Genomic DNA, 288,358 nt, shown 5'->3' with positions numbered 1-288,358 from the left:
GTAAGTTCTTAATCCGATTTATGCTCATCGAGTGTCATTTATTTACAATTTTCATTTATCATTAAATACTGTCACTAGTTTGAGTAGTAGAGATGCAAATAATCATGTCATTATATACTGTATTTTGCAGAAAAGTGTTACAGGACTCTCTCCCAGACCACAGTAGTGCAAAGCCAGAGCTTCGCACACTGGCTCATACTCATAATACAAGTTTCAAAACTGGAGTTTATAGTTGGCTTGGTTTGGTTGGTAATTCATGTTTTGCCATAGTTAAAATTAAATAGTTAGACTTCCAATAATGACCTACACAGATTTGTCATTTTTACTTTTTACTTAACTAAAAGTATTCTAACAGAAATATAAATGCTGTAATTTGATTCTTTTGATAAACCATGTAACTTGGATAGATGCGATGCAGTGCTCACATCTGATGTTGCTCACAGTGGTCCAATCATAATAAATGCAAAACTCAGTATACTAGAACAACAATGGAAACATAAACCAAAATGCAGTCTCAAAAAGTAACAACTTATTACTTGGAAAGCCATTAGGAAAAAAGTAATTGAATCAGAATCCAAAACTTCAAGCACAAGGCGAAAAAATCCAATCAGAAACCCTAATATATTTAACAACAACCCTACACTCAAATACACAAAACCCACAAAACCATGAAAAAGTGTGTATGTGTTGACGAGAAGAGCATTGGCTAGTAACAAAATATCTATTTCAAATAATTTGATATAGAGATTATTTCCAAAATAATGTGTAGCCACATATTGATGGCAAGATATTGTTAAAATATTGCGAGCACAATGAGCTGACTGCATTATTGACCATATTGTACCTTTTGCTTGATAAATGTTTAGCGACCACAGGTCTAGCCAACATAATTGGACAAATAAATTACTGATCAATTAAAACTGAGCAGAGACAATTTACTCTGCACACGATAAAATGATGTCTCTTTACAACAAATCTGAAGCAAAGGTTATCTGAGGAGAATTTACATCCCTCACACAGGCTGACTTAATAGCACAAAGATATCTCATTGGTTAATATTGTATACAGGGGTTGGCTGCACAGCTGGAATCCCAAGCTGCTTTGGAACCACAGAGCATGCATCCTGATAAACAACATCAGGAATTCAACTATTTGTCTGGAAACTTTTGCAACTTCTGAGATGTTTATAAATAAAGTAATAGTATGGTTTCTGCGCAGCCTACCAAAAATGTGCCAAATTCTGTACTGTGAAAAAGTCTTGAGCTAACCCTCATGTCTTTGTATTTTATCAGGAAATTTGAACATAGACGTGTCAGTTTGTTGAAATGTGCAAAGACACGTGGAATTACACAAGGAAAAAACCGTTTTTACAATCGTAACAATCCTTTGAATATTGACTGCCTTTTGTTTTATTTTCTGTCAAAATGATCTCACACTCCCTCAATAATGTTGAGGTCCGGGCTCTGAGGAGGCCAATACATGACTCTAAGTGTTCAACTGTATGTTTTTCTTCTCAGGTAATCAAATGCTTTCCAGACAAAATCAAAATGATGATATGTACTGATGGTACTTTCTGAATTGATAACTCCATCAGTTCTGACAAGATCCTAACACCACTGTCTGAAATGACGCCCCAAACCAAACTGTGACATAGCCTCCACCATGTTTTACAGATGGCTGTAGTCACACACTGTTATGCTGTTTTATCTTGATGATGATTTGAAGCAAAAAAAAATGTGATTCTTATTTTCTAAAATCTGCTGGCACTGATTTTCAGTCGAGTTTTTTTGTATAATTTGGCATACCCCAGTCTTTTCTCCTTGTTTTCAATCATTAAGAATGGTCTTTTGGCAGCCACCCTTCCACTGGGATCATTTCTGATGAGGCATCCCCAAACACCAGACGGATCAACTGAAGAGCCACACGCATCATTCAGGTCTTGTGTCATTTCTGGATCTTTTCCTATTTCTTAAGCAAATGACCTTCAGCTAAGGTTTGTCTGCTGTAGATTGTTGTTGGCCCTGACACTTATTTCATCCTATACTTCACTAGTATGCTAAAATGTTTTAATGACCCACCACACACCATGCTGAGATATGATATATTCAATTTCCAGCTAATACTCTTTGGAAATTACCTTGTTGGTGCAAAAAATACTATTTTTGCATGTCAAACTGTGTTAACTGTTAGAATTTTTCAAGTGTCCTAAGAAAAACTGGAAAAAGCAGCCAAAAGAATGTCCAAAGAAAGAAAAGGCCCAGAGGAATGTTGCCCAACATCAGTTTTAAAGATAAAGAAGAAAGTCTGGCTCCTTGCAAGCAAAATATAAGGAAATGAGGGGTGCCTCAAGGCTGTTACACAGTACTGTATGTGTATTTAATTATGCTAGTTCACAGTCCTTTAACTGTCTACTAAGAGTGTATTTAGAATGTATTGTTCATTTTACCTTACACAAAATAACAAAGGTAGGCTGTTGTGAGCCTTGAATGTTTAAGATGTACTTAGAGTGCGGTTGCTTTTTGTGGTCAATGCACTTTATTATATTCTCCACTCAAATATGCTCTTACTTCATCTAAGCACCCAGTGTGCTTAAAATGGCATCTACATTACCATATAGATAATATAATTTGAGACTTTGCCATCAGCCTGTGAATGCAGTGTGACAGCTTTGGATGGAATCCCATCTCAGCCAAAGGCATTTCGTTTTAATACAGAGGTGAATATATAACGCTCTTCTTTATTGGTGAAAGAAACAAAACCCATGCCAAAGCAGCATTAACCAGGTCAAATTATTATATATTTTTTTTCAGGAAGACTGAATATTTTAAAATGCACATTTTTTAAGGTTGAGGTTTTTCCACAGCTTTGCGTTTGCTTAAAAGCCAAGAAGTCCCCAAGCAAAAATCTGTGGCATATAAGACACCAAGGAATAAAAATTTGATCTGAGAGAAGCAGAGTGTGTGTGGGAGTTTGAGGAGGTTGGGCTGCATGTGGACTAATCTGTTATGACATAGGAATGGCCGACTCCGGTTACTTTCGTTTCACACCTCTTTCTGGTTTTAAAGCATAATATTTTGGCATAGGAGCAACATTTTTTAAGCAGTATGTTTTGTTTTCTGTATTTACTGACATAAACACGGCTGAAGCACTTTCCCACACAAGATAAATAAATACATAAATAAACTGATATATGAGTGCATGCTACTTATGGCACTACAGAGCCCACTGATGTGCCTTTGTTTATCTTCCGTTCACTTTATTAAATATGCTTTCTACTCATTAACTGACTGTCCTCTTGATGCATAGAGTCATAATGTGGCATTCATTTTTGCCATTTAGTGTCAGGTTGGTAAGATGCCCATATTTCATTCATCGCTAAAGAATGGTTTAAGTGTTTTCTTTTGAACTCGGCATTTAATATGAGCAGGATATTTTTAATAAGTAATGTTGAAATATGAGACATATTGGTCATTGTTGTTTCATCTAATCATTCATGGGGTATGTGCTATAGAAAATAACATGGTATATAGTCAATGCAATGTCAAAAAAGCTAGAAGTGAACAGTGACATGTTTTTCAATGCTCAGATAAGAAACTAGCAGTTCAGGGTGACAGGGGACATGTTCTCTATTCAGTTGTGTTTTAATGCTTATTTGAAGATAAACACTGTAAAATTATAGTATTATAGTAATAACAGGAATCAATGTGTATCAGGATTCATAACAGAAAAAAATGTTAAAAATTATTGGATTGTTGCCATGTTAATCTTTGTGTGTGTGTGTGTGTGTGTGTGTGTACAGATCAAAATCTAATTAAAATTCAACTGCGGTAGAAGGTGGCCTTATAACTGTGTTTGACATTTCTGTAGGGCACTGATATTTTAAAGTTTTTTCGATTTCCAAACACATTTTTAGTTAAATCAGTGGTTGCTCAATGAGACTGAAATAATCCTGTTTTGGTCTCTATGTAACAAATGTGTTTACAATTCAATTTATTTCTTCTTCACACTGTGGAAATTATGTCACTATGACAAAACCTGCCTTTCTGTTAAGCAATTAAACCATGAGATATCTTGTGCATAACATGAATCATATATATCTATCTATATATGGGAGTGAGACAAAACATTATTTTGAGCATGCAGTTTACTTAAAACAACGCTTAAACTGAAATAGGCTGTTTTACACCTGCTCAAAATTTTTGTATTTTCTGCCATTTTTCAAGTGGTCTTAAACTTTTGAATTCAACCTGATCACATATATAACTTTGTCTGGCACTAATTACTCCTAACATTCTTGCTGCTCAGCAAGTAATTCTTTTATATTGAGCTTCCAGTCCAAGATCCACAGCCCTGTACGTGCAAATATGTTTTTCCAAAGTGTATCCAAGGTTGATGGGCTTCACTAGTGTGACTTAAGTCAAGTCAATAGCTGCTGAGGAATACTTTGGTATACAGAGGAGTTCAAATCAATGACTGTAAAGTGCCCGGGTACTGTGGAGGTTTCTTTTTGTTTAGGGAGGAACATATTTGTTGAATTATCATTGGACAACATATAGGCCAGTAATGATTGTGGATTTAAGCTTTCATTATTTAATATTGGGAACCTGACATTTATCTACTTATGTGTATTTTTATCTAAACAATTAGCAATGAGGGCTGTTGATCAGTTCAACAACAGTGCAGATCTTTTTTCTTTTGTCATGTAAGTTCTTCCCAAACGGGACACTCAAAGAACATTTTAAGTTAATTTTGCAGCAAGTCGACCAGGCTGGAGTTGACAGACTGCCTCTGTCTGTGTGACCATATTCCCAAAATCACAGTGATAGAATTCATTAATCATTAGCAGCCTGCAGGCATCTGACCCACACCCAATATGCCTACTGCGAAGCCTGTTAAACTGAGCCAGTCAGCTAGTGCTTTCACACATCAGTGCCGAGATTACTGGGTTACACAAATATAGATGTGCCAAAAGGAATAAAATGGTGTTATTAGGTTTTCAGGTTTGCTCATGTTGAACATCTTTTTTTCTCAGACTCACGGTTGCAGACCAATCCCTCACTTCCCCTTTGGCACATGGTGATGTGTGGCACAATTCGTAATATGAGTGGCCCATCTCAGAGCAACAGAGCAAAGTCCGTTAGGGAGCAAACCATTTTTAATGGAACTAAAATGCCCTCAAGCAGGCTTTATAATTGAACAATTGGAGAATGATATAAATGATAACACTTAATAAAAGGAGAAACAGTTCTTTACATGTAAATACTATGTATATCTTTTAAGAGATGTTTGTTTGTGCACACATATATCATTTGACATTCCAGTTCCCTGTGTAAAAGGTTTAACAAAATCAAGAGTTATTACAGTGCAGGTAGATGCATACCTGCTTTTTGTTGCTATGATACTGAACTGTAGACACTGAGGAGACTGTCTTGCAAAAACATCTCTGGAGTTTTCAAACTAACTAAGTAACGTGTGTGTGTGTGTGTGTGTGTGTGTGTGTGTGTGTGTGTGTGTGTGTGTGTGTGTGTGTGTGTGGCATGAACAATGAGTTTAAAACTGTTACAGGATTGCAAGTTGTGGTTCCCAAACAAGATCAAAAACACTACTCTGGTACTGGGCAATTTTGGTTTTATTGCTTTAACGGCGCTGCCAGGATATGATAGGGTTATTGATCAATCCCTGTGAGTCAAAAATGGCTTCACTCAAAATCTCAGCTAGTGAAATATGTGTCTAAAAAAGTCTGTAGCGCTCTACAAAATGGTATCACATATAATCCTAAACCCAACAGTCATTCCTCATCATGAATAGTGAGCAGCATTGCAGGGTGTTAATAAATGTAAAGGATGTTTCATAATGTAAATATGTAAATGTTCAAGATCACAGGGAAGCTGGAGCGCATCTTTGTAGCATAAGCCTGCATGCTACCTAACCTACATTTATCTGGATTATGAGAGAAAATCAGAGCTACTAAAGAAAACAACACAAAGACTGACAGTTTAGCATTCAGTACTGCGAGGACCACGAGCTTCTGATAAGGAATGATTTAGTGAGAGCTACTTGCTTATATATGTTTACATAACTGACACTACCAGATTTTTAGCACTGAGACAAAAACACATTTTTTTATATAGTATGCTTGGGGATCATGGTATTACCTTACTTCCATACTTTAAAATTTTTGTAGGGCATTGCTGAAAAAGCCCATTTTGATAAAAACAAATAAACATATAGGAATTGTTCAAGCCAAGAAGGATAGTGGGCAGGCTTTGCAAACCTGAAAAATACAAGTGCCATACAAAAGAACTGATCAATAACAGATTAGTAATCAAACCGGCAAACTGATTTTCTCACACATGTATAAGAAGAAAGTTATTCTTCTTAAGGAGTGAAAGCTTTTTCAAAATATGACTTTGATCATTGTCCGGTTGCTACAAATTAATAATGATATTCATTGTCGTTATGTATATTTATTTGTGCAGTTGGAGGACTGAAGTCAGTGACACCCACCTGTAAGATAAACTTGTAGATTCCACCAACTTTATGAATAGTTCATAATCATCTGTCTGCCTCTGGCTGTCTCTCCGTCCGTGATTTTATTTCTTTATAATTTTTTGCCATCAAACAAAGGTTTGCTTCCATCTACTATCTTTTTTTTTGTATGTCATCAACAACTCAATGCAAAAAAAAAAGTTCTGTTCAGTTTAGACAGGTTTGTCAATAAGCCCTGTACTTTTGCACTTGTAGTGTAGGTAACCTTGACTCTTAGCACTGATAAAGCTCAGCCCTAGGGGTGTAGATATATGTCACTACTGATAATGGCCATAGTACTTGAACATTACACAGTCATACAATGTTACACGTTACTCTTTGTATGATTTCTGTTTTTGTACATCAACATGGTCTCTCCACTTATTGTATTGTGTTTCGATTGTATTTCATTTGCCAAAAAACAGACAAAACACATAAAAAACCAAATATTTTTACCTTTGTTTTAAATGATCTAAAGGTGTTAGTGGTTTTTTTGGTCACAAAAATCATAACATGTAACAAAATTTTATATAGTGACACCCTTAACAACATATTGTCACGGTACTGGGTCTATTTCAGACTTGATTATATTATTTGATTATTGTTGTTCATAGTTTTGGTTTTCTTTAGTGATTGTAGTCCTTCCTCCCTTAGTAGTTATCTTAGCCTGTGTTTAGTCTCTGTTCTCATGTTTACTCTATGCTTTTCCTGTATCCCATGTTTCATGTCTAGTCACCCGTGTCGCTATGTTCCCAATGTCTCCCCAGTTACTGTGTTAAGCTTAGGTGTCCTGAGTCTGAGTTTCGGTCTGTGTGTTTCCTGTTTTATTTTGTTAGTCTTTGTCCAACATCAGTGTATCTAGTTTTGCTTTCCCTTGTCTCATTATGTCTGATTAGTCCCAGCTGGGTTCCTCCAGTTCCCCCATCCTCTCATGATCCTTCCTGTGTATTTTAGTCCCCAGTCTTCCCCACACTTTTTGCCACGTCGTACCCTCTCCATGCTGTGTGTTGTCTCTGTGCTCCCTGTATCCTAGTAGTTTTCGTTTCCAACTTTGCTAATTTCCTAGCGTTAATTCTTAGTTTCCAGTTTTTCACAAGTTTCAGCAATAAAGTTGCCGTTTTAAGTTACGTTTACATGTTCGAGTCCTGCATTTTGGTCCTTTCTCCTGCCTGTCACACAGCAAATCATGATACATATATGGTTACCCTACAGAACTGGGAGTTAATTATTGACCTCTAATATTGTTTCAGGCCCACGTGCCTGCTGGTTTTGTTTCATGTGTGCCAGAGGCCCACGTGCCTACTGGTTTTGTTTCATGTGTGCCAGAGGCCCACGTGCCTACTGGTTTTGTTTTGTGTGTGCCGGGGTCCCCGGTGCCCGCTGGTTCTGCGGCTGTTTTCGCTGGGGGGCCCGAGGAGCCCGTCCAGCCTCCTGCTTCGCTCGCTGGGGGGCCCGAGGAGCCCGTCCGGCCTCCTGCTTCGCCTGCTGGGGGGCCCGAGGAGCCCGTCCAGCCTCCTGCTTCGCCTGCTGGGGGCCCGAGAAGCCCGTCCAGCCTCATGCCACACCGACTGCCACGTCGGCTGGGGGGCCCGAGGAGCCCGTCCGGCCTCATGCCACACCGGCTGCCACGTCGGCTGGGGGGCCCGAGGAGCCCGTCCGGCCTCATGCCACACCGGCTGCCACGTCGGCTGGGGGGCCCGAGGAGCCTGTCCGGCCTCCTGTGGCTGCTTCTCCACCTGTGGCTGCTTCTCCACCTGTGGCTGCAGTGCCGCCTCCTGCAGTACCACCACCGGCAGTGCTACCGCCTGCTACGGCCACACCTCAGCCTGAGGACGCATCCTCGCCTGGCCCGGCTTCATCCTCGCCTGGCCCGGCTTCAGCTTCAGCCTCGCCTGGCCCGGCTTTATCCTCGCCTGGCCCGGCTTCAGCTTCGCCTGGTCCAGCTTCATCCTCAGCTTCAGCCTCGCCTGTTCCAGCTTCATCCTCAGCTTCAGCCTCGCCTGGTCCAGCTTCATCCTCACCTGGCCCAGCTTCAGCTTCAGCGTCAGCTTCGCCTGGTCCAGCTTCATCCTCACCTGGCCCCGCTTCAGCTCCAGCGTCAGCCTCGCCTGGTCCAGTTTCAGCGTCAGCTTCAGCCTTGCCTGGTCCGGTTTCAGCGTCAGCTTCAGCCTTGCCTGGTCTGGCTTCAGCTTCTGCTTCAGCCTCGCCCGGTCCGGCTTCAGCTTCTGCTTCATCCTCGCCCGGCCCGGCTTCAGCTTCTGCTTCATCCTCGCCCGGCCCAGCTTCACCCTCGTCTGGTCCAGCCTTCGTGCCCACATCCTCGTCTGGTCCAGCCTTCGTGCCCGCATCATCGCCTGCAGCAGCGTCTTCCGCATCATCGCCTGCAGCAGCGTCTTCATCATCTTCGCCTGCTGCAGCCCTGGCTTCCGTGCCTTCAGCCTCGCCTGGCCCGGCCTCGTTTGGGTCTGGAGCTAAACGGCCGTTTTCTAGACCGCTGGCTAGGCTACTGGCCGGGCGCCGTCGCCTGACTGGCCGCCGTTGCCTTCCGCACGGCCGACCCCCGGACCGCCATCGCCTGAGTGGCCGCCGTTGCCTTCCGCACGGCCGGCCCCCGGACCCTCTTCGCCTGCGTGGCCGCCGTTGCCTTCCGCACGGCCGGCCCCCGGATCGCCGTTGCCTTCTGCACGGCCGGCCTCCTGGACCTTTTGCGCGCCACCACGGCCTTCTTCGTGGCCGGCCTCCTGAACTGTCCCATCCTGGCCTCCTGTGTTATCGGGCCCCAGGCCGGCCACCTGAACTGTGTTTCGGACTCTGCTCCCCTGTGAGTTTTGTGTACCTTTTTTTGGGACTCTGGGGCCTCCATCTTTGGTCATGGCCCGGTCCCTCCGTCCTGGGCCCCCTGCCGCCCGCCCGGATCTGGTGGTGTGTTTCTGTGGCTGTTCTTTATTGTTATTACTTTCATTATTATTCGTGGCTGTTTTGGGATGGTTTGTGTTTGGGATTTTAGATACTGGGTTCTGGGTTTGTGCTCCCTCTATTGGTCCCTGGTGTTAGTGTTCCCCTGTCTCGTCAGGTTAATCAGGTCCAGCTGTTTCCCCCACCTGTGTGTGATTTCCCAGTGTCTCTCTGTGTACTTATAGTGTGTGTTTTCCTCTGCTCCTCGTCGCATCGTCTGTGTTCATACCCTGTGAAATCCCCTGCGTGCTCTCCCTGCTGTTCTCCCTTCATGTTCAGGTTTGCCACTCCTTTGTGTAGTTTCGCCCAGTTTAGTTCATCCTTAGTTCTGTTTTGCCATCTCCACTTTATGTTTGGTATTATCAATAAATCGCCTTCACATCTGAGTAAGTGCTGCATTTGAGTCCTCCTTTCCTCTCTTCACACGGCCGCTGCCAAACAGTCTTTCCAGGTGTGACGTTAGACATACTCAAAGCAAGTAGTAATACAAATTGCAAAATAAACAGGAAATGCAATGTTTACTATAGAGTTCAACAGCTTGCATAGCCAGGTACTTGAATCGAGGTTTGTAGTTAGATAGGATGCATTAAGAATTAAAAGCCCTGAATTGTTTTTTCCCAGTGACTTCAACAACAGATGGTGGGGAATATGGAATCACCTTGACATGACAGGTTTTTTTTGGACTGAAAACATCTGTCAAACGGCCCAACAGTGATCCTCTCTTAAACGAAACAACTTGAGGAACAGCCTACTAAGCTTGAAATTAAAATAATAAATCTCGCTTTTAAATAGGGCAAGGCTGCCTTGGAAAGTTAACAGCAACTTCTGACTACGAGTCCCTGGGTATTTTATTAAAGGTTTGGCAGGAAGCAGGAAGCTAATGGACCAAATTCATTGAATTAATGGTTTATCCCTAACCCCCAAAAATTCTAGATTGTGCCTGGCTCTTTTAGAAAGCTGGAACTGCCAGGCAAGATATGCCGTTGAGAGCAGAAAGACAGTGTGATAAATTTGCACTCATGACAAAGGAAATACTCAGCAGTATATCTATTACAGTTTCACAAGACTCTTTGCTACCAAGATTATTGACTGCCAAATTTTCATACTTAAAAATGGAAATTCACCGTTTATATATTATCAGTAGATAAGGAATGGAAAAAAAAGATTCTCGTCACCAACATTTTTATCAGTGCACATATGCAAGTACTATTCAAATCTGTTATTTGACTGTGTTGAAGGGGGATTTGGCTGGTGAGAAACCTTATGATCTGTGACGGACTGGACACCTGCTTAGGACCTACCATGCCTTTTGCCATATGACAGTTGAGACAGACTAAATCGGAAAAGCGATTAAGAAAATGGATGGATGGATTGATGGATGGATAGGAAACCTGGGATCTGTAGCAGTGCAGTAGAGGGAAATGACTCATTTAGACATACGTCACAAAAAACTGTGCTGCTTGCTCTGAGGTTTACTGGTCTTTGTGGATTTCTCTAACAGCCTTCTGCAATATATAGGCAGATGTTTCATGAGCTATCATGGCTGATTTCCAACATCCATTCAGTATAAATGTAGTATAGCAATAACAGCAGGTGATACTAAAGTGCATCATAAGTCTGCCCTGCATCACTCCAGCAGTTTGCTACTGTAAACATTTCCATAGTACTTCAAATTATCCTGTTGTTGTTCAAACTGTCAAGTAGCCTAGATAGATAGATAGATAGATAGATAGATAGATAGATAGATAGATAGATAGATAGATAGATAGATAGATAGATAGATAGATAGATAGATAGATAGATAGATAGATAGATAGATAGATAGATAGATAGATAGATTGATTGATTTAAACAGTTGAAGTGACAAATGTTTCGCTCGCCACCTTCTATAGCATACAGCCCCAACTTTACCAACATCTTCACACATAGATCATTAAGGTAATGAGAAGAATAAAAGGGACGTGACTAAATAGACAGGTAGAACCATATATTGCTTTCTAATAATTTTCTAGTTCTCAGTGGCTTCAGCTAACAGGAATGAGATGCTTTAGCACACACAAAAAAAAACCCTCACTTTATTACAGCTGCCTATAAGATTTAATTATTCATTGGTTTATGTTGCCAGAATGTCTTTGCAAAGCTTGCTTATTTGTCAAAAATGTCACCAACTCTAAATTGCTTTAATGCCCTCACAATATTTTGCCACTTGGAGGATTTCTTTCATTGAGCTTTTAGTGCACTTGGAGGGAAATATCAATTTTTACCACAAAGTCACTTCTTTGAAAGTTACAGAAGATAACACACTAAAAATGTCTGCAGCAAATTTCTTCCAGTTCATGTTCATGTTTCATTTCCAAAACAATGCTTCACAGCAAGAAGGTCCTGGGTTAAAATCCCACCTGGGGCCTGAGTTTGCATTTTTCAGTTCTCTCTCTTGCTTTTACAGTCCAATTTAGAAACACCAATTAGATTAAATGGCAAGTCTAATCTGACCGTAGGTGGGGATGAGAGTAATTCATAATTCTGTATTGAATATATCAGAAGAAAATGGATGTTGGATGATGGAAAATGGAGCTATATTCACACTGTCTCTACTTCTTGACAGAAAATGCCAAAGTGCTACATGAAGATAATGATTATCAGACATCTAACAATACATGTAAATTGATATTTTACATGATGTCTTGGTCAACACCTTTTTATGGTCTGTATGTTGTCCTAATGCCTTTTTACATCCCTTGGACAGCTTTGTAAATTGCCTTGTTAACAGGTACTATGCATTTAAAGTCGCGTTGCACTAAGCGATCTAAAACCAATGCAACAATAATCTCGGCTTGTTTGTTTGTGTTTTGTTTGTTTAAACCACTCACGGTAGTGAGTAGACTTATTAACAACTTCTCATTTACACATCCAGTTTCAGAGCAGCACTTATTCATTTACAGTTCTACAGCTAGGTGAATATAATCTTCTCTCTCTCTCTCTTACGCTATGTTTTTGGTCTCCACTGTTTCCCCAGGGAAATCTCGGTCTCTTTAGCTGCTAAATGCTCCACTATGTTCACCAGCTCATCACCGCCTGCATCTGTCTGCTTCTTGGTGCTGAGTAAGTGCTGTGCAGTGGGGGGTTTTTAAGCTTTGTTGCCAAAAAAACAGCTGCTTGAAAACAATACAATTAAAGGAGGGAGAGTCAAAAAATAGAGAAGCAGGCTGGACACCTCAGTGGTAAGCTAAAACTTACTGTGAAGACTAGGGAGGACATCTTTTATTAATTTATGCCGTGGTGACACATTGTTAGCTTTAGTTTTACCATAAAATTTTAAGTATTTCTCTTTTTTTGTAAATGGTTATGAAAATAAACATTCAGTTTAAAATTATACAGTTGTACTCTGATTATGATGACAGTTCTGCAGTGGAAATGTGCAATGCCTTACCATTTTCATGTCTTTATGTTAACAATTTCTTAATTAGAACACTAGCTGAGTTACTGATTATTGATATGATGATGTTATTGTTTGTTACGGTGGGGTTTTGCACAGTGTGAAATTAAGACGCGTGAGATATGTGCTTCTGTTTTCTCAAAAAAACAGCAACAAAGAAACAAGAACAGCAAAACATTGCTAGCAGTAAGAAACAGTATAATCACTACTACAAAGAAGCTGTCACCATGTCATTGTAGTCCCTTCTTCCTACTTTGAGATTTGCCAGTCAAAGACTTTAATAACCGTAGCATCAACTGACAACAAAATAAAAAAAATGAAGCTATATTATTTAGTAATATCACAATCCAGAGTATTAGACAGATACTGGAAAACAAAAGTCTTGGAGGAACTGGAGGAAAGTCCTGAAAATATTTTCTGCCTTACTAGTAAAACATGAAATAAGGTCAAACAAATTTTGTAAGGTTATCCTGTTAACAGGTGCTGTGCCATCACCCTTATTTACATAAGAGTAGGTGTGCGAAAACAATGCCATTATAATCAAATGACAAAAAGAAAGAAAAGAAAAGAAAAAAGAAGAAGTTAAGTTAACCAAACTAAATTAAACTTCAAGAGAAAAGAGGAAAAAAAATGCTGCAACCTCACAGCAAGCTGCCACATCCCTTCTCCTTCTATACAATGGGTGCTTTTCATTATGCTGACATGTCTCCTCACTTCCCACACTCATGTCTCTTCCTCATGTCTTAGCTGCTCCCTGTGAGGATGTGAGGGATCCATTAAAAAGACAAAAGGAGAAATCCCTGGATTGTCTTCAGTTTTATGTATAGATCACTGTTAAATGTTCTGATTATTTAGAGCATTAATTTAATTCTTGTTAATTCTGAGTGTGTTAATTGTATAAAAAAGAACACAAAATAAAAAATATAACTGCTGCTTGTTGTGATGCTGTGATTAATACATTTTCCAAAATATTAAACACGCAATGTATCTACTATAATAAATAAAATGGGATTATAATGCATGCCACCATTGAACTGCATTCGCTTATACTTTCTGTGCCTTCCTATTCAAAACACTATAAACCATTAAGCCGTGTCATATATATTGAGTTGTTTATGTGTTGTACATTAGATACATGGGTGCTTCCTCACATAAGCTACTCCAGAAGCCTCCTCTCCTCTTGCAACTTGTCTGCTCGAGCACGTTTATGGGATTGGAAGAGCGTCCATGATGCCGGAGGGGGAAAGATTTCTGGGTCGTGCGAGGAAAGAGGATGCGAGGCAGCAAAAGTCATGAAAAGCGCTCAATCACTGACCTTACACCTCCTTGGCCTCACCTGGTTGGCCTTATCACCTGCACAGGCCTCATTTAGAAAACAGTGCATAGGATCCATACTTATAAAGTAGGGGTGCATATGCGCACCTGCGGGCAATGTTCCCTTTTAAATCCAAATGAGTATGTGTGGCTCAGCCTCAGACTTTGCCCTTTAAACACACACATTCAACTGTAAGCGTTCAATACAAAGCACTTCATGAATGTTGATGAACAGACGTGAGTCTGATGGTCAGTGGTTCTTTAAAATGTAATGTGCAGAAGTCTTGAGCCACCTCTCGTTTCTTTAGATTTTCCCTTTTCTTTCTTTTTTCTTCTCAGCAGGAATTCTGACGATCTTTTTCTTCATCACTCATTTGTGACTATTTTAAGAACAGTGTCTTTCTTTCTTTGTTAAGCCATTTAACACTGACCTATGAATCATTCGAAGTATAAAAGAGGCACCTAACAAGGGATGAACCAGTGCTGTGTCATAACAACACAGTGACAGAAAACTTGGCAAAGAACCCAATTCAAATCGTTGCTTTAGCCACATGTTTGCGAGAAAAGCAATGCACTGGAAATCAGTGGCAACAGATCTGATGGAGTGATAAAGACAAATTAGAATGTTTTTCTTTCAAATGATTATCAGTATGCATAGAGGAGATTGAGAGAGAGGCCTTCTATTAAACACACTGAAGGCTCGGTTGTGGTTTAGGATCAGTAATGTTGGGCATCTTGTCAAAATTGAGGGAATTATCATAGCAAAAAAGTACTTAGAGATTTGGATGCAATGACAATGCAGTGAAGGTATGTCTGGACAGATAAAATCTCAGTGGAACACCATCAGTCATGCATGGGTTTTCAGAGGCCTGCATGACTTCATGCATTAGCATTACGCATTAATATTACTGAAGCGGTGTGGGATCATTTTGACAGAAAATTGAATAAAAGGCAGCCAACATCCAGAGAAGAGCTTTGAAAATTCTTCAAGATGTCTGGAAAACTATTCCTGAAGACTACTTAAAGAAAATAAAGAGACTGGAGAAGACAGATTGTGAGTAGAAGTCTGCTTGTTCTGCATGCCTGACAATACAGCTGCATTTAAACCATGATTCTTGGAGATATTAGAGGTTTATGAAAACTATTTGTGTATTACTCTTTAATATAATGCCCAAAATATTGTTCGGGATGATTATTGTATCCTTCCTAATGTGCTTTCTTTACTTTTACAATCAGGGAAAAGTAAGTCACACTGTGCTGAATCTTGATACAATTTTAATATTTCAGCTGTGAGTCAGTAACATACAGCCCAGCCCTTTCATCTGTGCTTCAGGCAGCAGAGAATGTGATGGTGGCAGCAGTGATGAAATGCTGAGCAGAACTGGATTTCAGATTTTAGTGAATAAAAGCTTCTAAATATTCTATTATATGTTTAATTATCATTAAGCCTATAATAATATATTATTATATATAATTAAATGTGAATATATATATAGAGATAAATTTGATCTGTATAGTCTGGTTTAAATTATCCACCTCACCATCTGTGTTGGCAGAGCTTTGTCACAGTTTTGCACCTTCTCCTGTCAAGTTTCTTTATTAAATCCCAACTTTTGTGTGGGAAGTGGCCTTTGCATCTTTTCTGTGTGCACAACAACAATAAATTAGGCTCCTGGTAAAGGAGGGACATAAATCACAAAGAGTGTGAATAAATGACAAATGTATTACCTGGTTTCTTCTGGTTTATTGTAGAAATATGTGCATATTTACGTCAAAATGAGAGAATAAAAAGTGCCAGCCATAGTCTCTGAGGTGGAAGAAAATTCCACTGGTATAGCTACTGCAAAACTGTTGATGTGCAAAAGACACTTAAAATTGTCAACTATTTGAAAAAGGCTGCAAAGGGATTCTGAGATTGCAGAAATTAGATATCACTTATGTTCCATGGGTTAAGAGATTAAGCAGAGCATATTTACCAGACAGTCACAAAGGTTAGAAAGAAATAGACACAGTTAATGTGTACTAGGTACTTTTAGAGCTGCAGACACTTATGGACACCTTTAACAAAAGAAGCCCAGAGCAACAAAGACATACCTGCAGAATCAATGCGTAATTGTTCTTTCCAGCTTGAACTGAGCTCTCGGGATAGATTTGTTTTCAGGGGAGGAAGATCTGTTATCCCCGACACATTCCTGGAAGACATCCTTCAACGTATATATTCTTCACATCTGAGCGATGGTGAATGCACCTATTGGCAAGGAACGAATGTAACACACACAGACATTTATTGCAAAAATGTGACACTGCTTGCTGTCAAGATTGCAAAGAGGCCATGGGCTAAAATAGCACATAACTGCTCAGATCTGATAACTTTGGACTATTATTCCAATTTTTGTGAAATATCACCTCTCAAATATGAGGTACTGCTTTGTGAGACAAGGATTCCAGATATTGTGATTTGTGCTCAAGATCCTAAAGACTTTCAATAAGATAAAAAAAATTGGAGCTAGAAATGACAAATTACATCCTCGCTCGCTGGGATACCTGCAAAGCATGCCGAAGTGCAATGAGATGTAAACAACTAATGATGACAGGAAATTCGTTGGGCCAGATCTTTACCTACTGATTTTGCATCATCTTATTAATCTCACCTGGAGTCTGAAAAGTCCTGCACAAACACTACTGACATTCTTCAAGATCCACATTTAACAGGCACTTCTGCAAGACTGGTAATCAACCAGACAAAGTAATATAACCATACTGTAAAGAACACGGACACTAAACCAAGGGGATATGATGTCAGTTGAGCCTCTGGAAACACATGCAACTTGGATGAAGGCCAGTGTGATTAAACCTGCTGTCTGGGGACATTCTTAGAAATAAGTGTTGTGCTCTCAGAGGGGTCCTTAATCCAAGGCCAGTCACACAAACACAAAGTGTGGAAAGTCACGAACCGCATGAAACCAGTGTCAAAAAGCTGCACTGGTGACCGGAAGCTTTATACAACACATTGAAATGATTAATTCAGAGACACAAATACCTTAAGAAGCCTGTATGTGCCAGGCAATGTTTGAATAAAATCAGTTCAGAAAACAAAAAGAAGAAAAATGTTGAATTGTAAATACAATTATTTCTTGTTATGTAGAAAATTCCCTGAAATTTATTCAAGGTACTGATCGTGAATGTATTGTATTGTATGTATTGTATGCCCTGATTTCTGACACTGTATCTACACACACACACACACACATACATATATATATATATGTGTGTGTGTGTGTGTGTGTGTGTGTGTGTGTGTGTGTGTGTGTGTGTGTGTGTGTGTGTGTGTGTGTGTGGGTATGTGTGTAGAAACTGCCAAGCAAAGACTCACAGCCTTGGCCAGCCGCTTGAGGAGGTACACCAGAGAGATAGAAGGCAGGAGAATAAACCAGCTGTTCTCCACAGAACCAGCAAAGGTGTACTCTCAGTGGCAAGAGAACAGCACCACCAAGGCTGGAGACGGAGCAATACTGGAAGAGCATATGGGAGAAGGACGCAACCCATAACGGCAATGCTCAGTGGCTAGTGGATCTGAGGGCAGACCACAGCGACCTCCCTGAACAGGGTCCAGTAACCATCACAGTGGCAGATATCCAAGAAAGGGTCTCCAGTATGAAGAGTTGGACAGCACCAGGGCCCGACATGGTTCACGCCTACTGGCTAAAGAAGCTGACTGCACTCCACGAGCGTCTGGCAGCACAAATGAACCAGCTGCTAGTTAATGAGAGACACCCGGAATGGCTAACCGAAGGTCGGACGGTCCTGATCCCCAAGGACCCCAAGAAGGGACCGGTCCCCTCCAACTACCGACCAATAACCTGCCTCAGTACTACATGGAAGCTCCTCTTAGGCATCATATCGGCTAAGATGAACAGGCACATGGGTCAATACATGAGCGGGACACAGAAAGGAATTGGCAAGAATACCAGAGGCGCAAAACACCAGCTACTGGTAGACAGAACAGTCAGCCGAGACTGCAAGACCAGACTGACCAACCTGTGCACTGCCTGGATTGATTACAAGAAGGCCTATGACTCAATGCCCCACAGCTGGATACTGGAATGCCTAGAATTGTACAAGATCAATGGGACCCTGAGAGCCTTCATCAGGAACTCAATGGGGATGTGGCGTACAACACTAGAGGCCAACTCCAAGCCCATAGCACAAGTCACCATCAAGTGCGGGATCTACCAAGGAGATGCTCTGTCCCCACTGCTGTTCTGCATAGGCCTGAACCCCCTCAGTGAGATCATTAACAAGGCTGGCTACGGATACCGACTACGGAACGGAGCAGTTGTCAGCCACCTCCTGTACATGGATGACATCAAGCTGTATGCCAAGAGTGAACGAGACATCGATTCACTGATCCACACTACCAGGCTATACAGCAATGACATTGGAATGTCGTTCGGACTGGAGAAGTGTAGTCGGATGGTAACAAAGAGAGGGAAGGTAGTCAGAACTGAGGGGATTGAACTACCAGAAGGCAACATTGCAGACATAGAGGACAGTTACAAGTACCTGGGGATCCCGCTGGCGAATGGGAACCATGAAGAGGCCGCTAGAAAAGCTGCAACCACCAAGTACCTGCAGAGGGTCAGGCAAGTCCTGAGGAGTCAGCTGAATGGTAAGAACAAGATCCGGGCCATCAACACGTACGCCCTGCCCATGATCAGGTACCCTGCTGGGGTAATGGGCTGGCCAAAGGAGGAGATAGAAGCCACTGACATAAAGACAAGAAAGCTCCTACCATGCATGGAGGGTTTCACCCCAAGTCCAGCACCCCGAGGCTGTACGCTAAGCGGAAGGAAGGGGGCCGGGGACTGGTGAGTGTCAGCACCACAGTCCAGGATGAGACAACGAACATCCAAGAATACATTGGGAAGATGGCCCCAACTGACCGAGTGCTCAGTGAATACATCAGGCAGCAGAAACCCAAGAAAGAGGAGGGAGACGAGGAACCATCATGGAAGGACAGGCCCCTGCACGGTATGTACCACCGGCAGATAGAGGAGGTGGCTGATATCCAGAAATCCTACCAGTGGCTGGACAAAGCTGGACTGAAAGACAGCACAGAGGCACTAATCATGGCAGCACAAGAACAAGCTCTGAGCACAAGATCCATAGAGGCTGGGGTCTATCACACCAGGCAAGACCCCAGGTGCAGGCTGTGTAAAGATGCCCCAGAGACAATCCAGCACATAACAGCAGGGTGCAAGATGCTAGCAGGCAAGGCATACATGGAACGCCATAACCAAGTGGCCGGCATAGTGTACAGGAACATCTGTGCCGAGTATAATCTGGAAGTCCATCCATCCATCCTCATCCGCTTTGTCCGGGGCCGGGTCGCGGGGGCAGCAGCCTAAGCAAAGAGGCCCAGACCTCCCTCTCCCCAGCCACCTCCTCCAGCTTATCCGGGGGAATACCAAGGCGTTCCCAGGCCAGCCGAGAGATATAATCTTTCCAGCGTGTCCTGGGTCTGCCCCGGGGCCTCCTCCCGGTGGGACATGCCTGGAACACCTCACCCAGGAGGCGCCCAGGGGGCATCCTTGTCAGATGCCCGAACCACCTCAGCTGGCTCCTTTCGATGTGGAGCAGCAGCTGCTCTACTCTGAGCCCCTCCCGGATGGCCGAACTTCTCACCCTATCTCTAAGGGAGAGGCCAGCCACCCTTCGGAGGAAGCTCATTTCTGCCGCTCGTTCTTTCGGTCACTACCCACAGCTCGTGGCCATAGGTGAGGGTAGGGACGTAGATCGACCAGTAAATTGAGAGCTTCGCTTTTACACTCAGCTCCCTCTTCACCACGACGGACCGGTGCAGCGTCCGCATTACTGCAGCTGCAGCCCCAATCCGTCTGTCGATCTCCGGCTCCCTTCTCCCATCACTCGCGAACAAGACCCCGAGATACTTGAACTCCTCCACTTGGGGCAGGAACTCATCCCCGACCCGGAGTGGGCACTCCACCCTTTTCCGGCTGAGAACGATGGCTTCAAATTTGGAGGTGCTGATCCTCATTCCCGCTGCTTCACACTCGGCTGCGAACCGTTCCAGTGCGAGCTGGAGGCCCTCACCCGATGAAGCCAACAGAACCACATCATCTGCAAAAATCAGAGATGAGATTCTGAGGCCACCAAAGCGAAAGCCCTCCGCCACTTGGCTGCGCCTAGAAATCCTGTCCATAAAAATTATGAACAGAACCGGAGACAAAGGGCAGCCCTGGCGGAGCCCATCACCCACCGGGAACGAGTCCGACTTATTGCTGGCAATGCGAACCAAGCTCTTGCAATGGTTGTATAGGGATCGAATGGCCCGTAGCAATGGGCCAGACACCCCATATTCCCGCAACACCTCCCACAGGACACTCCGAGGGACACGGTCGAATGCCTTCTCCAAGTCCACAAAACACATGTAGACTGGTTGGGCAAACTCCCATGCACCTTCAAGTATCCTGGAGAGGATAAAGAGCTGGTTCCCAGCACACCCTCACTACGCGTTTAGGTGCACCAGGTCTGTCCAGCGTCTTCCCCTGCCACCTGATCCAACTCACCACCAGGTGGTGATCAGTTGACAGCTCAGCCCCTCTCTTTACCCGAGTGTCCAGAACATATGGTCGCAGGTCTGCTGATACGATTACAAAATCGATCATCGACCTACGGCCTAGAGCGTCCTGGTGCCACGTGCACTTATGGACACTCTTATGTTCGAACAGGGTGTTCGTTATGGCCAAACTGTGATTAGCACAGACGTCCAATAACAGAGCACCGCTCGGGTTCAGATCAGGGAGGCCGTTCCTCCCAATCACGCCCCTCCAGGTCTCGCTGTCGTTACCCACGTGAGCATTGAAGTCTCCCAACAGGGCAACAGAGTCTCCAGGTGGAGCACCCTCCAGCACCCCCCCCCCCCCTCCCCCAGGGACTCTAAGAAGGCTGGGTACTCTGAACTGCCACTCGGCGCATAGGTGCAGATGACAGTCAGGACCCTAAGGCGCAGGGAACAAACCCTCTCGTCCACCGGGAAAAACCCCAACGTACCGGCAGCAAGCCGAGGGGATATTAGGATACCCACCCCAGCCCGCCGCCTCTCACCAAGGGCAACTCCAGACTGAGACAGAGTCCAGCCCCTCTTCAGGAGACTGGTTCCAGAGCCCAAGCCATGTGTAGAGGTGAGCCCGACTATATCTAGCCGGTACCTCTCAACCTCACGCACTAACTCAGGCTCCTTCCCCACCAGAGAGGTGACATTCCATGTCCCTATTGCCAGTCTTGGCAGCCGGGGGTCAGTCCGCCAGGGCCTCCGCTCCTGGCCGCCACCCGGCACACAATGCACCCGACCCCTATGGCGCCTCCTGCGGGTGGTGGGCCTGCGGGAGGATGGGCCCATGTCTCCTCTTCGGGCTGTGCCCGGCCGGGCCCCATGGACTAAGGCCCGGCCACCAGACGCTCGCCCTCGGGCACCCTCCCCGGGCCTAGCTCCAGGGCGAGGCCCCGGTAACCCCTTCCCGGGCAGGGTAAACTGTTCCCTCGGTTTCCTTTTCATAAGGGTCTTATGAATCGCTCTTTGTCTGGTCCCTCACCCAGGGCCAATTTGCCATGGGAGACCCTACCAGGGGGCAAAAGCCCCCCGACAACATAGCCCCTGGGATCCCTGTGACACACAAACCCCTCCACCACGATAAGGTAGCGATTCAAGGAGGAGTAATCTGGAAGTCCCGAGGTCAAAATGGGAGATGCCCCCAAGGGTGGTGGAGAATGACCGAGCTAAGATCCTGTGGGACTTCCAGATACAGACGGACAAAATGGTGGTGGCTAACCAACCGGACATAGTGGTGGTAGACAAACAGAAGCAGACGGCCGTAGTGATCGATGTAGCGGTTCCGAATGACAGCAATATCAGGAAGAAGGAACACAAGAAGCTGGAGAAATACCAAGGGCTCAGAGAAGAGCTCGAGAGGATGTGGAGAGTGAAGGTAACGGTGGTCCCCGTGGTAATCGGAGCACTAGGTGCGGTGACTCCCAAGCTAGGCGAGTGGCTCCAGCAGATCCCGGGAACAACATCGGAGATCTCTGTCCAGAAGAGCGCAGTCCTGGGAACAGCTAAGATACTGCGCAGGACCCTCAAGCTCCCAGGCCTCTGGTAGAGGACCCAAGCTTGAAGGATAAACCGCCCGCAGGGGCGTGCTGGGTGTTTTTATATATATATATATATATATATATATATATATATATATATATATATAATGGAATGGAAAGACTGTAGCTCAGACAAACTGCCGTCATTTATTTTTGCATTTGGTGATTAGTTAAACGGGGGAGAGGGGTGTAAAAATGGGGAGTTTTTTAAAAAAAGCAGATGGTCTGATAGAGACAGAGCTGGGCGGGCCAAAATTCCAAATTTGCAAATAATCTGCGATTCCATTTACACCTTATATAAAAATAAAAAAACTCAAATATGTGATTTTGAGGAAAGAAGATGAGTTTTTTGAAGTTTAATCAATACCAGAAGAGGGACTTTAGTAAAAAGCTAATGCAGGGCACTCTCTTCTGAATATAATGAGCACCTCACTGCTGATTATTACTAATAATCTCATTAGGAAATCAAATATTTCATCAAGCAGGGAAATGTTAATGTTCTGAGTGCATGATAATGCACTTACCTCTAATAATGTGGTTCTCTGATTTCACACCCTCTTAAGGTCTAATATTTAATGCATTAGGTGAACTTTCATTCAAGGCCACAATTAAGAAACACTAATACTACAATGAATGTGGATCTAACTGCACCCATCTCTTCATTTCAAGATATTTTTGATACCTTGGAATAAAGAGACCTCTGATATGCAGGTAGATACCCTGAAGCACAGACCTTCAAATTATTAAAAAAGAACCTAGAAGGAAAATGTTGTTTGGGCATAAAAATCATTCATTTCAACTCTCCTTGGGCAGTTTGTCTGTTTATTTGAAACTGCGAGAGCTAGTTACTTAGCCATAATGGCCTTTCCTGTGCCTTTGGAGACAGCAGTGGCCCTGTGATGCGTTTCCGCTTAGGGTGCTGCTGTGGTCCATCCAAAAATGTCACATACATGTCAGGTTCACCTTTAGGGACAAAGCCTCCAATTATCCAGAGCTCTGAAATCCTTACTGCCTTCATCTGTTTGCTTCCTTTGAGATCTGTAGATACACACCTACACATACACACACACTCGCATACACACGCATGCGCACAAACACACACAGGCCACATTTCCATGACTTTGGAGGATATTATACATCCTCAAGTTCTAAAATCATCCATATAACTACTTACAGAGCATTTATTAGTGAGATAAAATGGATGGATTTTCAGTGAACTGAACCAGTATTCTTCTAATGTGAAAGACATGATGTAAGTGATTTTGTTGTCATTTTTATTTGTTGAGATAGTGCCTAGTTTTACAGAGAATGGAGACACAGCTACAAATAATGTGACTCGGATTAGATTCAATCCTGAGGAGCCAAAGTCAAGAAGATGCTATGAGCAAGTGACTGTAAATACTGCATAAATAAATGCAAAGCCACCTTTTTTCAGCTAAGCAGTCGTCATCGTAAAGTAGTCACTATTAAACTGGCAGCAGAATTCAGTTCTTTAAAATTTTGAATAGTTGACAGCTCTACACAACAGGGCGACCTTTAGATAACAGTAAATATTGTTGCAGGGGAAATATCTGCCAGACTTTTGACATCAAGAGCAACATAATGCCATGAAATCAACTGGGTATAAAATAAGCCTGATTAATGGTGCAAAAAAAATAAAAAATACAGCGAGTACAGTTTAAGAGACAAGATCAATAATAAATGAGGAGGGGTAGTTAAAACACCAACTAGAGAATGAAAGAAATGACAAAAGTCAAACAGCCTCGGTGTTTATGAATAAAACTGACAACACATTTTAATCAAATCTATCTAACTTGCAGGTTGGTCAAACATATCCTATTGTATATAGAATGTGTTCCTAAAAATGGGTAATGTTACGGGGTTTTTTCAGTATATTTAGAATTCAAATTGGAAAAGAAAAGGGTCACATGGTTGCAAATTATGACCTTACACCCCTTTGTAGTGCTTCAGTTTTCCCATTCATCAGTGACGATATGTCAAAACCACTGTTCAACAATAGCCCAAATGAATTTGTGCTGCTTCTCCTCAGATAAAAGAGGCATTGCTACAGGGAAAATGCTGAACAGCTACTGTGTAAGCCCTCCAGCATGTCATCAACTTGAAATCTAAGCACTGCTCTGCTCATCACAACATAGCACTAGATCATAATCAGACAGAGGGAGCAGAACTGCAGAGATGTGAGATGTTACACTTGACTGCACAACGTGCAGATGAGCCATATATGAACGGAGGCAGAAGACAGGGAGAGAGAGATCATAGTGCAGATTGATAGTTCCAAATCAATATTCAACTCTTAACGTGACATTATTTCTCTAAACTGTGGAACCTTCTTCTGTTTATTATATGTTTTTATACAAATATTATACAATGATACATGTCTGTGAGTTTCCATCGCTCTTTAAGTTTGATTTACATTCAGTCAGACTATATTCATCTGTTTTTAGGTGCTTTTGTTGCATTCATCGTGTTGCTGGTCTTTCCAAGGTTAACATTTGTGGATACTGCATGCATTACACTATCCCTATCTTGTGTGTACACAGCAGGTTACTTTACTGACAAATATTTTCATTATGACTAATCTGCTGGTTATGGGATCATGTTGGCTGATTATGCATTTATGGAAAAAAGTTCTTTCCATCTACTCAGATCAAAGTTTTATCCCCCTACAAAATCTGAAAGTTATATATTAACTATGACATAAGAACCAGGGAAGCAACACATTCTTTATGTGTTTATCATCTTTACTGTGGATTTTTACAATCATACATTTATGCACATCTACCAAATTTTGCTGAGAAAAATCTGTATGTGAAGCACATGCCACCTACATTGTTTGATTTTGGAATCAACATGACTGTAAAATTAGTTCCGTAATTTTTAAATTAAAATATGACTAGTGTGAGGTCAGCCCCATAAAAATAAAGTGTGTTGTGATATATTTCAAACATAATGTGCCTCTTTAATGCCTCTACAATGGGCAGCTTTGGTTGCTTTAGTCCAGTTTCTGTCCCCATCAGGTTAACCAGGTATACCATTTCTATATCTGATTTCACAGTACTCACGAAAAATGAATTCGACTCAACAGAGCTGGAGCACAATCCCTAAGTCTGCTGTGAAATTTTCATATGTAGGTACAGTCATATAACACTGTCACATCCCATTTAGCAATAGGAGAGCACACAAGGCTGAAAATAGTGACACTGAAGATGGTGTCTGCACAGAATATAACTCTCATTTTAATTAGAGCCAAGGGTGCTCTTATCCCAAAAGCACAATTTCATTTTGTTTTATTCACTTTTGTGTGTAAAAAAAAAAAAAGAAGAAAAAGAATGAAAGAAAAAAAAAGAGAAGCTTAAAGGATATTTTCTAGGACAAATCGTTTTAAAGGTTATTTTACGTCTCTCTGGACATTTGTATGAGAGTCTCCAGTATGAAGTGTTGCACAGCACCAGTACCTGACATAATTCACGCCTACTAGCTAAACAAGCTAACTGCATTCCACGATCGCTTGGCAGTACAATTTGAACAAGCTGCTAATGAGTGCAGTCAGAATGGTTAAGTGAAGGATGAACAATCCTGCTTCCTATAGATACCCAGAAGGGACCAGTCTCACCCAACTACCAGCCAAAAACCTGCCTCAGCACCACGTGGAAGCTCTTGTCGGGGATCATAGCGGCTATGAACAGGAATATGGCTCAATACAAGAGTGGAGCCCAGGCAGGAAATTCACAAGGCAAAACACCAGCTATTGATAGATTTGCTTGTGACTGTAAGCCCAGACTGACCAGTGTTCCCTGTCTGAATTGACTACAGGGAAGCCTATGAGTCACACATGGATTCTCTAATGCCTACAACTGTACAAGATAAACAGGACCCTAAGAGCCTTCATCAGAAATTTGATGACCATGTGATGAACAACACTAAAGGCCAACTTCAAGCCAATAACTTTACTCGCCATCAAGCGTAAGATCTACCAAGGAGATCTGTCCTCACTGCTGTTCGGCATAAGCCTGAACCTCCTTATGCTGGCTAAGGAGGTCTCATTAACTAGACTGGCCACAGGTACAGCAGAATGGACCAATCGTTAGCTACCTCCTCTATGTGGATGAAATCAAATTGGATGCCAGGAGTGAACGAGACACTGTTTCGATCTATATAGGAGCTACAGCAAAGACATCGCAATGTAATTCGGACTAAAGAAGTGTTGTCACATGGTAACAATGAGAGAGGAAGGTAGTCAGAACTTATGGGATTGCCTAACCATAATGCAACATTGCTGACATTAGGACAGTGATAAGTACCTGAGAATCTGAAAGAGGCTGCTAGGAAAGCCATGATCATCAAATACTTGTGGAGAGTGAGGCAAGTCCTGAGGAATCAGCTAAATGGGAATCAACACCTACGCCCTACTAGTCGTCAGATACCCTGCTGAGATAATCAGCTGGTCAAGGAAAGAGATAGAAGCCACAGCTGGCCAAAAAAGGGGATAGAAATCAAGACAAAGGTTTTACACCAAGCCCAGCACCCTGGGACTATATGCTAAGTGGGAAGAAAGAGGCCAAGGAGTAGTGCGTGTCAGAACCATTATCCAGGATGAAACAACAAAGATCCATGAGTTAATCAGGAAGATGGCCCCAACAGATCATGCGCTTAATGAATACCTCGGGCAACAGAAACCAGAGAAAAAAGAAGAGCAACAATAGAAACGAACGTGGAAGGACAGGCCCCTGTAAGGTATGTACCACTGGCAGATCCACAGAGGCTGAGATCTGCAGGCAAGACCCCATGTGCAGGCTGTGCAAAGAAGCCCTGACACAAAATGGGATACACCCCCTAGGGTTGTTGAGAATGACCAAGCTAAAATTCTGTTGGACCTCCAGAGCCAGACAGACAAACTGACGATGGTCAACCAACCACACATAGTTGTGGAGAACAAGCACAAGCAGTGTGTAGTGATAAATGTAGTTATACTAAGTGAAAGGAACATCAAGAACACGGGAAGCTCGAGAAATACCAAGGGCTAAGAGAGAAGCTAGAGTAGATGTGGAAGATCAAGGCACACCATTAGTGGGTTAAATAATATATTGATGAAATCTTGGAGTGTTCCACACAAAAGAGGAAATAATGTGTTTACACCCCCAAAGTACTTGCAATTAATCAATAGAACATGCTGCACTGACAATGGGAAACTATTATGCAGCCATTTGCATTTTGTTTAACGGTTGTTTAAATGTAGTTTGATTGCTCTATTTTGATTAATTGCCAATCAGCTATTTTGTTTCCAGGAAATATCTTAGACACATAAAAAAGACATCAAAAATTCATGCTATACACTTAAATAAATGATTGCCAGACACTGAAGTCAGACATTAACCCCAACCCCCTTCCTACCTGCTCCTGCCCTCAAGTCAGCTAAAAAAATACTCATTGTTTTTTTCAGATGGACTTCAAAATAATTAATTTTCTTTAACATGACATGATATAAAATACCTAATTCCAAATAAAATGCCCATGTCACAATTATTTAATTCCGGATTTAAAGGAAACAACTACTGCAGTCTGCAATAAATTCTCTTAATGGTACCATCTGTGAAGCCTTCAGTTTGAATCAGTCTTACTAATTAATAACTTTCTCTTTCCAAATATTATGGACATGGTGTGCTTACAAACTCTGTATAATCCATCTAAACACAACGATTTTGAATATTGATCACAGTGATTAAAAGCCCAAGTAAAAATTCTTCGAAATGTTATTCAACATTTACAAACTTCACTAAGTTTTTTCTAAAATCTCTGCATAGCCATAGCTCAGCATTCGTTCAGTCAGCCAACTCAACTTCTTTCTGCTTTGAGAAAGAAAAAAAAAGTGGAGACAATATTTGGCATCTAGCCTGACGTTCCTACCTACTCAGCACAGTGCCGTGATAATAGACAACTCTTGGCCAACTATTACTGGGAAGGCACAATCTCATGAAGTTGGATGAATAAATCTTGGGCCTGAAATTCAAATTCACCTGATATGTAGCAGCAGAGAAAAGAAGAATAGATAATTATTCACTTAAGCATATAAAATCTCAACAATTAGAGGCCTAGAAGAGATACCACTTCACACGACAGGTTATAGAGCATTGATAAGCAGTAGATGACCATCAGCACATGGATTTAAGCGTCAGGTTGACAAAGACTGTAGCTGAGCGAAGCAGCAACTCAAGAAGAGGGGCTCAGCGGTGCAGATGCAATTATGATATGAAGATTGGTAAAGGAAGCTGTCACAGAAACACATTCCTTCGAGCTGACACATTTTTCCACTGTAGCTGAATCTTGAAAATGTCCTCTGGGCTCTGTGCAGGACATGGTTGTGTTCATAAGATTCTGGCCAGTCTGAAATATAATTTTAACTCTTAAAATTGCTCAGCAACAATGGTCATCTTAAGGCACATTGTATAGTAAGGTAAAGACCCTAGAACATTATAAAGATACACAGAAAACCAATGATCCAAAAATGGCCAATCACTTTTAGGCAGAAAAAAATAAAGAGATCTCAATAATGAATCATTTTGTTTCATGTATTCTACATTGGAAACTTTTAGCTTTGTTAGAATCTGGAAGGAAGTCAGCTCATAGCAGACCTCGTTGTTTGTATCTATTCTTCTTGGTTTAAGAAAATGAATAAAAGAAGGATTTCAACTTCACAAAGTTGATCAAAACTGTAAATGTCTTCTAACATGCACACATCTGGGTTTTCCATTTAAGTGGAAGTATGCACAAAGTAATCAAATCCTCAGAGGCCTGTTTAGGAACAGAGCTATAGGGGTCTAACACAATAGTTTCAACATGAAGGGATGCATCGTGTGACAAAAATACCTATTGTGAAAAGGAATCTTGTTTTATAACTTCAAAGTTCAATTAATTCCATAATTACTAATACTATAGCAAGTGCTAAGCAGATGTCTCTTCAAAGTTTTGTTTGTTTGTTTATTTATTTCTCTCTGCAGCCGACATCACCCCCTTTATTCTGCCTTGCTCTGTTTCCCCTGCTCTCGGCCCTTTTCTCTCCTTCCTCCCTGGAATTTCTTCCTCTTTCTATCTCAATCATTCAACCATCCATGGATGGAAATGAACAGGGCCAGTGAAGTGCTAACATCTGCTAACATGCGGCCCACTATTTTTCTGAAACATCATATGATATAGAGTACTTGTGATTAAACTAAATCAAATAAGGAACCAAGTAATATTTCTGCATGATTAAAAATAATTTACTTCAGATGCATAGAAGAGTCCTTTAGGATTCTCACACTACCTCCACATCTCCAGTAAATGCTGTTCAATTACATAATAATGTTAATGTTTTCAAGAGAAGCTGAACTTTATTTTACTTTGAGGACAATTAAGACACCTTTAGCACAACCAGACTTAAGGAAGATGGCCTTCATTGTTGAGGTGAAGGGAAAAGAAAAGTAAATTATTGCATGCCACTATTGCATGCCATTGTACATGCAAGGAGAACAAAAGATGAGAAGTATGTGATGCATCAAGTATCCACAGCAGCTAGGGCCTATAGCAGTTGTCTCAAGCCCATGCTCGGAGCTGGTTTCACAGGCAAAGAGGCCGACAGCTGAAGGCTCTGCCTCCCATTGTACTTTAAGAATTTTAGGAACCACAGGTCAGCTTGCATTCTGAGAGCATTGGGATGGTATAGTATGGAGTGTGATCATTCAGGCTTTTGTGTCTGAGCAAAAGAATCCCAAATATTGTTCTTGTTTTTACAGGGAGCCACGGAGAAGAAAATATGGAAGAAATAAATCTGATGCTCCTCTTTTGTAGTTTTCTAAAAAGCACCTAGACCTTGTGCAAGTCTAGTTTTTGAATAAAAAAGTTGCTGATAATAGAAATATTCCTCAAACCACAGCAACCAAACATCGAAAGCTTCAAAACATGCATATCAAAACTTATTCTTATAAAATTTAGGACTGCACATAATAACGGGCACAAAGACTGTTATTAGCAGTCTACACTGTCAGTCGTGAGACAGCAACAATGCATAAAATTGCTTCAAGACATTTCTGAAAAACAAAAAACAAAACAAAACGAGTGAGCACACAGACACACTAACTACTCATAATATACAGTAAAACGACAGCTGCCTGTGGTATAACTCAAAGCTCATCTCAGTGAGCTGCAAAGAAAAATCTCTGGGAAAAGCAAGCATCCTTCAAAACAATCAGTCTCAATTAAAAAAAAAAAAAAAGAATGTTGGTCGACTGGCTGCCTTTAAACAAGCTGACAACAGCCTGGAACAAAGCCTAGAACAGAGGTGTGATAAATACACATCACCTGGATACGATACATTTCTTGTCACACATTTTGGAAAAGAAATGACTGTCCCACTCCTTCTTATAGTAAATATTTTATATATAATACTCATGAGACATATGTCTCATGATGTAATGATAAAAGAGACCCCTTTTCCATTTTCTAATTGCAAAATAGTATTTTTGTGATTAAAATGTATTTCTTTTAAGTATCTTAGATGAGAAAAAATAAGACTTTCAGAAGTAAATCAGAGTATGGGACCTGTAAGTCTTATGAGACTCACATAACTGGCACTCTATAAATACAATTTAACTGAATAAATCATAAATATTCTCTCCTGATAATATAAATCAAAAGTAAGTAATGATTCAGCTCTATTGTTCATAATGTATGATAGTCATACTGACAAAATACTTCTGTGTCAGTGGAATTTCCTAATAGCTTCTAAGAAACAGCCAACCGACAAAGTAATGTGAACACATTTTTAAAGAGCAGGGACGTGACTTTAATGACAAAAGACATAAGCTAACCACTCTGGTGATTACATCACTTTTTGTTGCGATACATTTGATTATTTACTGTGCTAACTCAAGGACAAAAGGAGTACACATTAAAGAAAAACGACTTCACATCAATCCCACATGAAGTTTGTTTCATCGAGTCATTTTGTCACAGAGACGACGTAGCCAATGCCTTTACCCACGCAACGTGAAGCACAAATCTAATTTTCATTGAATGACCTTTTCAACTATAAAGCAAGCCATTTCCAAAAAGGAGCAGTGAATAGTTTCTTAAACAGGCTGTGACAGCTGACAAAAGAACACGACTGCATTTAATCCTCGCAAAATTCTGCATAGTGGGTGATGTAAATGTTAACTCGTGACCCCTAATTATGTTGACATAATGGCATATTTTTAAGGGCACTGTGAGTCTGAGGAAATATGAGAACATCATATGTAGTCAGCAGTGTGGAATTTTTAATACAAATTCATCAGTGAGGATTTGAGGCCGTGTAAAAAGCAGCTATTCATATATAACTTGTAGGTGCTTTATGCCATCCATTAGAGGCAAACTGTATAAGATGATTGTTTGTAGACCAAACTTGACAAATGGTGGCTTGTTTCAGACAGTTGGAAATACAATGTGGACATAAAATGTGTGGTTTTTTCCCATATTACTAACATGCCAATTTGTTTGTTGTGATTTATTATCAGCCAGACCCATATTTGCTTTAAATGACAAATTTATTTAAGACGGAGTGATTTATCTAAGTCTGGGATGGTACGTGTTAACGGCCGCTCATAGAGCCTACCTGCCGGATCTTCTTTTCATTGATATTGCTGTTATGACTGATGAAGCCGAGCTGTTGATTACCTGGCTTCTGTAAAGGCACAGTTACTGTACTGGTGTTAGTTTATGCTTGTGCAATAAAACTTATAAAAGGCAGCAACCAGATGTCCGAGCCTGAGTACGACACAGTTTCATCAGTTAGAACACACCCTTACGGTGGGAGTTTACTAAATTAAAGGTAGTTAGCTTAGTAAAAACCGTACATAAAATGTAAATGAATGTAAAAAAAAAAAAGTTACAAAATTAATTTAAAAATGTGTAATTATAAATTTATACATCTTCACAGGCCAGTGTTTAAAAATGGCATAATAGCTTGTAGGACCACATTTCAAAAACAAAAACTTGAAGTAGTCATTTTCTGTAAGCCTTTATCAGTCTCTTACGTCGCTGTGGATGTATTTTTGCCCACTTAGCTTTAGAACATTTCATCAATTCAGTGATGTTTGCAAGCATTAATTTTTGCTAAGTTTTCCTACAGTTCTGCATTTCAGTAAAGCAGATATCTAGATTTTGGCCTGCACATTGCATCACCTTTATTTTTTTCTTTTTCAGTCATTTTTGTTGTAGATTTGTTGCTGTGCTTGTCCTGTTGCATGATTTGGTTTCAGGAAAGTTTTAACTGTGGCCAACATGGTCTATCTGCAAGGTGTCTGTAAAAAAAAGCCCAAATAATCACCCCACCACCGCCATGCTTGACAGTAGGTATAAGGCGTTTGTATCAAATGTGGAGCAGTGCATTATGGTCAAAAATCTCAACTTTTGTCTCATCTCTTCAAAGGGCATTGTTCAGAAGTCAACTTTGTAAACCTAAGCTGTACTGCCACATTCTTTTTAGAGACAAGAGATGTTCACCTGGCAGACCTTCTGAACAAGTCATACTTGTTTCATGTTTTTCTAATTTATTCTCTAATTATAATGACATAAACATGGAGCATACTAAATGAGGCCTATAAGGTCTGAGATATAGCATAGTCTGGTGTAGGGATGGATTTTCTGGGACATCACTTTTACTCACACTTGCTGAATATAACGCCATAGAATTTCCTCTTAATTCTATGGAAGCAGCAGGGGTACACTTAGTTTTTCACAGGAATGCAAAGAGTCCTCTGAAAAACTTTCTTCTACACATGACTGTGTCTTATTCCTAAAAAATATGGTTAATGGACCTAAAAACGGACCTTTTCTGGCTGTTGGTAGTATTTTCTGATTTATGGAGGGGTGACAAAATAGTGCTGTGACTCCAACATGTCAACAAAAAAAACAAAACAACAGAAAAACCCCAGCATTCACATTTCTTGTCTTGGGTGTGAGTCAGACTATTGTATATTAGACAAATAATACCTCCTTATCTACACATATTCAAACATTTCTGGGGACTTGTAATCCAAAAAAATACGTTGTTAACATAAATAATCAACTTGGGAAATTTCACAGTAATATGACTTGTTAGAACAATGACCTTATTCTTGTGTGCGCTCTCTACGTGAGAGCACACATTCCTAAATTGTGTATAGAAATTATTAATTCAAAAGCCAAAATTATCAGCCCATGCGCACACATGATTTTTTTTGTTCCAACTAGTCAGCTTGGGCTCCTCAGTGATTTGAAATCACTAAAGTTCATGTGATGTGCTGCATTTGGAAATAATTGCTTGTAGTTAGGTTGTTTTTTGTTGTTGTTGTTGACTGTTTTGAGGATGTTCAGTTATTTTTGCTGACTCCTATGCAACATCTGTAATTCTCAGATAAAAGCTGACTCTAAGCCTCACTGGAACCTTCTCAGCCATCTTGCTTTGCTTATCCCCACATGCCATTCGCTTGGTTACAATAAGGAAGCGATACACAAACCTTCTCTTAAAATATAAATTTGGAGCTCTAACTTTCCAACATCCATTAAAACCAAAGCAAATGTTTCAGCAACATTCCATCCCTTCTCCATGGCTGCGTTTTATCTAATTGGATCACGTCATCAAACATTTTTAGAATTCTCTTGGGGAATTAGTGCCTAGGCCTTTCAAGTTATACTAATTTATTTTTTAGTTGGTTGGTTACATTTATTGCCAGCATCGAAAACAAATACTGAATTGTATAAGCACTGAACAGTTAGATTCCCAGGGGCTTGAGAATATTCAAAACGGTTTCAGCAGTACCTCGTATTAACAGAGATTTCGTCAAGGTTTGGCCTGTGATCCACTTATAGACTTGATCCAATTAGTTTAACAGTTTGGAATAAAGGGATCTCAGTGAAAACACAGTGAGTCACAGTCACTTCAGTCACTCCCTTGTTCTGTTCCTGCAGTTCCTCCCTGTAGCTATCTCACACAAACAATTGCTGCTCCTGCCTTCCCCTTGTCTTCTCTCTTTAAAAAATTCTCGGTTCACTTTTTTTGTTCTATTTTACACAATTCACTATGCATCATTCTCCCATTTCTCTGTTGTCATCCTGTTCTTCCTCTCTCCGGCTCTCACTTTCCATTCTTCCTTTGCTCGTCTTCCGTCCCAGACAGGACAGTGCTGTATGATGTCAGGGTAGGAGTGGAGTACTTCTGCTCCATAGCACAAGACAAGACCAAAACCCACACAATGCACATTTCAGAGTGCTGAGCATGTTGACTAGGCTAGCACTGGGCTGAGGCCCAGAGTCTTACAAATTGATCTGCCAAGCAGTTGAGGCATTGTTTCCCTCGTTTCAGTCTTCCAAACAGCACAGTGAAATGAAATCTGTATCAGACTGAGAACGGACACAATGCATGTAAACAGTTAGAAAAGAAACATCTCAAATGTTATGGCATAACTTGCACACCTTGCATCTAGAGAATATTGATTTGAAATCCTTGTTTACATCAGTCATCTGGAAATAAAAAGTCAGTGTCAAATAAATAGAGATGCGGTACGTCGTTGCCAGGAAGTGACACAAGAGTGCAAGAAAAATCATGTTATTGAAATGCCAGTCACAACTGCTGCACAGGCAATAACGTCTTCAGAATCAACCTCATCACTGGATTGCACCTCAAAAAACCCAGCAGACCAATGCTCCATTAGAGAGTAGGCAGTTTGTTGCGTGTTTGGGTCAGCCTCGAACAACAACTTTTAGTCTTAGCTGGTTTAAGTTCTGCTCATCTGACCACACAGAGACACCGACCTCAGGTCACATAAGACAGGAGGACATTTTCCAATCCTCTGATGTTTCAGTTAATTAACTCAGGACAGAAACCTGTTAACCACAGTCTCCACATAAAAGGTAGCCATAGCAACCAGTTTAAAGCCCTAACTTCGGGATTCTTTCATCACCTTTTTTGGTTTTTCAGAACCAGATCTAAAATATCAAAAATATTTAAAGATACAGTAAGTAAATACTGACTACATTTTCGGCTTATCTACTTCTTTCTATTACAGCCCAATGCACAACATATACTCAATGAAACTGCTTTGATTTGCATGTACGTGGGACTTGAAATGCGTTTTGTTAACACTGGATATGACATTCAAGCCGGTAATCAGAGTCTAACAAGCTGAAAATGCTTGTAACTCTATTAGATCATCTAAAAATGCCCAAGTGAACCACTGCAAACATTCTATTATTTGTGCACAGATTCACAGACAGGCAATTCTCCTGTTCCAAGCCAGAATCATGCTGGAGACCTGGTGGAAATTAGATTTGTTGTGTCTTTTAAAGACAGAGTATAAAGGTTTTATGTCGTTTAGATTGGATTATTCTTGACTGCTCTGAATGCTTTAGAGTAATATAAGACTTATAACATTACTGTTAATAACTGCTTGTTAGGCTTAGATTTCATTTTAATATTTGACTGATTACTTTCAGTGACTGAACCAATGTGGCTCCCATGTCTTTCATACAGCACTTTATTTTTTGTGCTCTTTTGAATATGATCATGTGCATCGTCCAACCATAATCTGTACCTGGCAATACAGTTAGGTCCAAAGGCTTTTTTGACATTTCTCCTCTCTGTACATAATTATGCTAAATCAAATAATCAGGATGATTGAAGTGCAACCTTTCAGCTTTGATTCAAGGCATTTAACACAAATGTTGCATTAACTGTTTTTGAATTACAGCCATTTTTATACAAAGTTCTCCTTTTTCAGAGGCTCAAAAGTAACAGGACACAGGTTTACTGTTTACCGATGTGGCTGCACATCTTTTTCTTTTCCCTTGGAAATCACTAAATTCTACGTTTCTTCCTTTGAGATGCTCTTCAAGGCTTTTACTGCGGCTTCTTTGTGGATCTCGCTGCTTTTTTGCCTTGAGTAACTGAAAAGCATGATTGAGATCAGGTGACTGACTTGGCCATTGAAGAGTATTGCATTTCTGTTTTGTGAAACCCCTGGGTTGCTTTTGCAGTATGCATTGGACCAATATCCATTTGCACTGTAAAGCACCATCCAATCAATTGTGCAGCATCTGGCTGAATCTGAGCAGAGAGTATAGCCCTGTACCCTCCAGAATTCATCTTTCTACATCTATAAGCAGTACCATCATCAATAAATACAAGTGACCTGGTTTCATTGGCTGTCACTGCCTGCACCATGTTGAGAAATAATGAGAGATGTTTCAGATAATAAGCTGTTTCTTTCTGACTTCATACGTTTTGCTTCTTTTTTAGATGTCTTCTGATTATCTAATCTGACCTTATTGTTCTTCAGTCTCAGCGTTTTGCACCTGTGCGTTTACAGTTATTTATTGAGTGTAGAATCTAAACTATTAATGCAATAATTTTTAGTTAAATACCTTGAATTAAATATCTTCTGCAGTCACATGACTGCTTTATTAAAGATCCACCCTGGTGGTGTAAAGAGGCAAAACACAAAACAAAGTGTCATTGTCCAAACCCTTGTAGACCTAATGTAAAGCATCAGAATAGTGCTGATCGGATAATTATGCAGTGTAATTATTGTACAAATGTTTAAATTCATGTCTTAATGAATACATTAGATAAATTACATTTAAACAAAGGCAGGGGCTAGATTGTAGACGGACAGCTTGATAGTCAGACAGACCTGATCTACAAAAACATGACATGAACAAGTGACACCCATTCTTGAGATCAGTTGTTATATTATTGGGCACACATTGTTTAAATAATATTTGCTCCCATACATTTCTTCATCTCCTAACTTTTTTTCCCTCTCTTATAGAACATTTTTGGAAAATGTCATATTGCATAATACTGAATTTCAGAACACAATGGCCAAGTTAAAAATAGGCGGGGAGACAATAACAGTATTCTCCATTGCTGCTCTATGCAAAGATCACTACTGCAGGGTGCCAATTTTACAATAAATCAATCACGATAGTGGACAATTGTTAAAGCTTTGCATCCAGTTGGCTTTATCTGAACCAAAAATCTCCAATACTCCCCAACACTGATTACATAGTGATTTTGCACACATTTGTGCTCATTGTCACAGAGTATAAATGTTTGTTTGAGAAGTCAAAGGAGCTTGCAAAGAAAAGCATCTGGACTTCTTTAAGTTACTTGAAGATGTTTCACCTCTCATCCGAGAAGCTTCTTCAGTTCTAAGGTCAAATGGTGGAGAATCCCAGATATAAACCTAGTGGGAGTTTCCCCCCACAGAGGGACAAAAGGACCCCCTGATGATCCTCTAATCGCCTGAGCCAAGGTGTGAAACTGGGTGTGGGTCCCAATCAGCCAGAGTTTGGGTGAGTTCATTGTGAAACCTGGCCCCACCTTATCATGCGAATTCCTGAGATCAGATGGCCCAGGATGTGAGTGGGCATTAAGGCGTCTGGGAAGGGATCTCAAAACTGGATTATCGATGGCAGAGAGTTGGTGTCGTAAACCACCGCCTCTGTTCAAAGATGGTCGCTCACAGTGGACATAGATGGCTTCTTTCAGTCCTCTTTCAAACCATCTGTCCTCAAGGTTCAAGGTTCAAGGTTCTTTATTTGTCACATGCATAGTTATACAAGTATAACACACAGTGAAATGTAGCCTGACACGCTCCTCGACATGTGCAAAAAAATTGGGGGGGGGGGGGGGGGGGGGGTGTAGAGGAAGAACATATATATATATATATATATATATATATATATATATATATATATATATATATATATATATATATATATATATATATATATATATGTAGTATATACATTGGGTGAATGTGCAGTAGTAGCAGCAAGCAGGTGAATTCTGTACATTAATATGAATAGACATCTGACTATTTTACAGGATAGACAATATAAACATATTTAAAATTAAAGGAATTTGAAATGTACATTGTGCCTTGGTTTCGTGTCTGGAAGAGTCCTGTCTCAGTCAATTATAGATGATGTGAGAGGGCGGGTGTGTGTGTTTAGGGCACGGATGGCTTGGGGATAGAAGCTCCTCTTGAGTCTCTCTGTCCTTGCCCGGAAGATGCGGAACCTTCTACCAGATTGCAGAAGTTGGAACAGTTTGTTGCCAGGATGGGACGGGTCCTTCAGTATCTGCGCTGCTCTAGTCCGGCATCTCCTGGTGTAGGTGTCCTGAAGCGGGGGGAGAGCAATCCTGCAGCAGCGTTCTGCTGTACGGATCACTCTCTGGAGAGCTTTTTGGTCCTTCACACAGCTGTTCCCAAACCACGATGTCATGTTCTGTGTGAGGATGCTCTCCACAGCGCCTGTATAGAAAATCCTGAGGATCTTTGGAGAGACCCTGAACTTCCTCAGTTGTCGTAGGTGATACAGGCGCTGCCTAGCCTTTTTGGTCTGGACCTGAATGTGGGCAGCCCATGTCAGGTCTGAGGAGATGTGGACACCAAGATACTTGAAGGACTGCACCCTCTCCACTGGAGCTCCATTGATGATAATGGGCTTGTAGTCTCTGTGCTGACTCCTTCTGAAGTCCACCACCAGCTCCTTGGTCTTGCCGACGTTCAGCTGGAGGTGGTTGTCCTGGCACCACGATGCCAGATTCTTCACTTCATCCATGTAGGCCGCCTCATCGTTGTTGGAGATGGCACCCAACACCACTGTGTCGTCAGCAAACTTCACAATGGTGTTGGAGCCATGGGTGGCCACACAGTCTGAAGTGTAGAGGGAGTAGAGCAGTGGCGAGAGGACACATCCCTGAGGTGCTCCTGTGTTGATGGTGATGCTGTTGGAGAAGCACCTGCCCACCCTCACCACCTGAGTTCTGCCAGTGAGGAAGTCCAACACCCATGCACACAGACGGCTGTTAAGTCCCAGATCCCTGAGCTTTGTGAGCAGTCTGCAGGGCACTATTGTGTTAAACGCTGAACTGTAATCAACAAACAGCATTCGCACATAGTTACCCTGTTTCTTGTCCACGTGGCTGAGTGTGGTGTGTAGGACGTGGGCGATGGCATCCTCTGTGGATCTGTTGGATCTGTAGGCGAACTGCAGCGGATCTGTGGTGTCTGGGATGGAGGAGGAGATGATGTTCTTCAGCAGCCTCTCAAACACCTTCATTACTACCGAGGTCAGTGCAACTGGCCGGTAATCGTTCAGGGATGAGGGTTTGCTGTTCTTGGGCACAGGGATGATGGTGGATCTTTTGAAGCATGTGGGGACCACAGACTTCGCCAGGGACTCGTTGAAGATGTAAGTGAACACACCTGCTAGCTGGTCAGCACAGCAGCAGAGCAGACGGCCGGTGATGCCGTCTGGCCCCGCCGCTTTCCTTGTGTTCACTCTCCTCAGTGCCGCTCGGACGTCATGCTCCGCGATGCTGGTCACCGGTCTCTCGCTGATGACGTCACCGTCCTCGGTAGTCAGGCGGTAGATAGCATTAGCCGCCTGGCTAACCTCGAAACGGGCGTAGAACTGATTCAGCTCGTTGGTGAATGCAGAGTCAGCGTTGATCAGCGCAGTGTCCCTGGCTTTGTAGTCCGTAATGGTGCGTAGTCCGTGCCACATACTCCGTGTGTCGCCCTGGTGGAAGTGGGACTCCACACGTTCCCGGTACCGGCGTTTGGCATCTCTCACCGCACGCCGTATGAGGCCGCTTTGTAGGCGCTCATATCGCCAGTGGCGAGACCCGCGTTGTAGGAGGCGGTCCTGGCGTTTACTGCAGTGCGGATTGATCTGTCCATCCACGGTTTCTGGTTTGGGAATGTGGTGACTCTCGCAGTGGAGATAATCTCCTCCGCTAGCATATTGACGAAGCATACTGCTACTTCCGTAAACTCGTTGATGTCGACTGCGCATGCTCTGAACATGTCCCAGTCGACGTCGTTGAGTGCGTCCTGTAGCGTAGCTTCTGATTGGGCAGTCCACCGTTTTACCTCCCTCGTGGTCACGTCCTCCCTCCGTATGCTTTGTTTATACTGGGGGATGAGGAAGATGGCGTTGTGGTCAGACTTCCCAAAAGCTGGGTGTGAGACAGCTTTGTAGCCCTGCTTGTATGGCGTGTAGCAGTGATCCAAAATTCGATCCCCTCTCGTTGGACACGAGACATGCTGGTAAAAGTTTGGCATGGCTTGTCTGAGGTTCGCTTTGTTAAAGTCTCCTGCTACAATGAGGGCTGCGCCCGGGTCCTTGTTTTGAAGCGAGCTCAGCACATCATGTAATTCGGACAAAGCCATACCTGTGTCCGCTTGGGGTGGGATGTAGACCGCCGTGGCGATGACCGAGGTGAACTCACGGGGCAGATAGAAAGGGCGGCACTTAATGCTCAGGAACTCCAGATGTGGCGAGCAGCCGCTGGAGAGAGTAGAAATGCTCCTGGCATCACACCACTTTCTGTTTACCATGAAACACACTCCCCCACCTTTGGTTTTGTTCGACTCTGCCGTTCTGTCAGCGCGGAGCACAAAGAATGAATCCGACGGAGTTACGGCCTGGTCCGGCATGGTGGGGGTCAGCCATGTCTCCGTGAAGCACAGAATGTTGCAGTCCCTCATGTCACGTTGGAAGGTGACCCTTGCTCTTAGGTCGTCGAGCTTGTTCTCCATGGATTGTACATTGGCCAGTAGGATACTGGGCAGTGGTGCGCGATGCGCCTGCTGTCTCAGTCTGTTCCTAATACCAACGCGTTTCCCCCGGCGCTTCTTTGTTCTGCGCCTCGGATGAGCGGCCCATCCTTTGTTGTTCTCCGCGCCGCGTAGAATCTCTGACGGCCAGGAAGGGTCAGGTTTAAAAGTGTCCAAGATTAGATGTGCAACCTTGGCACCGATGTTTACAAGTCATAAACTATAAGACTAGAGGATTTTGGGATGAAAACCAGAGCAAAAAATAGGTAAAAAACAAGAAAAGTAGATAGTCGGAGCGGAGTGGTCAGGAAGGCGTCTGGACGTGGCCACGCCATCTCTGTCCAAAATGTGAACGTTGGCATCCTCGAAAGAGTGTCCTTTATCCTTAAGATGCAGATGAACAGCTGAGTCTTGTCCTGTGGAGGTGGCTCTTCTGTGTTGTGCCATGCGCTTGTGAAGTGGCTGTTTGGTTTCTCCAATGTAGAGGTCTGGGCATTCCTCGCTGCACTGTACAGCATACACCACATTGTTAAGTCTGTGTTTTGGCGTTTTGTCTTTCGGGTGAACCAGTTTTTGTCTGAGCGTGTTGCTGGGTCTGAAATACACCGGGATGTCATGCTTGGAGAAAACCCTCCTGAGTTTTTCTGAGACACCAGCTACATAGGGGATGACAATGATCTCAGGCCCTTTTGTTTCAACTGTAACTAAGCATCTATAGTTGTATATTTTATAAAGCCCAGATCATTTCCTGCTGTGCACTGCAGTTCTGTTCAAATATTAGTCACACCAAAGTAAATAATGCATATAATATGGTGCATTTTCAGCCATGGATTACAAAAGTGCTTGGTATATTTACAGCAGCAGGCTGTACTAAGTGAAAATAAATTTCAAGGAGAATTCTTATGACGTGTGCTGACACTAAGGAAAATACATTGTGGAATATATCTGGTTTTGTCCTTTAATCTGACCAAAATTATCCCTGCATGTGTGTTGTATATACTGTTAACATGTCAATGTTTAATCATTTTCCAGCAGTTGAAGCCATTTCTGATGCTCTAACTACACACAGTCATACACAAGATCAAATCATTTTCTTTCAATATGTCTCTACAGCTGCCGTCTATCTTGAAACCATCTTAAATGGAAGTTGCTTTTGCTACCTCTCTGTAGGCGACACAGCACATGTGTCATGGAGAGCACCAGCACCCGGAGGACACAACAGGAGCAATTACACTTAACTCTTGGCATTTGAGTGACAAGGAAACTGATTCAGAAATAACTCGTAGCACAGAGCGCTGTGAAGTACAAATATCTTTGCTTAAAGGCAGTTTTAAGGTAGCTGAGCCAAAACAACAAGCATGTTGAGTTACTATTTTACACAGAAACTCTTCTTGTTAAAGAATTTCAGTGGGCTTCAATACAACAGTCTGCTTTCTAAGACCAACACAGCATGCTAACTGGATAAGATCAGACAGTTCTGCTTTAATATTGTACCAACTTTTCATTGCATGTTCTGCTGATGAGACCGTATTGTAAACAATGGATTTGAAAAATGGATTATATATAATCTCGCTCTCACCCCTGCTGCAGAGGCTGGTATGCGCATGTTCCTCAAGCGCTGGTTCTTTACCAGAGGCCTGGGAGTTTGAGTGTTCTGTACAGTATCTTAGCTGAAGCCACTCTTCAGGTTTCTGGATTTCACCTCCTAATACTCCTATTACCACTGGGATCACTTTGGACTTTACCTTCTACATGTGCTCCAGTTGTTCCTTCAGCCCCTGTTATTTCTCTTTTTTCTTGTGCTCCTTCTTCCACATCTATCAAAACTGTGTCAGTGGTCATCTTCTCCTTGCCAACCAGCGCTATGTCTGGTTGGATCAGCTACTACTGTCTAGAACTTGAAGTCCGACAGGATCTTATTGCTGTTGTTCTCAACCACCTTTGGTCTCGTCTCCCATTGGGACTTGGGGACTTCTGGTCCATATGCAGCACAGATATTTCTGTACATTACCCCTACAACTATGTTGTGTGTCTCAGTGTATGCAGTCCCTGCTTGCATTTTACATCCTGCTGTGTGTTGGATAATCTCCAGGGAACCTCTGCACAGTCTGAAACTTGGGTCCTGTCAGCTGTGGTGATCTGGTACTTAGGGGCTGTTCTTGTGCTGCCCCAGAGTCTCTGTGCTGTCCTTTAAGCTTGCCTTTTCTAGCCACTGATAGGATTTCTTGATATTAGCTACTTCCTCTATCTGTTGATGGGGCCCCATGTAAGGGTTGGTTGTCCATGATTAGTCTCTCATCTTCCTGTTCAAAATCACCATCTGTCTTCAGCTGCCTGAGGCATTTTTGAGGCAGCTTATCCCAGGAGGATATCTTTTATCATAAGGTATTTACAGAAGCTCCAGATCTGGGATTTTGGATTTTTGGACAATCGCTAATTTTCATTCCCTTTCTTTCTGCTGATCATAGAACCTCAGGGTGTTGGACTCTGGGTGAAGATCTTTGTACACCATGAGGAGTTTTTGTGTCATAACATCAGTGGCATCTATCTCCTCCTGCAGCCAGCTTCTTATTCCAGCTGTCTGTCTGCTGACAGCTAGGGCATACGTATTGATACCTTGGATCTTCCTACTGTTCAGCCAGCTTCTCAGCACCTGCTTTAATTTCTGGGGGTATTTGACTGTGGCAGACCTTCACAAATTTTTGTGTTCCTGTTGATTTGCAGGATACCCAGGCAGTACTAGTTGTTCCTTATATCTGCTATTCTGCCTTCTGGTAGCACCACCCATTCATTCATTCTCACCATACCTCTCTTTACAATCATTCAGCTACACTTATCCAGTTGAAGTGACATCCCAATTTTCTGATCCTGGTGAGGTGGAGCTGTGAGTCAATGTTTTGCTCAATCCAGAAATACAGGTTGATGGCATCCATGTACCAGGGGTGGCTGATGGTCACTCCTGTATCGGTATCGTTATCCACTATTAGTGTTGGACTGGCTTAGAAGGGTTGTTTATTTGTGTTTAAGGGTTATTTGTGCTACCATGGATCATGGAGCGCTGTCAGCTTCTTCACCCAGTAATAATGGATTATTTCTGCCATCTTTCAGTATTGCTTAGTTTCAGTTCTTGGTGTGTCTGTCCTTTTGCTGTGCATCCCTTTGTAGCTGAGAGTATACCCTGGATGGATCTGAAAGTACCGGGACATTTATCCTCTTGGCCTCTGCTTCTCTTGTACATCTAGTCTAGTGACCAGACGTATGAGTCTTTGTTTGGCAGTTTCTAAAGCCTCAGTAGTAGACATCTGAGTGTATTTGTTTTTCATCCAGGATCTCTATCTCTCATGCTACTCTTCTGCATCTCACTTAACTGACTAACGTCCTTCCGAGTTTTACTGATTTTGGCTTCAGGCCTTCTTCTTCACAGGGGGCTTCCTCTGCCTGAATCCTTAATCTTATACTCAAGGGCTTCTGGGATTACTGTTAGAGTGGTATTTATGAGCTCACTGGTTTCAGTGATACTGGTATTGGGGATTGTGCATCGCTTCTGAAGGGACTGTCAGTGAGTGCAGAGTCCTGCACTTGTTTGGGTGGCTACCTTGAGTCTGACCACAATCTGCATTTGTCATTGCAGGTAGTTGGGCATTGTGTAATTCAGTTCCACTGCGCTCTTCTTCCAGGGTTGGCACATTATTTCAGAACTTCTCGCTGTTGTTGCCACTGTACTGTATCACAGTTTTATCTTGACATTACTGCACTGAGCTATCCGATATCAAACAAAATTAGAAGCAGCCCCCTTCTCTGGTGGCAGCACACAGAAACAAATACAGTAAAAACTTTAAATTATGAATAACAATAAAAACAACTCTAAAAATACCAAAGTATACAAGTATACAAAGTTTGCTTTGTATTATTGCACTCAGTACTTGAAGGTAAAGACTTGTTAACATACTGGACAGGCAACAATCACAATCAACACGCAAAATTATAATTTCCTTGTCTTTTGAAAGTTTTTAAAACATGTTTAATATCATAATTATGTGAACTGGTACTCTAAGCACTACAGTATTTACACAAAAGTCAACATACATACACGCAGACATGCTAGTATACATAATTTGGCCTGAAGTCACAATAAGCCATTGTGTTTCCACAACACAGTTACACATTTTTTGTTTGTCCCAGCTGTTCTGGTGTCAGTTTTATTCCCTGCTTCCCTTTGTGTGTGTATGTCTCTTTTTCAGATGCTGACATTTCCCACCTGTCCACCAGCCACCCCCATTGTGTTTTCTCTTGTGCCTGACTTCCCGCACAGCTGGTACCCCTCTCCTCTGCTGTGTCTCAATCACTTATTATATGCTAATCCTAAATGTGTTTAGATTAGGTAGTGGTTAGCATGGGATAAAATGGTGGAAAAACAGAAGGATGTTAAGCTCTCTGCCAAAGAGTAACGAGTGTGTATTTGTGACCATGTTGCGTTTAGTAGTACAATTGAGAAATGGAGTAAGAGTTCTTATCTTTCTTTTTTTTATTGCATAAAAATCTGTCATTTGTTTATATTCCTGAATTTTATTTTTGATTCAGAGGAGGCTCAGGTGTATGGTGTTTCATAAATAAAAGCGAGCGACAGAGCAAGGCTACAATATCAAAGTGCTCAAAACAATAATCATCAAAGGAATCTTGACTCATGATAGTAAAAATCTGTATTGCATATCCTGAATACCACAGCATCGCTCAGCATTGTTGCAATACAGAAGCATCCGCTCATGGTCACATTTTTTGCCCTTTTCCAAATGAATGCTTCCTTGAAGAAAATATAACATGACATTGACTTACATTTACTCCAATAGCCGCCACAGTGACTGCATTCAAAGCCAGCAGAGAACCTGAGTTACAATAGGTTAAAACATTTGCAGGAAATATGTGATAGCATCATCAAGAAGAATGTTTCATGTTTACATGGTGGGTGATTGTTCAGTTATGGCAAAATGCAAATATTCAATATTTGTTTTCACTCTTTCATTTACTGTTAGAAGATAATGTTTGGTGGGTAATGTAGCCGGTCTGCCATTAAGTTGTAATGTTATCAAGCTGCTCGAAGCAGTTAATGTTTTGTTTGTTTTTTTTTAAACAATTTAGGCTGTCAGTTTAATAGACTCGTTCATATGAATTTTCTTGTAACAACCTCTTGCATCAGAGTCATATACAGCAAATATGTTGCTACTTTCTGGTTTCCTGTACCTCTGTCCAGAAGGTGATATTTTAGGTAATGCTTGCAAGCGTATCTGTCATTCTGGGGGGTCATGTTAACAATCCATAATCTGGGTTACGTCCGCCACGGTCTTCAAGGTGACCTTAACATGATTACTTGGTTGACAAGTAACAAAAAAACTTTTAAACTATGATTCTTACAATTATAAATATTACCAATATATAGAAATTCCCTTCTAAAAATTTGAAATAGCATGTTGATATGAAGGTCAAAGTGATTATAGTGCAATATAGAACTATTTCAATCTATGTTTCTATTGACATTTATGTTTGTAATGACAACATTTAGGGCATCAAGGGAATGTTATATGGGGATTCTAAGGTTCACGTTACTTTGGACCCCTGACCTCTTCAACGTCAAATAACCTTTCATTAAGTCATTTCATTTGCATCCAATGTTTCACATCTGCCTTTCTTTCAAGTTAACCTCAAAATGCATTCTATCTTCAAAGAAAGTATTCCCAAGAGAAATTCAACGAGCTGCTAAGTTTATTCTAAATATACTGTAGTGTTGTTTAATGAGCTCAAGTTGTTCATGTTCAGGTACTTATAGTAAATACTTATTATTCATAAACATCCTGTCATGCTACTGGATTTTTACAGTAAATTATTTAAAGTATGTACAAAAAGAACAAACAAAACAATACTATTAAATAGGGCTGCACGATTTTGCATAAAATGAGAATCACGATTTTTTGGCTTAGAATTGAGATCACGATTCTCTCACGATTCTCTTTTCCAGTATAAATATTTATTGCACTTATTAACTGCACATCAACTTCGTAACAGTTGAGACTGAACATAAAAACAATAAATAAACATAAAAACAACAAATGTCTCACGTTTTGTCGTTGCCGCAAAATGTTGTACTGCTTCTAATTCCGTCTCCACCGTTGCTCGACACTGCGTGTATAGAGCAGGTAGTGCAACAATAGAAAAATAGTTGCGGGACGGCACTGTGTAGCGTTTGTCTAGGGTGTTGATCATTTTCCTAAATCCCTCGTTTTGCACAGTGTTGATGGGAGCCATATATTTGGTCAGGTGATAAGTGATAGCCTCCGTAATTTCTTTGTGCCTGCGGGAGTTCGACGGGTATAGGGAAGCGCTGTATAAGGTTCCCGTTATTGATGTTTGGGTGGTTGACCGGGACGGATTTTCTCCTGTCACTTTCTCGTCATCCCTGACGTGCTCTCCGTTGTTTTTTCCCTGCTAATTTTAGCATCACACGGCACAGCTTCTGTATCACGTGGTATAAGGCTCCGCCCTTGTCATTTGTTGAGCAGGAAGCGTGAGCGCTTGTTTTCATGCAGATTACGTCCCGGATCAAAATGCGGTACAATCGTCGTCATCTTTTTTTTTTTTTTAATCGTTGTCATTTGGAAATGAGATCGCACATAAGTATGAATCGAGATCGTGATTTTCTAAAGATTAATCGTGCAGCCCTACTATTAAAAGTGAATATTGGTGGAAGAGTGAGCTTGGCAGAGGTTTGCACTCTCAAAGTGGTTCTTGTTTGGTATGAAATAAGGAGGGACAAGCCTCATCTGGCCATAAAACTGCCTGCCAGTCAACTGTCCAATTTTGTCTGAGCCTCTGAAAATGGGGTATTAAGTATTGAATTTCTGTAATTCCTAATCACCTTATGCAATGCTCTTGCCAAAACCCTTAAATAAAGCTAAAATTCTGCACTTCAGTCACATGTTGAGTGTTTTCTTTAATAACTACTGTGGTGGTGTACAGAGGCAAAATCACTAAAAATGTGTAAATATTCAGAAACTTATGGACGAGACTGTAGCTACTTACCAACAAGCTAGCTATGAAGATGATAAAGCCACCTCATACAAGTATTCAAATGCCTCCATGGGCAATGGCAAATGGCACAGAATGGCACAACACCAACGTTTGCTATCAACATTTTGGTAAAGGTGTTTACAGTACATCCTTTTACTGTCACATTTGCAATACTGTATTGCATTCTATCTGTAAAAGCTGCATTTCTCTATGTTGTTATGAGTGGATGGGGTTGAAAATAGGATCCAAAATAAAGAACAGCAGGCAGACAGCCAGAATGAATAAACAAAAGTAAACTTTAATAAAAACTTACTTGGGAAGTTATAAAAGGAGATGGCAGGAAAAACAACTATAAGTCCAAAAGAAAGAAAGAAGTAGTAATCTGATGAATAAAGAGCATAAGTCCGAAAGGTTAACCAAACACTCCAGCAGAGAGTAAAGAGACTATGAGACGCAATAGCATGTCGAGATGAGCTGACAAATGAAAAAGGATAAAGTTTAGAGTATATACACAGATAAAAAGGTTAACGACGGATAAAAAGGTTAACCACAGATAAAAAGGTTAACGACAGAACAAAATTTGAGCAAAAAGAAGCAAAAATAATAAACCAAAGTAAAACAAAGTGCCAACAAAGAGTGAGACCTCACACACAGAAAAACAGGGTTTTCTGTTTTGAATTTATAGGTGCCAACATCCCCTGAATTGGATAAGTAGTTAAGAAAATGAATGGATGGATGTATTGCAAAATTCTTGGACATGGTAATAAATCTACAATGAATGAAAACTGAATAATTTATAATAAACTACATGTCTAAATTATCTCGGATAAAGATCATTTACACCCATGTTGAAAGTAAGCTGTACTGAGATGTTTTGCACAGCAGAATTTTGTTCACTTCCTGGCATGCACACAGATTTACGACAGAGACATGGGGAACATGGGGAGATACAGTATCTCCAGAGCTGGGATGCAGTTCATCACGTCGCAGAGAGCCTAGAGAGCCTGATAATGGGGAGATGTATGGGTCTGTATATGTGGGAAGTTTTGTGTCTGTGTGTGTAAGAATGAGAGAAGATGAGGCAGAACTAAAACATGGTGTTCTGATGAACTGTGGGAATAACAATGGAAGAATTATATTTGTGACCGTGATGCCGTGTCTGGCTCTGCTCACAGTTAAGTCTGATTAACCCCTGTTACTTTCTTTTCTCTCTCTTTCTTTGTCTTTTTTTGATCTTGAGATCGAAGCGCAGACCCTTCATGATCTGCGGGTCCTCTGCAATCTTAAATAATAACAGCCCTCTGAAACGATGGCAGATCGGTTACAATCAGTTTGTCACTTTTATTGTTAAAGATTGAACATCAAATTTAGACCATTCCTGCAGAAAGTTGGTTAAATGGAGCTGTTTTTACTTTTGTTGTTGTAGCTTGGTATGGTACTTTACTAAATGTAGAATGTCTGCAACTAAGAAAATTATAACATTGATTTGTTTTTTCTTTTCTCTCTTTTTTTTTTGCCAGGCTGCCTCTTTGGCCACTTGGACACCTCAGTGCTCTTTGGCATTGGTCCTGCTTTGCCTGTGTCACAGCAATAGTGAGATTAAACCTATCCAAACAGTGACTAAACGCAAAACTAAACCAGGAACAACAAACGCAAACAGTGCGAGGAAAAAACAACAGAAAAGATCACAGCCATGCAAATTACCCCGCAGTCGCTCCATCTGCCTTCATATGTGTGCTTAAATCAAGTATTTTAAACATGAGTTCTAATTATACAGCAAACACCGGAATAATGTTCATAGATGCACTCGAGGAAGAGCAATGTAGCTTCTCTTGTTATAATTTTACCGCATGTGACGACAGTAACTAAAGCTAATCAGGTAATGTTTCGAGTCATTCCCGTACCCTTTAGTGCTTTGACTGTTTGATCTTGTCACCCCATTGTTGTTTGCCAGAGTCCTTGATCTCATCATTATTAGTGCCTGCATGCAAATCACACGCAACCCACTTCCTCTTGTGTGGTGGGGGTGGCAGTCTGTACAAATGTGATAACTTCCGGTTGGTGGGTCTTACATACATAATAGTTTAATTTTTTTTTATGTGTTCCAGTGCTGTTCCCTCACTGGCGTATGCACACTGCGAGGGATACACCAACTTTTGTTCTTCAATTGCAGGCAAAAGCGACAAGCATTTCTCAGGCTGCATTCAGGAGAGCCTTTGGAAGGGGACAGCCTTGTCATATCTGGTAAAGAAACACAGACTTCAAAGGATGCAGCCCTGAATGGGGCCACAGACAGCATGTGTACGAGAGCATCAGTGCACAGTGACGCACGCGGTGTAGACATTATTAATTGGGTTACATCATAAAACGTACAACACGAACACGTCTTCACGCATTATATGTTGTGGCTTCATTACTAAGGTCTTTACATGAATGGGCTTTGTCACTGATCATTTGTTTATAAAGCCATCGAGGGATGGAGCCCATTTTCTTTATGTGTTTATATTACTCATAAATATGGAGGACAATAAAGTCTGAGATCCCATGACTAATTTCAACTGACTGGGCTGAACGCTTGGACAGACTGTTTAGAAAGACTATCTGTGGAGTACCCTGCGGAGACATTTCAACCTTATGTAACTACTTCTAAGTTCAACATATTTATGACCAGGAAGATGAGTCTACTGGAAACTGTTTGTATTCCACTGGTAATCTTTTTAAATGTTCTCTCTGTTCTCGCTCTCCCCCCCCCCCCCCCCCCCACACACACACACACACTTTTTTGTGTGTGTGTATTTGTGATCATTAGTTGGTTACAGTGCAATATTATTTCTTGTCTTCTCACTGCAAACTAAATTACGAGTTGCTGTTTTCTCAGCTGGGTGCCTGGGACAACAACAAAAAAAGAATCCCCTTTTCTAATCTGGATATGCCTGAGTGAATAACAATAGCTTTCTGACTGCCCTCTGGTGTCAACTTCAGTAGGAGGAGGGTGTCTTTTCTTTGAGGGGATTCAGTCTTCCAAATTGGTTGTTGAACATGAGTAACAATAACCAAAATTTTAATATTATTTGCTCACAAGAGTACAAAAAAGAAATAAAAATTAAAAGAAATTATGCAACATGACTGCATTAGGTGATGTGGAGTTGGAGTGTCCTCCGTTGATCATGTTGAATTCAGGTTGTTATTTACATTCAAAAATGCAAGTAGATGTTATATTTTTTTAATGCAGCAAAATCTTTTGTCTTTTTCGCTTAAAAAATGATTTTGCTGACTAATTGATAATCCAGATCTCATTACTTTTGCAATGACTAAGCATCTCTAAGTGTTGCCATTTTTGCTTTTAAATAGAAATTCAATATTTTATTTCCTCCGCACAATAAAATGCACATTGGAATGATGACATTTAGAATAATTGCCCTTTTTTATTATGAACAAAATCTCAAATGTAGCAGTGGCATCTAACAGCAAGACCCAGTTAGAATTGTTTTAATATCTACCTGTCAACAGATCCTGTCATCACGTGGATGCCACTGGACTCCTATTAAAATCTGCAGTGGGGGACTTGTTTCTTCCTCCTTGCACTTTCTTAGTCAAGGTCACAGCTAAAAATGAATGAGTAACAGGCTAACTTTGTCAAACTAAGCTCCATGTATAAGAGTTTTCAATTAGCCTAACACCAGTGTTATTTTAGCTCATGTAAAGCAAGTAACATCCACATGTTCATAGAAATTTTAAGCTGCAGTAGATCGTATTATTCCAGTTTAAGAAGGTGATAATAGTAATACGGTCTCTCTTGTCAGTTGTTAAAAGCTATTTCATATTTTGTGCACTCTGGTCTGAGTGGATGAAAGAAAGAGATAAGAAGAGGATATCAAAAGGTGAAAAACCTAATAAAAACACACACTGGTGCACACAGTGCAGCGATGTTTAGTAGTTTCAATGGTGGTGTGGGGAACAGGTGTGCAGAGGAGAGCTCTGTATAGCTCCCAAACACCAATGACTTTCACACAATGACTGCTAATGTTAAACTTCAAACTGGCAGTTTAATGATGGAAAATGACTGAGGCTGAATGCCTCTTCAAACAATGGAAGGAAATTCTACGCACTTCTTAACACATTAATTCAGCCAATCAAGTGGTTTCTTTGCAGAAAAGGGGTTGGAGACACGTTTCGCACACACTGCTCATTACACATTTGTTCCAGTAGGCGTCTGTGTGTATGTGTAATAAAACAGGTTACTGAGGTCACATCCTAACCTGCCAATATAGCAGTCGCATCATATACTGACAATATGAAATGATTAGCGCTGAATGAGACCTCTGGCCTTTATATGATACTGAATGCTCACCCGCTGTCGATAGAGACATTTAGGGAATCTGCAAAAAAGAAGAAGCCATCACATACCCATCTATCTATTCTGCGGCTTATCCAATTCAAGGTCGTTGGGCGGCTGGAAGCTATCCCAGGCAAAAAAAACAAGGTACACCCTGGACAGGTCACAGAGCTAACTCAAAGAGACAGACAACCATTTGCATTCACACTAACACCTATGGCCAGTTTAGAGTTTAGGATCACCAACCTAACCCCACTCAGTGCATGTCTTTGGACTATGGAAAGAAGGCAGAGAGAACCCACGTAAATATGGCGGAGAACATGCGAACTCCGGCCAGATGGTGGATTCAAACCCAGGAACTTCTTGCTGTGAGGCAACAGTGCTAACCTGCCCTAGCTTCCTACCCTCAACCCCAACTGGTCACAAATCACTGCCCCTCCCCTCCCCTGGTTTTTCTGGAAGTTCTCTTATGTCAAAAGGGAATTTTTCCTTCCCAGTGTCACCAAGTGCATGCTCACAGATGATTCTATGATTGCTGGGGTTTTCTTAGTATTATTGTAGGGTATTTACCTTACAATATAAAGTGCCTTGAAGCGACTGTTGAATTGAACGAAATATAAACAACAACTTTAGTTGCTGTCTAATAATTTAATATCGATATGAAAAGACCTTTGAATGAAACGGGTTCCTTTTAATTTATATCGTGTGGTCACCCTTTTGTTTACACATTTGTTCAGTCTCTGCTACTTAAAGTGATTTATTATGCAGAAGTGAAACTCCATTAACATGTAAACTTAAGGTGCGAGGTGTCCTGATGTGCTTTGTTAAGAAGTTCTGGCCCAGCTGGACACGCGCGCATAAATGAACAGTGGCAGTTTCATTAACGTCGTTATAAAGCCAACTCTACTTTTAATAGAAATGCGTGTCACTGTTTTGCAGAGATGGTTTAATCCAAAGCTCGTCGCGCGACTGTGATGGAGTTCGCCAGGTTCAGATTGTTTTAAGCAGTTCTGCATTACAGTAAATAGTCTGAACAGCTGGCGGCTCGCAGCGCACCGCCTGGCGACAGCTCTCCAAGCTGATAAGTGCCCTGAAAGTAGCAAGGGAGGGGGGGGGGGTTCCATTGAAGGCTGGGACTCGCCATATCCTCGACAACCCGGAGAGCTGTAAAGTTAAATTAAAGAAACCCCGCTGGTGATCTGGAGCATTAATAACTTAGTTTATGTTACAGTTTTATGTGCCTTGGTGCGATCGGGCGCGCAACAGAAGGTGAGCGCACATGGGCGAACATTTGTCCGTTTGAGTCAGTGACCGAAAAAAATAACTGTGAAAAAAAAAGTTAAGCCAGCGACAGAAGACTAACGGGAGGCTATAATGTCTAATTCTTCCGACCCTCGTCAGGAGAACACACGGAGGGGTTCTGGTTTGGCACGTGGAAAAAGACCACCGGATCTGGAGCTGTCAGAAATTACTTTTAGTGAGCCCGAAACACCTGTGGGCAACAACACGTTTTGTGAAAGGGACAAAATGCCAGAGGACGGGTGTACCCCCAACGATATACCTCCCGTTCACCTCCACCCTTATTTTTCTCATCCCCGGATGTCTGTGCGGATGTCGGTGTACAGCACCGGGGTTCGTCCAGTCCTCACCCGAACCTACATCCAAGGGCGCGTGTATAATTTTCTGGAAAGGCCGTCTGGCTGGAAATGCTTCGTGTATCACTTCACAGTGTGAGTGTTTTTATTTTCCTAATCACCCAGATCCACTGGGTATTCAAGGGCATAATTGCAACTCTAAGATCCTAATTAAACAGGGAGTTAATTGCTCATGTAGAGCCTTGGAAGTCCTCACTACAAAGAACTGTTAATCCTATGAATTTTATAAAGATGCTACACAGATATCGCAGCACAACCGGAGGTCCCTTTAGGAACATTATATGGATATTTTAGTCTTACCGTGGCAGATTTTTAAAAAATGCATGTAATTCATCACAGACAAGAGAGTCTTGGACAAAACAAGACTTCACAGGAGGAGTATAGGAATATTATACAGATCTTTCATTTGGGAGACTATTTTCCTCAGCACCAGTGGGCATTTAATTTTGCAGAACAGTTTGTGTGCAGCAAAGAGGTGTTTTGTATTCAGCAAGCCTCTGACAAGAGAACTTTAAAAACCAATTCAGCCCAGCAGGAAATGTTTCAGTGTTTTCCCTTCCTGACAGCATGATCGGTATGAAGGACTACCTTTTATAAAAACATAAAAGTGGGGTTTATCAAGTGTGGCTCAGGTTATATGGGATAAAGTACCACTGTCATGAAAATTAGAAAACTGATACTTTGTCTTTCTTGGCAAATGAAATGTTGTTACTGAGGATAAATACTGTACACCACTGATATCATGCTATCTTTGTGTTTCTTTCGTTATTTTTCTAAGTGTAACCCATGTCCAGTAAACTCACAGTCTGATATATCCAAGATGGAGATTTCAGGCCCAGGTTTAGGAATGTGGGATATGATCTCCGAGCACAACCCCACCGTGTGCTGTCTGTCCCCACTTGCTGGCACTGATAGCAGGCAGCTAAACTTGGCAGCATGTGTGCTTTAGAGGAGGTAGTGGCCCTGTCTGGCAGTGCCACCCGGTGACCCTGTGGTGTCGGAGGTGATGCAGGGGAACTCGGCCTGTCAGAGCGGCTTACTCTCAGTGGCTCAAAGGGAGCAAAGGCAAACACAGTGCAACTCAAACATGTTAAAACATTACTGAGAATGAGTTGACACTGTAAAGTTAGTACTGTACAATTATAGGAAAATCTTGCAATGGTGTCTCAAGAAGGCAAAATCACAGGGGTTTGATGAGATTAGGTTACATGTGCAGGTGATCATTTTGGAAAACTGGGTTACGAGGTTTCCGCTCTCCTGACATTTTTTTTTCAAATTGAGAAATTCTTATTTGTTGGGTTTTTTTGTTGTTGTTGTCTGGGTTTTCTTTTTGCATGTAAAAGAAAAGATGTAAAAGTAAATGCAGGGCATCATAATACTCTGGGGATCACTGCGAGAGTCACACTGTACTTTGTATTCTGAAATTTGTACTAAATATAGTGATGTGCAAGCAGAATAATCACTTTCACCTTTCTAACTGTGTCCCTGTTAGCAGTGTACATGGTCAAAGGTAAACAAAGGAGAAACTGCCACGATTGGGAGATGGAGGGAGTCTTTTTTTCAGGACATAAAGGCAATTCGATGGCACCCTTTAATGGCAAAAATATTCTTAGTGCCGCACATACAGATTCAGCTTTTTGAAAAATGGAGTACATTTGAAGATATTCAAAACGATTAGATTAGATCATTAGGTTTAATATGGTGGCGTATTGTTGTGCATTTAAGACAGAGCTTTATTGCTACTATGAGAGCAGCAGGTACTTGCTGTAAGTATAGTGTGTAACCATGCAGCAGGTTTTTAGTGTCAGCTTAGTACCTTGTTTTGCAAATGTTTGAGTGGGAGAAAGGCAGTTAGGAACAAGTACCGCCTTATCACTGACCCAGAACTCAAACACCAGAGTGACCCAAAGCCTTATCAGAAGCGCGTGTGTGTGTGTGCGCGTGCACGCAGGTGAATGCATATGTAAGTCAGTTTAGTGATATAGCATGCTTTAAGGGTCTGAGGAATGTTTCATTATGTTTAAAAAGAAAGGGCCCATGCATTTCCTTTGAAATGATCATAAAATATACTTAGCTATTGGAAAGAAAGCCTCGCTCCACATATTGCTTTTCTTGTAGCACCACATTTAAAACGAGTCTTGAGTCCCACAGTAAACTCAGCATTGTGTTATGAAGCCATTCCACATGCTGGTGATGGATCAATCAACTGGGAAATGAAGAGAAAAATCAAATGAAAAGTGTTTGTTTTTTCAGACTAACTAGCAGAGGATGTTCAGTCAAAGACAACTTTAATAAGAAGATTTAATAAGAAGAGACATCAAGTTATTCTTTTCAATTAAGCAACTTTTTTTCCCTCCAGTTTAGATGGAGCTAAGATCTAAGTTACCCAGTGAAGCACATACACAAGACTACTCATCATCTAGGAGCTGGTATCTCTGAACTATTAACCCTAACCCGATATCGGCCAAAGTTTTGGCTGAGTTTTCTTTATAGTTTTCTTTTTCTTTTGATTGATTTATCTCTGTTTTATTGCGGGGGGTTTCATGGTACGTGACAGCTGAATGAAAGAGCTAGTTATATGGTCAGCAGCATTGCTACTCTTATCCTTTCCCCCACTTTGTCTCTACACTCGCTGCACAACAGACTGCAAGTGAATGTGTCCATCAATAATAGATAGGAGCAAAGCTTTGAGCTTTTGTTTAGAGTTCAGTGGTGCCTATGTAGCTTAGCCGATGTATTATTTTGTCCGTTGCTACACCAAGCCCACGGGTGCCAGACAGCAACACAGAGCCTGTATTATCTATAGGCCTGGAGGTCAAGGAAGTGAAATATGATGGTGCAGTTATAGTGGAGAGGGACTGACAAGTTAGATAGTCTCCGATGAATATAAAGAAAGCAGAAGTGTATGCTCAGCATACCGAGTGTGTATGTTTACAGGGATTTCAAACGCTCTGAAATAATTTAAGCGGCGCTTCACTGACAAATTACAACCATTAGCATAACAGAGTGTATGGTTTGGAAAGTTTGATGTTCAGCTGTGTTTCTTTTGATCTTCTCTTTAACTGCCTCTGTCACAGATTAGCATAAAGTCTGACAAATTACACTATGTTCTTACCGGTGAACATTTTGACCTTTTTTGTGTAATGTGGCTCGCTCTTCCTCGATGTATTTACTTCCATTTTTACAGGCAGCAGTCTGAAGATGTCGTTTTGAAGAGTCAGCTTACTGTGCTGCATTATCTACTTGTTCGGTCCTTTCAGACAAGACAAGCTGCTTTAGCTGTGTTATGCACCAGCCCTGAGCAGGTTTCTCCTCAGTCTTTTATCTGTGTTGATGTGTGGCGTGCACATTCATGCCTGTGTGTGCGTGTGTGTCTGTGTCTGTGTTTAAGCTAAACACAGACACACACAGGGGGTTATTTCGATTCCTGGCCAGTCTTCAATGAACTGAAGCTGTAGCGTGTGGCGATAAGGGTTTTCGTGGTGCAAACACTGACTGGAAACTGTAACTCTCCACATGTAAAGTTTCCATACAGGAGTGTTTTCACATTGGAACAAGACAATGAATATTTAGGGCTGTGGTGGCTTTGGAGGTGATGGGGTGAGTTCATGTAGCTTCAGGTTTCACTCGCCACTAAAGCTGCAGTGTCCCTGATATGAGTCTGGATTGTACTTAGTGCCAACTTTGGCACCTAAAGTAGATTAGACTAATAAAATTGGGTTTTTTTTCTTTTCCTTTTCTTTCTTTTTTTGTTGGTCGTTTTATTTTACATTTTTCAATCATCTAAGCATTTTACAGCTCCAGCTGTCACCATATTTGTGTACAGTTAAATTAGTTACAGCTGTCATTCTTATATAGCCGGGAGTATAGAAACAACTGAGGTGTTGTTTTTCTCGCACATACGTACACACACATACACAGTGTCTATGTGTGCACTGCAGTGATACAACAGATGGACTCTCTGCAGTAAATGTAGTTAGCATTGTAATTTCCAAACTCTACAGCATTATAGCTGCTGAAGGTTCTCTATGTCGAAGAGCAGCAACTCATTTAGAAGAAGACTCACTTATTCACAGATGTTGTCACCGAGGTCAGCGTTGGTAACATTATACAGTGATATTTCCTTAGTAAACAAGAGAAATTTCAGTGGGGTCCTGCAATTAATCCTGGAACTTGGAGCTATGTGAAGGTTAATCAGCTGAAAGTAACGTCATCCAAATAACCTGATAATGTTATCTCTCTAAATGTCACAGGACTAGCTGCATGTTTGCAGGTTGTCTCGGTTTTGGTTTAATTTGTAGATTAGGTAGCTCATATGTCACTTTCATCCAAGTGGTAACTTCAAACAGCATTACTCTTAGCCCTCCTCCGAAAGAAAGAAACACTTACTACATTTGCAGTTTGCCTTAAATAAATAATTAAATTAAACTTTTTCTTTTTATCTTTGAAAGATTTTTATTTCACCTGTTTAGTTATATAAAAAGTAAATTTTTTAAGTGATGTTGTTTGTATTCATGTTGCTTTCCGTGTGAAAAACGGGTAATTATTCACTATAATTCTGTAGCTGTTTGGTTAAGTAACATACACATATCCACTTGTAAATCTGCTTTTCCCAAAAGAAACAAAAATCACACATAATCTGGTGTTCTTTAACATGTGTACAATGTAGATATGTTAAAGATATGTGCAAAGCTTTTTTGTTTTATTGGGGTTTTTTGATCAGTGAGCCACTTAACACTGACCTATGATTCATTCAGGTATAACCTAACTCACTGGATCAAGCAGTTTTGAGTTTACACACACGTTAGCAGACAGCCCATTTTAAAATGTATCTTTAGGCACTCTCTTACTTGCAGCCTGTCACAAAAGCACATATAATTCTTTCCTTGAATCTAAAATAAATAAATAAATAAATAAAATGCCAAGAACAGCACAGTTTGACAGGCATAAAATAGCATTTTTGTACCAACAGGGTGATTCCCAAAGAGCTATTGGCCAAAATCTTGGCACATCTCAGCATTGTGTACAGAGTGTCCTTCAAAAAATCAAAGGAAACTGGACAAGTGGAGGACAAAAGAAGAGGCAGCCCTCAAAGAAACCATCTGCAACAGATGAACATTATAAGAAAGTCGTGTACTTGGAAAAATTGAGAAAAAAAAAATCTAGCAATGACCTGACACAAGACCTGAGAGATGTATCTGGCCCTTCATTTGATCCAGCTACTGTTTACTGAAGCCTCATCAGAAATAGTCTCATTGGAAAAGCAGCTGTCAAGAAGCTATTCTTAAAGAAAGAAAACAGGGAGAAAAGGCTGAGGTACACGAAAACTGGACTGAAAATCAGTGGCAATAGGGCTTAAGGAGGGATGAACACTATCAGTCATGGATAGGCTTCCTCAGAGCCCAGAGCTAAACAATACTTGAAGCAGTGTTGGGTTGTCTTGAGAGAGAATGGAACAAAAGGCACCCAACGTCCAAAGAATAGCTTTGAATGTCCTTCAAGAAGCCTGGAGAGGTATTCCTGAACACTAAGAAATTGCAAAAAAAACTTGCTTAAGAGAGTTCAGGCTGTGTTTAAGATTAAAGGTAATCATAACTCTGTTGACTTCCAGGCTTGTTAGAATTGTACAAACTCTGTTTTTCCCATGTATGTTTGCAGAGACACAGCAATACATTTGTGTCTGAGTTAGTCGTCAAAGTTTTCTTCTGTCTGACGGCAGGCAAAAACACTGACATTGAAACAAGAATCCATTCAGAAGTTTTGCCCTTTATCAGCAACATTCCATTCCCAAGGTAACGGAAATGAAAAGCCAATCATTTTAACCTTGGCCCTCCTGGCAACTTTTCGGCGAAGTATCGCATGACAGTTCTGTTAAGCTGCCAAAGTGCGAGTACACTGCTCGGTAACACGGCCGTGGCATCACTGGTGACATCATAATGAAGTGAAAGAGGACAGTAAAATACTATCTTAACTGTGGTGTCATATGGGATCAGAGATATGACTAGAAACTGTGTTTAACTCTGGTTCTCAGCAATGCACCCTGTGATTTAAAAGTAGATCATATGTGATGAGCAGCTGTTGAATTATTGGCTAAAGAATTGCAATGCTTAACACTAGCATTACTTGAGCTCTGTAAGCTGAGGTTACTGCAGTACTGCAATGATAAAAATTTAAAACACGAACGTCTGTCTTGTTGGACTGAAGCACATGTGAGAAGGTTATGGGTTTGAAAATGGTTTATCACTTATATTACAGTTAGTCCTGCTTTTCCACCTTCCTTTAATGTCGTCAAATTAAACAAAACCTTTCCCTTTGACTTTTATGAACAGCAGAGGGAAAAAATCAATAAAATTGATGTTATGTTACAAGGTACTGTGTAGACTTTTTAAATAAAGTCTGCTCTTTTCTTTCAAATAACAAAAACATTGTTAGAATTTAATCTCAAGGTCACATGGGTAGTAGGTTTTTGGTTTAGTGTCACAGCAGTTTAAAGCTTTATATCAACAATATATATTACTCAAGTAGTATGAGGAGTTTCAGACATCTCATTGTTTCTGCATTTGAAATGCTTGTGACCTTGAGAGGGATAAGGAGAATGTTAAAGAGCAATTTCATGTTTGTTGATACTGCTTGTGGGTTGTGTGCAAACCAGTGTTCCTATTATTTGACAAGTTTATCATGTGCTTTGCATTCATATGGTTGAGTTCAAAAGGTTCCTACTATTTCCTCCAGAGGGCTGTCTTTGAATGTTTTCTCAGATTCAATCAAATACTTTTCATGGTAAAAATACAACATAATGCCATGCTGTCTGGAACCTTCTTTTTTTTTGTAAGGTTGTTCAGAAGCTTAAACCCAAAGCAGACACCAAAGCTGACTGAATTTTTGCAGCTTAAATCAAAGTGTGAACTGCTGACATAAATATGAGGTGAGGTATTGAAAAATGGAGTGAGGATTTTGCAGTTACATGTCTTGACTGACAATTTATGCAAACTTTTGACTTAGGGAAAATAAAACTGATTGATAGTGAATATCCATTTGGCTAGTAGTATGCAATTGGATGTTATAAAAAATTATGGTGCTATGTATGAACTGTATTGTAAAACTTCATAAAACCTTTTAATCAAGATTAATGTATGTTCTCTTTCATTCTCTGCAGATTTCTGATAGTTTTGGCCTGTTTGATCCTCAGTGTTCTCTCTACCATTCAGCAGTACCAGGCCCTGGCGCATACAACACTCTTCTGGGTGGTGAGTGTTCAATTTTAAAATTAAGAAAAGGAACAACTGAGATTTTCTTAAAGAACATTGGTTTGTGCCTGGTTTGTTGTTATTTGGGCTTTTTCTTGTGTATAGAGCTTTACATAGCGTGGACAACAAATTTTACAATAGCTTTAATATTTCATCCAGAAGGTACCCCTGTCCGATGCTGGAACCGCCTCAACTGTTTAGACAAACAGTGGCTTTACTCTGAGCTCCTCCAAAATGACCAAGCGTCTCACCCTATCTCCAAGCAATGGTCAAGACATCCGATTCTTGTATCTCAGATATTATTTTTTTGGTCATAGCTCACAGCTTATGCCCATAGGCAAGGATAGGAATGTTACCAAGTAGATGAGTTAAAGTATCTCTGTGTAGACTGTGTAGACATTAACATCTTTAAATATACCTTGTCATTATATAAAATTTTAGTGATACTGACAAGAAATTTTCATAATTACGTGACATTTTTTTATATTGTGTCTGTTTATGTAAAAGCAAAAAAGGTCCTTTAGTAGCCATTGTGATTATGACAATAGAGACAGACTGAGTCAGATACTGTATTCTGCAGGTGATTAGTTGTTTGCTGTTCTTTTCCCTTTTATCAGTTAATGTTTATTTCATCTAACCATGGCCATTCCATGACCTTAGCTTAGAGTGAGGCCTATAAATAATGCAGCATTCTCATGCTGTAATCTCCTCTGAAGTGCTGAAGGCTCAGTTACCACCTTTTAATACATAATCAAACCAACCAGGACACAGTGACTGAAGATACCACGGGGGAAGAAAGAATTAATACTATGGATTCCAAAAAAAGATCTGTTTGCACATAATCATAAAGAAGGTGTTTGCTAGATGCTCAGTGACCCAGCGAGTTCTAGAGGGACTACTCTCTCTAGAGGTACCAAAGTTTATGACATAAAAACAATCTGATTTTGTTCCTGATGGTCTGCTGTAAGCTTCAAGTAGGCATACAAGGAATAAAAAAGGAGTCACTGTGGAACAGGAGGTCCTGCTACCGTACCTCATGTTGTGCTATAATAACCACACACATCCACAGGTACAGTCACGGCCACAATTCACATTTCATTTGACAACAGAAATGAGTCATGGGGCTCATAAGCAGGGGGCTACGAAACAGGTTTGCAATTATTTTATGAATATATTGTTTGCTGTATTGAATTCACTGACAGTTTCCAAGGTCCTCGTGTCAAATCTGCTGTGCCGTATGACCAGACAAACTACCAAATACACGTCACAACAACACTTTCAAGCAATTACTGACAGTATCGGGATCTTCATGCTTGATGGTTGCAGTGATCCACGAAAGGTAGCAATGTGCGAGTACAAGATAAGGAAAAGAAGACAGTTCTAAAAAAATGTATGGATATATTTTTTAAGGTTGTAGACTTACTTGTTAGGCTGTAAAGATATGCAGGGTGCGTTTGCCAAGAAATGCTGAATCTAAACTGGTTTTGTGTATTTTTAATTATCCTGATCAGCAGTCTGTGACCCACTTGTTTCTGAAAGACGGAAGAAGTGTGACCGAGGTTTAAAAGAATACAAATCAAAAGCAAGATTCACCTCTTTTTCTCACAGCCTGTCCTCCCTTTTGAGTCTCCTCATCCGATCTTTTATATGACTTCTATCATCTGCTCGGCACCTTTGTTTTGTCTCTTTGTGTTGGCCTACGTAACACAAACAAGCCCAATTGGGATGCAGAAGGCTTCTGTTCTTTGCTAAACAGCTGTCTTTAAATCAGTTTTTAAAAATGATGATGGTGCAATTAACAGTAAATGGTAAATGGCCTGTATTTATATAGCGCTTTACTAGTCCCTAAGGACCCCAAAGCGCTTTACATATCCAGTCATCCACCCATTCACGCACACATTCACACACTGGTGATGGCAAGCTACATTGTAGCCACAGCCACCCTGGGGCGCACTGACAGAGGCGAGGCTGCCGGACACTGGCGCCACCGGGCCCTCTGACCACCACCAGTAGGCAACGGGTGAGGTGGACGACCGAGACTGTCCAAGCCGGGGCTCGAACCGGCAACCTTCCGATTACAAGGCGAACTCCCAACTCTTGAGCCACGATCGCCCTCAGTGACCGAGTTACGATGTATATTTTGATTTTGTCTGTGCGATGTGATACGTGGATAAAGCACTGTCTAAATGTCAGTGTCACGGTTCAGCTGGTCGCTGATCAGCTGTTTCGCTCTCCCTCTAGTTCTCTTTCTCTCTCTCTCTCTCTCTCTCTCTCTCTCTCTCTCGCCAGGGCGGAACTCATTATGGGTTCACACCCTTGGCCTCCGGCGGAGGTATGGCAAGTGGAATGGGAAAACGGAACAGGAATTATGAAGACGAGAGTGAGCAACCCATGCAAATAGGACGCTCCAGATTAACGCCGGAAGAGCGACAACGGCGTTGGAGAGCTGGTGAATGCTTCTACTGCGGCCGTAAGGGCCATATGGCCGTTTACTGTCCTGACCAGCCAAAAGACCGCGCCCGCCAGTAGAGGGGATAGTACGGGTGGGCGAAGTTTCCTGTTCACAATCTCCTCCTCGCTTGATGCTTGCGGCTAAACTAACGGTTCGTTCTGTTTCTCACCCACTCCACGCACTAATTGATTCAGGTGCAGAGCAGAATTTCATTGATGAGTCCCTCGCTCAAGAATTAAAACTAAACACTAAACCACTGCCACACTCACTCCAAGTTACCGCCCTCAGTGGGCAGCGTCTCCCGGATATCACCCGTATTACTGAGCCAATATCATTAACCCTCTCTGGTAATCATTCTGAGATGTTGCAGTTATTTGTGTTTAAGGCTAGTCACCACTAGTCTTAGGGTTCCCCTGGTTATGCCAACACAACCCAGTCCTGGATTGGAGGAAGTAAAGCATTCTAGGGTGGGGAGAGGAATGTCATATGTCTTGTCTAAAAGCCGCAACTCCACCCGCGAACCCTCAGAGTAACCCCCCACCATCAGAGTCACCCGATCTCTCATCTGTGCCCTCAGTCTATCACGATCTTAAGCAGGTTTTTTGTAAAGATAGAGCACGTTCTCATTCCCCTCACCGGCCGTACGACTGCGGAATTGATCTTCTCCCAGACGCCCCATTTCCTACCAGCCGATTATACAGTCTTTCACAGCCTGAACGGAACAGCATGGAAAAGTACATTAACGAGTCGCTCGCCGCAGGTCTGATTCGCCCGTCATCATCCCCTGTTGCGGCGGGGTTCTTTTTTGTTGCTAAGAAGGACAAGAGCTTACGGCTGTGCATAGATTATCGAGGCCTCAACAATATCACCACCAAAAACAAATACCCAATACCACTACTGATATCACCCTATGAACTGCTCCAAGGGGCCACAGTTTTTACAAAGCTGGATCTGCGTAACGCGTACCATCTGGTTAGGATACAAGAGGGGGATGAATGGAAGACGGCTTTTAACACATACTTGGGCCATTTTGAGTACCTCGTTATGCCGTTTGGTCTAACCAATGCCCCAGCTGTGTTCCAGGCTTTTGTCAATGACGTGCTCCGAGACGTCCTTAACCACTTTGTGTTCATCTAACTTGACGACATTCTCATCTTTTCACGCTCCGTCTCTGAACATGAACGTCCGGCTGGTTTTGCAACGTCTTCTCAAGAACTGTCTCTTCATGAAAGGTGAGAAGTGTGAATTTCATGTGACCACCGTTTCATTCCTGGGCTACATCATTGAACAGGGTAATCTCAGGCCCGACCCAGCTAAGGTCCAAGCTGTCAATAATTGGCCCGTCCCGACAAACCGCAAGCAAATCCAAAGTTTCCTGGGTTTTGCTCATTTCTACAGACGATTCATCCGTGACTACAGTAAGCTTGCTCTCCCACTAACTCGTCTCACATCTCCCAAGGTTCCCTTCTGCTGGAAGGAGTCAGCACAAAGGGATTTCAGCCTCCTGAAGGCTCGTTTCTCCTCCACACCCATCCTGGTTCAACCTGACCTCGGCCTGCAGTTTGTCGTGGAGGTGGATGCCTCGGACACAGGGGTGGGGGCCATTCTATCCCAGCAACAGAAGGGTAAGCTCCATCCCTGTGCCTTCTACTCTCGCCGTCTCTCATCTACTGAACAAAATTATGACGTTGGGGACAGGGAACTGTTAGCCATTAAGCTCGCTCTAGAGGAATGGCGTCCCTGGCTGGAGGGCGCTGCCCAGCCGTTTGTAGTTTGGACAGACCATAAAAATTTGGAATATATCCGTTCAGCGAAGCGGCTTAATGCCCACCAGGCTAGGTGGGCCCTGTTTTTCACAAGATTTCAGTTTACTATAACCTACAGGCCAGGTTCCCGCAACACCAAACCCGACGCTCTCTCTCGTCAATTCACTGCCTCTGAGGAGACTGCTCGAGACTCTCCCATCATTCCCCCCTCGTGTGTCATTGGGGCCCTGACGTAGGAGGTTAGGAGGTTGAACCAGCCATTAAGGGGGCCCAACGAACAGAACCAGACCCAGGAACTGGTCCTCCTGGACTACTCTTCAAGAAGCCTGGAGAGGTGTTAATCAGCCAACCTCTGGTCTCCTTCAGCCCCTGCCTACGCCAAGCCGCCCCTGGTCCCACATCGCTGTCGATTTCATCACGGGATTGCCACCTTCGTCAGGTAACTCTGTCATTCTATCATTGATCGTTTTTCTAAAGCAGCTCACTTTGTTGCCCTTCCCAAGCTTCCCACGGCCCTGGAAACTGCCCAGCTCCTGATGAACCACGTCTTCCGTCTCCATGGAATTCCGGTGGATATAATCTCAGACAGGGGTCCGCAATTCACGTCTCGTGTGTGGAAGGAGTTCTGTTCCTCCCTGGGAGCTCAGGTCAGTCTTTCCTCTGGCTTTCACCCGCAGACTAAGGGTCAAACAGAGCGAGCCAATCAGGAGCTTGAGGCGGCCCTCCGATGCGTGGCCTCCACCCATCAGACCACCTGGAGCAAGCAGCTCCTTTGGATTGAGTACTCCCACAATAGCCTCACCTCCTCGGCCACCAGAGTGTCCCCTTTTGAGGCGTCTCTGGGTTTCCACCACCTCTGTTTGCCGCTGTAGAGGGTGAGCATTTCGTACCTTCTGTCCAGCAGCACATCCAAAGGTGTTGGCGCGTTTGGAGGACCACACGGGCTGCCCTTCTCCGCACAGCTGAGCAGAACAAGTGCCTGGCGGACCGCCATGGGACCCCGGCACCAGTTTATGCACCCAGACAAAAGGTTTGGCTGTCGACCAGATTCATTCCGCTTAGAGCTGAGTCTAAGAAACTGTCTCCTATCTTTATTGGTCCCTTTGTGATTGACTCTCTGGTGAACCCGGTGTCGGTCCATCTTAAGCTGCCCTGAAACATGCGGATCCACAATGTTTTTCACGTCTCTCAAGTGAAGCCCTGTCTTTCCAGCCCCCTGTGCCCTCCTTCCAGGCCCGCCCGGGTCATCGATGGCCATCTGGCCTTCACCATCTCGCGCATCATAGATGTCAAGCGCAGGGTGCGTGGTTTGCAGTACCTTGTGGATTGGGAGGGCTACGGAATGGAGGAGCGGTCTTGGATCCCACGTGCGGCCCTTCTGGACAGGAACATGGTGCGGGCGTTCCATGACGCTCATCCTGAGAAGCCTGGGGGTCGCGGGGAGGCTCCCGTTGGGGGGGAGGGGGGTACTGTCACGGCCTGGAGGTTCAGCTGGTCGCTGATTCTCTCCCCCCCAGGGCGGAACTCGTTATGGGTTCACCCCCTCGGAGGAGGAAACACCTGTGCCTCATCAGTGTGGATGGCATTTAAGCCAGGAAGCAACGGCTGTTCTTCGCTGGATCGTTGTGAGAATCGCGTCAGTGAAAGTCGAGCGTCTAGCAAGTGTTTTTCCATGTAGTTGTGTGTTTGGGATCTAACGAGCATTTCTTTGTGTGCAGACCCTCTGGACTATTTTCCCTGGTGTCCCCTGAGTGACGAGTGTCCGAGTGGATTCATGTTTGGAGAGAGACAAGAGTATTCACCTGGATTTCCCCCGGAGCCCTGCCCCTCTCACCTTTTGTAGATAGCACTGCCTCACACCTTTTGTATATACACTCATTGGACATTGCTCATTAATAAATTCTCTTGTGTGCATCAATCCCTGGAGTCCAGTGCGTGAGTCCACCTTGTACACCGTGACAGTTAGAGTAAACAGATGTTTCATTTTGACCATTTTTTTGTTTTGAAACCCCAAATGTCAGTGTGTGCTGTTTAAAAAACAACAACAATCTATTTCATTTATTGATGGCCCTGACCGCTGCATTACAAAAAAAACAACAACAAAAAACATTTTAGGGACAGTTTTGCTCATACTATATAAGTGACTTTTCTACAAACAATTTCAGTGTGTCCCGCTGGCCTAAGAGGGCAAAAGCGCCTCCTCTAAAATCAATAGTAAATGAGATCAACTTAACCCCGAGACACCAGCAGCTGAGCACAGAGGAGCTGTCTGGGTGATGAGTGAGTCACTCAAGCTTGGATAAAAGAAAACCTAAAGAAAGGATAAAAAGGATTTTGAGGAGGACTGGAGCGTGCCACATGTGACAAGTTCACCTTGGCCTGAGGATAATGGGATAAAATAGTCATGGTGGGTCATGAGTCGGCACATCTCAAATCCTACAGGTTTATTTTCTGCTTCATATACAGGGCTGCTGTGTGTTCTTCTGTTTAAAAGTCAGACTTGTAATTTAAAAAAGAAACCAAAAAAGTCTGAAAGTCTTTTATTAATAAATACTATGGTATCATCAAATATACATGCATTTTATTGCAACCTGTTTTTCTGCCTTAGGTTCACCCTCTGGAGATATTTAATCTTCTTATTCTTCTCTTCTACACAGATAATGAATAATTAATATTTGCTGCTAAAATCTCAAACATTCATCTCTTCCATCCTGCATCCCTGAGGGACTGTTTTGTACTTTGTGCTTTCTAGTTTAGAGATTTGCTCTGACCCTGCTACTCTTTCATTCTTTCCTCCCCCACCACTGAAGCCTCTCCTTTGTCTTGTTTCTTTCTTCCTGTATGCTCAAGGTTAACAGAAACCTCTCTGTTCTTTAGTTGGAGATGGAGCTTTGGCTGGCACTGTGTAGTAGTGTTTTTGGCCAGATGCTTGGCGGTTTGCCCAAAGGATTCACATTCTCAAAAGAATTTGTTTATTTCTTTTTGGATCCAGAGCACCGTGACCTATTTAAAGTATAGCTGCATTGTTTTTGAGTGTGTCAAAGTGCAAAGGAATTCAGGCAATCTAAGCTGGCTGACCTGGAATTTCACTAATGGAGACCAGTAACTCATCCTTCAGTGTAGATTACTATTAAATAGATTTGGGGGGGGGGGGGGTGGACACCAAAGGGTGGGATCTCAGCCTGGTTGGGGGGCTCCTTGGCCTCCCTCCTGCTGTGTGCCCAGCCCGGAGGCTGCGGTCTGTGACCGGCTCCCGGTGCAGACGGCTCTCTGTTATAATGTTTCCTCACTTGGCTCATGCGAGCCCAGCCCAATTTTTACTCTTTAAGTGTGCGCGTGTGTGTATGTGTGTGTGGGTGGGGGTGGGGGGATATATGTGTATTGAGAGTGTGGGGAGTGAGTTGGAGGGTGGGGTGGGCTGCTTTTAACTATGTAAAGCACTTTGTGCTACATTTTTTCTGTATGAAAAGTGCTTTATAAATAAAGATTGATTGATTGATTGATTGATTGATATAGTGAGAGTCTAACATAAGGGAACGAGGCAGGAATGAGAATCAGTGATTTGTCTCGGTCAAAAGAAATCTTGCATTGAGGACTTCAGGGAAGGACCCTCAGCGTGGAGACAATGATTTCAGGAGGTGTTTTCGATTTGTTGTCACCCCCCCTTGTGGTTCTCATAATAAGACAAAAAGGATGGAAGAAGCAGAGTTGGGTGGGTTTGTAGGGGTGAGGGATTTGAGAGGAGTGAGATCTAGCGTAGCAGCGGGGCTAGGCACGAGAAGCTGGATGAGAATGAGGATTGATCTTTGCCACCTTTTTTTCGCTTGTTCACCCCCCCCCCCCCCCATTTCCCCATTTTCCCTTCTGTAAATAGCTTCCTTGTCAAAATGTGCTGCATTGTTTTCTTCTAAATAAAAAACAGACAGCTGTGTTTAGGTTCGATTTCTGACCAAAGGACGCATCCTTAAGGTCTTGTAAACAAAAAACGATAAATTCCTAATCTTAACTAATAATTGTTTGCAAAATCATTTTTCTCTCTAAATTCCGAAAACCACATCGTCTTAGCTCACGTCTTATCTACTCTGTGACTGATGGCATGTTGTCACCTGTCAGTGAAATAGAGTAAAACCACTGTCAGTATTCTGTGCATCAGCTGTCTATAACACTGTTGTCACGTGCAGACACAAGACACAAACACTAAAAAAAATTGCTCTGCAGTACCCGAGGTAAAGAAAACTTTTAACTCAAGCTCCACGATTCACACCAGAGCTTTTGATGTAGAAATCCTTGCTGCAAAATTAAATACTTTAACATTTTACATATTAGCTTCCAGGAACACACTTTAGCATATTAATAATCCAATTTTCATTTTACAAGGTTTACATTTTTAGCTCAAATAATGAAAACAGCTCCAAAAGCTCTGAGATTTCGCCCTTAAAACACAATTTGCTCATCCAAAAAAAAAGAAAAGGAAAAAAAAAACTAAGGAAAGGTTAGTGATTTACTGTCAGACAGCTGCTATCCTGAGACGTGGAGTTTATTGTTGCCCCATCAGTCCCGTCCACATAGTCCGAGAACCGCTGGGTTACACAAGCAATGTAGCTTTTAATGATAAGTATATCTTAAATATGTTGATAGGCTGCTTTTAGGCTTTGCTAGCTTTAGACCAGATTAGTTCCTACAATAGATGGTAAAAAGTTACCATTGTTATACGCCCCACTGCTTTTTGCGCCACCATTTTGAAGCCTTTAAGTTTGCAACTTCCGTTTTAGCATCTTGATTTTTTTAAACTGGGTGAACCACATTTGACAAGGAAATGTGGCTAAGAGTAGCACTGGCTGCTAATTTGGTTAGCAAGGTGCATTGACAGGCTAATACTCAAAGATCTTAAAGAAATTTGGACTTACCTATCACATAAAGGTACTAGGACACTAAACAAGCATAACTTTAAGCCATAATACATTTTAAATGGGTTATTAAACTATAACTGCTTTGCTATTATCACAAAGAGGGAACTTAGCTTAAGAGAACGCAATAGTAAACATTTTTCTGACACAATGTGACAAGAGGCGCAGGTCTGACTGTGGGATAGGACTTCTAACTGAAAATTCCTTAGCCAGTGAGCCAGTGTCATACTATAGCTAATCACCATTTTAAAACATAGTATGACTGAGAGTTACAAAACAGACTGAACCTGTTATTCTGTAACACCCATAATCACTGACTGAGAACATCAGCTCAACAGGAAAGTGTATACAGTAGTGCGGTCAGAAAGCTGTTTTCAGTTAGTGTTCAGATACAGTATGACTTTAAGGCATTTTCACATTGGCTATTTTTCTTGCTCTGAAACTGTGTCAATGCTTGGATTTAATTATTTGGGGCAAGCTGCAAATTATATTCACGAAACTTTCACATTGGCTAATTAGTCAGTATAACCTAAGAAACTGTCACTGGGCTACCAGCTGCTATGAGTTTTCTCTCCTCTACACTGTCATTGTAGACAACTAAGCTAGGCTAACAAGCTGCTGGCTGTAGCTTCACTGTACAGAAAAATGAGTGGAACTTCAGATAAAATCAAGTATCTTTTCTAGAATGTTTAAGTTTTTGTTCTATTAAAAGAAAAATATCAAAATGGATAGTTTGCCTTCCTCTTTAAAACCACCTTAATCCTTGGGTAACATTTGCATGTGAGCAGCTAATGTAGCTTCAAGCTGCCACAATCAGCAGTAATGGGTGGGCTACAGAGGTCTTATAACCTACTTTTTTTCTCACTGTACACCTCCAGATTTTCATCAAATCCCAGCTGATGCTGACTCAAGTACTCAAGTCACTCTGAAATATATCAGATCTTATACGACTCTCTCCGGAGATAGAAAGACTTTATGTAACATTGCTCACATATATATTCTTCAAGATTTAATAACTTGGATGCGTAAAATAATCAAAATCCAGTTTCAAAATCAACTAAATAGAGATAAAGATTATTGAACCACCTGTCAGAAAGCACACATACCTTATTTTATCGGGTACATTAAATTATTTTAACAGCTGACTCAAATCAATGATGTGATACAAATAGGAAGTAGCAAATGGAGTATGCACAGAATGAAAATGAATATTTGACAAATTGGAAGTGTTATCAGGTTTATCTTGGTCATTAATAAAATTTTATCCATATTATTTGTAACACAAACATTGTTTTAGTCAAAGCAGCTGTTCAGCCGTTTTTGGACCGAACATCCTGCAGCAGCATCTGATGTTTGTTTTTTTCTGCCTCCCTCCCTCTCCCTCATTTGTCTGACAGGAGATTGTCCTTGTGGTGTTCTTCGGTGTGGAATATTTTGTCCGCCTTTGGTCAGCAGGCTGCCGCAGTAAATATGTTGGCATCTGGGGCCGACTACGCTTTGCCAGGAAGCCAATATCTGTTATAGGTAGCAACACAACCCCCGTGCACACACACACACACACACACACACACACACACACACACACACACACACACACACACACAAACACACACATATCTTTACACATGCATGCTGACAGACGTATCACTCCCCACCCACGCACAAAATTTAAACAATATCTGTAATATACCCTGAGCTTTATCCCAAAATGAGATATTTAAGACAAATTCAGCATGAAATTAAAACTGTCACTGCAATATTTCTTCCACCTTCAGCTTGTTATTCTTAAATTTGATGCCTCCAGGTGTTTTTTTTTTAATATGTTGCAACGAAAATTAGTATTAATAATGTTTGTAACCCGTCTAAGCTAAATTGATTAATAGAATCATTCTGAAATGAAAACTGATGATAATTTCCTAAAATAACACTTTCTGTACTTTCTTCTTTGACCCCCACCGTCCCACCCCACCCCCATATGGAGAACAACACTTCTTCATTTCTTGTTGTATTAACATCATAATCATGAGTGTAAAATTATTCACATTATATACGTTATTGGTTATGGCATATGTAGGCTTAAGACCCCTCATTCTCTATTAATGCAGATCTGATTGTAGTTGTTGCTTCGATAATTGTGCTGTCAGTGGGCTCCAAAGGCCAGGTCTTTGCAACCTCTGCTGTAAGGTAAGAGACTGTGTCTAGTATGTACAAGCAGAAACTTTGTGGCCATAAGTATGAAGATGCTTTCTGTACCTCTGGCCTCGATAACATAACTATGTGCCCCTGCACAAAGCCAGATCCATAATGAATGATTTCATCAGTTTGGGGTGAAAGTTTGTAGCCATGACTGTAAGAACGCACTACACCTCTGGGATTAATCGCTGAACTGCAAGCCAGGCCTATTGCTCACTGCTCTGCAAGGGAGAAAATTAGACGAGTTTGCTCTAACATTTGTAAACGTCGAAAGTCTTTACATAGGAATGGAGACCATTTATGATATATGTGATAAAGATGCACACATGCTTTAGGTATCCAAATATTTCTAGCCTTATTGTGTGTACATGAATATTAACATTCAATTGCTGTGCAGAATAATATCTGCATATAAACACTTTCTCTTTTCCTTTTCCTTTTTTTAATTGACCAGAGGGATTCGCTTTCTGCAAATCCTGCGTATGCTCCACGTTGACCGACAGGGAGGAACGTGGCGTCTCCTGGGCTCAGTTGTCTTCATCCATCGGCAGGTACACAATCACTCCTTTAAAGGCTTCAAATTAGATTTTACGTCCAGAACTATTACCACCACCAGAGCTTCGGAGCATTATTAGTTATCTGCCAGCTTTCTGTCAGGGGATTATGCCAAGGATAGTCTGTCCTCTTCATGTTTTATTTTTCCTTTCTATGCGGTATAAAGAGAAGGTCCTCACATGGGAATACCTCATACAGTTAAATGAGTATTCAGCCGAGAACCACAACAAAAGCGCCACTGCGTAATAGCTTGGGTTTTTGGGATATAGGCTCATCTGCTGGAGAGGGCCATGTCTTTCTCTAGGGTATCATTCAGCTGAGACACAGAGGTGGACATGATTAGCCCCAGTGGTCACAGTAGTTGTCCTTAGTGTCAGTATAAAAAGAGAGAGTGATGAGCAGGGGATCAAGGATGTTACTCATCCAGTACCACCTACCATGCTTTCTTGTATTGGCCTTGGCTGATTTTGCTTGCAGCTGAAGCTGGTTATCATCAGCCACTGACCTCTGCTATGAATGTCAGCACAGGGACATATTGGGGCATTTTCAAATCTGATTTCTGACTGGCTGTAGAAAGCACTTTAGCTTGAAGGTAAAAAAAAAATGGTGAAGTTTGGAATGTACTTGTTATTGAAGGAGATTGCAGTATCTATCACAGCTGATATGGCTAGGGGATGAGTTCTTGTTAATCTGCTAAGTTCTGTTTCCTTAGAAACCTCCTTTGTGTTGCATGCTGTGCTCCTAATTAACCGATTGTTTTAAAAGGTCATATTCACCTTCTCATGGTTAGCTCAGCTAAATTACTATTGAATAAAAACAAATATACACACAAATATACCATCTGCAGTGAAAACTTCAACCCAAGAGTGTTGTGCTGCATCTGACTAATTTTGAGGAAGTAACATTTCTTACAAAGCAAGAAAAGGTTAACAGAGATAATGAACATAGTTTATGCAGTCCATCTACAGTTACTTAGGGGGACTGAGACAATGGGATAGTTTGTTTGTTTGTTTTCAAATGTATGCAATCAAGATGTTATTGTTTTTGGTTTATTTCAAGGGTTTAACAAAAGTGTTGCATTAACCTTCTAGCAATTAAAGTCAAGTATACAGAATTATATATATTTCTAAACAGTTCCTAACAGACAAGCAGTTTCATGGTCAAGTCAGGATATTTTCCTGATTATTCTATGGCAAATTATGCAGATGAAAGATCTGGACTTGATTTCAAGTGATGAAATCAGCTGTCCACTGGAACATTCAGAGATCCTATTTTTTTTTTTTTTTTTTTTTGGAGGCTTTTGCTATTTTATTTTTTAATAAACAACCTATATGAACACAAATAAACCAAAATAAACAAATAATCAAAAATAAACAAACGGGTGAACCATCTAGTGTGTATATATATATATATATATATATATATATATATATATATATATATATAAATAACCACACACACACGTACATACACATACCTACATACATATGTATTTGCCTATACACATACATACTGACATATACATATATACACATAACAGTTCAAAAATATGGCATACATAATTACAGAGATTCAAACAAAATCGGGTCTCCTTGACAAAATGTAATGTTTCCATTTATCCCAAATATCACTAAATATGTCATATTGGAGTCTATTAATGAAGGTAATTCTTTCCATTTTAAACATCCCATAAACAATCTCATACCAGTCATTTAGTGATGGAATTTTCACACTAAGCCATTTCTTGGTAATAGTCTTACGGGCAGCCAGACTCAGAATACCATACAACAGCTTGGACATTTTATCTACATTCACTGAGTATAAATATCCAAACAAAAGTTCATCCCAATTAAAAGGAAGTTGCATACTAAAAATAATCTGTAACTCAGAATGAATCGATACCCAAAAAGTGTTGATCAATGATCAAGACCAAAACAAGGAAGTGTTTTATTTCTTGGGCCCCACAGTTTCTCCAGCAGCTAGAGTGATTAGAATAATGTTTACTTTGTGCAGGAGTAATAAAAAAAGGAACATTCAGAGATCCAAGGATCAAAAGTGGTGCATTCTTTAAAAGAATGAATGCATCGGCCAGCTCAGCAATAACAAAGTGCCAGGACGACAACGGAAGACGACTAAAGTAGACGATCACAGTATTCTTTCCACCTTCACAACATCTGGCCAAAATGCCTTCATGACTGCACATTTTTATATCAAAAGTTTCTAACAAAGTGCAAACCGCTGGTTGCAATCCAAAAAAGGAAAGTCAGATTAGACTTCTAAAGGAAATTGACAAGATCTGGGGAAAAATAAATCCTTGGACAGATGAAACTAAGATTAACTGGTATCAGAATGATGGCAAGAGAAACAAATTGAGAAATAAGTGAACAGCTCAGAAGCTTATTACAAATCTGAAAGATATCACATCATCTGTCAAACATGGGTGAAGGTAATATTGCACAGGCATGTGTGGCTGTCAGTGGAACCAAGTCAGTGTTTATCAATGATGTAACTGGTGAAAGAAGCGCTTGCAAATGTTCTCTACTCAGCTAAATCCTGCAAATTGATTGTATGGCACGTGAGACTACAAATAGACAACAACCCAAAGAAAGCTGCAAAACTTTCTCAAGACAAAGAAATTCAACTGACAGGTGAGTCACCTGATCTCGACCGAACACAGCATGCTTTTCACTTACTGAAGGCAAAACTGAAAGCAGAGAGATCCACAAACAAATAGGAACTGAAGACTGCTGCAGTAAAGGCCCGACAGGGCATCTCAAGGGAGGAAACAGCATTTAGTGATGTTCATGGGTTTTAGACTTCAAGCCGTCATTCAAAGGATTTTCATCCGTGTACTGAAAACAATCACGAGATTTAAAATTACCCATGTTCATTTGACCAATTAGTTTTGAGCCCTGAAAATAGAAAACTGTGTATAAAAATGACAGTAATTTCTAAACAGTTAATGCAAATGTTTTGTTATGCCCCCTGAACTAAAGCTGAAAGACTGCACTTGAATCCCATCTTGATTGTTTGATTTAAAGTCCAGTGTGATGGTGTTCAGAGGGAAAACTACAAAAAAATGTGTCACTGTGGACCTAACTATAAATCGTGGCTTTCTTTGTCTTTCTTAATCCTTTTAATCATCTTGTAACTCCCCCACCCCCCAAATTTGCATAGAATACACCTACAGCACGCAAAACCATGTGGGACTTATTTCAGGTTTTCTCAATTTTCCAAACCCTGCTAGCTGAGAGTGACAAGCCTTCACTGATGTAGACCATTTAAGGGTTTCACTGCCCAATTCCACTCACACACTGGCTGGGCTGTTCCTAAATAGACTCTGAAAGGAGAGGATGAGTGTGAGACTGACTCTAGGAGAGGCCTGGCTAAATTCAGTCCTGATTGCAGGCATCAGAAGTCATCATGTGTAACATAGAGGGAGCTGTTCCATGAGAACCACACTCATCACATCCATGCTTTATTTTTGTTTCACCTCGCACTGCAGCCACTGTTGGTATAGTTCTCATATCTTCTGCTAAGGCTCTACACAACTCCAACAGCCGTGAGGGAAATACATTGTGTACTCTCACAACAGCCAGTGCAGTAGGGGTCAAGTTGCCATCAACCAGCTGGTCTCTGGTGTATTGTATATAATATATGTTCCTTTGTGAGTTTCTTGGTGTTATACAGAGCAGGAATATTTTGCTCCGCTAGACTCTCGCATAAACGCATGAAAGTGCAGCCCCCTCTGTGTTAACAGCTGGAGTTTTTAAAGTCAATGGAGTTTCATTCACTCCAATCAGTATCCAATCCTTGTGTTATAACGGCATTTACATACACACACAGTGGCATTCTAGTGCCTGTGGCTCTAAACACAATTTGCACAGTTGCTCCTGGCTGATACTGGCAGATGGGAGGCACACATCTTGTGAATGTGTTTGCCAGGTCACAGTGACAGCAACACATCTACTAAACCTCAGGTAGCAGCTCAAGGAAAATGTACCTGAATGCGTTAAAAGCTGTTATTTCCAAGAATCAAGTTGCTAGCAGTACGGATGACTTGAAGGTGTTATAGAGGCTCTGTCAGGTGTTTACTAGCAAAGGTCTGATGCCCAGAAACATTCCCAAAAACAATGTGTGATGAAATGAGGAAATGCAGGTGCAAATGTGGACTACTGGGAGATTGTAAGCACCGTTTGTTTAGAGCAATGTAAGGCTAGGATGCTTACATCTGCTGCTGCTTCTCTGTGTCGCAATCTCAGAGTGACAGTTTTGGGCTGAGACACGAATAAAATTTTCACTTATCAGGTAGCGCTCTGGCACTTTGAGTAGTTAAACCCAGTTTAAAATCACGTAGTAGGTGAGTGCACTTAGAGAGCTTTTTCACAAAGCAGTAGTCTAATTACACTCAGACAGGATGAGAGCCCCAAACCCAAGTAGACCTCCTGAGCAAAGTGTAGACAGTTGCTTATTGAATCTGCAACACGATGCTTTATATATATGATAAATACACTGGAAGACATCAGATGTCTGGGTTTCAAAGTAATTTATGATGATTTACCGCACATCTGAATTCAATCAACACCCCTGCGGTGATTACTGATTATTACTGAATTTACTTTCAGTTTAAACTCATTAGCACTTATGGCCCCTTTAAAACTCAAGACATTTTAGTGTTTGCTCCGGCCAAGAATACCATGAGCATTTTAATGGCTTTTCACTTGATCAAAAAAAAACAAAAAAAAAACACTTATTCTGAATAGAGTCGCACAGTTTTGGTTGAGATAGAGCGTCATAATCAAATTTCAGATGGCAGTTTTCAAATAAGATCCCATCCAATAGATGTTCGATTGAAAGAACTGGTGCCGAAAATTAGCGGCAAAATGACAGGTTGCATGATTAAGAACAGCTTTGCATTCACTTTTGGTTATTGAATGACACAAGCCCGCACAGGCAGCAAAATGCTCCAATGGAAAAATTTAATCATCATATTTACCCAGCACTCTTACATGAATATTCACATCCATATGTCATGTTATTAGCAAACACAGCCACATCGAGCTACAGGCAGCTGACTGGTAAGCTAGCTGATGCATTTTGCCAGAAAGTATACATAAATTCACACCTCATATTACTTAATATTTTCTCTAACATGGTCACATGTCCGAGTTTGAAATATGTAATGTCTTTGTGCATGTGTATTTCAGGAGCTGATCACAACCTTATACATTGGCTTTTTGAGCCTGATCTTCTCGTCGTACTTTGTCTACCTGGCAGAGAAAGATGCTGTTGACAGCAGTGGCACCACTGGTTTTGGGAACTATGCTGATGCCCTGTGGTGGGGAGTGGTAAGCATTTGTATTACTTATAGTGTATGGCCATAAATCATTGTACACACATTTTTGGGACTCCTGGGACAAAAAGGGAAATGATAATGTCAATTGAAAAAATGAACTGTGAAAGCATATATATGGAGAGAGAGAGAGACTGGCGAGCAGTCATGTTGAAACAGGAAGGGGCCATCCCGTTCCCACAAATTTGTTAACAGTTGGAGCTAAGGGGCTGAGCCCAACTCTTAAAAAACAAAACCTACTTGAGCCAAGTGCACAGACTCATCACTCCAGAGAACACATCTGCACTGCTCTAGGTTCCAGTGGTGGTGTGCTTTACATCGCTGCATCCGACACTTAGAAGCTAAGGCTCAGACTAAGGCATGGATGCAGCTGCTCAGCCATGGAAACCCATTCCATGAAGCTCCCTCTACGTTCCGTTCTTGAGCTAAACGAAGTCCACATGAAGTTTAGAAGGTCTGTAGTAACTGCCTGCAGAAAGTTGGTGACCTCTATGCACTATGCGCGTTCACTGACCTCGCTCTGTGATTTTACGTGGCCTACCACTTTGTGGCTCAGTTGCTGTTGTTGTTGACTGTAGTAGCAAGGAATTTTCATGACTATGACTATTACAGTACCATCCTGAAAATCACTGAGCTCCTGAGTGCGAACCACTCGCTCACAAATGTTTGTAAAAGAAGTCTGTATGTCTTGCTGCTTGATTTTATACACCTGTGGCCGTGCAAGTGATTGGAACACCTAGATTCAATAATTTAGATGGGTGAGTGAATACTTTTGGCAATATAGTGTATGACACACAAAAAAAGGAAAATTATAATAGTCTCTTTGTTGAGTCTTGGGATTTGGCAAGCAGTTATGATGGTTGAAGAAAGTCTCCAGAAAATGAAAGTAAGTTATTGAAATGTTCTCTAAAATGACAGAAACATGAGCAGAGTTTGCCTGGGGCTCTGAGGAAAATTCTGCTAAGGGGGCCCTCCTAATTTACCCATAAGCCATGCACGCTGTGTGAGATTGCCACACAGTCCCACCTGTCAGCACAGTGCAAACAATTTGCTCAATCTGTTCATCTACAATTGAGTATACTTATACAGAAAAGTATGAGATAAACAAACACGATTTTTTTCACACAGTATATTCTTTACAATCTCAAGATGACACATGAGAATGAAATGCTGCACGAATGACTTTTTGTTTTGTTGTTTTTGTTATCATTTCATATGCACAGCTAAGGAGAATTTATATTCTAATACTGAATCAATTGTAATTGTCAGTCACTGGCTTTGCAAAGAGTTTCCTTTTTTACATGATCACTGTCGAGTTCAGGGTGCTTTTGTGGAGTGCAATCATACTCCTACATTGTATTTTCTGGACTGGCCCTTGCAGAGGCTGCTGCTGTAAAGCATATGTTTCATTTCACGAATGTGCATACGAAGCCATATGGTCACATATGAACACATGTGAAGTGTGAATTGCAGTTTCTAAGCCTTGTCACTTTAGTCAGCCACAAAGACAAAGAACCCAGCCATGGAAATGGTTAACAAGCAACACACAGACATACCAAGAGATGCTCTGTCCAGCTATGTTAGTAAGACAGACAGGCTAGAGGGATTTGCACTACAAGCAAGCACATCAACTTAATGTTAAGGTTATTTGCTGACATTTTTCTTTCTTTCTTTCTTTTTGGAGAAAAACTGGAGAAGCTATGTTATGGAATATTTCAAGCGCTCTTGGGGGCCCTCTGCTGTCCATGGAGCCCTAAGCAAACACTCAGTGTGCTTGTGACCTGATTCAAGCCAGCTCTGTGTGTGCATGTGTGTGTGTGGGGGGGGGGGAGACCTACCAGATTCACCTGTGAATAAGTATCTTTTCGCTGATCTGTGTTATGAGTTATCCCAGTTTTAATCATGTTTGGGATTGTGGTATAAAACATAACCAGAGTGTTCACATCCCTATATGATTCTAACATTATCTCTATGAGTTCTATACTGAGAAACTATAACAGAAGTCATTAATATGAGAATGTCACTGCTTTGCTTTATGGTTCACTTTGCCCCCATTATATGCCGTACAGTTCAACATTCAACCCTATGTCAAATTTAGTGATGCAGTTTAGCTGTTTTACAACTGAATAGGATTAAGGACATAAAGTATTCCTTATAATGTAATATATATTATATATAATGTCATAATATTTCCCAAATACAAGAAGATCTGCCAAAGACTTAGATAGACACTCATAAAACTGTGAATTAGCTAAAATACAGCAGCACTTTAGAACATTTGTTTGACTCCACAATGTCACTGAAAGATACATAAAAGGCCTGCTGTAGGACATATCTGGGCATGTAGTATTATCTGTCCGGATTATGATTTTTCCCAATGAGGATGAAATTGTAATGTTTGCATAGAACGTAAAGAACGTGTTTACTCATGTCTGATACACAAAGCCGTGTGAGCAAATAATCTGCACGGTTGCAAAAGCAGCAGCCGGCAGGTTATATCAGCAAGAGTCAGGCCCCACTAGAGAGCCTTTCAACAGTCTGTCTAGCTGGTGTTGAGAGCACAGTGACCAGTATTTGTTCAAAGTAAGGTGTGCTTTAGATGTTTAAAATTAATTACAAAATATTTTGTCCTTACCTGAGGTGTCCTGGGGTCCTGGGCAACTGCCCAGCGCCCTTTAACTAGAACAGAAACCCGTGTAAAATGTTAGTGAAATTATCCTTAGAAATAACTGTCAAAGTGAAATGATCCGAAACAATTCAATTATGATTGTCTTCTGAATTCTGAGATTTGACATTTCTATCCCGGCACAAATAAGATTTTGCAGAAAACCATGACTTGTTGTAAGCTGCTTTTTACCAAGTGAAAGGTCAAATATAGACTGTTTTATCTGTACTACTGATGTTACAGTAGGAGTTGTGTGAAGCCCCTTGGGCAAATCCAGTGGGCTGCTAATACAAACAGCAAAACAAATAGTGCAGAAAACACGGGATGAAAATTTATTTTCAGACAATAAGTCACCACCCACTCGGCCTCATGGAAACTTCAGGGACTCTGATATTAAAAAATGCACGCACACACACATTCTCACACATACACAGCAAAGTCAATAACTTGTCTCAGTATGAAATGAAAGTTGTTGTTGTACACATTAGATCCCATGATTTATTTTTTTTAAAATCTGATTTGGGTCTGCTGTCACACACGCTGAGAGTCAGTTTGGGGTATTTCAGCACATGAAGATGTTATTAAGAGTCCAAGAGGTGAAAAGATCAGAGTTGTAGTTGGAGGATTGGGAAATCAAGGGTCTAATGCACTAAAGACTCAAAGCAGAGAAAGTATTTGGTCAAGTAAAGTCAATAGATAATTGTGGGTTCAGCTGTGGATGTGATGATACAGTTTTTAAACTGTTTGCTAGCAGTGCTTTCACTGTTTTTTTGCAACCACACTAGCAAAATGTCTGTACTCTAAAACGACTACTACTGTTTTTGGATCAAGTCAGTGTTGGATACTTTAATGATTTTCTGTACAAATCTAATAACCCCTGTCAGTACCAAGTCATTAGCCCAAACTATCAAGTTAATGCTAATGCTAATGCTAAAGTAAGCTCTGAGCACATGCATGGAAATAGATGTGCAATGAGTAACTCGGTCGATTAGAAAGATTAGAATTTATTAGATTAGATTAGAAAGTGTTGCCCTGGTGCCTGTGTGCCTGAGCTATCCACTCTAATTGGTAGTGTTTAGAGTGTTTATAGCAGTTTGTAGCCTAAGCTTTTTAGGGTTACTTTACACATTGTTCTTTAAAACTTTAGCAGTGTTAAATATTAGCACTCCAGCCTTGATAACACTATGTATATATGTGATAGAAAATAAGGAAAAGCATAATAGGTCCCCTTTAATGATAGGGTAGTGGTTAGAATTAGGGATGCAGTGATAATAAGTCTCCAGAAAGTGCATACAAGTTATAATACTATCCACTGAAATGACTGGAATATGAGCATTGCAGTTTCACAAGAGACATCTGGAGCTCAGCTGTGTTTCCAAAAAAAGTATTATTAGCAGCCTAGTTACTGAAGAGCGAGGAAAAGACGGTATCAAATTGGTATTTGAGTCAGCAGATACTCAAGAGTGTGGTATCAGCAACTGCTCTAGCCTATCTGCAGGGACCACGGATGTACTACTGACTTTGATGATCCCCAGATTTTTCAACCAGTGATGATGATATGTAGTAATGGCGGCCATGTCTCAGGGGACCAGTGGTGTCCTTAAGCAAAATATATGAACCCCAAAATCCAGCTGTGTGTCCAATATAAATACAGAACATAGCACAAAGCAGTTTGTGATACAAACAAACAAAAACAAACAAACAACCTTTATTTGTCACATACACAATTATACAGAGTACAACATGTAGTGAAATTCTTGTGTCCGAGCTGCAGACAGTCTGCAGACATAGTCGCGCCATTCCAGGACTTGGTTTTTAGCATGGGGGGTCTAGCCAGGACCTTTACTGGATACCGGGTGGGAATCGAACTTGTGACTCCCGCTCCGAAGGTGTGTAGTTCCCATTTAACTTTTCATCTAGTGCCTCAGGTAATTATTTAAGCTGTCCTATACTTTGGTTTATTAAAAACACATACCCTAGCTGTATATTTTGATGAACGCTAATTATAAAATGCTACTGTCGTCATTATCTTGTCTGTGTTTTTTTTCCCTTTAGGTCACAGTGACAACTATTGGCTATGGAGACAAAGTGCCACAAACCTGGATTGGAAAGACTATTGCTTCCTGTTTCTCAGTCTTTGCCATTTCATTCTTTGCCCTGCCTGCAGTAAGTGCAGTGAGAAATTTCCATCTAACCATATCATTGAGTTGTGCCGTGAGGATTACAGAACAGCAGTGACTTTGCTGAGAAACATAGTAAGTCAGTGAACCCAGTAAAACTGGGTGAAAAATTGGATTAGACAAGTATAGTTTTCCTCATCACTTTTTATATTACCCTTGGTTCAATATTCATAATAAGGTTTATGAAATGTCTCAAATACTTAGAGCCCCAATTATTTACGTTTAGTTCAAGAAATAAAAACGCTTAATCTCCCCATTTAAATCTGCTAATTCCGTGTTTATGAAGGTTAATGGGAAAAAATAAATTATTCTCAACCGAATAGAATCATGAAGGATCTCTCTTTGTTTCTTCCTTCTTTCTCTATCTTTCGGATCGTGCAGCTGCCTGAAAGTGTGTGGTTAAAACTGAATAATGAGAAAAAACTCTGCTATGCTGTTCTTCACAGGGAATCTTGGGCTCAGGCTTCGCCCTGAAGGTGCAGCAGAAGCAAAGACAAAAACACTTCAACCGACAGATCCCTGCAGCTGCCTGTCTCATTCAGGTATTTGACCAAGAAAATACTCCCAACAGTAGCTCAGTACAGCCGGGGGATTATGCTGTCTCAGAGCTACAGTCTTATTATGGAGACCATCCTTTCATGTAACCTTTTCTTTCTTTTCTTATATGGCAGACATGTTGGCATGAAATTTGTCCTGTCCAACCAACGTATTGCTATTTTTATGCCCCTCCAGACATCGTGGAGATGTTTTGCGGTGGAGAACTTTGATTCTGCCACATTCAAGATGTTTTTGAGAAAAAGATCAAACATCCCTGCCTCTTCTCTATCCACCCCCAAGCCCAAGAAATCGGTTAGTAATCATTTTATAGATTTCTCTGTAACTGCTTCATACACCCGGTTTCCCGTTTATTAGACACAGGCAAAGTGCAACTAATGTAGTCTGAAGCAACACCCCTGCAATACTGTAAATCCTAAATTTACAAAGGTTTCCATGAAGGTTTATGTAGGCTGTTTTTGTTTTTCAGTTATTATGTGCTCACTGTCAAGGCTGTAGTCTGCTGTGCTGCATTGTGTTGCTTTATACTGCAACTTGTTTCTGATGTTTAGACTGCACTCAATGATGCAAATCTGATATCTGATATCGATGCAAAAATACTGGAAACACCATAGTTCTTATGAGAGAGGTCAGTCTTTTCCGACTAGTAATGGCTAACAAATAATAGTAATAATAGAAAAAAATAATAGAAACAAATAAACAGAATTATTGTAAATAATTTCATAAATTAATGTCAGATTGGGTTTCAACCCCCTCACTCACTCTCTACTATCAGACAGGCTTAATCAACTAGTTAGATTTAAGAAAATCATCCATTACTGTAGCATAACAGAATCACAAGACTGGATATCAGATTTTGAAAAGATACACATAAAAACAAACAAGAAACGCCTGACAAGGGGAAAAAAGTCAGCAAGTAAGACAGCCAGAGGCAATTTAATAATGATATTGATTATTCAGCATCTTTGCAACCAACCATACATCTACTAATGCATCTGTTTTTAAATGTTGCTTATGTGCAGTCAGTAACAGTGTTTATTTTGGCCCTCTTTTTAGACTCTGATCCTCCTACTGTATTTCCATGTAATTATCATCAACAGAAATGATAAATTATTTAAATGCTTGACAGCTCCACACTTTTTAAAACAGAGAGTGGCGGTAGAGAAAGGTAGGCAGATTATGAAGATCATTACATCACGTAATTTGGCGACTGATATGCCTTTATGTTTACGAAGGTTTGTTGGCTGCTAAATCTAATTCCGTTTGACAGTTGAGACTTTGGCTGCAAAATCAAAATGTAACTCCAAATGTTTTTCCCACATGGTGAACACGGTTACCTTTTTGTGTCACTCAAGTTGCAGCCAAACACTTCATTGAGCTGTTTGCATTTTCTCGAACAGGTGAAGTTGAGGAAGAAGTTGAAGAGCAGTGACAAGGATAATGGTCCAACTTCCCCCACAGTTCCGAGCATCACCTTCGACTCTGTGTTTGACAGCGGGAGGGAGATGAGTTCAGATGTTTACAGCACTGTTGGCACAGGTACTAAAACCTATTGAAAGAGTGAAGAACAGTTTCTAGAAGAAAACAGACTGATGTTTGTTGCAAGTGTGTAGATATATGGAGTGGTGCCTGTTCTTTCCTTCAAATCAGAATCAATACTCACAGCATCACTTAATGAGTAAAGATTTCATTAGCGCTGCTCAGGTGTCAAACCAAAAATTCTTTCATGATACAGAAAATAGAGAATGTTGAATTTAAACTGCAGATATAAGGCTGTCCACAGCAGGTGAAGAGGACAAAGTCCAAACATTAAAAATAGATGAGCGCATTGCAGGAATATAACGTGAGGTTGCATTGATGAGTATGAACTGCAAGGGTCCTCTGCTGAACTTGTAAAAATCTGCACAACAAACAGTGCTGCTGATTCAATGATGAAGAACTAGGAGTCAAATAAAGAAGGTATTCAAATCAATACTGCATCCTGTCAGTGTCACTTAAGATTATGTTGTGTACTCCAACTACTTTGATGAGTTCACTTTAAATACTTCAAATCAAACCTTTTCTAATAGCTCAGGAGTAGTGCCACCAGCAGGTCAAAGTTTTCCCTTTTCCTTTTCACTGACACTGAATGACTTTTTTACATTATTTTACTTTAATGTATAAATGATAGAAATGTTCCTGAAAACAGCCTGAATCACGAGCTAGACAGTACAATGAAACACTGTCCTTGCATTAGTATTTAAGAGCCATTTGAAACTACTCAACACATCTAACATTAGTCAAATTGAACTAAATGTATTGTGGAGCATGTGGAGCATGCACACTGCATAGCATTGCACAGACACAATTTAATATGCAATTAGATTGTGGCCAACTTTAGCAATCAGCAGTCACCTTAAACCCTTTAATGTTAACGCTCCCATTCTTGTGGTCAGTGTAGTCACAGATTTTCTCATTCAAGGGACTATGTGGCCTTTTAAAGCCTACATACAAACAAATCAGAATGTGAGTTACTTTTCCAAAATATCATATGCCCCACTTTCTAACTTCCTGGTTTACAACATCCTGTCATGGAGAGTGGGGGCTGCAGCCTTTTGGGGCTGAGAATATTTGAGCTGTTCTCATCAAAAAACAAGCTGTGGAACTTTTGCTGAAGTAACATATACTGACTAATTCAATATCATCCTTGAAAATGCCTCTTTCATTTTTTTTCCCCTGTCAGTTCATTTTCCATGTTCATTCATTTCTCTCAGAGTGTATTCCCTAATGTTGTTCTGCTCACCGAGTAGCCTATTTTATACCTTTTCAAAAGATCATCATTATTACTCCTCTCACTGCTGTATGAAGGACATTAATGGATAGCCTGATCTAGTAGACTGACCAACCAAGACACAGGAGAGGATCATCTGTTTACTTTTTCAAGAAGATAAATATGGATAGTTTTAGCACATCCATAATATATAAACATCTAATTGGATGCTACTCTTTTCAGGCCCTCATTATATAACCTCTTTCTTTAACACAATCTGGTAATGTGAAAAGCTGCTTACATGGGTGACTGCAGCACCACCAACACAACAGTGCCAATGGTTTTGCTTTGCACTCACTTCTCAGTACAAGGGGAGAATTTAATTTGCACCATTGTACGGTTCTATGCATGTCTGTGCACTTCACGATCTCTGATGCTACAGGTCTACTGCACATCTTACATTTACAGCATGGTGCTTTTAACACGTCCATTTTTTACTAAGTTGCTACATTGCCATCTGTTGTATGCTTGGGGTGAGGGGATGCAGGCACTGATGCTGGCTCAAGTGCTTAGCTCCTTACAGAGTTGTCAGCTTACACTAAAAGCGTATCCTGTCTTCTGCATTGAACAATTTCATCCCTGCGTTAACCTTGTTGGTTATCTCTGCTGTGTGGGCATTTATTCCTCATAATTCTGTTCACTGGGTATGTGGTTACATAAAATAGATACAAGTCATTATAATTTTGATTGCAAGAGTGGAAAAACTGAAGGAAAGTAATTTTCCATCAGTGTTTTTCAGTTCATAATAAATGGAACTATCAGGTGTATTGCAGATGTGGTATTTCTTTTTACATTTTAAGTCTTTCTGCCTCTTTTTAATTCTCATTGTGCTTCTTCCATTCAACTTAACTGCCTACTTCCTTGCTTGTGTCTTTTTTCTCTTTGTGTTTATGCCTGATTTAGCAGGACTCTACACTCTGGGAGGATGTGGTGAGCTGCATGTTAGTGTCCACATCCTGGTCACGTCCTCTGCGCACTCGCTATCCTCTCCTAATGCTTGTTTTTAACAGCCCATCAAGTCACTTTTTGTCATTGTCAAGTTTTATAACAGCATGCTTTCTTAGTCAGGCACCCATGAGGTAATGAAATGTTGTGTTGTTTTCTTAATGACTAATGACTATGAAAAAGGATTCCAAGTGCCACATTCATTTTTCAGGATAATTAAAGTTAATAATTTATGCTTGTGTTTTCCATCATGTATTCTTCAGATCGCCAGCAGTCCTGGACATCTTTGTCCTCTCTTCAGTTCAGCTCACCACCTCCAGGTAACTTCAGAGCTTAATGTTGTTTTTAATGTTACTTTGTTTGCCTTGAAGATACAGTCTGGCGTTCATATAAAAAGTGCACATGGCCAAAGAGATGGCACTCATGAGGTTGTGGATTATTGTTTTGGAGCCTTGAGTTTAGTATTCTGACCTTCGCCATCTTTACTGCTGCTTTCTTGTTAGATTGATGTTAATTATGACCACCAAAAAAAAAGGTTGTGCACAAAATGGACACCTGAGAAAATACACACCCTACAGAACAGTCGATTCATGGCACCTTCCTGTCTCTCAAAGTGTCCAGGCCCCTAATAATGCAAATAATGCTAATGCCTTAACAATTTAAACCCCTCTACAAATGTCATAAGAAGGAAAATTAGCTAGTGAGGTTTTGTGGTCCTACAACTGCTAACCACGTGATGTTAAGTGGTCCACCATTTTTGATGTGTGACTATGTATAATCAATTCAGCAAGACCTCAGTCACGATGCCCTAGAGACGGTGCACAATAATCTGGCAAGGGAAAAATATGTATTACCAAATAGATCTTGGAGGTTCCTAGCTGTTGCTAGGTCGCAAAGAAGATGCCTGTATGTGATTGCTTTGGTTCCTAACTCCAGTTGCCCACAGTTCGTAGGAAACATGGCAAGTTGTCTGAGACTGCAAACATTTGCCAACTACTCTTCAAATGGGGATGAAACTATAAAAGTGTGACACAAGTGAGGCACAACTCTTACTTTGAAGGGAAATGCCCTCAATTTCCAGTTTGTGTCGAGTTTGTGTTGCACTTTTATAAGTTTTCTTATAAAAGCGAAGGTTTATAGAAAAAATTTGTATCTTTGATGTAAAAGCTGCAGCAATCTTCAACCACACCAAGGAGGTTTTTGGTGCAGCACCTTCTTTATGACCAACTTCACCCAGTGGCATGAAAGCAGCTTCCAGGAACCACTCATCAACTGGATTACACATTTTTCCCTTGTGGTTCCCTTATGATGGAGGAGGCCAACGGTGTGCATATGATGTCATTTGAGAATCCTCTGTAGAGATTGAAGCCTTTTCCCAGAAGAAAAAAATGCATATTTCTGTTGTAAAGTTAGAAATTTGAACATGGATGTCTATTAAGAACTTTTGAAATCGACTTCAAGTGGTCATTCCAGGAACTGCAGATTTTTGGCACTGGGGTGCTGGCTTCATTTTTCAGTTTTAGTTGCAACAAGTTTTGGTTTCATCATGTGTGATGTTACATACAGTTTGAAGTGTTGTTGCCAAGAGGACTAAAGGTCTGATGTGTTTAGATGATATGCAAAGTAATGTTTGGCATTTCATCTAAAAAGCTGCCCAGCAGGGAGTTAAAACATTTTCCTGCATTCTGTTATTGAGAAATATCAGTGTGCTGGTCAGGGCAAGTCTTGTCACCAGATGACAACACCACTTAAGATCATTTGATTTACAGTGCATTTCAAGCAGTGCCATTTAACACCTTTTTTTTTATTTTTTTTTTATTTCACACATCAAAATCATGAACCTGTTGTGTCATACGTCTCTTAATGGTGCAGTTTCAAAACACTCCAGCGGCAGATTTGGATAATTGAGGGGTTACATTTTGTCTTTCATTTTTTTTAAATTAAATTTTACCATTTTAAAAGACACAAAAAAGTCTCTTTATCCAAGTTTATGTGGCAAAGAACAGAAAGTGCCACCCTGCTGGCATGTTGCATTTGAGAACATCTACATAAAAAAAAAAAACCCATCTGTGTCTATCCAAACGGAGTTGTTTCCTCTCTTCCCTGTTTTTGCAAGATGACTGTAGCTGTAAATTCAGATCTCTTTTCCCATCTAAATACAGCACTTTTATAATCCTAAACAGAGCTCTGGAGAGTCAAGATCCCAGGTCACATGAGGCCTAATTTTCCCACAGTTCACAAGCCCTCACTAAATCACTAGCGATTCTGAAAGCTACCATAGGAATGTCTTTTTCCCCCCTTTCCACTGTCTTCAGATAATGTTACTTTTAATGCAACATATGGGCATATTTTTGTTGTTGGTTATATCAGCATACACAACATTAGTGCATTAAGAGAAATTAGAATACATTTAAATGTGTAAGTAAGTGTAAATCGCAAAACCTGTTTGAACAGGATGTACACAGGGAAACTTTATCTGCAGTGTCACTGCAGACACATATTAATAGCTAAAGTCTAATGAGTGTGTTTCTGGGTGTCTGTGGGTGAACGTGCAGTGAAAAGAAGCCCTGGCCTTTTAAAAGTCCACTCGCCCAGCGCGCTCCAGAGGAACTGCAGCTTTGCAGACGACATGGAGCTGGAGCCAGAGAGAGAGAATGAACTGGCCCCAGCCTCCTCAGTGTCACAGTGAGTTTACCACCATAGGATTCTGTGTTTATGTGTACGTTCGTTTTAATGACCATGACAGGGAAGGTTTTTATGCATTTTGTTTTAGGGTTGTTGTTTTTTTCCCGCTATTTGTAATTAACCTTTGAAATATGCCAAACCCCAGAGGGCTCGTGTCTCTACTGTGTAATGAGTGTGTATCAGGAAAAAAAAATCACTTGCATTTGCCGAGGCACTTGCACAGCTAGAGACTGAGAGTGATATGAGGAAATGAGTGTTAAGTAACTGCAGTGCAATGTGAGTGCACAGTAAGTGAAACAAATGGAGCGACAGTTTTGACCCGTGGGACTTCTTTCTAAACGGAGGAGTAATGATGCAGAGTGGGAAATGCATGCAGCAGCGTTGTTGGCAAAGATCACTCTGTGCTCTGCTGACTTCAAAATACGTAACCAGCTGTTCTCATAGAGCAGCGCCACATCAAATCCCATGCTGCATTGTGCCATTATAAGATACTACTCTTTGTGTTATCCATGACGAGACAACACCAAAAATATGAGAGAAAAAAAACCCTTGAAGAATGTGTTTCTCTTCACCAGGTTTGTCTTTGATTACACGCTTTGTTACATATTTAACACCAATTTGTCAGTTTTATTTTATTTATAAGACCGGAGAATAGCTCAGTTTAGTCATTGGTACAAATCGTGGTGTATAGATTCTCGCTATGGAATACTTCCCAGGAGTCATATTTCTGCAGCTGCCAGTTCTGACTTTGCAGTGCTATGTTTTGGCAAATTGATAATAATCGAGGTACTGAGACTTTCAACAAAACTGCCAAACATTTGTCCCAAACAAACGAAAATTACACACCCAGTTACCCAGAAGACGGAGCTTTTAAAGTCATAATAAAAGAAAAAAAGTGTGTGAGGCAAAAATGTAAAGCTCAATAGAAACTTTTTTGAAAATCTTTTTCACATTGCATTTTTGTTTATACCAATCACATGAAGCATTTGGAACAGGGGCGATTCTAGGATCAGAGCTTTGGGGGTGCTGAGCACCCAGAGAGCTGCCCAGCCAAGCAAGATAAACTGTACTCGTCACGATGAGACTTCTTCCCTGTCTCTGTCAGTCCCTGCATCCTTAAATGTCTCCAGTTGTCCTGAGTCCTCTCTGACTGTCTCCTTGGTGCATTTAACCCCTGTTCCTCCCTGTCCTCGTCCTCTGTTGTCTTTGTTTCCGTTATCAGTCATCATAATTTTACCATCTCTGTGCAAGTCTGCAAATTTCTTTATTAAATCATAAGATTCTTAAATTCATCAAGTCTCTCTGTGCCTGGGTCCTCGTCACAAAACATGACATCACTGTTTTGTACATTTTAACACAATTGAATCCCCACATTTGTAAAAGAAAAGAAAAAACACTTTTTTAAAGTCTGTAACAAAACCATCAAATCAGATAAAGGTTAATTAAATGCTGCAAATAAAGAATGGATTGGAATTAAAAAAAAAACAACGTTTTAATATCAGTCATTTTCGACATTTCAGCATAAAAATGTCGACAGTACAAAAAGCGGAGTTCATGTGCCTTTAGACCTTTCAAAAAAGCCACAAAAAGCACTCGAGGAATGTTCAACAACCATTATTTGCTTGGGTTTCATATTTTTTAAAGCACAAATTTCTATGATGAAGACAGACTCTGTGGGCTACATTATTGATCACTACTACTAATAAATATAAGGCAGGGGTTTGAAGATACACAAAGTGTAGATTTCAGCTGTTTTTGGAAGTCTTCTCTCTGAGTTCATTACATACCTCGCAGAAGCAGACAGCAGCAAAATGAGTTTTTCCAAAGTTAAAGAATTGCATGTATTATTGCATGCAACCCACCTGTATTTACTTATATGTTATATTATCAATTATTCTCAATGTAGAGACACAGTCAGTCAGAATCCATGTCACCTTAAAAATTTTTATGGATGTTTGCCCCTATTTGAAAAGTCTCCTCATAACTCATAGTGATAATAAAACCATTGGTACAATACTGATCGTAAGAGTAACTTTTTGAACTGTCAAAGCATGACAGCTAATAATAATGAATTATTCATATCAACACGTTACCGAGTTCTTTTGATTCCTCAGAGGCATCCGATGGAAGACAAAACACTGCTCAGTAGACCATTCTAAAAGAATATATGGCACTAATAGTAATCAAAATGCCTTTACTGCATTAAATAGCACATTTAGGTGCTATTTAAATAGCACTGTATATATTAAATAGCACAATCAAGTATCCCCTAACGGCTCCAAAGACATCCTTCTAATCTTGCTAAGGCTTTAATCCATGGGATTTCATTCCACTTATCAAATTTAGGGTTGCAGGTGGGATTGGAGCCTATCCCAGCTATCATAGGGCAAAAGGCAGAGTACACTCTGGACAGGTCACCAGTCCATCTACAGGGCTGCCGCAGAGAGAGACAGACAATCATTCATTCTCACAATCATGGCTAATAGGGAATTTAGAAATTCCAATCAACCTAAACCACACGTCTTTGAGAGATGTGATGTACTCAGAAAGAACCTACACATGCATGAGGAGAACATGCAAACGCCACACAGAAACACTCCAGTCAGCTGGTGGATTTGAATTCTGATGTTGACTTAAAAAACTGCCCAACATGTTGCCTGGTGACTCCAGTGGAGTAAAGATCAAAACTTTTGCATCTGCAACACACATATATATGCAGACTAAATGACTGATGTACTCAGACCATGATAATGATCAACATTAATAAAGTTCACTGATGGCTGTTACTACAAAAAAATGAGAGTGAAAAATATGCTTACTCACTTCCTTCAAGCCCTGTAGAATCTCACTTCTCAACACATCAGGTACTTATTTTGAAGCACTGAATATCTAATGTCACCAGGACATTAAAAACTGCATTTATAAAATCACCCATTAAATCTGATAAAAGAAATGAAAAAAATGTTTGCTGACTTTCCCCAAACAGGATTTAAAAAATCTTTTTCCTTTGGGTGCGTTAAGCGTCATGTTTGTCTCGAACCACTAATGTAGCTGACTATTCGTTAAGATCTCTGTTGAACATAAAATGATCATAGTGACTTTGGTTTCTACTGAGGAATACGTAGTCCAGCACATAATCCCCTTTAAATCTGTACAGAGTTAATTACTAAGCTTGCTAATAGGTAGACTTGGATGCTTTAGATAGAGCAAGGCTAAGCTCCTCTTTTTATTCTTTGTGCTACGTAAAACAAACTGTCTCTTAATTCCAGTCTTAGATCTCCTCTTTTTAAGTTTAATAAGCTCCATTTCCAAAATATTTAACAATTTCTTTAAGGATTATAACCTTACAGATCCCTAGGATGTTCACATCACAGTGTTCATTGATGGTAGATGAAAATATTAAAGAAACATCTTTGATATTCAAATGCTTCCTTTTTTTCTGAAGAAGTCACAATTTGCCATTAGAGCTAAAAGAAATTTGTCTCACTGCCTGGCTTCTGCTTATATCACTACCACATAATCCTTTTATGATGTAAAATGGATTCTATAATAGTTCAGGAACACATTATTGACGTTTCATAGTGCTAATTTGACAAAATGTTATGAAAGCTGTATGTGAAAATCAGCCCATTGCATTGCCTCTGAAAAGTCCATTATGAGACTCTCACCTACCTTGTTATACACCGGACTTAACAAAGAACTCGCTGCGCTCCCACCTCACATACTCGCTCACTGCTTTTCCAGGGTAATGAGCCTGTTAAGTAATACCTATTTAATAATTCCCACAACATAATAATGGAGGCTAAATGCCCGACAATCACTCTAAGCTTTGTGCTAATGATTTTTCGAGAAATGTGCAGACCTTGAAAATTACCCGCCTTTGTTCTTTCTGTAACTCACCTTCATCACATTCAAAGGAAGACAAGTAATAGAGGAGAGGCTTTTGATGTAGATGGAGCAGTAATAATGAAACTTAATATTTTTGCCTATACTGATAAGAGTTCAGGTATGAAGGTTAATGTCTGCCACGTTCATTCAATTCAGTGAAAGAAGGGGTGTAAACAAGTGTAACAGGTTGAAGTCGACCAACCTTGATGCAAATGTGTTTTTCACAGACTCACAGAGTCTCACCGAAAAGCCATCCGGGTGATCCAGAGAATGCGTTATTTTGTGGCCAAGAGAAATTTCCAGGTAATTATTTCAATTTTTTTTAATAGCAAAAAAGAATAATATTCACACATTGGGAAATAATTGATGTTTATGTGCTCTACTTAAAATTGCGTAACCTATCTGCATACTCTGAACACCTGCTAACAGCTTGGTTTCACTAAGCAGTATTTATTCATTTCTAACATTTCAGTAGTTATTAACTAAGTACTGTACTGTTATTTACTGTCACACTGTCACTGTGCAAACATCAAACACAACAAAAGAGATTGGGGAGCAACAATAATACACTTTGCTCCAGGGTCACAGCAAGCAGTGGTTCAGCTGAGTTTGCAAATGAGCAGTGGTTCAGCTGAGTTTGCAGATCAGCAGCATCATTATAGTAATAGGTTTTTGAATTGGATGTGGAAAAAAGATGAGTACATCTGGATATGAGTCCTATACTGTATGTTTTTTTTTTCTTTTAGATGATGTTAGTAACGCTTTTATGACTTCTCTAATTCTAATCAAAAGCTCAAGCCATGAAACGCTAGCTGTGCCACAAGAAAAAGCTTGTATTGGATTGTTTCTAATGAACAAAAACTGAAGAGACAATCTCAGGATTTTTTTTATTCTGTTTCGGTTGTAAGTTAATGTGGCAGCTATGGCATTTTTGCTTTGCTTTCAAGTATAAAAAAAATTAATTCCACTTCACTTTATGTCCAGCTAACCTCTGTTCAGTGGTTTGTTTGTTTTTTGTTTTTGTACAGGCTTTGTTCTTTATCAGTCAGTCACAATAACATTTCCATGATATTAAATTAATAAAAATTACTGTGTATACAGGATTTACTTTATATCTGGTTTCTAAACCTCACCAAACATCTGTGGAAGAGAAGGAGCACTCTCTTTCTGTTCTAAACTTTTACATTTTGGGGCATAATTTAAAAAAAAATCGTCTGGGCCTTACCAGATCTTTAAATGATTCGAATTTATATTCGAATCATTTAAAGATTCGAAAAGGGGGGAAAAGTGTGACATACCAAACTTTATGATTATTTATTTAACAAAGAACCAAGCCAAAGAAGAAGCCGTGGATGAGAAACTAAGTATACCTCATGATTCAGTACGCTGTAGAACCACCTTCAGCAGCAATAACTTGAAGTAATTGTTTTCTACATGACTTATCAGTCTCTCATGTCATTGTGGGGGAACTTTACAGCATTTTTTACGTCTTTACAACATTTGCAGGCATTCATTCATGCACAGCTCTCTTAAGGCCCCTTTTTTTCTCTGCAATTTCTCTGAGCATTGCACAGCCTGACCTTGGAGTGAATTTGCTGACATGTCCATTCATAGTAACTCTAGAAATTATTTTGTATGTTGTCCATGTGTGAATAATCTTTCTCCCTGTGGAACGATGGACTTAAAATTGTTTTAAAGTGGCCTTGTAACACTTCCCAGATTAATGAGCAGCAACAATTACTTATCTAAGATAAGATCGTTGCAATGGTCTTTCCTCGCTGGCTTCGTATTAACACACTGCTGAATGCTCCAGGGCAGTCATCAAACTTGCTGATGAGCAATAAGACTAGTGCACTAATGTTACCCTTTTAGTTTCTATGAAAGCAGTAAGTGTGTACTTAGATTTTCACACACTGTCTCCTGAATTTTGGCTTAGTTTTTGTTAAAGAAATAATAACAAACATGTCATGTCATGTCATGTGTTGTTGTTCACCCGAGACTTGACTTAACTAATTTATTATTTCTATGCCATGAGTAAAACCTTTCTTTTTTTACATAAGTTTCTTTGACAGAATAATTTTCTAAAGAATATCCAGTTTCTGGCATGTAAAGACATTCGTACGGGTTTGATCCTGACAAGACATTTGTAATAAAAGAGATGACGTTTTGATTAAACAATCTGAAACTCTCTGTTGTAGCAAGCTCGTAAACCGTATGATGTGCGAGATGTGATTGAACAGTACTCCCAGGGTCACCTCAATCTCATGGTGCGCATCAAGGAGCTTCAGAGACGGTAAATGGTTTAAATAAGATGAGCTTCATGTGAATTATATCCCCTGAGTACAGCATGGATATATGTGTACAATACTGTCAAAGGCAAAGAGATAAATTTAAAAAAAAAAGAATGGAGAAGATCTAGGAAGATGAAAGGGGAAGTAGAGAGAGTGTGTAAATATTCCTCTAACTTAAGGCTCCCATTGTTTCCCCCAGACTGGACCAGTCTTTAGGGAAGATAACTTTGTTCCAGACAGGTTCAGGTAATGAATCACTCCACTGACTTCTCGAAATACATTACAGCAGCTATGGTACAAACCACAGACCTAATCCTTCTGTCTTGTTATTTTCTTGACTGTTGTCTGCCTCTGAAGACCGAGCCAAAGACAAAGGCAACAACTCTATCGGATCCAGACTCAACAGGATGGAGGACAAGGTGGGATTTGTGCAACCTCATTGGAAAAATACAGTAACACTCACAAGCCTTGTAGAGTTTGAGATTCTTTCTTTTCTTTGTACAAGAGAAAAGTCAAATATTTAATTCCGTCTCCATTTATCTTGCACTATAATTTGAGCTTTTATAGCCGTTCACAAGGGTTATCCCAAGAGGATGTTTACAATGACAATTTACAATTCAGTGAACCCTTGAAAATAAACTGCATTTGGGAATTTTCTGGGTAATGCAACAAGAGCTGCCTTTGTTTACTGTAATGTAACATGAGCCACTATGTATGTGTGCACATGTGGCCTCGTTTTTGTTGATTCAAATATAAAACTTTAAGAGCCTGTTCCAGTTCTGTGGCATAAAAAGAGGAACTGTTTGCTTTCATGTATTTCAAAGATGCATCAAAAAAAAGAAAAGAAAAAGGAACACAATGTGCAATTCCCTCCCTGAGTTTTTATATACATCTGTGATTTTTTTCTCTTTGTTATTTGTGATTGGATGAAAAAAAGATCAAACTGCGTCTAAAGCTTTTAAAGAATTTTCATCTCATAATCCTGTAATAAACATCACTTTAGTTTGTGTTTCATAACTGACCATGAAAACTACAATCATTAAAATAATTGGCCCAAACTAAAGATGCTGTTTGTGCCACACGGGTTAATTAAAACTTTATGAACAACGTAACCGTAGCTCCTTCGTTTAACAAGTAAACAAACCTAATTTAATTTTAATTACTAAGAGGCACTGTTGGTGTCATAGCTGTCACTTAAATGAATATTTGATTGAACTCTTACAGATAACACACATGGACCAGACTTTGAATCGCATTGTGGAGTCCCTCGCATATCTGCTGGAACAGAAGGATGCTGGTGGCGACGGTGGGGGCGGGTCAAGGCTCGGACCGACCTGTAACGTCCTCCCCAGCCAGGACAGCCTGCCAAGCTATGACCAGCTATCTTCACCCTCTTTGTATGCCTCCTCCAACACCGCCAGCACAGTGGTCTGCCCCAACCCGCCCCCGAGCACCACTGGCAGTCAGGATGAGAGCTGATGAAACCAATAAGCAAACACCAAGTTTTTCTTCTTTTAGTATAATATAAGATATTTATGATGAATGTCCCAGCAGACCATGGGGAATATGGACATCTGTGAGAGAAAACCAATAATTCAACACTGCAATATCTCTTAAGGATTGCTATTAGATCTTTGTAATTGCCAGGATTGAGTATTGTACTTAACATTTATTCAGGTTAATGCCAAAAACCCTGCAACTTCAACCTCCATTCTTCCTGTTTAGCATATGCATATGTAGAAATTATAATAATTTGCAGTAACTTTATTACTCTTAGGGGCCTTACATTTCTATATATCACTTGAAAATCCCAAATGAAAGGCTGTTTTCACTGTTTTCCACTTTTTCACTTTTTTGTTAATGTGAAGATTTCCTTTCTCTTTTGACAATAAAATAATGCAGTAATCATAATCATGCCTGTGTGATGTGAAGCAAAAAACTTTCAATGGTTCATGTTTTTATGAGCCAATCCTGTTACAGTCTGAGTTACTTTTTTTCTCAAGCATTATCCTGCAATAGCATATGATTTATTTCAGTAAATCGTTTGATTAGGTAGAGGATCAACAGGGGGTTCTCACCCCCTTGGGGGACACACCCCTAGGACTTAAATATGGGGCTCTCCACCCTTTGACCTTATAACTGAAGAAGCTTCTCGAATGAGAGGTCAAACATCTTCAAGCAACTTGAAGAAGTCCAGACGCTTTTCTTTCCAAGCTCTTTAGACTATGTCAGTAGTCTCTCTTCCCCCCAGTGGATGGTAATGGTACTTCAGGTGGGCTGTTGTTGAAAGTGAATTTGTATGCTATGATATGATATGATTACTTTTCTGGCTGATTTCTGATCCTGAATTTGCCTTATATATCCATAATAATGGGGGAAAGTATGTAGAAAGAAAGGGGCTATGACGTGTCATAAGCAATGAGTTAAATTGCAACTAAGGAAAAACATGACCTTTGGCTTATATTATGACCAAAGCTCTAATGAGAGGTTTGGGTGAGCCACAGAAAACATCCAGGTTTCTGAACTGATCATGGGAGTCTTAAATTTAGGAAGTGCTGATTTACATTGTAGCTGACCTTTTTACAGACTTTTTAATCTGCATTAGTTTTTTAATCCGTAAAAGCTTAAGGTGCATATATTGCTTTAGAATCAATTATTATATTATTTTAATTACTATATTGATTACTGAAATTTCAAAGCAAGATCGAATTATTGAGAAAGAAAAATGCAAATAAACTTCCCAAATCTGGAATAAATAAAATATCTTAAAGTCATCACTACCAAGCCTTCTTTGAAATAATACATTAAACTGCATTCATCTTTGAGATTGTTCTTATACATTAATAGGTTTTACTTAAATATATGCCATTATTTACTATACAGTTTCAGTTACTATTTGTTGTTTAGCACAACTTTTACGTAGCAATAAAAGATTGAACTAATTATTACTGAGTGTCTATGTATTGAGTCTGCTGGCCTCGAGCAATCTCTCACTAAAACCAGTGAGATAAATATTTGAGTTACAGAAAGACATTTTTCTTTTGTAATAGGTATTTTGAAGGAAAAGCAAACAAAAAAAGTCAGTATTTCACACTAAAAATGAAAGCAAATAATCCAACTAAGAGTCCTTGTCTTGAATGTCTGGAGCACCGTTCAAGTCACTGCTTCCACAAGTATTTTGCATCACTCATGTTTTAACACAATGAGGTGGAGCTGTGTGTCGTGTCCTCGCCAGCTTATTGAAACAGTCAAAAGCATGGCTAATACCATGCTCTTTAGACAGCTGACCTTTGAGCGGCAGATGGTGACCTTTTCCCTGCTGACCATCCGTGGGGTGTCCAGGCATTCCTTCATACAAGTACCCATGTGGAGAAAGGGCCCAAATGACCATCTGCCTCTGGTGTGGACAACAATGGGCTGCACCCTCCTAAAGTGTGCTGAGGGTGCTTGGCCTTTGTGGCGATCAGGAAGAGGGTGAGGGGAGAGTTTCATTACAGGGAGGGCGTGGATTGTTTGGGATATTGGAGTAATCTGCGTTATAAACAATCAAACAATACAGAAAGTCATTATGTCCTAAAGCTACAATGAACTGATTTTTTTTTTCATGTTTCTTTAGCATCTGCTTAGGTGAGGCAATTTGTAAGGCACATTTCATACAGAAAGAAAAAAGAAATAAAACACTAACATGCTAATTTTGCCAGCAGTTTGCTTCGCATCAAAGGATACAATTTCCTCAGATTGTATTTGTTGAGTGATCAAACACAAGTGGAAGTCCTAATGCGTGTCTTTTCTGCAATTTCTTCTACTTTGGACAATTTAATGAAATCCCAATCAGCCAAAAACAAAGCAGTACTCTTTGCAGGATGCTTTTTGTTTTTTGTTTGTTTGTTTTTTAATCAACCTATGGGTCATTATGAAGGAACAGTTCTTATTCTCTCAGCAAAATCACTCTAGAATTGCATGAAACAATCATTGCAGGCTTGTTAGTGACAGTTAAATTCACAGATAATGTACTGATGCTTGTAATGCTTCTCTTTCAGGAATGTAATTACTGCTGGAGTTGGAAACCTGGGAATCCTCTATCCTATGGGAACCTATGGACCCATGGGACAGTTTGCTATTTATTTTTGACACGTTTATTTGAAAAATAAATCCACTGGAACAAAGTGAATGATCATTTGTCTCCCATTCAGAAATAACACAGTTAGCAACGTCACCGAGCCTTTTAAAAGTGTTATTGTCTTTCTTTTTTCTTGCTTGTGTAGCAAGTATGAACAGGTGGCCTTTGGGAAAGTGACATTTGAGCAATCGTAAGGCAAAGTAAGAATAAGCGTAAGTGGTATTGCTTCAGGCACTTGTCAAGGATGATAGCAACTTTGACTATGAACAGGGACTAAGTGAAAATAGAAAAGCCGAGGGAAGACCTGGGGGTGGGGGGGTCGAGGAGTGCCAAAGGCTGATTTGCAGGTGAAATAGATGGCACGCTCTGCTTTGTTGCTATTATCCTGCTCTCAGGCCAGATGGCCTCTTGAAGTTCTTTAGAGCTGAAACCCCAACACTGCAGGAGTGCACATACTTATGCGGGATTTGGCTTTTCTAATGGGCTAATTTGGCAATTACAGTTTATATTAATGGATATAATTTAAAGCCTGACGGCACATTTCTTACAATTGTGATTATGAAATATCTCATAATAGAACCCAGAAAATGCAATTACTCTGAAACAATTTTCTTCTTTGAATTGCTAAACTTACAACCCGAATAGTTTTTTTTTCTTCTATGACTTCAGAGAGAGAGCGAAAGAGAGAGACTTATTAACCTACTCATCTGTGTCTGCTGCAAAGACAGCAAAAAAACACTAAAGATGTACTCTCTCATAAGACTGCAGTCATATTGAAAAACCAATAATTTAGAAATCTGTTCACCAAAGGGCACGGCTATAAATAGATGAACATTTTAGTGTAAGAAAAAGCAGTCTCGGTGTCTTGCATATAAAGACAAGACTGACAACACGTTTGACAGCCGGAGGATAAAAAGATTAAGCTCTATTCAGTGTCAGCAAACTGTCACAGTGCAAAATGTGGTGGACATTGTTTTGGATATTACCAATCTGTAGTTTTTACATTGTGTATTATTGATGTGCTGCAGTTCTCAGTGTATGTCTTAGACAAGTATAGATCTGTAAAGTATTGACTGGCAATCATGCATGAGCTTCTGAATGGCTATGTCTGATTTTATCAAAGAAAGAGTTTTTAGAGATAAAATTCACATTAAAAAGGTTTGATATAGGAGATGAAAATGAAACTATCACAAATTTGTTACTTTACACGAAAAGTTTCCTGGTGTTAAAAAAAAGTCAACAGGCATAAAATGTAATGATCAATAATCACAGTTTATTAAAACTGTAATATGCACAGAAATGTGCTACATATTCATTTTATATAACAATAATGACCTAACAAAATAGTGCTTTTTTCAGAACAAGTTAGATTAGCAGCACGAGTGTATAACAGATTTTTTTAAATGCCAGTGAAGAACATTCATAACATCCATAAATAGAATAAATATTCTAATAAGAGATGCAATCTAAAAAAAAAAAAAAAACTGCTAAAGAAAAAAAAAGAATAAATAAAATCCACCAACATACAATAAAATAAAATAAAATAATTTGTTGTGGGGATCAAGTCCATGAAAACAAATAGTCATTTTCAGCTGCATGTTCATCTTAAAGTCTTGCGCAGAGCTGCTTCATTAGAACCGACGTGAAAATGATTCGGGATGCTCTTGGCTCTTGTTGTTGTCCTCCTTCTCTTTGCGAAATAATCTGAAAATCGGAGCGCGAGATTGGTCAATATCTTGGCATTACATTTGTCGATAAGCCAACAAACAAAAGCCAACGGGACTCATTTTCCTGTACCTGTGATCCGTGCATTGTCTTTGAGACTGGCTGCCGGTTTGGAGAGCCTGTGGAGCATCTCTTCAGTGGGACTCTTGCGCTTGTTGGTGATGTTGGAGCAGTTCTCCTGGTCGGTCCCTGCGCCGTCTTCGCCGTCGCTCGGCCTGTCCCCACCTGAACGGTGGGCAGCGTCCTTCGGCCGTGCGGCTTCCTCCCACTGAAACCGGCCGGGCAGCGGGGTTTCACACTCGAAGTTAAAATTCCAGCGCCGCCTGTCCTGCTCAATGATCTCCTTAAGCTTCAGCTTCAAGTCCCGGCGCAGCTGGCTGTGGTCCACCGGGCCAAACAAGCTCCTGCAAACAGACTCCCTGCGCCTGGTGGGCTCCATCCTTCAAATGGTTAAGTTTTTGTTGGAGATAGTGGTGGTGCACTCTGCTCTGCTCCATACTTGACTGCAGGTTGATTTAAAGGCTGCAGGGCGCAAAACTTTTTTGTTTGTACACAATGACAAGACTTCTGATTGGCTGTTGGAGAGGGACAGCTGTGGTGTGGGGGTTGCTGGTGGTGATCCAATCATTGTGTGACGAACTCAGCTGAAACACTGGATAAAAGCTCCTGATTGTGTTTGTTAGTCTGTCCTGTCTAGTGGTCACAGAAGAATTTCTTCTTACTCAGCATAATCCAGTTCAGTTATGTTTTATTTATTTTGAATCACAACAAAAGTTACCTCAACGCACTTTAAATTTTAAGGTAAAGACCTCACAATAAAACAGAGAAAAGCCTAACCATCAGATGACCCCCTATGAAAAAGCACTTGGTGACAGGAAAAACTCCCTTTTAACAGCAAGAAACCTGCAGCAGATCCAGGCTCAGGAAACCGATCATACTGTGGAAGAGAACAACAATAAATTTATTAAAATATGAGACCTCTTGCCTCAGTGAGATTTACCTACCTTTATACATGTGAAATAACATTTTTTTAAATTAATAATAACTAGTGATTAAATGCAAACTGGTGTATAAACACATAGAGACTGAAGAAAAACACTCAGTGAATCACAGGAAGTCTCCAGCAGCCTACACCTATTTTAGTGTAACTAAGACATTGAGGATCACCTTAGCCAGTCTGATCTATAAGCTTTATAAATAAAAAATATTAAAAATTAAAAGAAGAAAAGCTTAGAGCTTAATCTTAAAAGTAGAGAGGGTGTCTGTCTCCCAAATCCAAACTGGGAGCTGGCTCCAATGAGGGGGGGCAAGCTGAAGTCTCTGCCTCAAGTTCTACTTTTAAATACCCTAGGATGCCCCAGCATGAATGCACACAAGCACATTTATAACCCATGCATGGCTGCAAACTGTCAAGAAGTACAAACCAACACTAAATTGTTTGCAATTATTTCTGTTTATAAAATGTTTTTGTTTGTCACACCAGATGGCAAAATGCAGTTCAGTCCCCACGAGCTGTGATTAAGTGGTCTGTGAAGCTAAGTTGGGAGACTAGCTTGAAGGAGATTTTAAATTTAAATCAGGTACGGTTTTGCTTTTTTGCAGGCCTATTCTAAGACTGAATGTAAAAAGATGGCGGTAGCCACATGTTTGGTGACAAGGAGCACACAATAAAACAATAAAACACTCAGCCTCAAGCTGAGTGTTTTATTGTCGGTATCTTGATGTCTTGAAAGCAGAACTGATGAGTTGGGGGTTGATCTGACAGTGAAACCTCATGTTAGTAACAAGCTTGGCCTACCGTGAATTACACCCTGCCATCCTTCGTCAAAAAAGAGAACATTATCTTGTTATTTCTTTAGCTGACATTGGAAAAACAGGAACTTTTCTCTCATGTAATTGTTTATCTAATAGTTAATTACTTTAGTGTAGTATGAATGGCTGGGTGGGGGGGGGGGGGGGTAGTGAATACAAATACAGTTACATTTCTGAAAACTATGCACTCCTTCACATTTTCTGAAGCTGTCCAGGGGACTGGATTAGAGTCTTTGCTAAACTGGGGGCAGCATTCTGGCTCCCAGGCCTTGTATTTGACCCCCCTGCCTGGGGCTCTGCTTTTCTCATGGACATTATCTATTCTGCTTTCCTGGGTGTTCAGCTAGTCTGTTCTTTACATCACTTTCACTTTCCCAGTACTGACATCACTGCCTGCCTCCTCCCCGTCTCCGCCTCATCCGAGTTGGTCAGAGCTACATCAATCTTCAGCTTCCAGCTTCATCTTCACCACCACCAGTGTCTAGACTCGGAAGAGTCCTGTCCTAAATCCTATCACCACTGGGATTCTGTTCTTCCATGATGGATCATCAGAGTCTGATCACTAAATGTGTTAATTTATTTCTTTTTCTCAATAAATCATGTCCAGTTCTTCCGAATGATCTCTCCTCATTGAACCTCTTTCAGAAGCCTGAGGAGGCACTTCTGTTTTGGCTTTACTTTTCAGAAAATGGAGCCCATGCTCATTTTTAATATGCAACCTGTACTTGAGTTAGTTGTATTGCATTAGTTGTATTTTGGTGAGAAATCTTCACAAATACACTTCAAGTGGACCAGTAAGAGAGGACCACACATGTAATTTCCTGTTCACTCAGGAACTCTGCTAGAGAAACTGTGGGTAATGGACCTTGCACTGCAAGATCAGAATAGTAATGATAAAGAAGGAACGATTCGCACTCCTCATATGACTTTTCCCGATCAGTCTGGTGACCTTTGAGCCCCTCTTCTCTAAACTTGAGTCTGCCACTGACCGGTAGGCATTTTGAGTTACACCTCTGATAAACTGAAGCAAGTGAGCACAATACAGAGCACCAAAATGAAGGAAATACACTGAACCTTCGTGTCCATTCGTTTTATATACAACACACACCATTCACTGACCATGTCAAACATGTGGAAAGTTTCCATATGGAAATGTTAAGCCTATAATTCTTAAGCTGTCCAAGAACATTGCCCTGCAGTGTAGAGAAACTAGACACAAGGCTGTTCCATTTTGCAAGTAAAGGTGTGGTCCAGATGAGGGTGATGTGCAACGGCTGACCAACATGCAAAGTGATGGTGCACGCCAGTGTCTGGGATTGGCTGGAGGGAGGGCCCCACCTTTGCGCTACTTCCTAATAGCCCAGGAGGTTCACCTGAGGCTTGTGGAAGGACACCCGCTGAGCTCTCACAGGTGTGGTTCTGCAGGGGAACAAGAGGGGAACATCTATTTCAGCCATGCAGGAGGGACAAGACACACCTCTGGTGAGTATCTAAATTGCAGCTCGTTTCTTTTCTCTTCTTCTTCCTTTTGTTGTCTTTTTTTGTCTGAAAAGCATCATCTCACACACGTTAAGACATGTAATGATGACCACTGGATCACCATTGTGTGTCTGTGTGTGTGTCTCAAGCTACATTAAGATACACTAGTTAATAATAAAGTAGATAATTAAGGTTTTAAAGTCAAACAACAGATCAGAGAACAAAAAGTTAAAATAGCTCAAATTTGAATCTTCAGATTTTACATTTTAGGGTTTTTTTTAAAAACAGAATATATTTATTAGCCATTCACCAAATCACTAAACTTGGTGAAATGGCAAAGTGTGAGGAAAAAAGGTGCTAAAAATATTGCTTATGGAACATTATTGTTAGTTTAAATGACAACAAATGCATAAGCATTTAAAAGAGGCCCCACATATGAGCCCTAACAAAGTTCATTTAAATACTAGACTTCAAGCTAGAAGTGCGTGTGTGTGTGTGTGTGTGTGTGTGTGTGTGTGTGTGTGTGTGTGTGTGTGTGTGTGTGTGTGTGTGTGTGCATGGAAGAGTGTGTGTGTCCTTGAGATACCCACTCCAGCACACATACACACAGCTGCTTGTCCTTTCCTCTACCTTTGCATGTAAATCGTCCTGTTTGCATGCCCAGTAGTCTTCTCCCTCCCAGACCCAGACCTGTAGTCAAATAAAAGCCTCCACAACAAGCTGCTCTCTCCCATTAAAACAGATGGCTGAACACAAATTGACTCGCCGCCTGTATATTAACCATTGAACCACAGTTGCTTTAAAACGCATGTTCTTTGCTCAAAGTAAATGGGGAGGCTACTGCTGTCGGTCACAGGAATTTGCACTACTATTATTTTTTTGTTTGTTTTAATCGTCTTTCACAAAGCTGCTCAAGCGCCCATGCAAATAAGGCTGGCTGATAAAAGTGTCTGTTTACTGAGGCAAATGGGTAATCTTATCAATATTAAATGAGCCTTCTTTCTGAGCTCAGTGTATTTTGGTTCCTATGAAAAGACTCATCCCGAGATAAACTGAACTGTAAAACAATAGCTCCGTATAAAGAAGGTCACGATGTCAAAAGCAGATCCCCTCCCCATTTTTCTCAAGGTTCTTTCCAGGTTAGGTTGTTCCAGGTGCCTTAAAGAATTTGCCACAATTTTTTCTGCTGATTTATGCTGTCTTAGTTGCATATTCCTCTTCATATAATCCCAGACTGACTCCATGATGCTAAGATCAGGGCTCTGTGTCTACCATGCCATCTGTCGCAAGACTCCTTGTTCTTCTAGCTCAAAACAGTCTGTTATGAGGCTTTAAGTATGTTTGGTGCTGTTGTAATGCTGCACAATAAATGCTGGTCTGATCTGATGCATTGACTGATGTACACAGTCCTAAATATCTAAAGCACCTAAAATTTTGCACAGGGCTAGCAAATGTCCTCATTTCACAACTTATAAGGGGGCTTACATTTAGAGGTTCAGATGCATGTCTGTTTCCCTGCTTCGTGCATACCAGCAAAAAAGAGGGTTTTGTGCATTTGTAGTTCAAACATGGGGCACGAAGCACTTTGCATATGAAGCGAGAATGAAAATTCTGCCAGCTTTGCATTGACCACATGTACTTCTAAGAAGCTTTCCGTCTGTAGAGCCAGCGGTGAGTGAGTCATAATGGATTTATCGTTAAAGCGAGCTAATATCTGGGTATTCATTTGTTTACAGGGGACGCTGCAACCACAGACGCGATGCCTGCAATGTGGGGACACGCTGGAGTGGTCAGAGGAACATGGGTGTGTGTGTGTTTGTGTGTGCAGCACTCTGAAACAAGAGAAACTTTTTTTTTCTTCTACAGTAGAATTATCGGCTCTGACAGAAGCTTTTTTCTCAAACGAGTGTTCAGAAGCATTCGTGATGAGGACGTCATCATCAGAGCAGCTGAAAAGGCCAACGCTTAAGAGGCCTCACGGGCAAGAGTGCCACAGGATGAAACCATTTGCACTGGACTAACAAACATTAACTAAATCCAAGTACAGTTTTCTTTTTAAATTATTCATGAGAGCCGGTCCATTCCTGGCTGTGGAGAAATGAATGCTTTCTCCGATATTAAATAAGAAGAAAAGCACAGAGCTACATTTTTCATTTAGCTAATACTGGACGAAGCAGATAAACCATAAAGCATTTAAATCATCTAAATGAGTTCATTTAATGAAATAACCTCCCAATTTTTTATTCCATCTATGCATCTTGATCAAATTAAAAAAAAATGGTACTGCAGGAAGCTTCAACCCTGTCTGGAAATATTAGGCTTCTACTCAAGTGAAAATTAAAGTGAGAGTTAATGGAATAGCATTAATTACTGATTTCAGTCCACTTATGTTAAAAAAAAAAAAAAAGGAAAAATGCTATGGGGTGGCTGTAGCTCAGGTGGTAGAGCAGGTCACCTCGGAAGGTTGGTGGTTCGATTCCTGGCTTCCCCTAGTCTGCATGCCAAATATCCTTGGGCAAGATACTAACCCCAAATTGCTCTCCGATGCATCCATCGGAGTATGAATGTGTGTGAATGTTAGCTAAAGAAAAAAAAAAAGCACTTAGACAAATGTGCTTGTGTAAATGGGTGAATGCACAAGTTGTATAAAGCGCTTTGAGTGCTCAGAAGAGTAGAAAAGCACTATATAAGAACCAGTCCATTTACCATATGGGAAAGAAAACAAAAAGAGTGTATGTTAGGGATATTTAAAATATCGTTAATAATCAATTCAATGTACAAAAAAATAGAAATGAGTGTGGTACATATGGAGAATTTTCATAATATAATATTATGTCTGATCAGAATCGGAATCATTGTTATTTGGCAAAGTTTGTGCATACAAACATGGAATGCATACAAAAAGAAAGAAAGAAATAGGCAATATATATAAATATGCAAATATACACAAGAAAAACACAAGTTGCAGAAAGCCTTTAGAAACTATACAAAATGCAGCAAACTACAAATGGGCAGCAATGATAAATATAAATAGGCTGAACACAGTGCAACCTGGATGAATCTTAGATATGAATTTTAATAGTGCTTTAATGTCAACGTTAAGGTGTTTTTGTTGAACTTTGACAAGCTTTTTTTTATATTAAAAAAATACATAAACACACACGGTAATAAGAAGCAAACCAAATCAGCAAAGAGAACAGTGTAACAGCCTTGGCAGGTGAAATTAACTGTCCTTTTGTAATTGCAACAGCACAGAAAAGTGTTGCTGCATGTTTATGAGGAGCTTTGTGGGCAGGATAGTCTAGATAAAAATGGAATCTGATTCTTTTTCATACCTTTTCTGTGCTGCAGAAGACTGATGCATATAACAATTTCACACTTTTTTGCTGTCAGTGTCCTGCTGGGCTGTTCCTGCTGCTCTACAGTAGATGAGACTCTAGAGAATGTAGCCAGAAGACTCGGCAGCAGAATGAAGAAAGAGAAGAGCCACTGGGCAGCTGGCAGAGTTGGTGACATTGACTTTCTCGGTCCGACTAAAACGAGAGGAAAGGTGAGACTGGATGTCATAACGAGTAAGGAAAGTAACATAACAAGAGTGTGCAGTTCAACCGGTATACTGACGCATCACTTTCCCCCTTGCCTTCAATCAGTTTGTGAGGGTGCGCAGCAACACAGACCCAGTGCTGATCTACCAGATGCTGACAGAAGAGTGGGGTCTTGCTCCTCCACACCTGGTGGTTGCAGTAGTGGGAGGCGATGAGGTGGCTCAGATGAGGCCCTGGCTTAGGGACACACTGAGAAAGGGACTTGTGAAGGCTGCACAAAGCACAGGTTATAATCAAGGGTACAAACTGGCCCTGGCTTTTGAAATCAAAGAAATGGAATCTTTTTAGGCTGCTATACTGGCAAGAGAGTGCCTTTTATTTGATATATAAAGTGTTGTTTTTTTCTGTGATATTATGTGGTTTTCATTAATAAATGATATGATTAATTTCAGAATAACTAGCTTTATGATTATATTGGCAGCTACAATAGTTTAATATGCAATCTTGGATCCAACTTTCCAGTTTGATACTCATCAGAATTACAACTTTGCAGAGAGATCATGTAAAATTAGACATCAAACGTTCAAAACCTCATATGTACATATACAACTGCATTGCTGTTCTCTAGGGGCATGGATTTTGACTAATGGCCTTCGCTTTGGCATCACCAAGCACTTAGGCCAGGCGGTACGAGATCACTCCTTGGCCAGCACCTCTTCTAAAGTTCGTGTTGTGGCCATTGGCATTGCTCCCTGGAACATGATCCACAACCGAGAGGCACTACTCACAGCCAAGGTTCCTGTTCACACAAAGGGAGCACAAGGCCAATATTAGTATCCTCCATGAACTAATATTTACATCTCTCGTGTTAATGTGTTGTCGCTGTCCTCTTTCCTGCTGAGTATCCCTTCATATTTTCTTAAGGTTGATGAACCCGCAGCATACAAGCCTCAAGACCTGCCCCATGGATCAGTGTATTCCCTGGACAGTCACCACTCTCACTTTGTTCTGGTTGAGGAAGATCCCAACAGACCTGGAGCCACCAGTGAAATGAGGGTGAAGCTGCTCAAGCATATCTCTCTTCAGCGCACAGGTTACGGAGGTAAAAATCTTTTAGGTCATTGCTGGGAACCAATCTTTGACTTAAGCAGTATGCCGTATGTTAACGTTGCTTCATTAAAAGTTTATATCGTTCCTTTACATGTACCTATGTAAAAATGACACTGGAATGTACTTACGAGAATTCATTGTGACAAATGGTAGCTTTTATGGATTTCAATTATGGATGCATTTTGGCATTGTTTCATTGTGGTGTTGCACATAGTACATGTGGCTGCTTCATATATAAATAGCTTCTTTTTTTTAAAACAAAAAAGGAAAAAAAAAGCATATTCATATTTTATGATGTTTATGAATTCTTGAATTACTTCACAAGCACAATAGCAGTGAATCTAATGGAGTCTATTTTCACCATTTTAATTGTAAATTAAAAATTTCATTGTAATTGTAAATTGTAAAGCATTTTGTGACTTTTGTTCTTGAAAAGAACTATATAAATAAGCTTTACTTAATTGCTTACTTACTACTTTTACTGCATATTCAAAAGTAGCCTGTTTCCATAAATAGTGTTTCAGTCATTTTCAGGTCATTTTCCTTTTCGGGTTTCCAAAGCTGTTCACATTTAATATCAGAGCAAAAATAAAAACAACATTTGGTTCAACTATCCACAACTTAGAGACAAAGGGAACACATCACAGAGATATTTTTACACACAGAGCATGCACAACCAATGTAGGTAACACTTCCTGTTAGTGAACCTCTTATATTTAACTTGCTTTAGCCTGCCCAGAGCTACTAATGCTACCCCTGTAAGCTTCTTTGCAACCCACCATCACCCCAGCTTCTCCTTTTTCTGCATTTCATTCTGTGAATATTCTTCTAGGTGCAGGAAGTTTTGAGATCCCTGTTCTGTGTCTCTTGGTCCACGGAGAACCCAGGATCCTAAAAGTAAGCTTTTTTTTTTTCATTGTGCTACATTAGCTTCTCAAGAACTTTAAAGGCGAAACCACGAAGAGACCCTCTGAAAGGCAGATTTGTTTTGTCATTCAAATGTGCACATTCTCAGTTTGAACGCTGGCTAAGGCTTGAAAATTAGGCCCTGAGTCAAATTTTGGTGGTGCCATCTCCTGAGGCAGCAGGCCAAAGCCAGACTGAGAAACAAATTCTTTCTGTTTTCACAAAACTAATCTCTTCAACCAAAAAGCCCATCAAAGTCACCAATTCATTTGCATAAATAGAGCCATTACTGAGGAGATTATAGACTACAGCTTACACTGAGAAATATAATTCTTGTTGATGTTTAGTTGGGAAGTTATCATCTTTAAAAAAAAATCATATCAACTGAAAATTCATCAGAACACTGTGTCCCTTCTTGCAGAGAATGTATAAAGGCATTGGCAATTCGACACCATGGCTGATCCTGGCAGGCTCTGGAGGTGTGGCTGACATCCTTGTCACACTGATGAATAGGGGCTGCTGGGATACGGACAGTGTTCATGAGCTGCTGCTGGACACCTTTCCAAATGCCCACCACAGCACAGACATCAGTAACTGGGTCAAGCTGGTAAGAGCGATGTGCACAGCGTGGAGCAGGCACATATACAGATATGCACATCACAAGACTTGAACATTGGCAGAAAAATAGGGCACACTGGGGAAGATTGTGAAGGAAGCTAATGTAGGATTTTCATCATTATCGTCAACATTTGTATGTGATGACCTAATTAAGAACACAAGGAGGGAAGGCAAGACAACAATTTCGTAACATATTTTTTTCTGAGCTGATACACATAATAAAGGTACTTTGTATACAACACATTAAATTCTCTTTAATAAATTGCATCACTCAAATGATATTTCCATAATTACTGACTGTCGCCCTGACAATCAGATTCAGAAGATACTTGATCACGAGCATCTTCTCACTGTCCATGACCCGGAACAAGAAAGCTCTGAGCTGGATACAGTCATTCTCAAAGCTCTAGTCAAAGGTAAAATATTTTTCTTGTGAGAGATATGTTTAAGAAACTTGCAATTTCCTAAGGCTGCACAATTACAGGTTTCCTGACATGACAGTTGCAATAAGAAAGAGCTTTGACATTTTGAGCGCTTGATAGATTGTAAATCTGTTGACATTTTGTGTGTGTGTGTGTGTGTGTGTGTGTGTGTGCGTGTGTGTGTGTGTGTGTGTGTGTGTGTGTGTGTGTGTGTGTGTGTGTGTGTGTGTGTGTGTGTGTGTGTGTGTGTTTATCAGCTTGCAAGAGCCAAAGTCAAGAAGCCCAAGACTTTCTGGATGAGCTGAAGCTGGCAGTGGCCTGGAACAGAGTGGACATTGCAAAGAGTGACATTTTTAATGGAGATGTGGAGTGGAAGGTGAGACAAAAGGATCTGATCAAGGTTTGACAAATTTTGGTAATTAACCTCCTAGGACCGGCCGTCCACATATGTGGACATCACATTTTGGGTTATTTAGACCAAAATACTCAATTCTGCTCTACATGGGCCTGATATCCACTTATGAGGACATTATACTGCTACTGTTCTATCAAAATTTAAAATGAATATCCTCATTTGTGGCTCTCACTTTTCTTAAAAACAAAAATGAGGTAAAAAAAAAAAAAATCTGGTAATTCTTTGTTTTTACATTCATCGGGCCCCAATATGCCCAAATATCAAAGAGAAATTAAAAATGCATGTCGTGGAAGAGTTCGGGTCTTAGGAGGTTAAACCTGGCGTGCCTGCTAAAGCAACATTAAAAGGGAGTGGGAATTTTTCGAGTACACTCAGTGAGAGTCTGGGCTATTTAAGGTAATTAAAACAAAAGCTAGCCCAGTTGTGAATATGCTAGTATTCTAATATGCTCACAATGATATCAATAATATATTTCATCAGATATAATATTTTTCATTATCACTATTATAGCCAAATGTGCTGGTTTCATAGTCTGTATATAAAAGATGGATGCAGCTAGCGTGACATTGCCCACTGATTTGTGGACTTCTATTTTGAAGGCTGAAGCCTGACATTTTGGCAGTTGCCATGTTTTGCTGACATGAGATGTCATGACTGAAAAGTGGAGACTGAGTGAGAAACCCATGATAACTGCACATAGACAGGCAGCAACAGTCCGAATTATACCCTGCTTTGTCATCTATTTTTGTCTAAATAAAAGCAAAATGTACAAACTGCGCACCATTCTCTGCTAGATATGATTTAAAAGTAGTGAATGACACCATGAAATCATCATTATAGTGTTCACTGAGATCATAAATAAAGTGGAAAGTTGGGTTGTTTTTTATACATCTTTATACAATCTGACCTCTTTTTGCAACCAGCCCACGCCCTCTACTGGCCGTTAGGAAGAAGGCAGGATTTGAAAGAATTTAAGAACCAAAGAAAAAAGTTTTGACACACTTCTATGCTGGAATTCAAACCTAGAGGCTATGTCCACCTTTTTTGTAGAGGCTGTTATCATTTTGATATATTAGCCTGCTAACATAGCCTAATTAATAGATGTTAGCAATTAACACCAACCTCAAAGCACCAGCTGTGCCAGTAGGATTCACCTTCAGAGGATCATGGATGTGTGTGCAAAATTACACAGCAGACCACCTAATAGCTACCCTCTTAGACCTCTACAGAGCATGTTTTTAAAGCTGTTTAGCATGTGCAATTTGCAATATTCACATTTGGATTAAATCTGCAAGAAAGGGATTTATTGAATAGTATTATAGTAATAACAATAAGAGTACCAATCAAGACTGGTAAGGCTCTTCATAATAACAGAAAAGAATATTTTTACAGCTGTGAAGAAGAGAGGTCATGAGTGAGTCACTGTAATAAGTCTACTGATCTTTGCAGGCTTGCGATCTTGAAGAGGTGATGATGGATGCACTGATCAATGACAAGCCAGACTTTGTACGCCTTTTCGTGGACAATGGCGTGAACCTGGGAGAGTTCCTTACCTATGGCCGTCTTCAGGAGCTTTACTGGTCTGTCTCAGAGAAAAGCCTTCTTCACAACCTGCTCCTCAAAAAGTACGAGGAGAAGCAGCTTCTGCTCGGAGCTGCCAGGACACATGGTCCACCCGGGCACCATCCTTCCGAGCAAGGAGACCGAAAACCCCGCTTCACCCTCTATGAGGTCGCCAAAGTGCTGAAAGACTTTCTCCACGACTCTTGTAAAGGCTTTTACCAGAAGACTCCCACGGTAGGTGATGTACTCTTCTTTGAAAGTTCCAAACAAGCAATATGTTGTCTGTGTTAGGTTTCTCATCCCTTTTGGTCTGCCAACTTAAAATGAAGCAGTGTCTCTGTGAAACCACATAAAGGTTTGCATTCATCTATGAGATGTGAGCAGCGAGTGAGAGAGTTTACCTCTAACCTACTCAGGCAGCTATATTCGCAACATTTAAGCGCCTGAAAGATGCAATGAACCAGAAAATATATAGACTTTGTGGTAAACTGACTTCCCGGAAGACAGTGAATCTTTAATGGCGACTTTAATAGCAACTCATCCTACCTACACTAATAGCAGAAAAAAACATCAAATCTACCCAATAAAGCCAAAGTGCTCTTTTCAGGGCAGCCAGCCCTTTTGTTACTCCTATCACATCATCATTTTTTTCTCTCTAACTGCAGCAAAAAAGAGATGGATCATCGTGGAAAATCACACCTGCTGCTGCACTCTAAAAATCCCTATATTTTCTCTAATTATGCTGTCAGGTTTTGTGCTACTCACTGTTGTAAGGCTGGTTGTCTCAAAGAAAAACACAGCCACAGTCAAATGTTTTCTTGGCTGAAGGTCTGCTTGGCTAAATTCATTACATATTCCAGTTGACAACCAAGCAGCTATGACTTCTTTACAGCGGAGCGAGGGAAATTGGTTTTGCGGTAAAAGGACTGTCGTAGATTGACTTATGTAAGCACTGCCTGTTCTGTAAACTGTGTGCGGCTGCCTCATCTACTATACATATTAAATACATTAAGCGTTCTCTCTGTGTGCTCCAGGAGAAGCCAGCAAAGGGTCGACTGTTCCACACCCAGAAGAATCTGGCTGAGTTAGAGGAGCGCTGCGAGCATCCTTGGCGAGATCTCTTCCTCTGGGCGGCCCTTCAGAACCGGCAGCAGATGGCTAACTACTTTTGGGCCATGGTCAGTCTTGTCAGCTTCTTTAGTCGGTTGAGCTACAGCTCGTACTATCTCAGCACTGTGCGGCTCGATAAATAACTAAATGTGCCTGGCTTTGGAAAATTCTACTCAAAGCAAAGTGAAGTGAGCAGAATTATGCTGTGATAGTTTGCGTTCTGCTTTGGGTGTGATGAGCGATGCGGGCCAGCCCAGTGCAGGTGTAGGTCAGTCCTGCCATATGAAAATGTCACTCGAGATTAAAAAAAAAAAAAAAAAAAGCCCGGCAAACGGCGTATTTATCAAGAACTGAGGTGAACTAAAAAGCTATCTTATCTCCAAGAACATTATTCAAATGAAGGTCAGGCTGCTTGCTGAGGCAGCCAACCAGCGGTGAGCCAGCGCATGCGTGTCTAACGTCCTGATGAAGGTAATGAGACATATAGGCCGACAAGGGATTGATGTCCCACGAATAGTTTAAATGACACTCATCAATGATAATTGCTCTTTGTTTTCAACGTCTTTTCAAAGCACCTTTCATTTCTTTATTGCCATTCCCTGAACTGAGGCAACCAATTGTTGTAATCTCACACGCGGTCATCATTATGTGCTCTTTTCCAACGTCTTATATTTCAAACATTATCTGAAATTATGGTAATTGCGTTCAGTGTGTGCCCATCCCCCACCTCTAGCGCCTCAGCACTCAGGCTCTGGCCTGGACTCTGGCATTCGTAATTTGATTGTTTGAAGTATTTCCCACGTTGAAGGCGACAATTATTCTTGCAGGCTAGCAAAATCTCACATATTTATTATGTGCATATACAGTATGTCGACCCAGGAGCGTGAAGAAAATGCAGCATAATCAACACAAATCATTGATCCTTTAAACAAAAATGGGAAGAGCCCTCTGCTGCAATATGCTGCTCTTCCTCACAGTCCAGTGCATGAGTATTAGCATTACTGGTGACTTTAAACGGACCATAGATCTGCTTGTAAGCATGAATATCTCTTGAACATCTCATAAATATGTATTTTCGTTAACCCTGGACTGATGTTCCATCCAGCATCTACCCAGCCTTCCAACCATTATACTCCAAGCTATCAGAGCCCTAGTTGGATAAGTGGTTAAGAAAAGAGTGAATCTGGCTGTTATCTATATGTAATACTTGCTTTCCTTGTCTTCCCAAGACCTGTAAGAAGTTAGAAAATGTCCATTTTTATATGTACAACAGACAGGTTTATAATGTCAGCTATATATAGATATGTTGTAAAGAATCTTTCAGTTCATGAAACATTCAGGGGAACTATCTAGCCACACTGTGAAAACAGTCATTCTTTATTTATACTTTACACAATCCATGCAGTTCATATACAACCTAAAGCAAGCAGCTTCCTTCTGGGTTATTCAATAGATCAAACTACAGAGACTGAAAATAAAACAACCATTCAAATATGCCTTACATTCAAGGTCAGATGGTTAAAGCCCTTCAAGAGCCTGCTATCATACCCAAACTGGCTGACTAGTTATTTTGGCCGATAACAACGGTGTCGCACGACATGTAAGGAAGTGCCTTTGAATGCAGGCTTTAGAAATCACATGGGGGAAAAAACCTACAAGTTGTATCTGTAGTAGCCCCATGCACACAATAGAAGCATTTAGATGCAAAAGATGCAGCTCTCAAAAATTCAAATCCCCCTTTCAGACCCATTTCTTGGATACAGCTCTCTTGTAATCTTTCAGGGCCCTGAGGCGGTTGCGGCAGCCCTGGCGGGTTGTAAGATTCTGAAAGAGATGGCACGACTGGAATCTGAGGCTGAGTCCGCACGTAGCATGAAGGAGGCCAAGTATGAGCAGTTTGCCCTTGGTGAGTACATAAACTGTTTAATGACAGGAGCTGATAATGCAATGGTCAAACATAGCAAGAGGTAAAACCTCTAACTTCAAGCCAGCAGTGTTTTGCTTTGCTTTTTTTTTGTTATCCACAAGCACAAACAGATTCCACTTGAGGGACTAAAATATAAATCTGGATGTAATCTAACTGAGCGGTTGACACTGTGTAACTACTGTTCTTATTGTGGCAGATGTCTTTGGAGAGTGTTACTCCAACAGTGAAGACAGGGCTTATGCTTTGTTAGTGAGGAGAACACACTGCTGGAGCAAATCTACAGTCCTTAACTTGGCAACTGAGGCAGATGCCAAATCCTTCTTTGCCCACGACGGAGTTCAGGTGACAAGAAGACACATGCGGTGCTCCGTTTTAAAATTTATACGTTTCATCCTACAGATTAAGTATTGGGAAGCCGACAGATAAGTCTGGTTCTTTGCCACCATCTCTGCTGATATACTGGGTTTCCATAGCAGTTATTAAACATTTCCCTCTGCACTGTATGCCATTAGATACTTAGAAGCCACTTTATGCACAGTTTTGTCTAAATATGCCTCCAACAGATGCCCTTGCTATTAGAAAGTCATCAGTGAGAGTTAATTGGTATTCAGTGTCAGTAGGGAAGGTTAGCACATGGGAATGATATATTTTATTCATAGCACACAGTCGGAATTACCTTTTTAATGGGATGCCGTTAATTACAATCCAGTACATGTGTAATGTTTCAAGAGAAAGTGGGTTTCCCTGGTCTCAGGCAAAGTAGCTGCTGGTTAATGAAATGGTTCGACTGGGGGAGAAGCATTTTGATTTTGATTTTTTTTTCTGTCTGTCTATCTGAGATAACTCCACATATGTTTCTTCTGTGAATATGGGCTCCAAGCTGCAAAGTAGAAATTTTGTAAGGCCTCTGGTGCCCCCTTGTGGTAACCTGAATTTACACACTCTGCTAGTTTGCCAATGTTGTATGAGAAACTGATTCTGTTCTGCAGGCTCTGCTCACAAAGATTTGGTGGGGGTCTATGAAAACAGACACAGCCATCTCCAAACTTGTGGCGTCTTTCTTCTGTGCACCGCTCATATGGACCAACCTCATAAAGTTCAGGTGATCAGTCTGTTGATGAACTCCACCTTTTGTCTTTGCCATGCTGATGAGCTCTGTGTCACTCGGTTGTGTGCATTATTTGGGTTTTGGGGTTTTCTTTTCAGTGATGAAGAACTTGACAATCGTAATGCTGGCAAGCAGTTTGTGGAGCTGGACAGTCTGGACACAGAAAAGGCTTTACTTCTAAGCGATGATGATGATGACCCTCTGTGAGTTTGCTCTCTTGTTTAATTTAGAGTTCATAGACTTCAGCATGAGTGCACACTGATCTGCTTTTTGCCAAAATGATTAAGCTAAAAATGTAATTTCAGTTGTTGTTTATATTTTCTATTCAGCAAGACTGTTTTTTGTGACAACAAATTAGCTACTTAATGTTTTCTTTCCATTTTTGATTATTTGCTTTTAATTCGATTTACTTTGAGTTCGTTTCCAGAGTGGATTTTCTTGTTTCAGTTGGTTTTTACTGTTTTAAAAATCTTTATTACTTCAAGCGTTAGGTCTACACTTTTTAATTTTTACTATATGAAGGGTAATTTGTCAGAGGCAAAATTTAAGGAAAGTCAGTACAGGTATTGCATTAAAAGCACTTAACTATTTGAATGCTGTTGACTTACAGACTTGTAGACATCCAGAGTGTCGATACACAGATCCATCAATGCTTCACAATGTTTGTTTGTTTTTTCACATCTAATTGTGGTTTTGTTTTTAGTTTAGTTTTAGTTATCTATAATAACCTTGGTGCTAAAACCCTATAAACACAAATGAGCTGCAGTGTGAATAATAATGCGAATAAAACACTTCCTGATGCCCGTCATACCATCTCAGACTTATAACATCAGTAAACATGTTTGAATTTTAGAATCCTGGCTGTTAATCTCCATTTACATGATTATATCTATAGTTAGATATAGATTTGTCTTTACATATTAATGTGGTGTCTTTTTTTTCCAGGGACTCTTCACCTGGAGGTCAAGCAGATCAGAGCTGCGCCTCTGTTTGGTGGCGTTTCTTACTGCGTCGCTGGCGTCGCTTTTGGAGCGCTCCTGTAACGGTGTTCCTCGGCAATGTCATCATGTATTTTGCTTTCCTCTGCCTCTTCACTTACGTGCTGCTGCTAGACTTCCGCCCGCCGCCGCCTCTTGGCCCTGGAGCGCCAGAGATAATGCTCTACTTCTGGGTCTTCACAATGGTGCTGGAGGAACTTCGACAGGTGATCATCTAATCATGCTGGCACCTATATAATGCCAAGAATCAGCATCTTTCTCTCTAGGCAGCGTGACACCTTTTTCGAAGCAGTGGCATTTCTATTAGACGTGTTAGGCTCTGACACATCTGAGTAGGAGGTGATGTGAATCGCTACAGTGAGCTCATTGTCTCAGGGGTTTTAAGCCTTTCGCCTCTTTAGTGAGCCAGGTCAGACAAGCATGATCCCTTATTGCACCGATCCCACTGAGCTCTCTTCCCTTGGGCACAAAAATGCCCAGATGACAAAGTCCTTCACCACTCTATTTTTCAATGTGTAATTCAGACAGAATTATGGTAGAGATTTCCAAAATAAGAACCACACTGCTGCAGGCAACTCTGGCATGCTACCATGCCCAGCAGGGCCCCTGTGCATTCAAAAGGATGGCTCTAAGGTGCATGCCTTTTCCTAAATGAAGATAACGCCACAGGGGCCTTGTTATCATACTTTTTTACAAAAAAAAAAAAAAACTTCAACAGCCTAGTTCTACCAGCTTTTTAATAAACGAGTAGTCCCAGTCTGCTCCCTCTCATAGAGTTATGCCAGTAGTGCATTTTGCTCATTTTACCATCTTTTACTGCAGATTTATTAAAATAATTAATTGCTGAGTGTAAGCTAGGTTTACCTTAAGTGTTTAAATCTACAGCTTGTACCTGGGGACAGTTGAAAGTATTTGGATGTCATGTAGACATCTGTCGAATGGCACTCAAAGCTTTCGCACAGCAGACTGTGACTTTGTGAAAGCACACATGCTGCCCTCAGCTTATTGACAAACCAACTGCGCCATCAAGGGACCAAGCAGTGGTTCTTAAGGCACGTTCAGGTAACCTGTTCAAGTCACAGGAGAAAAGTCAACCTCACACTCTAAGTATAAAAGACATTTGACAGGACTCACCATTTGGTTGCACTGAAGGTCCCCTCTAAAGCAGCAGAGCTGTGGGGACTGCTGTGCAATGCCACACATTTAGGCATCAAGCTGATGCCAGGTAAAAGACCACTATTAATGATACAAATACCAATGCTTTTAAACTACAAAGGCAGCCTGTGTAGGGGACAGCAGTCTATCATGATTTATGACATGAATCATCATCAATTTGAAAATTCTGAACACATTTTAATGAGCACTAAATCACTGTGATTAGTATTTTCCACAATAATTAGCTAACACAACAAAACACACCTTTCAGCTTTTCAGAGTGAAATATCGATCTGATACCAATACCAGCGTTGGTATCAGTGCTATTGATTTTGGGATCGACCTTTAGCTGTGGGCCCTGGAGGTGTGTTTGAATGTCGTTCTAGTATTTGATCTGAAAGAAGTCAAGACAGTTTTACAAAAATATTCACATGTAAAAAAAAAAGATATATCTCTTTATTAATCTTTATGACAACAGAGCTTCTTCACTGATGAAGAGATGAGCATCTTAAAGAAGTTTAAACTCTACGTGGAGGACAACTGGAACAAGTGTGACATGGTTGCCATCTCACTCTTTGTTGTTGGGGTCTCCTGCAGGTAAATCTAAATCTAATGTGAGCACTTAGGCTTTAGTATGTGTCGTGGTGATGATTGTGGCTAAAGCATCAAAATAAGTAAGCAAGTGGTTAAATGAATGAATGGCTGAATGCAAAAAAAGAAAAGTGTTGCTACAGGGTGTGATTTATTTTTTTTCTCTCAGGATGGTGAATGACACCTACGAGGCGGGAAGGACAGTTCTGGCCATTGATTTCATGGTGTTTACTCTGCGTCTCATCCATATCTTTGCCATTCACAAGCAGCTGGGACCCAAGATCATCATTGTGGAAAGAATGGTGACCAAAACAAAATCATGACTTTAAGTTGTGCTCTTGCTAATAGAAGAAGACGCCTAAAAAGAAGATTAAGACGGAGATCTTTTGCTCTCTCTCTCTTTTTTTTTTAAACAGATGAAGGATGTCTTCTTCTTCCTGTTTTTCTTGTGTGTCTGGCTCATTGCATACGGAGTTGCCACCCAGGCTCTCCTCCACCCCAATGACCAAAGGATTGACTGGGTGTTTCGCAGAGCGCTGTATCGTCCCTACCTGCACATTTTTGGCCAGATCCCTTTGGAGGAGATAGACAGTACGATACATCCTTTAACTGTTTATCTGTTTGTGAAAAAATGCAAAATACTTTGCCAAGATGTGTAATTAATGTTTTGCTTATGCTTGCCATTGGGGTTGTAATCTGTTTGCCCTAGATTTTTTTGTTCCCCCCCTTCTAATCTTATCGTATCTTGTTCTTACATCTAATGGAGCGCAGCTGCTCGCATGCCTGAAATGAACTGCACCGATGACTCAGACGAGATTATCGAGGGCCTGCGGCCACCATGTCCCAACGTCTATGCCAACTGGCTGGTCATCCTGCTGCTGGTTATCTACCTCCTCGTCACCAATGTCCTGCTGATGAACCTCCTCATTGCCATGTTCAGGTCAGGGGATGAGAATCCAGGAAAACGTGCATACATTTGCCCGTCTGATCACATGAGATGAGCCAGTGGCTTATTGAAATTATAAAATTAAAAAGAAAAACACACATACACAAACTGGTTTACTTGCTTCTTCCCCCATTTGCAGCTACACATTCCAGGTAGTGCAAGGCAACACAGATATCTTCTGGAAGTTCCAAAGATATAACCTGATCGTGGAATACCACAGCCGTCCAGCACTGGCCCCACCCTTCATCATCATCAGCCACCTCTCTCAGCTCTTCCTCAGCCTAATTAAGCAGCCTGAGTCCAAGCAGGAACGTCTTGGTATGAAGGCTCTATATACACTTTTCCATTAGGGGCTATTAAGCCGTTATTTGAAACAGACATTGAAAGAGTCCTCTGCGGCTTAGGTGGCTAAACAAAAACCAAATCAAACACAGGCAAACACATGGCGGGCTTATCTTTGTCTCTCACCCACCAAGTGGAACTTTTTTAGGTTAATTGGTTACTCACTTCCTTGCTTTTGTGTGTTGCCAGAGAGGGAGTTGCCGGCGGGGCTGGACCAGAGGCTGATAACATGGGAGACTGTGCAGAAAGAGAATTACCTGGCCAAAGTAGAGCGTCAGCACTGGGAAAGCAGCGAGGAGAGACTCAAGAGCACCTCCTCAAAGTAACGGTCACTTCATAATTCTTTTGCAAAAGTTTGCATGCTATTCTCAAAGCAATTAAGTTAGAAACTCTTGTAGTACCTGCACAGCACCAATCTGTGTCTCTTAAGGTTAAAATGTTCTAAATGACTTTGTTTGGGATCAAGGGTTCAAAGCTTGCTGAAGACTGTCGGTGGATTTAAGGACCAAGAGAGACGACTGGCATCCATGGAAAGTCAGGTAAACGGTATACTGAGCTCAATAGCACCATCCAGGGATGCATTTTCCCAAATCTATTTCAAGTTTAAAGTCTAGTGCAGAAGTAGTTTATAAGTTAAAAATAGTGACCTCTGACCTTTTTTTTCTCCAGGTCAGATATTGCGGAGAGGTGCTGTCCTGGATGGCTGAGTGCTTTGCTCAGAGCACACTCAAATGTGGGAAGGACGCGCCGAGAGTTCCGAGTGAGTCAAAAATCAGCGAGAAGAATGACAGTAATTATGCAAAAAGATTCAAACACAGTGCTTTGTGCCTTTTCGATGTAGTCCAAGCAATAATATGTCATTCTCTAGCGTCTCTTGCAGGCGACAAGACAGATGGCGCCGCTGCAGATGCATCTCAAAGTCAAACAGCGAATGAAGCGAAGCAAGAAGAAAAAACAAAACCGGGACATCCAGGATATGGGGCCAACAAAAAATTTCCTTACATTGATGAATAAAAGTGATAATGGCTGCATACAGACAGCTGAAGAATATTGAGAGAGATGAAAAATATTTTTTTAAATCCAATAAGGGGAAAATGGACTTTAAATGAGTGAAATGGTGTTTTATTTATAAAAATATTGGGTCCTTTAGAGGAAAACATTAAATGTTCCACTGTGGTAACTGTGTTTAGGAGGACAGCTTTCATTAGCTAAAACATTAATCCAATCAATTATTAGCATTTCATGGAGCGTGACAAAGTTGCATTCACATTTACACTTCAATTATTTAAGGTTACATTAGTTAGGAGCTTGAGTAAAAGGCACTTTGAGTAATCCGTCCATCATTTCTGCTGTTTGTGCCACAGTGATGCCTCAAAAATCAGGATGGGCAGAAGCAGTGACGCTTGAAATGCGGCATTTGGAATGGACAATAAGTTTTTGCTGATTCTGTTCCACACAATGACCTTTCTCACAAGATACCCCCGTGGAGCTTTTGTGTTACTGCTGTGTTTCTCATCAAAATTCTCTGTGTGAGATCCTGGCGTGCCCAAATGTGGCAAATGCATCACTTTCTTTGTAAAACATCTGAAAGGGAATTTTGAACGTTACCACCCCCAAATGCCCTTTGTCCTACAGTGGAACAGAGAGATTGTTCCTGATTAAAAGGAAAAATGGCCAGGGTTAGTTCACTGCTTGGAATTCAGTTTCACCTGTTCAGGTTCATTTGCATCTATTCTAAGATAAATAGCACCTCCAGTGTTTCCAATATATGCTGTTTACCCAGAATATACAAGGATGGAGGAGGAGAGGGAGGGGGAGGGGGGGGGGGGCTCTAGGCTTCCATTGGTTTGGCTTGCCAAGGTGAGTCAGTAGACTAAGCACACATAAGGGGAATGAAAATAAGATTGTGTCTATGCTAATAATTATAAGCGTTTAACTTTCCATTGTTACCTAGTGACCCTTTTTTTTGGTTCATGATTCAATATTAGATAACATATGATCGACTGTGGTTACAACAAATTCCCACAACTGATTCTAGGGATTTAAGCCTGTTCACTTAATTGAGCATTTTATAAAAACCTGTCATTTTCATCCTCTGCTGTTAAGAATATGTAATACATTATCCACATATCCTGTACACACTTGCAGATGACAAGGAAAAAAAAACCCAAAAAAGGCATCTGCTCTTTAAACAATGATTGAAAAATGACACTAGAGGTAAAAAATAAAAACCCAAAACCAAAAAGTCCTCATGCTGTGTTCTACAACAATAGCAAGAGAGCCTGTGGTGCTGAGCTGATTAGATACAGTTCACATGGTCTTAACAGCGTAGATTTAAAGTACATATCTCTCATAATGATCTAAATGAATTCTGCTGTACATGTATTACAACAAACATTGAGATCTTGAAAAAAAATAAATACTAGCTATTTTAAAAGGTTGTTAATGTCAATTTTTCTTCCACTTGATCACCATCAATTAAAAATGAACTTTACTGAATTACTAAAACACTGGTAGAGGTACCATAAATGTCAGCTTGTGGAAGATCCCACACGAAGGAGTGCGACTTTAGTCTCTTGAAGCAAATGCCTCAGGTCCTCTTGGCTGTACAGCTGGTCCCTCACGGTGAAGGATATTGTCAAAACGCGGCGTCACCTCGCAGCGGATGAGCAGAGTGTCGTCTTTAACATAAGCTCTCTGACTCAGCTGAGACAGGTGCATGAAGGTGACATAGCCAAATCCTTTGGGATTGCGCTGAATTGTCGGCTTCTGGAAGGCCTGTAGATCTGGTTTAGTCTCCATTGCCTCCATGTGATGCTGACCCTCAGGGCCCTGGTCTAGGATGGCGAGCCGGATGGTTCCTTGAAATGGCCAGGTAAGCTGCCCATCAAAAGCTCCTTGCATGGTGTGCACAAATAGGGAGATGTAGTTGGAGCAGCGAGGGGCATTGGGGGTCTGCAGGTGTAAGCGCAGGCACAGCTTGTAGCCTGGGCGGCCTGTGTAAAAGCCGGGGCTGTGCTCAACCACTGGCTGGCCCGCTTCTTGGTTCCGCAGGTGGACTGAAAAACCTTTGAGGCGCCAGATGAAGATACCATTGCAATGTTGGGCCTCCAGCTCTTTTACTGTATCCTCCAGCATGGACACTCTACGCCTGAGCTCTGCTAGCTGGCCTGCCTGTGAAAATGAAATGGGAAAATATTTGAGAGAAAATGAAAGAATAGAGGCTTTGAGACTAATCTAAAAGAAACTAATCTAAAAGAACAAAAACAAACCAAAACCCCAAAAGGTCAAAATACACTTGGATATCACTTACTTGGGTGTCTTTTAAGATGATGAGTTCACGGAGCTGGTGATCCTGCTTCACCAATCGTCCATCCATCTCACGGAGCCTCTGCTGCATCTCTTCACTAGACGGACCTGGAGCACAACTGCTACTGCAGCTCAGAGCTGCAGCCCCTCTGGGCCCACTACAGGCCGGTACTGATGGTGCAGCTCCTTGATCCTCAGAGGAAAGTGAAGGTCCTAAAGTCCTCAGGGGTTTGGGTGTAGTACCATTGAGGCTAAGGCCACGCAGAAATTCAGCCATGTAGCGCATATGCATCTGTGTGAACTCCTGCATGTGCTGAGCCAGGTTGTGGCGCTGCATCTGCAGAGTCAAACCAGCTTTAAAACTTGTGTCGCAAACTACAAAACCTATTAACCCAGACCTTCCCAAAGTGTGCCATTGCAGGGGGGCGCGGTATGAAAAGGGGGAAAAAAAACAAAACGCTTGTACACTGCTAGCACGGGGCACCCACACAAACGCAAAGCAGGAGATGAAGCATCGCTGAATATGTTTCCAAACCAACTTCATTCTAAGCCAGAGACTAGAAAATATCCCTTTGGCTTCACCTGCACAAGTGCCAAGGAAGGTCTCCCCTGCAGAATTGGTTTTCCCTTGTTGGGAGCAGCGCTGGGCTGTTTAAATCACGGACAAACAGTATCCCACATTTTTGATTTTTAGTTCACAAACACTTCTTGTAATGACTAACTACTCCTGACATTTTGGAGATGTTAGCTCTTTATACAGTAAAGTTACAGTGGGATACAAATAATATCAGGCTGATCCTGCCACAGTTTCCATCATCAAATGTGAGATTTACAAGGAGGGAAAACAGTACACCTCTCTGAACAGTGTCTGGGAGGCTGTGGTTGCTGCTGCACGCAATGTTGATGGTGAACAGATCAAAACACTGACAGAATCCATGGATGGCAGGCTTTTGAGTGTCCTTGCAAAGAAAGGTGGCTATATTGGTCGCTGATTTGTTTTTGTTTTGTTTTTGAATGTCAGAAATGTATATTTGTGAATGTGGAGATGTTATATTGGTTTCACTGGTAAAAATAAATAATTGAAATGGGTATATATTTGTATTTTGTTAAGTTGCCTAATAATTATGCACAGTAATAGTCACCTGCACACACAGATATCCCCCTAAAATAGCTAAAACTAAAAACAAACTAAAAACTACTTCCAAAAACATTCAGCTTTGATATTAATGAGTTTTTTGGGTTCATTGAGAACATGGTTGTTGTTCAATAATAAAATTATTCCTCAAAAATACAACTTGCCTAATAATTCTGCACTCCCTGTACACTGTGACGCCTCTGCCTTTCTAAATAGAGGGACAGTAACTGTGTGTTTATATGTAAGCATGTAAAACCTGAAGATAGAGACAAAATACTGTTTATCTGCCATTCTGCAATTCATCACATGTAAACAATAACGTGGCGCACAGCTGACGTGAAAAAAGGCACATACCTTTGACGTGATGAACTCTGTATTCCTTGTCCACACGTAAACGCAAAAAAGGAGTTTTAAAAATCTCAGTTTTCGGTGATTCGAAACGCCGTTTACGTGTGGACCAAACAGCTGCGTTTTTAAAAAAAAATACCGGTGTAGGTGCGGCATAGCGTAAAAGAGTTAGTAGTTTATTTCCTTACTACCTGTAATTTATTGCAGATTACTTGTATTTGCTTAATTGTTTACTAAATGTTTGAGGTGTGAAATAAACCGCAACGGAGCAAAATATGGGTGTGTGTGGTTGGAGGATGTGTTTATGCCTCCCTGTGCGCGCGCGCGGGGGGCATTTTTCTTGTAAAACAAAGGGGGGGCCAGCAAAAAAAGTTTGGGAACCACTGTATTAACCTATTAAGAATGTGCTGTATGAGAGCTGAAAGAATGGAAATCTAGAAATTGATCACCTACCCTTTCTTTACATCCAAATATGCTAAAGTTACAGGCAATAGGTGCTTTTGGGCAATCTGTGTCACAGTGAGACTCCATCTGGGGGGGAAAAAAGAAAAAGAAAAAAAAATTCATTAGTAAATTAGCTTCAGTCATATTCAGATTGGGTTTTTTTAAGCATTTCAAAGAGATTGTCTGTCATTTTCAGCAATAAGCAAAGGGAACAAGGGAACAGGAATAACAGACAACAATTAAAACAGAAGTGGTTCCACTTTCTACTGCTGAAATGGTGACTGTCCTTCTGCACTGTAACATGTGATGTGACCGAGTTTGGAATGGTTCCCCATTGCTTAAACAAGAGAGTAGTTCCTGTTTTGATCACCACTTCCTAACCCTTCATTCACCTGAGGCCTCTTCTTCATGGCAGACTCTTAAGAGACTCACCTGGTCTCTGACGAGCTCCAGCTCACAGTACTGACACTTCACACTGGCAAAGGGACACTGTTGCTGATGAAGCTGAAGGAGCAAATGAAAGGAGACTATTAGGAAAATTTCCTCACAGACACACAAAACATCACTGTAACTCTGCCATGAGATCTGTTCTTGAAAAGTGATTCAATGGTACCTCTCTCTCCTCATAAAGAAAGCATGCCACACAGTCTGGACATGACATGGGTCTTTTTTGGCACTGAACAGTTATGTGCTCTTCTAGGTGGCTCTTTTTCACAGACTGCTGGCACTGTGGACAAGGCACAGTGGCAAACTCACAATGCACCAAATGATCCTGGAAGTTAAAACAATAAAATGAAAAAATAAATACAAAAAACATTTAATTTGCTTCTGTAGCAGGAAAGTCTTCATCTTTAATCATATAACACATTTAAAAGACATCAAGTGTCGGCCAAAGTGCTGAACAAAGGGATAATATAATCAAATAAAAAGAATTAAAATAGATAAGATGAAAACAGAAAACATTGTGAGACATCCATATGTTTGTAAAGATATGTGTACATACAAATATGCACATACATATACAAAAATGTACATTCAGCACACATACATGAACATAAAATACATGTATACGTATACACATGCAAACATCATCCAATGAGATAAAAGACCAGAATAGCTAAAACAGAATAAAAGTGGTGTCAGGAAAGCTGTAACAAGTCCTCTGTCCACACCAGAGAAAGACACAAACTGGGGGATAAACTGTTATTTATGTGCCAAGAAAAAAAAAAAGTGTAGTTGTGGTGGTGTTCTCTGAAGTCATTTTATTGTGTTGACAAACGTGTTCTACAGCAATCTCAAAAATGTCTACAAGCCGCTGACACCTGTCCATTTTATGAAGTTGGCAGTCAGCAGTAGTGAGAGGTTTATAATCACACTGACAAGCAAAAAGCTTTAAAAAAACAAAAAAAAAACAAAACAAAGTGATCACAATCATAAATATGTCTTTGAAATGTTCACGTGCAAAGCAACTGCATCTTCAAACACCAGCCTGTTAACATCCCTGACTTCGTGTTCTGTGTTTGGATCAAACATGTCTGTCACAGTTTTTTTTACCTCCAAATGCCGGAGCTCCATCTTGTCGGCACAGCCCAAGTTTGGACAGCGAACAGTTAGCGACAGAATTTCCCTTTTGGCAAAGTTATCAGGGAACAGTTGGTCTTCTGACAACATTTCGTTGTCCACTGGGCACCTCTGTCCCGTATCACTGATTTGCAAGAAGAAGAACAGAAATCGTTGGTCCCTTTTGTCTACTTCACTATTAAAACAAGTACCAGTGAATTTTTGGATCATTCGGAAGCCTTTCATTTCTAAATCATTACTCCGTAATTTGCCAGATTGCCCTGATGCTAATAAAGAACTAACAAGGATTCAAAACTGGCCTGTGAAACTTGTGATGATAAATGGAATAGAAACCTAAGTGCTCATTGCTGATTAAAAAGATGCACAATAGCATACCGGATGGATTTCTCAATGCAGCTCTTGCAGAAGCGGTGACCACAGCGTGTTTGAATGGCGTTCCTCAAAGCCATGAGACAAATGGGGCACTCGTATTTACTCTCCAGCGGTGGATCAAACTCCACATCGTAGCCCTGCAGGGGGGCAGCCTGAAAGCTGCTGCTGCTCATGAAGGCACTAGGGTTCTCTGAAGGGCTAAGAATGGACTCCTGTTCTTTTTCCAGCATAGCCAGAGCACAGTCAGACAGCACTCCACCAACAGCTCCATCATAGCTGTCCTCCTCTAAAGCCCCCTTATTGCTTTCACAGCAGGCCATTTGTAGCAGGTGGCAAAGTCTGAAAGAGGTAAGGAAGCATGAAATAAATTCTAACTCTATTAACTTTAAAATAGACATGTGCATTTTTCTGCTTTTAAAATGGGGATATTTTTACTTCAGCCTCACAAAAGAGATTTTCTTTTTGTATGAAGCTGCTAAAAAGGTTTTGTAGAGTTACACAATGATATGATGTTCAAGAAATATCCTCCTACAACCATCTTTATAATTTCCTCCAATCAACTTCCTCCCTTCTTTTAGAAAAAACCTAAAGCAAATCAGCTCATTTATCATGAAAACAGGATCCCTATGGGAAGGTTTTAGGGTTATTTCTAATGATCTTTTTCCTTAATGAGCAATCAGACAATTTATTTTTCACATAATCGCATTACCAATTCATTATTTGGCCTTCCCTTACTCTTCCACATCTAATCTGTGGGTTTGTAAGCAAATCCTATACCAGAAGAGTTAACACACACACACACACACACACACACACACACACACACACACACACACACACACACACACACACGTGGGAATTCACTTCAGAGAAGATTCTTGGATTCTTGCAACAAACCAAAATAAATAGAGAAATCTTCACAAACCCGAGTATGAACTAATGAAATATGCAGTGTAGTCTTTGGTTGGTTATTAAACTATAATACTGAACAACACATTTTGTGACAACTGGAATTAATCTTAAAGACTCAGTCTTGAATTTAGATTGTAAGATTAGTACCATTTATCGTTACTCCTTATATCCCACCTAGCTTAACAAACCAAATAAGCTAATCATCCTTGACTATATGCAGCTTTGTACATAAAAACATGCCAACCAGACTGTCAACCTGTACAGTGAGTCATGTACAAGCTATGGGCGTCGTAAACCTCCTCCTTGAATCTACTATTCCTCTACATGGGGCGTAACTTTTACTTTTCATTAGTCAGCATCAGTCAGTCGATAAGGTTCTGCCTAAACTCCAACATTCGGTATCAAATCTTTTTTACATAAAACACGTTACAGCTAGCTAACAGTCTGCATACAACGACTGGAAGTGTTGGCACTTGACGAACCAGCCATGCCCCTGGATACGGAACTACAAATGCGAATCTGGTTGCAGTCAAAAGTAAAGTATTAAAAGAAAACCACTGACCAAAACAACGGGCAGCGAAATCACGTCCCTCACATCGGTGACAAAAGCGTTATAAGCTCCGAATGTGTCCGTGAACGCAGGTTTTTATTCTCGTAGCACACCCACCTTTGCCTTGAAAACGTCTCGAACTTTTGGTATCTACAGAATTTCCTGTTTTTTTCTTTTTCCAAACGTCATTACATTTTTTTCGCGCTTTGCAGACGCGAGCGCCATCTCCTGGTGGGAGTCTATTGTTGCCGCAGGAAAAAAATAGAAAAAGAAAAAGGGAGATAGAAAAATGGCGGACCTCAGGAAAATCTGCCCGGAGTCTTTACCCTGCCGTGTCAACTATTCGCGGAAAACGTCGCTACATGGAAAGCTTTTCATCCTCCTGTGTATACTTGCAGTGGACTCCGGAGGGGCTACGACCCACTGGGTTGTCACAGAGGACGGAAAAATTCAGCAGCAAGTATGACAGCTCATTGACCTGCTAACGCTTACGTTTGGCTGCTAGCTTATGAAGCTAACTATTTTTCATAGCACCGACTGTAACGTAACTGTAGTACTTATAATAATTTAACTCGGTGCGACTCATTTGTCAGCTTGAGCAACTGTGGATTTAGAAAGAAAGTTCCGTGGATATTAAAATCCCGCTTGTTTGACCAAGTGGTTTAGCTTTATCAGACTAGTTCCTTTATCTTTTGGTTAACCGGGTCAAGATAAACACTTATATTTTTATGACAGTGTGTATGCCTCCATTGGAAGGCGCTTGCAGATATGCCAGAACGTCAGTGGTGTTTGGTGCCGACTATAGACAGGGACATTACGTATTTATGTGTATTAGGAGCGTCTGACAAGACGAGTGTGCGTGTGTGAAATTAACAATCGGGCGCACTAGTTAAATCAATGACTCCACACTATCTGAATGTTGTCATATCAGAGATTAATCAACTGCCCAAGTCTTTTTCGGCCTAAGTAAGCGAAGCTAAGCACGTCGGTCACGATCGCGCTGTTTGCTTTTCAGGTGGACTCCCCTTTAAATCTGAAACACCCGCACGATGTTGTAATCTTCATGAGGCAAGAAACCCGCGTTAACTACCTCAAGAAGCTGGAGGTGGGTTTACCCATTTATTCTTTCATTCATGCTGGTCATTCGCCGTAGTTTGTGTCACTACATTATTAAATTAAATTCAGTCGTTTAATTTAAGATCCAATTCCAGTTTGTCATGCCTCACTGCTGCCTTCTTTTCTGATTGTTGAGCAGAAGCAGCTAGTGGCACAGAAGATTCATATTGAGGAGAATGAGGACCGAGATACGGGTTTGGAGCAGAGGCATTACAAGGAGGATGCAGACTGTGTAATGGCTAAGGTACCCCTGGGAGACCTGGATCTGTATGATGGCACTTATGTCTCATTGGAAAGCAAAGACATCAGGTCTGTGCCATTATTTTGCTTTTAAATATGCATTTATGGTTTCTGCTCCTAAATAACTTCACGGCCTCTGTGTGATTATGATGAAATTGTCATCTTTTCTTCTCCTCTTTTCTTTCTAGCCCTGAAGACTACATTGATTCCAGGTCTGCTCTACCCCCAGATCTAGAGAAGCCAGACTGTGGAAAAGTGTTTGAACTACCTTATAGTATCCATGCTTTCCAGCACCTCAGGGTGAGTAGACACCAGGCTCATCATCTGTTGTGAGGATATAGGGCCGCTTGATGACAAGTATTATCTGCATGGCTTTTTTATTTCCCAACAAATATTTTGAAATGTTATCCTGAACCTAACCTCTGGAACTGAATTGCAGAGTTGCATGGAATTACATGGCAGTTCTTGTTTAATTAGGCTTTAAGCCAATTTTACACTTAATTACTAGAAATGGACCAACTGACCAGCCAGGGACTGGAATCTGCTGTTTTCCGACATGCTCATCCCAGATCAGCCAGTCTGTCTCATGTGGGTCTGATTATGAGCCGGTCTGTTACACAGATGGGTAACGTGAGCAGGTAGTCATGCCCACACTTGCAGCCTTGTGCTAACATGTCTTTAACTAGAATTTATTTACTGTGAGTGAAGACGCAGAGTTTGCTAAAATAAACAACAGACCTTATTAGACACTTAAAACACCCTCGCCCAGCTGTACTTAAACATTTTAAAGAAGCTAACAAAGGCAAAGAGGCTAAAGTTAAAGCCATCGAGAGCTCAGAGCCAGCCAGCCACAAGGCAGCAGCCTCAGTATGAGCAAAAGATCATAGGAGCTATGAGGGAAACTATGCTGATGAGTAAAAAGGTTCAAGGTCCTGGTGATTTTCTAAGCACAGTAGAAAACAATGTAACTAAATGGCATTAGATTTGTTATATATATTTATTGCAGCTGCTTTTGTTTGGGTAGGTCAAGCTTGCCAGGTATAAGTGGATGTATAGCAGCTCGTTTAAGTTCATCATTTATGCCTCTTTACAATAACTGAGCAACTTTCATTCGTGTCATTGAGAGAAGATCCTGTAACTTGGTTTGGGGGAAATTGTAAAGTTTAATCATGTCTTTTATGATAATAACATTTTTCTGAAGAATAATTGATTTTTGCTCGTATATGCTGCCACTTTTAGTTCTTAGAAAGAAAATCAAAATCAGCAACAATCGTTTTCGGCAGGCCACGCTTAGAATAAAATTGGTATTGGCCAAGAAAATTGCATCAAGTGCATTTCTGTTAATTACCACTGTGCCATCTAATACAGTTCAGTATAACATACCTACAGTTTTGGATTTTGTTAATATGAAAACGGTGATTATTTATTTTTATGTTATAGGAGGTGCTGATGCCACTGTTGTTTGTTTGTTTTAAACCAACCCCTTGTTGCAGTTTATCTACAAACTTACTTGTATGATGTTTGAATTTAAATTTCTCCTTGAATCCAATGTCAAGAAATTTATCATTAATTAGGTACACACCGATCCACGTTTTTCTAGTTCCAATACTATTCCCATACATTGGAAAAGAGGATTTGTACTGATACCAGTGTTAAATTAATAAGCTGTATTCCACACTGCAAAGAGTAGACTAGGAGTCCTTTTTTATGCGTAAGGAGACGGTAGTAAATGAATAAGAAACAACAGGACCAATTTAAATGACATGGAAAACATGTATTTATATTCAATCTGTCTATTTTCTTAACTACTTTTCCAATTCATTGTCGTGGAGTGGATGTAGGTTATCCCATTTGTGAGAGAGCAAAAGACAGGGTACAGCTTGGCCAGTCCATCACAGGGAGACTGATAATCATTCACATCACGTTAATCACCACTGTCCTGTACCCGAATATGAAAACTTCACACAGAAAGGCCTCATCCGGCTGGCGGATTCGGGGCCTCTTGCTGTAATGTGAAGGTCATAACCACTGCACTGTGTCAAGCTTGTATTTATGTTATTCACTTTATTTGTTTTTACAAGTCTCATTTTAGGTAATTGTGAGAGTCTTTACTGCAGACTGCTGTCAAATGGGGTCACAATAGTAGGGCTGGGCGATATGGCCTAAAATCCATATCACGGTATAATTTGAAGCATGTGCAGTAACGATATATATCGCGATAAATTCTTTTCTTCTGTATCATGTATTTTACACACTATAAGGCACACATAAAATCCTTTAATTTTCTCAAAAATCGACAGTGTGCCTTATGTATAGGGATGGGTACCGGTGTCGTTCTGACATAAACGGTAGTAACCAGACCGAAAAGCAGCGCACATTTCGGTGCTTTATTTCGGTGCTTTTTTTTCCTGAGCTGTGATACACTTTTAGCCAATTGTTTTACATTTCCGAGGATAGTAGGTGGGGCCAGGTATGTACGTTCTGTTAGCGCAGAGCTACAGATTAAAAATGTCCAAGGCGAAGCGGTTAAAAGTCTGGCTGTACTTTACAGCAAAATATGCAAACTCAGCAGCAACAAGTGCTTTAAGCTGATACTGTGATACTGTCAAAGGAGGTAACACCTCGAATCTCATGAAACACCTGGCAACGCATAGCGTTTTTTTAAAAGCCGAGAAATGCGCCGTATTTGATGGCAGCAGCAGCCGTTCTTCTCTGCGTGAGTAGCTTAATGTTGTTCGTGTGTAATTTACGTTGAGTAGGCTAACCACGTTATTACATTAATGCATGTAAGGTGAACTAGCAAACATCATCATAGCTACATGCGGCTGTCTTCTTGTTTGATGGCAGATACTCTCTTCACCCTGGCCAAAAAGGCTAAAATGACCAAAGAAGAAGTGGAAAACAGTTAAACATGAGAGGTTTTTGGACAAAGTTTGTGTTTTTTCCATTGATTAAGCACTGCTTCCAGCCATGAGTGATACCATATATGCCCCATAGCTGCAGAAAAGGCTAACATTGTTATCTTTTTACAAAAAAAAACAGAGAGGTTTTTGGACAAAGTTTGTGTTCTCCATTCTTTAAGCACCGGTTTGAGCACCGTTTGAGCACTGGCACCGTTTCAAAAGTACCGATTTGGCACCGGTATCGGATAAAACCTAAACGATACCCATCCCTACTTATGTATGAATTCTGGTTGTGCTTACTCACCTCGAATCAATTTTATGTGGTACACGGCGCGCAGAAATCTGTTCAAAAATGTTTTAGTACGACTTTGGTAGACTATGAAGGCGCACTGCTTGATGGATTGCCGGAGCATTACAGCTGCCATAGTCAGGAGCCCTGCGGAGTAATCTGGGTCCAAAACTCCCTCTTCTTCAGGTCCCAAAGTCAAACAAACACTGCGGCATCACTGAGCGTTAAAAACTGTCTAAATTATTTTATCTTTAATAAAATGATCAGTGTTGATATAGCATGTTCTGACTGAGAGACTTCTCAAAAAATTAAAACGTACAGCTCTGCTATCACTTCCAACATAAATGAAGACAGAAAACTAGACAGCAGTGACGTTTTGTAGGGTTACTGAAGTCGGACTAGCTGGTATATAATGATGTGCTACGTGATTGCTAGCAAAAGTTAGCATAACATTAGCACAGTGAAGCTAATGGACGAACGCTAACTTTTTTCCACTCGATAAAAGTTAACGTGAGGGTTTCTGGTGGTTAGAGACAAATGCAATTGCATGGCAGGATGCTGTAAATGGACCAAACTTCACTCAGGAGAACAACTGAGATAATCAATCCATAATATGAGGTTAGTCATTAATATACTGCAACAACGTGGGAAGAGCAGCTGCGAGAGAATTCAGCATTAATGAATCAAGTGAAGTGGAGGTAGTGCAGTTTTGGGCTTTCCCCATGTCACTACCCGATCTGTACCGGAAACCCGATCGGTACCACGCATATGCGAAAGGTGTCTACTTCCGGCCGTTACGGGTCAGAGTATCTGTTAAGATGTTAACAATAATAATTATCTCTTAAAATGGTTGCAATAATGAAACATTTCAATATAATGTAGACAAAAATGAAAAATAAAAAGATAGTTACGGATCAGTACTCCCCGATCCTTACTGCACATGTGCAAAGTCTACCCGATCTGTACTGCGCGTGTGCAGATCTTTCTTTTTCTTCTTCTTCTGTTTCATTTAATGGCAGTTTACTCCCCAGTGTACGAGGATACCGCCACCTGCTGACTAAGTGAATGAACTGTATTGTAAACTGAAGTAGCGCCATTACAAATGCGTGTTTAATTTGATTTAGTGATAGTCAAGTGTGTTTATGCTTCTCTGTGCGGAGAGGATTGTTGGAATAGTCATGATGATGTCAATTGTCAGTAAACACTTAATCTGGCTGATGAATCTTCACGTGACACATTCTGCGCCATTCTTCTTATTTTACGGCGCTGTTGTTAAAATGGGGGACGCTCTCTGTTGAGGAGAAAAGCATGAATTTGTTTGTAAACGGATTATCCATTGTTTAAATGTCTCGGGCAGTTGAAAAGGAGGCAGAGCTGTTGAGAAATGCTAGGAGCTAACTGGGCGCTAACCGTGTCACTCAAACACATTAACTGGGGGGCTGAGCAAGATGGCGACGTGAAGAGGAGTATTTTTTTCGAGCTCTCAGCACTAGAATGTTATAAAGCAGTTTTATAGCACCTATTTGACGTCTTTCTAGCTTCCAAGACTTTTTTGAAGATCAGCGCAATAAAACCTGCTAAATCTGAATCCAAATTTAATAACAGCAACATGTCGAAATCTGTTCAGAAAAGGCTGAGTAACTCGGGCAAACCACATGCAACTAGCATGCTAGCTAGCGACCATAGCTACATGAAAGAAATGGATTGTCAGCAGATGGTTGAAGAAGAATTTCCACCACTACCAGTTACGCCTTCCAAGCCTCCAGTGGCTAAAAAAACCAACATTGTCTACCAGTCACTCTGATGGCGACTCCCTGAAAGCTGATGCAGTCAACACTTTGATCAATCTGATCAACACCAGAAGTGACGCCATTGAAGAAATGGTAGGAACAGTTCGTACGGAATGAAAGGACACAAGTGATAAGATTATGGTCATTGAGAAAAACGAGTGCTTACACAGAAATGTGACGAATGCATCTCTGAAATTGAACGCTACAACCGCCGTTGGAACCTGAGACTGTATTGGGTACCGGAGTTGGAGAAAGAAGATGTGTGCGCAAAAGTGATTGAGATATGCCAAACGGTTCTGCCAGCAGAAAAGGAAAAGCTTCCAGAGGTCTTAGACATCGCTCATCGAGTGGGGAAACCAAAACAAAATGACCCAAGACCCAGAGGGATCATCATCCAGTTCATCTCAAGGAGAATTCGTGATGCTGTGTGGAAAGCTGCCAAGAACAATACTTTCCTTCAATATAATCATCTGCGGTTCACTGAAGACCTGACGAGAGAGGACAAAGAAAACAGACTGAAGCTGTGGCCCATTATAAAGAAAGCATGTGAAGAAGGGAAATCTGCTTACTTTGTTGGAGGTCGAGGCTTTGTAAATGGTGCTGAAATTCACACAAACTCTTCAATATTCCCTGACCCTCATTTCTTCTGCAGGTCATTACATATGTCAAGTCATAAAATATAATGATTTAGTTTTAATTGTAACTAACATATATGGGTTTAACACGAAGCTAGAAAATGATAACTTATTTTTGACGATTGGAAAAAAAAAAAATCTAGCTGGTTAAATAAATTTCCAAATGCAAAATTATTACTAGGTGGAGACTTTAACTGTATTATGGATGCTGAATTAGATAAATTTCTTCCAGGACATTCGAACAGAATTAATACTACATTGAAAGCTGTTATGGTACACCTAAAACACACAGACATTTGGAGATTCAAATATTCTCAGTCCAAAATGTTTACTTGGTGCAACAATTCTAACTCGAGACATTCAAGGATAGACTGTTGGTTAGTTTCAGAGAATTTTGACATCAATAGCATAGATGTAGGTGCATGGCCTTCTCCAGAAACAGATCATAAAGCCATATATAATAAAATAAATTTAACTTCCCTAATGCCCTTCCCTCTGTTTAACTTCCCTTCTAATTCTTCTGTTATTAAATTTACATATTGGAAACTCAACAGCTCATTATTACAGAAAGACAATGTGAAAAAGGATCTTAAAGATCTGATCTCAAACTTTTGGTCTATAGCTCAAGAAAATTTAGGGAATTATTAAAATTTGTAATTGGCAAATATTTAAGGAAGGTTGGCAGCCTTAATGTGAAATCCAAAAGGTTAGAGGAAGAAAATATAATCTCTCAAATTACAGTTATCTAATAAACAAATTGACACTTTAACTGAAGAGGATAAATTGAACCTTGCTAAATTACAAGATAAATTAGATTGTTTATACTCAGCCAAAGCAAAAGGAGCCTTTATCAGATCAAGATCTAAATGGCTTGAAGAAGGTGAGCGTAATTTCCATTATTTCTTCAGTTTAGAAAAGAAACACTCAAGCATAAATAATATTAGCAAATTAATGATAAATGGGATTATAACAGAGGATTACAGATTAATCTCTAAACATTGTAGTCATTTCTATAATGAACTTTATAGCTCTACATTTTCTCAGGAAGCTGTAGATCACCTCTTAGAATCGCTGAATGTTAAATCTATCAGCCAAGAAGATTCTATATTATGTGATCAACCCATTTCATTAGAAGAAGTCAAAAATGCAATTGGGCTATTAAAAAATAATAAATCTCCAGGTACGGATGGTCTTACTGCAGAATTATATAAAACTTTTTCTGAAGAGTTGTCTCCCTTTCTTCTTGAGGTATTTGCAGAAAGCATAGGAAACCAACAACTTCCCACTATGATGAATCAAGGTTTGACCACGTTGATTCCGAAGCCTAATAAGGACCTATTAATGATTGATAATTGGAGACCAATTAGCTTACTAAATAATGATTATAAAGTATTTGCTCTAATTGTAGCTAACAGACTTAAGATGGTTCTTGACTCTGTTATTGATGAAACACAATCTGGCTTTATGCCCAAAAGACATATAACTAACAATATTAGATTGGTTTCAGATATTCTTGATTATTCTGACCTCATAAATTGCAATGGTTTCATATTATTTTTAGACTTCCACAAGGCCTTCGATACGGTGGTGCATGAATTTTTATTTCAAGCTCTAGATAAGTATGGTTTTGGTACTTCTCTACAGCGATTAAAACATTATACCATAACAGTAACAGCAGTATTAAATTAACAAACAGCACTTCACCCAGATTTAACATACAAAGAGGGATAAGACAAGGCTGTCCCATTTCTCCATACCTGTTTTTATTAATTGCCCAACTATTGTCTAACCATATAAAATCAAGCAATGTAAAAGGTATATTGCTAATTGGCAAAGATTTACTCATAACACAGTTAGCGGATGACACTACATTATTCCTAAAAGATGAATATCAAATCTCTCTTGCTATTGAAACAATCTCCATATTTTCCAAAGCTTCTGGATTGTACTTGAATATTCCTAAATGTGAACTTATGGCGATAAAAGAATGTTCGAAAACAGCTTTGTGTAACATTCCAATAAAACAATAAGTTCGTTATTTAGGTATCATAATAACCAAAAACCAGGAAAATAGAATCACTCTAAATTTCTATCCTATTCTAGAGAAACTCAAACACAGATTTAATCAGTGGCTCTTAAGAGATTTGTCGTTAAAAGGCAGAGTATTAATAACTAAAGCAGAAGGTATCTCTCGTCTTACATACGCTGCATTGGCATTGCACCTTGATAATAAACTCATAAAAGAGGTTGATAAGTTACTTTTCAACTTTATCTGGAAAAATAGGACACACTACATTTAAAAAAACAGTTCTTATGAACTCATATGTCAATGGAGGACTTAATGTGTTAGGTTTTAACACTTTAAATAACACATTCAAAATAAATTGATTAAAGAATCTAATTACTAATCCTACTTCCATTTGGAATACTATACCTGTGTTCATGTTTTCTAAGTTAGGTGGCACTGAATTTTTCCTTACCTGTAATTTTGATATTGATAAAATACCTATAAAAATCTCTGCTTTTCATTGTCAAGCTTTTTAGCATGGACACTTATTTACTAGCATAACTTTAGTCCACACAGTTATTATCTGGAATAACAAGGATGTTTTATTTAAAAGAAAATCTCTCTTCTTAGATAGTTGGTTTAGGAATAACATTGTTTTAGTCAACCAATTATTTGATTCAAATGGTATGCTTTTTTCCTGTGAAGAATTTTGTTTACATTTCAATTTAGCTATAAATCGTCATGATTAAACAAAAGTATTTGGCTCAATACCATCAGGGGTTTGTATGCTGTTTAAGAATCAACCTAATATCACTTCATTCCACAGGCTGTTGGCATCTCCTATACAAACTTTTGTTGGCAAGATTTGCTTTTCTAAGCAATTTTAAGAACAACAATAAATCTGTCAGATCTTTATTTCACAGTAGCATAACCACGGTTATTTAAAGGATTTGTACTGTTTTGGAAATGTGTTTTATTTGGTCTACACAAAAAACAAAGACAATTCAACTTTGATAACAGATATATGATTAACTTGTTAATTTTAATGGCTAAATTTCATATTCACAAGTCCAAATGTTTAGGAAGACATCCCTCTTTTTATGTATTCTCCTTTGAACTTGTACAGTATCTTAATTCGATTAAGAACTCCACTAACCCAAAAGCTATAAAAACTATTGGTGTTTGTGAAAAAAAAATCAAGATCTTTCAATCACTTTATTCTTTGGCTTGATCAGGTACTTTCCCCCTTGCATATTTATATTGTAGGTTCTGAAAATTGTTCTTTTGTTTGTCTATGGTATGCAATTTTTTTTGTAAGTACAACACCATTAATATGGTACTGTTTAATTCTATTTTGTATTGCACTGAGGTTTAAACAAAGGTTTGAATGAAAAAAAAAAATACATTAACTATCGCAATGTTGGCAAATAGGGGAAGTGACGTAAGATTTGCGCATGCGTGGTACCGATCGGGTTTCTGGTACCGATCGGGTAGTGACACCCCATATTCCAAAAGTGCTTCGTCTCTTTGCTATTACTGTCACCCGGCATCATTTGTAGATGATATTGTTTGCAGCCGCTGCAATGCTTTCGACCAAAACCGGCGCCGCTTGATGACACCATCAACATGCGCTATCGCGGTAGAGCGGTATAGTCAAAATCTCTACCGTTGGCCAAATTTATATAGTTTTGTACCGTATACCGTTTATACCGCCCACCCCTACGCAATATTTTCTACTTCATCTGCTCTGATGTTTGGTGTACGTAGGACTGGGCGATATGACCCAAAATTCATATCTCGATATTCTTTAGCTGGATGGCGATATACGATATATATCTCGATATTTTTTTTAAAGCCATAAAGTAAGAACAAAAAGAGAGTTCTTAGTCAAAGCTTGTCCCAAATCTCACATGGGCACTTTTATTAACATACTGTGTAGAAAAAATTGCTGGACATTATGGGCAATGCTGGGCATCCTCTGCACATGGCCATAAACAACCAGAGGAGTCTGTTCAGTGACAGGTTGCTTCTCCCAAAGACGACAACGAACAGACTTAAAAACTCCCATCAAACTGTTTAACTCCTCTGTGGAGGGGAAACAGGAGGACATTTATCCCTTTCGTATATTTTATTTATATATTTCTCTGTACTGGAAACCGGATTTCCTAGAGGAACCCACCCAAGGGATTAATAAAGTTTTATCTAATCTTATGTACAAGAAAAAATTACTCAGAAATAAATTATCAGCATTTATTAAATAATAATGCTCCATAAATAAAATAAAACAATGTTGTTTTTGTGCATAACAAAAAGCTCACAATTGTGCAGTCAAAATGTAAACTAAAAGATGCTGAGCAGAATAACAAAGACAGATTTTACAGCTGCTCTGTTCCCAAGTTCTACTGACTGACAGCCTTGAGTTTGAAATCCTCTTTGTAACCGTGTCTCTTAACAGGTGCCATTTGTGGTCCTTATACACACACAGTACGGTAATATTACGTTGAAGCAGAGTACGTACTACTCTGCGAGGCTCCTCGATAGCCTTAGCAGTGCAGCTTTTGTAGCTTACCAAAGTCGTACCAAAACATCTTTTTGAAAGGTTTCTGAGCGCTGTGTACCACATAAAATCGGTTCGCGGTCAGTAAGCACAACCAGAATTCATACATAAGGCGCACTGTCAATTTTTGAGAAAATGAAAGGATTTTAGGCGTCAACGCGTTAGCCCAGTTAGCTCGTTAATGCCATCCCGCCCCACCCACAGGGCGATCCGCGGTAACTCGTTAACAGAGATTTATGTTAACGTTACTGCAGTTATGGCGTTAACATTACGCTGACAGCACTGAAATATCCATCCCATCCATCCATTCGCTTCCGTTTATCCTTTTCAGGGTCGCGGGGGGCGCTGGAGCCTATCCCAGCTGTCATAGGGCGAGAGGCAGGGTACACCCTGGACAGGTCGCCAGTCTGTCGCAGGGCCAACACACAGGGACAAACAACCATTCACACATTCATTCGCACATTCACACCTAGTGACAATTTGGATTATCCAATTAACCTATCCCCACAAGCTGCATGTCTTTGGACGGTGGGAGGAAGCCGGAGTACCCGGAGAGAACCCACGCAAACACGGGGAGAACATGCAAACTCCACACAGAAAGACCTCGGCCTGGTGTTGGAATTGAACTCAGGACCTTCTTGCTGTGCGGCAACAGTGCTAACCACCGTGCCAGCACTGAAATAGTGATCTCCAAATGTTTTCTTTTTACCGACCAGCTCCTCTTTGATAGCTGCCGTGTCCATCCTGTCTTTGCCTGCAGGTGAAGCGATGGGGGAGGGGGAGTTTTGTTCAGTGAAGGAGAGGCCGAGTAACGTTGCGTAGAGACAAAAGTGGACGAAAGAGAGGCAAACTTGCGGCTCCACAAGTAAAATTATAGCGTAACATAGACTATATCGATATAAACGATATTGTCACATCTAGGGCTGCACGATTAATCGTTAGAAAATCGCAATCTCAATTCATACTTATGTGCGATCTCATTTCCAAATGACAACGATTTTTTAAAAAAAGAGAGAGAGAAAAGACGACGATGATTGTACCGCATTTTGATCCGGGACGTAATCTGCATGAAAACAAGCGCTCACTCTTCCTGCTCAACAAATGACGAGTGCGGAGCCTTATACCATGTGATACAGAAGCTGGCTGCTAAAATTGGCAGGGAAAAAACAACAGAGAGCACGTCAGGGATGAGGAGAAAGTGACAGGAGAAAATCCGTCCCGGTCAACCACCCAAACATCAATAACGGGAACCTTATACAGCGCTTCCCTATACACGTCGAACTCCCGCAGGCACAAAGAAATTACGGAGGCTATCACTTATCACCTGACCAAAGATATGGCTCCCATCAACACTGTGCAAAACGAGGGATTTAGGAAAATGATGAACACCCTAGACAAACGCTACACAGTGCCGTCCCGCAACTATTTTTCTATTGTTGCACTACCTGCTCTATACACGCAGCGTCGAGCAACGGTGGAGACGGAATTTCAAGCAGTACAACATTTTGCGGCAACGACAAAATGTAAGACATTTGTTGTTTTTATGTTTATTTATTGTTTTTATGTTCAGTCTCAACTGTTACGAAGTTGATGTGCAGTTAATAAGTGCAATAAATATTTATACTGGAAAAGAAAATCGTGAGAGAATCGTGATCTCAATTCTAAGCAAAAAAATCGTGATTCTCATTTTATGCAAAATCGTGCAGCCCTAGTCACATCTCATATCTCGTATAAAAATATATCAATATTTTTAAAAAAAATCGATATATCGCCCAGTCCTAGGTGTACAGCACCAAGGAGACTTCAGCCTTTTTGCTTGTTTGATCACCTGCTAAAATATGATCTAATTGTCTTCCCCTTCTCTCTCCTCTAGGGTGTACAGGAGAGGGCAAACCTGACCTCCCCACTTCTTTCTAAGGAGGATCCTATTTTTAGTTCATTGTCTCCTAAGCTGGGTCGGAGTGCTGATGAGGTGGGTCATCGCATCCATGAAGGCTTACTGAGGGTAAGGGTCTCTGTGAAACATTTACTCAGTATACTTAAAAACAAAAAAAGTGACTGTTTTTGTTTTTTTCCTTTGGAGTTGGTGTAGGAGTATGATATAAGTACTGGCAAATGGTCCAAATATAATTTTTGCATGTCTGCTTATCTAAATTTGTTCTGTTCAGATGATTGGTTTATGACACCCAAATATTGAAGCAATAGTCATTCTGAGTGCAAGGTCAGACACGTTCTGAAGCACAGATTATCAGTGAGTCTTAAGGTTACTGAGCTCTACTGTCCAACGCAACAATATGAAGGAGGAGGAAAAGCTAAAATTCTGTAGAACCTTAAAAGTTGGCATTTTGTGTATTTCATAAGGCATAAAAAGACACATAACTTTAGGATTGTGTGTTTCAGAATTCGTCGTCCTGGGTGCTGTACAACATGGCGTCATTTTATTGGCGTATGAAGAATGAGCCTCAGAAGGCCGTGGACTGTGTTGTGCGCGCTCTGCATTTCTCCCCAAGGTACTGTGAGGCTCGTCAGACGAGTTTTGCGGTAATATTTAGTTTATTGCGTGCGAGTGGTTACAGGTGTATCTGTGTGTTTGTTGTTCCTGTAGGCAGCACAAGGATATAGCCCTGGTTAACATGGCCAACATCCTACATCGTGCCCATTTTTCAGCAGATGCTGCTATCCTCGCCCACGCTGCCCTCGACCTTACCTCAGACCTCTTCACCAGTCACTACACTTTAGGCAACATTTATGCTGTAAGTTAAAGGGAAACCTTCAAGCCACAGTGAATGTTTTATCACAGCATTTCCTGAATTTCACTGTAGTTAGGTTTCAGAGAGAATCTAAATCCAGCTATCAAAATCCTGTTTTCTTACGGACTAGTATTTTAGAAAATTTCTGACTATCAGTGGATTTACAAGCAAGGCCTGTAAAACAGTTTTCATATTTACGGGGAGTACCAGTATTTTACAAAATGTATTTTTATATAACACTTCTCTTTGTGTCCACCAGGCTTTCTATCAGTGTACTAGTCTGTACATATTTTTAGTCTGTTTATCGTTCTGTTGTGCTCGCAAAGCGTCGCTACATGAAACAGGTAAGTCTGACCTCTGCTGTATCTGTCGTGCTTTATGTTGCTGTCTGACTAGATGCTTGGGGAATACAACCACTCGGTGCTGTGTTACGAGCAGGCACTGCAGGCCCAGCCAGGCTATGAACAGGCCCTAAGGAGGAAGCATGCTGTGTTGTGTCAGCAAAAACTGGAGCAACGCCTGGAAGCCCAGCACAGGTACACAAGCATTTTAACACACTCTCTAAGTGATTTTGGTTGTGTTTTTGTTTTTACTGTACATTTCTGTTACTGATAATGCCAAAGAAAAGCCTTGCAATGAAAATATATTGTCATTTGCTGTATGTCGAGGTTGTTCAGTGATTACAAGAAATACACATAGACGTACCTGTAGGGAAGTCAAAATATGTGATTAAAATAAGTGCAGAGCTGGCAGCCAATGGACTATTTTTACACTTATCCATGTCTACCAACTGTCCTGTTTTTCCCCTCTTTGTTTTCCATATTTGTAGGTCCCTACAGCGGACACTGAATGAGCTGAAGGAGTACCAAAAGCAGCATGATCACTACCTTCGCCAGCAGGAGGCGCTGGACAAACACAAGCTGCTGCAGGAAGAACAAATCCTGCGCAACATTATCCATGAAACCCAGATGGCCAAAGAAGCCCAACTTGGTGAGATGCCACATACAGGAATTAAACGAGAACAGAACAGGAAAGAGAACATTTAGGATAGTCATGAGATTATTGCAAAGTAGTGTAATCGCACAGTTCAGTTAATGAGTTTTGCAGCAAATTACGTTCTACTTTGGAGAAAGCTAATTGCTTTACCAGGTCAAAAGATAATATGAGGAGCCTGGGCTGGCTGTGGTTTAGCTTGTTACATACTAAATTAATGTGCATTTTTTATAATTGTGAAAAAGAAGCGACTTGTTCAGCCAGTTGTTTTACTGCAAACTGATGTGTATCAGTTCTGAGGAGGGCAAAGTTTATTACTTGGTTTCACATAGCAGAAGTGGTAAAGCTGTCAAGGTGCAGTAGAGATGATTGTAAAGTTGTGAAACTCATAAATGAACTCAAGCATGAATAAGCAAATTCACAATATGAGCAACTCAGCAAGCTGTCAAGTCACATTAATCTAGGTTTACACATGGTCCCTTTAAAAAAACAAAAGTAGGGTTTAGTTGGGATTAGGTGCAAAAACAGGTTTGGCTGTAACGTAGACTACGAGAAAACAAATTAAACAAAACTTTATCTCGATCACAATTTTGGCTGCACACAATCATTTGAATGCGATCGAACGATATTAAAAGTGTGTTCTCTGTCAGTACAACACCAAGAAAAAGTAAATTAAGCACTTGCTAAATTGTCTTGATGCATTCTCCATCATCCAGGTAAGTAAATCTCCAAAGGTTGATTCTGTTCATCTGGACGTAGCGTTTTCAGTGGGAGAAACGTTTCGTCACTCATCCAAGTGACTACTTCAGTCTCAGCTGCCTGCAGGTCAGCTGAGACTGGAGTCAAGGAGGCCATTTACGTGAAAAGGGAAAGACCATCTCTGAATCGAGGAGGGGGCCTAAGGGTACATCTTTCACCATCCTACAATGCTGTGATTGCAGCCATTCCCCAACTCTCTGTGAAGGGTACTCATGGCCATTGATCAGTGGTCTTTGATAAATGGTCATGAGAATTTGCATAATCATGATGAAGGAACTGACCTCCCAGCCCATTGTTCTTTCAGTGGGCTGGTTTCAGCTATTATTCAAAGGTACTGTTTATAAGATTGGGAAAACCTGCAGTCAGCTGAGACTGAAGAAGTCACTTGGATGAGTGACAAAATGTTTCTCCCACTGAAAACGCTACGTCCAGATGAACAGAATCAACCTTTGGACACTTGCTAAATCAGTGTCTTGCCATTTACCTGCATGTGCCACAGCTGTTTACTGCAGCTGACGGCTTGAAGTTTCCTGGATTATTCAGGAGAAGATTAAACAACATTAAAATATAGATTTAAAGCACCATGAAAATGTCTGACACTGCAGAAGCTGAAGAGCTTGTGCCTTAAAGCTGATCATCATCCCACTGCTCGGAAATACTTTGGAATTGGTGCCAGTCTGAACAAACGATTTGCCAAGAGAGCACTAGAGTTGTCTGTGAACCACAAAGCAACATAGTCATTTGCTGTATGTTGAGTTATCCGGCCACCTGCAGTATAATTAATGCATGTAGACCAAAAAAAATTGTGTAATTGTGAATCTTCCAAAATCAACTCCGATGTCAATAAAAGCGAGCCTTGCAGCGCATCAGCGTATCCAACCAGATCATAAAGACATTTGGTCAAAAAGTATATTTCCAATAAACACGGTGATTAATAAAGGCAGACAGTTGTCTTTCTACAGTGACAAAACCTGTGTTCTATGTAGAATGTCACAGAGGAATCTCACAGCTGTCGAGTATTTTACTCGAGTTTTACTAGAGTTATTTTACGTGTTATTCACACCCACCATGCAGGTACAATGAATGGAGTGAAAGATTTTGCTAGGTTAGGTGTTAGGTCAGGTGAATAAAAGCCAGATATTCTAATTAACAGGAATATAACGCAGTGTATAAAGTGAAAGCAGTGCCATGTTTGTTTAATTTTTATGTTTATTTTTCTTCAAAGAGATGCGCTTAATTCTGGCAAATTAGAAAGACCGGTTTTATTTTATCTAGAGGATCATCATTTAGCCTGGAGAAATAGTTTGCTGCTTTATAAGAAAGCCCTCCGCAAAGCCAGAACATCTTACTATTCATCACTGATTGAAGAAAATAAGAACAACCCTAGGTTTCTCTTCAGCACTGTAGCCAGGCTGACAAAAAGTCAGAGCTCTTTTGAGCCAACCATCCCTTTAACGTTAACTAGTAATGACTTCATGAACTTCTTCACAAATAAAATTTTTATCATTAGAGAAAAAATTACCAATAATCATCCCACAGATGTAATATTATCTACAGCTACTCTTAGTACCATTGATATTAAGTTAGACTCTTTTTCTCCAATTGATCTTTCTGAGTTAACTTCAATAATTACTTCCTCCAAACCATCAACGTGTCTTTTAGACCCCATTCCTACAAAACTGCTCAAAGAAGTCCTGCCATTAATTAATTCTTCGATCTTAAATATGATCAACCTATCTCTAATAATCGGCTATGTACCACAGGCCTTCAAGCTGGCTGTAGTTAAACCTTTACTCAAAAAGCCATCTCTAGACCCAGCAGTCTTAGCTAATTATAGGCCAATCTCCAACCTTCCTTTCATATCAAAAATCCTTGAAAGAGTAGTTGTCAAACAGCTAACAGATCATCTGCAGAGGAATGGTTTATTTGAAGAGTTTCAGTCAGGTTTCAGAGCTCAGCACAGCACAGAAACAGCTTTAGTGAAGGTTACAAATGATCTTCTTATGGCCTCTGACAGTGGACTCATCTCTGTGCTTGTCCTGCTAGACCTCAGTGCAGCGTTCGATACTGTTGATCATAATATCCTATTAGAGCGATTAGAACATGCTGTAGGTATTACAAGTACTGCGCTGCAGTGGTTTGTATCATATCTATCTAATAGACTCCAATTCGTGCATGTAAATGGAGAGTCCTCTTCACACACTGAGGTTAATTATGGAGTTCCACAGGGTTCAGTGCTAGGACCAATTCTGTTTACATTATACATGCTTCCCTTAGGCAGTATCATTAGAAGACATAGCATACATTTTCACTGCTATGCAGATGACACCCAGCTCTATCTGTCCATGAAGCCAGATAACACACACCAATTAGTTAAACTGCGGGAATGTCTTAAAGACATAAAGACCTGGATGGCCGCTAACTTTCTGCTTCTTAATTCAGATAAAACTGAGGTTATTGTACTCGGCCCTGAAAATCTTAGAAATATGGTATCTAATCAGATTCTTACTCTGGATGGCATTACCTTGGCCTCCAGTAACGCGGTGAGGAACCTTGGAGTCATTTTTGACCAGGACATGTCCTTCAACGCACATATTAAACAAATATGTAAGACTGCTTTCTTCCATTTGCGCAACATCTCTAAAATTAGAAATATCCTGTCTCAGAGTGACGCTGAAAAACTAGTTCATGCATTTATTACTTCCAGGCTGGACTACTGTAATTCATTATTATCAGGATGTCCAAAAAACTCACTGAAAAGCCTTCAGCTAATCCAAAATGCTGCAGCAAGAGTCCTGACAGGGACTAGAAAGAGAGAGCAGATTTCTCCTGTTTTGGCTTCCCTTCATTGGCTTCCTGTTAAATCCAGAATTGAATTCAAAATCCTGCTCCTCACATACAAGGTCTTAAATAATCAGGCCCCATCTTATCTTAATGACCTTGTAGTACCATATCACCCTATTAGAGCGCTCCGCTCTCGCTCTGCAGGCCTACTTGTTGTTCCTAGAGTATTTAAAAGTAGAATGGGAGGGAGAGCCTTCAGTTTTCAGGCCCCTCTTCTGTGGAACCAGCTTCCAGTTTGGATTCGGGAGACAGACACTATCTCTACTTTTAAGATTAGGCTTAAAACTTTCCTTTTTGCTAAAGCATATAGTTAGGGCTGGACCAGGTGACCCTGAATCCTCCCTTTGTTATGCTGCAATAGATGTAGGCTGCCGGGGGATTCCCATGATGCATTGAGTTTTTCCTTTCCAGTCACCTTTCTCACTCACTATGTATTAATAGACCTCTCTGCATTGAATCATATCTGTTATTAACCTCTGTCTCTCTTCCACAGCATGTCTTTATCCTGTCTTCCTTCTCTCACCCCAACCGGTCGCAGCAGATGGCCGCCCCTCCCTGAGCCTGGTTCTGCCGGAGGTTTCTTCCTGTTAAAAGGGAGTTTTTCCTTCCCACTGTCGCCAAAGTGCTTGCTCATAGGGGGTCATATGATTGTTGGGTTTTTCTCTGTATCTATGAAGCGCCTTGAGGCGACTTTTGTTGTGATTTGGCGCTATATAAATAAAATTGAATTGAATTGAATTGAATTTTAGTCTGTACATTAGCAAGAGTGTCACACAATACGAATATGAAAATAGGATTTTGTTTACCTGACAGCAAAAAAGATTTCTGTCTCTAAAATCAATGAATAATCATGACAAATAATTGTGATCTCAATTTTTAACAGCATTTTGGTCATAGTCATCCAGCCCTAAAACAGTCCTTAGGCTCCTCTGAACAGTGACTTCAAATAAATAGTTTTCTGATAAGTTCATTTTCTAAATTGCTAGTTACGAGTCAGTTATTGACATTGTTGGCTTCAACACACTAAAATGCTTAGCTTTAGGTTCTAAGATGGGACTACGCTAACTCACTTCCCAGTGGCTCAGTCCCTCTTTTATAGTCTCCGAGTGTTTAGAATAGCATCTGAGACTTTTCCATCATGTGTGTTTCAGGGAACCATCAGATGTGTCGGCTGGGTCAGCAGCAGCACAGCCTCTACTGCCCGTTTGACCTGCCTGTCCGCTACCACCGGGGTGATCTGTTTGAACATGTTCAGTATGTCCAAGTGAGTCTTTGGAAAAACTGTTTATAAGAAAATGTAGACATCAAAATGATAAACGCTGACCGCCTTCTTGGCAGATGCGCACACTATTGAAAGTATGTTTAACAAGTTCATCACGAGAGGTTATTCTAGTCTAAAAGCAATGGCATAATCTCTTCTTTTCTGAATGACTTTAGGGATATCGCTTTTTTGCTATGAAAAATCAGTTCTAGTGTACAAAAATTGTTCTATTCAGTTGTAGTTGGTGTCCTTGCCAAAGTGACTGTTAGATGTGACAGAGAAGATGGTCTGTTAATATGTTAAGAACTGGTGGATCAGTCAGTCTGCCTTTTTTTAAAGTTTTTCTTTTCTTTCAAGTTAAGGCACAAAAACCATCAAACAGTAATGAAACTGGCTCTCAGGTTCTCATTTCCCCTGAAAGGAAAGACTAAGAATTACCTCTGCTGTACAGGAGATGTTCTCAGTCTCAGAAATTAACGGCACACTGTAATAGCTGCACACGACTACATCCCCCGATGATAAATTTACTTCAGTCACTCTGTAGAGAGCTCTTGCGTACAGGTAGATGTGAACACTCTAACACTGGCAAATGCATGTAAAACTCAAAACATAATTTGCATTTAAAACATTTTTTCACTTACTACATAAAATATGTCACAGTTTGAATGTCATCAGTATTTTTCTACAGTGTAGAGCATATCAAAACCAATGAACAATCCACGAATGAGCATGTGTGTTCAAACAGAAGGACAGTGTTTCTTAGCCCAGGGTTTTTGTTTGTGTTTTTATAGACAAACAATTTAAATGCAACGACACTGCTGTGTTCTTTCTACAAGAATAAAACAAACATTTATTTATTGAGTCATTATTTACGAAGAACCTTGTTTTGCTTTGTGTTTCTGTCTTTGTTCGTAGTTTGGAGAAGAGGTGTCAGTGGCATCCAGTGTGGCACTTGTGTCAGAGCGCAACTCAAACCAGACGGAAGCCAGCCTCCAGCTCCACCCCACCGTGTCTGGGGGCCAGGATCCCGCTGCCGCCCTCTGGGGCAGCCATCAGGATTACACAAAGGCAGGCTAAACCAATTACATGTTTTTTGTTTTTGTTTTTTGTTTTCTTTTAATTTTCTTGTTTTTCACAGGTGAAATCTGTGACTGTAAATAAAAACAAAATAAATAAATAAAACTAAATAAAACTCTTGCAGTGCTTAAACAAACTTTAAACAAATTGCTCGAAATGAACTTAAACTCACCATAGTACTTACAGCACTGTGTGGGAACTGGTGGTTTACATTTGGCAGACAAATTTAAATACTGAAGAGAAAATATTAGACTTGTAAAATAGTCACATATAGCCTGGATAAACTGGATAACTAGAGCGTGATCATGTTTTGAATAATTAGAGTTACAGGAAGTGTGTTTGTGATGTAGGACTTGCAGAGGATGTTGTGGCCTCAGAGGTCTGACTGTGCCCATGAGTATCCAAGTGTCCCCCCAGCTCACCTGCTGCCAACCTACTACCTTTCACCTGAATCACAGGGCATCAGGTCAGTACAGATTCCTGGATGGACACATTTCTAGTGGTAGCAGCATAGATGTATTAGTTTCACATTTCTCAGACGGATCTACAGGAATGCAAAAGAAACACATGTGTTCAAAGAGCTTTGCAAAAAAAAGAATAATGAGTGAAATATGTCTGCTTATGTTTATTCAGCCCAGTGGCAACTCTTCTTTATGGGACCAGCAGTCTTTCTGGGACAGTAGGTCTGCCAGACTGTGGTCCTGTCCCCCAACCATACCCAGCCCTTCTGCCTGCCTCACTAGAGTGGCCCCTGGAAGAAAAGGAGCTGCCAGATCCTTTTGCCTCTGAGGTATCTGTCTGTCTATTTGTACACGTGCGGGACATTTGCATATGAAAACAACCACTACAGTCCTCTTGTGTGTGTGTTTGTATTCTTTTTTTTTTGTGGCAAAGACTATCCATATACACATATTTCTGTCTGTGTATATAGATACTGCAGTTACGTAGTGGAGGATTGATGCTGGACCAAATTGGCCATAGAATTGCTCAAGCCATGAAACAAGTAAGGGAGCTCCTCACACCCACACAGGTTCTGATCGTTGCTATGTATCTTACCATCTGGTGTATAAGCCTAAATCTGTATAGAGTGCTACAGAGTATGTTTATTTTTCTTTAAATATAGTTTAGATGAACCCTTTTCTGACTCAGTGTTCCTGCAGTCCAACTTAAGTTGTTGAGTTCACAAGACGTTTCCATTATATCTGAAGTCTGATTATGAATAACTCTAGTCACTCCAAATAGCTCCCAGCTCAAATTGTTTGAGGCCACCTTAAGCTAACCTAAGTTGTTTTGTATGTATAGGCCACTATACCCCGCTGGCAGGTCCACAATGAGGCAGCTCTATTTTGGCGAGCCAAAGGCAATGGTAGCCGTGCCCTGCAGTGCCTGCGCCAAGCCTTGAGCTCAACTTCGCCTTCCCATCGCCACCTCCCTCTCGCCAATGCTGCAAACCTGCTGCTACACCACGGCCTAAGCACCCACGCACAAACACTGCTGGAGTATGCATTGGCACTTAATGCGTCAGAGGTAAATAACCTGCTGGGTTATGCTATTTCAGTATGCTGTACAAGTAGTTTGTTTAGGTGTGCTTTATATTTTGTTTCGTGTTGGAGAAACGTATTTGCTAACACAAACGGTATTCATCACATCGCCTTGCGTCAAAGGAAACAAAAACACGCCTGTTATCGTCTTTGCAGCACGCTGCGTTGTACTGGACTGAAAATCCCAAATCAGCAGTAGTGGTTTTTTTGGTTTTGTTTTTTTGTTTTTTATTGCCTGTGCTGAATGCGACTTAGCCAACAAACTTCTGATGAACTGCATTTTTGATGGCTTCACAGAGCACCACTTTTCAATTACTGGGATCAGTAGTGTCATTGTGCCATGTCTGAGCACTCATCAAGGTGGTTCCAGGAACAAATGTCCCAACCACTGGACAACACATTTCAACATGGCAGAGGAACCTAGGAAAATTTAAAACCTGAGTGTTTGCCTAAAAATGCGCAGCATCTAGATGTTAGACTCATTTTACATTCTGGGCCACATATAGCACGCTTTGATGTTAAGTGGGCCGGACCAGCAAAACTCTCCTTTCTGATAGTCTAAAGAAGTTTAATCACACATTTAATCCTTAAAATATTTTAATATATAAGAAGAAAATGCAGTTTCAAAAATATATCTCGAGTTTTATATATGATAAATAAATGCTGCTTTAAATTTCTTAAATTGCAAGAAATCAGTATGAAAAAACAGAAGAAGCTCAGTTAGGTCATTGCGCAGACTTATTTAATTAAAAACTGAAGTTTTTTGTTAATTGATGGGTTTTATAGTAAAGAATACAAAAATCTTGCATTTTTAGCACATGGTGAAAAAACAAATTTTGTGTAATTTAATGGTTTATCTATTAGTTGTTTTAGTGTAGTATGAATGGTTACAGTGGAGGTGTTTATTAGAAGGAAAAGCTGTAAAAATGTGAAAATACAGTTAAAAGTCAGATATTTTGTGCCCTTATTCGTATTTTCCAAAACTGCCAGTGGGCCAGAATGGAGTCTTTGTCTTTGGCAGAGCTGATTTTGGCCCTTGGGCGTTATGTTTTGACACACCCAATCAAGAAAATGCCATAGAGAAACCACAGACTAAATTTGATAGGGAAAATTTCCAATATCATTCTAAATCAAGCTTTGCGGGTAAAAGCTGGTTTATGCGTGTAGAGAATTCTCATGTTATAATAATTCAGGAACCGCAGGTCAATTGTGTTATATGTAAGCTGGAAACTGCAGAAGTGCTGTTTTACATGCATGATTTAAAAAATAAAAATAAGAAAAGCAGATCCTCCACAGATGACAGGAACAATGTTCATTATCATGCACATCATCCACCATCTAATTTCACCCGTCTTGTCTTGTTTTTGTTTTTTTTCCTCCCTCAGCCTCACACCCTGCTCAGCCTGGTGAGCGTACACTTGGCCCAGGGCAATGTGACAGGTGCCCTGGCCCTGTTCCGCCACATCCTGGTCACGGCCCTTTCCTCCTCTTCCTTCACGTCCTTTTCTGGCTGTGAGCAGTGCCGCAACAGTCTACCTCTGCTGCGTTGTCTTCAGTTCTACCCCTCCCTTTACAATCTATCAAACCGACAGTCCTGCTCAAGTGAGTAACTTGGGGGGTGGGGAAAAAATACCTAGTTTTGTTGTTTATTTGTGGGTCGTTTTTTTTTGTTTTGTTTTTTAGTATAATTTTCTGTTTTGCTATTTAGTTACGGAGTATGTCTAAAATGATGGATTACAGTACAGATTCAGATGATCAGCAGTGACCTAGTTGAAAGTTTTGCATGACAAAATTCAAGTGGGAGTATTTTAAAGAAATCTTTGCATACTAAAAACAAGATAAATATTTATTCGAAACTAATAGTTGCAAAATGATAATGTTCTTAAGTTGCTGAAACCCTTAAATATCTGAAGTTTTGTAAAATGAAGAACTGTTGGGTAATCTCTTTTAAAAGCAGAGCTTTATTGGGCGACCAGAGAAACTCATTCTCTGCCCACTGGCTGTGTTTTTGTTTTGTTTTTTTTGTTTTTTTCCTGTGTTGGTTCACAGCACGCTGAAATGCTGTAACAGCCACTTGAGCAGAATCTGTCACATCTAATTTAAGGGTTTTAGTTTTATTCGGTTGAATACAGGATTAAACATTCCCAGTAATGTTTAATGCGGGAATGTTTGAATTAATCAGCAAATGTAATAGCATTTATTAAGAGTTGGTGAGTCTAAATGCATTTATTAGAGCTTTACAAATATTTATTTTTCTATCTCTATGAGCTGAAGTGAAATTTAGCCTCGGACTCATCTGCTTTGGGCCTTACACTCACAAACCACCTCGTGTTGCTCTGCCTGAAGCTGCAAGAGTTGCTGTGAAAAACTGCTTGTATGTTGGGTTTCTTTCCTGTATTCATATCAGTGGGAGTGGAGAGAACAGTGCTTTGAAGTGAAGAAATTTTTCCACTCAATAATTTAAGCTGCAGAAAATAGCTGATGCCAAATTTAGAAGGGACTATATTTTGCGCTCTAAAGTTGAAGGTTGCGTCCATAAAGCGCACACCAAATGTCTGAGGTTGCTTGAGCCCTTACAAAGCACATATCTACCATTTAGATTTTTCAATAAAAATCAAATGTACTAAAAAAAATAGACTTATAGTAAAAGTTTGGTGATGACTGCTGTCCTTGTGTTTTAGATCTTGTCAGGGGAAGAACTACAGTGAGCTAGAAAATAGTGGTGCAGAAACAGCTGAGGTCTCAAACTGGTGTCCCTGATAGATAAGATCCATCGGTTCTTCTGGCTCCCTGTTCTGGCTGTTGTCCATGCAAGGCCAGCACAATGTGTACATGTATGCACTTAAGCACCCAATGAAAAAATAACATTTGAATTATGTGAAAGATTTGAGGTAAAAGTCATAGCCAAACATTATATCAGTCAGTTTACAGTAGTTACCGAACGGCTGCCAAAGACCTACTAGTACAAGAAAGAGAACCATATAACGTGGGGGGAAACATGTAGGCTTCTTCAGGGGACAGTGAGACAGTAAATGGAGTCGATATGTAGATTTTGAACTGATTTTTTTTTTTTTTTTTTTTTTAAACCCAAAAACAAACACAGTAGCTGTGTTTTCACCGTTTGAAGTAAGTACAACAGGAAATTGTTTCCAGTGAGCTGCAGTGTAAAATCTGTAAGGCTGTGAGCTAAGGTTGAACAATTATCACATGATATTCTGGATAAATGTTAAAAGAATAGCAAAAAATAACCAAAATTATTTCATAGTTCTCCACCTAAGTGGGGGAAAATACTTTTTAAAAAGTTGTATTAGCTAAAATTACTAAAGTATAATGTCTAAATTGATAAAAAAAAAATAGTTGCAAATATGCAAAACCCTTACATAATAATCCATTCATCATTGTTTAATTAGTCTTTTTTTGTTTTTGTGCATTTGTGTCCATTTTTGTCAAACATTTTGTAGTTTCATTTTAATTGCATGCTTTTTGTGGTAATTTATAGTTGATCCGGAGGGCACTGCCTGCATGGCTGAGGAGGACCTCGGCCTGCAACTGGAAGACTGGGAGGGCAGTGAAGAGAAGCAGGACGCACCGGCCATTTCAGCCATGGAAGACACTCTGCTCTTTGAGAGTAAGAATTTGATATGTGGCGTCTTCACTGGCACAATGAAGCAGTCAAGATATTATGTCTGTGGCACTTCAGCAAGGATGTATTTGGTCTAAATAATTCAGAACTTGAGATTCCGTCTTGTGCAGTTTGGCATGTGGCAAAAATGTGTAGTGTAAGTGTCACAGACAAGCGAGATTTAACAGCAGTGGAATACTTTACTACATTTTACTGGCTTTCAGGTTCCCATGGTCTACTTTGGGGTGTCCTATCGTTTTTTCTTGTTTGTTTGTTTTGGGGTTTACATGCTCTTTCTTTCCTGTTGAGCTAATGTTTCGTAATCCTATTCATTCCTTTCTCCGCACCATGCAGAGGTCATCGTGGACAGTAACGGCTCAGATGAGGCAGCCGGACAGCAGCAGGCTTCTCCTTCTGCATCGGCAGCGGCAAAAATGAGCGCTTCTTTTGGAGATGATGGAGAAAAGGAGGAGGAGGACTGGCAGCTGAAGGAGGATCTGATGGGAGCCTTTGAGGGTGCACTGGATGTCGGTGGGAAGCGAGGTGACCTGCGAGGTATCCGGGTGCTAAAGAACGACCGCGTCATGGGTGCTCGTCCTGGTAGTGGGCCCTGTTTTGGAAACTGTGAGGATGACGAGGGAGCAGAGTGGGTAAGTGTGGAAGTTCACTGGTTTTTAAATGGCAGAACTGAGTTTGAGTAATCCTTGCCAACATCTGTCAGATATTTGTGAGTATCTTAATTGAGTATTACTACTACTTCAGATCACTTTCCAAGTAAAGCGGGTCAGAAAGGCTAAAGTGGATGGGTCAGAAAGTGTTTCCACCTCTGATGACAGCCAGAATGGGGACTCACTGCCTGGGGGTCACTCTGTTTTGGAGATCAGCGGTCCAACTATCCCATCGCCCGGTCCTTCAGGTAACACATAAACCTTTAGTATTAACTGACAACATCACGCACAGAGAAAAAGCCTCTCAGAGAGGTGTCACTGTATTTTTCTTTTTCTTTATTCTTTGGACAGGCCGTTGGAGAGACTACACAAGTCTTGGCTGGCCAGGGCCAGAGGAGTGCCAGCGGATACGGAGGGTGGACCTCACCACTGTAGCTAGCACTTGGTTGGCTGTTTCTGCCAAGAACATTGAGTAAGGCTCTCACTGTCCTGAATACGTTTTTATCCTGTATTTATGAAGTTCTAAACAGATTCAAAGAGGATTTGTTTTATTACCATATCACTGTGAAAGCAGGTGGCAATTTCATTTTTAACAGAACTTAGAAATGTATTTATAAGAAATAGACAGCTGGATAATTTCTTTTTATTTTCTCTCCACTCCCTCCCATCAGCATCACAGAGCACATAGACTTTGCCACTCCACTCCAGGAGCCAGCTGTTGAACCTTTATGCAACGCCAACCTAGCTGCTAGTATGCACACCCTCGACCACCTGGCAGGGGTAGCCAATCGTGCCGCCATCCATTACACTGGGGAGAGCCAACTGCGTGAGGTATGCTGAGGCAGAAGCCGGAGATAACAAGAGGCAACATATAAAATAAATGCAAACAGCACAAGACTGGAAAAAAGTTCCATGTTAAGGTTTCCTTTACAGAAGGATTTTTCTAAGAGCAAATAAGATGAACTTAATCACATCAAAACTAATGTCACTACATTCTAGTCTTCTCATCCAAATTGTTGACAAGCTTGTATATCACTCTTTTTGAACTTAAAAGTTTCAAATTACCCTTAAGTGGGGGAAAACACACAACATTTAAAAACAATCTCAGAACCTTCTTAAGAAATAAAAACACAATTTTGTTGTGTTTAACTTGATTGACAGGATTTTTTTAAACCCATCTTTCTTACAGTAGCTCATAGTGTGATTTATGTCTCTTCTTTTCCAAACCCAAAGGTCCTGCAGAACCTCGGCAAAGATAAGTTTTCCCCACAGTCCTTTGAGCAGGTGGGCACCCGCATTGCTAAAGTCCTGGAGAAGGTAAGGGCTCTCTGATGGTCCAAGGCAATTTAAAAATAAGTTTTTGCTTTAGAATAATAGATTTTTCCACCTGTTATGACTTGAATGTACAGCAAGTCATGTTCATATATCAGGAGAATACTGTTTTACTGTGATTACCATTAGACTAGTATTTTAATAAAGGAAAGATGTCTAAAAATATATTCAGCTGTATAAACATCTGATCACTGGTCGTCTCCTTGGCGCTACAGCATGTTATTCAGAATATCCTTCGCTTTAAGTCAAAACTGAATCTAGCAAATATAAACACCCCACTGTGAAAGTCGGTACTGTGGTTTATTCACTTCTGGTGGTTTGTTTGTCCAGTCGGGCTTTATGATTAAACTCTCCAAAGTTTTTCTCTGAATATTATTGTACTTCTTTTGATAGCTGTACCATGCAACTCCAGTGCGACTAACACGGTTCATTGAGTTTTTCTCTTCTCTAATCCCTAAAACGGCAGAATCAGACTTCCTGGGTTTTATCCAGCATGGCTGCACTATACTGGAGAGTGAAAGGTCAAGGCAAGAGAGCCATCGACTGTCTACGACAAGCACTCAACTACGCTCCCCATCATATGAAGGCAAGTTAGGCAAAAGTTGTTCCCAACAGTGGTTTTCTTGTGAAAATGAAAAATAAATCTCTTTATATGTTGTTTTGTTTTTTTTGTTTTTTTCTCCCTCTCGTGACTTTTAAACCAGGATGTGCCACTTATCAGCCTGGCCAACATCTTCCAGAACGCCCGGCTATGGGAGGACGCGCTTACAGTGGCTCGCATGGCAGTAGAAATTGCTCCGCACTTCGTCGTGAACCACTTTACCCTTGCCAATGTCTATATAGCAATGGTAACAGCCACAGTCACACTTTTTTCTAATAATCCATCAATATTTACTGAGAGCTGCTCACCAGCATCATAGGTGCATCATACCACATCAAGTGTCTTTGTTTTCCTCGTCACCAGGAGGAGTTTGAGAAAGCCATGCGCTGGTACGAGTCTACTTTGAAGCTGCAGCCAGAGTTCGCTCCTGCCAAAGATCGACTGAGAACCATTCAGTGTTACCTGCTCACCAAGAGGGAACGTCGTCAGCCCTAAACCACTCAGCCAGTTTAATCCCAGTAGTACCCACTGGCCATGCACACATCAGATAAACACTCACACACATACATGCAGACAGAATACACATCAGAAGATTGCAACAAACTTGCACAAAGTAAAAGTGTAGGAAAAATGAACTAAGTCAAACATGAGGTGTCGAGCTTTATAATCGGCTGAATCTTGAGTCCTTGTTTGTTTTTGTTTTTTGGGGGTTTTTTGTGGGGGTGGGGATTGTTTTTATTTAATTTTTTTTTTTTTAAAAGGTCTAACCAATACCAAGAATTAAGTTTGAACTGTCATACAGTAAAACTGTAGATAATCTTGGCCCACTACTTGCAGGATTTTTGTTATGTCTCAAAATCAAAAGGCTCAGACTCATTTTTGCAAATCAATTTTTGCATGATTTGCAATAAAAGTTGGACAAAACTAATGACCACAGAACCCACCTAATTCTCTTACTTATTTAAATTGAAGAAAAGCTTAAACTGTCTTTCTTGAAGACATTTTACTGCTGTTTAATATGAGGAAGTGGGATCTATAACAAAAACAAAAAAAAGTATATTGCTCTATTACGCTGAAGGATAATGAGATACTACCGCCTGAAAATGGTACATTTTAATCTAAAGTAATTGGGGATGATACAGTATTTGCTTTTATGGAATGTGCTTTTCAACTCGAGTTTAAATGAGGTTGACTCGATTAATATATTCCCTCACTATTTCTGCTTCTTAAAATGGATGGGGACATTCAGTTCTTTTGCACTTTTTTTTTTTTTCTTAAAGCATTCCTATTTATATGGGACCTAAACGATTAGATTTTTGCGCCAAGCTACAAAAGACAGAAAATAAACTATGCTATTACATTTGCTTCTTAACTTATGGAAATCATCTGGCAGAAAAATGATATCTCATTGCCCATCTATAAAAAGAAAAAATAATGATAAAAAAAACTGGAATCTGTATTAAATGTACAGTATTAAAGGCAGTGTGTGGATTTCACTTTGTTTCTGTGTCATTTCTTTGTTTCACTGGAAAATAAAAGCATAGGGGAGATTTCACGATTGAAAACTATGATCATAAAGACAAGCTCAGCATTCTTTTTTTTTTTTTTTTCCACTCATGTAATCTTAAAAAATTGCCAAGTGGTGGCGCTGTTTGAATTTTTTTTTTAACCAACTTTATTTCCCAACATTGTCCTAATGGGATTCGCAAAGAGAGAGACAAAGTTAAAAGTGTATTTTGCAGTCAAAAAGAAGTTGTATTAGCAGTCATTTATTCTATATTGCCAGATCTGCTACTCAAATACCCAAACCTGTTCCTTGGTTATCGTACCAAAACATGAAAATACATGAAAAATGATAAGTTAAAGTTAAATGCCTCTTGTATTCCAAAGGCTGTTATCAGCAGAGACTGACAAAGACTTCCCACCCACCCTCAGCTTGTTCAGATAATGTGGTTTTTATGCAGCATTCACCTGTTTTACTACTACTATGAAGAATGAACCTCTTTCAAAGGATGTTGTATTGGCATTGTGTGAGTTGAAGATAATAACAGATTTTCACACATTAGGACAGCAGAGCTGTACAATGAGTGTGTTATAGCAAAACTAAGATTGCCACAACATCACATCAATATTACCATAAGTTATTTTTTAAATAATATATGTGTTTTAATTATTTTGTGTGTGTATAACAAGTGCAAAAACAAAACTGAGTTTGCTCCCACTGAAAAGCACCAATTGTTTATGTGATGTGATTGTGAATATGGGCTTTAACAGTACTTAAATGACTAAAGCTGCCAGCAGTGATAAGGACGCCAAGCAGGTCAGCAGAGCACAGCTGTCACATTAGAAGCGTGGTTGTATGTACTCTATGCACTGACAGGAAAACCCTGCTTCTGCTTACAGCACCCCTGTGGTCAAGCAACAGATTTTCAGCCTGACCCAGTGGAGTCCATACGCCACATTTGGTGCAAATACAATCAAGGATTGCTGGTGTACGGTGCTTAGCAAATTCATTAGACCACATGTCATGAAAACGGAAATAGTCTGGACAGAAATCTGTCCATAAATAAATTCATCTGGACTTTTCTGAGAAGTCGGCAATGAATCAAGCATAGGATATATAAACTGATTTTTCTGCAGAGCAAATAACTTTTCTCTCACCTTAATCAAAATAAAGTGTTTGAATATTATTTTCTGCTTTTTTGTAAAACAATACATTTGAACATTTATGGCTAACAACAACAATATTATTTTAGCATTAAAAATATAAAGAGCTTGCACATACTGACAGATTAACCATTACAGAAACCTAAAAAAATGATAATTCTGGTAATTACCAATACTGTTAATTTAGGTCAGCTGTGGCAGAAACCTTATAATGCTCTAATACATTTGTTAGGCATCGTAGCTATGATCTCACTTCCTGTTTGGTGGCTTTGCTCCGATTGGCTAATGATCCATCTGATAACATGAGACTAGGTCTGACAATCATCTGTCCCAATTCTAATTGAGATTGAGAGGGAAAAAGGCGACCTGTGAAAATGCTTAAACTTTTTAGAGCAGCAGCAGACATCACAGTTCACTTTGAATGTGTCTTAATCCAAGAAGCCAAATGTCATGTATGTGGTTCAAAAGTTTTTTGTGCAAAAACGCAGCTCTAGCTTGACCCATGGTGGCGCTAGAACGCTCTGGGCACAGACGTGACACTGGATGCAGTTTTCTTCTTCTCCAGTGAAAGAAGAAACAGATGATGCACTGTGAGAAACGCTAGAAAATAACTGGATTTCTAAAGCTTTACACGTGTGAAACAATTCATATAGGCCTCATGAATTGAAACCTGGCTGTGTTAAGCATTGTTTACTTGTACACAATGTTGCCAGTGCAGCATGGAGTGCCTTAGAACAAATATGGAACGGTGTGTTCATTCACATAAACAACAGTATCTTTTTCTGCCGCCTTGTTCTTTTTTTTTCCATTTCATTTCCAGGATCTAAAAATGGCACACACACACACAAACACACACACACACACACACACACACAATGCAGCCTGCTATTTTTAGAACCCTGGAAAGGAACAAGATGGTTGCAGAGAAGCTGAAGTGTATGCACAGACTCCTATAAATACAAGCACAACACATGGGGGGATTTGCAGCTGCACATTTGCTGCCCTTTGGATTCAGCACCACTGAGGACAAATGAGCTGCTGCATTGCTAATGGATGTTGTTTATTGTTAGCCCCCTCACCCACCCCCCAGCCTGTGCAGACGAACTCATTCTCCTCTGTGTTTTGGAATGTTTCTCAATGAATAATTGACTGGAGTGGTATTTTTGACCATCCCTGTCTTGGGTGCTGTATATAAATAGTTCATGTGCAGCAAAGCGTGCGTGTATTTATCAGGGGCGTCAGGCCTGGGAGTAGGAGCCCTGTTATGTAATAGGCATGTGAGTTGGCACACCACAGAGACGCTGCATTGAATGGGTGTGTGTGATGCTCTGTTCCCATTGAGTGTTTTCAGAGTGATAGTATACTCACTGGGAGTCCTTTGTCAAGTTTGCTGCAGCTGAGGCAGCTAATTTTGTTACTGCGATTGGTAAACATGAACTTGCATGCACCATGGCCTTTAAATAATGCACTTTGTTTGATGCATACGTTTATGAATTATAAATCAGCTGTAGCTCACTTATCCATGTTAGGTATTGATTTGGCCTTTTCACAGTATCGACACTGACCTTGTAAGTGTAATAACATGCAGCTGCTGTTGTTTTTTTTAATAGTGGGGACGGAGATATATATTTTGTGCAACACTGTGTTGCATTTCTACTGATGCAAATTTGAAAATTAACATTCAGAATAATTTTTGCAACTCTCTGTTTATATTCTGCCAAAATTGTCTGCTATATAGATGTAAAAAGACACTTGAGGTTGAGAAACAGTGGAACAAATGGCCAATGTTCTAAGATTCTAATTTGTTCTCATGCAAAACTTTTTGATGCCACGCTGAAATTTGTTATCACAGCTGATGGTATGTAGTTATATTTAGCTCGCTACTGCTGAATATAGTAACAGTGAATGGATGTTGCTGTAAGATATTACATAATAATAGTGAGTTTCCTACATGGACATGAAAGGAGATGACTGTTTTAAAGGCACAGTGATAACGAGAGGAAGGAGATTTCAACACGCGAGGAAGAATGCTGTTTTATTTGAACGTCTTCTCTGTAGCTGTTGTCCAGTGTGTAAACTGATTTCCAACAGAGTCTGTAGATACGGTCATTTTTATTTCATATATTCAACATTTAAAATTGTTTTTAAAAAATATAATAGAACCACACAACTGGATTATAAAAATACCAATAAATACGTACATTACATTCACATAAAAGTGAATGGGCAATGTTTGCTTTGGTACACTATGCACATAGAGTCCACACATCATAGTACACACCATTGACCTTTTATTTCACAAAAAACTCCAAACATCAGTTGTGAGTCTGCTTACAGACAGAGGAATGGTTTATTTGAAGAGTTTCAGCCAGGATTTAGAGTGCATCATGACACTTCTTATGGCCTCTTGATGATGGACTCATCTTTGTGCTTCTCCTTCTAGACCTGTGCAGGATTTAATACAGGGAATAGCAGAATTTTTCTCCAGAGACTGCAAAGACTATTAAAATGTATTAAAATGTCCTTCATTGGTTTGAGTTGTATTTATCTTATATATTTCAATTTGTCCTTGAAAATGAGGAATGTCTCTAACACAATTGGAGATAAAGTATCTGAATTTCAGGAGCGGGACCCCGCCTCTAAACACGTTACTTCCGGTTCTTATCTATATATGTTCCCTCAGTTCTACAAGCTGTTCATTCTCGTTTACGTCCCCCACCCTCCCTCCCCTTTTCAATTCTTTCACTTCTTCACTTCTATTTAGTACATGGGGATCTGCCAGGCCCAGGAGCTGCTTTCAGTCCCCTTCGAGGCCTTCCCCAAACCGCAGCTCAATTCATTTCTAAGCCATTCACCTGTATCTACTAAAACGCTGTCAACTGCTTCCCTCATTCGATATGCATACATTTCCATTATCCCTTTTATTGGAATGGCCATTATTCCAGGGTGTACCATGCCCTTTGCTGAATGATACCTGGTTCAAGCCCTCGCCATGAACCTGATGTGAATAAGTGGTTAATAAAATGCATGGATGGATGCATACATTTCCTTTGCTATGCAGATGACAAACAGCTATATTTATCCATGAACCAGATGACCCTGGACAGGTCGCCAGTCTCTCGCAGGGTTAACACATAGACAGAGACAACCAATCGCACTCACATCCACAGGCAATTTAGTGTTTCCAGTTAACCTATCCCCACTAACTGTACGTCTTTGCTATTGTCAGATAATTCCCTGAAAAGCATTCATCTAAAATGCAGCAGCAAGAGTCCTGACAAAGACCAGAAAAAGAGCTCATATTTCCTGTATTAGCTTCTCTTCACGAGCTTTCTGTAAAATCCTAATTGATTGTAAAATCCTTCTTCCCACATACAATTCCTGAAATATCAGGCCACATCATATATAAAAACTTCATAGAATCATATTATCCCAGTAGAGCACTTTATTCTCAGACTGCAAGCTTACTCGAGGTTTTCAGAGATTTTGAAAGTAGAATAGGGGGACAACCATCCATCCATCTATCAGGCCCCTCTCTTGTGCAACCAACTCTCAGTTTGGTTTCAAGATGAGAAAACCTCCACTATTTTTAGATTGAGCTTAAAATTTTCCTTCTTAATAAAGGTTATAATTAGGGCCAGATCAGGTAATCCTGTGTGCACCCTCAATTGATCGCAGCAGATGGCTGCCCCTCCATGAACCTGGTTCTTCTGGAGATTTCTTCTTGTTAAAAGGGAGTTTTTTCCCCATTGTTGCCAGAGCACTTTGGGAAGGGTTGTCATATGATAGTTGGGGCTTTCCTTGCTTTCTTTGTATAGTTGTATGGTCTTTACTTTACAAAATAAAGCACCTTGAGGCAACTGTTCTAGTGCCATACAAATAAATCTGAATTGAATTAAATTGCATCATAGGGCACTTTCCATGATGAATTGAGCAGATCTTCTCCATTTGTTTACATAATATAACCAAAAGTATTTACTCATCTGCCCTCACATGAATATGAACTTCAGTGACATCCCATTCTTAGTCTATAAGGTTTAATATGAGCGGGCAGGCGATGAGGGAAAGTAACAAAAAGTGTCCGGGTCGGAAAAAGGAGACAGGGAAGCAAAAGGGTTAAATTAAGGAGTTTTATTAACGTTTTTATTAATAACTCAACTAATAGAGACGGACAAGCCGCTATCACCATTTAAAGAAACAAACAAAAACTCAGGCATCGGTCAGTAAACTGAAAAGTAAGTAAAAAAAAAGTTTAGTCACCAATCACTCCTCTCCACAGAGTGGGAGTAAACAATCACCGAACACAGCTCACTAGCTGCACCCACCAACATGGCTTGCTGATGGGAGTCAGCTGTCCAAAAGAAAAAGGTGGCACCTAGGGCAGGAGAGATGGTAGGACACGCCCACATAGGCAACTTCAGGAGAAGGCCCTGCTAGGTCCGTAACACCATTACTTCAGAAATGTATTTGTGAAGTCACACACAGATGTTGGATGGAGAAGGCATGGGTCAGAGTCTCTGCTAGTCTCTGATCGGGTTGAAGTCAGGCCAGTGAAGTTCTTCGGCATGAAACTCGCTCATCCATGTCTTTATGGACCTTGTTTTGCCATCCCAAAATTGTTACCACAAAGTTTGGAGCATAAAATTGACAAAATGTCCTGGCATGTTGAAGCATTACAAATACCAAGACATCCTTCATGGGCGCTGGTTAAGCTCAGTGCGTTGAGTGGGCGACCACATGCCATACGGCTGAGAGCAGCCCGCCCGGGTTTGAGTCGCACCCGCGGCCCTTTGCCTCATGTTTTCCCTCCCTCTCTGTCCCCACTTTGCTGTCTTCTCTCCACTGTGACTATCGAATAAAGATGAAAAAGGATAATGTTTTTAATAAAAAATGATAAAAATGTTTTTAAAAAAGACATTATTTGACTGGACCTAAGAGGCCGAGCCCAACTCCTAAAAAAACTACCTGACATCACCAGAGACTGTAAGCTGAACCTCCCACCCCTGTTTGTTTTGATACCATGGACAGCTCCTGAGAAACCTTGTCACAGTCTTTCCTTGGCATGCTGTTCCCCTACAGATCTATTCGTCGAGGTAGTCAAAAAAGGAGCAGAAAACAAGTGTTTTATTTAAATCACAATTAACGCAAAATAATTTACACTGAGCTATTTTCTGTCTTCTCTCTCAGAAGAGATTTCTGCAACTGTTTTTCAGATTATACTTTAGGTTTTGGATTTAACATCCTGAACTTTTTGTCTGTTCTGTTACACTAATAGCTTAGTCCCATTGCCACTGTGCCAGAGTATTTTGTGATGTGAGAACTGAATATAACTGAATTTGGACTGTGTTAAGCAACTTTATTGTGTTACATTTTTTTTAACAAAACTATATCTAGGTTGGGCAACTATCTGGAAAGGTATGAGATTTTTTTTTTTTTTTACCTGTTTACTGAAACATATTCCAATTATAGTTATATAGTGAACATGGACAGAATGTGTAAGATCAGCTATCATTTGAAGGTATCCACATTCAAATTTGATGAAGTGTTTAGGAGTTCCTGCTTCTTAACGTGTGCCACCCTCTTTTTAAAGGGAGCCAAAGTAATTGGACAGTTGACTCAAAGGCTATTTTATGGGCAGGTGTGAGCAATTCCTTCGTTATGTCATTATCAGTTAAGCAGTTAAAGGCGTGGAGTTTATCTGAGGTGTGGTGAACTCATCAATGCAAAAAGACCTGAATGTCCATGGAAGACAACAGTGGTGGATAATTGTAGAATCATTTCCATGGTGAAGAGAACCCCTTTCACAACAGCCAACCAAGTGAACAACACTCTCACGGAGGTAGGCCCATAAATATCCAAGTGTACCATAAAGAGAAGACTGGTTGAGTTCAATGCAAGGTACAAACCACTCATAAGCCTCAAGAATAGAAAGTCTAGTCTAGACTTTACTTAAAAAAATGATGTGACACAGGACGGAAGCAGCTGAATGAATTCTGAGGTGTTCAGAGACATACTGTCTGCTCAAATCCAGCTAAACGCAGTCAAATTGATTGGGTGGTGTTTCATAATACAGCTGGACAATGATCCAGAACATACAGCCAAAGTAACCCAGGAGTTTATTAAAGCAAAGAAGTGGAATATTCTTTACTGGCCACCTGGTCTTAGCAGCTGAGTTTGCATTTTACTTGGTGAAGACTAAACTTCGGACAGAAAGGCCCACAAACAAACAGCAACTGAAAGTCGCTGCAGTAAAGGTCTGACAGAGCATTGAAAAGAAGGAAACCCAGTATCTGGTGATGTCCATGACTTAAGGACTTCAGGCTGTCATTGGCAGCAAAGGGTTTTCAACTAAGTATTAGAAATTAACATTTTCACTTATTTAATTTGTCCAATTACTTTTGAGCCTCTGAAATGAAGATAGTGTTTAAAAAATGCTTCAATTCCTCACATTTTTATACAGTCTTTTTGTTCAAGCCACTGAATTAAAGCTGAAAGTCTGTATGTCAACTGCATCTGAGTTGTTGCATTTAAAATTCAATGTGGTAATGTACAGAACCAAAATTAGAAAAAAAAGTTGTCTCTGTCCAAATATTTATGGACATAACTGTAGATGCCTTAGTTATGCAAAAAAGAAAAGCATTTTTGTTCTGATGCATCAAGTTTGCATATAATAAAATCCTACAGGTTGCAGCTTTAATGAATAACAAGGTGCTTCATTCATAAAGGGATAAATTGATAATCCAAAAAAACCCCTATAATTTGCTTAGGAGTGCCCCCCCCCCCCCCCCCCCCCCAAACTAGAGAAACCAGATCTCGCCCGCTTTTCTTTCCCGTGTTTATATTTTGCCTCTCATACAGTATAGTAAGCTACCTTGAGCAGAGAAACCCGCAGCGCCAGGCATGTTGAGTATGGGAGTTAAAAATAGCATCATCGGTCGGCCAAGCGCCGCTCCGTTACTACGCGTTTCAGCATTCTGCCCTGTGCAGTGAGAATCTGCAGGACTCAGACCGCGGCAGCAGGCTTGCACCGTGTGTGTGTGTGTGTGTGTGTGTGTGTGTGTGTGTGTGTGTGTGTGTGTGTGTGTGTGTGTGTGTAGTCCAGCTCCGCATGATCACACTGAGGGCCACTTGTAGTTGTGCTGAAAGGGTAAAACCAACCCACAGTCGTTTTAAGGACCTTTACCACCTTCACGGGCCTTGTGCTGTAAAATAAGAGCCGACAAGACACATCTGACGGCTGGTGTTGTCTCAAGTTGACCAACCGAGCTCATGTTTTAGGCAACTCACCGTTTTTATTGTCGTGCAGCAGGCTTTTACTCCCAGTGACACTACACAGAGCTCTGACATTACATTAGACCGTGGCCTTTCCGTATCACCCGCTGGTATTTTACATTTGCAGAGCTTCGCTGGTCTTTAGGCTCAACGTAGGCAATGGAGGCTCCTGCTTCCACCTTCAAAGTAGGAGATTCTCCACCTGACGTCAATGCCGAGTGACTGACGCAGCCCACAGGAGAAGGAAGTCTGCTTTATAACTAAATTTGTTATTGGCGTTAAACATAAAGCGGGCTGCATAAAAAAAATGACCTCTTGTGCTAAAGCTAAAGCCTGGTTAGCGCGTTTTTAACCACATTATTTTATAGTCACATTTGATAGGCTGTGGGGCGTCCGCGCGTGTGTGTTGTGGATGGCGGGGCGCGCGGGGGGTTACAGGAACCGTGCTTCCAGCGGCAACACCATGAATTAATAAAAAATAAAATCAAAAGCCTATTTCTGCCTTCTTTCGCCATTCGGTTTAAATCAAATCGCATCCCCCCAGTGTCTTCTTTTTCTTTTCTTTCCTTTTTTCTCCACAGTGTATATTAGGGAAGACATGCGGGCGTGCTCGCGCGCGTGGCAGTGCAACAAGGAGGGAGAAGCGGGAGCTCGCGCCAGTTCTCAAACAGCCCGCACGCGCTCGAAATTCCTCCAAGGAACCTCTGCGAGCTTTTCTTTTTTCATCACGCGCGAGCTAAAAATAGAAACGGGGTTGGATCGTGATCCAGAAATAGATAGGGGGCATCACTCCTATAAAAGGCACACCATTCAAGAGTACAGTGAAGAAGCGGAAAGCCGGAGCACATTTTATGGTTAATAAAAAGAAGAAGAAGAAGAAAAGAGGCGTTTTATTTGGGGGGCCTCTTTTTACGCCACTTTTCGTATTTTTAAAGGAGGCTCCGCTGCTACAATGGTGAGTTGTAGGCTATATACCTTTCTGTACCTGCCTGATCTTTTTTTTCTCTGTTTTAAATGCTTTGCAAAAAAAAGAAAGCCGTTTGCTACAATGTTTCTATTCACAGTGCTGTAAAAGACGAGGGAACCACAAATGTTTGAAAAAACAAACAAACAAAAAACGCCGTGTCACGAGTGTTTTGTGTGGATTTCTGCTATTTTTGCCGCATGCTTGAAGGGATATCAAAGCAGTCCGCGTTTGCAGCTACGCGGGGATCACCCTCAGCTATGCTTAAAAAAGGGGGTGGATGTGTCTTTTTGTCGGTCTGCTCGAAATAATGTTGCCATTGTTGCTCTTATTAGCGGCACTTCGTGACGTTAATCTCAAGCCTTTCGCGGTAGACGAAGGCTGTTAGAGCGAGTGGGGAGCTGTCCCCGTGTTGGTGGTGCTGGAGTGTTTTAAGACTGGCTTTTGCTTCTTTTTACACTCTAGTTGTAGCTTGGTGCACTACGTTTTTCACAGTGGGCTTTTAGGGTGATTACTTCTCTCTGCTTGCTTTTTCCTCTTTTTTTGTCTTTAATTGGTAGTGGAAAGCTCTATTATATTTTCGCTATTCTTTCTCCAACCCCCCATTCCCATTGCTTACGCTGCAGGGTGAGCAGCTCAAGCAGCAATCCGCCTCAGATACTCAAATATAGCGCAACCTTTACAATTTGATCCTTCTTTGCAGATTCCCCCCCTCTTCCGTGCACGATGAGTCTCGAGTCGTGACTGCTGAAAGTGAGTAAGGCGCGTGCTGCGTCAGTGGCGTCTGGCTTCGGTGCGCTCGAGACAGATGGGGGGAATCGTGACCGGCTGGGAGAGGCGTCCACGAATGAACGGCTGGACGGCCCAATGAAAACGAAGCGAGGGTAGGGCCCCTTGGTTCGGCAGCTGGAGGTCTGGAGCCAAATTAAGCGTTTGCAAATAAAGAAAACTTTATTATTAATGGGACTGAATGGGAGGGGGTATGATAGTGTTTTTTTTTTTCTTTTGCAGCATCACTGAAAGGGATCCACAAGTGGTGCAATCACATCACGACGTTTTCTCGCGCGCTTTCAGCTGATGTGATGGATTAAAATATATATATATATATATATATATATATATATATATATATATATATATATATATACATATATATATATATATACATATATATATACATATATATATATATATATATATATATATATATATATATATATATATATATATATATATATAATTTTTTGGACTGGGTGTCACACTAATGTCCGTAGTGAACGTTGTTTGGGAGGGGGTGTTTCGGAGGCGGTGGGGTGGGGGGTGGTCATGAAAAACTGTCAGGTGCTTCGGCCTCCTGCTTAGGTGCTCCTTTCCTTTACGTCGCTATTGGTCGATGGCGACTCGTCCTGTCCAATCAGCTCGCTGCCATCCTCTGCTGCGTGTTAAAGTCTATAACGGCAATGAGATGCCGCCTCTCTTCGTCGCCGCTCTTTTTTAATAACAAGGATTCGCGCTGTTGCGAAGCTATGCCGATCCAGCGGATTCGAGCTCAATTTTGCTAGATACGTCTTCGCTGGGAAGTCATCTAAGCTCGTGATCATGTGCAAAAATCGCCCTAATGAGCAACGTTTCTTTTCTTCTCCATTTTTTTCTTTCTTTCTAAAATCTGAAAACACTTTGAGGATGAAGACCCCGAGGAATCGATGACTGGAGTTTTTTTTCTTTTTCTTTCTTTCTTCTTTTTTCTGAAGCTGTTGCAGTTGTCCGTCACGAATCTTTTTGCGGTCTGGGCTTGCTGTGCATACATGAACCTGGGAAGCCCTTACCCCAAAAAGCATTTGTGGAGGATCCAAACATCGTTCGTGTTGTTGAGACTGAGAAGTCACATTGCTGCTGTCAGGCTCTGTGGTGTGTTGGAAGAATGAGATTTGGGATCACAAAGTGTACAAGTGTGACCCATGCTTTCAATACACACACACACACACACACACACACACACACACACACACACACACACACACACACACACACACACACACACACAGTGATCAGTTGTAACAAGGTGTCTTTACACATTTCATTTAGATTTAATTTTTAAACACACGAATCTCTTGCACCTCTTGCTTTGATGCAGCACTGAGTGAACAGAGGGAAGGAAAACAAAACAATCAGGAGTGCTGTCTTGCACCTCAGAACCCCTATCTAAACTCTCACACAGCATAATTATGCAGTTTTTTTTCTGTTGTGCTATAAATAAACAATTTATCCTCTACTAATATTTTTTTTAAATTAATGATTTAGTTATTCTCCATAAACATTACATCTCCATCTGAATGCATTTCTTTCTTTCTTTCTTTCTTTCTTTCTTTCTTTCTTTCTTTCTTTCTTTCTTTCTTTCTTTCTTTCTTTCTTTCTTTCTTTCTTTCTTCTTATATTTGGAAAAGTTTGGAGCAATTCCAGTGAGCTCAAAATCTCTATCTTGATGTTTTCCAAAGCCATGTCTGACGCTAGTTTAAAAGACAGTTCCAGACAAACAAAAGTGGTCTAATCTAACAACACACAGACACACACATTTTTGTGTCTCCTTTAAACACTCTGAGTTTTGGTTAACGTGTGCAGCTTTGCCAAAACTTACTTGGAGTCCTGTGTTTAAGATAGCAAGATGAGATTTACAGTGTGAGTTACAGAGGCACCCCTTCCTATTAAGAACACATGCATTCTGCTTATTTATAAAAGAACTATCTTCTCAAAAAGAACGTGCTGGTGTGAAATACATTCACATGTCATTAGAAATAGAATTGTAAATAAACACGAAGGCTAGAAAAGCAGTTCTAAAGACTACAGAAAATAAGATAAGATCAAGCACATTCAGTATTGGTGCTGCTCTCTGTAGGACCTCAAATGAACCCTCAGTGTCATTAAAACACCTGCACCTTAAGTTTGGATGTTCCACGACATGAATGTACAGGAGGGGAAAAAAGGTCACAGCACACAAAGCAGTAAAACCTCATCCAACCTTATATGAGTTACTAAATTAAATTCAAATTCAAAAATTGCAGCCTGCGCTGTGAGGTATTACTCGGTGGGTTCCATAAAGACATAAAGAGAAACCCCCCACAAATAAGCATCTGGTATATAAACTGAAAACTGGACAGACACATGTCCAGATGAAGGAGGTAAAAATGAGCTCAAAATTCTGTGAGTAATGAATATATGAAAGAAAATTTTCAACACTTCTGCAGCTGGAAAAAGACACGTAAATCTGCCAACTTAAATAAAGTGTCTAGGGTTGTGAGGTGTGCGCATAGATGTCAAAGCGAAGATGTCCAGTGTGTGCTTCGTTTCTCATTTTATTTCTTTGTTGAATAGTTTGCTTGTTTAAAACATCTTTTCTCTATTCCTTGCTTATGGTTCTGTGAAATAAACTGGCTGCTGTAAACTGCATCACAGGGCACTTCCTGACCATTTCTTTTTCCACTCCCCTGTTTTGACTTCTGATGCATTTTCATTGTTAAAATTACAGCTTACTGGGCGTGGATATTCATACTAGTATCACCCTGTGTGCTTCTACTCCTTTATATCTGTATATATCTGTACATTTACCCCGTTACTCTTCACAAGCACCTGTACGCCATTGTGTCAATTCTGGCACAAAGAATGAAAGAAAATGTCTTTATTATGGCAATAATGTTGCCTCGGCATACTATTATTATTATTATTATTATTATTATTATCATTAATTCGCTTTTTGTCATTGTTCTTGGGTTTGTTTTTTTTTGCCTTTTGTACTCGCAGGTTTGTCACATCACACATTGGACAATGAGACACAGCAGCAGTGACCAAAGCACAATGAGGTCAGAAGGTGGAAGCACGTGAGGGAATCTGTAAAAGGGAAGTAAAGAGTAAAGTCTTTCATTTTATTTATTTTTTATTTTTTATTTTGCAAAATCAGCTAGTAATGTTCTCATGGTGTGAGGATGTAATCCTCACCTTCGACACGTACACAGACACACTCGCTGCGTTTATCTTGCATGCCCTTCTTTTTCATTCATCTTCTTTTGTTCTCTGTCTGTTATTGTGGATCAAAACGCATTACGATCATTCCAAGAAGGAAACTGATTCGGCTTAAGCAAATTTTCTTTTACTCTTTTTTGTTAAATACTGGACTATTTAACAAAGGCACAAGGGGCACATTTAACGTGTTGACAATCAAATATTCATAATGTGTTTATGACATGCCAATACACAGTCCTGTGTAGGGTGCCTGTTTTTTCCAACCCACACTGCCGTGCATACACAGTCAGATCTCCACACATATGAGTGTTCAGATTATTGCACAATGTTATGATGATTGTATGATTGTTCCATGATTTTTGGTAAACTTTTTAAATCTGCCTTAATCAGGATCAAATTCTGAGGTCACACACAGGCTGAAAGAAGCAGGAAGTGACCCCCCACGCCCCCCACCACCATGCCCTAAACCCCTCTCCCTTAGCTCCAGCATCTCATGAAGTCATGAGCTCCTGGTTTAGAAGAATATGTCCAACTCTCCCTATCAGCACCTCCTCTCCAGGACATCTCTTAAATCATCATAGCTCCGAAATATACACACACTGGTTAGAAGGCAGTCTTTTGTCATTGTGTGTTGATGGAGGTTTGGGGAAAGGACAGGGACAAGGTAGAAATACTTAAAAGGGTCTTTTCAACAGTGAAGGACACTATACTAAAAAAAAAAAGCCTTTCACAAACCAAATAAATAATTTAAGGAAAACAGAGGGATTCTGAAATTTTATACTGGAAAATATACAAAAATGTAGATTAATGATGTGGTGTATGTGTGTTCCTCTCTTTTTCTACAGGGCTGTACTGCATGCGTCATTGCTGACATATGGGACCGCAAATGAGAAGCTGATTTGTAGTTTTAAATGTGTTAAACACGTCTGCGTCAAGCTCCACAGGAGATATCCCATGGAAATAATGTTTGTAAACGTATTAAGTGATGCCAGCTTTTTTGTTTTGCAGTGCTTTTCCTGCTTAGACGTAAAATCACTGTTAATTCACGACAGCGGGCAGAATGAAATTTTCGTTACGAGTTAATGTGCGTCTGTGCTGTAGTGCTGGCTTTTCAGACGTAAGAGTGGATGTCTGCATGCCTGGATTCGAGACACTGCCATTATGTGCAAACGTGCAGTGAAGAAAACGTGCAAAGTTTCCCACAGCATCCTGAGATTTATATGATTACTTTGTTGAGATTTTGCATATACACTGTTATGCAAATGTCACTAAATACTTGAAAGCTACACGCACGTGTTCTGCACCTACGTTTGTGTATCAGGCAGAAAGTCTTCAGATAAGCACAACAAGAATTACATAGAAACTATACAATTTTACAGTTTGCAGAGAAACTCACTTAGCATGGAGTAAGTTAAAATAAAAATAAGAGAAGTGAACTTTTCCAAAAAATATGTCAATAAATAGATACACTCCCTTGTAAAGGGTGCCCTAATAAATGCATTCAAATACGAGTTACCTTGAACATATAACATTTAACTCAGGTGTAGATTTTCTCCATGATAACAGACTTCTGTTTCCCTTAATGTAACAACAGGTAAGATAAGACACACATAGCATGTGAACAAACTGTATCCAGTTATTACTGAGGTGTGTGCGTGTGTGTGTTTTGCTATACAATCCTGTTTTCTTCTTCAAGATTCTTTGCTTTGCTATGTAATTCATTTCTTTTAAAATTAATATTACATTTCAGCTCAGTCTCTTTCTTTCTTGTTTTCTCTTTCAGGTGTTTAAAAAGTCAATGATATGTAAAACTTAAACAGATTTCCCAACTGTGATTTCATTTTCTCCTTTCCCCTTAATATACACCGAATTTCAATTTTGTGGTACGTCATTAACTGTGTGTATTATTATCATTATTATTGTCTTTAAATAAAGTTATTTCAAGTCTCTATGCAACAACATGGATGATTAATAAAAGCCTTGAAAAATCCTGCATCGTGTGTCTTCATTAAGTTTGCATGTTTGATTTGAGGAGATACGTGTTGTAAAGAATTAGGTATTCACACATCAATGTGATTCTTTGCTGTAAAGACGCACATGGAACTACACAATAATAAAAGCCGGTAGATATGACGTATTGCAGTGTGTGTGTGTGTGTGTGTGTGTGTGTGTGTGTGTGCATGTGTAAGCTGAATCTGACAGACGTAAAGATTCAGAATAAAATCTATACTGATCTCCTGTAAAATCCTTGTAAAGAAAAAAAGGAAAATATAAAAGTTGATGAAAGAATGCGATGTTTGTGTGTTGTACAAAAACTAGTCAGTGTCTTAGAGTGCACGGACACAAATCTCATCATCTTGTCACACTTTTCTGTATCAAAAATAACAAACACAATGACTCTAAACATGTGGTGTTAAATTACTACGGTCCAGCACATTGCGTTATTAAAAGAAGTCTGTGTGCTTCTTATAAACATATTTTACTCATCAGGAGCTTAAAAAAAATAATGAAAGAAAAAAGTCAGATATATTTCTCGATTATTTATCAGCGCTGTCACTTTTTACCCACTCACTATCATGCCAGCCGTACTCACCATCAGACTCACGGTCACCACTTTAGGCACTTTACATGCGGGATGCTGGGTTAATCTAACTTTCATCCAGACTCCTTTGAAAGCTTAAAGCCAACAGTTCAGATCCATGTTTACAGTTGCTGCATTTCTATTTTTAGATGTCATGCGCTTATATAACGCTCACACTCACATTATGGACCACTCATGTCTGCTCCACTTGGCTGAACTGTGTACTCCGTATGTGTGTGTCTGTATATTAAGTTTGATTCAATTACACACATCGTGTCTATGAAACAAAGAGGAGTTACAATCAGAATAATCACGGCAATAAAACAAATAATCAAACCATTTGTTTTTTTTTAAAGAAAGCAGAGTTAAGACTAAATATCTATCACAAGTGGATTTGTGGACACACATCTTTGAAATTAAAACACAGGATTCTGCATGGTGTCAATTTATTATTTACACCTCCATCTGGGATGCTAAAAAATAATTTCCCACAAATTCAAAACAATTGTTTTTCAAAATGTTTTGGGTGGAAATGTTGTAAAAGAGTTTTTTTTTGTTTTGTTTTTTTTTTTTTTTACAAGATTTCTTACTATATTTCAAAAACATGACACGTATATTTGCTAAACCCAGAAAACTCCAAAAAAAAAATGTAAGTTCTACTATTGCCATTAAATTGCCTTTAAAAACAGTAAGGTGTAGACAAAAGCAAGCATAATGATAAAATGTAAGTATTTTTATAAAAGAAAACAGGGAGAAAAAAAATACACACACTTCGGGTGTAAAATTGAAATGGGTGTTTCATATTGCATTTTCAGTCTACAGTATTTCAAACAATATGAAAACACAGGTAAAAAGAATGTGTGTTTTCATTGACTACTGAAAACTGATCAAATCACTGTCCTCATTAAAGCTTTCTACGGTGTAATCAAGACACCGTGTTGAGCACTTTTGAAATTGCTGCCAGTGGACATAACAGTATATACAGTACATGTATATATGTAGTCTTAAGATGGGAGAACATTAAACATTAACATCTACAATACAAGCATTTTCCCCACACAAGAGATTAGAAACACAACTGGCACATTTAGTGTACTACGAGAAAATACATGAAACACAGAAAAGAATATGAAAACAAGAAAAAGAAAAGATGGGCAAATTTGAGCAATTAATAGAACAATGCAAGCAGGTTCAGCTTCAGCCTGAAAAAAGAAATGTTTGTTTAAAGTGACACTTGGAGAAAAGGTATGTGCAAGCGCATATACAGCTATTAAACAAACAGAGAAAACACGTGAAATAACACAAGCATGGTATGGCTTGGAATACTGAAGGTGTAGTATTAGTGTTATTATTTGTGGGAAGAAAAAAAATATTCAGTATTTTTAACCAAAGAAGGCAAAGCACACTAAGGGCAAATGAGAGGTAGAGTTAGGGCACTATAACGCTTACAATATTAAGGGATGAAACGTAAAATAAAAAAGTAAGATTATAAACATTAGAAGGACGTAAAAGTAGAAACTGATATGATGTTACCAAGTTAGTAAATCCTTAAACCGTAATGCTTCATAGAGTGAAAACGGTCCCTTTTGAAATGTGATTTTTTTTTTTAAATTAAAGTTGTTACTTTACACCAACATAACAGGTAGGAAGTTAAGATGTTATATAGAAGAATTTAACGCGTATATTTTGCAAAACATTGTAGCCGCATGACGGTCGTTTTGGGTCTAGCCTGTGCTGGAACAGTAGGTGGTAGTAACGAGTAGATTTGTTGCGATGGGGGTTTTAAAAGCATTAAAAGAAGAAGAAGAGAACGGGCCAATCACAGGCAGTCAAACACTGATGCGGAAGTGTCCAACAGAGGAAGGGTTCTGGTTGACGCATGTATGTGCACTTTGAGCACTTTGTCATCACGTTAATATAGATACAATAAATTCAGGCACTAGTATAGATACGCAGTTCAGACACAGAAGTGTGTAGTGCAGCTATGTCGTTCAGCGGAGAAGCCGTGTTTCGGGCCGTGGAGGCACCGCTGTTCTGGCTCGGTGCTCTGACCGCGGCCTGGTTGTCTCTGTGCACCGTGTACCGACTGCTGTCCGGGTTCAGGGTGTGGGTGCTGGGCAACGGACGGCTCCTGTCACCCGCCAAACTAGGAAAGTGGGCAGGTGAGAAACTAATTGGGGAGACTACCAGCCAGTTTTATTTATTCAAGTAGTAATGGTACAATATAAAGGGACCTGTCCTGTTGTCCTGTCGGTTGTATTAAGTAGCTATTCTTTGTCTGAACATAACACCCCACCCCACTATATATATATATATATAATTGAAATGTGCAAAATGATAGTTTTTCTGATATGTAAACAGAATTAAACAGTGGAGCATTAATCTTTTTTCTGTTTAACTTTGTTACAGTGTTATTCTGTAGTATAAGTATTATAAGTCACTTCCATAATAAATTCTTTTATAACTCAGTACTGTTTGACACATTAGTTGGTAACATTGCAGGGAAAGTATTGTAATCATTATTACAGCTTATGCGTCAGCTTATTTGACCATCGTTTGAAATCATAGAGGAAAGACGAAAAAACACCCCCTCCCCCCCACACACATTTTATTGATTGGTCTGATGTCATGATACCTGGTCTATCTTTTTGATTTTGGATTGAAATTATATCTGATCCATATGTGGTTTCTGTGTATCTCTAGTTCCAGGGTTGAATTTCTTTAAGGTCTCACATGTGCTAAAAAAATCTTATTTGACTGAGATTATCAGAACACCGATGAACAGTGAGAGTAACTCCACTGAGGCAGAACACATGGCTTGTATTAGATGAGGTCCTATGCAAAAGCCCTGCTACTGCCCTTATAAAAGCAATTTATATTTGCCAGTGCCACTATCCCGAGTCAGGTCAGGTCTTTGTTTGTTAGTCTGAGAGTCTGACCACTTTTTTTGTTTGTTTTTTCTCTTGTAAAATCCTTCGGCGTCTTAGGGAGAATATTTAGCACAAATGACCTAAAGTATGGCACGTACCATTGCCTGATGTCCTTGAAAAATGAACATTTTTCTCACCAGATTTGGTGCCGTGCAACTTTGGCCTTTTAATAAAATGTAGCTGGTGCCTTTCACTGTAAGATACAATCCAAATTCAAAGCAGGTGCAGGTTTTTGCATTTTATAGATGCAATAGTTTAACATTTCTAATCACACCTCGTGTCTCTGTAGTTTATTTGTTTCTTAGGGTGAACTGGATTGCACTGGGCTGTGATGGTGCACCTAACATAATACAGAATGTACAGTGGACTACAAGCACACACGGTGCTCTCTAATGGACTCTCCTATTCTTGAAACCACTGGGAACGACTCATGCTGGGGTTGTTGCGGTGTGTCACAGCTGTGGCTGCTCTGTTTAATGTTTCACTCTGGTGGGGTGATTGTGACGTATCCAGTCGTCCCATATTGCTTCAGCATATACTTGTTACACACTAAGACTTCTTTAGTAAAGCAGCAGAAAATCCTTTGATGCCTTTTTTGTTTAAAAGGAATACATAGTGTTGAAGGGATGATCAGCCCTTTTGTCATCACTTGTAAAACAGTTGCAAGTCTTATCGTTGGATTATGGCTCGAGGGGATTATCAAGTTAGATTGAATGCTGTCCATCTGTCCTACCTGCTTACTGATTGAACCTTGAAATTTGAACAGACTGGCCTGCCGGGATTGCTTTGGTGTTGGCAAGTCTGGTGTACAAAGTTCACACCAACATCAGAGTTGGTAGCTCACAAATCTCAGAAGTTTTTTACATAATGATTCATTTAGGCACCCCAGAAGAGCCCAGGACCTGTAGGGCCTGTCAGTAAAAAAACTACATAGTCAATGAAAATCCAAACCTGAAATTAAAATGCTTATAAGGCATCATAGAAGTATTATCAATGCCTTTCCAATCTCTATTTGCTGATTCCACAATCTTTTGATTGCATATTTATATTGTATATTTCTCTTTTTGTCTTGGACACGTTCTCCTGACTCCTTTACCATTTCCAACAATTCAAGATTCAAGGCTAAAATCAGAGGACTCTACATCTTTCTCAGCCTTTGCAGCTCCAGTCACATCAGTGTGTTAGAGAGGAGCCAAATGTTCGGGGGATGTGAACCGACGACGCCTTTGATCTTTTTTTTTGTGCACGGCTAAAAATGGAAACGCAGAAGGGGAGGGAGGATATTTTTGGATTCCAGATGCAAAATGATTCAGAATATGCAATGAGGCAAAGGGAGCCCGTTAGCCTCGGCTACTACTTTCATTCACAAACTTTGTCTCACTGAAGTGGACTTGATTGAGAGGATGGCCCGATTATATAACGGGACTACAGCCATTCATAAGTTAGCTTTACATGAGACGCAGGATCCTCGTGATTCTGGTTCAGCGGTGCCTGCATTTCACTGGTGTGTGAGAGAGCGAGCAGGAGACTGTGAGGGAGAGAGAAAAGGGAAGCTGTGATGGTATTACACATTCTAATCATACGTTATCTGAGACAATGACTTATAAAAAATACAGCTGCCTTAATGCATTGTGTGACACTTGCTGAGCATTTTATTAGGAAGGTAAGCTATTTCTCAAACATTGCTTCAAATGACATAGTTGTGACATACCAATACTGGATACAGTTTTGTTTCCACCCTAAACTTTTGATGGTTGCAGACTTTTATACAGTGCCGTCTGATTTCACAGACGGCACAGTTTTGTTGCTTAATGGTGATTGGCAAACTGCTTATAGGTTTACCTCACTCCGATCTGCCGGCATCAGATTCTGCTCCACATCAGTGCGATTCAATTCACAATTTGTGCAGATTTGCAACTTGCACATTTGCACTTCAAGCCACCTGTCTTGCTTGGTGAATCCAGCAGAATGCCAACTGGGGAGGTTCCTGAAGTCTGCTGAACTAATTCTCAGCTGTATGAAAAACATTTAGACTTTTGTTTTGCATTATGGTGCGTTACCCTGCTGGAAATAGCCATAAAAACATGGGGAAATCATGACAATAAGGGGTCACTACTCCACATTTAATCAATAGTTAATTATCTTTGCCTCACTTCGGCAGTGTTTACTGTCTTGTCTCTCTCCCATAACCCCCAATTGGTTGCGGCAGATGGCCGTCCCTCCCTGTGCCTGGTTCTGCTGGAGGTTTCTTCCTGTTAAAAGGGAGCTTTTCCTTCCCATTGTTGCCAAGTGCTTGCTCATAGGCAGTCATTTGATTGTTGGGGTTTTCTCTGTGTTGTTGTAGGGTCTTTACTAATGGTAAATGGCCTGTATTTATATAGCGCTTTACTAGTCCCTAAGGACCCCAAAGCGCTTTACACATCCAGTCATCCATTCATTCACGCACACATTCACACACTGGTGATGGCAAGCTACATTGTAGCCACAGCCACCCTGGGGCGCACTGACAGAGGCGAGGCACTGGACACTGGCGCCACCGGACCCTCTGACCACCACCAGTAGGCAACGGGTGAAGTGTCTTGCCCAAGGACACAACAACACAACATTCAACCTTCCGATTACAAGGCGAACTCCCAACTCTTGAGCCACGATCGCCCCAATATAAATTGCCCTGATGTGACTGCTTTTGCACTATATAAATAAAATTGAATTGAATTAATTGAAAGGGGATATACATGGTCAGTAACTATTCTGAACTTGATTGTGTGATTCATACTTTAATTGACTGGTTTTCTGGCCACAAAAGGTGCCAAGAAAACGCTGTTTCACCTCTAGCAGCATCCTGGACAGTCGAGTCCATGAGTTCATGCGTCATTTTAACCCTGCTTTCTGTCTGATAACTTTTTATCCTCTTGTCCCAATTTCGGCACAAGATGGTTGACTTTCAAAATGCTGAAGTTGAGGCGTTAAAATAAGAGTGGTTGGTAAAATTCTCATTTTGTTTAACTTTTCTGTACAGTTGTCCTTATATCTTGTAAGGTGTCATGAAATCCTGCGCCCCAATGTTGTTCACATAGTAGCACTATCATTGGAACACCTAGCCAGTCTAACCTAGATTTGCCAGAGACTGCAGTTCCTAAAATAGATCTTGTTTTATTTGAGTGAAGGGAACATGCACTCAGCTGTAAAATGTTTTTCCTTTTTTTCCCTGTTCTGACTGCAAATCACTTCATTCTTAAAACAACTAAAAATAACCCAGCCTACGTTTTCCTCATCATTGTGCCTCCAGACTCCCCCTGCACTCTCCTCTCCTTTTCCCTGTACTATTTTTAGTTGCCCTCAGGATCCCCTGTGCTCGTGTTTGTCATTTTCTCTTCTCTTTTGCTCCTCCACTCCTCCCTTCTGTTTGGCTCTGCTGCAGCCCTAGAGGATGCTTGGCATCCCGGCATCATCTGCACTCAAGACAATCACACAAAGAGGAAAATGGGCACAGCAAAGGGCAGATAGATGGATGAGCACAAGAACAAATGAAGAGTAGTGTTAAAATAGCAAAAACATTTGCTTAAAATAAACTCTTTTAAGGTGGTATTTGTATTAGACATTCCAGAAAGAGCACAGAGCATTTGAACATGTACAAATTGAAAATTGCTGCAGCCGTTGTGCATAAGTCGTTGTGTTAAAATCAAGAATTCATCCTGTTTTAAAAATGGGTTGAATTTCAATGGTCCTTGCTTCTGGTAAAACAGTAAATAGAAAATCCAAAATCTGTAACTTGTGTCTCACAGGGTGATGTCAGCGACTCTTCTTAAATCTTAAGGTACACTGAGCATAGCTTATTATTAGGACATTGTAATAAAGGTAATATATGGAGAGAATTTCAAAAAATTAACTGATGACTTGCTTTTAAAAAGCAATTGCACTAAATGGTTGTATCACAGAGTCTTGCGTTGGTGCATTCCATGATGTTGTCCGACATATAAGATGTCCTTAGAGTAAGAGTATACATACTGGGGACATTAAAGTTTAAAATATTTAAATTCTTTCTGCACTGTTTATTTTACCTTGTGCCACCTGTACCACCAGAAGGAGGCAGTAAAGACCATAGAATATCTTCCAGACCACCATGACCTGTTGGACCACCAGTCCAACATGATCGAAAAATCAGGTCGGATATCCCTGTGTTGTGCGTTGTTCTTGGATCAACATTTTAATCAATCAACTATTCATCGAGGATCAACATTGCATCAGACCAATCACGATGTTATGATGTCATAGCTTTGCAACGTGGGAAAACACCTGCTGATGTCCACTCAGGAAGAAATCCAAAAAAGGGGCCGTTAGGATTGGGGGTTGGGATGTGATCGCGGTTAGGGTTACAGGGCTATAGGTAGGGTGCGTCCATGTTGCAAAACTATAACTTTACTACAATGTAATTGGTCACATGTGTTCTTGAACCTGGACCAACATTAGTTTTGGTGATCCAGGAACTATACCAACATGATGATATCAGTTTGAGCAAAAAAGACTCCACAGTTTTGCTGATGGCCACTTACAGCTGTTTTTAAGGCAAGCCGAACTAAATAGATTCCCATGCTATGGGGCTGAAATGTTTTAAATTGAGACTTTAACATATAGTGTTCAAAACCAATGGGCACCATTATGATGTAACATTAGCTACATACATCCATTTTTATGCAGCGCATGGTTACTAACAGGTGTTGTAACCAGGATTGCTAGATGTGAAAATTATACAAAAGGGGATTATGCACCTCAGATCCCTCTTTAACTGTGGACTGTTGAAAGTGCAGTTGGGTGGAAGATGGTTAGTTTTGTCAACCTATAATTTTTGTCTCAGTTTTTGTCAACGACCTTTATCTTTTGTCTGACAAAAACAAGTCAATAACTAAATAAAAACTAATGCACGAGTAGGGCTGCTCAATTAATCGAATTTTAATCACGATTACGATCTGGGCTTTCAACGATCATTAAAAATGACTGAGCCGATTATTAGCCCCTCCCTCGTTTATCCGCGACACCTTAAAGGCTGGTCTGTAAAAATATTGTCGGGCATAAACCGGTCCGTGGTGCAAAAAAGGTTGGAGACCGCTGATTAAGAGGACCCGAGGGAAGCTCGGAAAGCTAAGCAGAAGTTATTTGGAGAGGAGAGTGACTGCCGTTGGTTGAAAAGAGAGTTTAAAAAAAAAAAAACTTCAGTGGTGTTGCACACTATTTTATATTATTTTTTAAAGTCATTGTTAACCCTTTAAAGCCGTCAGAGCAGCACGCTCCGTTTTGTGTAACTATTTTTAAATCCCTGTAGAACCTGAACCGTGTAAGCTAGCGCAATAATTTGTTTTGCATATGAAACCAGAGGAGTTGTACTTACATCTGATGCCATCAGCTTGTCCTCGGTCACGGTTTCCTTCCACATAAAGCTTTGCAAAAATTGCATAAAAAGCGCTTGCAGGAACAAAAACATAATATTCCAGAAACACGCTTCGCTGATCCGATCAGCTGTTCATAACACTTCCCACAGTGAAACAGGCGTCAGCGCGAACTATCACATGTCCGCCATTTCCTGGCCGAAACCGGAAGTGACGTCATTTTCGCGGAAATGTAGTTTTTTTTACTTGTAGGCTAAAGGCCTATACTGGTCATGTTTGACTTTTCTGAATAGTTTCTGGGATGCTTAGAACTCGAATTGCACTGCTGGAAATAGTTTATTTTGATGCACCTGCTGTTTTCTTTGAAAATTTGCATCATAGTATTGTTTTTTTGTTTTTCCTGCAGTATATAAAAATTGGTGTATCTCCAAAATAAAACTATGAACACACTCAAAATAAGTTTCCTGTTGTTGTAAACTATTTTTTGCAACTTTTTTGTATTTAAAGTTTTGAGGGATAAACCTCTTAAATTTCTCCAAGTAGAAATATATGTAAAAAAACAAACAAAAACGATTTTCAATTTTTTTTTGTAGTTTATTGCACTTTTTTGCAATTAATGTAGTTACTATGGACTTAATGCATACATATTATTAAAATATGGGCTATAACAGTTGTATAGCAACTTGAAATGCTCCCATAAATGGCACTACAACATGTAAAAAAATAATATAAGCTCTGGCGGACTTAGTTCTATGGTAGGTCTTAAAGGGTTAAATAAATATCGTCAAATAATCGAGATCTCAATTTCAGTGAAAATAATCGTGATTATCATTTTTGCCATAATCGAGCAGCCCTATGCACGAGGATCAGAAACTCTGATGAAATCTATTGACACTTTCATCAAATGAAAACAGGATGAAAATATTCTAGAGAGATGAGACTTAGAACTAATTAAGTTGTGTAGTAAGGCCGAAAAAGTTTGGAAGTGATCCAGTGAGAAGAAATTAGCTGTGCGGCGAGTTAGATGCCCACATTTGATCTGCCCCCAACAAACAGGGAGTGGGTCCTATGCTTCTGGGAGAAGAAGATTGGACATATTTTGCATTTGATGTCAAGGGAAATAAAACGCTTTGTAAACCGTGTGGAGCAACCAGTAAAAACATACCAAACTTTTACACTTGATATGATATTTAAATAACTAAAACTGAAAGAACTTAGATGCCTAAATTATGTCTAAAACTAAATGATGTTTTAGTCAAAAGACTGTGACTAAAACGAAATCAAAATTTGCCATCAAAATGAACACTGGTGGAACACACTGGAGGGACAGTCAGACAGTTCCCAGTGGAGCAGTACTTAGGCTTAAAATGCTCAACCCCCCTTTTTTAATCTTTAACTCGTAAGCTAAATCATCAGTGTGCATTCTCGTGAATAGTGAGAGTAGTTTGAGTACTGGAATTGCAATGAGGAACAGAACATGACTCATTCTTTAGTTTTAAACATTTCCTTTCCACAAACCTTTGTTGACTATTGTTTTTTGATGGTACCGTGCATATCTTTTGTTGACTATGAATGGTCCCAGGTAGTGAAGTTTGTTCTGAACAGACTGCACTTATGTCGGTGCACCTTGCATGTAGTATTTAATGAGCCTAAGCGTCCTAAAAGCCCTAGTAGCAGACCCTAGAGGCTGAACTGCTCAGTGCACCCAACCACACTGATGTGGTTTGACCTAACCCACACAGCAGCATTCCCATCTTAAGTGCACTTTACTTTCAGAAGTCTAATGCAAAAAAAAAAAAAGTAAGAAGGGACTAAATGACAAAACAATAGGAATATAAAATATAATGGACAGTTTCTGAAAACACAAGAATGATATTGTACTCAAAGATGAGGCAAGTATTCCTCTCTAAGTAGGGCCTGGCAGGTCATTCAGGGACATATTGTAACATTTCGACTCACCACGCAACTCCCCATCCGCTTTTTTGTTATATTTAGCCAGAGGTGTGATGAATGGTTCCTTCTGAAAGATGGGAATTGCTAAAAATAGGATCCTGCTGCCGCTGCTGTTTGTGCCAGGCAGTTCCAGGGCATCTGCTCGCTCGACTGCCACTGATGACAGAGAGGACCTCTTTCCCCTCACCCTCCCTCACTCTCTTTTTGTCCTCCTTAGTCACCTCAGCTGCTCCCTGTCAACCGTGTCCTTCACTGCATCTAAAAGTAAATCCCTTTTATTGAGCTCAAGCTTTTTGTGCTGGGTCATAATTAGCCTTTCTACACAGCAATTTCTTGACATCACTTGTCAGTTAAGTATTGTGTCATGCTTCGAAGTAGATCTCTGTGCTGATAAAGTTCCTGTAGGTGGCACTCTTTAGCTGTTCATCTGTGGTGGCTAGCACCGCTCGGGTTTTCTGCAGTATGTTTTTTTGCTTCTACGTTTTGACAAACAAAGACAAAACAAGTCTAAAGTGGAAGAGGCAGAAAGGCTTCAGGTCCTCAAACTGACAGTGTGCATCTAAAGTATCTCTGATTGTGAAGTGGTCACTCACTGGAATCCTTCACAACAGGACAGTCCTCTAGTACTTTTGAACGAGAGTTCAATTCTGAAAAATGTGTAAATTCCTTTTTTACGTAGTGTTATAATTTCAGCTCCTTAGTACCAATAAATGAAACATTACAGCAAGGTTGCTTATTGTAGCAGTAAGGTTCTGTTTAATAGCGTGGCTATACATGTCTGGCAACAGTTTGAGGAAAGCCCCTTCCTGCCTAAGCTTGACGTTGACCCCTTAGATATATCTAGGCTCATTAAGAAATAGTTCTTTTTTGTTGTTGTTTTAAGCCAACTTGACTGACCTGCTCTTAGCCTCCAGAATCCCTGGGATGAACACAAAAGCTGAGTGTGAGCATCAGCTGGTTGACCGCCCTGCACCGATGCTCTTGTGGTGGAAATGGAGCAAATCCCAGGACCTAAGTTCCGAAATCTCCCTCAGCTTTGGAGGTTGTTAGAGAAGTGGATTAACCTCATTACTTGGCCCTGGGATGACATCAGTTACATTCATATGCCCATATATTTGGCTACATAGCACATGTCTTCTTTGGTCTGTTTAAATATGTTTTGCTTGCAACGCTCTGTTATAACAGAAGTCAAAGCTACGGCCTGTAGAGATTAATGTGATTAAGTCGTAATGGGTCAGTCTGTGATATATTTTCAATATGTTTTTCATATGTTTATCCAGTGTAATTGAGCATAAGGGAAAGGCTGTATATTTTTACATGTGTACAAAGGATCTTATTAAGGTGCGAGTAATGGTAATATAGTTTCCTTGCTAATTAAGTCTCTCTCTGTTTGTAGTTGTGACAGGAGCCACAGATGGGATTGGGAAAGCATATGCAGAAGAGGTAAGGGTCTCCCAGAGGTGTTGAGTTATGAACTTGTACTTGAAAATAGTATGTGCCTGTAATAGTAGATCTATAAACATGTAACACCTGATGGTGAGTCCGGTTAAAAAAAATATTTTTAATTTTTTTTTTTCATTTTTATACAGAAAGTAACACATGGAGAGCCACACAAATGAGACAAAAGCATGGTCACTGAAATTTATTTATTTAGGAAAATGACCCAATATGATGCATGTGAGTTGCAAAGATTGATCTGTAACTGGTGTGAACATCTTGCACAGCAATAACTGCAACTAAATGTTGAGAGCCGGGGTGTGAAACACCAGGCTGGGGGGCCAGAATCGGCCTGGCAAAGACCCCAATCTGATCGACTATATGGCTTTGGAAAATGGGAAGAAAGAAACTTTAGGATTCTGTATTTTCAAGTTCTACTGCTTTTCCTTCTGATAAAGACCTCCTCCATCCTTAATCATATTACACCAGAGTAATTCAGTAATAAATAAAACAATTAGATTACAGAAAAGTTCCTTTTTTTTTCAGTATCTACTATAGAAGTGTTTTTTTGTTTTTTTACAATGAGTAGTTAAACTTCATTAGACTAACAGGCCACTTAAGATCAAGGTGGGTTGTACGTGGCCCACAGTGTAATATGAGTTTAGAGTAACTGCTGATCAGTCCTTCACATCACTTTGGATGAGTGAGTTGAATTAAATGTTCAAAACATATTTAACTCGATGACAGGTATCCTCACATGAAGCGCTCGCTTCAGGCCATTCCACAATATCTTTTGATGAGTGAGACCTCGGCCATTCAAAACATATTTATTCCTCTTGTTCGTTTTTTGTAGAATGACTAGTTTTCAGGACATCTTTTATCTTGATGCACTGTGTGACCCAGTTTCTCTTGAGATTCCATTCACGGATGTCCTTGAATTGCACTTTCGAATTTGCTGCTGTATTTAAAAATTTACTGTTCCATTAATGACGGCAAGCTGTCGTGGCCCACATGCAGCAAAACAGGCCTAATCTGTGATGTTTCAGAGATGGAATAAGGTCCTGACGCTCGAATGCAGCGATTTTCCCTTCTTCTAAACCAAACGCCTCTCGTATACACAATGAAGTTTTTCTTTGCTCTTAGCTGCCCACAGAGCTCTGTTCAAACAGCCTTCTGGCTTGCTAGTGTGATCTTTAGCAAACTGGCTCTGGGCAGCAGCGTTGGTTTTTGGAGTGCAGTGACTTTCCTCTTGTGACCCTGCCATCCATGCCATTGTTGCTTAGTGTTAAGGCACACACTGGGTCTATTTGTTGGCAGGCAGACCACTGCTGTGAACAAGAGCAGTGTTCTTGATTTGAAGTCTGGTTCAAAGTGAATCAATGGAGTCCAAACACTTATTGTCTGTTTTGCATCAAGTTTATGAGTTTTTGAGATACTACCTCACCTCAGAGACATGTGGTATAGAATCATTTTCAACAAGAATCTCTTATATTTCCCATTAAATTTATTTACTTGAGTTTCCATTTTTAGAAACCAAATGACAAAAATAAAATCTACAAACTTTGCTTTTTAAAAGCTTTTTCATCTGCATTTGGTTCACAAAGTTGCATTTTCAGTTTTCAATATTAATTTGTTATTAATTCAAAGTAATAACTTTGACGTCTTCATAATATTGCAGGATAGCCTAGTGCCAAAATGTAAAAGTCGATCAAAGAACCAGTTAAATGTTGATCATCAGTATGGATGTAAGTGCAGTGCGCATGTGTTTTACTTTGTTGACATATTTCATTTTTGTATTTGCAGCTCGCCCGCAAAGGATTTGCCATTGTGCTGATCAGCCGCTCTCAGGAGAAGCTGGATGATGTATCCAAGGCTATTGGTGAGATATGCACATGTTTATATTATTTCAAAATTGTTTCACCCCTGTAAAATTTTGGACATGGTTAAATATTCCTCTCCTTATTGCATCGGTCACCCTGATTGGTGCAATGTCTGTGTGCCTTGGTGATTTGTGAGAATCGCTGCAGGAAGTAGTTCAGCGTATTGCAGCCAGTCAGTCTGCACCCTGCTTATCAGAATGATTTGAAGTAAACAAAAACGCAGCTAAGGACAACATCTCACACGGATTCAGCTGAAATTATCTTCAGTTTATGTGTGAAAACATCTTTAGAGTCAGATTAAAACCTACCTGTGTTCCAGAGGCACCAGACTAATTTAGTTCATGTGTATGACCGCGACTTTTAGAGCCTCATTTGTCCCGAATCTGAAATCTTACAGCTTGCATAATAATACACTAGGGCTCAGTAACAAAAGAATAAATTATACTGCACTGAATTTAGTGTTTTAGCACAAGTGATCTCTTACTGAGTAGCCCTTTGCTGGACTCTTATGCTTTTGGTTATGAGGTAGTAAAATCTTTTACTGGAGCTGAAAGTGAATATGTCCAGTTAAATGAAAGCGTCCTCTTAAGGGAGGGATAACCTCACTGATGATTAATTTAGGGTTTAATACTTTGTTCCCCTTCCTTCCCTTTCTAAATCACTATTTAATAGTCATTTTTGCCATTCCTGAATGCTATTTGTGAGTATTGTTTTCTGGTATCTTTCATTGTGACTCAGATATAGTAAATTAAAATGCATACTTCTGTCCTCAGCCAGTAAATGTGGTGTGGAGACAAAAACAATTCAAGCAGACTTCAGTGCTGTTGACATCTACTCTAAGATTGAAGGAGGACTCACAGGACTGGAGATTGGAGTACTGGGTAAGACTGCAGGAGGTGCTGAGGCCAGTTCCCTTTTCACGAGTGTTAATCAGCCTGTCACACGATATGTCAAATCTTATCTCAACCACATCTGACAAACAATGAGTGCTGTGAAATCCACTGTGTTTTTCATGTATTCGGAAGGGTTAATTTATAAGCCTTTTACTGCCCCCTGAAGACTGAAATGAGGAATAACAGAGTCAATCCTGTATTCATAAAATACTTAATCTCTTTGAATAATTTGGCAATTCTGAAATTTTTTTGTCTTGTTAACAGTGAACAATGTTGGGATCTCCTACCCTTACCCTGAGTTCTTCCTCAGCGTCCCCAATCTCGACACTGTAAGTTCCAAGTTTTCTGATTATTGTATTTCACATTCAAATTATAGTTAGTATGAAAATACATGAATGTTTGCCCTCGATGTTTCTCCAGCGACTGCATATTCCACAGCATATATCGGCCCTCTGCTCTATTTCTGTAAACTGCTGTAGCGTTGAAGGAAATCTAAATTTTTTATTACTATTTAAAGTTAAGTAGATTAGGTCGCTTCACCTGCATTAGACAGCAGTCCAGTTTCCGTCAGTCTCACTCTCCTTAAATGGAGATCGGTATAGGTGGGACAGTTTTACACTCAGAGCAGTATTCTGCCTCTTAAAAGTGTTAAGTAGAAGAAGGGAAATTTGTTATTCATGAAGTCTTTAAGCTTTGTAAGTCATAAAGTCAGTAATGGCTGTTGCTCAGGAATTTCTAGCTGAAAGCAGGTGTAAAAGAATTTGTAGAAGAATGCGCGTGGTATTTCTTCCATGTGAATAGTCCTTTTACTGTTACAGAATACATTTTTTACGATTCCACCCTATCATGTTATCATTTACAGCAGTGGCTCCTAAGTGATTTGCTGCACAACTTGGGATTTTGTGTCAGCCATGCAGTGCTTTTTGTAAAACGAATTGATTACATCACTGCTATCTTAGCCACTCAGGCAAATTCTATAGCCTAACAAAAAATGAGAGGGATCCCAGGTATGCAGTTCCATTAACCGTTTAAAGCCGGTCGGAGCGGGCACGCTCCGTTTTGTGTAACTATTTTTAAATCCCAGTAGCACTGCAACCACGTAAGCTAGCGCAATAATTTTTTTTGCATATGAAACCAGAGGAGTTGTACTTACATCTTATGCCATCAGCTTGTCCTAGGTCACGGTTTCCTTCCACATATAGCTTTGCAAAAACTGCATAAAAAGCGCTTGCAGCAACAAAAACATAATATTCCAGAAACAGGCTTTGCCGATCTGATCAGCTGTTCATAACACTTCCTACATTGGAATAGACGTCAGCGCGAACTATCGCATGTCCGCCATTACCTGCCCGAAACTGGAAGTGACGTCATTTTTGCGAAAATTTTGTTTTCTACCTTCAGGGCCTCATGAGCCTATACTGGTGTTTTTAAAGGTTATGTTTGACTTTATGACTTTCTGTGTCGTTTCTGGGATGCTTAGGACTCATATTGCACTGCTGGAAATAGTTGATAGTTGATAGTTGCTGGAAATTTTGATGCACATGCTGTTTTTTTGCAAATTTGCATTATAATATTTATTTTCATTTTTCCTGCAGTGTATAAAAATTGGTGTATTTAAAAAAATAAAACTATGAAGACACTCAAAATAAATTTCCTGTGGTGGGAAACTATTTTGTGCAACTTTTTTGTATTTACAGTTTTGAGGGATAAGCCTCTTAAATTACTCTAACTAGAAATATATGTTAAAAAAACAAAAACGATTTTCAATTTTTTTGTAGTTTATTGCACTTTTTTGCCATTTATGTATTTACTATGCACTTAATGAATACATATTATTAAAATTTGGGCTATAACGGTTGTATTGATGTATAGAAACTTGAAATGCTCCCAAAAATGGCTCCATAGCATGTAAAAATATAATGATAAGCTCTGGCGGACTTGATTCTATGGTAGGTCTTAAAGGGTTAATGGTCACATTTCTTATAGCATGATGCATCAAAGGCCGTGATTGACAGTAAGGAGGAAAACAAAACAAAACAGTTAGCTAACAGGTAACCTTACATCTATAAAAAGAGATCCAATTTAAATAAATAAAAACCTTTTACTAGAAAATATCACGTAAGCTAGCTATCTTTTGGATTTATTCAGATCAGGGATATCAACAGCCTTCAGCCCGAGTGTGTCATCTGTCAGGAAAAGTTTGCTAGTGTTAACACTGTGCCAAGCGAGTGCAGGGCCCGTTTGGAAACTACACGGCCCTTCTGAAAGAAACTTGGCTTGTTTCAAAAGATTGCTGGATGTGACCCAAAAGCAACACGATTGTTGGATTGTGTGAATGTGTCTGATGAGCTGACAGAGGCGAGTCAGTTACACTAGATGTAAACGCACACACAGAGACTTTTTCTTTTTTACTTAAAAAGGCTTAAAAATGACAAAACAAACCTCATTTGCCAATGTTTACAATTCTACTTACAAGTACGTGCACCAGTGCAAAATGTAACCATCTGTACTAATCCACGTGTTCTTCTTGTTTCAGTTCATTGACACCCTGGTCAACATTAACATAACATCAGTGTGCCAGGTGAGTGTTGCTATATTCAAGTAATTACGTTTTTTTTCCCCTTAACAGGTTATCAGAGAGAGAAAAGAACCTTAAAATGTCAGTGTGAAAACAAATTAAATCTACTAAAGAAATTCCTGATTGCACTGCAGGTATTTCCACCTGCAAGCTAATACTTAGTAAAGCCACCTTTAGCGGTAATTACAGCATTGAATTTGTGTGGATCAATACAGCTACTTGGGACATAGCTCAGATTTTTTTTCTCCTCCAGTTTTTACTGAAAGGCACATGTGTTCAAACAAATGAAAAATAGCATTCAGGCATGTTCACAGAATTTCAGGGTGCTTTTTGATAGTCAGCATGAATGCCTGCTGCAGACCGCTCATCTTAAATGTCTGGCTCAGTCCCAAACTGCACACTGAGGACTCGTGATGCATAAATGTTTGTCATCCGTTTCCCCGTGGTGCGCTCTCTGTGGAATGAGTAATTAAAGCCGTCAAGGTGGATTCAGGTGTTTAGGATGGTTGGTAAGATAGATCCACAGTCAGGAAGTCCCACAGACCACCGAAGACCTCCACACATACACACACACACACACACACTGGCACAACACAGTGACTTATACCATAAGAAGTCACTTCTGTCCCAGTTCTGCATGTTCAGCAGTTCCCAGAGCAACAGCTACAGTCGACCCTCTCTCTTAACACTTAATTTATATTGTTCAATATTTCTTTAAACGGCTCCCTCTGCTATCATTATCATTTCTTTTCTCTTGTCTCTCCGACCAGCTCTTCACACAACACCCACACGCACACACACATTTACGAATGTGGATGAACTCCTCCACGTACAACCCACAAACAATAGCCGTTTTTGTCTGTCTCATGCTTTTATTCTGCATCACCCACTTCTAACCTTTTCTCTTTCTGTCTTTTTCCCCCATTATCATTGTTTTCTGTTTCCAGATGACACGTCTTGTTTTACCACAAATGGTGGAGAGGTAAGTTGTGTTTATACATCACCGTTGTCTGCGAATCTATAAAAGGTTCAACGCAGTGAATCCTGATCATTCATATGCACCTGTTTTGGAACCCGCTGCGAGATACGTGGGAGGCCGGTACGGTGGGATTGTGTAACAGGGCGCTGTGTTTGCCAACCAGCAGTGTGGTCAGTGAAAGATTAAACTGGGATTTCTGTGGTAGTGGTGAATGGATATTTAAAATATTAGATCTGGAAGATTCAGGATTTTTGGGAAACTTCTTCCTTGCAGCAAAAGAAGATATTGAAGCAAATCCCAGTCAACATCATTAGTATACAATCATAGACAGAAGAAATGTGGCAGAATGCTGGAATTTTCTGAAAAGATGTTGAACTTTATTATTATTTGACTACGCAGTGGGTCAAACGTGTCGTCAAATGACACGGGAATATTAGGTTTTCGATAAGTGAATTGTTCTTTTTCTGGGGCTGTGAGATCATGTAACATACACATTCGTGCATGGAAGAAAAGATTTTTTGTTAAAGTTATATTCCTAAAACACCCATTTGAGTGTCCTAATGGTTTGAGGTAATGCAAAAAAATTCTGAGGTAGTCTGTTTCCTTCATTATTGCATCCACTCTGTACCAGTTCAACTAGCAGCAAAACAGCCGCACAGCAACTTTCTACCCCGACCACAATGCTTGACAGTTTATGCTGTTTTCTTTAGCTTGAGTATCTCAGCATTGCTCCAAAACATATTTTTATAATTGTGGCAAAACAGCTCAATCTTTTAGTCTCATCGGACCATTAAATGTTCCTCCAGCAGGCGTTTTCTTGTCTATGTGGTCAGCTGCAACCTGTAGTTAGACTCTAGCCTCTTAGTCCATAGTGATTTAAAACACAATGCTGTTCCAGCAGATTCCAGAAACCACCGAGTCAGTGCCTGTGTCTGAGTTACGTCTGACCATCTCACCTAATTTTGTCTTAGCTGAGTGTGACGGCAAAGAGGTGTCACTTCCTGCTGACTTGTATGTGTAGAACTGATTGAACTCATGATCTTGGACTTTTCAGTTTTTCAAGAGAAGTTCCTAACTTTTGTAACTCTGTGATCCTCTTTCTCATATCTGCACTGAGCTCCTTTTATTTTTCTGTTTTACTGTGTTTTGGACAGTCCAGTGGGTGTAGTCAAGTAAACCTCTTCTTTTCTTTATACGTCTCAGCTGTAAGAGGCTGATGGGGTATTGCAGTCACCCTCCAGGGAGATGTGGAAAACCAAGTTTGTGAATGCGATACCTTGAAAATAGACAATTCAAATAGACACCATGGGTGTGTCTACTAAAACACTTTGATGAATTCAAACCTGACTTTGACATCAAAGTTAGAGGTCGGAGGTGGATGTGATAACATGGAAACAAAAAAAAGGGCATAGTAGGATTTTGAAATTGATACCATAGTGTATCTACTAGGAGGGCGAGGGGTGCCACTGGCAGCCGCCAGTATTTTTATCTTGGTAAAGAGAAGCTACCAGCTGCAGTAAAACAGGAACTGAAGAGATCTTGGGCTTTTCATGTTAAGACATTTTTGGAAACTTTAGCACTAGTGAATTCATATATTTACTTCTGTTACTTACTGTTCACAATAGAACATAGAAAATATTTGAATGTTTAAGCAAGGAAAATGTAATATTGAAACAAAAACAGGCTTTTGATGCCAACAGACCTCAAAAAAGTTGTGGTGGGGCAGCAAAATACTGAAAAAGTAAGTGACACTGTAAAGAAACAGCTGGAGGAAATGATGGGGTTAACAGGCAACAGGTCAGTAACATGATTGATTGTATATTTAAAAAAACAGAGCATATTACTCAGAGTTTCTCTGAAGTGAAGCTGGACAGAGGAATAAGAATAATGTTTCCCAGTGTAAAATTGTACAGACTTTGAATATCTCATCATCTGTACCACATAACATCAAAAGATTCTGAGAAGCTGGAGAAATATCTGTGCAAGGTACAAGGCTGAAAATTAATATTGGATTCCCGTGATCTTTGGGCCCTCGGGCATCACGGGAATAAAAACAGACATGATTCTGTCATGGAAATCCCTGCATGGGCTCAGGAACACTTCCAGAAATCAATGTGTGAGCACAGGTCACCGTGCCATCCACAAATGCAGGTTAAAGCTCTATCAAGAAGCCATATATGAACATGATCCAGAAACACTTCTGTCTTCTCTGGGCCAAAGCTTATTTAACATGGACAGAGGCAAAGTGGAAAACACAGAAGTTCTGTTTTGAAATCACGGAAGCTGTATCCTCTGGATCTAGGAAGAGAGGGACCATCCGGCGTGTCATCAGTGCTCAGTTCAAAAGCCTTTCTCTCTCTGATGGTACGGGTGTGCATTAGTGCCTATTGAATTAGCAGCTTTCACCATTGAAGCTGAACAATATATACACATTTGCTTCCATCCAGACAATGCTGGTATATTTCATCAAGACAAAGTCAAATCACCTCTTGCATCCATAACAGCATCATGGCCTCATAGTAGACGAGTTCAGGTGCTGTGATGGTTTGTCTGCAGTCCACGACTTTCACCATAACAAAAAGAATTTGGAATCATGAAAACCAAAATGTGACAAAGAAGACTCGGGACTGTTGAGCAGCTGGAATCCAGTATTAAATGAGAGTGGGACAACATTCTTCTCTAAAGATCCAGCAGATGATCTCCTCTGTTTCCAGATGTTTACATTATGTTAAAATATGAGGGGATGTCTAATAATGGTAAACATAGCCCGAGCTCAACTTTTTTGAGATGTGCTGCATTCATTTTAAGATAAGATAAGACCTTATTGATCCCACAACGGGGGAATTTTTGCATCACCTCAGCTCAGGTACAGATATCAGAAGGAAATACAAAAATACAAATAAGTACAATCAGTGAAAAAAAAGTAAGATAATACACTATATACAATGGTAGCATACACAGTATGTGATTATGGATATGGTTGGAAATATGGAAGACATAAACTATATAGCTTGACATAACTATTGTACCACTACTATTCCTATTTATAGACATGTACACACACCCACATGTACACACTAAATATACAAATGTATACATATACATACATATATACCAACTGTAAACAGCATTAACATTAGAATGAGCTGATAATTTTCATGAAGCAGGAAAATGCCTCAGTTTAAACCTTGAACATATTTTCTGTCTCCTCAAGTGAACATACCGGTAGCTAAAAAGCCAGTGAACAGTGAACAGCCAGTGAACTCCTCATTACAGACAGGTTCTGTAATGAGGAGTGGATCAAAATCCATCAATTACAACATCATGTTTGGCTTGCTGATCAAATACTTTTCACTCAGTGACATGCAGAACAATTCATAATTTTTATGCAATGTGGGGTTTTTAATTTCTAAATGAAACTACCATTAAAAGAGAGTTTTGATTTCTTTGGAAGTGACCATAGCTAAAAATTCAGCAGGCGATCAAATGATTTCCCCTTCTGTGTGTCAGCTCCAGGAAAAAGATCAGTTCACAGAAGTATATGACAACTTGGATTTCCTCTTTCGTTCTTTGGAAATAGAAGTCATGATAGATGTATCCTAATAAATGTGGCTCTGTGTTGAGGCATATTGGTTTGTTTTCTGTTTTCAAATAAGTCCTGGCACACTTGGTGTATGCTAATGTGTCGTGCAGTTATAAGCCGGTGGGCCGCATGCTTGATCGTAGGCTGTTGTTGACTAATGTGGCTGAATAATTCCACAAGGGATGGGTCACGCAAACTGCCAGATATTATAATAGAAAGATGATTCCTTCATTGGTCTTTTTCTTTTTTTGTTAAATGAAATGTATGCAAGCACCGCAGGCTAGAGTTGAACTATTCCCCACATTGTAAACATTTAGGTATCTTGATGAAATCTTTGATCCTATCTGTATCTACCAGTTCCACTTTGATGTACAGCAAGAGCAGTTTTGGCTCAGCATGCAAGTACACATACTACCGTCTTCTTTTTGTTACCTGGGGATTGAAGTGTTTGTTGCACATCTTTCTTTTCACTCGTAATTTGATTCTTTAAAAAAAAAAGCACCGGCTTGTCTTGCTGTTTTTAGGAAGAAGGGAGCCATCCTCAACATCTCGTCTGCCAGCGGCATGTACCCTGTTCCTCTTCTTACTGTCTATTCTGCCTCCAAGGTAATTGCGCTACATGGTTTATGACCTTTTCATAAAGTGTTAACTGAAGTTGGACTCAGCTTACCATGTACTGAAGAGGAATCCATCTCATCTTATGAATTATTCTAATTGAACAGCGTACTGATAATTTATTGACGATGGTGATTGAAGTTTGTCCAATATTTATTTAGAAGAAGGGATGAAGTGGGGTTTTTTTTGTTGTTTTGTTTTTAAATTTTGCTGTTTTTATTCAAAATAAATGAGCCGGTGAGTAACTCGGGTCCTGAGGTAGTGTACCAATTAAATGTTTATAGGAACATGTGGCATCATAATGTTTTATCACGGTCTCATGTGCATTTGTTATCTTAAATACAGCCTGCTGTTCACAGTTTTCCTGGTTAATTTACTGCTGTCTTAATCCTGGGTCCCGTCCTGGCTGCTGTTTTTAAATAAGCAGCTAAAATTAGCCTTTGCAACATCTTGAGTTTGTCGTCCAGTTTGCTGATAATTTCGTCTGCTGGTACCATTGATACAGTCACTCATTGATTTCGTTTTTAATATGTTTTTAATAAATTTTGACAGTTTAAAGGATCTTTTCAGTTTCACCTTTTTGCCACCTTTCTAGATCTTTGTGGTTTAATGAGCTACATTTATTTCATGTAGGCATTTGTGGACTTCTTTTCACGAGGACTGCAGGCTGAATACAAGAATAAGGGGATCATTATTCAGGTAAAGTTTATACCACTGCGAAAGACCCACATACCGTATTTCCCGGACTACAAAGCGCACCTAAATATTAGCCGCACAAGCTAAAATCAGGGGAAAATCCTGTTTTGTACATACATTAGCCGCACCTGACCAAAAGCCGCAGGTGTTTCAATGTTGACTTATCATATGTAAGAGAATATGCACAAAGGGAATTGTCAGGAAAGAGATGGCTGTTTGGAGACATCACTTTTATTAATATTTTGAAAAACAAGTTATGGGTACATATTTGCACATGTAGTACATAACAATAACCTACAGCACACCAGAACAATAGATTCGGACTACCTTTTAGGCTCAGGTGCAGTGACACAGCTTTAACAAGAAGAAAAGTCAGTCATTCACCACCATCTTTCTCTTCTTCCTACGCACTAAAACCACCAAAGTCCTCTTCTCCAGTGTCGGATACAAACAGGCTCAGGATGGCTTCGTCATCCACTCTTCTTCTCTCCTTCGTTGTCACTTTCAAAACCAAAGAAATCCTCATTGTCAGTGTCAGAGTCGAACACCCTCAGAAGGGCCGTGGCGGTGTCCTCCTCTCCATCATGCAGCAGTCCAGCCCTTCAAAATCCGTTGGTGATCGTGGATGTTTTCACACTTTTCCACGCTGTCAGAATCCACCGGTGGAGTTGGGCATAACTTGCTTTTTGGGCATAACTTGCAAGTTTATCGCCGCTCATCATCCACGACTCCCGCTGAACGCGTAGCGCTACTTTGAAGTTTGTTTTTCGCGCTACTTCGTACGGCACTACGTTGCCTGGCGGACGGACATGTGACTAACATACCACTCTTGAACCCCGATCCTTCCGCCAGGCAACGTAGTGCCGTACAACAGCGGAACACACAAAACAAATCGTCTTACGATATGACAAAAATCATGGACAATCCATAGAAAAGCCGCACCTGACTAAAAGCCGCAGGGTTCAAAGCTTGTGCAAAAAGTAGCGGCTTATAGCCCGACATTTACGGTATTTAATATAGACATAACTGTAGTTATTAATGCAAATTTCATAGGACTTCAGGCCAAAAAAACACGTTTCTGAATACTGTATTGATACATTAGAGTTACACAATTTGACACATTGTAACTTATAATCTCATTGTTCTCTTCTTCCAGAGTGTTTTGCCATTTTTTGTTGCGACTAAGCTGAGTAAAATCCGACGGGCTACACTGGACAAGCCCAGCCCAGAGCGCTATGTTGCATCTCAGCTCAACACTGTGGGGCTACAGACCCAGACCAATGGCTATCTGCCTCATGCCATAATGGTAGGTTCTCATGTGTAAATTGGAGCATCATTTATTCAGCCTTGGTATCATCTTTTTGCAGCGTGGACACCAAAGTTTGCACAGACATTAACAAGCCGTTGTAGGATTTTCAAATTGATTTCATAGATTCATTTACTAAAAATCCAGGACAAGTTTGACTTTGACGTATCATGTGACATATCATGCTTCTCTGTCGGGCAATGCGATGGATGAGTCTGGGTTTGGCGGTTGCTAGGAGAACGGTACTTGTCTGCCTGCATTGTGCCAAGTGTAAAGTTTGGTGGAGAGGGGATTATGGTGTGGGGATGAGAGAGTTTAGTGTGGAAGAATTTGACTGTCTTGCACAGAGTCCTGACTTCAACCTCATATAAAACCTTTGGGATGAATTAGAGCGGAGACTGCGAGCCAGGCCTTCTCGTCCAATCAGTGTGAGACCTCACAAATATGCGTCTGGAAGAATGGCAAAAAATTCCCATAAACAATCCTTAAACCTTGTGGAAAGCCTGTCTGTGATAGGTTGGCCCACATCATATTAAACCATATAGACTAGGAATGAGATGTCAGTCAAGGTCATATATGGGTGAAGGCAGATGAGCGAATATTTTGGGAGTATAATGTGTTTTGAAAACACCTTTAGTTGGTGTAGGAGCCAAGATTTGTGTAACCAATTTAACAACAAAATCAAATACATTTCATTTGCACAGTACATAATCCTGACTGTATCTGCAGATGGATAAGCTTTTAACGGCTGGCAGTAACTAACCATGACTAACAATATTGGGATGCTATAGCTGCTTTGACATTTGTGTGTACAATAAACCTGCTGCTGACAGTGACTCGAGCTCCGCTGAAAGTGCTTCAGTTAGTTGGAACTTAAAATGACTCGACAGGCCAGTTCTTACTCGGCAAATGGTAGTCTTAATGACAATAAAAGATAGGGGAGCACATAAAAGCAATGCTATTTTAACACAACTGGTTTCTCTGTAGTAGTAATGGATCTGCTGCAGCGTAACACTCACGATAACGAGCGAGAATCGTACTGCAGGTAGTCAAGGTATGTGATGGCAACAGGACTGAAACCCCATCAGGCGGCAGTTTCACTTTATACAAAATAGCCTCCTACAGGCTCATCTCCATTCACTGAATTAATGTTGTGTCAACAGTTGCTAAAGCATCTGTCAAAAGGTAAACATCCTCTGAAATAATGGAGTGGGATGCTCAGCTATCTTTTCAGTATTGTCTGCATCCTAACACTGCAATTACTCTGCAGAGAAATGAGCATCAGAAATGAGATGGAAACACAAACATAGTTTTGCTTTTCTTTTTTTTCGGAGGCGTCTTCGTTTTTAGCAGAGGTCACTGAGAGCAGCAGTCATTTTCTCTTTACAGTTCCTTCATGCTGTGCTGTACACCAGTGAACTGTGTGACATGAATATCAATGATCTTGTTTATTGATGTGCATATAAATAAGAATAGGGTCTATTAAGAGCATACAGGTGGTCAATACATTCTAATCAGCATAAGTAAGCTTTATTCGAGAATAAAAAAAGAATTCTTTTTTCTTTTTTGTGGATAAGATAAAGTCAGCACTCTTTCCTGCCTCCAGCCTCTGTATGAGGTGCAGAGAAAAGGTTTGCGTGTGCAGAATCAAAGCCTGTACCCGAGTTATACTCGCTTCAATGTTGTCTCATTACAGCTCCCTCTTGGTAGCCCTGTTCTGACCATTTGCAGGTTTGCAGTTGTTATTTCACCGTGAGCCTTGAACTTAAATTGTATCGGCTCGCCCAACTTTCACATCTAGTGTCATCACTCTTGGTGAGCCAGGTCTCCGGCTACAATCGAGGGCGAAGAGCCCACATTCCAGAAACTAGAGATGGCACGATACCACTTTTTTATGTCCGATACCGATATCATAAATTTGGATATCTGCCGATACCGATATGAATCCGATATAGTGTGTTTTTTTTAATCAATAAAACTGTTTTTTTAATATCTTGCTGCATTTTGTATAAGTTCATACTCAAGTTTAAAAAAACAACAACACTAAAGCTATTCTGTTATACCTGTATGTAAAAAAAATATTTCATAGTTCAGCAATACTGATCAATCTAATAAACTTAAACCTACACCATCCTCCCTATTCTGGTATTTTAAAGAGTACTTAGCGTAAATATTAAGCAACCTAACTAATAGGGTTCCAACTCCCAGCAACAACAACAACAAAAAAATAAAAAATAGGGAACCACCCCTCACGCTCCACCTCATGATGCTTAATCGACGTAATCAACTTTAATTTGATGCAGTGTGAAAAAAAAATGCACAGAAATCAATTATTTTTCAAGAAATATTAAATAGATTCAACATCTTTCTTTAACAGAATTGCAGACTGCACAGATGGTGCCTTCCCAAAGGAAAAAGTAAAAGCTTACTAGGGTATATATATTAGACTTAATAGTTACTATATACAGTTATGGACTTCTATTCATTTTACATCAAATTAAAACTTCGGGTGTGAGATTCAGATAATTATTTATTAAAAGCTCGACATTTTAAATGAGAATAAGAAAGAAAAGTATGTCTTTGTGCCCCCCTTTTCCCTGTTAATGCCCTATCGGCCCCCCTGGCTAAACTTTGCTAGATCCGCCCCTGCACAGTTACCAGCCGTCAGCTACGTAGAAAAGGATCCTGGAGTAGAAAGTAATATTAAATAAATTCTAACAACAGATTAACAAGCTTAAACGTGCTGCTGTTGTTCAGCCGCTGGTTCCCTCTTTCTGGTGCAAAGTGGGCCAAAAACAAACAAGACAGACGGAGTCGCGACAGAAAAGCCGATCAGCTGATCATTAAGCAGTTTCATGATTGAAGTAGCAGCAGGAGAGAGAGAGAAGAGGCAGTCGCTCCATAAATCGGTTGTTAAGCTTAACGTGGGAATGCTTTACAAACATTCAGAGATGGACTTACACACTTGCTTTACTTCTCTCGGGGATAACTTTGTCGGAGATGAAATGCCAGGTTGCTAGCGAAGCTCCACATGCTATCCAGACCACCAACAGGTCTCGCACACCACAGCCACTCTATCACGTGATGCATACTGCTCCAATGTGCTACGGTTCTGAGGCGAGTTACGGCGTGTCGCAAGTTTTGTGAGGTGCTCTCGTGATATTTAATGGATCGGATTACATTTTTTATTTCTCTCCGATATCCGATCCAGTAATTTAGGTCAGTATCGGACCGATACCGACACGTACTATCGGATCGGTCCATCTCTACCAGAAACTGTAACTGAAGTTACCAGGGCTTGCCAGTATTACAGTGTATCATAGTGCTTCCTCTTGTAGCACAGTTATTGATACGCTGGTGCCAAATAACAGTGTTTTTGATAATACATCAAACCCAGTCATTTACACTTACCCGTGTTATGACTGTGTGACTCTTCACTTAACTAGTAAATGAGGGAGAGTGAACAAAAGTTGGACTGGGCAGCAAGGAAAAGCTGAAACTGAAAACTATTAGAGATACTGACATAACAAAGCAGTGCATAATACAGTAAATGCAGTCCCAGTCAGAAGTTTGGACACACTCGTGTAATCCTACTTATAGTGACGTCACCTGGGTGATTGTCTTGCAGCAGTGCATCAACATGTTAATCAAAGGCAATGTATCGTAATGATAAGCACTTGGAAGTAGGGCTGGGCCATATCATACCGTTCACGGTAATACCAGTATAATGTTGGGCAACGATAAGAAAATGAAATCTCGCAATAGAATATGGGTAAAACGCGCATGCGCGGTGCCTTTGTTTTCATACGCACATGGCGGAAAAAGCATGACGACGACGGAGAATGAGAAGGGCGAAAGTGGATCGTTGAATGAAACAGATGAACCAGAATTGGTTTGTAAAAATGCTGCAACTTCAGTGGTGTGGGACTGGTTTAGCTTTCATCCGTCAGATAAACAACAAAGCACTATTTTTGGTAGAGCGTGCTAGCGGGCCGTCGTTATTACCGTGTTTTTTGGAAAATACGGCACACTTAAAATCAATCCTTTGATGTTTCTGAAAATCGACAGTGCCCCTTATAATCCCGTGCGCCTCATGTATGAATTCTGGTTGTGTTTACTGACCTCAAAACGATTTTATGTACACGGCGCTCGAAAATCTGTCAAATGTTTTAGTACGACTTTGCTAAGCTAGGAACCCGCACTGCTTGATGGATTGTCGGAGCATTACGGCTGTCGTAGGCAGGAGCCTCTGCGGAGTGATACGTACTGTGCTTTTGTGGATATTATACATGGTTATGCTGAGGATTTGTTGGCCAATATTCACTGGAAATGCCTTTTGGTTAAACTGTCAGCAAGGAATTTGTATTTGCACTGTTAGATTTTTAGATAACTTTAATGCACATAAAAAACAGCTGCTCGTTTAAGTGAAAATACATTGATGTGGGTTTTTTTTGCACTAATAAAGTTGTGCAGTTGTAAAGTATTTTGTCTAGTGTCAATTATATCGTCAGTTATATCGTTATCGCAAATTTTCAAATGGATATAGTGATAAATATTTTTGGTCATATCGCCCGGCTGTACTTGAATGATTCCCATCCCTACTGCGAAGTGTGACTCCTTCTCTCAGGATCAGAATGTAAGCATGATGTTTTGTGGCAGCGGCGGTGACTGAACTGTTGTGTATGCCCGCTTAAAAGGGACATCAACGCAGTCGTTTTCACCCGACGTATTTGCCAGATCGGTCTCTCTGCAACTCATTCATCCTCCTCACACAAGTTGAGGGTTTGTCTTTGTCACACAGTGGAGGAGGTCCAGTACACGCTGCTCACTGGCACATACAGATGGCCGTAGTGTGATTTTCTTTGTCCTAAAGCTGACACAAAAAGTCACACTGGCTTTCCACGATTACAACCCCCTCGGTTTTAATAATATGTTATTTTAGATAAGAAATGAATTTCAGCTTTAAAGTAAATAAAGCATGAAAAATGAAAAGGGGAAAAAAGGAAATTACTAGTAATTATCTGGATGTGTTTCTAAGTCTCTGAAATGCTCTATTACTTAAACTGTTCCTTGATTGTAAAATAAGTTTACTGTAATCATAATTGAAATCAGTGTGATACTGTTGTCTTTAAAGGTAAGGTAACAGACTTTTTGGCTAAAGCGGAAACGTTTAATTTGAGCTGCCTGTTAGTATATGATGTATAGCATGCAAATTAGATGAATTTACCCATAGAGTCAAAGGGGAGAGAGATAGAATTTTACAACTGGCTATAAAGGAACCATGGGATTGTCTGTGTAGCGTTTGATGACATCAGTGAGAAAAGATTTGCATAATGCTGAAATGGTTTTATGATCTTTATGCAAAATACACAGTTATTGCAGGGACTTGTACTAAAAGGCGTGTAGTTCAAGCATAATTTGAAAAGGGCACAGGCATTAAAACGGCACAATTGCCGGAATTTTCCTGCGCGCAAACGTGCTCGCCACATTTGTTGCTCCTGTGGGTTGGAAATTAATAATGAATGCTAATCTGTTATTTGTAAATGCCACCAGCTGACCATGTAATTTCCCTCTGTAGGGTTGGGTGACTACAGCTCTGCTCCCAGCCAAGATCCTCAACAGCCACGTGATGGGGATGGGTTTGTCCCAGCGCGCTCGTTACCTCAAGAAGCAGAAGCAGGGGTAGACGGATCGGTGGAGGCCAAGACAGAGGGATTAACGACTCGTCCGACTACCATCATCATCATCACGGACCCGAGCAGATGAACGTGACAGTTTCTGGGCAAACATCTCAGTTTTGTCTCCCTCTGATATTTGCTAGCTCATAGATGATGTGAGGCAGTATCTGGCCACATTAAAAGCATTCAATCCAAACAGTTGTGCAAACAATATTGATTAAAGCGTTGCTCTTTACTAAGTGAACAGCTTTAATGAATGGGACACTAATGTTAAAACTAAAACCAACAACAACAACAAAAAAATAACCATCTGTCTGCAAAGCGTAATCAAAAAATGAACCCCGCGGGAGAAGATTTAAAAGATTTGGACGTGTCTGTTGTTTCAGACCTCCTGTGAGTTTGTGGACTAGCTTCAAGCTGCTTAATAAAAACTGGAGGCGCTTACTGTTTTGAAAGCACTTAGTGAGTTATCAAGACTTATGAAAAGTTTATTTTTTCAACCATTTCTACTGTGATGTTAAAAACGTCCTTAATTCCATCATTGTTGTCGTCTGCAAACGCACAACTTTCTGTTGAAAAGTACCACATGCTTATTCAAAAACATCCTTTTTTTTTTTTTAAACTTCCTCTACTGTTGATGGGTTAGCGAAGGTGCTGCTTGTGTCATTTAACCCAACTATACATTGCGTGTATAAACATGAAGAGCATAGAGGGAGAGTTTGTGATGGTTAGAATACTAAAAATGTGTTTTGTTTACAGTCATGATTGAGTTTCCGTGTCATTCTCACAGCACACTTGACATTCCAAAAATGTATTTTATTCCACGATAAATGAGTGGGTGGCTTGTTTTTTTTTCTATGCAGTAAGTGGGTCACATCAACATTTATCTCCATCTTTACAGACGTTTTATTTTTATTTTTTCTCAAGTCTTGGATTCGCTGAAATGTTGTACCCCATGTACAGATGAAGTGAAGCAGAAAACAAATTCTAATCTGACATTTGTTTGACATTCTTTTGTGACTTTTGACTTCATCCAGTATGGCAGTAGTGGTCTCACACATTACTTGCTTTGTTTGGAGTAATCTAAATGTTGTTAAGGTGTACTGTCGTTGCAGACGTCAATAAAAATGCTTTTCAACTAACTTCATCCAGTCGTTTGTCCACATGTCCTGTGTTCAGTCACCTTTTTTACCCCTCAGCCATAAAAGGCTCATAGGGCATTGTTGTCATCCCGCTGGGCAGGCAACGTGGACACGCAAGTTTGTGAATATGATAAATCAAGAAGAAGATGATGTAGGATTTTCAAATTGATACCATAGGTGTATTTACTAAAAATCTTGGGTGCATTTGAATCTCAGTGACCTGGATGTCATGTTTCTGAAAATCACCTAGGATTTTCACATTTATAGCCATCGGTGTATCTAGTAGGAAGCTGAGGGGTAGCAATGGTAGCCACCAGTATTTTTCGTAACTGGCATTTTGAATTGTGTATTTTAGCCAACTAGCCATTCTCTTCCACTTATTCTTATCATGGTCGTAGGGAGGCAGGAGCCTATCCTAGCCACCAAAGGGCGAGAGGCGGATTAAACCCTGAACAGGTTGCCAATCTGATGCAGGGCTTAACACAGCAAGACAGACAACCATTCGCGTTCACATTTACACCTAGGGGCAATTAAGGCTCACCAGTTAACCTAACCCCACTAATTGCATGTGTTTGGACTGTGGGAGGAAGCCGGAGCTCCCACGGAAATACCAGGAGAACATGAAAACTCCACACAGATAGGCCCTGGCCAGATTGCAGACTCAAACTCGGGACCTCCTTGCTGTGAAGCGACAGCCGACTACAGTATGCCTCATGTATCTTAAACTATATTAATCAAATGTGTCAGTTAGGTCTTTGTAGTTTTAAAAATTTTATTCTTTAGGATTTATAGTTGGTTAAAATATAAATTAGCTTTGTAGACAGTCATCAGTTACCAAAAAATTGCAGTTCCTGAAATGCCCACTTAAGGCTGCCTTGAAAAGAGAGTCGACCGCACTGATTCCTATGTTAAAATGCCAAACTTTACATCATGTTCAGACCCTGGAACGTAAAACAAGTTTGGTCTCTATAACTGAACACCTGCACACTTGTGCAGATAGTGATTTATTTAGTTATATATATATTTTTTAAAGAGAGGAAAGTCTAAGATGTTTTGTACATATGCAGAGGAAGGATATAGTGAACAAAGTATGGCAACCGTGGCAACCCCTAAATGGAACAGAAGAAGAAGATAAATTGCTACATTTTTATTAAAGCTTTAACTCTGCATCATGTTCGCACAAGTGGACCTTTCAGCTGTGGTTATCGTGTATTTCCTTGCTGTGTGGTTTATTTCACTGTCCAATAAGTCTGAGGTGCCTCGGTGGAATTCTACTATCTTATTAGTGTGGTATCTGTGCATGAATTAGCAGGCGTTTGTGCACACAGCCTAAGGATGTACCCTGCCTACAAGGCTTACTAGTATTAATCTGATAATTTTCAAATCCATCATCTTGTCTAAATGTGGTCACTTCTGGCTCCAAAAAGCCAACCACAAATCAGTTGGTAATGTCACTACGTTTTATGTACAGCCTGTGGTTAACGTGTGTGTCTATCACATACCATCACACCTAAATGCTAAGTGTAAAAACTCTGTAAACTCTACTGTGTAATGAATTTGTCTTACATACCTATATTTAACACTGTGCGTGCTAATTACCAGCTCACATAGCTTCCTAAAGTGGCTTTTTACCATTTTTGTCATTTTCACAGTCCATACCAATGTGCTGCTTTTTCACTGTTCTGCCTCTTCCCTCCCAAACATCACTGTCCGGTTCCCATGCCAACAGTTTCTGGGAGATTATTCCGGTGCACTGGTATGGAAGCTGCGGAAATGTGTCATCACAGAGAATGTAGGAGGGGAGAGGAGCTCTGTGTGGAGGGATGCCCAAAGGAAGAAGCGAGTGGGCTGCGGAGATGTATATAAAGAAGATCTCAGTGGCGATCAGACTCCACTGCTTACTCGCACTTTGTAATTTCACTGCAGAGTTTTAAGAACGACGAGCAGATTGGAAAAGGAGCAAAACAGGATCTCTCACATCATCTTATCAAGCAGAACCTTCAGAGAGATGTCAGCCAGCTTTTGCTGATTGACTACTTCATATTGTTATAAATTTTACTCTTTTTTGTTTTAATTTATTTTTGTATTTTCTGTCCCAAAACAGCCCAGGCTGATTTGACACTCAAGAATTTTTAAAACAAAACCTTTAAAGTCGTACATGCTACGCTTCCGTCTCCCTTAAGAGCTTCACTGTCTACAGCTCATCATCCTCACATTTGGGCCACTGTTCACCATGGCGACCAGCATGGACACGCTCCCTGCCCATCTGCTGCCTTTGGTGATGGAGGAGTTTCCCCAGTCTCTGGCCACAGCTTGTGTCTGCAGGGCAGGACAACGTGAGCCCCGCCTCCGCTGCGTGCAGTGTGGCATCATCGAGGAGGAGGAGGAGGACTGCTCCACCCTAGAGGAGGACCAGGCCCTGCGCTCGTTCCTGCAGACCGTGGAGAGCCTGAGGAGGAGTACCAGATGAGCTGATCCAAAGGGAGTTCTAGCACGACTGTGACATGTTTGACCTATTTGGCTTCCCTACAACCCGTTTGGACCAACAGATGTCTACAGTGTTATGGATGCAGACTGTGCTGACATGAAACCTCTGTGGATGGTGGTTTTTTCACCATCATTGTTGGAGAACATACAGTACATGCCAACTTGGCAGCAGAGACTGCACTGAGTGAAGACATTGAGAACTCTTTGTTATCATAGAGCCAGTTCAAAGGTACTGGCATATACATATATTTTATCTACACTGTCAGAACAAATGACCTTTATTGTATTCAATATGTGCACAGCTTTACCATCACCCTGCCGCACTGCTATTTGTCATGAACACGATTAGCTTCCTTGTTGTTTGTGTTCATACTGCCTGCTGTTAAGATTTTGAATTTCATATAAAAACTTTGTGTTTGAACCTTTATTTTGTTGCCTGTCTGTAATTAATATATAAAATTTCCAGTTAAAGCTGAGAAAAACGCTCAGTACATCAATATGCTACAATTATTCATACCTTATAGTAGAAGCTGTGTTTTGAGGAGGAATGTTGATTTACAAGCTATTAGATTTTTTCTTCAGGGCTAACCAGGCGGTGGCACTATTGACACACTTTCTTTGAGCTACAAAGCGCAGAGTATACTGTCCTACTCAACAGCCCAGCTTAACGCCATATTCACAGCTGAAATCTTTAAATTATCCGTGTCACTGCAGATATAACTCAACTTTATCTTTGAGAAATAAACAAAAGAAGCAATTGTGAAGAAAGAGCTACACTGCTGCAACACACACATAAAAAAGGTGATGAAGGATTTTCACCTCTTCTTTTTTCCCATCATGTGACTGATTTCTTCTCGCTTTGATTATCAAAAAGGTTCTCTGCACTATCAAGCTCCAGCTCTGCTTCATCTTTGCACTCTCATAAATGTGATAGTGTTTCAAAGGCAAAAACAAACCCTTAGTAAAGGAGCTGTTACACAGAATGAATGAATGAACAGTTGTTTGAATCACGCATGGGTTCACTTGCTGTTTCTCCATTTCTCAGTGATTTTTTAGAAAATAGTGAAGAAAAAAAATTGTTGGTTTTTTTTTTGGAAAAACACTCTGCAGATGTCTGCTGTATAAATGAATTCAATTACAGATACTGTATGCCATCTGGAGCCTGTTTAATTTTTGGTTGTTATGTAAATATCATTTCATTGTGGAGGAGCTTTTTCAGATTTCTGCATGCTGGAAAACAACTCTTTTAATTCCCTTTGCTCCGTCACTTAATGTTGCGATCACTGCAGTGGTGTTCAAGTCAGACGCTTCCTTCCCAACAAAACGTTTGCCACCAGACTGAAGGCCGCAAATATTTGGTTTTAAATCATTCATATTAAGAAAAAAGAATTACTCACAGTAAAATAATGAATATTTCCATTACTCATTCATTAAAAGCTATGTGCAGGAATGCCCTCAATAAACCCTTAGACTGTCATTGTAATTTGAAAAAGCAATGGAGGTAATTATATATACATACACAGGCTGAAAAAGAAAGGTTTCATGTGATTCTATAGAGTCCTGTGAAAAGGAAGAGAAGAGAACAGTTTAAGTTCGAAAAGTTGCAGGAGATGACCATAATCCAGAGCACTATATTTTGAGAAAAGCCTATCACAACACAAATAAACTCATACCAACTTTTAAGCACGGTGGTGGAGGGATGATGATTTTTTTTGGGCTTGTTGGTCACCTTGAAATTACCGTGTTGACCATGAATTCCTCTGTGTACCAAAGTATTCTAGAGCCAAATGTAACATCACCAGTCCAACAAATACAACTTGACTGAAAATGGGTCATGGAACAAGCGATCTAGATCTCCAATAGAATGACTGAAAAAGAATCATGGTGTTACAATGGCCTAGTAAAGGTTGCCTCAACCTGAACGTAAATGCTATGAGGGGGTCTTATAAGGGCAGTACATGAAATGAAACCTCAATGAACTGAAGCAATGCTGTAAAGAAGATTTTGGGCAAAATTCTGGAAAAATGTTCCAGTGGTCACTTTTTTTTGCTAGGCTTAGAGATATACAAAGACTGACATTATGTGGAAAAGAGCTCAGCCTCTGTGCACTTCTGAGTCCACCTTAGGACAAATCACCAATCTGTTATAAGGCTAACACAGACAGACAACCACACTTACCCTGACATCTATAGGCAATTTGGAGTTGCTGACCTGTATGCAGTTGTGCCTCTGAGGAAGGAAACCCACACATGCAGTACAAAGGGTGAACATGTAAACGCTGCACAGACAGCTTCCTTCAAATTCAGACCTCCTTGTTGAGAGCTGACATGACAAATATTGAGTTTATTGAAGCATTTCTGAAATATTTTTGTCCAGTGTCCCAAGACACCCTGCCACAGCCAAGCTCAGCTTGTGAGACAAGAAGGACACTGCACAATCACACGTCATGGCTGGAAAAACATTCACCGACAGCACAGTGCAAGCTGCAGGGTTTTTAGAACTATTTGTCCCTGCGGAATTTCCTTGTTTAGGGTACTGAAAGAAAACTACAAAGTCCTCTGCTAGATTAGGGTTTTCCTCTAACTATAAAGTGGAATTAGGACAGAATGTACCAACAGCGTACCATTTTGTAAATGTAATAAATGGTATTCTTGATATATGAAGAAATTTGTTCACAGTAGGAATAAATGACCACACTGATACACCTGTATAAACATTAGGTGTACTAGAAAAATAAAAAGGTTTAAACATTTGAGTTTAAAGAATTAAAAACAATTAAATTCACCTTATTTGACCTTTTAATAAATAAAGAGAAAAAAAACATTATTAGGATAAATGGAACAGATTTGTACTTTTTGTAATAACCCAATTTTGCATTTATTAAATTAGTTGCATACAACATTTCTACGGTTGCACTTAGATATGGTATTTTTTTTTTTTTTTTTACCACTGTTGCTGTTTTTCTGGCATAGAGTGACTAATGGAGTTCATTTAGAGTAAACTAATGGTGACATTATTGTCTGTATTTTTCTTAACATCACTGGGTTCATGTTATGCCAGGTCATGTGTAATTGACCACTCTAATAGGATGCATTTCAAAGGCTAGTTTATCTGGTTTTAGCACACTACAGCACAAATGAAACTTAAACTAACACCGCAGCTTAAGTTTAAAAAGTTTTTATAGTTTGATTTATAGTCATAGATTGTGTGTGTGTCTGTGTGTGTGTGTTATGCTGTATTGTTAAGTTTGATCAATTATTATTCTTATTATTTTAAGCATCCATGTAGACACTATAAATGACTTCGACTATAAATACTGTGCTCTGTAGCATTCGTGCATGCTACATTCTTTACTTTTTCCCATATACTCTCACTTCATTAGGTATGCTTATTCAACTACTTGTACACACAAATATCAAATCAGCCAATCAGATGGGAGCAAGTCAGTGTATTTAAGCATGTAGACATAGTCAAGATGACCCGCCGAAGTTTAAACTGAGCATCAAAATCGGGAAGAAAGGTTTTTTTTACTGAGTTTGAATGTGGCATGGTGGTTGTTGGTGCAAGATGGGCTGGACTGAGGTTTACAGAGAATGCTCAAAAAACAGAAAATATCCAGTGATATTATCTGGGTCAGAGGAGAATGTCCGTGCAGAAGAGCCTCTCTGAAAGAACAACATGTCAAACCTTGAAGCAAGCAGAAGACCACTCGTATCAGCTAAGAACAGGAAACTGAGGCTACTAACCATAATTGGACAATGGAAGATTGGAAAAATGCTGCTGGGGCTAATGAGATTTCTGCATTTGAATGGTAGGGTAAATGTTACAGGCCCCACTATGATGGGCACGCAGCCAGATTACGATCCTGTAAAACAGGAGAGAAAGTGAACACAGGAGACACGCTGCCGTTCGCCTGGTCAGTCTTGCCAGAATTTATTCATACAACACAAGCATATCTGCTCCACTCTTTTGTTAACTCAATTTCACAATAACTGCTCATTCCCTCACATGGCTTGTTTTCCACCAGTACATTTCAATATTAGTCCACACTACTGGCATAAAACAACAAAGGGTTTAAATGACTGAAAGAAATGACAACTACACCTCATTTCCCATAAATGAGATAAACAAAATAACTCACATCATCATGGTAGTGTCTTATCATAGAAAGGAAACTCTACTTTCAACATTACTGCACTACTTTCCTTGCCAGCATTTTTGTTGGCCGTACTCTTATTAGCTCTCTCGCTTCATATGTCTTTTTCAGACCAGTTAGATTCTAACACTGAAACAGCAAGTTTACACATGACTTCAGGCGGGCTCAGAACACTTTACACACACGTTATACAAAACATTTGTCATGAACACAAAGCTACAAGTTTATCAGGAACTGTAAACCCAACTGGGTTGGTGCTTCTTATTATTATATGGAGTATTATACGCAGTTGCAACAGCTTGCTAGCGTTACCCAGGCATACAGCCTAGCTATAACATCCTACAGAGCTAAAGTAGCTCACATAGCGACAGTATAATACATCACATATCACAGACCCGTCTTATGTCATGAAAGTTTAAGTATCACAGTGTCCAGCTGTGTGTTTCTTTATGTTTTTGACCACATTACTGACCTGTAAAACAGGGGAGAAAGTGAACACAGGAGACACGCTGCCGCTCGCCTGGTCAGTCTTGCCAGAATGGAAAACTTATGCACCCGACTCAGTTCCCAAAGCACGCTGCTGCCCCCTACTGTCCAAAGTGTTATACACTCTCCTGGCAACAGGGAACTTACATGACATTGTGGATTTAAATTACACCAATAAACCAGCAAAATAAAACATGCATAATAATCTCCATATATCACAACACTTAACTCACAATTGTGACCACATTTCTGTGTGGATCACATAAACATCAAGAAAGCATCGAAATAATAATAATAATGGATTGCATTTATATAGTGCTTTTCGAGACTCTCAAAGCGCTTTACAATTCCACCACTAATCTGTTGCAGACTTGTGGTGGAGGATATTTTCTTGGCACACTTTGAACCTCTTAATATCGACTGAACATCGTTATTATAGCTGCGCAATAGCCTGTGTTTCTTCTTTTCTTCTTCTTTCAGCTGCTTTCTTTTGGGTCGTGACAGTGGATCACAGTGGATCTCTCCTTATCTCTAGCATCCCCTTTTGTCCTCCAGTCCAACCATGTCTTTTCTGTGGTCTTCATCTTTGTCTCCTGACTGGCAGCTCCATCTTCAACATCCTTTGTCCAATATATCCTCTATCCCTCCTCTGCACGTGGACAAACCATCTCAGCCTTGGCTCTCTTCACTTTGTCTCCAAAATACTCGTGCTGAGCTGTCCCTCTGATACACTCATCTCTAATCTTGTTTGTTCTATTTTTTTTCCAATGAAAATCTTCAACTCTGCCACCTCCAGTTACTTCCTGTCTTTCATCAGTGCCACTGTCTCCAAAATATACATCATAGCAGGTCTCACAACCTTCTCCTTTCACTCTTGCTGCTATCTGCTGGTACATTTCCATCTCTATCCTTAACCACCTGAACCTGCTGTACATCCTTTCCAGCTTGATTTGGAAAGCCAAACAGAACAAGTCCTTTTGTCCTAGTTTAGTATCCTACCTCACATAAAACTCACTATAACCTTTTTACTTTGTCTCTGCCACCTTTCTCTTTGCTGTATGTCTAGCAACCCACTACTCCTGTCATACTTTCACCTTCCCGACTATCACTTTTTCTTGGCTAACCTCTTCTTTCCTGTGCTTCCTCTTTCCACCACCAAGTCTCCTTGCCCTCTTTCCTTATTAGTAGTTTCTCTTGTCTCCCACAGCTGCACTGTCCCAGTCATCCGGTGAGGTTTCCCTACCACCCAGAGCCTGTCTCTACTCCTCCCTGGGCTTTCTGCAACATTCTTTCTTGGTTCTACCTTCACTCGCTTCCTCTTCTTGGTTTCCACAGCCATCCAACAAATTATTGTCCAGTGGTGCTTAGCTATATTCTCCCCTGACACAACACCTTACAAGCTCCTATCTCTTTCAGACTGCACCTTCTGCATAAGATGCAGCCCACTTGTGTGCAGCAACCTACATGCAACCATTTTCACTCTTTTCACAGAATCCACCATCATCTGTCTTGCTGTATTTCTCTCAACACCACACCTACCCAACACCTCTGCTCCCTTCAACTAAATGTCCACTGAAGTCTGCTCCAATCACCAAAATTCCCCTTTGCTTTTATCTGACATCCAACCTGTGGGGCATACACACTGACAACATTCATCATTACCCCTTTGATTCCCAGTTTCAAACTCACAGTCCTCTCTGACACTCTCTTCACCTCAGAAAAACTATTCACAGAGTCTTCAAGATAGCCTATACTCTATTTCTCTTCCTATCTATACATTGGTACAGATAGGAGTCCACCCCTGCCTTGCTTCTCTTCCACATGGTCTCCTGAACACACTACATATCTACCTTCTTACTTTCCATCACATCATCCAGCTCTCTCCTTTTACCAGCCATAGCTCTTACATTTAAAGTCTCTTCCCTTACCTCCAAACTCCTTTCCTTCTCTCTCGCTGCCCCTTTCTTCTTTCTTTGTTTTTGGCCAGCAGTAGCACAGTTTCCATGGCACCCTGTCAGCCAGCAGCACCAGAAGCAGTCGTCGTTAACCCGGGCCTCAACTGATCCGGTATGGAAATCTCATTCTTTATGCCAAGATTTCAAGCCAGATGCCCTTCCTGATGCAACCCTCTCTTTTTATCTGGTCTTGCGTCTAGAACTATGAGTGCACTGGCCCTTAGCTCCCCTTGGCTAGGTTTACAATAGCAATAGTAGGCCATTTTATTTTTACTCTTTTTATTTGCAGGATTTTTTTTTGGCCGAGTTTAATGTTATTAGAGCTCTAATTGTTTGTAATGTGCATTAGAATGCACTGCTGATTCAGCTTAGTAATTATACATAAATAGGCTAATTATGTTGGGGGTAGAAATGATTTTGCACAGCTTTCCCCCTAACCTGCTTCTTACTGTTGTTTGAGGAGGATTTCCTTTTTTGCTCATTGTAAACTTGAACGCTGTGTAGAGATTAATATTGTACATTGGTTTTAGGGATGTGGGCATACTGCTGTCTTGGACTCTGATCATTATCACAGTTTGCACAAACCAACTAAAAGGTAATTGTATGTGAGTTATATGGGTTATTCTTTCTTTCTTTCTTTCTTTCTTTCTTAGTAGCTAATATATGATCTAAGAAAGAAGAAAAGACATTTAAATTTACAAAAAATGAGTAATATTTATGAAAAGCCCTTTTTTGGTTAAAACGTATGTGTGAGGTCCTTTGACGATCGAGTCAATAATTTTTAATCTCTTAAATGAAAATAAACATTTGTATAATGATGAAAGAGTGACTGGATTTTATTTTTTATGGAAGACTCTTTATTTGTATAGTTTTTCATGTTGAAATTTTATTTATATGATCATGTATACTACTGTGCAAAAGCCAGGAAAGGAGCCAGAGTTTTTGAGCAATACTTGAATTTAAAAAAAAAAAATATTGCTTTCTTTCCACTCTTCACAAACACATATGTGTGTGTGTGTGTGTGTATGTGGGGGGGGGGGGGGGGGGGGGGGGGTCCAGTAAGGATCAAATACAAGATCTAAAAAGTGGATCTGGACCTTCCTTTGATCCATCTACTATTTGCCAAATTGTCATCAGAAATGGTCTCAGTGGGTGGCTGTTAAGAAGACATTTTTAAGAAAGGCAAACAGGAAGAGGCATGCCAAAGTCAGTATTCCAGGTACTATAATGTAATAAATATCAATATCGAAACAGCAGGTCAGAAGAGAGGTACAGTGAGTGTCTACAGCCATCTGTAAAACACGATGAAGGCTCTGTAATGACCTGGGGCTCATTTTTAACAAGCATTGTTGGGGATCTTGTCAAAATTGATGGAATTATCAACGGAGAAAAATACCATTAGATGTTGATGAATCATGCAATACCATCTGGAAAGCATCTTCTATTTGATTGGAAACAAGAAAAATATATAGTACAATAAAAAAAAAAACATTCCCAACAGTCAAACTGCCAGTGTGAAAGACTATCAGTCATGGATTGACCTTCCCAGAATCTCAAGACTACTTAAAGAAATAACAAGACAATTGTCTAAGAGAGTTCAAGATAATGTGAATGAATTGTATTTCCATGTTTCCAAGAAATGAGCAGAGCTCATGACTTTTGAAGATTAATGTATTTAAAAATGACAGAAAGACTTGGTAAAATAAGCAGTAACATCTATGGGAATACACATTTCCTATTTACAGTGTACTGTAATGTGGTTTTAATGTCTCTGCACTCCTCATACTTACTGACCAGTAAAACTACTTGAACTCAGTGAAACTCGCTTATGTGATGCATTTCTATACTATTCTTCATATCTTAATTACATCTTGGCTGCAGTGTGCTGCTTTGACCTTTTCGCTGCTCCTTCATTCAACTGCAGTCATTGTCAACTTTGTATCTGTCTATTGGTGGTCATCAGCTGCTTATAGCTATATTTCATGAGGAGATTGCCAGCTCCAAGCCTGAGGTTTTGTGATTTTAATATGTATAAGCTCATAATATTCAGCTGCATAACTGATGTGTCTCAGCCTGCCTGCTACATATCAGGTGGTAGGCTAGATTTAGAGTTGTCCTTCTTGTTTCACTAAAAAGTATATTCCCTTGTGGTTTTAGACACCCAGAAAGGGAATGGCAGTTGTTGCCTCTGGCTAATTCTCTAACTGTGCTGCAAAAAAAAAAAAAAAAAAAAAAAAAAAATTGCAGCAGCCACAGCTGCTCTCTTGTTGCATTTCATAAACCACCACATAAACCCACCTTCACCTCAGCATCCACCTGTAGGCTCTAAGTCTAAGTTTCCCTAGGGGGATTTTATTATCGTCACTCCCCAGTTGCTGCTACGCTGAGACTTGCTTTCGCTTGCAGTGAATGACAAGCTCAGTCACCAAATATCAACTCTCAACATGCTCTCTTTTTTCTACTTGAGCTGGCTGCCTGAAAAAAATTATACATCTTAGAGAGGGAATAAATATGACCTTTTTTCTATTTCTTTCACAGTTTTGATGAAGAGTTGCACAACAGCTGCTCACAAATCCCACTTTACACTGGCTATTTTGGTGATATCCTGTTCTGATGCCCATTTTTTTAAGCGCTCAGAAACACTTGTTTTAAATGGCCAGTAGCATACAGTTTGGTTGAATGTTGAGGAAAATCAACAAATGATGGTGAAGGAAGTCAGTAGCACTCAAACATTTCACTACAGTGCTCTATCTAATGCTTTTTCCTCACAATTTAAGGTAGCACATAAAGGCAAGATTTTTTTTTAATATTTCCAAATTGTAAATAGATTTTGTTTAGATTACCATCTCTACTGAATCAACTTACACACATTCACAATTTACTCTTCTGTACTTTGCGGCTCATAGCCACACCACAAGAGTGATTTGATCTCAGAAGCTAAGCATCAGGCGAAGTTAACGCTTGGGACACCACCTGCTGTAAATTAGTGGATCAGTGGTGTAGAGTTTAGCTCTCAAGGGTTCACGGCCTTCTTGCATGGAGTTTTAATGTTCTCCCTGTGCCTGTTTGGGTTTCTCCAGGGTACTCAGACTTCTCTCCACAGCCCAAACAAATGTTAGCTGGTTAGCTAGTTGGCAGAGATGGGACCACATCTGAGGGGCCAAAGAAATAACTTTAGAGAGCCGACTAACCCGGAGAAGCGTCTAGTTGCCGTCTGAGATAATGCCAATGCAGTGGGCTCATTGGTCAGATCTGTTTATTTGGATCTGAAAGAATCGAAAAATCCTGCTTGGTCCAAAGCCACAAATTCGTTCAGTGAGAATAGCTGCATTAAAAAATAGGTGAGTCCAAAAAATATTTTTAATGCACAAAAAAACCACACATCCGGTGTGTAAAGACCTTAAATTGCCCATGTTAGGTACATAAAGGGCTTGATGGTTTCTGATTATGATCAAAACTTTCTGCCCCTTTACCCCTTGCCCCCATAAATATGACATTTGACAACCTCCTCTTAATCCTGAGTTTTGGCACCTCTCGGAGGGCTGGAATATGCTCCAGGTTTTTCCAAAGGTATTCCTAGTAAACTGGGCAGTCGAAACTGCTCAGTTGAGGAGAGAGAAGCAAGGGTTACCCCTAATAAGCATCCAGTTAAAAGACACATTCCTGTGTTTAATAAGGTGCCACATTAATGAAGTTCACTGGAAACAAAAAAGAGAAGGGAATATTGCCTCAAGAATAATTAGCAAAATATTTACCAATACCTATCATCTTCCCATCCCATGTCCAAAAATCAAACCTCCTTTTCCTCCTTTCCTGGCTCCAGTTTGCCTGTGTACACAGAAGACCTAAGCTGAGTAGGGGAATAGATACAGTGCTACTCACTGCACTGTGTGTGTGTGAGTGTGTGCGTGTCTGTGTGTGTAGTGCGAGTAATTACATTTCCAACAAAAGGTTCTGTGGTTGTATTATAGCTGAATATCGGAGGCATTGATTCAGCATTATAGCAATTTTTCAAGAGGTCTTCTGTGGTTCTCTAAACATTGAGAGGTATGCATCCCCTGTATCCTTCCCCAAAACCCAGTCTACGAATTCAATCCTTCTGAGAGCCTGCCTTCTCATACTATTATAAATCTCCAATTAATTATGTCTTGACAGAATCATGGGGTCAAATAGAAGTGCAGAATTGATTTTTGTCACCACAGGCACAATTTGTGCCATTCTCCCACGCTAACTGCATGCGATTGTGTTGGCTGTGGGGATGACGAGCTGAAAATAACGACAAACAAATAGACATTGTACAAACTTGTGTGTTATGGGCATCGATCCTCATTATCCAAGCGTAGTTTGCTGGCTGAGCGCATGTACGTACATGATTGGCCTTGCCCTTCCATTTCACTTGCAATGCTGCAAATCGGTGCTATGTTGGTGGGTTCACTTTCAGGCATGGCATGCTATTAAGGGGTTATTTGTATAATTTACCACTTCTAATTCCAAGGCTCAGCCATATTGGCAGGAACATTCAAGACTAAATTGAGTGTGAAGATTGAGAGGAATTAATGTCTGCTGGACTGTGAGCCGAATGCGTGCCTTCAGTGGGCCCTTGGCCACCACAAGGACAAGAGTCTGAGCAAGATTTGTACGTTAAAGGTTGACTTAGCAAAGTCAATAATTGAGCTACTCTGTGGGACTTTGCCCGCCCCAAAGCAATCAGCCATTCTTTTTTGTTAGATGAGAAGAGAGAGGCGAGCAATCTAATAGGACTATAAGGCTTGTAAGTGGAACATAACAAAAACTAAAAAAGAGATTTATTTTTAAAGGAACAGAAGTTTTAACCGTGTTCCAGACTGCTACAAAGGGCTTTGAAGCCAGATATTACTAGTCAATGCTGTTTTTTTTTCTTTTTTTGCTTTCCCATTTGAAACACTCCCATGTGACGTTTTCCTTTGTAACAATGCATAATAGAGTTAGAGCTTCTTGAAAATAAAATACAGGAGCTGAATAATGCTTAAACAGGCGGCGCAAACAACATATCTGCTTCAGCTGCAATAAAGATTGGTTAATTTCATTTTCAATGCGGATTTCATAGTAGAGATACTCTACAGTCTTTCTGTGTGATTCAGCTCAGCAGGTGATATTATAAACCCTTTAAGACCTACCATAGAACCAAGTCCGCCAGAGCTTATATTATATTTTTACATGCTGTAGTGCCATTTTTGGGAGCATTTCAAGTTTCTATACATCAATACAACCTTTATAGCCCAAATTTTAATAATATGTATGCATTAAGTGCATAGAAATTACATAAATTGTAAGAAAGTGCAATAAACTACAAAAAAATTGAAAATCGTTTTTGTTTTTTTAACATATATTTCTAGTTAGAGTAGTTTAAGAGGCTTATCCCTCAAAACTGTAAATACAAAAAAGTTGCACAAAATAGTTTCCCACCACAGGAAATTTATTTTGAGTGTCTTCATAGTTTTATTTTTGACATACACCAATTTTTATATACTGCAGGAAAAACGAAAATAAATATTATAATGCAAATTTGCAAAAAGGCAGCATATGCATCAAAATAAACTATTTCCAGCAGTGCAATTTGAGTTCTAAGCATCCCAGAAACGACACAGAACGTCATAAAGTCAAACATAACCTTTAAAAACACCAGTATAGGCTCATGAGGCCCTGATGGTAAAAAACTACATTTCCGCGAAAATGACGTCACTTCCGGTTTCGGGCAGGTAATGGCGGACATGCGAAAGTTCACGCTGACGTCTATTCTACCATAGGAAGTGTTATGAACAGCTGATCGAATCGGCAAAGCCTGTTTCTGGAATATTATGTTTTTGTTGCTGCAAGCGCTTTTTATGCAGTTTTTGCAAAGCTTTATGTGGAAGGAAACCGTGACTTAGGACAAGCTGATGGCATAAGATGCAAGTACAACTCCTCCGGTTTCATATGCAAAAAAAATTATTGCGCTAGCTTACGTGGTTGCATTTCTACAAGGATTTAAAAGTAGTTGCGCAAAACGGAGCGTGCCCACTCTGACCGGTTTTAAAGGGTTAAAAGAGAAAAACTGAATAAAATAAAGATAAATGGTTCAATCCGTCACGGTCAGTTAGATAGATTCACACAGCAGGCCAACACTGAAGTCTGCATTGAATTGAAGTTAGTTTAAGGTAATACTGCACAGCTAGATATTTGTTTTGTTTGTATCAGGGACTCTGAATAGATCAAAATAAACTTAGCTTGAGGTGTTTATTTAAAGTGACCTCATTAACTGCAAGATGAATTTTGAGCATTCCTGTCCACTGTGAGTATCTATCTATCAATCTATCTATCTATTGTAAACTTGGTGGAAGGGGTTACATGAATAGGATGAGGGACCTATTAAAATCTTTCATACCAACTATCCACATTGACGGTTAAACAACTGTAGCTCAGTGTTCCAACATTTGGAAGAAGGGACTGCTCTCACAGCTAGAGATTGATGAGGTACAACACACATGCTATGGCAAGGGGGAGCCAGGACGACAGGTCAGGGGGGAGATGTCATCACCCCCACCCGAGATTGGGTACCAAGCCCCAAGTGTGAATGAAGAAGGATCACATTGAGTGTGAGAGGATCTGACCTGAAAGACAGAATCTTGACGAAGCTTGAAACCTGGATCCACTGTAGCCAGTTACCAAGACTATGTGAAGTAATAATAATGGATTGGATTTATATAGCGCTTTTCAAGGCACCCAAAGCGCTTTACAATGCCACTATTCATTCACATTAAGACACTGCTGGAGGCAACAGCTGCCCTGGGGCAGACTGACAGAAGCGAGGCTGCCATATCGCGCCATCGGCCCCTCTGGCCAACACCAGTAGGCAAGTAGGGTAAAGTGTCTTGCCCAAGGATACAACGACCAGGACAGAGAGCCCGGGAATCGAACCGGCGACCTTCCGGTTACAGATGTGCTTCCCAACCCACCATTACTGAGACTAACAAGCTGTGTCACAGCCTTGGGCAGCTGCTTGAAGAGGTACACTAGAGATCAAAGGCAGGACAATAAACCAGCTGTTCTCCACGGAACCAGCCAAGGTGTACTCTCAGTGGCAGGGGAACAATATGAGAACAGCAGCACCAAGGCTGGAGACAGAGCAATACTGGAAGAGCATATGGGAGAAGGACGCAACCAATAACAGCAATGCTCAGTGGCTAGTGGATTTGAGAGTAGACCACAGCAACCTCCCTGAACAGGGTCCATCCCAGTAACCATCACAGTGGCAAACATCCAAGAAAGGGTCTCTAGTATGAAGAGTTGGATAGCACCAGGCCCTGACATGGTTCATGCCTACTGGCTGAAGAAGCTGACTGCCTCCATGAGTGTTTGGCAGTAGAAATAAACCACCATCAAGTGCAGGATCTACCAAAGAGATGCGCTGTTCCCACTGCTGTTCTGCATAAGCCTGAACCCCCTCAGTGAGATCATTGCCAAGACTGGCTACGGATACCAACTACGGAACGGAGCAGTTGTCAGCCACCCCCCAACCATACATAGTGGTGGTAGACAAACAGAAGATGATGGCCTAGTGATAGATGTAGTGGTTCTGAATGACAGCGACATAAGGAAGAAGGAACATGAGAAGCTTGAGAAATACCATGCTCTCAGAGAAGAGCTCGAGAAGATGTGGAGGGTTAAGGTAACAGTGGTCCCAGTGATAATTGGAGCACTTGGTGTGGTGACTCCCACGCTAGGCGACTGGCTCCAGCAGACCCCAGGATGAACATTGGAGATCTCTGTCCAGAAAAGTGCAGTCCTAGGAACAGCTAAGATAATGCGCAGAACCCTCAAGGTTGAGGTAGAGGACCCAAGCTTCAAGGGGCGAGAGGAGAATTCCCCATATATATACAGGGTGTTGTGGCCATTTTTGTTTAATGTTTATAAAATGCAATTTGTATTCATTTTTTTTTCTTTAAAGGTGTAAGAATATTCTGACCTGGTTTTGTTATGTAAATTTGTAATTAATTTTATTGGAGAAGCTTTTGGAAAGTGATTGGTTTATTAGCTTATGGACCCTCCCATTAATCAAGAGATTAAGAGCACCCTGGATGGGTGTGGTAAAGAGATTTTTCGTCTTTTGTTTGCCAAATGTCAGATGGGAAGACGGGAGGGTTAGAAAATGATTTTTTGAACACTTTTGAAGTTGTTAAAGCAAATTAAGTTAACTTTCGTTTAATTTTAAGTTTTAAGAAGTTATTTGGTTGATTTTTGTTTATAATTTTGCACGAAATTTTTATTATTAACCTTTATTTAACCAGGAAAAGTCCCATTGAGATTAAAAACCTCTTTTGCAAGGGAGTCCTGGCCAAGAGGCGACAACACGTTGAAATAAACCACATATGATTTTTAAACAATGGAGTCAGAAGTGCGTTCTAAAACAAACCTCCCGTTGCCACCCACGGCCTTTGCTTGGACTTTTTTGTTGTTTGGAAAGTAAAAGGCCGCGACATTTAAGTCAAAAAATCATTTTCTAAGCTGAATTATTAGGCAAATGAGTATTTTGTCCACATCATCCTCTTCATGCATGTTGTCTTACTCCAAGCTGTATAGGCTCGAAAGCCTACTACCAATTAAGCATATTAGGTGATGTGCATCTCTGTAATGAGAAGGGGTGTGGTCTAATGACATCAACACCCTATATCAGGTGTGCATAATTATTAGGCAACGTCCTTTCCTTTGGCAAAATGAGTCAAAAGAAGGACTTGACAGGCTCAGAAAAGTCAAAAATAGTGAGATATCTTGCAGAGGGATGCAGCAGTCTCAAAATTGCAAAGCTTCTGAAGCATGATCATCGAACAATCAAGCGTTTCATTCAAAATAGTCAACAGGGTCGCAAGAAGCGTGTGGAAAAACCAAGTCGCAAAATAACTGCCCATGAACTGAGAAAAGCGTGCAGCTGCCAAGATGCCACTTGCCACCAGTTTGGCCATATTTCAGAGCTGCAACATCACTGGAGTGCCCAAAAGCACAAGGTGTGCAATACTCAGAGACATGGCCAAGGTAAGAAAGGCTGAAAGACGACCACCACTGAACAAGACACACAAGCTGAAACGTCAAGACTGGGCCAAGAAATATCTCAAGACTGGTTTTTCTAAGGTTTTATGGACTGATGAAATGAGAGTGAGTCTTGATGGGCCAGATGGATGGGCCCGTGGCTGGATTGGTAAAGGGCAGAGAGCTCCAGTCTGACTCAGACGCCAGCAAGGTGGAGGTGGAGTACTGGTTTGGGCTGGTATCATCAAAGATGAGCTTGTGGGGCCTTTTCGGGTTGAGGGTGGAGTCAAGCTCAACTCCCAGTCCTACTGCCAGTTTCTGGAAGACACCTTCTTCAAGCAGTGGTACAGGAAGAAGTCTGCATCCTTCAAGAAAAACATGATTTTCATGCAGGACAATGCTCCATCACACGTGTCCAAGTACTCCACACCGTGGCTGGCAAGAAAGGGTATAAAAGAAGAAAAACTAATGACATGGCCACCTTGTTCACCTGATCTGAACCACATTGAGAGCCTGTGGTCCATCATCAAATGTGAGATTTACAAGGAGGGAAAACAGTACACCTCTCTGAACAGTGTCTGGGAGGCCGTGGTTGCTGCTGCACGCAATGTTGATGGTGAACAGATCAAAACACTGACAGAATCCATGGATGGCAGGCTTTTGAGTGTCCTTGCAAAGAAAGGTGGCTATATTGGTCGCTGATTTGTTTTTGTTTTGTTTTTGAATGTCAGAAATGTATATTTGTGAATGTGGAGATGTTATATTGGTTTCACTGGTAAAAATAAATAATTGAATGGGTATATATTTGTTTTTTGTTAAGTTGCCTAATAATTATGCACAGTAATAGTCACCTGCACACACAGATATCCCCCTAAAATAGCTAAAACTAAAAACAAACTAAAAACTACTTCCAAAAACATTCAGCTTTTTTTTTTTTTTAAATGACATCAGAAACAGCAGTATGCGACATTACGTGATGGCAGAGCTTCAGTTCATCCTTTGTCATTTTTTTTTTTTTTTTTTTTTTAATAAATAGGACAGGGGGAATGAATGAGAGAAAGAGGGGGAGAGAAAGAAAGAAAACCAAAGGGGAGAAGAGACGGTGAGAAGGGGGGGGAAGAGAGAGAGAAAAAAAAAAAAGAACTCCTGGGTCACCTGTATGGAGAGAAAAAAAAAAACAAAACAAAAAAAACAAACAGAGGAGACAGCAAACAACAAAGAGCAACATAATAATAGAGAAAACAAAGCACCATCACAATAAACTAGCTAGTCATAGATATCAATATTTACTAAATAATAAACGATATTGTGCAGCACGCAAGATAGACAGCGCACAGTGTGCTTTGAGGCAGCAGCCAAGAAAGCTTTAGTCCGCGTCTGTGAATACCCATGTGTGCATACCTGTGTGGATCAGCATGCTTGCATTCCAAAGGTTTCTCCATGTAATGATCTGCTAGGGAGTGTGGGGGGGCCACAGCCCCGTCCTCCAGGGTGTGAAGCAGGTATGGAGGAGATCAAAACTCCAGACATCCAGAGGCCCCCAGAACACAAGAGACCATGGAAGACCAACAGAGGGGCAGCCGCGCCACTGTTCCAGTAAGAGCTGAGGAGAGTCCCAGATGAGGGCTTGCCCAGCAGCCGCGGAGCAGAAGTCAGGGGGAGTTGCAGTGACGCGCCCGTGAGCTCCGCCGGCCCCCAGCTGTGCCTGAGTGACCGAGCCCCAGGCCGAGAGGCCGGGGGCACCCCACCTCCAAAGGGGCCCGAGCGAGCCCCAGGCCCCAGGCCCCGACAAGCGGCCGCCAAGGAGTGAGCCGGTGTGTACCCGGACGCCCACCCCCAGACACAAAGAACCACCAACACACCGACACCTGAGGGAGTCCGCCACCGGCAGGGGAAGTGGTGGTGGGTGGAGATAGGCCTCCAAACCTTGGAGGGCCTGAGATGTCCCCAGAGAGGTGGCGTCTGATACCCAACCTGACATATAGACACAGACATACAGGCACACACAGACACAAACATCCATTCCCACCCTCATGCTCTCATATGCACTCACTCCACACTCAACCAACGTGGAGACAGACATAAAGAGACACTGTACACACAATCACACTCCCCAAGCGTACTCTACAAATCGGGTCTAGGTACCCTTGCCCCTGGAGGGGGGAATTGCACCCAGACCCAGGTGGTGTTACCCTTTTCCCTGCGGTGGGGAGAGGCAGACCACCCCGACTCCGCAGCAGCAGGGAGGCCCCACACCCCAGACCGCAGTCGGACGGCCAACTCCTCCTACTAGCCCTCCCGCTCCAGCAGGCCGCAGAGAACGGGGGTGGGAGAAGACTCCAAACCTCCCTCCACCCGCTCATTGTAGTGTTGATGCATATGTGTTCTAAGGTGCAATTAAAACCCAGGAGGGCATGGAGCTACCTGCCAAGGAGCAGCAGGTAAGCGCATAGTCCCTCCTGCTAGCCCTCAATGACTAAGTGTATTTAAAATTGAGAGGTGGGCAACGACGTCAGGGGTGAGGTGTACACCCTGATGGTGATTTGGACTCCGTGATTGTGCCCACCCCCAAGATCCTATATGTATGTGTAATGAGAGTGTGAATAATGTGAATGTCTAAGTTGTGGGATAAAATTGAGGCAGAGGCAGCCAGAAGGGGACGGGGGGGGGGGGGGGGGGTAGCCTCCTCTGCACCCTGGTGACATACCCCCACTCCAAGGCCCTGCATGTGTGGGTGGTTGTGGAGGAGCGGGAAGAGGGAGGCAGCTGGAGATGGGGAGGGAAGGAAGGGAGGGGCAGGTAACCCCTCCCTGGGGCCAGCTCCCCCGCTGACCCCAGTAGGCACCCCCACCCTCCGCGACCCGCCAGGGAAGGGGGGCCCAGGCCCATCAGACCGGGGCCCAGTGCAGTAGCGCCCCCCCGGCTCCACAGAGCCCTGGACAGTCCACCCAACCCCACCACAGAGAAAACTGCACCCACCCCACCATCCACACATCTTCCAGACTACATAAGACGGTAAACGCCCAGGCTGAGATCTTCCTCCACCTCTCCTGTATCTCCCCCTCCTGCAGAGAGTTCCTGAAGAGAAGAAAGCTCCTGCAAGATGTGACCATCCCCCCCCCCAGTTGAAGAGCCCCCCAGGCGGCTCGACGCACCGGCGGCACCCTGCTCCAGGGCCGGGCCCCCATGCACCCACCCGCCCAAAACCCCGGCAACACACCAACCAGGACCCAAGCCCCCGAGGCCCCGCTGCACGCAGCCGCGAGGAAACAGTCACCTGAGAGCCAACAGAGCCCCCAACCGGACGTGACCGCTACCCCGGGTTGAGCCCCCCAAGGAAGATGCCTCCGGGGAACCCCCCGACGCCCTAAGCCTGTCCCTACCCCCTCACCAATCACAACAGTGAAGGCGGGACCAAACTATGACCCCCCACCCCCACTAGGTGATGGAGCTGATAAAAGGGGCCCAGAGCAATTGATCTAATGTGGTGGCAGAGGCTGTGTCAAGACTAATGTAATCTAATAGATAATTTCTATATTGGTTAGAATTAAGATTATTTTTATTTTTCCAGTTCATGAGGACTGTTTTCTTGGCTATGCATAGGGCAGTGAAGATCATATGGGCTATATTCTTTTCTGAAGTGACATTATCTAAGCTGCCCAGTAGACACACTAAGGGGGAAGTTGGAATGTTACATTTCAGACACTTTGATAAGTCTTCACATATCTCGCGCCAAAACTTTTGCACTGGTGGACAGAACCAAAGAGCGTGGATGTAATTGTCTGGTGTATTGCCTTGACAGTGTGAGCAGTTGTTGGAAGATGTAAAACCCATCTTGAACATCCGATGACCTGTATAGTGCACTCTATGAAGTATTTTGTATTGTATTAATTGCAGACTGGGATTTTTAATTAATTTAAAGGTTTTTAAGCAAATCTGAGACCAGAAGTTTTGGTCTAGGTTGACTGATAAATCTGCTTCCCACTTTGCAATAGGAAGGGATATTGATTCATCTAATTTAGAAAGTGTTCTGTATATTTTAGATAATAATTTGGGGGATTTAAGAGTAAGAAAATGTGCCGCACTTAGTGGTGTTTGTAATTCAACTTGACTGAGGTTAAATTTCTTTTTTACTATGGATTTAATTTGTTGATATTCTAAAAACCTTGTCTTGTTGATCCCATATTGTTCAACTAGTCTGTCAAATGGAATAAATTCTGTTCCCTCTAATATATGTTCTAAGTATTTAATTCCTTTACAACTCCATTCTGGGAAATTAATCATATTATTGTTTTGTAATATGTCAGGGTTATTCCAGATAGGTGTACGTTTGCATGGGATTAATGAAGACTCCGTTATTTTTAGAAACTCCCACCATGCTGTTAGAGAAAAGCTGATGTTGATACTTTTAAAGCATTCATGTCTTTTGATGTTTGAGCTAATAAATGGTAGGTCTGAAATCTCTAGATCCTTGCATAGTGCCTGTTCAACATCTAGCCAGGGCTCAACTAAGAAGGTATGTTTTAACCATTCTGAGATGAACTGAAGCCTGTTGGCTAAGAAGTATTGGTGAAAATTAGGCAGATCTAATCCTCCTCTATCTTTGGTTCTTTGTAGCGTTTTTAAGCTAATACGCGGGGGTTTATCTTTCCAAAGGAATTTGGAAATATATGAATCCAGAGATCTGAACCAATCTTGTGATGGTTTGTTAGGGATCATCAAAAATAAGTAATTTATTTTTGGCAAGATCATCATTTTTATAGTGGCGACCCTTCCCATGAGTGATATGGGTAAAGATTTCCATCTAGTCAGATCGCCTTCTACTTTCTTTAGAAGTGGGATGTGGTTTAGTTTAGTTAAGTCTGAAAGCTTAGGAGAGACATTAATACCTAAATATTTAATATTTCCGGATTGCAGTGGGGCAGAGGAAGAATTATGGAAGGAGCAGTTAATGGGGAGAACTGTAGATTTTGGCCAGTTAATTGAATAATCTGAAACTCTTGAAAACCAGTTTATTAAAGTAATTACCTCAGAGAGGTTGGTTTGTGTGTTTTGCAGAAAAAGCAACACATCATCCGCATAGAGACTGATTTTATGTTCTATGTTCTTACATTTTATTCCCTTAATTGTTGTAGCCTGTCTAAATGCTGCTGCTGCTAGAGGTTCGATAAAAATTGCAAAAAGTGAAGGGGAGAGTGGGCATCCCTGTCTGGTGCCCCTCAGGAGACAGAGGCTGGAGGATGTCTGGTCATTTGTTCTGATACGAGCCGTTGGGGAATTGTATAATATTCTTATCCAGTTTATGAAAGAGTTTCCAAAACCAAATTTGTGTAAAGTTGCGAATAAAAATTTCCAATTAACTCTGTCAAATGCTTTTTCTGCATCTAGAGATAATATTATGGTTTCGATGTTTTTATCGTATGAGTAGTCTATTAAATTAAGTAATCTACGAGTGTTTGTTGAGGAGTGCCGACCTTTTATGAAACCAGTTTGGTCAGGATGAATTAAGAGGGGGGTCATTTTCTCTAATCTCTTTGAGAGAGCTTTGCAGATTATTTTAAGGTCTACATTTAAAAGAGAAATTGGACGATAGCTTGAGGGAAATAAAGGGTCTTTGCCTGGTTTTAGCAGGAGACTAATGTTGGCAGAATTCATATTTGGTGGTAGTCTGCCCTTTTCCTCGATTTCCTGCAACATGCTGTGGAATACTGGTGCCAAAATTGTCCAGAATTCTTTGTAGAATTCTGCAGGGAAGCCGTCTGGACCTGGAGCCTTATTATTGGACATACTTATCAGGGCTTCCTGGAGTTCACTTGGCGTCAGTGGCGAATCCAGTTCCATTGCTTGACTGTCTAGTAATTTTGGAAGAGTTACGTTGTCAAGAAACAGATCAATTTCATTTTTAGATGGGTTTATTTGTGGTGAGTATAAAGTTTCATAGAAATCCCTAAAAATGTTGTTTATTCTTCCAGGATCATATATTGTGTTCCCCGATAAATCTTTAGCAGCACATATAGTTATTTTTTCTTTATTTATTTTTAGCTGGTTAGCTAGAAATCGACCTGATTTGTTACTGTGTTCAAAATTCTGCAAGCGAAGTCTTTGTATAAGGAATTGTGTTTTTTTATTAATAGTTTCATTTAATTCTAGTTTTGTTTTGCATATTTTGTTCAATGTTTCCTGATCTTGGTGGGACGCGTAGGCTTCTTCTAGTGATTTGATGTTTTTTTCTAATTCCTGAATATTTTTGTTTTCTTCTTTCTTTTTGTGTGATGAGAAAGAAATTATTTTACCTCTCATCACAGCTTTCCCTGCTTCCCATAGAACAGAAGCAGATATTCCGGGAGTGTCATTAAAGTCTAAATATGAAGTCCATTCCTTTTTAAAGTATTTAATAAAGTCTTCATCTTTAAGTAGTGATATATTAAATCTCCAGTTTTTACTTGGCGTAGTATTATTCTTGTGCATTAGTGTTAAAGATACAGGAGCATGATCGCTGACAGCTATAGGATGAATCTCAGTGTCTGAAATGTCACACAGCAGTGAGCTGCTGACCAAAAAATAATCCAGACGAGAGTAAGAGTGATGAACATGCGAGAAAAAAGTATATTCCTTACTGGTGGGGTGAAGAGAGCGCCATGCATCGCAAAGACCAAAGTCGCTCATATACTATTTGATTATATTTGTGGACTGCCAATTACGCTGAGTTCCTGTTGTGTTGAGCCTATCCATTTCTTCATTTAGTCCAAGGTTGAGGTCACCGCCAAGAATGAGTGTGCAATCAAGGTGTTCAGAGAGTGCACTAAAAAAACCGTGGAAGAATGAGGGTTCATCAACATTTGGACCATATATACTAACAATACATAGTTTTTTGTTCAATATTGATAGTTTAATAATTAGAAATCTACCCTCTGGATCTATAACTGTATCGAGTACTGTAAAATTAACATTTTTATGTATTAAAATTGCTACTCCCCGTTGTCTAGAATTATAACCGGCTGCAAACACGTTAGGAAACTCAGGTGTTTTAAGTTCATTTAAACCTGTGACAGGTCTGTGAGTTTCTTGTAATAAAACAACATCTGCCTGTAGTTTTTTAAGCTGGTTAAATATTTTTAACCTCTTTCCTCTGGTGCCAGCTCCATTTACATTCCATGTGACAAACCTCAGCATGCCCATAATTGTGCGTGTATGTCTAATGAAGTATGCTGGGTGTTTCGTTTAGACAGGTGGAGAGAATATGGAAACATCCCTTGTTTGTAAAATAGAAAGGGAAAAAGAAGTGTGGTGAGAGACTCCATAAGTCTGACTATGTGTGTGAATATTCACTAATATGAACAAGCGTGGCTTGCTTATGTGTCCTGCAAGTCTGTGCGTGCTGTGAGGCTGTTGTGAATGTGCTGCCGTTGAGCTGATGTGTTTGCGTGATCGTGTTGTGAAAATATGGAGAAATAGAGGGTGTTGTTTGTAGGTGAGTGGGGAAGTAGGTGATCACAGCAGTGAAAGACAAGAGAAAGAAAGAAACCACATGAACTGTGAGCGACAACAAAAAAAAAAAGAAACGAAACGGAAACATTCCAATTAAAGCAATGACGGAGGGTGACGGTGTTATATCTGCTATGACATCATATTGATATTACTAGCTTAAACTCATGTTAAAGGAGAGAGTGTGAATGAGTAAGAAAAGAGTGTAGCGGGTTCTTATCTGGAGTGCAGTTAATATAACCACGGTGTGGTGCCGAGGTCGCGGTAAAGCTGTCCGTCCACGTAGAGCCGGTCCACGGCGATGACAGCACGGGAGCCTTTCTGGATGAAGCTACGTCGAACTGGGAACAGGACCTTGCGTCGTTCCAGGATCTCTTTGGGGAACTGGTCGTTCACGCTGAAGTCCGTTCCTTTCAGCTCTCTGCCGCGACTCTTCACCTGTTCCTTCTGTTTGAATTGACTGAATTTGGCCACAATAGGCCGTGGTCTCCCGGTCCGCGACCGCGCGCCCCCCAAGCGATGTACTCTATCGAAGTCGATGTTCTTTACGGTGTCCTCCGGCAGCTTCAGGTGGATTTTAATGAAGTTTTTCACCGTTGCCTCTGCGTCCTCTCCGGCAGTTTCTGGAATACCAGAAAACACAAGATTATCTCTCATGCTACGGGCTTGTAGATCAATAACGGACTCTTTTATTTTTTTATTTTCAATGTTTAGCTGGGTCACGTTATCGGTGAGAGATTTAACCGACTCCCGTAGCGTGGCATTTTCAGCGGCAAGCGTTTCCACCTGCTGCTGGCTGAATTCCAGGGATTCTCTCAGAGATTTAAATTCCCGGTGTAAAATCTCCACCAGGGACAGCCTCGCATCGAAACTGGACAATCGCTTGTCGATTGACTCCAGGATTTCTGCGATGTCTTTGCCGGCAGGCGATGTTGTACCGGGGGAGTCTGCCTGGCGACTTCTCTTCGATGACGGCGTCTCGATTTTGGCCGGGGAAGATGCACTCTGGGCCTTATGCATTACTAAATCTTGAAAACAGCGGTCGATGTAATCTTGGAGAGCGTCTAAACTCTCCCCGTTGTCCTCCAGGGTGTCAGAGATGATAAAACAGAAGTTGTTAGTTATATGACAATTGATTAGTATATTTGGTAATACTGAAGCTTGGAAAACCTTTGTTAAACTCTATGCTACCATTTGCTTTTTCTCCGCCAAAATCTCCGGCGTCTGACGTCACCTACAACATCACTTCCGTCACTTACCGTTCCCTTCCGTCTTACCGTCCATTCAGCTTTGATATTAATGAGTTTTTTGGGTTCATTGAGAACATGGTTGTTGTTCAATAATAAAATTATTCCTCAAAAATACAACTTGCCTAATAATTCTGCACTCCCTGTATATACATATTCACTGCCGACATTCTTAGGTACACCTGTTCAACTGATTGTTAATGCAGATATCTATTTAAGCAATCCTCTGGCAGCAGCTCAATTAGTCAAATAAGTGATGAAATAAGTGATTTTGTGAGTGGAATGGGCATTGGTGCCAAAACTGAGAAGCTGTTGATATACTGGGATTTTCCTGCAACCACACCATACAGTATAAAACTTATAACCACTCAGTACAAGCAAGATCATCACTGAATGCACAATATGTCAGCTGTGAAGCAGTTACAGTGTCAGGAGACAACATTGAACAGGGAAACAGGTTCAATTCATATAGGGTCACCAAAATGGAAAAATGTGGTCTGGTCTGATAAGTCTTGATTGCTGTTCCTCCTTTGTTTGAGTGGTGCAGGTTGTTGTTGCAGCAGTGGTGGGAGATAATCTCTTGGCACACTTTGGGCCCCTTCCAACTGATCTTCATGCATACACGACACCACACCTTCATGACCACAGTGTATCCATCTTCTGATGGTTGCTTCCAGCAGCATAAAGCTCAAAGTCACAAACATCAAATCATCTCAAACTGGTTTCTTGAACATGAGAATGAGTTCATTGTACTCACGTGGCCTCATCAGTCTATTTCAATGTAGTGATGCTTTCATGTTAATATGGACCAGAATCTCTGACAAACGTTTCTAGCACCTTGTTAAATCTATGTCATAAAGAATAAAGGCAGATTAAAATGCAAAAAAAGAGGGGGCAGGGGTTTAATCCAGTTCTTGCAAAGGTGTAACTTATAAAGTGGTTGGTGAGTGCATATTTAGACATCAGCAGAGTGCATCACTAAGATAACTTATAATGCAAATGGCTTTGTGCAAATTCCAGTAAAATCAGCCACAAAAACATGCACTGTTCCCACAAGGATCCCCTAAACTTGTTGATGTTACTTTACCACTACATCTCAGTTTTGATATAACCCCCCTGCCTCCTTCCCCCCCAAAAAATCAAAGAAATAAAATCAGACTGGTGCAACAATCCTTTGAAATAAGAGAAAATGAGGAGAAGCGCTGCAGCGTTTAGAAACGAGTACACTCACTTTGCTTTCTATAATGAAAGATGCCTTACATCATGCATCTTTATAGTCATCCCGAGCTGTTTTCTGAATCTTAGCCATAAAAGAGATGAGTGAAAGTCAAAGTGAATAGAAGGTAACTTTCTTTAGGTGAGTGTAGTTACCAGTAATGAATGAAAAAGGCAGGTGCATAGTGAGTGTGCTGAGACTTATTCACTGGATTCCCAAGAGAAAATGGAGCAATATACTGCAAACGTTCCAATTACCTCTAAACAGAGCCAACTTTGTGATTAGAACGTCTTTACCATTTTAGAGTGATGACATAATGCTGTATCAATATAAAGTATGGCCACAGTGCCTTAATGACAGAGCAGTGATAAGACTATTAATTTATGCATTTACACCATCTGCAGTTCACCCCCACTAATCTTCCTTTCCACAGCAGCATAAACAACACTACCAGTTTCTGTTCGCTTGGGTTAATTGTATGTATTTATTTTTAGAATGTGTTGAGTGCAACACAAATGTCAATTACCTCTTCCTATTTTAGTCATGTTGACATGCTGAGTATTGTGGAATGTAATTGTTCATTAACCTATTGTTTTTTTACTTTAAATTAGTAGTCCCATTTCCTCAAACTATATGCATATTGCCTCTAATTCGATCTGGTTTTTTCTCCTCCAGCCTTAACAGCCTGAACTTCCCCCAAGAGATAAGCAGTTTTATCTTGCAGAACAGGTGTAAAAATGGAGGCTTAAAAGCCAGAAATATCAGCCTCTGCACAGAAACTGTTGAGTCATCAATGTTGATCATATCTGTCATATCCTCCCAGGTAAATTATGGTTATTATGTGCTATGTGTCAGGAAAAAATCGTGACCGCTGCAGTTATACACTTTGACTTCAGCTTGTATAATCTCCAGTGTAATGTCCAGTGTCATCGGTTGGTTGCTCATTTCAAAATGCGTCTGCAACCGAACACAACTGGATCCTGATACACGAGTTTGGGTCTTTTTGAGCCTAAAAGCGTTGTTGGTGCAATCACAAGCACCTGATTGAGCAACCCAAGGCAACGCCAGATCAGCTCACTGGCTATGCAAATGAAAATTCCCATGCTTATTTTTAAATGGTTGGAAGGGACTTTTACACAAAAAAGACATTGACAACAAGAAAAATAACTGTTAGTGATGTAAATTAGGCAGATCCTGAGTTAAGCTTCTCTCTACTTTGAGGCAAGTGGCCTGGGTCAGCACCAGAGCATATGAACTGGCTGGATGTACAACCCAGGGATATCTGCCCCTCCTACCAGGTTGTCTATCAACTCATTGTGCTATTTTTAAAAGAACAAAAGATAGAGAGTTCATTAATACTGACACTAGTGTGCACAGTTGTGCTTGCAGTCACATAATTATTAAGTAATGCACAGTAAAAAAAAAAAAAAAGCAAACAAAGGAATTCGAAACAGTACTGCAAAAAGAAATGAAAACACTAAATTCAATCATAAGCAAGCTATTCTGAACTACATCATAACCTGATATGCACAATAAAAATCATATACGCATGGTACAGCTTTATGTAGCTAAAAGTATAAAAATATCTGTCTGAAAGTGTTTCTCAAACCAGGAGAGAGGTCCTCTCTGTGTGCAGAAGTCTTAGTCCGCTGGGACAACTGGGGTCAGTGACTGTGAGTGCAGAATGTCCTCGGCACATTTCTATTTGTTTTGAAATTTGTGAGTGAAATTGTGTTTTCAGGGGCCGATAGTGCCCCAGAGACATACGGGGTACTTCCCAAAATCTGACTTACATAGACCCATATGCTCATAAATCAGTATCCTCCTCAGCCATGCTTGCCAGGATTGCTGGAGATATATGGGGCTATTATTACAGCAAAACTATTTGTGTTTCACAATCTGCATGCACATGCTTAGATCTGTGTGGAGAGTTGTGTGTGTGTTTCTGTGATCTGTGTGTGCATAATCCGATCTAACCCATCAAGTCTGTCACACAGATATTCCAGCTTCAGTTTTATTTTCTCCCTTCTACTGCAATTGTGACACTGAAAGGATGTGAACAGCTGAACATGATCAGATCAGCTACAGTGGGGTTTCATGCAAACTAGCACTATAATTAAACATGTAAATCCTAATGCAGTTTTTCCACAGCATAAAAGACTGTACATTGATGTCAGCACAGCATGCAAGAACCACTGGCTTTGACAAGGAAGCAAAAGATAAAAGGTAACATGTGTTTGTGATTTTTTTTTCTATTGACACTGGGTTTTATTCAACTTTTTCACTGTTATTGTTTTTTGTACTTCTTTTGTTTTGTGTGCATTTTTCGACACGTTTGTGTTTTCGTAACCTTTTCTTAACTCTTTCATGGTATGCATTTTTAATTTATCTTTGCTATTTGGGCTGATTGGGACCCGATGAATGTAAAAACGAAGAATTTCGTGATTTTTTTTTTACCTGATTTTTGTTTCTGAGAAAAATTAGATCCACATATGAGGACATTCACTTTAAATTTCAATAGAACAGTGACAGTATAATGTCCTCGTAAGTCGATATCAGGCCCTTGTAGGCAAAAGTTAGTATTTTGGTCTAGACAACCCAAAATGTGATGTGGACCCCAGGAGGTTAGGTTGCAGTAGGTTTTACCTCACAGGTCCACCGTACACATCACTGTCACAAAGTGCATGACTGAGGACCCAAATGCAGATTCTTGACACAAACTGCGTAAAGTCCACGCACACACAAAAAAATCTAAGCACAATCCAGGCAGGTAACAAACACAGAGACAACGAATCACTATTTATACAAAATAAGGGAAATCAGGGAACAGAATGCAGGAGGGTAGTAAGACACAGGTGAAGATAATCTAAAACAATGAGACAAAAGAGAAAATAAAACTAAACATTAAAGCGGAAAAGGCAAAGGGCCACCAAAATAAAACAAAGTGAGAAACAATAACTAAACAGAAACACAAAAACATGAATTACTTTAACATAGGCAGAATGACAGGAAGGTGAGATGGAGATCACTGAGGGAACAAATAAACACAAACAGAAACTGGAACAAAGAACTAAATACTCAGAAGGAAAAGCAAGTACAGGAAGATCAAAACATAGATAAGGACCAAACACAGAACACATGATAAACACAGATGATGGTCACATTCCTATATTCATCAAGTGTCCTACTGTGTCCCGTTGTGTTAAGCTAAAATATACAGTAGTCTGTGAAAACAGCTTTTAGCCATGTTATGCAAACATGAACACAAATGGTAAGAGAAAACCAGGAAAGCTTTCTTTCTAAAGACCCACTGTCACAGTAAACGAGACAGTCATAATCACCTGTAACTGGACAGTTCTAAAAATAAAAGATTACACTCCCTAAGAAGTTTGAAGATTCACGTTCACACTCCTTCGGTATAACCTGCCAGTCCAGCTGAAACTGTAGCAGATTCTCCAAATGCACTTCAGAGCATGGTGAAGGATACTGCATACATGTGAGAGAGATCCTCTACACCCAGTCTTCACACTTAAACTTTTAGTGTTTTACATTGTTATTAATGCGAAACACAGAGAACGAAGAGCAGAGTCTTACTCACGATGTTCCATTTCTGGATCTGAAATTCTACCAAACTGTTCAATGTCCTTTGTAAACACTGCAGTCCTACCAAAATGACTTTCAGAAGATGATTCACTTTTCCAAACTCTCTATTAATTTACTGTTAAGGAGAGTAGCTCAGTTAGGCCAAACGTAGATATAATATCAACCTATGAGAAACAACAATGTGCTATTTATTTTTAAAAATTCTGAAAAAAATTATGAGAAATAAAAGTTTTTCATGATGTCGGTGGAAGCATTCGAATCAGATTATGCCCACATGCATCTCAACATGCAAGTGTGGCATGGATCACATTACGCACATATGGATATGTTACACCCCGGCCTAGGCAACCGGGGTGCAACGTAGAGAAACAAAAATAAGGAAAATAAAACCACGAAGGCCCTCCACCAAAATCCCAAAACGAAGGTGTCTCAAACGAAAATATTAACAAACCCATTCACAACTATTTACAACAGACTATTTATTTACAACAAACACACCAAACTATTTACAACACGGGGGCGATCACGACCATGACACACTGAAACACAAGGCTTAAATACATAGAAGGGGCAATCAGGGAATGGACCACAGGAGGGAAACACAGCTGGGGCAAATTAGACCTGACGAGACAGGGAAACGTAAACTGAAAACACTAAGATAACAACAGACCTTCAAAGTAAAACAGGAAACACATGACAGTCACGCAAAAACAAAACACTGACAACACCGAAACGTAACAGGATATAATATGCACGAATGGATTTTGGATATGAATACACTCTCCACACACATGTAAATACAATGAAATACCCCCCACCCCCAAACTTCGATGCAGGAGCCAAACTTTTTGAAAAAAAAAAAAGTCTAACCGTATGTTAGGAAAAATCTGCTGAGGGGGCAAGTGACCTTTTTGAGCAGGACTGAACCTTTCACTTCATCTGTAATGTTTACACTGCAAGCGATTAAAGCATCAACCAGTGGAAGTGAAGGACACTGCTGACTGACATAGAACAGGATGGTAAATATATCAGAAGTTTACTTGTGGAACCTGAGACTGGAATGTGGCTAGCAACAAAATCATTAGATGAGTGGCTTTTGGCTTTAGGTCTTATTGTAGCCAACAAAATTATTAAGATATATATGTGTGTGTGTGTGTGTGTGTGTGTGTGTGTGTGTGTGTGTGTGTGTGTGTGTGTGTGTGTGTGTGTATTAGACATTACTCATTGTTTTTCTTGAAAGTAATGTAGTATGTTACTTAATTACTCACCAGAGCAAGTAATTCATTACACTACTTGTTACATTACTTTCTCGTTACTCTGTAAAATGACCTGAAACGCCACATGTCACATAACTATTATTAAACAATATAAACCTGATGCTACAGTCCCACACCAACAAAAATGTGTAGCCTAATGAGGACAAACATACAAGCGTTCTTTCAGTGTTTATGGGTGAACACAAAGCTGACAAACACAAAGCAAGGCTGACAACGAGCTCAACAGCACCTGTTCATGTTTCTGTGATCGCTCATCTGTTTGTTACATGTTGAAGTTCAAGGTTCTGACTGCTGGGCTGGGCTTTAACATCACTCTGGGTTCTCGGTTAGCTTTGTGTTAGCATGCTGTCTGTGCAGATGCTTGCGAAGAGCCAAAATTGTGTGTTAGCAGTATAATGCTGTTGTGTCTGTCCTGCGCCCACTTTGGACTTTACCATCACGCTGTTGTTCTTTTGTGCAATAAAAATAAAAGTAATGACCATATCTCCACTTGTCAAAAGCCTTCTCACTGCACTGCTCCACCACTTTCCTCCTTGCACACTAACTAAACTTAGCAGATTGTTACTGAAGTGCACAGGAGGTAAAACAAAATGTTTTCTTGTGATCCACCTGGCATGCAGATAACTGAAGTACCAGTGTAACTATAATGAGATTACTGAATTTAGAACAGTAACATGTTACGTGGCTGCATTACTGAAAAATGTAAAATGATTACAGTAACGCATTACTCTGTAACGCAAGACTGTATGTTTATCAAGCTTCATACAATGTATTTCCCAAGCACAATTGTTACTTTATTAAGTAAAGTGAAACACTGTGATGGAAAAGATCACAACGCAATGCTGATTCTGCCAGTAAATGAATTTACTGCTGCCTCCTCCATGTATCCTGCCGATGTCAATAATCCCACATGTACACTTTGTTGTACTGTTTTTTTTTTAAAACTTTGCAATACAGCCAAATATATATATACAATGACTCTCTGTGATGCAGAGGTTACATAAAGATATGGTGCAGAGCAGAAACTGTCCACCTGCCAAACTGATATGAATCACACAACATGCTCAAGCTCTACATTTGGCAAGGATTTACACAGCAGCTGTTTTGTTTTTTTATTATTTTCTTCGTCCTATTTGGTGACAAAGATAATCTGCATAATTTGAATATATTTCCATGGTAAATGAAGACAAACAAATGTTTTGTTTTTTATTTTTTTCTGTTTTTTCAGGAGGTTACACTTAAGCTTAGAGTAATTTGTCAAGACTTTGAAAATGCCCTCCTTCTTAGCTAAAGCTGTCTTTAGAATTACTTTTGTTTTCACGGGATGCAAACTGTATTCACATTTTTCACGCTCTCTGCATTGTTTTTGTTTCTTTTATCGTAAAAAAAACCAAACAAAACAAAAAACATTCCCTTTGGGATAATTTTCTATTTTTGTCTGAACTACATATTCCGCTGATTCCAGCTACTTTTGTAACTTTGTTTGAAATATATCTATAAAGAACGATCCCAAACTGGAGGTGCTATTTTTATTAGCTGCATTACATAACCATTTTAAATGATATGCATATGTGCGTGTATATGCGTGCATGTGCGTGTCAAAAAGCACAGTGCTTTTATGCATCATGTGACAGTGTGGATTGTCTTGCCTTCAATATCAAAACCCACTGTTACCCTACAGAGCTCTTTGTGTCTACATGACAGCAGCCTATTCATCAGAGGTTGCGTGTTTCTGCTGAGTTTTGTTTCAAGGAGATTATAATAATACCTACAAAGAATGTCTATTGATAGTGTGATTGTACAAGTACAGTAAACAAACTGTAATGCCATTCAAATAGCACACTCCCGGGTTTGCTAGTTTTGTCTCTAAAGAGGGAACATTTGTGATGACTGACAAAAGCCACTACTGTTTCTCCCCTCTTTTGCCAGCTCTCTCTTCCTCTTTATGCTTTGGTGACAAATAACCTTTTCTGCTTCTCACACTTCACCCAGGGCATGCACCCCCGCACACTCCGAGCCCAGTCAACACACTCTGTTGTCAGTCACCGTGAGTCCTGACATACACGCATCTCTCTACGCTTCCATGTCTTTCCTCTTCGTTATTAAAATACAGACTGCGCAAAGTGACACTTTCTCTGCTTTTGGCATGATTGGTTATATTGAGTTCTTGGAAGAAAGGAAACAGACCCATTCATCTACATTTTAATCAAGAGCATACATGCTTTAAATATTAAAGCCTGCAGGGGAAGGTGAGTCCCCAGCTGTCTTATGCAGACCTGACAGGAGGCTAAAAACCTGTGCCCTAAAAGCACTATCGCGAAAGTTCTACTTATGATCGGACTTTCTTTTTTCTTTAGAGCACTGATTCCATTCAGACATGGCATGGGACATGGTTTATTTAATAAAGTGGATTTTTGTATTAGATTAGACGGCCAATTTTGAATGATGCTGCGCTGGCACAGTCACAGTCTGTCGTTTAGCATGAATTACAATGCAGAGATGTTGACAAAAGCCATTTTGCAAGGTCACTTGTCACAAAGGATTTAAAGGAAACTCAAAGTGATTGATTGACCTCCCAGAGTATGGAGACGGAAAGAAAGAGGCACATATCCCACTCTGCCTGTGCTGTTAAACTACGCTGTGTGTGTAAATGAGTCGCTGATAAATTAATAGTTATTTGTCATTCAACAAAAGTGACTCATTGGCTACTTTACTAAGCAAATCAAAGATGGCATTTTTATTAACATGCCCAATCTGTAAACTCTCGATTGTAACTTTGCTGCTCAAATCAAATATCGCATTTTGAATTTCATGTTTTTCGCTGTTTAATGATAATGAAAAGTTGAGTTCTGAGAGGTTATCTTTGAATTTATAGATTTGGCTTTTCGTTATTATGTCATTAAGAAAATATTGATAAGATTAATACAAAACAAATCAAAAAACAGGATCTGTTACTTACAATTATGTATTCATTACTTACATCACTTACATTTCCCATGTACCACAGAACATGGAACAAAAAGAGAACAAATATAGCCAATGTGAACAAAAAGAAAGGCAAAAGAATGAATTCAGGCCAGTTAATTTGCACTATGTGGTCTGACTGTCAGGGATGGGGGCACAAATAAGACTCAAGCCAGCAAATTAAGCCGATTTTACTTACTTTGGTTCCTTCCTACACTTGGCTAACCCCTCTTTTTTACAAGACTAGTTTTTCCCTGGCTCTTGTCAAGCTCGCCCCTTATCCTTTTCAGCAAAGCATGGGCGCTATTCATCAAGGACACTGTAAGCGTTCATCACACGACCGATTATTCCTGCATTCTCCCATTCCTGTCCTTCTCATTTGATCTCCATCAACGAGGTCTTGTTCTCTCTCTCTCTCTCTCTGTCCCCTCTTAATTAGCCTCCATGCAGACACACACACACACACACACACACACACACGCTCACACACACAGAATGTGATAATGAAGGAGAGAGATTCCAATTTGGAGTACAGCTAACCCTTCAGAGATGCACTATTTAATTCTTAATTCATCCTCTAAAGGCCACACTGGAAGTTTCAGTGTAACATCAGTGTACAGTATAACATTGGACAGCCAATCTGCAACCAAGTAAATAAAAAAAAAATCAGGGACAGACGGAAAAAAAAGGTACTTATTCAATACAATTATAAAGGTGTAAACTCTTGACTTCATTAACAGCTTGACAATTAAAAAAAAACTCAACAAATAGAAAAGTTAACTGGGAGCCCTAAAAACACAGTGCACAGATCACTTCACTAGGTACACCACTTCAGTTGCTCGTTTACGCAAACATCTCAACAGCCAGTAACATAATCAGTGTATTTAGGCAAGTAGACATGGTTCAGATGACATGCTCAAATTCAAACTCAGCATCAGAATCGGGAAGAAAGGTGATTTCATTGACGCTGAATGTGCCAGACAGGCTGGTCTGAGTATTTCAGAAACTGCTGATCTACTGGGATTTTCCTGCACAACCATCTCTAGGGTTTACAGACGCTGGTCCAGTGTGAAAAAGAGAGAGCGAGAAAAAAATCCAGTTCTCTTGACTTGTTAAAGTAAGAGGTAGGAGGAAAACCACCCTAGTGCTTCGAGCGGAGGGGAAGGCAAAAACAACCCAAATAACCACTTGTTACAATCAAGACATGCAGAATAGCTTCTCTGTATGCACAGTACGTCCAACCTTAAAGCAGATTGGCTAGAGCAGCAGAAGACCTTACCAGGTGCTTCTCCTATAAGATAAGAAGAGGAATCTGTGGCTGCAGTTCACACGAAATTGCCAAAATTGGACAATAGAGGACTGGAAAAATGTTGCCTGGTCCAGTGAGTCTCGATTTCTGCAGTGAAATATTTGGATGTAAGCCACATAAACGCATGGATCCATCCTGCCTTGTATCAGTGGTTCAGGTAAGTGGCAGTGTTGTAATGGTTTGGAGAATATTTTCATTGTTTACATGTGACATCAGTTGCTAATCCTGACTACCCCTTTATGACCTTAATGTCACCCTCTTCTGTTGGCTTCGAGCAGGATAACGCAGCATGTTACGAAGCTCAAATAATCTCAAACTGGCTCCTTGAACAAGACAATCAGTTCACTGTACTCAAGTGGGCTCTGTAGTCAACAGATTTCAATCCAGCTGAGCATCCTGAGATCAGAGATGGGCGGTAATACGTTACGTGTTGCTGTAATCTGATTACTTTTTTCAAGTAACGAGTAAAGTAAGCGATTACTATTGCAAAAAAGTAATTAGATTACTGTTACTTTCCCATAAGCACGCTGCGTTACTGCGTTACTAAACCATGATTTTGTTTGTGAGAGTGTCTCATGACAATGACTTAAGCGTGTGCAACGTTCGTGGTAACAGGAGTGCGAAGATCAACAACAGATAATATATCGAGTGTGGGAGAGAGTATGACTGTGCAGTGTTTAAAGCGTGGAAGTACTGACCTTACTTTGAGTTTGATTCAGTAAAAATTGACAAAAACATTAGCATCTGCTGTTCACTGCGTGGGAAGAAAACTTCTTTTTCCAGCGAAAAAAAGCCTAAACTTCTGAGCAAGTACCTAGCACGCTGCCACAGGAATGTGAAATTCACAGAGAAACCCCCGGATCCCTCCCACCGACGTGACCGCTGCGGTACCGGGCAAACATCCGCCTGCTGTACTCCTGCTAAACAGGTGAAAATGGATTTACGTGCGACAGGACTGCGTGCCGCTGAGTCTTTGATTTTATTTATTTGCTGTGTGTTTTACTTGCATCTCTTTGAAAGAGTGAGTGTAAATGCAAAAAATTTTTTTATTTTATGTGCTGGATTATGCAGAAAATAGGTTTAAATGTTAAACAAATTTCTTCCAGTCAGAGAATGTTGCATGTAATTAAATTTTTTGCTTCATGCATAAAGTTAAAAGATTAAAACTAATAAAACAAGTTTTAAAAAGAGACTTTTCCATTTGATTACATTTTGTATGATGGATTATGCAGAAAAAATAGAATTGGGCTGAAAGGTCTATTGCTTTATTACCTATTCAGGTTGTGTATTGTTTTTAAGCTAAGTAACTAAGTAATTACTTTTGAAAATAAGTAATCAGTAAAGTAACGGAATTACTTTTTTGGAGAAGTAATCAGTAATTAGTTATTAATTACTTTTTTCAAGTAACTTGACCAGCACTGCCTGGTATGTGGTGAAATGTAAGCTTGGTATCATGGATGTGCAGTTAGCAAATCTGCAGCAAATGTGTGAAGCTATCATGTCAATATGGACAAAAATCCAAGAGTGTGTACCTGATCTGCCTTCTCAGTTATTTTCAAGAAAAACTTATTTTGTCCCAGATTAAGTTTCTATGATGATTGAGAGACATTTTAAAATTACTCTAAGTGACGTATTATCTTCCTCTCTTCCTACAAAAGAAGTTGAAAGAGTCATCACCCTGGTAAGCTACTTAAATGAGGGTAACACCATTGTCAAAGGATGCATTTTCCTTTCCTAATCCTAACCAAATAGTGATTGAAAAAATGTCTTAAAAAGTCCTAAAAAACTGGGCCTAAATCTTATTCTCGTGGGTGAAAATCCACAGTCTGGCATATGGCACTACAATTGTCTTCTCTTTCCAACTGTGGCCTTTATCTTTATTCTGTCTTATACTGTAGCCATGTTGCTACTACGTCAAAGCATATTTGAGAATCTAGTTCACTTTCATGGGACTGTTATTGTTGGAAAATAGGGTAAGCCTAAATTCTATTTATATCAAAACATTACAAAAACAAGACAAAAGAAATGACATACTGAACTGAAGGCTTCGTTGTTTATATCACTGTAACTGTCTGGTAAAGGAAAGGGCAGTTTTAAACTCTTACTGCTTCTTCACTTTTATCTCTAGTCAAGCATTTAGTTCAGAATATCGCTCTCATTTGAATTAATCCTTCTACAAACATGCTGCATGCATGGATCAACCACAGTGCACTTACATTCTCCCTGGGGGAGACAAACTGATAGGATTGATTGACAGACCAGGAGGGTGTTGCAGTGGCATAATTTATCTCTGAATGGCTGCTACGGAGTTCGCATTGTGGAAGATAATGTCATTTTGCGCCTAATAAGCTAATGGATCCTAAATCCATTTTTTAGCGTGCATATGAGCTGAACGCCATTACCGTAATGGTGATGCACGTAGGGATGGAGAGAATGGCAGCAAATGTTATTTGAGTTTAAATCCACTCAAACCTCTAACATGTGGTGGATGGATTATGACAGATGAAGAGACAGAGGCAGCGTTAGCTCTCCAGTTAACTCTGCCCGTGTGTTCAGCTTTTGCTTTTTTCAGAGGGATTAGAATGTATGGAATTATTGGAATTAAGGAACTATATAGTTGATTGCTTATAAAATCCCGTATCACTTATTAATATGAATGCACAATACTGAAATTAAAATTGATGATATTCCTATATAGCATATCATAACAAAAACCATGTGATATAAACAGTTGCTCTAATGACCTTTCCCAAAAATGCTTTGTCTTAATCAGATTTAAACTCTGTCATGTCCAAGAGGCCATGTATCAAATGGCCATTTACATTGTTATCATATTGCAAAATGTTATCTGAGTCTTGACATTTTATAGGTTCTGACCTATTCCTATGCAGCTTATATATCAGACATTTTGGATCATACTGATATGATAGCACCATGATGCAAATCCTCTTTTCCCACCACATCCCAAAGGTGGATTGAGATCTGGTGACTGTGGAGGTCAGGATTTCAAACTCCCCCACTCTGACCTGCTCTGCACTGACTCAATATCCCATTCTCAGCCCTGCAGTAATGACTTTTGTTTTCATCTAACTACAGTCTATACAATCCTATATATTTATTTATCAATCACAACCAGCTAGCTCTGACTCATGTTAGAGCAGGTTAAAATTTGTGTAAACAATTATGTTGCTAGGCATCCCAGCATGCCGCAGTCGTTGTTTTATATTAGTTTTATGTACTTGGTGGTTCTACCCATATGGAAAAGATATACGGTATATAAATCTTATAAAGTTTGTATCTGTCTTGTATGAAAAGCATATAAGAGTGAAAACAGATATAAGATCCCTTGAAAAATTATATAATGAAACTTGTATGTTTTGGATACTTACTAAAACAATGTATGAAAGTAATGAGAAAGTGGCCACTTTCATGAGTAAATCATGTAAGCCTTATATGATTTACTCATAAAAGTGGCCACTTTCATGAGTAATCACATATAAGTTTTTACTATTTCTTTTCCATATGGGTAGGTAAGAGTGGCTTTTTGATTGTTCACCCCCCACCCCCTACACACACACCGAAATCCAGTATTTGATGAATAAGCCCATTTTACTTAAAGTCATGAAAGATGAGATGATTTGGTTCTACTTTAAAACAGATGCCAAAAGATCAAAATAATCCTGTTGGCTGTTCTAATCTTAACTAAGCCTCTGTATCATAGAGTGCTAGAATAGAAAGCCTAGGAACATATACATAGATTAGAATTGGATGGTTTAGGATATGTTAGCTTGGTGCCAGGACTTCACAACACCTTCCATAAATGATTTTAGTCTTGAAAGATTTCAGAAGTTGACTCGTCTGTTTCAGTTGTTGACTAGAACACTAAACACAGTGCGCTAAGCACAGAATTTTGGTAGCTATTTATTGGCAGAATTTCTATAAATGTAATAAAATTATAATTAATTCTTTTCATAAACAAACTGAGTAGCTCAGCCATTTTCATGCCAAACATCCACTGATTCCATCTCTTCAACGCTGATGGCTTTCTGCTTGTCTTGATAGTAAATTGAATAAGCAATGATTTGAAGAGTTTGAAGGAAATTCTAATAACAGTTTTCACTGTTTTATACGATTACACAATTAATCAAGAAAATAATCAGCAGATTAGTTTCAGCCCTAATTTTTAGATTTTCACACTAGATTGGCTAACTGGCACACAGACTGTTAAAGCTGATGAGACTTGACCAAGAAGAATTTGTTTGTCACTGTGCAAGAGAGAATAATTAAAGAAAATTATGTTTCTCATAGGCCATGACAAATGTGACTAATTCACTCTAGTATTTTGAGAAATGTGTGCAGAACCTTCTAAAAACACAATTATCATGGTTAATCTTCCTAATTTCATGAATTGCCACTAAAGTCATGCAACCATGATTACCAGCTGCGACAGAAAGCCTGCCATTGTTTTCATCGTGTGTGTATGGTAGTGTGTGTCATCATGGCAATATGCAGTCTTGGAGACTCCTATTGTAGAAGGAGCTAGCACAAAGGCAGCTTTGACTTTGACAGCAGCACAGCGTTGCAACCATGCAAAATGCAGTTATAAAATGTTTGACTGCTTCACTTTTAAGATCAATATTAAGGATGAGCTTGAAGGTGGGTGTAGTCAACTCATTGGTGCTGCTTGTATTCTGTGGTGTAACTGAGCACAGCACCACTTGTGTTTTGTTTTTTTTTCTGGCCGGGTGATGAGGTGTCCTTTTTTCCTCCAAACATGATGCTTGGCATTCAGGCCACAGAGTGCAATCTTTGGGTTATCAGACAGGAGAATTTTGTTTTTCATGGTCTGAGAGTAATTCAGGTGCTTTTTTTTTGTAAACTGTAGAAATGGAGTGCTGCAGAAATGCTTATCCTTGTAGAAAGTTCCTCTCTCTCCACAGAGCAATGCTGGAGCTCTGTCAGAGTGACCTTTGCGCTCTTCGTCACCTCCCTTACTAAGACCCTTCTACTCTGACTGCTCAGATTGGCAAAGGAAGCCAGTTTAAGGAAAAGTTCTACTCTTGAGTCATTTACAGATGATGGAGGCCACTGAGTTTTTGGGAGTCTTCTGACATTCAACTATGGGACCTTATGTAGACATCTATGTGCCTTTCCAAATGATGTCCAACAAATGTATTTACCACAGGTGGACTCGAATCAAGTTGTAGAAATATGTAACAGATGATCAGTGGACAAAGGATGCACCTGAGCTTCATTTTGAGTGTCATAATAAAGGCTTTTAATGCACTATATATATGTATATGGCATGCAGAATTTGTAGGTTAAAAATTACTTTAATCCATCCATCCATTCGCTACCGCTTATCCTTTTCAGGGTCACGGGGGGTGCTGGAGCCTATCCCAGCTGTCATAGGGCGAGAGGCGGGGTACACCCTGGACAGGTCGCCAGTCTGTCGCAGGGCTAACACACAAGGACAGACAACCATTCATACTCACATTCACTCGCACATTCACACCTAGTGGCAATTTGGATTATCCAATTAACCTATCCCCACAAACTGCATGTCTTTGGACGGTGGGAGGAAGCCGGAGTACCCGGAGGGAACACACGCAGACACGGGGAGAACATGCAAACTCCACACAGAAAGACCCCGGCCTGATGGTGGAATTGAACTCAGGACCTTCTTGCTGTGCGGCAACAGTGCTAACCACCGTGCCACCGTGCTGCCCTACTTTAATCCATTTTGAAATAAGGCTGTAATAAGAGAGAATGTAGAACAAGTGAAGTGCTTGAATGCTTTCCAAAGCAATATCCACAGGCCTGTATTATGAAGGCATAAGTTGGGTAATTTTAGATTTAACCAAAGTTTCTAAGTTAATAAAAGTGGTTCACATTTTAGCAGGGTGACTTATGCTGCCCACCTGTTCAAGATTAGAGAACCACAGATACGAAATGCTTTTGCAATCATGCAATCAAGCTTGTGCAAGATCTCTCGACCTCGCAAAGACACACAGTGTCTAAAAATTTTAACAGAGTCTAAACTCTTTTTATTTCCCTAATGAGAATCTGTGAGTAATATAGATTCTTAGAAGCAGCTTTATTCTTGCATTTCTGTTGGCTGCAAGCAATTTTAAACAATTTAATGTTCGATAAGCTTTAATATATGATCGTAAAACAGAAAAGCTATTTGCACTTCTTGACCTTATCAAATTTGCAAGGGCCAAGCTTACATTTCAATTCTGTTTTTAATATTTATTCTTTAGTTGCTCTCAGACTGTTAAACGCCACAGTGGCTGCAGCTGAAAGAATAAGGCTAAAATAGTCCTACACACATTTAAACCTTAATTTAATGGAATATGCAATTGTAACGTGTCAGATTCTCCCGTGTCTTAATGATAAAGCTGTAATACTGATAAGTCTATTAACTTGCAGTCGGCATTTTTGCTGGCTTTCCTTTCCGGCTTCAAATAGGCTAGACTTTATTAATATAGTACTTACCAAAGTGCTTAAAGCACACACAAAATCACACAGCACTTTTAATAGCCTATCATACTTTTCCTCTCACACACTGACACAGCTGTGTTGTCTGTAGTGAATGCATTGCTTTAACTTCTCCATATTTTTCTGATATTAGAATTTTTATCTTAATTTATAAAATCAGTTGCTACACTGCCAGTAGACAGGTTTCATTCACATGAAACCTGTCGATATGACCAATCACAGTCATATCGACAGGTTTCATGTGAATGGTTGACTTTCCTTGTGGGATGGTCAGCGTTGGGAAAGACATCCTGGGTATGATGAACTTCGAGATTCCCTCAGCCAACTGCTTCTGCAATGCACTGTCTTCCTCTCCAAGGAGATCAACTCTAAGGGCTGCAGCCAAACATCCTGATAAGTTCATTCATCTGCTATCGCTCACATTCTTGTACTAACACATTCTGTCACAAAGCAAATATTTGTTTTTGTTCAGGTCTTTTGATTGAACACCTCGGAGACTGCTGCTTTCCAAACCAAACACCACCAATATCTCGACAGTGTTCATAGCTACCCTCCTGACACCCTTGAACATGATAATATCTTTTATGAAGCCCATTCTCACATCTGTTGCTGTTCACCTTGTTTGGTGTGAAATCAAAGGAAGTGTCTTTTGTCGCAGTGGTACGCAGCGTATGCAAAATCCTAAAGGGCTTATAAAAACCTAGCACGTTGAAACAAATGTGGAAAGACACAAAAAGACTTCCAGATAAACAAAAAATGCAAATGAATTTGATAAAGGATTAAGTTACAATTAATACACTCAGCCACCCATACCCTCAATACACATTCACCAACACTCACACACTGTCACAAAAGCGATGATTTCATTTTCTGCATCAGAGACTTTCAAATTTGTCTAACCTCACATGACATTTTATGTAATTTGTTGTCATCATACTAACCTTAAATATGCTGCGGTCTTTTGTCATTTGGATTCTACTGTCCCTTTTAATCATGTTGGTTTCTTAATTAATTATTAGTGCTTCATTTTGTGTCCGAGTCCTGTTTAATAATGTGTGCTGCATTTCCTCAGAGTGTTTTCCAGCGTTTCTCATCAATGTTTAGCTGATCAGCTGTTTTTTTGTGTCCAGACAAACTGCATATGGCCTGTGACAGCTACAGTCCATACATTTTGTGTTTTGTGTGTGTGGTTGAGAGGTGGTCCTTTGCTTATGACATTAAATTATGAATTGCAGCACATTTTTTCATGCTCTTCTCATATCCCGTTCCTCATATGTTGGAGCAAAGATGGCACATTACATATAAACATTTGTGTGCTACCTGCGTACAAATACTTTGATATTTGGACCGAAATTGAGTTTCACCACCAGAATGCATTTAGTCCTTGTGTCTCATTAAACATGCCGTCGGATATGTAATAGTTTTTATATGAACAGCCATTTGGCTTGGCTCATTATCATCATGCATAATAATTTCTCTCTGTATGTCTGTATAATGCCAGCAACTATGAGGGCATGCTGCAGGAGCATGACAACACATTGATGCCATGATATAACGTGCAGATGAATTGCCACTGGATTTTGTTCTTATTGTTTTTTAGATCATCTTTCAACATCAATATATTTTTCACACTGTAATAAAACATTTTAAACCATGACTGGGCAATTTTGAAGGGAACCTTTAGAAAATAGACTCAGAGGGCAACTCCCTCCTCCCTTTGGAATATTTTAGCGATCATCATCTCATCATTATCTGACCTGCCCCATAGCTTTTATACTTATCTGTATTTGTATTGATGCTCTTGTCATATTAGCCAGTTGACTACCTTTTAGGGGGGCATACTAATGCATCCCTGTGAAAGAGTACTGTCCTATTCATGCAGGATTAGCTTTACTGGAGGAACAAAAGCGATTCACCAGCCTAAAAATAAAAACAAACATAATGAAGAAGAAGCACAGTGAAAGCGCAAACCTCCGCCAAGGCAGCTCATTCTCTGGGCAGTATTTACTTTTATGGGAACAGTATTGTATTTCGTATATGCTCATTTTGTTTCCTTTATTCTTTTTAAACATACTTTAGGAAGTTTGTAGTGCAGTAAGAGTAACTTGAAGAGGTGAATGTGAAAGAAAGGGAGATGTGAAATATAAAAGTGAGCTTGGAGATCAAATGTGATATGACATTTGGATACAAACTATATGTGATATTTCTAACCCTCATATACCAATGAAAACAAAGACATTAGAGTTTTAAGCATAATTTGTTCTATCAAAGTTTGACTTTCTAGATCTTCTAGAAGAGGTCAGAGGTAAAACAACAACAACAAAAAACAAACAAACCCTGTCATAGTGCTACATATTCCCTATATGGCTGTATGTTGTCAATACAAACAATTGGAGTAAGAAATATACCTTTACATAGTTTAAAAGAAGGAACACACGAGAAGCTTGAGAAGTACGAAGGGCTCAGAGAAGAGCTGGAGAAGATGTGGAGGGTGAAGGTAACAGTGGTCTCAGTGGTAATCGGAGCACTAGGTGCGGTGACTCCCAAGCTAGGCAAGTGGCTCCAGCAGATCCCAGGATCAACATTGGAGATCTCTGTCCAGAAGAGCGCAGTCCTAGGAAGAGCTGAGATGCGCAGTACCCTCAAGCTCCCAGGCCTCTGGTAGACAGACCACCCGCAGGGGCGAGAGGGGAATTTATATTTATGTGGTGGGGCGTGGTTTGTGGCACAGCCGCAGGGGAGGCTGACACACTGGCGTTCCATCAGTTTATCATGCCTCCCCTGCATAAGACTTGCCGGGATCTGAGCTTGGGGTTGTTGTGTGTGTGTTTGGGACGCAGCTGAAAAGCTGGATAGAACCAGCAACCAAATGAAAAGTGTAATGTGGTCGGGTCTGTCATCATCCCTATGACACAATATATATTTATAGCATTATTATCACTTTAGACCAATCTAATAATCTTGAAAAAGAGGTCAGAGGACAACCGTGGTATAATATTGGCTTCATTGGGTATTTCTATAATTTGCAAATGTTGCAACAGTATTCTCTGCAACTCCCACCTTTCTTCTGACCTGAGATTTGCTGCGATGGCAATTCTACAGGTCTGTGAAAGAAGGTTTTTGTCACGGTTTGCGGGGCAAGCCGTGTGGAGTTGAAATAGGACCCAAAATGCGGCAGCTCTGGTGCAGATGAGTGTTTATTTGACAACCGAAAATACAAACAGCAACGGTGTGGGTACCATGAAACAGGAAAACCTAAACTGGGTAGAACTAATAACACAAACCAGAAACGAGGATGCAGGGAGGTCCGGGGAAATACATACGGGAAGACGCAGGGAGACCGAGGGGAAACAACACAGACGAACCAGCAACTACCATGACAGAAGACACAACTTAAATACACTCAGAGAACACAGGGAGATTACACACAGGTGGGGAACACAGGTGACACTGATAAACATAACGAGACAGGGCAGGAGTGAACACAACATGACGCATACTGACGAGAGACTGTCAAAGTAAAACAGGAAGTACACAGAGGTTCAGACAGGAGGAGAGAGAGCACGGGGAGAACACAGACATAACAGGCTGGGGGAAACATGGACTAAACACAAAGAGAGACGAGAGCTCATAAATACACAGAGGGGCACAAAGGGGGTAAGAGTCACAAAGGGAAAACACTTAGGGAACACCACAACAGGACACCTCAGAAAACATGGCCTAAATAAGGAGTGAAAATACAAGGAACCAAGAATACTGGGCCAACATGGCCCAGGACCATGACAGTACCCCCCCCCCCCCCCCCTCAAAGGCTGGCTCCAGACAGCCCAACAAGAAAAACAGCCAGAAAAAACAGGAAACAACCCGACCAGGGCGGGCGGCGGGGGTCCAGGACGGAGGGCTCGAGGCAAAACAAAACAGGAGCACCAGAAGGCCAAAAGACAAAAAGGAAAAACAAAACACGAGACCCAACCCAAGAAAACCAATGAAACGAAACACACCACAGCCCAAGAAAAACGGAGTCCAAAACAGAAAGGTCCAGGGGGCCGGCAGCACAGGAGTCCAAAACAGAAATGTCCAGGGGGCCGGCAGCACAGGAGTCCAAAACAGAAGAGTTCAGGGGGCCAACCGTGCGGACGGCAACGGCGGCGACGTGGATACAGTTCGGGAGGCCGGCTGTGCGGACGGCAACGGCGGCCACTCAGGCGACGGCGGTCCGGGGGCCGGCCGTGCGGAAGGCAACGGCGGCCACTCAGGCGACGGCGGTCCGGGGGCCGGCCGTGCGGAAGGCAACGGCGGCCACTCAGGCGATGGCGGTCCGGGGGCCGGCCGTACGGAAGGCAGCGGCGGCGACGAAGGAGACCACGGAGCAGTTCAGGGGGCCGACCCCGACGGCGGTGACGTCCAGCAGGTGGCCCGGAAAATGGCCGGCGATATCGAGGTGCAGAACGAGGCTTGGGCGGCGGCATAACAGCCGCAGGACCAGGCGTAGCAGAAGCAGAGGCCGGACCAGGCGTAGCAGAAGCAGAGGCCGGACCAGACGAGGATGAAGACTCTGATGAGGCCGGACCAGGCGAAGCACAGGCTGAAGCTGGACCAGGCGACGACGAAGACTCGGATGAAGCTGGACCAGGCGACGACGAAGACTCGGATGAAGCTGGACCAGGCGACGACGAGGCGGCCGCAGGTGGCGGCTGGACAGGCTCCTCGGGCCCTCCAGCTGACGCGGCGTGAGGCTGAACGGGCCCCTCGGACCCTCCAGCGGAGACAGGAGGCCGAACGGGCCCCTCGGACCCTCCAGCGGAGACAGGAGGCCGAACGGGCCCCTCGGACCCTCCAGCCGACGAGGCATGAGGCTGGTGTGGTTCTCCGGAACCACCAGCTGACGAGGAAGGCTGCTGGACGGGCTCCTCGGGCCCCCCAGCGGAAACAGGAGACAAAGGCTGGAGCGGTCCCTTGGACCCTCCAGCGGAAACAGGAAACAAAGGCCGGAGCGGTCCGTCGGACCCTCCAGCGGAGACACGAGACAAAGGCCGGAGCGGTCCCTCGGACCCTCCAGCGGAGACACGAGACGAAGGCTGGACGGGCCCCTTGGACCCTCCAGCAGAAGCCATCACAAAGCCAGCAGGCATGGAGTCCACTGGCAGACATGAAGGAAATGGGTGCTGTGCTGAGCACTGGCCCTGCTCAGACAACACTGACACGGGGCACTTCCCAGGTGGCTGCTTAAATTCCAGGGGTCCAGAATCAGCTGAGGACTGGGACCTAGCCTCTGGGGAAGCCCTGGAGCGGCAAACAGTGCCAATGGCGGCTGAACCATGAAAAGCACCTTGAGTAGGACTTAGGCTTTCTCCCTGCATGGAGTGAACGAGTGGAACCGGTAATGCTGGAGCCAGAGCTACAGGGGCCTGCGCTACAGGCGGCACTGGAGCTACTGGGGCCTGCGCTACAGGCGGCACTGGAGCTACTGGGGCCTGCGCTACAGGCGGCACTGGAGCTACTGGAGACTGAGCTGAGGGTGGCACTGGAGACTGAGCTGAGGGTGGCACTGGAGACTGAGCTGAGGGTGGCTGCGGGGGAGCTAACTGGGCTGAGGGTGGCTGCGGGGGAGCTAACTGGGCTGAGGGTGGCTGCGGGGGAGCTAACTGGGCTGAGAGTGGCTGCGGGGGAGCTAACTGGGCTGAGAGTGGCTGCGGGGGAGCTAACTGGGCTGAGAGTGGCTGCGGGGGAGGTGATATGCTGTTCACAAAGTCATCTGCCGCACAGAACACCGCCCCTGAATGAACAGTCATACAGTCCGCAAATGGAAAACAGTCCTCACTCACCACAGCCGGCGAATTAGAAGTCCGAACGTCCAGCTGTGGGGTGGCACGCTTGCGGCGCGATCGGCGTTTCCTCCCCGCAGACGGCTCCGACGGGCCGGGCAAGATCGCATCCGGCGAGTCGGGCAGCGAGGCGGGAGTGGCTGAGAGAAGGTGGGGTGTGTGCCGGAGAAAAGCCTGCATGGTCGGAGGAAGTGAATTTAGTAGCCATGGCAGGCCGGAAAAGAGCCGTTGTAGCCGACCTTCCACGGCGCGGCGAAGCTCGTACAGAGGATTCTCCAGCCACAGCCCGAGGAGGATCTCCACATTGTAGCCGATGTCATCCTGGAGCTCCTCGGATGGATTGACTGCCGCTGGGTCCATGGTGGCTGGTTCATTCTGTCACGGTTTGCGGGGCAAGCCGGCCGTGTGGAGTTGAAATAGGACCCAAAATGCGGCAGCTCTGGTGCAGATGAGTGTTTATTTGACAACCGAAAATACAAACAGCAACGGTGTGGGTACCATGAAACAGGAAAACCTAAACTGGGTAGAACTAATAACACAAACCAGAAATGAGGATGCAGGGAGGTCTGGGGAAATACATACGGGAAGACGCAGGGAGACCGAGGGGAAACAACACAGACGAACCAGCAACTACCATGACAGAAGACACAACTTAAATACACTCAGAGAACACAGGGAGATTACACACAGGTGGGGAACACAGGTGACACTGATAAACATAACGAGACAGGGCAGGAGTGAACACAACATGACGCATACTGACGAGAGACTGTCAAAGTAAAACAGGAAGTACACAGAGGTTCAGACAGGAGGAGAGAGAGCACGGGGAGAACACAGACATAACAGGCTGGGGGAAACATGGACTAAACACAAAGAGAGACGAGAGCTCATAAATACACAGAGGGGCACAAAGGGGGTAAGAGTCACAAAGGGAAAACACTTAGGGAACACCACAACAGGACACCTCAGAAAACATGGCCTAAATAAGGAGTGAAAATACAAGGAACCAAGAATACTGGGCCAACATGGCCCAGGACCATGACAGTTTTAACAGGACTCAATGCAGTCCTGTAGTCTGGACCTTGATTCTTTCCTTTTTCAGCCACTCCGTTGTAGATTTAATGGTATGCCTGGGATCATTGTCCTGATGGATGACCCACTTTCAGCTTTATCTGTTGAACAGGTGGCCTCACATTTGACTCAGGAATACTTTGGTGTACAAAGGGGTTCGTGTTTGATTCAATGAGTGTAAAATGTCCAGGTCCTCTGGGTGCAAATCAATCCCAAATCATCACCTCTCCACCACCGTGCCAGATGGTATGAGGCATTTTTCTTGGTGCGCTGTGTTTGGTTTTCACCAGATCTAGCACTGTGTGTTATAGACATAAACTTTTTAATTGGTCTCCTCTGTTTACATGACAAAAGTCTTGTCAGATGCAATTTTGCAAACCTAAGCTGTGCTACCATGTTCATTTTAGAGAGAAGAATCTTTCTCATGGCAATGTGTCTTGTTCTAATTCATGCTGTCATGAACTGTAGCATTTAGCATCCTAACTGAGGCCTGTAGAGTGTGAGATGCAGCTCTTGGTTTTTTTTTTTTCAGCTTCTCTGACCTTGAGAGAAAAGGGCTTGGATGTCTATTCCTGGGAATATTGTGTTAACACAGCTGAATGCTCCAGACCAGCAAACTCCCACAACGTCTGTTTTTTATAGAGGTGCTTACACGCTGATGATCAATTGAATGTATTTGATTAGGAACCCTTTTAAAAACATTCTGTCTGCTGCCAACAGATGATCTGCTTTATCTTCTCTCTATGTACCGTCTCTGTGTTTGTGCTCAAACACAAGCTGGGCAGTGGGCAAAGCTGAAGGAAGGCTGTATTTTAATCGACTGCAGGTCTGGCAATGAACAGATCAGATTCTGATTTTCTTCATTACTAAAAAAATGAATAGTTGCCAATAAGGTGAAAAAGCCACAAGCTATTAACAACCCACTGTCTGAATACTCACATTAAATTAAACTCGATTTTCTTTAGATGATAGTCAGCCAGCATGCGACTGAAAGGACACTCGTAAGCTAAAGAGACATTTTCTTCACTGTTATGCTGAGCTTACACTATGTGATTTTTGGCCCATTTTGATCCGATTTTTGAGTCATGCGACCGTTTTGGCGATCAGAGAAATGGCTCTTTCCAAAATAAAAGCTATACTATACGCTTCTTCTGGGCTATATTCTCAGCAGCATATTAAACATATCAGGTCCCCATAAGGAGAATCATGTGCTAACGGCTGTCTAAATGACTCGGGTAAAGTTTGTAGCATGCGTACTTGTTGTTTTTGTCTGCTTCCACTTGTCTTTGCACTAGGATGATGTCGGCGTAAATGTGCAGTCATATTCGTTGTGTTCCCACTAGTGCTGTCAGCATAAATCTCGTTGAAATGACGTTAACGCCACAACACGGCAAATCTCCGTTAACAAGCTACCGCGGATCTCCCGTGCATGGAGCTGGACGGCCAACACGTTAACGAGCTAACTGCGCTAACACACTAGCTCCCACCCATGTAATTGAGCATTGCGTGGCACATCCAACATACTGTTTTACTTTAGTCCATGACGCGCTTACCTTCAGGGTCATACTTCACATGAAAACCAAAATAGTTCCGAACACCACATCTGAATGAGGGGAGGGGAGGTTCAATTTGCCATGTTAAAGAAGAGCTTAACTTCTGTCTCGCTAGCTTGCCCTGCACTCTGTATAACGTATTTTCCACACTATAAGGCACACTTAAAATTTTCTCAAAAATCGAGAGTGTGCCTTGTGTATGAATTCTGTGCTTACTGACCTCGAACCGATTTGGGCGTGCAGAAATCTGTTAAAAAATGTTTTAGTACAACTTTGGTAAGCCGCACGGCTTAATGGATTGTCAGAGCATTACGGCTGCCGTAGTGAGGAGCTTCGCGGAGTAATCTGAGTCCAAAACTCCGTCCACTTCAGGTCCCAAAGTCAAACGAACACGGTCTAAATTCTTTCACCTTTAATTACATCAGCATTGCTGCTTTATCGGGTGTAACAATTGAGTTTTACATCCATGCATCCATGAAAACAGAATTTATTAAATTTAACGGAGTTAGAAGTTAACAGGAAGTTAGCTTGCTAGTTTACACCTAAACATTTCATACCATGTTCTGACTCAGAGATTTTTGAAACTAAAACGTACAGCTCTGCTACCACTTCCAACATAAATGAAGACAGAAAACTAAACAGCAGTGATGTTTGCAGGGTTACTGAAGTTGGACTACCTGGTAATGTTGTGCTATGTGATTGCTAGCAACACAGCTATGTTAGCATAACATTAGCACAGTGACGCTGGAGGATGAACACAAACTTTTTTTCCACTCAATAAAAGTTAACGTGAGGGATTCTGGTGGTTAGGGACAAATGCAATCGCATAGCAGCAGGAACAACATGGGAATAGAGCAGCTGTGAGAGAATTCAACATTAATGAATCAATGTTACGGATGTGGAGGAAGCACAGTTTTTGGCTTTCCCCATATTTCAAAAGTGCTTCATCTCTTTGCTATGACTGTCGCCCGCCATAATTTGCAGATGATAATGGTTTTACCTGCTGCGATGCTTCCGACCAAAACAGGCGCAGCATGATGAAATCATCAACATGCGCTATCGCGATATAGTCAAAATCTCTATCGTTGGCCAAATTTATATAGTTTCTATCGTATATCGTTTATATCGTATATCGTTTATATCGCCCACCCCTATTTGCATGCTTTTTTTTTTTTTACATCACATTGTGTCCTGCGTCCTGATTGCTGCAGACGATCTCCTCCGTGACGTCTCTCCTGTACAGTACAGAATCGCTGCACTGATCGCTAGCAGTGTGACTCTGAAGTGCAGTACTGTATGTCCACGATGTCCACGAAATGTTTTGCACCGTCAAAAAATTAAATTGGCTACTTGATTTCACCTATCGCTGGTTATTTTTAGAACATAACACCCGCGATAAACGAGGGGCCGCTGTTTACAGATACTGAGAAATATAACGTTTGAATCCCTTTTCTCTTTTGCTCTGAGGCGCGGGGTAAAGATATCGACAAGTCAATGAACATCATTTACAGATATATTTACAGATTAAATGCCCAAGACATCTATAGAAATGTAAATCACTGCTTGATTCATTCATTTGCTTAACTTGTTTTGGACCGTAAACAGGGCGCGAATAGGACACCGGAAACAAAGCTCCCCACAGGAGTTTCCGCACCGGAAGTAGCATATGCTAACGTGCACATAGTCTATGAGCCAAGGCCGACATAAATGTGTTTTATCTACTTTATCATAAATGTAACAAAGTGTTTAGAAAGTTAGCACATACATGTCATTTTTCATATTTTTATGTATCCATCTATAGAACGCTGCATGTTATATTCTAAATCTGCCTGTTCTCTCTCAGAAACCTGCCTGCAGAAAATGAACCTAATGTATGTAATGCAAGGATGTAATCACTTTCAAGATGGAGAAAGAATAAAGTGACAATTATGAATCACTTAAATATGATAAGGAGATTCTGCAGGTCATTAATCAATGTATAAAACTAAAATAAAATGTATTTTTAGTGACACAGGATACAAACATGGAAGCAAGATGTATAATTAGGATTATTTATAATAAATATGAATAAATTATTGCAATTTCTTTAACCATAAAGAAAAACTAAATCCTTCAGGACAATGTCTCATCAATGCATTGAACTCACTATGTTATCCCTCTAACAGCCTCCACATGTTCTCACTGTAATTTCCCCCTCATGAATGAATTTATGCTTGCACTAATCTGAATGTTTGGGGGAAAATCAAACGCATTTTACTCGCAGTAGTCAAGCTGACTTACCTTTGTTTGAATGACGACTTGTATGCGCTGACTCCACAGACAAGGTACGAAAAAATATCAGGCTACGTCAGTCTGTCTTCAGGGTTTCTACTCCACGGCCGTATTTCATACGGGTCCACATTTCCAATGCACGCTATTTTCTGCAAGTACCGCCGCTTCGCCTCTGAACGCAATCGGTCTCTATACAGTCCATTCTCTTTTAAGCTGCTTTTAAGCATCTTTCTTGTAGTCGTCGTTCCAACACAGTGTGTTTGTTTTGATTCGTAGACCCCGAAAATGGTGCCACGCTCCCACAATGCATTGCGGCGTGACGTCAACTCCAAAGCCCTATAGGAGCACAGGGGTGTGTTTAAATGAGACACAGAGACAAGAATGTAACTCAAAAGAACCAGCCAACTTTAGTGAAATAAACCTTAAGGTTGACAAGCACAAGTTAAAGACACTTTACAATGGTAAAAATGAAACTTACAAAAAATGAAAGAAAACTAAAACACATAAACTACTAAGACAATGACTTGGTCAAGTGTTACTTTTGGTTTTCAATGTTTGGGTTTCAATGCTCGGGTGCACCCTAGTAACCTGACTCCTTAACTCTTATAGAAACAGATTAGACAAATCCAATGTACATTCAAATGAAAATCTCACACTCTTTTCACATGTGGAGAATGTTCTACACAACAGCTTATTATTCAGAGTCCCAAATAAAAAATGTCCAAGGGGTGAAAGAAAATAGGGGTGAGAGAATGTCAGTCAGTGGTCTCATGTACAACCAGCTGTGTGTGAAAGTGTGAGTGATACAGTCCTACCACACCGCAAGGTGCAGATCATCATCAAGTGGAAAAGAAGCAAATCTCAGTCTCTCTAAGTCCAGGTGGGAAGGCTTGCCATCTATTTCACCGGAGGAATCCACCTCAGGAACAATTCAGCATACAAAAAAAAAACCTTACCTGTCAACAGACAGGGTCAGAAGAGCAATTCAATTATTAATTATGCTGTTCTAGCTATAATTCACCATTTAGGATTTTGCTGACATCATACTCGACATCAATTTGGAATTAAAATACTCAAATTTGCAAAAATAAAACATCTCTCTTACACAAACTATGCATTAAACCAAGTAAAGTCAGTGCATATGCAACAATTATTAATCAAACAATTGAGATTAATTCAGTTTCTCAACGATAAAATGCAAAGCAGACTTAACTGAGACACACAATATGTGTTCACCGATCTCAGTGCATCACGGCCGAAGACAATGGTATGGTGTCTCTCGGTCGGAACATGCAGGGCTCTAAATAACGTAGCAGGACATGTTGTTTTTCTCTTTAATAACAGTAATACGACATGAAGAAAAATAAACATAAGTTGCGATTCAAGTGTTACCTTACTTCTGGAAGCAGATTGAGATGAACTTTCAGGCAGTTGATAGCAACCAGAGCTAACAAAGGCTAACAGTTTAGCTCCACGCGGTACTTTCCAAAGTCGCCAGAAAACTGCAGCATTCGCCTGTTTACTCACTTTGGCTACTTTTAACATGGAAGGTAGCTGATAACCAGCGAACTTATGTGCAGCACAGTTAGCTGCAACTTATATCGAATACTTTTTCCAGTTTCTCAGGGATCAAAGTTTTGCAGCGCAGCTCTCTTTTTCTCCTGCCGGTGTTCTGACTAAACGTCCTACTTTGGCAAAACGTCCTACAGTAAGTAGTTTATGTACATTTCTGCTGTCACAGAGTAATTCCAGCACAAATGTAAGTAGGTATGATGGTTTGCCACTTAACTTTGCCCATCAGAGTATGCTTGTAGCTAAAATTCATAAAGCCAGGGAGGTTTGCCACTTCATTTTACCCGTTAAAGTATGCTTGTAGGTCACATTCAGAAAGGTAGCATGGTTTGGCATGTAATTTTACCCATCAGAGTATGTTTCTAGCTCTTATTATCAAATGTAAGATGATTTGCCACTGAATTCTAGCTGTAAAATTATGCTTCTAGCTCATATTCACAAAGGTAGGACGATTTGCCACTTAATTATAGCTGTTAAAGTATGCTTGTACGTCACATTTACAAAGGTAGGACGGTTTGGCACTTAATCCTACCCATCAGAGTATGTTTGTAGCTTATATTCACAAAGGTAGGCCGGTTCGCCACTGAATTTCTTGTTGTGCGCATGCGTAGAAACAACGGGTAGGATGGTTTGTCAGGTAGGATGGATTCCCAGAACACCGGCACGCGACTACTTCCACACATAGCAGCGAACACAGAGCAGGTGGGTGGGACACACAGCGGCAGGATGCTTTCCGATTGGCCAAAGCATACTGGGACTTGTGCATTTCGATTGGTTGAGCAGGCTGTCCATCTCTCCTCATATCTATCACTCCTTAAAGTGGTACCCTAATTATATGTGGGTTACACATGAATACATAAATATGGAACATTCTGAAACTTGATCGTTAGTGCTAAGGACACAAAATAGAGCGGGTGAGTATCACATCAGCTAGACAACAGTTGTACAGAAGTTGATGAGCAAGTCTCTAGAAAGTCTCCTTGACTAAGCAATCAGTGTACTGAGCAAGAAAAGTCAATGGGCAGCTTTATAGTTGCCGTCTCATTATAAGAGCAGACTTTTTAGGCTTGAGTGGGCTCGTCCTTTTTAACCGAGTACAGAGTGTACATGCAAACTCTTTAAAATTCAGAGCACAGAAATGCAGAAATGAGTGGCTGGAACTTTTCAGAGAAAATGTCATTATAAAATAGAATATTTTCAATAAGCTTTATATTCTCATTTAAAAAGATTTTTATGAAAAAGTGACATAGCAACTTTTTTCATCCTTGAGTAATAAGTTGTAAAGCAGAAGTTGCATCTGCTGTGTTTAAGCCAGACGCTGTTAGATTAGTGATTTTAATGTCTTTTTAAATGGAAGCTATGATTAAAGAGCACATATTGTAACAGTTTTGCAGGCCTCTCTTTGGTCCTAAGACTCTACTAATTTATCTTTATGTGATGCAGATGCCAAAAGATTCTTTAGTTGTCTTAAACTAGACCTTTTCCCAGCTTGTCAGTTTGAACTGAGAACGTTTACCAACTTGTCGCTTCTCAGTCAACAGCTTTCTTCTGATTGGCTCCCTCTGTCAAACAGAAGATTTGAACAGCAGGTGAGTGGGGCCTCTGTTCTCACATCGAAAGCTGTTTGCTTGAGATGACCAAATTCAGGAAATCAACTGTTTGCTCATTATACAGATCCAAGATAAAAAAAAAAAAACACTTATCTATTGGCTCAAAAGATTTACTTGCAAATACAGGAACTTAAAGCTGCCTTCAGCCACTCCTTTATTCACAAGGGCCAAGTGGGTAGCTCTGCATGTTTCATTTGGCAGATTTTTATGCGTAATGTCCTTCCTTGATGTAATCCCCGAGGGATTTGTGTCTCCTCCTGACCTTGTTATTTAAGCTTTCACAAGGTTTATTATGAGCATCCGCTATTTCAAGGGTTACAGATCCAATTTGAATGCTGTGGTCAAAAGGTTACTTGCACTTTATAAAGGAAATCTGGGACATTTCTTGGAGGCAGCTCATAACTGACGATAGAGAATAAATAATTTTCCAATTTATCTTCTTGACAGGGAAAAAAGCGAACCAGTGGGACACTCGAATTCTTACTTCATTCCATTACCTCCTGGCATCGCTTTGTAATACATGCTCCACAGCCTTTAAGATAAAACAGGTAGCTTTTTAAGATGTATGTAGTTAGTAAGAAGCCATGGATCAAGTGAGGTTCCTTTTTCGAAGAGAAAGACTTGCCTTCTTTAAATAATCTGGAATGCCATTGCTGTGGAGTAATCCATTCACAATAGAGAGCGTGCAAGAGCCCATAGTTCTTTTAACCTCTTTGAGAACTTTAGTGTGAATAATATCTAAAGGAATGTGGGTGAGTTGAAAGATAAATGGAAAGAGCAGGTTCAGCATTGATAATTTTACGCATCAGCACCACAGGGCCAGAGCATTCAGCAACAGAAGTAGATTTACTGTGTTAAAAAATGCCTTTAAAGAAATCACCATGACCTAAGACCTGGCAAAAAAAAAAGTAATTTTGTGTTGTAATAGGGGCAACGGAGATGTGATTGAAACTCTATAGGAAAATGATGTCAGGGTTCCTGGGTCGGTGACCCAGTGTTTTCAGTTTTGTTCATGTTCAGTTTATTTTGCCACTTCCATGTTCTCACTTCCTGCTTTTCCTGTGTCAGCTCGTCTCGTGTCATTGGCCAGATTATGTTCAGCTGTGTTCTCACCGGTCTCTCACTATCATCCTCATCAGTCTATGCATTTAAAACACTTAGAGCCCTCTCTTCCCTTCAGCACTTGTCGTGTCATTGATGTTCGTGTGATGTTATGTTGTCGTTTCCGCCTGCGTTCAGTCAGTCAGTCAGCCAGCCATTCAGTCAGTCCTTTGTTCATTCAGTCAGCCGTCCAGCCAGCCATTTCCTACCTCTGTTCTGTTTGTTCACTCGATCGGCAATAAACACCCACCTTCACCTACCTACCTGTGAGTCCAGCATTTGGGTCCTCCTTCTCTCATCCACGACACTACTCCTGACAAATGATTAGTTTAGTCAAACATCAAAAGGTTTTTATCAGGTTTTGCAGGATAATTTTTTTTTATTTATTAAATCACATGGAGAGAGAGATTAAGGGGAACAACATTCAGTGCAAAGTCTGGCTGAAAAAGGGAATGTCAGGCTGTACTGTGTTCACATGCATACGATAAAACATTAAAAATATCCAACTACACTGAAGCCTATTCTTGTAACTAGGGTAGAACCAGTCTAACATTTTTGCTCTCAGTACAAGGATAGTTTATCTCTTTGTATTGGCGAGGGATCATTTATGATTCATTAAAATATCAAATTAATAATTTGCATTCCTCACGTGAAGAAAGGAACTGGGGATATATATATATTTTTTACATATAAGATATTAATAGTTTTATTATCCACCTTCATTTTCTATGGAAATGCTTCATTTCACCATGTGTCACTACAATAGGTTTTGTACATCTCCACAGTGGAAATTGTCAAAATGTGACAGAAATATAGGCATTGCACTTGTACTTGTATTCAAACTGTTTAATAAAAGGATTAATGCATTAACTGTTGACTGATTGAGGAATTACAGTCATTTTATGCATAGCCTTTCATTCTGAAAAGTAATTGATCAGGATGGGAATTGATAAAATGTCAATATCAGCTCCTTATTGATTCTCTTATCTCTGATCTTATCATAGCTCTGCTTTGAGCCACGTGATCTTTAAGCAGCAAATCAAAGACATTGCATTTGTACAAATTAATTGCATGCTGTGAGGTCAAATGTTTGTGCACGATGGAAGTATTTCCCCTCTTTTTTGTGATTAGTGTTTGTGTCATTACCCAGAAAAAAAGTCACGTGTTACACAGAACACTTTTCTTTAAAGTAATTACTCACCAGGGAAAGTAATTTGTCACACTACTTGTAACATTGCTTTCGCATTTCTCTGTAAAATGACGTGAAACGTATTGTCTCATAATTGCCAGCTAACTATATAAAATATAGGCTACAGTCCCTCACACTAATACAAATCCCTATCCCCTGACAAAGTAAAGTTGAAAACAACGACGAGACTTTAAAGTCATCATCATGGCAATTCTGCTTTAAAAACATGAACAAGTAGAAACGGAGACTTTAAGCCTGACTGCTCATCATTGCCTTTGTTACCTGTTGAAGCTCAGGGTCTGGCTGCTGGGCTGGGGTTAGCATTCACTCAGCTAACATCACTCCCGGTTCTTGGCTAGCTTAGTGTTGCATGCTGTCTATGCAGATGCTTGCAAGGAGCCAAAGTTTTCTTAATGTAATGCGGTTGTTTCTGTCCTGGACGAAGGTTGGGCCATCACGCTCTTGTCCGTTGGTGCAATCCAAATCATGTATCTTAGTGTGAGATTTGGTTTTTCTTGCTTGGTGGGAGAAAGACTGTTTTTGTCTTTACTCAAGTATAACCTGTTCCACCTCAGTGATGCTTGTCTTTTTCTCTGATGGTGTGAGGAAAGATGTCACTCCTATAAACATGCAGTTACATGGAGAAGGAAAGCAGGAAGTATTTTGCTGGCAGAAGAAGCTGCTGGATTCATTTTGTTGGATACTAAAGGTTTTTGTTTGTTTTTTAAGAGTGCAAGCTGGTCATGTAAAATAAAGCTGGCTGATCACACTGCTTATACTGTCTCCTTGGTGCCAAACGTTGTGAGCCAAAATCAACCAACTATCAAATTTGAAACTTGCTTAATTACATACCCAACAGTCAAGAAGGTTACACCATTGTTCACCCTGAGTTTTAAACTCTAATATTCCATCTATTGTGTTTTAGGTTTGCACCAGCTTATCATGGAAACAACTGCTACTGCCACTTTAGCTGCTAAATGATCCACCATGAGGGGTGTGCGTGTCCTGTATTGTGTATTTACTCACTATTTAAACGTTTTTAGCTGTACAGCTGTCAAAACCAATTTAAAAAAAGGATGAGCTGAAACTTGATATGAAGGTCTATAGAGCAGGTATAGATTTGACTAAATTAGTTCTAGAGCCAGCACTTATAGCAACAGGACAGATTCCATAGTCTGTAGCTTATCCCAGCTGTCACTGGGCGAAATAGTCTAGGGACTCATCCAGGGTCACTAGAGTATCAAATGGCTAACACAGAAAGACAACCATTAAAACTCACAGTTACACCTATGGTCAATTTTTGTGGGTTTACTGTTTACTCTGGCTTCCTCCCACAAATTTAATCTTTGTGCTATTTTTTTTCTAACAAAAGAAAATACTCTGTAGTATGACTAAATGAAATTACTTGTAACAGTACCGGCCAAATATTTGTTGCAGTACTTCACTTCATTTGAAGACTCTGAATGCCTCTTGACTTTTCTCGCTGCCAAATGCATCTCAAGTGGAAAATGCCTTATAGCAATAGCAGAACAGAGTTTTTTTTCACATATTTTAATAATGTTTAGTTTGGCTAAAAAACAGCCCTCCCTCACTCCACACAAATTGATACTTGCTCTCACAAATTACAGTGGTTAAAGGATAATTCCAGTTAATTTTAACCTGGCATGTGTCCCATGTTTTTACATGAATCATTTCAACCACTCACGGCAGTGACCTTGAAAAACCATTGTGGCTAAATTGTCAAGGCCTCTGTGTTGTCTGAGCTGCCATCCCCTGAAATACTAACACAAAATGTATGCAATAAAAGCAAAGAAAATGACTGCATAAAAAATACGCAAGGTGTTTATATTTTCTTGTGTAACAACTGTCTTAAGAATTTAACACAGTTCTATATTCTGTGTGAAATTTTCTTGATTAATGTATAAGTATACATGTATAAATCCTAACAAACTTTATTTTTAATGGGCTTATTATGGGGTTAGCTATTTAATCTCCCATTTCTTCATTCATCCATAAAGATATTAATGAAGCAAAATAGGAAATGGCTTGCTTTATTGCACAAAACTCACTCAAATGTTGACATAGAAATAATTAGCTAACTGATGCATTTGGTATCTGTGGGTATAATGGTCGACAGTATTCAAAAAGTGCCTAATTGGCCATAATACCTACAGTTAAGACACTCAAACACTGCATGCTGTCAATAAGAAAATAGATGAGCTAAGTTTACTTTCAAGGATAAAATAAATAAAGAAAAAGTTCATTAAGACAAGTGGAGCATAATCCTAATTAAATTTACCCATTAAACCCTGCAGCTCAATTTCAGCTTTAAAAACTCCACAATAATGCTGTGTTTCTGTATGAATATGGATTTATAACTTGTTTTACCTATTATATTTGCTATGTAATTTAGTTATCAAGAAGAAGAAGAAGAAAAATATATATTATTTGGGGTGCTCATAAGTAAAATACAAGATTAGATTTTGTCACAGCGCAAGTGTAATTTACACGATAAATGTATGATTTAGTATTTTTGTGTATGGATCATTTTCTGTTATTATTTCTGTCTTACAGTAATGCTAAAAACCTGGTTCATGCATTTATTACTTCTGCGCTGGACCATTGTAATTCATTTCCTAAAAACGTCCTGAAAAGCCAGTTCAGTTGATCTAAAATGTTACAGCAAGAGTACTGACAGGGACTAGGCAAGGCAAGGCAAGGCAAGGCAAATTTATTTGTTTAGCACAATTCAACAACAAGGTGATTCAAAGTGCTTTACAGAGACATTAGAAACAAAAACAAATAAAAAGCATGATTTAAAATTGATTAAAACAAGCAACAAACTAACTAAACACACACATTTCACACCTGTTCGCGCGATCTGAACCCTTATCGTAAGGGGAGCTACCAGTCCTTCTGTGGACGAGCTACTTTCTATTTTAAATTCCCTGAATTTAAAATACTCTCTAGACCCAGTCTAGGCCCAGCTGGGGAGCTACCCAGAGCTCTAAACCCACTTAACAAACAAACAAACAAACAAACAAAACAGTATATAAAATCAAAACAGATAAAATCAGAAATAGATAAGATCAGTAGTTAGTGTAAGTTTTGAAATTTAAGCTTAAAAGTGTGGATTTGGTGTTTTATTCAAATGCAGCTGAGAACAGGTGAGTCTTCAACCTGGATTTAAATAAACTGAGTGTTTCAGCTGATCTGAGGCTTTCTGGGAGTTTGTTCCAGATATAAGGAGCATAAAAGCTGAATGCAGCTTCTCCGTGTCTGGTTCTGACTCTGGGAACTGATAAAAGACCGGATCCAGATGACCTGAGGGATCTGGAAGGTTCATACTGGGTCAGGAGGTCACTGATGTATTTTGGTCCTAAACCATTCAGAGCTTTAGAGGCCAGCATCAGAACTTTAAAGTCTATCCTCTGACGGACAGGCAGCCAGTGTAAAGACCTCAGAGCTGGACTGATGTGGTCCACTTTTTTGGTCTTAGTGAGGACTCGAGCAGCAGAGTTCTGAATGAGCTGTAGTTGTCTGACTGATTTTTTAGGTAGACCTGTAAAGATGCTGTTACAGTAATCAAGCCTACTAAAAATGAATGCATGGACTAGTTTTTCCAGGTCCTGTTGAGACATCAGATCTTTTATCCTTGAAATATTCTTGAGGTGATAGTAAGCTGATTTTGTTATTGTCTTAATGTGTTTTTCTAAGTTTAGGTCTGCATCCATCACTACACCCAAATTTCTCGCCTGGTTTGTGGTTTTTAGATGTATAGATTGAAGTTCTCTGGTGACCTGTAATCGTTTTTCTTTGGCGCCAAAGACTATTACTTTAGTTTTGTTTTTGTTTAGTTGGAGAAAATTGTGGCACAACCAGTCATTAATTTCCTCAATGCATTTACCAAGAGCCTGTACAGGGCCTCGGTCTCCTGGTGACATTGTGATATATATTTGTGTGTCATCTGCATAGCTGTGGTAGTTTATTTTGTTGTTCTTTATAATCTGTGCCAGTGGGAGCATGTAAATGTTAAACAGAGGGGGTCCCAAGATGGAACCTTGGGGAACTCCACATGTGATACTTGTCTGCTCGGATGTGAAGTTACCTATTGATACAAAGTATTTCCTGTTTTCTAAGTATGTTTTGAACCAGTTTAGTACAGTTCCTGAAAGACCTGCCCAGTTCTCCAGTCGTTTGAGTAATATGTTGTGGTCAACTGTATCAAATGCTGCACTGAGATCCAGTAAAACTAGGACTGACATTTTCCCACTGTCTGTGTTCTGACTAGAAAGAGAGAGCATATTTTGCCCATACTGACTTCTTTTGATGGCTCCCTGTTAAATCCAGAATCAAATTTATAATCCTTCTCATCACATACAGTGTACCGGGTCTTGAATAATCAGGTCGCATTTTGTTTTAAAGATCAAATAGTTCTGTATCACCCCAAAAATGCACTTTGCTCTCAGATTATTGGCTTACACGTGGTTCCAACAGTATTTATGAGTAAAGGCAGAGCCTTTAGCTTCCAGGCCCTTCTTCTATGGAACCAGCTCCTAGTTTGGATTTGGGAGAGAGACACTATCTTTATCTTTAAGATTAGGACTAAAATTTTCCTTTTTGATAAAGCATGTACAGGGTGGGCCATTTATATGGATACACCGTAATAAAATCCGAATGGTTGGTGATATTAAAGTCCTGTTTGTGGCACATTAGTATATGTGAGGGGGCAAACTCCTCAAGATGGGTGGTGACCATGGTGGCCATTTAGAAGTCCACCATCTTGGATACAACTTTTGTTTTTTTCAATAGGAAGAGGTAGGGCTGCTCAATTAATCGAATTTTAATCACGATTACGATCTGGGCTTTCAACGATCATTAAAAATGACTGAGCCGATTATTAGCCCCTCCCTCATTTATCCGCGACACCTTAAAGGCCGGTCCGTGAAAATATTGTCGGGCATAAACCGGTCCGTGGCGCAAAAAAGGATGGAGACCGCTGATTAAGAGGACCCGAGGGAAGCTCGGAAAGCTAAGCAGAAGTTATTTGGAGAGGAGAGTGACTGCTGTTGGCTGAAAAGAGAGGTAAAAAAAAAACTTCAGTGGTGTTGCACACTATTTTATATTATTTTTTAAAGTCATTGTTAACCCTTTAAAGCCGGTCAGAGCAGCACGCTCCGTTTTGTGTAACTATTTTTAAATCCCTGTAGAACCTGAACCGCGTAAGCTAGCGCAATAATTTGTTCTGCATATGAAACCAGAGGAGTTGTACTTACATCTTATGCCATCAGCTTGTCCTCGGTCACGGTTTCCTTCCACATATAGCTTTGCAAAAATTGCATAAAAAGCGCTTGCAGGAACAGAAACATAATATTCCAGAAACACGCTTCGCCGATCCGATCAGCTGTTCGTAACACTTCCCACAGTGAAACAGACGTCAGCGCGAACTATCACATGTCCGCCATTTCCTGGCCGAAACCGGAAGTGACGTCATTTTCGCGGAAAATGTAGTTTTTTACTTGTAGGCCTTAAAAGCCTATACTGGTCATGTTTGACTTTTCTGAATAGTTTCTGGGATGCTTAGAACTCGAATTGCACTGCTGGAAATAGTTTATTTTGATGCACCTGCTGTTTTCTTTGCAAATTTGCATCATAGGATTGTTTTTTCGTTTTTCCTGCAGTATATAAAAATAAATAAAACTATGAAGACACTCAAAATAAATTTCCTGTTGTTGTAAACTATTTTTTGCAACTTTTTTGTATTTAAAGTTTTGAGGGATAAACCTCTTAAATTTCTCCAAGTAGAAATATATGTAAAAAAAACAAAACAAAAACGATTTTCAATTTTTTTGTAGTTTATTGCACTTTTTTGCAATTAATGTAGTTACTATGGACTTAATGCATACATATTATTAAAATTTGGGCTATAACAGTTGTATAGCAACTTGAAATGCTCCCACAAATGGCACTACAACATGTAAAAAAAATAATATAAGCTCTGGCGGACTTGGTTCTATAGTAGGTCTTAAAGGGTTAAATAAATATCGTCAAATAATCGAGATCTCAATTTCAGTGAAAATAATCGTGATTATCATTTTTGCCATAATCGAGCAGCCCTAGGAAGAGGGCCATGTGACACATCAAACTTATTGGTTATGTCACAAGAAAAACAATTGTGTGCTTGGTTTCGACGTAACGTTAATCTTTCATGAGTTATTTACAAGTTTCTCTTTGTTCACAGCCATTGACATGTCGAAGAGGTTAACACGTGAGGAACGGATCGAAATTGTGTTGATATCTAACACAGTAACCGGGTCATTGCAGCAGATTGGATAACACTTGACGAGACGACCCATCTCCCATGCTACAGTTAGCAAACTGCTTGCTAAGTTTCGTGAAACTGGTTCAGTGTTGAATTTGCCAAAATGTGGACGCAAGAAAACTGTCACTAATGAAGAAACATCAGTGGCTGTCCTAGCTTCATTCAGCACGAGCCCACAGTGTAGCACTCGCCGCATGTCACTGGAGAGTGGCATTAGTCGAACATCCCTATTAGCTACTCACGAATGGCACCCTTACAAACTCCAGCTACTGCAGCATGAGTTTCCTGAGTTTTTCCAGCAAGATGGTGCACCACCACATTATGGGTGCCAGGTCCAAGCATTCCTAGATGAACAGTTTCCTGGAAAGTGGATTGGTCGTCATGGGCCAGTTGAATGGCCCCCAAGGTCTCCTGATCTGACCCCTTAGACTTTTATCTTTGGGGTCATCTGGAGGCAATCGTCTATGGTGTGAAGATTAGAGATGTGCAGCACCTGAAACTACGGATACTGGATGCCTGTGCTGGCATTTCTCCTGCGGTGTTGCTATCAGTGTGTGAAGAGTGGGAGAGGAGGGTTGCATTGACAATCCAACACGATGGGCATCACATTGAGCATATTTTATAAGTGGTCAGAAACTTGTAAATAACTCATGAAAGAATAAAGTTACGTTGAAACCAAGAACACCATTGTTACTAGTAAGTAAGCTATCAAGACTCAACTGTACACTGTGTTTGTGTTTTCCTCCAAAACAATGAGTTCTGTTGGAGCAGCCTTTCAACTCTCTGTCTCTTGCTAGTAAAGTTGACCCAGACAACAAAGTAAAGTTAGTTTTCGGCTATGAGCCCAACACGAAACCCGACGTATGGTAAATGGCCTGTATTTGTATAGCGCTTTTCTAGTCCCTAAGGACCCCAAAGCGCTTTACACAACCTGTCATCCACCCATTCACAAACACATTCACACACTGGGGATGGCAAGCTACATTGTAGCCACAGTCACCAACGACCGAGACTGTCCAAGCCGGGGCTCGAACCGGCAACCTTACGATTACAAGCGAACTCCCAACTTTTGAGCCACGATCACCCGTATTAGCCAGAGGTCCCTTTATGGTTTTACGCCTTTACGGTTCGGCGCCGCGGACCTGTTTTATATACACGCAGAACAGTTTTCAATACAAGATTGCTGCAAAACGTGCAGTCTTACCTAATGTCCACCCTACTGTTACTCATTTTATATTAAGATTTAAATATGTATTCTGTAATCTGTAGTGGAATACATTTTAAAAGTAACACTCCCAACACTTCATCAGATGGCTGCCACACCTTGCTTCTGGTTCTGCTGAAGGTTTCTTCCTGTTAAATGGACGTTTTTCCTTCCCACTGTCACTAAAGCATTTGTTCATACAGGATCATCTGATTGTTGGGGTTTCTCTGTTTTCTCTGTATTATTGTAGGGTCTTTAATTTACAATGTAAAGCAGCTTGAGGCAGCTGTTATCGTAGTTTGGCGCTATATAAACAAAATTGAATTGAACTGAAGCATGAAATAGATTATGGTTTCTTCAGTTGTTGGACCTGTGATACTTAAATTGTACACTTTTTTCTTCTTACCTGCCCTGGGTGAATCCTGGTTCCTGCTCTATGGTGGCTGAAATGAAACTCCACCCCCACAAACAACCCTAAATAACTCATTAACCCTCTGGGGTCGCCGGACGCGCCGGTGCGTCAAAATCACATTACCAATTTAAGACGACACAGCTACAAGATGCAGTAAGTCAGAGTCTCCATTTCAACTTGGGTCGAAAGTGCGGACTTCAAACTATATACCAGTTTTTGAATTGACTATGTGCACGTTAGCATATGCTACTTCCGGTGCGGAAACTCCTGTGGGGAGCTTTTTTTCCGGTGTTCTATTCACGCCCTTTTTACAGTCCAAAACAAGTTAAGCAAATGAATGAATCAAGCGGCGATTTACATTTCTATAGATGTCTTGGGCATTTACCCAATATATCTGTAAATGATGTTCATCGACTTGTCGATATTTTTTCCCCGTGCCTCAGAGCAAAAGAGAAAAGGGATTCAAATGTTATATTTCTCAGCTGTCCCTCGTTTATCGCGGGTGTTATGTTCTAAAAATAACCAGCGATAGGTGAAATCAAGTAGCCAATTTAATTTTTTGACGGTGCAAAATGTTTCATGGACATCGTGGACATACAGTACTGCACTTCAGAGTCACACTGCTAGCGATCGATGCAGCGATTCTGTACTGTACAGGAGAGACGTCACGGAGGAGATCGTCTGCAGCGATCAGGACGCAGGACACAATGTGATGTAAAAAAAACGTGCAAACTTGCACTAAAAAAATCTGCGAAACAGCGAGGTGAAAGGTGAACCGCATTATTAGCGAGGGACCACTGTAATTTTGAAGGTAAGTCACAACATTCCCTTTGTAAATACTAATGTATAGAAACCCTTACCAACAATCATTCATTTTTTGTGTGGCTTTTTTCACGGTTTGTTAACATGCTGTGTAGGTGTGTACTTGACTAGTTGATATCGACATAACGGGAAACATCTGGTTTGACTATTCTTCACCTGTAGTTTGAATGCTGAACATTTGCCTGTTTAAATCATAAGACCAGTCAGTATACAGAGATGTGCTTCTGAATGTGGATGATGTGTCTTCTGCTGCAGTAATGCAGTTCTGCTTGTGTTGAGTGATGTAAACAACTGATCGATCTAAACTCTTTAAACGTCAAAATTGATCATTAGATTTTTTATGACACAACAGTGGTGAGTGTTCCCACCTTCTGCTCTTTGTAACTTAACGCGATCTTTCCGTTTTCGAGTTTTGGACATGATTTTGGAGGATATTTTCGCAGTAGCTGTCATGGTCCTGGGTCGTGTGACCCAGTGTGTTATGCTTAGCCTATTTTGATGTTTATTATTTGTTTAGGTTCTCTAAGGTAGTCCAGCCATTTGTATATATCACCCCTGCATTACGTCTCCCTTGCCCTTCGTGTGTTTATGTCTGTGTGTCTTGTACTGTCAAGTTCATGCTGTCAGTTATGTCACCTCCCCCTGTACTACGTCTCCCCGGTTCATGTCTCATGTTTCCTGTTTTACTTTGAAGGCCTGCATTCACTGTCAGTGTATTCAGTTTTACTCCTCCTGTCCTGTCGTTAAGTTCATGTGTGTCAGCTGCGTTCTCATGTGTGGTCACTTCCCCTGATCATCCCTCATGTGTATTTAGTCTCTGTGTTTCATACAGTCTGCGTCGCGTCGTCTGTGTTCCCACCCTCCGTGTTTCCATGCCTGGTCTGTTGTCTTCCAAGCCATAGCCTCACCATCGTTTGTTCCCAGTTCAGGTTTCTGTTTAGCCACGTTATCCCTGCTGTATTTGTACACCTTGTTTTCAGCCATATTAAAGGCTCGCCTTCTGTTAAAGCTCACTCCCGTCTGCTCACTCGTGTACACACCTGGGTCCATTACACGCATTCTCCACTCGGTCCGTCACAGCGGACCGTGACAGTAGCGATTGACCGCAAAGTAAAGCTACCGGAAATGTACAACCCCACATCCGGTCTCAAACCAGGAAGTTAGCATTTTCTCGTGCATAGGGTCAATTGTGTCGATGGGCCACGTAAAACCAGAGTTATGATAAAAAATACACGCGATGTTTTTTTTCTGAACAAAACAGTGCTGTTTACAGCGGGAAGAACAGTAAAAACAGAATTTTCTACAGACAGCGCTAGCTAACACTCTCCGCTTGCCAGTGAAAAGAGAAAAAGAAAAAACACCCCTTCCCTATTGGTGTTAGAGTGTACCATGTCAGCCAATCAAAAAAATGATATGGCAACATGTGACATTTGGTTGTTTAGGGAGAGGGGGAAGTTTTTAGGAGTGACACCCGCAACGTGAGAGCCAGAGGGAGAGCGAGTTTTCATATGTGAGACATTAGTGACGAGGCTAGAGTTAGTGTGTTGTGCAGTTATTGTTTTGTATTGTGTCTCAGTTATACTGCTGAATAATAATAATAATAATAATAATAAACTTTATTTATAAAGCACACTTAAAAACCAAGGGTATGCCAAGGTGCTTAACAAGTAAAATAGAGTATAGGAGAAGGATAATAGAAATAGGACCAAAGCAAGTACTAAATATGCAAGCAGATAACTGTCACTAATACATAGGAAAGCAACAGGTACAGAGCAAACAAGAATTTAAATGAGCATAAAAGTGCGTGATATAAAATCATAAAATAAATATTAACTAGAGGGAAAGGCAAGATTGAATAAGTGGGTTTTTAATCGTGATTTGAACAGTGCAATGGAATCAGATGCGCGGAGGTCGAGAGGAAGGGTGTTCCACAGTACCGGGGCAGCCAGAGCAAACGCACGGTCACCCCGAGACTTCAGTCGAGATCTGGGTTGGGTCAGAAGTAGTTGAGTGGCAGATCTGAGTGTTCTAGCAGGAGTATGTGGTTTGAGAAGTTCACTAAGATAACTTGGCGCTAATTTATTAATAGTTTTGAAAGTAAGAAGTAATATTTTAAATTGAATACGGTACTTTATGGGCAGCCAATGCAGGCTAGCTAGGACAGGGGTAATATGGCAAAATTTCCTGGTACCTGTTAAAAGGCGGGCTGCTGCATTTTGGACTGTTTGCAGTCTAAGAAGAAGAGAAGAGGGAAGACCATAGTACAAGGAGTTACAATAATCCAACCTGGAGGTCACAAAAGCGTGAATAAGCTTCTCCAGGTCCTCATGCGGAATATAATGCCTAGCCTTAGAGATAAGGCGCAGTTGGTGGAAGCTAGATCTCACTACAGCAGACACTTGCTTATCGAGTTTGAGCGAGCTATCCAGCAGTACACCCAAGTTACTGACATAGTCACAAGAAAAACTAGCAAAGGAACCCAGGGCAGCACAGAGTTGGGCACGAGGGATTTTACTGTTGAACACCACAATCTCAGTCTTCTTATCATTTAAAACGAGGGAATTACTCAGGAACCATTCTTTGACCTCCCGCATGCATTCTTGAAAGTAGTGCAGGGACACAGCAAGGTCGTCAGTAAGTTCAAAATAAATCTGTATGTCATCGGCATAACAGTGGAAGGCGATATTGTATTTTTCAAAGATTGCACCTAGAGGGAGCAAATACAATGAGAAGAGAATAGGGCCTAAAGCTGATCCTTGAGGCACACCACAACAGACCGGAGCGGAGGAAGAGGAGAAGGTGCCTAAGTGAACTGATAAGGATCTATCAGCGAGGTATGATTTAAACCAGTCGAGGGCAGTGCCTCTAATACCCACAGTGTGCTCAAGTCTTAGTAATAAAATGTTATGGTCTACCATATCAAAGGCCGAAGAGAGGTCCAGTAAAACTAGGACCATAGAGCGTCCAGTATCAGTGATTACAAGAATATCATTAAGAACTCTAACCAATGCTGTTTCAGTGCTATGCAATGGCTTAAAGGCAGATTGAAATTTCTCAGCAATATTGTTCGTGTCCAAGTACGCCTGGAGCTGGGAGAGAACTAGTCTCTCCAGGATCTTGGACAAGAACGAAAGCTTAGAGATCGGTCTATAGTTTGAAAGGTCATAACAGTCAGAATTTCTTTTTTTAAGAATCGGGTGGACTACAGCATGCTTAAAGGACAAAGGAACACAGCCTGAGAGCAAGGAAAAGTTCATAAGAAATAGGATACTAGGTCCGATTACATCAAAACAGTCCTTAGCTAAACGAGATGGAAGAATGTCAAGCACAGTATTGGTGTTATTCATTTGAGCAACTAGCCGCTTAAGAGTCAAAAGTGACACAGGCTCAAACTGGTGGAAAGTTGAAATCCACTCAGGAATGGGGAGAGGATATAAAGCAGGGGGAAGGGAGGACTTAAGAGATGAGACCTTTTTTAAAAAGTGAGTTTGAAATCGCTCACAAAGACCCTGAGAATGAATTAAAGGCATGTCCGGAGAAGGGTTAACCACAGAGTTAAAAATTTTAAATAAGGTACAGGGGTTATGGTCATTGTCCAGGATGATTTTGGACAAGAAGGACGCTTTGGCCGTTTTAGCAGCACTTTGGAATTTTAAGCGGCTAGTCCGTAGCATGTCATGGGAAACCTGAAGTTTATCTTTTTTCCACCTTCTCTCAGCGCGCCGACACACGCGACGTAAGGCGCGCGTAGTGTCATTAAGCCAACACTGAGAGTAGGTTCTAGGGCGCTTCATCTTAATGGGGGCAACAGTATCAAGGATTGAAGAAATCAGCGATAGGAAGGAATTAGCACAGTCATCAACCGAGTGAAAAGAACAACAGTCGAGAGTGACAGATGCAGAATCCAAGAAAGACATAGAGAAGTTTGACATCCCTTCAGCATTAATTACACGTAGCGGGCGAAAGGGAGCCGCAGGATGTAGTTCATTAGTGCATAAGCCAGTATCAAATATAACTGGGAAATGATCCGAGATCCCAGCGTCACTTATATCCTTGATACAAATGTCCAGACCATATGAGAAAACCAAGTCCAAAGTATGTCCTTTAACATGCGTTGGGTCATTAACCCACTGAGCCAGGTTAAAAGAGTCCGTTAAGGCAAGGAAGTCTTTAGCAAATGAGTCATCCTTACAGCAAGTGTGTATGTTAAAATCACCGACAATGAGGACACAACCATACTTAAAAAGAACGGAGCCTAGGAGATCAGCAAAGTCCATGATAAAATATTTGCTATATTTAGGCGGTCGATAAACCACCACGCAGAGTGTGGTCGTGGATGCAGTCATCTCCAATAATTGGACTTCAAAGCTAGAGTAGGTAGGTGAGGGTAGCTGCCGAACTGCATACGAATTCTTAAAAACCGAGGCTACGCCGCCACCCCTACCAGTAAGCCTTGGTGAGCTAAAAGCAACACAGTCCGACGGAAGAAGTTCAGTAAAAGGGATGAACTCACCAGGACGAATCCAGGTTTCAGTCAGGAATGAGGCATCAATCCCATTAGTGGAGATGAAGTCATTTAGAAGAAAGGTCTTATTGACCAGCGACCTGACATTAAGCAATGCCATCCGTATCCTAGGGGCTAAGTCGCCACGGGTGGTGCGTCGTAGGACACTTAGGTTGTTTCGGCAAACGCCGCGTCGGAGCAATGTTATCCAAACCCGAGCAGGAGAACATGCCACAGGAATCGCAGGGTAGACTTCGTGGTCGGCCAAGCAGATCCAACAGTGGGTGAGCAACTTAGCATCAGAGCGCTCCTGGGAAGGAGGGAAAGAAGATAAAATATCCAGGCTGGCATGTGGGTAGCCAGTGGCTCTGGCTTTAAAGTAGAGCCTGAAGCGAACGCGACGGCCGCTCCTTCTACCGCGTTTCCTATAGCGTTTCTTGTGTAGATTCGGAATAGGTCGATGGAGGAAGCCGCTCGGAGGGTCCGTTCGGGAAGCGGTGGCGTCACTCAGGTTCCAGCAAGGATCAGGCCGAGAGGAATGAGAGAGTCTTAGATTTAAAAGTGTTTGCCTGTCGTATGTAATCAGTGCACAGCCATTAGATGCGCATACAACTAAAAGGATAAAAAAATACAATGCCAAGGTCCATAAAGAGCGTAGAGAGGGTAAGCAGCAGCGAAGCAGATATAGCCGAGGACGGCAAGCCACGTACACCGGCGCCATCTTGCTCAGATAGTAGTTCAGTTCAGTTCAGTTCAGTTGAATCTCACATTTTCTCCAAAAAAAGCCGTCAAAGGCAGATTCCAGTGTAAACGCTGTTCCCACATGGAAAACTGGACTGATGCACCTCCTGCTGCATTCCTGATGCATTCTCCTCTGTCTTATACTGAACACAAACTACATTTTTTGGACTGGCACAAATAATTTGTGTGCCTTCTTATTTGATGCAGCACACCTGATTGTTCTGTAAATAGATTTAAATGGTTATATAAAAAACGCCTGAGGCCTTGGCTGCATTTTTAGGTAAATAGTACCATATAACTTTGTTGTTTGCAAAACTTGTGCATAATTTTTAGAAATGTACCATTTCTATTTGCATTTCAAGTTATGAAAATGATTTGTTAAACATGTTTGTGGGTTTTACAGTAGAAAATATAACTTTTTTCTATTCGGGTTTTGAATTTTTTGTCTGAATTTAGATCAACTGTGCTAATATAGTATACCAAAATGAAAAAATAACTCAAATTTCAGATATTTGAGGTTGTGCTGAAAATAATGATACCAAACAAGGTGAAATATAGAGGTAAAATCAAAAGTAGTCAAAAACGGCCAATTATACCCTGGACCCCAGAGGGTTAAAAAACTGGACGGATGGCTGGAAGCATGATATTAAATAATACAAATTTTAAATAAGCTATTAGCAGTCATTTTGCTGTTTTGTTGACAGTCTTAATCATTAACCAAACTGTAATTGTCTTTGAGGTCAAAATATTATATAAACAGGAGACATTTTGAGACGTGTAATTAAGTCCAAAATGTCCCACGTATGAGAAAACATCACATACCCTTTTAAACATCATCATTATACTCATCCCCATTATGAGGCTTTCAAATTGTTTCATGAATAATAAAAAGTAAAAATACATAAAGCCATCAAGTCTAGCAAATCAACCAAATTGATTCATAATAATGTTCACTGCCAATGAAAACTAAATATCCAAGTATTCTATGCCTATAGCTCATAACAAATTAGAGGTGCTGTCATTCACACAGCAAACTTTATTTTCTGCTTTTCCCTCTAGAAGAATATTATGGTGCATTTAATTGTGCTCCCAAGCCATTGCTCCTTGTCTTTATTAGATAGCACAAAGGTAGAATGAGACAGATGCACTGGATGGCAGACTTTCTTCGTTTGACTAGATTCTTTATTAGATTGTATACTTTAATTTCCTCTGTTGAAGCAAGAGCAAACAGCATCAGGCACTCCTTATCCACAGGAATAACACTGTATTGTATTTGTAGACATTAGTGCAAAAACATTGTCATATAACAGATGATTAAATGCACAGTACACGCCTGTGTGAGAAAGCAAGAGATTTTAGTGAGGAAAGATGTTTCAGAAGGAGCCCAGAATTTGTTCCTAGTACGTATTTTCATTCAGTGATGATATGCCATGGATACCTAGTGTTGTTGGGTGCAATTACACCGCTATTTGTTATTCATGTGTGATCATCCGGGTTTTGCTAGATGTGCAGTATTTACTAGACAATGACACACTGAATAAATGTGACTTTGCATACTGAATGGAGCAAGTGCATGTTTGGAGATTTTTGGAGGGTTATTACTGCAAAATATAAAAGTGAAGAAATGTTATTGCGAAGAATGTTCTTAACTAACCCATGATACACGCCAAAGTGGATTCAAGGACAGAAAGTATAAATCAAGCAGTGCCGTCTTGAATTCTAAATTAACTGTCAGCAGTGTCACTTGCAAAGTCGTGGCCCAAATATTCTGGTTTCTATGGGGCCAATTTAGATGTGACACACAGTGTTGACTCATAGGCAGTCTGGTTACATCAGTCCATTTTATATGGGCCAGATGTCAAGCGTGCCGTGACATTTAGGGCACACCTGGCAAACACAATACTTGTGTCAAGCTTCATTACTTTAAAGCCAAGTCTGGCCTACACAGCATTTGCAATTGTGAGGGTGAAAAGCAGCCAAGATTGGGCAATAATATGTCTGCTATCTGGGAAGCCCATCCCGACACCTTCCCTATGCTTCAAAAGAAAAAAAAAATATTGTTGTTGACCTTTTCTGTATCTCAGAAAGACACAGTGGGTGAGACCAAACATCTCCAATTTGGACAGATCAGATCAAAGTCCAGCTTTCCACTGGTCTAATATCTATTCCTTGTGTTTCTTCGTGCAAGCACTTCTCTTCTTATTATGGGGCTCCTTCTGCAGTGGTTACTCTGCAGCAGTTCAAACATGAAAGTGGGATTCACGCCGTCTCCTCCTAACACTCAGTGTTATTTGAACTCTGGGAAGCATTGATGTGGGCTCTATCTGAGGTGCCGTTAATTGGCAATTTCTGTGACTGGTAACTCTAAAGAACTTAACCTCTGCAGCAGAGGTACCTCCTGGTCTTTCTTTCCTTGGGCAGTCATCATGACAGCTGTGTTTTATCATTGCTTTTCATGGTTTCTGACACTCCTCTTTAAGAAACTTTCAAAAACTTTTTTTCTTCTTTTTCTTTAATCCTTTTCCCAAATTTCAGGAAAGACTGACCTGTCTTAAATGTCGTGACAGCCTTTTAGTTTTGTGGTTCTCACTGTTATGCGGATTATGAGGAGTATTTACTCTGTAATAATATTAGATTTCCACAATTCAGTGAGTCACAAATGCTTTAAGAGTGATAACCTCCAATAGTTAAAATATTTCGAAAGCTATTATCCGCTGAATCAGTAGGTAGATTTAAGAAACAGATGGTATGCCTTTTATTTTCCACATAATTCCCTGTGTAATGTCATAGTTCAACATTGTTTTATGATATAGAAAACAGCAATGATAAAAAAAGGCTTTTCATAATGGTGTAGGCGTTGTATTTTTTTTCTATCATCAGATTTGTTTTGCTTCAGACTCTTCACCAACTTCATTATGGGAAATGCCAGGATCATTATTATAATTTAATTCTTTACCATTATAAAATGGTGTTCATATTCAGTGTACTGTAGCTTCCTGAGATTTTTTTAACACTTGGAGATGAAATCAGTTGTTGACTGTTTAATTTCACAACAAGTCATCATCACTTCCCTTACAGTAATGCCTCCCAAAAGAGGTGTTGATTAATCCATTAGCAAAGCTGCAATTACCTATTGTCCCTGCAGTTATTTGCCTCTGAAATGAGAAATCAGCCCTCATAGACTCCAACAGATATTTCTTTGAGATATTCACACCAGTTCGGGAGTTATATTCTGTGATGATGTCTGAATCAAATTTGTAATTTAATTTTGTGGTGAGCAATGCTCCCCTTGACCTGTCTGATATATTTCTACTTCAGTTTGTGATTTTCTTTGTCACCAAAGATGACCTGGAAAGAAGGGGGCATGAACACATTACTTTCAATCAAAGGTTGGTGTGTAGGAATAATTGTCTCACTGACAGGTTCTTGAACACTGGAGCAAGTCTATGAGTGTGGCTGAGCCCCCTACTAGAAGATATACTGTATTAATATTATTAAGTATTACTATTAAAGCTAGTGTCAATGGAAAATGTGTCTCTCTGCTTTTTCTATTCTAGGTCCTTGTACTTTGATTGGTGGCTACAGCTGACTCCAAAACTTACTTGTGACAAAGTTAGAATTTTTTCCCACATTTTTAAAATTTGATGAAATTTCATATATGACCACTCTGTTAATCTTTGAGTGGTGTTTTCAATATTTTCCAAGAGAGAAAATATACATTTTTGATCATGTTAAACTCAGATTGACTGCCGCTGGCTTATTTTTTGTGAAGAATGTATAATTGTTTTTTACTTATATTAACTCTACTTCTCTTACTCTACACTCAAATGACTTTATAAAATATCCGCCATTTTCCCACCCATTCACATACACCTAAGTGCGTTCTATCTAATATTCACACATATTCATACACCAGAAAGAAACTCTGGGTTTAGTAGTTTGCCCAAGGGCACTTAGGCATGCAGACTGGGCCAACCCAGAATCAAACCACCAACCTTCTGATTAGTAGATGACCTGTTCTACCTCCTGACAACTCTGCATCTTTAGACTGTGGGTGAAAGCTGGAATACCCGGAGATATCCCATACAGACACATGGAGAACATGCAACCTCCATGCAGACAGGTCCTGGGGAGATAGTCATTGATTCAAACCCTGGACTTTCTTGCTCTGAGGCAACAGTGCTGACCACCATGCTACACGTGTATGTTTTTTTTTTTCCTGTCTTACAGGAACCACTATACATTTTATCATTATGTATTCTATGCAGTAAAAAAATAACAAATAGCATCACCTGTGTGGTTCTACACTGATGACAAAAAGGTCCTGCACAGCGTTTTCAGAAGTTGAGTCAACTGTCTTTACTGGACAGGACATGGGTCACCTTCTCAACCAGGAGCTATAGCAGCTCCATCACTTCAGAATTTTGCAGTGAGTTTGAAGATGAAGAGACTGAGACTGACCATTAGTCAGCAAAACAAGCCAGTCAGCAACTAGCAAGGGTATAAATATGGATGACAAAAAATGGTGAAAGTGAATGGGCTTCGTGCCCAAAAAATGAGCTAGTACACATCGCTGCCAACGTGGTGCTACCAGGGCCAAAACAAAAAGGTATTTACTGGACATGATTGGATCTGATTTTTTATTTTTTTATCCTAGACATCACCTAGAACAGTCCTCATCACGAGATGTTCTCTGATCTAAACTTTGTTCTTGATATAATAGCAACAAAAAGAAGTACTGCAATGTGTGTGTCCAAGATAGACAGGAAGACACAGAAGGCTATACTCCCGTGAAGCGCAAGAAGTATAGAAGACGTCTTCCCCTCGTGGGTTTTATAGGCTGGCATGAATTTGCTATTTGTTCAGTGAAGCTGAAGTTGCGACAGACGAGAATTCGTGTTCAATATTAAATTAAGTTCAACAAAGTAAACACCAGTAGTGATCAAAAACGCTTCATTCGTACTTGTTCAAGATAAACAAGTCTTTTTTCCACTCTTTGTTGTGATTGATTTTTCTTTTCTTTTTTTATTACATTTTATCACAAAAAAGACAGTTTTATTCATAAAATGGCTCTAGCAGAGGTAAATACCAAACATCGGCTGGTTTGCTTGAAACTTGGATAAAGTAAACATCTGTTAAATATTTTCACAGATATTACTATGGCTGTACTGATTTAAAAACACAAGAATTGTGATGTGTCCATCAGACCCATAAACACGGGTCATGTGAACACCACAGAAAGGTTGCAAACTTGCATGTGTTACCCAGAAGAATAATTCCATTATCCATATTTTATATTAAAAAGCAGTGCCCATTGTGAGACGGGAGGTGCAATGCTGCATCTGATGTATTTGTGTTGGTTTTTTTGAATATCACAATTGTGACACCCTATTTACTGTGAACATATCTATAGATTTTTTTCTCCTCCTTTCTTTTGATAGAAAATGAGCAGGCTCCCGCTTCAATGCCATTTCACAAAAGCACTACTTCGCATTTATATTCGGTCTCATCTCCACACACAGCTCAGTGAAAAGAAAAGTGACACCCGTGGGGTTGCTTATGGCTCATTTCTTGGTCTTGTCTCACATTCACCGCACACAATTCCATTAAACTGTGAGGTCTTTTGAGAAAGAGAGCATGCTCCCTCATGTGCAACACAAACAAATTCACCCTCAGCCCGCCCGCCCGCCCGCCCGCACGCACACACACACACACACACACACACACACACACACACACACACACACACACAGTGCCAAAAT

At 40.5% G+C, this 288,358-nt stretch overlaps 7 protein-coding genes and 1 long non-coding RNA gene across 11 annotated transcripts; 6 read left to right on the top strand and 2 right to left on the bottom strand.

The window, feature by feature from the left end:
• The first annotated feature begins 53,566 nt into the window (after positions 1 to 53,566).
• kcnq1.1 (potassium voltage-gated channel, KQT-like subfamily, member 1.1) lies at positions 53,567 to 98,501 on the top strand. The gene is made up of 17 exons (XM_026161486.2): positions 53,567 to 54,174; positions 61,256 to 61,346; positions 71,869 to 71,995; positions 72,577 to 72,655; positions 73,119 to 73,215; positions 78,427 to 78,567; positions 83,293 to 83,403; positions 83,864 to 83,959; positions 84,150 to 84,266; positions 85,373 to 85,511; positions 87,990 to 88,046; positions 90,282 to 90,411; positions 94,527 to 94,602; positions 96,498 to 96,592; positions 96,790 to 96,836; positions 96,948 to 97,009; positions 97,815 to 98,501. The coding sequence occupies exons 1-17, from the start codon at positions 53,819 to 53,821 to the stop codon at positions 98,067 to 98,069; spliced, it is 2,076 nt and encodes a 691-aa protein (XP_026017271.2). The 5' UTR covers positions 53,567 to 53,818; the 3' UTR covers positions 98,070 to 98,501.
• Positions 66,596 to 67,482, top strand: LOC145430380 (uncharacterized). Its single transcript, XM_080305431.1, has 2 exons — positions 66,596 to 67,200; positions 67,283 to 67,482. Exons 1-2 carry the CDS (start codon positions 66,724 to 66,726, stop codon positions 67,313 to 67,315), a joined length of 510 nt encoding a protein of 169 aa, XP_080161557.1. The 5' UTR covers positions 66,596 to 66,723; the 3' UTR covers positions 67,316 to 67,482.
• A 3,462-nt stretch (positions 98,502 to 101,963) lies between the features above and the next one.
• cdkn1ca (cyclin dependent kinase inhibitor 1Ca) lies at positions 101,964 to 102,947 on the bottom strand. Its single transcript, XM_026158374.2, has 2 exons — positions 102,508 to 102,947; positions 101,964 to 102,414 (listed from the first exon to the last, which is right to left on the bottom strand). The coding sequence occupies exons 1-2, from the start codon at positions 102,872 to 102,874 to the stop codon at positions 102,311 to 102,313; spliced, it is 471 nt and encodes a 156-aa protein (XP_026014159.1). The 5' UTR covers positions 102,875 to 102,947; the 3' UTR covers positions 101,964 to 102,310.
• Positions 102,948 to 105,596: 2,649 nt separating this feature from the next.
• On the top strand, positions 105,597 to 124,922 carry trpm5 (transient receptor potential cation channel, subfamily M, member 5). 3 transcript variants are annotated; one of them, XM_026161175.2, is made up of 26 exons: positions 105,597 to 105,729; positions 107,463 to 107,530; positions 109,120 to 109,276; positions 109,377 to 109,557; positions 109,900 to 110,066; positions 110,196 to 110,373; positions 111,214 to 111,278; positions 111,709 to 111,894; positions 112,222 to 112,321; positions 112,585 to 112,703; positions 114,192 to 114,539; positions 115,340 to 115,483; positions 117,198 to 117,321; positions 117,539 to 117,684; positions 118,332 to 118,444; positions 118,549 to 118,653; positions 119,396 to 119,654; positions 121,082 to 121,200; positions 121,364 to 121,496; positions 121,611 to 121,785; positions 121,966 to 122,134; positions 122,280 to 122,458; positions 122,672 to 122,804; positions 122,949 to 123,021; positions 123,152 to 123,242; positions 123,351 to 124,922. In XM_026161175.2, exons 1-26 carry the CDS (start codon positions 105,703 to 105,705, stop codon positions 123,494 to 123,496), a joined length of 3,705 nt encoding a protein of 1,234 aa, XP_026016960.1. In that variant the 5' UTR covers positions 105,597 to 105,702; the 3' UTR covers positions 123,497 to 124,922. The 3 variants fall into 3 exon arrangements, 2 of the variants coding, with proteins under 2 accessions (XP_026016960.1, XP_080158051.1); XR_013909283.1 differs by lacking the exon at positions 122,280 to 122,458 and having other exon boundaries at positions 123,351 to 123,399; XM_080301925.1 differs by having other exon boundaries at positions 123,152 to 124,922.
• Positions 123,589 to 131,377, bottom strand: traf6 (TNF receptor-associated factor 6). 2 transcript variants are annotated; one of them, XM_026161397.2, is made up of 8 exons: positions 131,251 to 131,377; positions 129,675 to 130,010; positions 129,273 to 129,423; positions 128,332 to 128,490; positions 128,151 to 128,222; positions 127,728 to 127,805; positions 125,796 to 126,128; positions 123,589 to 125,656 (listed from the first exon to the last, which is right to left on the bottom strand). In XM_026161397.2, the coding sequence occupies exons 2-8, from the start codon at positions 129,989 to 129,991 to the stop codon at positions 125,051 to 125,053; spliced, it is 1,716 nt and encodes a 571-aa protein (XP_026017182.2). In that variant the 5' UTR covers positions 129,992 to 130,010; positions 131,251 to 131,377; the 3' UTR covers positions 123,589 to 125,050. The 2 variants fall into 2 exon arrangements, with proteins under 2 accessions (XP_026017182.2, XP_026017124.2); XM_026161339.2 differs by having other exon boundaries at positions 131,146 to 131,297.
• On the top strand, positions 131,377 to 161,615 carry ttc17 (tetratricopeptide repeat domain 17). Its single transcript, XM_026161263.2, has 25 exons — positions 131,377 to 131,593; positions 132,149 to 132,238; positions 132,389 to 132,558; positions 132,678 to 132,789; positions 144,545 to 144,676; positions 145,072 to 145,181; positions 145,277 to 145,424; positions 145,818 to 145,957; positions 146,251 to 146,411; positions 151,169 to 151,281; positions 152,194 to 152,346; positions 152,706 to 152,821; positions 152,989 to 153,145; positions 153,287 to 153,358; positions 153,658 to 153,882; positions 155,282 to 155,498; positions 157,396 to 157,524; positions 157,873 to 158,168; positions 158,281 to 158,434; positions 158,538 to 158,658; positions 158,858 to 159,017; positions 159,420 to 159,503; positions 159,985 to 160,104; positions 160,223 to 160,366; positions 160,483 to 161,615. The coding sequence occupies exons 1-25, from the start codon at positions 131,423 to 131,425 to the stop codon at positions 160,612 to 160,614; spliced, it is 3,627 nt and encodes a 1,208-aa protein (XP_026017048.1). The 5' UTR covers positions 131,377 to 131,422; the 3' UTR covers positions 160,615 to 161,615.
• An 8,206-nt stretch (positions 161,616 to 169,821) lies between these two features.
• Positions 169,822 to 177,029, top strand: LOC113018024 (uncharacterized). The gene is made up of 2 exons (XR_003271678.2): positions 169,822 to 171,013; positions 174,818 to 177,029. It is a non-coding gene; the product is annotated as an uncharacterized LOC113018024 (long non-coding RNA).
• A 2,403-nt stretch (positions 177,030 to 179,432) lies between these two features.
• Positions 179,433 to 208,671, top strand: hsd17b12b (hydroxysteroid (17-beta) dehydrogenase 12b). The gene is made up of 11 exons (XM_026161046.2): positions 179,433 to 179,779; positions 189,281 to 189,327; positions 191,125 to 191,200; positions 191,975 to 192,082; positions 192,359 to 192,423; positions 194,631 to 194,675; positions 195,620 to 195,654; positions 199,759 to 199,840; positions 200,483 to 200,548; positions 201,702 to 201,851; positions 207,430 to 208,671. Exons 1-11 carry the CDS (start codon positions 179,602 to 179,604, stop codon positions 207,535 to 207,537), a joined length of 960 nt encoding a protein of 319 aa, XP_026016831.1. The 5' UTR covers positions 179,433 to 179,601; the 3' UTR covers positions 207,538 to 208,671.
• Positions 208,672 to 288,358: the final 79,687 nt, after the last annotated feature.

The sequence above is a fragment of the Astatotilapia calliptera genome, chromosome 1, assembly GCF_964374335.1.
Source record: "Astatotilapia calliptera chromosome 1, fAstCal68.1, whole genome shotgun sequence".
Taxonomy (NCBI): domain Eukaryota; kingdom Metazoa; phylum Chordata; class Actinopteri; order Cichliformes; family Cichlidae; genus Astatotilapia; species Astatotilapia calliptera.
This window is presented reverse-complemented; position numbering and strand designations above follow the sequence as displayed.

What these genes read in the sequence shown, in the direction of transcription:
- kcnq1.1 (XM_026161486.2), top strand. Translation starts at nt 53,819, where the DNA reads ATGTCTAATTCTTCCGACCCTCGTCAGGAGAACACACGGAGGGGTTCT. An exon ending in ATACAACACTCTTCTGGGTG is followed by an intron (nt 61,347 to 71,868) that starts GTGAGTGTTCAA and finishes TTTGTCTGACAG; the next exon opens with GAGATTGTCCTTGTGGTGTT. An exon ending in CAGCTGCCTGTCTCATTCAG is followed by an intron (nt 83,960 to 84,149) that starts GTATTTGACCAA and finishes ATGCCCCTCCAG; the next exon opens with ACATCGTGGAGATGTTTTGC.
- LOC145430380 (XM_080305431.1), top strand. Translation starts at nt 66,724, where the DNA reads ATGCGGATCCACAATGTTTTTCACGTCTCTCAAGTGAAGCCCTGTCTT. An exon ending in TGGATCGTTGTGAGAATCGC is followed by an intron (nt 67,201 to 67,282) that starts GTCAGTGAAAGT and finishes CTTTGTGTGCAG; the next exon opens with ACCCTCTGGACTATTTTCCC.
- cdkn1ca (XM_026158374.2), bottom strand. Translation starts at nt 102,874, where the DNA reads ATGGAGCCCACCAGGCGCAGGGAGTCTGTTTGCAGGAGCTTGTTTGGC. An exon ending in AGACAATGCACGGATCACAG is followed by an intron (nt 102,415 to 102,507) that starts GTACAGGAAAAT and finishes TCCGATTTTCAG; the next exon opens with ATTATTTCGCAAAGAGAAGG.
- trpm5 (XM_080301925.1), top strand. Translation starts at nt 105,703, where the DNA reads ATGCAGGAGGGACAAGACACACCTCTG. An exon ending in TTGCCCACGACGGAGTTCAG is followed by an intron (nt 117,685 to 118,331) that starts GTGACAAGAAGA and finishes TCTGTTCTGCAG; the next exon opens with GCTCTGCTCACAAAGATTTG. An exon ending in GTTGTTGGGGTCTCCTGCAG is followed by an intron (nt 121,201 to 121,363) that starts GTAAATCTAAAT and finishes TTTTTCTCTCAG; the next exon opens with GATGGTGAATGACACCTACG.
- traf6 (XM_026161397.2), bottom strand. Translation starts at nt 129,991, where the DNA reads ATGGCCTGCTGTGAAAGCAATAAGGGGGCTTTAGAGGAGGACAGCTAT. An exon ending in TGCATTGAGAAATCCATCCG is followed by an intron (nt 129,424 to 129,674) that starts GTATGCTATTGT and finishes CTTGCAAATCAG; the next exon opens with TGATACGGGACAGAGGTGCC. An exon ending in TTCTTTATGAGGAGAGAGAG is followed by an intron (nt 128,223 to 128,331) that starts GTACCATTGAAT and finishes TTGCTCCTTCAG; the next exon opens with CTTCATCAGCAACAGTGTCC.
- ttc17 (XM_026161263.2), top strand. Translation starts at nt 131,423, where the DNA reads ATGGCGGACCTCAGGAAAATCTGCCCGGAGTCTTTACCCTGCCGTGTC. An exon ending in CAGATCCTTTTGCCTCTGAG is followed by an intron (nt 153,146 to 153,286) that starts GTATCTGTCTGT and finishes CTGTGTATATAG; the next exon opens with ATACTGCAGTTACGTAGTGG. An exon ending in GGGAGAGCCAACTGCGTGAG is followed by an intron (nt 159,018 to 159,419) that starts GTATGCTGAGGC and finishes CCAAACCCAAAG; the next exon opens with GTCCTGCAGAACCTCGGCAA.
- hsd17b12b (XM_026161046.2), top strand. Translation starts at nt 179,602, where the DNA reads ATGTCGTTCAGCGGAGAAGCCGTGTTTCGGGCCGTGGAGGCACCGCTG. An exon ending in ACATAACATCAGTGTGCCAG is followed by an intron (nt 194,676 to 195,619) that starts GTGAGTGTTGCT and finishes TTCTGTTTCCAG; the next exon opens with ATGACACGTCTTGTTTTACC. An exon ending in ATAAGGGGATCATTATTCAG is followed by an intron (nt 200,549 to 201,701) that starts GTAAAGTTTATA and finishes CTCTTCTTCCAG; the next exon opens with AGTGTTTTGCCATTTTTTGT.